This window comes from Apteryx mantelli, chromosome 33 (genome assembly GCF_036417845.1).
Source record: "Apteryx mantelli isolate bAptMan1 chromosome 33, bAptMan1.hap1, whole genome shotgun sequence".
NCBI lineage: Eukaryota > Metazoa > Chordata > Aves > Apterygiformes > Apterygidae > Apteryx > Apteryx mantelli.
Genome location: NC_090010.1, coordinates 3,247,506 through 3,508,381, shown reverse-complemented (window position 1 = coordinate 3,508,381; position 260,876 = coordinate 3,247,506). Strand labels below are relative to the sequence as shown.

Genomic DNA, 260,876 nt, shown 5'->3' with positions numbered 1-260,876 from the left:
GCGCTGGGGGCTGGCCCTGTCCCCCCAGGCCAGCCCCGACACCAAGCCCTGCGCCGCCGAGCGCGCCGGCCCGGCCCAGGTGAGTGCTGGGGGTGGGGAGGGGGGGGCAGAGCCCTTGGGGACCCCCCCCCGAGGGGCTCCGGGGGGGCGGCGGGGCCCCCCCTCGCCCGCGCTCACTGCAGGACCCTCCCCAGGACACGACCGTGGTGCGGCTCTTCGTGGGGGACGAGGGACGGCGGGACCCCGAGGCGACGGCGGAGGCAGGCTGGGGCTGGGGGGCCTTGGGGTTGGGGGGGGGTCCTGGGGTTGGGGGGGACCCTCAATGTCAGGGTGAGGGGGGCTCTGGGGAGGTAGGGGGGGTCCTGGGTATGGGGGGACCCTCAATGTCAGAGTGGGGGGGCTCTGGGGAGGTGGGGGGGGTCCTGGGGATGGGGTGGTCCTGGGGATGGGGGGGGGGACCCTCAGTGTCAGGGTTGGGGGGGGTCCTGGGGTCAGGACTGTGGGGATCCCTGGGGGGGGACATGGGGGGAACCCTGGAGGATGGGATGGGGGGGGGGGTCTGGAGGGGCCCTGTGCCCCAACCCAGCGGGGGGGGGGGGCAAAAGACACTCAGCACTGTGTCCCCAACGCTGTCCCCGTGTCCTCGTCCCAGGAGGGGGACAGGGGGGGCAGCGTCGCTGTCCCTGTGCCCCCAGCGCCCGGAGGGGACCGGCAGGGCTGCGGCGCCCCCGCGGCCCCCCCAGCCCCCGGCTCGGGGGGGGCGGCAGCGGCTCCGTCGCCCCTGGCGGTGCCGCCGTCCCGCGTGGCGGCGCTGCGGCAGCGCCTGGGCTCGCTGCAGGCGGCCCCGCAGCGCTTCCACGAGGCCTGCCTGGACGACGAGTGCGCCTTCTACACCAGCCGGCCCCCCCGGCGGCCCCCCCGGCCCCCGCGCTGCCCCGAGCCCGTCGGGCAGCTGCTGCAGGCGCAGGACGCCAAGGTGGGTCGGGGCGCCCGGACGCCTGGGCCCCCGCGGGGCGGCTGCCCGGGGCTGCCCCCGCGCGGCAGGGCCGGACGCCTGGGCCCGCAGCCCTTTTCTGTGGGGGGGGGGGGGGGTGCGGGGGGGGTACGTGGGTTGGCGGCGGTGCCAGCTCCTGCCCCTCTCCCCCTGCAGCACTTTATCCCCATCGGCCACCCCGGGGCTGGCGGGGACGGCGGGGACGACTCGCCGCCCGCCAGCCTGGGCCGCCCGGGGTGACGGGGACGGGGACGGACCCCACGACGCTGCTCCCGACCCCCCCTCAGAGCTGACGGCGACGTCCGCAGCCGGAGCTGCTTCCCTGCCTGGTGTGCGGGGGGGGGGGGGGTCTGGCTGGACGCGCGGCCCCCGCGGAGCCCCCGGGCGCCCTCCCGGCGCTCATGGCGGCGATGATGCCGCTTGCGCCCGCGCAGGTAATAAAGTACCGTTTGCACTTGCAGGCTGCTGTCGGGTCTCCTGGGGTGTTTTGGGGGGGGGGGGTCCTGCCCGGGGGCTTCCCTCCCCCCCCCCCTTCCTGCAGGGCCACGGCACCGCGGTGCCCCCGCAGCTGCGCCGTCCTGGCCGCTGGCCACGCGATGGCAGCACCGGCACGCCGGGGACGGGGCCGCCCGGACGCCTGGGTCCCGCCGCCGCCCCGTCCCCCCGGGTTGCAGCCCGTTGGGGTGGGCACAGCTCCCTCCGCGGGGAGTCGCGGGTGCCCCCGCAGCGGCGCACGCGGGGAGGGCGCCCGGCTCCGGCTCCGCGCCGGTTCCCAGCCTGCTCGGCGGGAAGGTGCCAATTACTGTCGCCGCCGGCCGCTGGCGAGCTCATTACCGCCGCGGCGCCGCGCGCAGCGGTGACAGGCGACAGACGGGGACGGGGCGGCGGGGCGGCGGGGTGCAGCCACCCCCAGCGCTCCGGAACGCGCGTCCCGTTCCCCCCCCCCCCCCCCCCGGGACTGGGCTGCCCCCGTCCCCCAGGGCCGGCGCGGGAGGCAAACGCAGCAGCTGCACGTCCAAAACCAGAGTATTTTATTGGGGGGGGGGGCAAACAACAAGTGCAACGACCAGACGCACGTTTCGGGGACGGGGACAGCCCGGCACGGGGCCGCTGCGTGGCAGCGCGGGTGCAGCAAGGGTGCGCGGCCCCGGGGGCTGTGCTGGCATGCGGGGTAGCGCACGGGGGCCGCGGGTGGGTGCGCGTGTGTGCACGGGGGCTGCGAGCATATTCACACGGGTGTGCCGGGGGCAGCATGCGTGAGGGTGCGCACGTGCGGAGGGGCAGCGCGTGGGGTGTGTGCGCAGGGCAGGGAGCGCCTGCGCGTGCTCGCGCGTGTGCACGAGGGCAGGGAGCGTGCGTGTGCCCTCGCGCACGCGTAGCACGGAGCTGCCGCGGCCCTGCCCGCCGTGTAGCTGGGGACGGAGGGTGCTGGGGCAGCCCGCGCTGGGGCAGCTGCACCTTCACGCACATGCGCGTGCGGGGGCGGCTCACCACGGCGCTGTCCTGCACCGCCGCAGGGCTGTGGGCGCCGTGGGGAGCCCAGCAGCGGGGGGGGGAGAACATGCATTTACGCATTTACCTCCAGAGCCTCTGCGGTGCAAGGGACTGGGGGGCTCCCCGGCCCCCCCTTTGCACGAGGAAACCCCCCATCCCCGCTGCCCCCAGCGGTGCCCGGCCCTGCAGCGCTGTCCCAGCCCCTGTGGGGCGGGTGCCGTGGGGTGGGGAGGGCGGCGGGGCGCGGGGGCCCCCGGCTCAGTCCGGGTAGATGATGAAGCCAGAGAAGGTGCTGTACTTGTTGGTGTTGCCGCCGTGCACCTTGCCGCCGTCCAGCTTGACGAATACCTCGTCCCCCACGTCCAGGTGCAGGATGACGCTGTTGCTGGCGTAGTCGTAGTTCTGGTCGGCGTCCTGGGCGATGGCGCTGGCCCGCACCTGGGGGCACAGCCGTGAGCCAGGGACCCCGAGCCCAGGCCGGGGTGCTGAGCTGGCGGGGGGACGGTGCTGAGCCAGCCCCCCTCGGCCTCCACTGCCCATCGCCGCTCAAGGTCATGCAGCCCGTCTGCGGCAGAGCCGGGCCGTGGACCCAGGCGTCCGGGCTCCCCAGCTGCTCCCGAACTGACTCCAGCCGGGGCCCTCCCCACCCTGGCCCCCGCCTGCCCCGAGCCCCATGGGGACCGGGGTCCCGATGAGCATGGGGGATCCCAGCAATCATGGGGGTCCCGGTGAGCAGGGGGGTCCCGCAGCCCCCAGTGTGGCTGCAGAGATTTTGGGGTCGGGGCTGCCCTGGGGCTGCCCCCCCTCACACACCCCGGCGCTGCCCCCCGGCGTTACCGGGTGCTCCCGGGGCCCCCGGGGAGGGAGGCAGCTCCCAGCGGAGCCGGCAGCGATCGCGGCGGATCGACGCCTCGTTTATCCCTGATAAATGGAAAACGTCGAGCGCGAGCGCGGCCGCGTCCTCGCCGCTAACGGAGCCGCCGGGCGGGTCCCGGCTGGGGCTGTGCCCCGACGGGCTCGGCGGAGCCCCCCCTCCCTGCCGCTCCCGGGTTTTCCTCCCGGGACAGAGCCCCCTGCCCCCGCGAGCACCGGCGGTGCCGTTCCGGGCTGCCCGCGGCTCCGGGGGACCCGGCCCGGCCCGGCCCGGCGGCGCGTTTTGCGGCCGATGCCCCGGGAGGCAGCGGAGATGCCGGGCGGCCGGGATGGAGCTGCGCCCGGGGCCGCTCCGCCGGGCACGGGGCGGGGAGCCGGGATGGGAGAAACGGGAGGGGGGGGAGCAGGGATGGGGGAGCCGGGATTGGGGAAGCGGGATGGGGGAGCCGGGATTGGGGGAGCCGGGACTGGGGGAGCCGGGATTGGGGGAGCCGGGTGGCAGCGGGCTGGGGAAGGGGCCGGGGGAGCCGAGCCGGGGGGCGCGGGCCGGGGGGCGGCAGGCCCGTACCTGCCCGTTCTTCATGAGGTCGGCCCACATGCTGGTGCCGTCGCCGCCGCGCATGAGGACGTGGTAGGTGAAGAAGTAGATGCCGGGCAGGGGGCAGGTGAACTTGCCGCTCGACGGCTCGTAGTAGTTGCCCACGTTGGTCACGACGTCGTCGAAGCGCAGCACCTCGTAGCCCTCGTGGGGCTTCCGCAGCCCCGCGTAGAAGGCGATTTTGGGGCTGTAGAAGGAGGGGATGTAGCCGCCCGGGCCCGGGCCCGGCGGCCCCGGCGGCCCCGGCCGGCCCGGCTCCCCCGGCGGCCCCCGCGGCCCCGGCGGCCCCGGGGGGCCCCGCACGCCGGCGCGGCCCTTGCGGCCCGGCTCGCCCTTGGCGCCGGGCAGGAAGGGCGGCGGCGAGGCGGCGGCCAGCTCGGGCCCGGCGCCGGGGCCGGGGCCGGGGCCGGGGCCGGGGCCCGGGTAGGGGTCGCAGACCATGCGGCAGCTGCCCAGCATCTCGTAGTGCGCCGCGGCCTTGGAGCTGTGCACCAGCAGCGGGATGGCCACGAGCAGCACCAGCACCATGGCCACGCCGACGGCGGCCGCCGCCACCCGCCTGCGGCGGCTCAGCCGCGCGGCGGCCAGCGCCAGCAGGTCCGGTTCGCCCTTGGGCGCGATGGTGCCGCCGGGGCCGCGCACCGGGTCGCGGCTGGGCCGCCCGCGGAGGCGGCACCGGCGCCGGCGCCGGAGCCGATGCTGTAGCCGAGAGCCGAGCCGACGGTGGGGCTGCTGATGTAACCGGCACCGGGGACGGAGCCGCCGCCGGAGTCGTGGATATAACCGGCACCGGAGCCGCTGATGGAGCCGGGGATGGAGCTGGGACCGGAGTCGTGGATATAACCGGGACCGGAGCCGCTGATGGAGCCGGGACCGGAGTCGTGGATATAACCGGCACCGGAGCCGGGGATGGAGCCGGGACCGGAGCCGCTGATGGAGCCGGGATGGAGCCGCGGATGGAGCCGGGACCGGAGTCGCGGATATAACCGGGACCGGAGCCGCTGATGGAGCCGGGATGGAGCTGGGGACCGAAGCCGGGACCGGAGCCGGGATGGAGCCGCAGGAGCGCAGAGCCGCCCGGACGCGCGGGGCAACTTCTCGCCAAGTTGCCCGGGAGCGGGAGCCCCCCCCCGGGAGCGGGAGCCCCCCAGGGGAGCGGGACCCCCGGGATCGGGAAGGACCCCCCCGGGAAGGGGACCCCGCCGGAGCCCCGCCGCGCCGCGCCGCGCTCTCCCCGCTGCGCCCCGGCGGCGGCGGGCCGGGGGGCAGCGACACCCGGGGCGGCTGCGCCAGGGCCGGCCGGTGCCCGGTGCCCGGGGCCCCCCCCCCCCCCCCGCCCCGCTCCGCCCCGCCCCGCTCGGGGTCCCCGGGGGCGCGCGCCGCCGCCGCCCCCCGGTGCCGCCGCCCCCCGGTGCCGCCGGTACCTGGCGCCCGCGGCCCGGAGCGCACGTGGAGCCGCCGCCGCCGCCGCCGCCCGAGCCGCAGCCCCGCGCCGCCGCCGCCGCTCGACGGCGCGAGCCGCCGGCCCCGGGCACGGCGGGAGGGGCGGGAGCGGGGCGCCGGGGGGACGCGGGAGAGCGGGGCTGTGCGGGGGGTGTGTGCGGGTGTGTGCGGGGGGGGGGGTCTTGTGTGCAGGTGTGTGTGTGCAGGGGTTGCGGTTTGTGCGTGTGTGTGTGCGCACGGTGTGTGTGTGTGCAGGGTGTATGTGCTGCAGGCGGTGTCTGGGTGTGCAGGTGTGTTTCTGGGTGTGCAGCGGGTGCGGGGTGTGTGTGTGCAGGGGTGTTGGGTTTGGGGGGTTGTGTGTGCATGCAGGGTGTATGTGTGAAGGGGTGTGCGTTGAGGGGTGCGGGAAAGGTGTGCGTGAGGGTGCAGGAGGTGTGCATGTGCGTGCGCTTGCCGGGTGCACGGCTGGGTGTGTGGCAGGGGAGGTGCTGGGTTCAGGAGTGTGTGTGTGAGTGTGAGTGTGTGTGGGGGGGTCCTGGGTGTGGGGGCAGTGTGTGTGTGTGCGTGTGTGCACATTTATTTGTGTGTGTGCAGGGGGTGCTGGGTGCATGGGTGTGCATTTCTGTGCCTGCGTGAGGTGGGTACAGGCGGTGTGAGTGTGTGCATGTGCACTTTCTGGGTGCAGGGCTGTGTGTGTGTGTTGCAGGGAAGGTGCAGGGGGTGTGTGTGTATAGGTGCAGGAGATGCGAGTGTGTGTTGCAGGCGGTGTGCAGGGTGCACGGGTGTGTGTGCATGTGTGCAGGGGGGTGTGCTGGGTACAGGTGGCATGAACATGTGTGTGCGTGCCGGGTTCTGGGCGTACAGGGGGTGTTGCAGGGCGACGTGTGCAGGCAGTGTGCGGGGTGCAGGGGTGTGTCACAGGCGGTGCACGGGGTGCAGTGACGCGCATGTGTGCCCGCCAGGTGCACGTTGTGTGAGCATGCACCGGGCCGTGGGTGCATGACAGCCACGGGGCCCTGCGCACCCAGCGGCATGGGGGGAATGCCGTGGGCCCGTCATGCTCCGTGCAATGGGGCAGCGGCGCGGGGCCGAGCGCCAGGGCGGCCCGGGGTATAACGCAGCGCCCCGTGGGGGCCAGGGCGGCCAGTGTCCGCAGCCCCGTTTGCTCCGGGAAGCTCGGAGCCGGCGCGTGCCGGGCAGGCTGCGACGCACACTGCAGCCGTGCACCGCCGAGCTGGGGCACACGAGCGTGTCGCACACCCGCGTGGCACCGGCTGTCGCTGCATGCCGGCAGCGGCCCGCGGCTCGGCGGCTTCGGGCCCCACAGCTCGGGGGGGGGGGGGGAACTGCCTCCGGCTCTGCCGCTCCCCGGCTCCCGGCCCCCAGCTGCCGCCGCTCCTGCTTCCACATTCATCTTGGCAGAGGAGCGGGGACATTTGTGCTTTGGGATCTGATTTATGGCTGCTCTTTTCAAATCTTGACTGAATTTGCTCCTTTATGCAAAGCGGAGTCTTGCCCTCTGCGCTCCTGGGAGAGGTGCCGCTTCCCGAGCCGCCCTCCAAGGCGCCTCTCATCTGCATGTTCCCAGCAATTAGAACAAAAAAAAAGGGAAGAGGAAAAACCGGCAAAGAGCCCCCGGCTCTGGGGGCGTCCCCGGCTCTGCCCTGCCTGCCGGGCACGTTTCGGTTCCCTCCGCACCCCCCTTCCAGGGGGTCCCGGGGACGAGGCGAGCGGGGGTGCCCCGCGCACGGGTGTCCCTGGGGCGGGAGCACTTTGCACACGCGGCGGCTTTGCACACACGTGTCGGTGTGCAGGGACCCACGCGTGCCCTTGCGGCGTGGCTGCGGCTCTGTGGCAGCCTCTGCGCCTCCAGGTGTGGGGTGTGGGGTGTGGGGGGTGTGTGTGTGTGTGTGTGTGTGCACATGCCATGTGTGTGCATGTGCACACGCATGTTCGCGTGTCAGGGTGGGGGGTGAGGGAGATGCTCTCCCCTTTGCGATTGTATGTGTAATTTATCCATATAGTTCTTAAATTTGCAGGCCTGGCCAGCTCCCTTTGAAAGGGCGATAATCAATCAGCCGGGATATTAGATGGATTTATGGGCCCTTTATGCAGGAGGATCAATGCAATTCTGGAAAAAAAGAAAAAAAAAGGCAATGTTTGTGCAACAAATTACAGCGGCTGGAGCATCTCCCCCGCTCGGGGCCGGGGTCGGGCTGGATCGATGGCCGGGCCGGGTGGCCCCGGGGACAGCGACAGCGACGGGGCGGGCGGCGGCTCCCGGTGCCACCGGGAGCCCCGCGCCCGCGAGCCGCGGAGCCTAATGAGCAGCAGCAGGGAGTTAATTAGCGAGGCGGGCGCGGGGAAGCCCCGAGCGCTAATTACCGGGCGCCCCCGCCCCCTCGGGGACGCGACGTCCGGGCGCGGCCGGGGGGGGGGCCCAGGAGTCCCGGCGCGGCTCCACGGGCGCTGTGTCCCGGGGGGGCCCCCCCGCAGCCCCCGCCGGGGCCGGGGGAGAGGCGGAGCGCGCAAGGGGAGGGAGAGGAGAGCAAACACGGATGGTAAAAATAGAGGCGGCGGAGGAGAGAAAGGTCAGCCCCGGCGAGACAGGCAGCGAGGAGCCGGGGGGGGGGCGAAGTGGGGGGGGGGCTGGGCCGCATCCTGCCCTCCGCTCCCGGGGCCGCTCCCGCGGCGTTGCGGAGCCTGCGGCCGCGGTGCGGGGCGACCCTGGCGAGCCGTGCCTCAGTTTCCCCCCCCCCCCCCCATGCGGGATCCCCGAGCAGGACGCTCGGGGGGGGGGGGCGAAGGCGACGGCCGGCGGCTGCCGGCGGGGCTGGAGCGGGGCTGGGGGGGGCCGAGCATGCATAAATGCACAAAGCCGCAGCGCTGCCGCCACGCTGCGCCCGGCTCCGGCCCCGCGGCAGGGCTGCTGGAGGGGCGTTTGGGGGCGTTTGGGGGGCGCTGCGGGTGCAGGGGCTCCCGCCGCCTGCGAGCAGCCGTCGCGCCCCGCGGGCTCGTGCCCGGCGTCGCGCCCGGTGCCCGGGGGCCGCGGCGAAGCGCTTCGCTCCCAATTACGGCGCGGCGCCGGGGCCCGCAGACAAATCGGCGTGTCAGCGGCCGGGGGGAGCCTGGCGCAAATGAATATAGATGGGCTGGAGGCGCCCGGGCGCTGCGCGCTCCATCCAGGGCATGTTTGCAATAAAGCCGGGCCGCCAGGCCGGGCCTAAATTGGATGAAAATTGTCCTTGAACGGCGACAATAAAACAGCGGCCGAGGGGGGGGAAGCGGTTTAATGGGGCCGCGGGGGGCCGGCGATGCGGGGGGGCGACGCTCCCCCGGGAGCGCCGGGACTCCGCGCGGCCGGCGGGGCCGGCCCGGCTTTATTGGAACGAAAATTGACTTGATTGTCGGGATTACGGAGCGTGGCCGGAACGGAGGCGCCGGTAATAGATTTGTTAGCATAACAGAGCCCGGCGCTGGGAGCTGTTAGCGTCACGGCTGGATGGAGCCCGCGCCGCCGCCGCTCGCCCGTCCCCCGAGGCAGCTGCGGGCCCCGAGCCCAGGGCGCCCGGTGCCCCGGGAAGCGCCTCGGGGCTCGGCCCGACGAGTCTTATGGGGTGGGAAAAGCCGCCGGCTCCTGCTCCTGCTCCCCCCGGTGCAGGTCCCGTCCCTGTCCCCGGCGCTCGCAGCCCCCGCTGCTCCCCTGCGCATCCCCTCCTGCCCGCCCGGCTCGCCGGCACCGGCTGCTAACCGGGGACGAAGCGGCTGGGGGTTACTAGCAGGGCCGGCCTGGACCGGGGGGGGGGGGTCTGGAGCCGGCCACCCCCCCTGCAGCCTCCTCCCGGCACCAGGCAGGTTGGGGAGCGCCAGGGCCCCCGCTGCTGCCCCCGGGGCCGTTGCAGCCCGGAGGCGGTTGCAGCCCTGGGGCACGCGGACCTCGGCGCCCGGCTTTGCGCCCCGCAGCCCTCGGGGCGATTCAACCCTGCCGTGAGTTTTCCATCATCACCCCGGGGTTGGTGCCGAGGTCCCGGCGCGCCTGGGCATCCCCTCGTGGGGCCGGGGCCGGATGCAGGGCCGGGCTGAGGCCAGTGCCCAGCGCGGTGCCACGTCCCCCTCCCCGTCCCCACCGCAGAGGCTTCCCCTTGCTCCTTGCTATAATGCAATGGTGAAGGCCTTTGCCGTGATGGGCAGCTGCCAGCGCGGCGGGGGGGGCACAGGGCTGGGAGAGCCCCCACTCTGAGGGCTGTTGCACTCCCGGGGCACTGCTGTAATGAGTTGTCAGGTCTCAGCCTCCGGGGCAGACAGGGCTGTCGCAGCCGCGGTGACGGGCTGTCACAGCCGGCGAGCGACCGGCCGCAGCAAGAGCCCCAGGGGCTCGGGGCCGGGCCAGGGGCCGGGGGCAGCCGGGGCTTCCCGGCAGGGATTTACGGCCCCTCCCGGCTGAGCCGTTTCCCGGGCCCCGGCGGTGGGAGCGGCAGCGGGGCCGTCCATCACGGCATGCCAGCGCGTGACGAGATGGATGGCTGCAGGCCGGCCCGAATTAATTCTCTGGACAAGCGGCATTTATTAAGGATTCAGAGGATGTCGGGCGGAGAAATCCATCCTGGCCTGGAGGCAATTAGGCGGGGAGCGGGGCGGGTGGCCGGGGCGCGGGGTCCCCGGTGCCCTGCGCGCCCGGGGGGCCCAATGCTGGCCGCCCCACCAGCACCCCGCGCCACTGAGCCCGGCTCCGGCGCCGCGGCGGGCCGGGGCTCATTGCACATTCGCCTCATGCCTACCTGAGCCGCGCGCTGACAAATAGACATTTAAATCAGACAATTAGCTGGCCTCCACCACTGACATTTTTAATGTATTAATGTGCATCAACAGCTAATACATATAAAATTCCCCTAATAACAGCACTTGGGTAAAGGGGCTGCTCTGCAGCCCGGCGCTGGCAGTGATGTACGAGTCCGGAGGGACTCCGGCCCCAGAGTTTGCATTAATTACCAGCAAACTGACAAGGCAACGTGACATTCAGGATCAGGCACCGGATTCCTTTAACCAACCCTTTAGGGTTTTTTTCAAGCCCTGGCGCTCGCGCATGTGTGTGTGTGTGTGTGCGCGAGCGGTGCAGCCGTGCATGCTAAGGTGTGTGTGCGCGGTGCAGCCGTGCACGGCCTCGGCGCGTGTGTGGGCTGGCGGCGTGGCGTGCACGCGTGTGCAGCGTACATGCGTGTGCGGCGTCCCCGTGCACAGGGACCTGCTGGCGGGGCTGCAGCCATGTGCGTTGCGACACGTGTGTGCGTTGCAACCTGCGTGTGCATGTTCCCAGCGGCGGGACTGGGGACCGGGGGCTCTGCCGCGAGGCCCTGTGCAGGCAAGGGGGGACACCGGCGTCCAGGGCCCCCCGCCGCAGCCCCACGTGGGACCAGGACGGCCCCGTGCAACGAGGCAATGACAAATGCTTCAATTAGCAGGAAGGCTCCGAAAATCGATGCCTTAAACGCTGGTGGCCAGGGCTGATCAATGGCTCCAATTACACCCTCAAACAGGTGCTTGCGGGGGGCCGGGGAGGTCCCCGAGCCCCGGGGCGCCCCGAGCCCCCCGAGGGGGGGGACCCAGGCATCTGGCTCGCGGCCGGGCAGGGCTCCCGCGCCCACCGCCCCCCCCCCACTGCCGGGGGCTCAGCCCAGCACGGCAAAGGCGAATTTGACATTTCTTAAATCCAGCTGCTCGCGGGGATCGATGGGGCCTGCGAGACCCCCGCCCTCCCGCCGGCTCATCGACCCTACGCGCCGCAGGGGGCAAGGAGGGGGCCGCCGGCCCCCCAGGGCGCCGCGCTCGCTGGCAGCCAAGCGTGGGGCCGGGGCCCGCCGGGAGCGGCGGCGGCTGTCAGGGAGGCAGCCAGGCGCGGGTGGGCAGCACGGGCGGGGGGCCGCCCGCCCCGGCGCTGTCAGCCGCCCGCCGCCCGCCCTGACGGACAGCCGGGCCGCAGGGGAGCAGACAGCACCGTCCGTCTGTCCGTCCCCCCATCGCTGCCAGCACCCCCGGCCCCACTGTCCCCGGGGGTCTCCCATCCCCGGGGGTCCTGGCTGCATCCCAAAGCCAAGATGAATTTGCCCCATTGCATCCTGCCCCCCCCCCCCCCCCGGCTAAGCAGAGCCAGGCTGGGAGCTGCAATTGGGGCTGGGAGCTGTCGGACCCCTCGTGCATGGAGGGGGGACGGGACCCCTTGTGCATGGGGGGCACAGAGTGGGGACACCTTGTGCATGGGGGGGACGGGACCCCTCGTGCATTGGGGACGTGGGGTTGGGAGTCCTCGTGCATGGGGGAACGTGGTGGGGACCCGCCGTGCGTTGGAGAAGTGGGGTGGGGACCCTCGTGCATGGGGGGGACAGGGCGGGGGTCTCTCCCAGAGCCCCCAGGGCTGCAGTTCCCCCCTGCCCTCCTTTTGCAAGCCGCGGGGCAGAAGGGCAGCCCGGGTGGAGGGCACTTTGCCCCCCTGCAGCAGCAGCAGCGCCGGCGGCGGGGGGGGGGGGTAGGGACCCCGCAGGGGCTTTGCAGCCCCCCATTCGCCGGCGTGAGCCGGGCTGAGTCAACAGCGCCGCGCGGCCGCCGGCCGGGGCCGTTAATAATGGATGAGACCAAATTGGAGGCCTGCTCCCTGCTAATCCCTGCAAACACGGCGCCGCGCAGCCGGGCCTCTGCAAACAGGCGCTGCGCCGCGGGGGCCGCCCGCACCCCCGGGAACGGGCACCGGCGCGTGCCGGAGCATCGGGGTGCCAGCTGCTCCCCCGCGAGGAAACGCGGCGCCGGGGCTGCCCCCGCCCCGGGTGGCCCCCGTCGCTCCCGGCCGCCGCGATCCCATGCACTTTGCCCGGGCGCCGCGAGTCCGGCACGGGGCAAAGTCTGGTTTGGGGAGGGAGCGACGTCGCGGCTGGGCTGAGCTCCGCGGGGCCCCCCGGGAAGGTAGGTCACGGGGGGGGGGGTGGCAGGGCCCGTGGTTTGGGGAGGGCTGTGGGCATGCATCGGGCACGGGGTGGGGGGGGGTGCAGATGGGCATGCACCAGCCCTGGGTGGGCATGTGGGGCCCCTGGGTGGGCATGTGGGGGTCCGGGTGGGCATGCACCGGCCCCGGGTGGGCACATTGGGCTATGGGGCAGGCATGCATTGGTCTCAGGTGTGCAAGTGGGGCCCTGGGTGGGCATGCCAGGTTATGTTTGGGCATGCACCGGCCCTGGGTGGGCATGTTGGGCTATGGGAGGGCATACGTCAGCCCTGGGTGTGCAAGTGGGGTCCCGGGTGGGCATGCACCAGCCCCAGGGTGGGCTTGCATCGGCCCTGGGTGGGCACTTGGGACCCTGGGTGGGCACGCAGGGCCCCAGGTGGGCATGCACTGGCCTCGGATGGGCACACTGGGCTATGGGTGGGCATGCACTGGCCCCGGGTGGGCACGTAGGGCTATGGGTGGGCATGCACCGGCCCTGGGTGGGCATGTAGGGGTCCAGGTGGGCATGCACTAGCCCCGGGTGGGCATGCTGGGCTATGGGTGGGCATGCACCGGCCCCGGCAGGATCCGTCCCGGGGGCTGCGGTGCGCTGGGGGGGTCCCCTGAGCCGCCCCCTTGGTTCCCGCAGGCTGCTGGCCGGGCCGGGGGGGGCCCCGCCACCACCACCGCCACTGCATCCGCGTCCCCGTCGGCGATGGCCAAGCGGCTGCTGGTGGCCTACGGGCTGTGGGCCCTGGGGGGGCCGCTGGGGCTGCACCACATCTACCTGGGCCGGGACAGCCAGGCGCTGCTGTGGCTGGTGACGCTGGGCGGCTTCGGGGCCGGCTGGCTCTGCGACCTGTGGCACCTGCCGCGCTGGGTGGCGGCGGCCAACGGGGCCGGGGGGGGCCGGCGGGGGGGGGCGGCCCCGGCGCGCAGCCCCCTGCGCTTCGCGGGGCAGGCGGCGGCGGGGACGTATTTCGGGGCGCTGGCGGGGCTGGCGCTGCCCTGGCCGCCGGCGCTGCCGCTGGCCGCGGCGCTGGGGGTGCAGCTGGCGGCGTCGGTGGGGGACCAGACGGCGGACGCCCGGCCGGTGCTGGCGGCCGCCTTCCTCGCCGCCCTCCTCTTCGGCGGGCGCCCGCCGGCGGCGTTGCCCGTCAGCCTGGCCGCCGCCGCCGCCGCCCAGCGCCACCGGCGCTACAAGCCCCGCGGGACGCCCCGGCCGGGGCTGCCGGCCCGGCTCTGCCGCCTGGCGCTGGCGTACCTGGCGCTGGCCGGCCCCGTCGCCTACGCCGCGCTCGGCCGGGCCGGAGCCGCCGCCGCCGCCGTCCTGCGGCTGCCCCAGCGCGCCGGGAGGCTCCTCGCCGAAACCCTGGGCTTCGGCGCCGGCCGCTCCCCGGAGCCGCTCGACGCCTTCGCGCCTGGCGGCCGGCAGCAGCGGGCGTACCAGGTGGGTGCACGGGGGGGCCTGGGTCCCCTGGGGGGGGGTAGAGGGGTTCAGCTCCACCACTGTGCCCCGGGGGGGGCAGCACGGGGTGCAACCGGTGCCCCCCCAGCCCGTTTCGGGGTCCCACGCCGGGGGCGGATGTGCAGCCCCGTGCACCACCCCGGTGCCCGTCCTGCACGCCAGGAGCTGGGGGGTGCAAATGGGGGGGTGCAAAGAGGGGATTGCAAACAGGGGGGTGCAAAGAGGGGATTGCAAACGGCGGGGGGTCCCCCGGGGGGCTGGTCCACCCCCTGTCCCCCCCAGCGGTTTCCTGACACCACGGCTGCTCCATGCATCCCTCTCACCCCCCTGCGCAGGTGCTGGGCCTCGCCGCCGGCTCCTCCGCCGAGGACGTGCACCGGAGCTACCGGGAGCTGGTGAAGGTTTGGCACCCGGACCACAACCGGCACCGGGCCGAGGAGGCCGAGAGGCGCTTCATCGAGCTGCAGGAGGCCTACGAGGTGCTCGCGGGCCCCAGGAAGGCCCCAGCGGCAGCGTGAGGCTCCCGGGGGCAGCAAAGGCCACGGGGAGGATTTTAACACGAGGTTTCCTCCTCACGGCTGCTTTGTTTCTCGTGCTCGATGCGACGCGTTTCTGCGGCTGGATGGGCCAGGCGGGGAACGTGCACCAGAGCGAAGCTTGCACAGGGTGCCCTGCGGACCCACGCACAGCGCCTTGTGCAAGCCATTGCGCCAGAGTCTGTGCAAACCTATGGACGGGGGCTTGTGCAAACCATCGCACAAAGGTTTGTGCGAACCATTGCATGGGGTGCTCTGCAAACCGTTGCATAGGGGCTTGTGAAAAACACTGCACGTGAATATATGCAAACCACTGCATGAGGCACCCGCAAACCATTGCACGGGGATGCATGCAAACCATTGCACGGGAGCAACTGCCAGCCATTGCACAGCCTGGATGGCAGCGCTGTTGCCCATTGCCAGGACACCTGGGTCCCCATCAGAGAGGGCCCAACTCGCCGTGCCGGTGCCCGCTGCCGAGGAGATGTGGGTTCCAGGCAGGACCGGATCGAGAGGCGTTTAAGGCGGAACGGGGCCGCGAACCCGTGACCTTCCGAGCTCAGCGCTCCCCCCCGCGCCCATCTTCGGCTCTTTCCGGGAGGCGCTCGGCAGTTTCCGCCGCGGGGCGGTGGCTCTCGGCAGTTTCCGTCCACGTTCGGCTCCCGCTGCCCCGCCCCACTCCGACCCGCCCCTCGCGGGGGCAGGGAGGCGGGGCCTCGGCAGTGCCTGATCCGATTGGCCCAGGGCAGGGTTTGGCCGCGCCCCCTCTCGCGCACAGGGGGAAGGCGGGGCTCTCGCACCCGCATTGGCTCGGCCGCTCCGCCACTGGCTGGCGTCCCGCCTCCCTCCTCGCGTCCCCGCGCGGCCGGGGGCACCGCTCTGCCCTCTCATTGGCCAGAACCCCTCGGCCCGGCCCCCGCCTCGCTTCTGACTGGCTGGAGGCGAAGAGGGGCGGGCCGAACTGAGCCTTCCCCGCATTCTCATTGGCAGCCCCACGCGGTGTCCTGGAGGAGGGCGGGCGGGGGTGCTGCTGCCCCGCGCCGCCATTGGCTGCCGGGCGGCCGCTGCGGCCCGATTGGCTGGCTCCGCCTGAGGGCTCCTGCCGGGCCGAGGCCCCCGCCCCCCTCCCCGGTGCATCGCGGCGGCCTGAGGTGAGGGGGGGGGCTCGGCCGGCGGCGGCGGCGGGCAGGGGCGAGCGGGCCGCCCCCACCGCCACGGCCGGTGAGTCCGGGGGCGCCTTGAGGAGGGGGGCGGCGGGGCCGGGCCAGGCCGGGGCGGGCTGTGAGGGAGGGGGCGGAGGGAAGGGAGGGGGGGGGGTGGACGGTGGGGGAGGGGCGGGCTGTGGGGGAGGGGGGCGAGGGGGAGACATGTGGGGGAGGGGGCGGCCCCAGCGTGGGCTGTGGGGCGGGGAGGGCCGGAGGGGTGCTGGGGAGGGGGGGGGGGCAGCCAGGGGTGTAGCTGTGGGGCGGGGAGGGCCGGAGAGGTGCTGGGGAGGGGGGGGCAGCCAGGGGGGATAGTCTGGGGGGGGGGGACAGCCGGGGGGTGCGCTGTGGGCTGTGGGGCTGGAGAGGTGCTGGAGGGGCAGCCAGGGGAGTGCTCTGGGGGGGACGACGACAGTCGGGGGGTGCCCTATAGGAATAGGGGGGGCCCTATAGGAATAGGGGGGGCTCTATGGGGGGGGAAAAAGTGGTCTTTTGAGGTAGCCAGGGGAGTGCTTTAGGGTGGGGGGGTGGTTGGAGGGGAAGGGTGTCAGTGATGGGGGTGAGGGGGGCTGGATGAGGGGCCTGGGGAGCAGGAGTGCCCCCCCCCCCGGGGCGATGGGGGGCTGGGGGCAATGCAGGCTGCCTGGGGAGAGGGCCCACAGCGTGGCGGGCTTGGGGGGAGCGGGTCACGGCAGTGGGGCCCTGGGGAGGCTGCAGAAGGGGTCTCCGGGGGGAGCGGTGGGGTTTGATGGGGTGCAGGGGCTGTGGGGCTGGGGTGGCGGCTGGCTGTGGGGCAGGGGGCGGCTGTCATGCAGGGGGGAAGCAGCCAGCGATGAGTCTGAGCCGTGGGAGTGAGCAGCGAGGGGCAGGGAACGGCCACTGGCGTAACTGAGGGGGGGAGGACGCTCAGGATTATTAATACATTATTTATACCGCAGATTTGTACATGGCAACGCATGCCTATTGCTTCCCCCCGTCTTTACCTCATCTCTGCCTGTGCGTTACCGCTCCTTTTCCCCCGTACTCACCCAGCCTGTACATCTCGGGGGCAGGAATAATGCGTTTGGTTGTGCTGGGGCCTTTGGGTGTTAACGTAACGCAAGTAATAAGCTAACGAGAATGAGGCAGCAGGAGTATGAGGGTGGTGAAAGGCAAGCCGAGCTGCAAAGAGGCAAATGGTTTCTTCCGATACCTCCATAGTGATGTGGCCTTAAACTTTAGCACACCTAAAAGCATGACTTTGTTTTCCTTATTCTCTCAGGACTTTTCTCCCCGGGAAAGCAACCGAGCAGTAAGTTAGAAGGTGAATTCCAGTATCTGGTTCCCACTCTTTCCCCATGTGGGTGCTCATCAGTGCTGCTTTTGTTTTGTGTTTGATTATCTGCTTCCTGAGTGAACTTAAAGAGGCACTAATGTATTCACAGAGGGAGCTGTGGCAGAGAAGTTGCAAGTCTCCTGCACCGGATAGGCAAGACCTAAATTGTGGTTCCATAGGAAGAAAGGTGAAGAATAGGATTTTGTGTTCGGTTTAGAGAGGGGTGAAAATCCTGTGAAGGATGTAAGGTGGTTTGTTTGTTTGTTTGTTTGTTTGAGGACGCTTCCTGCCCTGTCCGCAGGTGTAATGGTCCTTCATGTATATGTATAGTGATCCTGTAGCCTCAGAGGAATGAATGCCTGCTGGCATGCCACCTTCAAGGGCTCTCAATTCGGATCAATTCTCTTGCAAAGCAGCTTGCCATCATCGGGCCATTAGAGAAGTTTGTTACACAGAAGCTGTAACAAAAGCTTTCATTGCTGCTTTTGGGAGCCATTGTTAATTGATGGGGGGCAAACTTGGAACAATGGGTAGAAATTTCTATGCTGACTACCTGTGGGATCTGCTTCAGTGATTTTCCAAAGGGTAGTTTGATTTTGAGCTCTTTATAATGACCATTTTTCATTAACTTTGCACTGCATTTCCTACTGCAGGCCATAAATTGAAGAGATATGGCAGCTGCAAAATCTTTCATTTGAGAAGGGTCCTATGGTATTACAGATCTTGAAACCTTTTGCTTCAGCCTTTGCCTAGAAAGTTAAAGGCAGATGATGTTGAATATTTTGTCATAGTGTTTGACTCTGGATCCTAATGCTTTCTGAGAAGGATTTGCTTACACGAGCTGGGGGCATCCCAGTATGCAATCTGGCTGAAATACAGGCCTGTATTCGTGAAATTTTGGGCTAACTATTTAGTCTGGACAAGGTCTAGTACAGCAGAAAGGGAAGCCGATATCTGTATTTCGCGTGAGGGTTCTTAAACTCTTCGTGGTCGTAGCAAGCACTGAACTTCTTAATAGCCTGCCTTAGGAAGACGGAGCGTAGGAAAGCATGTCACTGTCTGTATTCAGATTCAGGCATGACCGAGTAAAAGCAGCATCTCTCCAGAAATGCATGCTTTCAATATTGATGCTGCCTTCTAAAATCATTTGAAAGGTGGAGGGGAAGATGTGTGTTTTGACAGCACCACAGCTTCACCTTCCTTCTTTTTTTATTTTTGATTTATTTATTTTTTAAATAGTCTTTGAGCCATGAGTAACTGAAAACCCTTCCCCTCTTCTGGTAACGCGTCAGAATGTTTGCTTACAGCATCCTGGTTATCTTTGCCATAGTCCCTTTTCACAGAAACTGCCAGCGTGTTAAACCTTGTGGTAGTTCGGGAGTGCAGGCCAACTCCAGTAGGGTCCTGCCTGAAGACACCGAAATGCCATTTAGATCCATATCACTCATTCTTCCTCATGACTTCTCAGCTCAGCTTTTCCACTGTTGGACTGTGTTACTCTATGGACTAATATGCAGTACATGGGATTTAAGTATTTATGTTTCTTACTGTAATACTCTATTAAATAATGTAGCTTGTTTGTGTGTTAAATGCCTGCAAAAGCGTATGCAGCTAGCCTTAACTTTCAGGCGCAAGCTGCGTGAAAGTTGCATATAACTCCAGCAGCTGTTCTGCTATATATCACAGATTTATGACCGTAGCAATATCTGCTAAAGTTATTGTAGTTAAAGGTTTGCCAGGCTAAACTCCTTTTCTAAGGAGCATTGTCTAATGCATAAGGTTTTTTTTTTTTTAATTGTAGGGGTTTTTTTGAGGGACATGTAAATATTTTATGATTTTGCTGAGCTATTGTGCTGCAACCCCTCAGCAGAAGATTCTTGTTGGATGCAGGACAAAGGAGCTTTAAAGGTGACTTGCAATATGAAGAGGGTGTATAGGTACTGCATTCTTTTATTTTTGTTTTTAATAATGGAAGATCTGAGACTTAAAACATATAAAATTTGTTCTTAATTGCATTTTCAAGCCTTGGATGCATGGAGGGGTGACTAGAAGACAAAGTGAGATCTTTGCATCAGGATTTCAGATCGCATTGATGCACGTAAAGCACTAGACATCTTATCGGAAATTCCCAGTACCTGTTTATTTTGAAATTGAGTATAGAAAACAGAGTGTGATAAGGAAGCTGTGGCCCCCTTGTGAAGAAAACAAAAAATGGTGGTCTGTTGTTTTATACCGTGTAAGTACACGTAAACACACCGTGTGGGGTTTTGTAACATCCTCACAATAGATACAGGAATGTTTTGTCATGTGAAATACTTAGTTTTACTCCTTTGTGCTGCAAAATGATACACAATTAGCTTGTAAGAGGTACATGTTTGAGAATAGCTAATGCTCAGTCGTGCTCTGCATAATGCATTTGGTGAAAGAACAATAAATGTGTGGATTTAAACAGAATATAGACAGCTAATTATCTCTGAAGTTAAATGTTCAGTTCATTCTTGCTCAAAATAACTAAACTGAGGAAATACTGGGGTGAGGGGAAAAGAGTAATGCTAAGAAACTTACTGGTCTTTCAGTCCTAAAATGGTTCTTTTGTATTGTACGGTTTTATGATCCTTTATCCAGTAACATGAAAGGAGTAGTCTAGGGCAGAAAAAGAAGCTGCTTTATGTAAACAGGGATTTCAGTGCAGGCATTGATATTAGACTTTTTCAGACCTGTGTTGGGAAAACCAAGAAGGCTGCTCTCGCTGCTCTCCCTTCCCCACGTGCACACGATCCGTAGCCCCGTGTATTAACTGTTCCATTGTTTGGTGGAAGGAGCTTCTGAAAACCGATTGTGTCGATTTAAAAAAAAAAAAAAAAAAAAAATCAGTTAGGCTTTTTGTGCTGCGCTTACTGTTGTACGGTGTGTTGTGTTCCTTTCTGACACAAGATAATAAAGCTAACTGACTTGCATCGGAATATTTGGCCTGCTGTGTTTTGTGGGGGATAGGAACCGTTTGGGCTCAGTAGCCCATCGGCCAATTTCTGATCTGTTTCAGGTCGAAAAAGTTAGTTCTTCAAACACAAATGATTGAGGCCTGTATCGAGCATAAGAGATATCAACAGTCTTATTTTGGCCTGCTATAACTTAACAGGTATTTGCTTAAAAAACAAGTATTAAGGTTTCGGCACTGCATAACCTTTGTGTCCTCCCCTCTGGGATTCAGCGGTCTGTGAGAAGTCTGGCTGCGCTGGCGCTGGGGGGAAGCGTTGCGAGTACACATGCAAACCCGAGAGAAACTCTTGGGTGTTAGCATGTTCCTATAGGTAGTGGACATCTGAAACCGACTTCTCTAAATGTGGCTTGAGGAAAGATAAAATACATGATTGAATTTCTAGTGTAATTGTCACTTTTTTTTTCTTTTTTGGACACCATCTAAAACTGAGGTGAATTCTTGCGTGAGTACCTTACAAAGAGAAGGGGTCCCAGCGTTGTAGGTAAACACCTCTGTCCTCTGAGGCCCTAGAGTCTTGGAAGCAGGAATTTTTATTTGAGAATGATTATAAATTACAAATAGAGCGATTTATTCCAGTGAAATGCTGCTGTGTGTACTCAGAGAGGCTCATCTTAGGTGCTTGATCAACAAGATTAAAATAGCTTGGTAAGGGACTACTTAACTCAAAAGCCAATTAGCCAGATGCTACTGTACAGCATGAATTACGCTTAAGCTGGGGGTGAGGTGGAGGCCGGGGAGAGCCTTCTACGCTACTTGCCTGAAATCCCCAAGCGACAATGGTAAAACTCTTCCTAAGAAGCAGGCGTATTCTTTAGAACTTAAGATTTCACAGCAAAAGCATCTTCTGTAGACTAATAGAAAATCCGGAGAAAATTCTCACTGTTTATCTTATTTTCCTTCAAATAGGGAGGTATCAAGTTCTCAGAATTTACTGAAATATCAGTCCAGGCCGTTTTCTGTGCTATTCTTGCTCTGTGGGTTGGTGATTTTAAAGTCACTTCTCTTTTGACTTGGTGTCTGTAAAATTTTGGATATGTTTTCCTTCTTTCTTAAATAGAATATGCTGATATTTGCGCGTTTCACAGAAATGTGCATTTCCAGTGTAACTTGAAAAATTTTATGTCATCAACTAAACAACGGCAGCTCTAGGAAGAGGTCAGTCGCTGAGTCAGTGATGGGAAGGAGCTGGGTTTCTGGGGATTTTGTTGTTCCTGTAGCAATCCTGTTTTAATTGCAGTATTTTAATCCTGCAGATAGGTTTCTTAACATTTTTGTACTGATTCTTTCTTGGCTTCGTTGCTTCTAGTGAAGTATATGGTACATTATATAAGACTTACATTGCCCTTATCTGAAAGAGTTCACCATCTGTAGCAAGTTTATTTAATTTATTTGAACTTGCCCTAACCTTTGCTATTTTACTAGTCCTGGAATTTCCACTTCTATTGTTTAAAAAAAAAACAACTTGTTTTTTACAACCCTCTTGCACTGATCTATTTAAGGTTTTTGTCTAATGCTCATGCTGCGATTTTCATCTGATTTGCTGTGAGAAAGATACCTAGTTAAATGGAGGTCACACAACTTTCTGAACCTGTATTCTAACATAAACTGGAGTTGCTTTTGACTGTCTGACCCTGCATTTTTATCATAGGAAATATCAGGTGAAATTGCAGTATTAATTCCATTATCAGAGTGTCAAGATTTGCCATTATATATTCATCAGATGCATCAGTGGTTATTTTTCTTCAGTCCACTGCCTTATCACTTATGTGCATGTCAGAGTTAGAACTTGGCTTGCCAAAGAGTAATTCAGAACTCTTTGTATGTTATTTGTTTTTTCCTCTAAGACTTAATTACTCGTTATGTCTCTCTTTTGAAGTGGGTAAAGGTAAGGTTTAGTATTTTAGATAAGGTTTAGTATTTTTCAAGCATTTTGAGAATTTCTAATAACTTCTTTTCTGGCAACTTCTGTTTTTTTTACATATCGTTGAATGAGGTGTTCTTTTAATTATTTACTTTTCAAGGATTTACATCCAGAGACAATTTTTAAGTATACCTTTGTTGCACGAATTAGTTTGAGACAACTCGTGGGAGTTCACAAAAAGCACTCTCAGGGATGACGTTGCAGGTTTTTTAGTTCCTGTGTATTTCCATGCTCCCTTCTGGATTAAAGAATGATTTGCTTTATTTAAAAATGAAATGAAACAGAAGACGCTAAGGCACTTTATTTTTATTTTTTTAACTCTGAACGGTATATACTGGCGGTGTTTAGTATCACAGGTCAGTGCACGAGCACTTTCAGTCTCTTGGACTGAACAGGCGTTATCTTGAAATCACGGGACGCATTCGAAGGCTCCCAGTAGCCGTATACTTGTATCGCCTCCAGTGCGTTTCCTGGTCGGGGATATAAAGCAGCCAGGCGGGGAAGTGAAACTTGTATGTAATCGTACAAACCAAGGCACATCTGCCGTGCTGCGTTACCGGCAGACCTCCGTGCCGAATGTGCTGGCAATCTGGAGGAGTAGAGCCGGTGCTCTGTTATAGCCTGGAAGCACAATCCTTCCCTAAATTCTCTGGCTTCTGTGGAAATCTTGGGTGTTTTTGAACAGAATTTCCAACGCCACGATTTTTTTTAGGCGGTATAACAAATGAAGGCATTTAATTCTGAGAGCTGGAGGCGGCAAGACAGGAGTTTGTAACTACCTCTCATTTCAGGACTCTATTTACAGGTAAAGAATTCTTTTGCATAGTCTTTTGAAAAGGCGGCGAGTGTTAACTCGGTCTCAGCTCTTAAAGCTGTCTCATGCTTAGATTATTTGGGTCACTGGTTAGAAATAAGTTTTGAACTCCTGCATAGCTAAGAAAGGAAAACTCTAATAATAGGAAATGTCTATTTTTAAGTCAAAATACACTTGTTAGGATCCTGTTGATGAGCTGTTGGGCAGCGTCGCTCGTTCTTGTATCCCATCAGTGTTGCTGCATTCCTCAGGCTTGTAAACCATACCCGGGAATGTGGCTAGAAAAAAAAATCCTGATCAGGGTGGAGGGGAGTTGAGCTTCCAATTATTTGTTAAGCGAATTGCATTTCTTTCTAAATGTATATGAGTATGTGGGTTTCACTAGGAATGTACATAGAGTCCCAACATTTACTAAAATATTTTTGTGCATCTTCAGTTATGCTCATTTTACATTTTGAAATGGCATTTTTCGTGTGTGTTTTTCACACTTCATTACGGATACGGCTTTGAAACGAGGGCCAGATCCTTCCTTGGAGTTAGACCAGTTTGCTGTGGCAGAGAGGTCTCTATTGTTTCCTTACGTTGTGTATCCTGTTGTTCTTTGTTTAACCTGTCATCCTGTTTGATGTGGCGCCTGCCATCCCCGCTCTCGCTAGCTGCTTGAATCAGAAACACAGTGAGCACAAGGAAAACACATACATGTAATGCCACAGGAGAACTGTCCCTGTTACGGTCTTTGTGGGGGAGGTTTGTATCTCGTCCTCTGCTGAAATAAACAGAGAAAACGTTTAAAATTTGTATGCTATTAGGTGCTGGCAGCAAAGTGAATTTTATTTTCTCTAGGATACTCGCCATGTGAACCCATGAGAGATCTAAGAGCTCACACTGTAATAAATATTGTCATCCAGTGTAGGAACCACGCTCTCGGTCCACTGTGTATAATGGCTCTTGTGTTAGTAAATGCTGGTATTTGTTTAAATGTTTTTTTTTATGATGGGTTATAAACCTTCCTAGTCCTAATGCTTGCATGCTTAAGTTAGAATGTCTTACGAGTGCCACGGTAGCTTTGAATTAAGCCTGTTGAAACTACAAATTCTTTAGGGATCTTGTTGCTTTATATTTAATATTGCTTTTTTCTGGCTAGTTGTTTTGCAGTGCCTTTAAACAAAATACAAATTTTAATCTTAAGCATGAGCGAGTCGACTTTGATAAGCTGCGAGACTTAGTGTATGCCTTTGGCCAGTACAGCAGCAATCTTTTTATTTCCTTTCTTTTTCTTTTTTTCTTCTTTAGAACTGGAAAAGACTGATACCAACTGCTGCAGTCAGACTTCATGACAAGAAGTTGCTTTTCAGAGGAAGAAGCTATAGTGCTCTGCTGGCTTGTCAGCAGAATCCTGACAACTCCAGACCCGATTTGCCCTTACAGCTGGGATTTTGCCATCCCAAAACAGATATTTGCTGTTTCCTGAATTGATACAAGACGGTGTGTGAATTACAACTGCCAGCTACGTTATTCAAGGGCGAGGACTCTCTCCCCCCCCCCCCCCCCCCCCGTATAGCTGGGCATTAGAGCAAACGTGCTGAGATGTCTAAAAAGCAAAATCCAAAAGGTAAGATGCATGTGAATGTGATATAATCAAATGTCAATAAACAACATTATTGATTTCAAAGTTATCAATTAAGAAAGGGGTTAATTGCTTTTGCTATACTCCTTGCAAGGTTGCTAATGTCACTTGGCAGCTTACTGTCACTGTCTTAGTGAAACTCTATAACTGTTGGGTTTTGTAACATTTTTAGTAGCATTTCAATTGTCTAACTTGACAGTTCTGATTTTATAAGTTCCTGTATATTACTAATTTTGCATCTCTTTCACAGTTGGACTTCTGGGAAAAAACAATTTTTAGTAGTTGAGTTGTTAGAGGTAAACTCATCTTTTACTGGGATCACCAGTGGTATTAATGCAAGACTCTCTGGGTATGGCCAGTATGAATCGGAAGGGTGTTTGGGTCGCTCACAGACTTGACTGCGCCAAAACTTAGAAGTTAATCTTACTACCAAGACAGCCCTTTTCTGCCCTCTGATTCAGAATGCCCTGTGGATTCCGGGGTTTTAACGCAGGGTTTTAATGCAAGGTTTCTGCCCTTGGTTTGCTAAGATTCGAGTTAAAGAAACAGACCACTGAATCAAGGCTGGATAGCTCAGCCTGTGTCCTCACCTCCTGGAGATGTGATTCAAACTAGACTAATTTAAATCCTTTTCCTTTAAGATAGGTACAATGAACAACAAGCCTAAGTTAGCGAGAAGCTTGTTCCCTTGCTTTGTTTTCAAATACACAGTATAGTTTTCCTTTTTTCTGCTATCACATGTTAAGTGTTCAGTGGCAAAGCTGTTCTTGCATTAAGGAGCTTATTTCAGTGAGAGATCTTATTCGTTGCATGCAAAACATTAATTCCAAAGCGTGTGTGTGTGGTGGTGGGGAAGAGGGGGATTGACGGCTATGGTTTTCTTTTTTTCTTTGAACTGACTACTAATTAATAATTTAACACGGATGGATTTGACGATCCATGCCCTCTACCTAAAGAGAAGAGCTTTTGTTCTCTGTAGATTTTTTTTTTTTTTTTTCCTAGCAGCTTTGGCATAGAAATGGTGTCTACCTGAGGGGTCCAGCTTTCCTTTGACAGCTAAATCCATACTTGATTCGAAGCAATTAGTAACACTTATGGAAATTGTTGTACGCTATAATTTGTGAATGATTTTTAAAATGCTGTATTTATATCTATGTTTGGAAGCCTGAATACTGAGTCATTAAGAAATTGGCCCCTATGTGCTGCTGTAAACCTTGCTGTTCAGCCCATTGTTGCTGCGTAAACGTGGAGAGAAAAATGCATCTTGAAGCCGCAGAAAAGAATTACTGTGGCTAGATAGAGAACCTGCAAGTGAAATCTGTGGGAGAAGAAACATGAAAAGCTGTTACTCTGAGGGAATTCTGGGGTTTGGCATTTGCCAAACGAGAAAGCCGACACAATTGCTGTTCTCAGTGATGTTCAGAATAGACTGTCATATGGAGAACCTGTTGGGAAGTGCTGGCGTGTATTGGGTTCCTAAAGAAAAGTGGAAGGATTGTGGGCGCAAATATTTGACACCGAACGAGAATGCAGAGTAAACTCTAATTTGTTGTGCCGCTCAGGGATATAAAATACACCCTGCTTTAGGAAGCAGCCTCATCTCCAGGCTTTGGAGTGACAGTGTGGATGTAAAGGGAAGGTGAGAGCTAAGGCTCTAGACTCTTCTGCTTGTGTCCTGTCCTGTCTGGACTGTGACTGCATTTTCAATTATTACTTTTCTGCTGTTCTAGAATGTTAATGTAGTCAACAAATATTCCCCAGTCCTTTGTAAAGGAATGTACCTTGGCCAGGTAAGGAGTATCTTTTCGGTTTCTTTTTCTTCCTAAAGCAAAACAAAACCCCTTTACGGTGTAACAAAGGGTCAGTGAGAAGTATTGAAAGATATGTAATGAGAGAGAACTATTTTTAATAACGCAGCAGTTTTGAAACTGAATCAAAGTCCACCTGTTTCTTGTTCTTAGAAGTGCCACAGAACAGAGTGAACATCTGAACAATTTGTTCAGAAGGATATTTTAAGTCTTTTGAAAATGTATATGCAAAGTTTTAGCACAGAATCATGTTGTACTCCTCAATATTACTGTTATATATAACTCTTTACTCAGAAGGCGTATGCTGAGGAGAAAAAAGTTAAATCTCTAAACCAGTCATGTAATCATCCCCGTTCAAAATCAGAATGCATCCATCAAAATGTAGGACCATATCCAGGTTATACTGAATGCTTCATTTCAGCTTTAGTATATTCTATAAGGAATATTTCAGAAATTCAAAGAATTTAGTCTCAGTGGTACCAGATCTCTAAAGACATGTTTTTCCATAGTCTAGTAGTTTTGTTGATTTACTACCGTCTGAATTCCTCCTTTGGTTATGTTTTCCCCCCCGCAAATAATAAGCGTGTGTACTCCCTCTCATCACCTATTCTGATTCAGTTAATTGATTTGAATGAAAGCAGCCACCAGGTTCAAAATGACCGGTGACCCCAAGATACAGAGCCTGGTTTCCAGCAGACGTGTTTTTAGGCATGCCAAATTCTGAATAAAACAGCACTCAGACTCCTACACGTTTGGCTACGTCAGGGAGCCGTTTCAACTGACAGAGAGGTGTCCTACACAAATTGAGTAAAGGGGTAGAGGTCTTGGATATAAGTCCCTGGAAAGGGAGGATTACAGCTAGAATAGTGTTAAGCAGCAGGGAACCTGCACACAAGAATATTTATGAAAGCCCCAAATGTGAGAAAAATTTCAATCTAAGCTCATACTTTGTTTAACAACACATCAATCAAGTAGAAGATACCGCTCAGCAAAAAAACAGGCTTTACCGATTGTTGTGTTTGCAAGCTGTTTTTTCGGTTTATATGTTCAGATCACTCTCTGGTCGACTGCAAACTGGGAGATTGCTGAATTGCACTGCAGCTCAAAACTTGCTGTGAGTTACGTTGAAAATGAACAAAGCGAAATGCAGTGCGTTTATGTTCTGTAACTTGATAGTCAGATTTTGGCTTGTGAGTAAACTTACGTATATGATATGAAGGGAGAGCATGTAGATGATGTCAGAAGTTGATGTGTACTTCAGCTGCATCGCTGCTTCAGTGTGTTGAATGTGAATAACTTTTTAAGAAAAAATATTCTGAAAATGTGCAGATTTAATTTAATTTTTCACTTCTTACGTGTAGATGGAAACCAGATAGGGGAAAGACAATGTCCTGCAGTTTAAATTGCCTTAATGACTGGTTTTTTTACTTTTCTGCCTTAGCTCCGCTGAAAGCTATCCCAGATTGTCTTGCTTCGCTGCTTGTGTATTCAAAGAAAAGGTAGCGCTCAGGTTAAAACTGCCAGCTGTGACAATTGCCTGTAAATTGTAGAGCGCCTGCTCCTGCTAAACCAAATCAGTGATAACTGGAGGAGTAATTAGACCTGCTTTGCAAGTGTTTCTGCCTAGCTCCTGGAAAGCAGAATGCGTGTTTAGGAGAACTGTGTTAATACTATTTCCCTGTCTTTGTGGCAGAAATCCCCCTGTTTTGTGTCAGGCAGAAATACCCAATTTTAACAGCATAACTTTTGGCATGTTTTAGCTGACTTTGCAAAAACTTTTTTTTTTATGTTCCCCCACTTTATTTTTTTTTTTCTTCCAGGCTCCCAAATGAAGTAGCCTTATAGCGAAAAGGCAGCCCACTTTCACACAAAAGCGAACTTTTCCATTGCCATACAGCAGTCATCTAACTTCTGTGGGAGATCAGATATCTGGAAGGTTTAATTTGCTCACCTCAGAAAGAATTCTGTGAATTGCAAGTCCAGCTGTTGCCTGCATAGTCGTATTCTATCTATAACACAATAAGTTTCTTCTTAATTAAAATCTAATGAACTGGTAGCTTTCATATATCGGGTTTTGACTGAAAGGGTTGTGTTTATATTGCATGCTTGGACCCTTGAAATTTATTTGAGAAAATAAGCAAGAAAGCGGTGTTTCTTGTCTAGACAAAATTCTTATATGCAGCTGCCATCCTCTTGGCCTGTCTTTGCAATACAATAATATCACAGTGGTGTCTTTGGGGCATTAAAATAGTTTCCACAACAGCTGATTGAGGTACCAAGCCCTGGTTTTGTATGTGCCCAAGCAGCAAGCATGGACTTAAGCATGGACAGAAATTGAGCAAGTATAGTTTATTAACCAAATGGTCCTAATGATTCTAATCTCAGTTTAGTTTTTACTTATTAAGTTCTCTCCCCATGAATTTACAAGTTTTGGTACCTCTGCCTGTTAGCAAGAACTATGCTTACTTGAAAAAAATAGCAGTTTATGTTGAAATAATTCCTAAGGAAAAGCACAATGCATTAGAAATGTGAAATGCAATCCGTATTTAAAAACTCGTGGTGATCTGCTTGCTTGAAGTGCAATGTCTAAAGTTCTAGGGGCGGTGAAATCACAAAAGAATCCACAGAGGCAAACTTTTATGTAGCACTTTTGCTAGAAAAACTGTTTTTTAAACATATTTTTCGTACTTCAGTGTGAAAGTATTACTGTATGTACAGACTGATAGAATAATGATATTCTAGCTACTTTACCTTGTCCTAGGAAGATACATTAATTCCTGTCCAGTCACCTCTGCGGTATTGGAGGCGGATGTCTAGTTATTCTTACAATATAGAGACAGGTGAAGATACTTGTAATTAGAACAAATTTGAGATGCTCTTAGTGGGCAATGAGGTGCCATTTCTTTAAGAGCTTTTCATTTCATATTAACTGAGGCTTTCTGTGCTGTCCCTGGGAGAGTCAAAGTAGTTACCATTGACCTGAAAAGCCACAGTGTCTATAAATGTTTCACAGCTTAACTGAATCTTTATTGCATTGAATTTTAAGTATATATGCCGTCCAATTCCCCGCAGTCATTTGCTTGCTAGTTTCCTGACTGGGACAGGAGGAAGCATCTGGCGTTCGTTTGGAGCGTGATTTTTAGACCTGTGGCAACAAAGAAATCGGAGACCGTTGCTCCTTTTGGGCTTGGCTAATTGGAATACCCCGTATCATGACTATATTTAAGCTGAGTTCTTTTGAGCGTTGCGTCTGGTCAGGGGCGATGCCGTTAAGGCCCGTGTCGGTTGGAGGGGACCCCGCAGGTCGCTGGAGCTCGGCGCCCGGTGGTGAGCCCTGCCCTTTGCTGCGGAGAGGCTGCGTGACGTGGGGGAACACGTGGCCGTTGGCCCTGTTGGCCATCCCAGGGCTGGCTTTCGGAGGCTATTCTATCTCGCAAACTTCTCGTGAGCGAGAACATGGGTGTGGTGTCAATGAAACGCTGGGTGAATTTAGAAAACGCACGTATACCGCCTCACTGAGTACAGCTGTACCTTTTCTGACAGTTTGTCTTCCATAAAGCTGTTTGCACGAAAGCCCGTCCCGTTGTCAAGCTGTTGCTTTAGCTGCTGGTGCTTTTATTTTTTCCATGTGTCCTCTTCTGAAAAGGCTGCACTCTGAGGCGCTACAGTATGCATTCTGGGTTTTTATTAAAAGAGACTTCCCAAGTTTGAAAGTGTCTGTTAGTTGCGTAAATACCACGTTATCTAAGGATTTCAGCAGTATTTTACTGATGACGCTGAATAGGCAATTAAAGGCTTTAAAGCTTTAAGCATCCCGAGAAATGCTTGCAGACAGTCGCCAAGGCTGGTCATTTCTTTTGTGCTGCGGCCGGTTGTCGTTTGAGAGTGCGGTTTGAAATGAATGAGTATCACAGCGCAGCCCGTACAGCTGCCCGTCGCCGCTCGGAATAGTTGGCCAGGAGTCAAATTGGCTTGACTTGGGGAAAAAAAAATAGTGGCTCCTGTTTCAACTTTCTTTAGATGTTGAATGTGAAGGTGTGTTTTCTTTTGTGTTTCCCAGGAAGTAGAACAAGCATTTGTTACGTCTATAGTCTTAATTCTTGCACATGCTTTGTCCAGAAAGGACTAATTTGCAGGGTTACGTGAAGAGCAGACTGAAATAATCAAGCAGCATGACCATTTTGGTAGGGTAAGTTCTGGTATCTTCAGTGTTTCTGTTTAAGAGAACCTGTATTAATCAGGCCAGTAAATAGCACTAAAACACAAAAGTAAATGATTTGTGATGAATAGTTTGCTACTGCCTCATTTTTCTGGAGGAAGCGGTTATGAATGGAGAAGCAATTAAGACTGTTGACATTGTCTCTGGAGTTTATCACATCGAATCACCAGGATAGCGCTGCATGGTGTTTGTTTTAATGCAACAGAGATCTGCTCGAGTTAATATCTAAATGACTCGTCATATTGTTTGTGCGTGATCAGAGCTCTGGCTTTGGAACAGCGCTTTCCTTTCCCACAAGGATGTTAATTCCCCAAATCGTGAAGTCACTGGTGGGAGTCAGGATTCTGTCCGTGAGGACACGAGTGTTTTAAATTCTGTTCCTTCTTGCAAATACCCACTATCACAAGAGACCTGAACGCCAGTAGCCCTTTTAATGATGCTTGGGAGTGCTCGCGGGCGATATCAAATGTATGCGGCGTAGCAATGGAAGTTTCTGTTGCATAATTCTTGCATGCTAAACAATTTAACACCAGGAGGACTTGGGCCATGGAAAAGCAACTGGAAGGTGCGGAAAAGCTCAGTCCCCTGCAAGAGCAAGTGCAAATGGAATTGTGGGAAAGGGATGGGACTGAGTGGCTGAAAATGTGCTCCGCAGGGGAGCTGAACTTCATCTTTCCTGGCACCTGGGCCCTTGGTGGCTGCTCTGCAATGAAGATTTTGAAAAAAAATTGCTAATTCTCCCTCAGTGATGGGAGTCTGAAAGCCATTTACAAGATTAAAGACTAGGAAGTTGGTAACTCTAACTTCTGTGAGCTTTGGAAACTTGCGAAAATCTCGCTCATGGGGCTAAAACGGGTAAGGATGGAGCGAGGAAGGATTTAACCATTCATCTGTAGCCTCAATAAGAGGCTGACCTTTCCATCATGTTCACAATTCTGTCACTGTATTTGGAGGCATCTCAGTTTAAATGCTACATCAATGTCTGAGAACTGTGGAAGTCAATGGTGTGTCTCGAAATCGAGTATGAGTTATTTAGAGGAGGTGAGGGAAAGAACGTGAATCAGCAGCTTGGAATATCAGCTGAACTCGAACAGAAAGGGCAGCAACCGTGCGAGCCTCCCTCTCTGCGCGGAGCGTGCCTCGCTCGCTGCAAGCGCCGCTTCCCCCCGACAGCCCCCAAAGCCAGTTGGCCGTGGTCGCTGCAGAAACCTATCTGAGGAGCTTCGCAAAAGCACTGGTGGTCTCAGTGGTAGTGTGCTTTCAGTGATGCCCCCCTGGGAGATGTGTCTTTGTTTTTGTGTGTGTATGTGATGTTCCTGAAAAGGCATTAGTGAGCCAGGAGGGAAGTCGAGGGTGCGAGAGGGTGCTTAAAACCTCTGGAGTCCTGCAGCTGGCTGCTGTGGAGGGGCATGTATTCTTTCTGAGATCAAATGTGACTAAAATATGGGGTCGAAATACTCTCTGTCTTAATGAAACACATCTACAAACAGCTTCATCCCTTTTCTTTAGCAAACCTGATATTTAGGCTGTTCAGACCTTTGGCAACAAAAGCAGGTGTGAGTTTACAATAGCAGCCATTCATAAGGATCTCTAAGTAAAATGGTAGGCCCTGCACGTTTATGTGACCTTTGCTCGCTAGCAAGAAGCAAACCTGTCGGTGATGACTGTCTCAATTATGTGTCTCTTTTGGAAAATAAGCATTACCTTGGAGATCATAGCTGGCAGGGAACACAAGCTGCTGAATCTTCAAACCCATTTATCAGAGTGCTTGCCATTCGTATCTCCAGGTGGATGAAATTGTTAACTGCGCTGCCTCGGGCTCTAGTGCTGAGGGTGTTGTTAACTCTTTTTTTTATTGGGCTCAGTAAAAGTACGTTTAGCCTAAGATTAATACAGAAATATGAGAGCTGCACTGGACTGCTTCAATTTTCTTCATTGCTGTTTCACACCAACCCTGTTGGTGCTTAAATTTGTTGGCTTGCAGTTTTGATCCGCACCACTCTTTGGTTTGTTTGTGTGTTTGTTTAAACTGGCCCAGAGCTGAGGAATGAATCAGAATTTCACTGACTTAAAGGACTTGGAAATGCGTTATAACTAGCTATAAATGCAGTTAAGGGCAAACCAAGTTCAACTGCGATTACTTCATAGTACCCTACTTTGTTAAACAGAAGCTACTCCTCAAACAAGGTGGGGATATCGTACGTTTTACTCTCAACAGCTAATAACCCTCTGTTAACCATATGATAGAATTAGCCAGTCAACACTGTATGCTTGCAGGAGTTCAGCAGCAAGCCAGAGCTGACCTCTTGCTTCGCATCTTTCTAAATGTCTCTCCGTGTCCGTTATTCAGAAGAAGGCCTCCCTCTTGTTTGCCTTCACAGATCCGTCTGGGTTTGTTTTTGATGTGCAGTCCAATACTGTGATGGCCCAAGGAGGAACCTTTGAAAACATGAAGGAGAAGGTAAACGTGTCTTCTGGGACTTTAACTCACCACATGCCATGGAAGAACTCGGGAACACTGTAGCTTTATCTGGTCTATGAGATGAAGTATGTTCCTGCCTGGGACCTAACAGTAGCTCTGTCAAAAGCAAATTTTAGTCAGGCTAAATTGTCCTGGCATATTAACATTTTATAAGGAAGTGATCAGTTGACTTTTGTTTGTCTGTTTTGGGGTTTTTTTGCCTGCTGCAGAAGTGTTGTTGCAGATTCCAGGTGGGATAATGCGAATGGTTAAAGTGTTACCCCTGTTTTTTCTTCTTCCCTCTAGATCAGTGCAGTGCGTGCGATAGTCCCTAACAGGAGCAACAATGAGATTGTCCTTGTGCTACAGCATTTTGACAACTGTGTGGACAAAACAGTGCAAGCCTTCATGGAAGGTAACCCTGGGGGTTCTGTTGCATGGCTTCATAACTTGATTGTACCTACCGTGTTTATCAACTTACTTCAGAAGCAAGAGTGTTTATGCGGAAAGGGCTATGTGCAGTATGTATACCATGTAGCAGGGAGCTCTTATAGCTTTGCAGCACAGCCAAGTATAGACCTTCCCCAGAAGGATAACTAGGAGATGATTCTCCTACCATGTTTTTAGTCTGTATTCATTCCATTAGGGGTCAAGGCAGAGATAAGCACTTGATAGTTCCTTAGATAAAAGAGGTTAGATGCTCAATTACAGAAACTCTTGCTCAGGTGTACAAAAATGGGAATGTCTTCACCTATGATAGTTGTTCTTTGTACTTTGAAACCTGACTCACAAATCTTCTCTTGGGTCTGGTTGGCATGCTGCATTTAGATGGATTTTCTGACCTTGGAAAAACAGGCTGTTGCTGGTGACTCTGCCTGTCGCTTTGCTGGTCTTATTTCCACGCTGACCATCACTGACAACTGTGTTTGCCTCTGGCCCAGAGAAGGGATGACAGCTATTCCTGAGACTCTGGGCATCCTGATACAATCAGTGTCTCTGGGGAGAGAAAGCCAGCAGATATCTGACCTGACCGCAACCTTTGCATTCAGAACATGCTCTAGCAGGGTTTTAAGTACCTAAACCTTTAGTATGACAGAGCCAAAAAGAGGATTGCTTCCTGGAAACAGCTGGCACTGTGTTATAAGGGAGTAGTCCCGCTCAGCAGTGTGTTTCCAAAGCAAAAATGAAACTGATCCTTTTATTGCATCAACTAAGAGAAACGAAACTTAGGTGGAGGGAAGTATCACAGCTGGCTCCAGGTATGGAGGTATTTACATATTACCATGGAAGAACTGGAGCTGGTGCCTTGTCCACTACTCATCACTGCATTTTGTTTCAGGCAATGCCAGTGAAGTATTGAAAGAGTGGACTGTAACAGGCAAAAAAAAGGTAATGCTTTTAAATATACCTTCCTAAGGTATTTATCATCTTACTTTCATTTTTTAAAGGACGAGGGAGCATTAATTTAGAATACAGAGAGTAGTAGGCATTCCTCATGATTTAGATGAGAAAAGAAACCAAAGAGCAAATGTGTATATTGATGTAAGCGGAACTGACTCCTAGAGGTAGTCACTAGGGTGTCAAGTTTCTCACTGCTAAGGGCGATGATTTCCATGGTAATTTCAGTATAAGTTGTAAACATCATCTAGCCACATATGCATTTAATTTAGTTGTCATGTACATTATGCTGAATGTAGGATCCGAAAAAAGCTTCCAAAAAAACCTTCCTATCTTTGCAATAGCTTTTATTCTGTTGACTCACTACAGGACCCCTAATCTGCACACCCAGCCCCACAGTGAAGTAAATCTTTATCAGGTCCATTTATTTCAAGAGAGTGCTGTAATTCACTGTTCCGATAGTCATGCTGTTCCATTTTTCATCAGTAACCTTTGGAGCTGAACAGTTGCATTTAATGCTGAGCTCTGTGGAAATACATTACTTTGTCATGTAAGCTTTATTTCTTGAGTGTTTTGCCTAGTACTTTGCTCAGACCTCTACAAAAGGGTTAAATATAGACTTGCAAAGTTTCAGTACTTACTATTGTAACATCTAAATCTACCAGGACAAGAATAAAACCATAATCGTACTTATTTGAATACCTGAAAAATACTGGCATAAAATAAAGTGGAAAAATTCTGACTAAATAGCAATGTGTTGGGAAACATGAGGGAAGTTTTGCTAGAGTAAGATCTAGAAAACCGTTTGGTTGCTGAGTAGCAACCATGGTGCTGGAAACTGCACCTTACTAGTTATCACTTTCGGAAGTGCCTTGGCTAGTACTCTAGATGATAGCCACAAACCGAACTGCTGTTTTCCATCAGTTATGCAGCATTCCTCTGTTACCCAGGGCATTAGTCTTATTGGCACACCGTCAGAGGGGATAATGTATTTGCACCTTATTAATGCCACTGTATCTGTCCTCATTGTTAAATAAATCCCTCCTACTGTTAATAGGATCAACAGTAAGGCTGGCTGAAAAAGAATTTAATTCAGCTACTTTCAGTCAGTAAGCACAAGCTTAATTTTCCCTTCAGGATTTAAGCTTAATATTTTTTCCCTTTGTGTTGTGGATATTTAATTCTTAGAACAAGAAGAAGAAAACCAAACCGAAACCTCCAGTTGAATCGAGCGCTGGCCTCCCAGACCCCAGTAAATTGGTGTCCACTGAAGAGGAGCAGTCGGCAAACTCTGAGAAGGGTGGAATTAACGGTTACCATGTCAACGGCTGTGCCAACGATACAGAGTCTGTGGACTCACTCAGCGAAGGTTTGGATGCACTTTCAATTGATGCCAGAGAACTAGAGGATTGTGAATCTGCTGCACCAGACATGCCTGATAGAACAGGTTGGTCTTTATAAAGTATTGTAGGAGACAGACACTGAGTGTTTAAAAAGCAAAGAAGCTGCCTTCTTTTTGTTGCTTCTTTGTTTTGTGTCAGCTTTGAATATAGATTTGTTTGGATAGTTCTTCAGAAAAGAACAGCTCACCTTGATTTCTCATTTTTGCTTCTTGTTGTAAAGAGGCGGTCAATGTTCTGCTAACTTCTTCACTTTCCCCTTTAAACGAGTGTGCTTTTCCACAGCAGTGCCTGAACTAGAGAATGGAATAGCAGACTTTGACACAAAATCGCTCATCATGCATCCTTCCCAGAGCCCTTCGTCTCTCAGACAGCGGCCTGAGCAGAGGAGCACTAGCAGGTCTCTGTCCAGAGCAGCAGCAAGCAACTCAACTCCCACTTCCTTGTCTGTAACACGGCTGGAAGACATTCCAGTTTCACCTGCAAACAAGAAGTTAGGTAAGGCCCTGAGGATCTGTGCACTCTTGAATGTCAGAGCAGGTTGCTACTGGCAGAATTCTCACTGCCTCTTCTGTGGTGTCACTGACAGACATACTGGTGAGGCGTACAGGACTTTGATTTTAATGCAAGCTAGCGTACTTCTTATTATCTGGCCAGTGACTTGCACTCTACTCCTCCTCTTCTCTATGCACAGCAGGAATCTTGACAGCAGTTTAGATGTAATGCCTGGAGCAGCAAACCCGTATGTGTGAGAGAAGTAGGGGAGGAAGCAGTCAGTCACGCTGCATATGTTTAGCCCATTCTTCTGTGCTCCATCAGAGAGCCTTTAGGTTCTTTCTCATCATTTGTGAGAATTTGTCGAAAGGCCAAAAGTTCTGACCAAACCTGTTACAAAAAGTGACAGCCTCCTCCTACTGGAATTTTTTTTCCTTTCATGTGCTTTCTCCACAGCTTAGTTCTCATGATAACAAGTGAGGACAGGAGGGACCTCAGAGACCCCAATTGTGAACGTGGTTATTATAGTTAGCTTAGTGAGATGAGGTGGTGGTAGTTCACTTGTTGCATGGAAAAGCTGTAATGAGCAGTTTCTAATGTAGCTTGGCAGGGGGCAACTGCACTCCAACAAACTCCAGAGAGCACGAGCAAGCTGATATACCCTTCTGGAGAGCTGAGACCCAGAGACTAACCTTTGCAGCAAATAAACAATCCTTTCATCTCTCAATTTGAGAAAATAACCTTTTGTACAGATTTAATTTTAATTTCCAAAAGACTCCTCTTCCCCAGGTGAACAGTCATTTCGTATCGTTCAGGGATACAGTTTGTTGGTCTTAGGAGTAGACTTCATTTCACTTGTCTCCAGTCCCTCGTGCAAAAGCAGCTCAGAGATGCATTTGATTTTTCTCATGTGCTTAAAAACATGGACAGATATCCCTGCCTATGGAAAGAGATTTTACAAGCTCTGGGAAAACTTCCCTCATAGGAGAATCTCTAGAACTGCCCCTGCTACACCTAATTTGTAATGGGGAAGGAAAAGAAGGTTTTAAAGCCAGGCAGTGTATGGTTTTTAAAAAAGAGGGAAAGCCATCTTTAGACTTATCCCTTCTGGGAAGATTTAACAGTCTGATTGACGTGGCTGTTTGGAGTTTTCTCTGTCTCTTGGTAGGTTCCAATATTGAAAAATCAGTGAAGGATCTCCAGCGATGCACTGTTTCACTGGCACGATACCGGGTTGTGGTGAAAGAGGAAATAGATGCTTCCATTAAGAAGATGAAGCAGGTCTTTGCTGAACTGCAGAGTAGGTAAGTTAAATATAGGAACAGATCCAGGTGCTAAGGATTAAGATCAATAAATTTGGAATAAGACTTCAGCTTTCCAGTCAATTAGTGACTTGCTTGCTTGTGTTTGCCCTACTGCTCAAGCACTATACTTCAGAGTTTGAGAGGTCAGCGTGGTGTAAAGAATAAACTTGAGCAGTACTGGACTCTGCAATGTATTAGAAGCTGCCTTTGCTGGTGGGCAGCTTGGCAAGGCCTGCTTTAAAGCTGTTGTCCCACACGTGCAAAGAAATATTAAAAGACATGTTCAAGGCTTCAGTGCGTCCACTGGAGTCTGTGACAAACTTTAACTTTATGTCTGTGCAAGACAGTTACCCTGACTACTTAAAGTCATTTTAGACACAGATAATATGAGGAACTCTCCAGGTAACATACTGTAATTTAGGTACTAATATTAATTATGTTGGAAGGAGAACTGTTTGGAGCTCAGAGTGCAGCAGTATGTGTCTTATTGAAACAAACATTAGTCTTTGAAATTTTCAAATTAAGATTGAATATAACATGGAAGAGAGGGGTCCTTTGAAAGGTATAAATACACATTAACGATCATTCTGTACAGCAGTACTTCCCCCTTTTTAAGCCAAGCTTTTAATACTGTGCATGATGTTCCTTGCATGTGTAATCAAATTTTTAATGAACACTTTTATTGGTTTGGATAAGTACTTTAAGATGATATTCTGCAAGTCCTAACATCAGATACGTTTGCTGTCTCGGCTGATTGAACCTATTTATGAGAAATTGTTCTTCTTGGTTATCCAAATATGATTGCTTTTGGTAAAGAAATACTCATAAGAAACTGCACAGAGAGTTCTTGCCTGAAGTAACATCTCACAAGCAGCTAAAACACTACTATCACACTGAAGGATTAAAGTAGATATTTGGCAGACTTGCAAATCTGTGTCGAAAGCTGTCTCTGATAACTGTATGTGGCCTCAAAGGCAAGAGTATTTAGTTGTAGTGATGTAAAGATAGCTGTATTGTGAAGTCTTTTAGCGAAGTTACATGTTCAGTATGGTCTTTTTTCTTGCATGCGTACTTGTCTTGAACGTTGCCATCAATAAGTGCTCTTCCAAAGTAAACTGAGTGCTGTCATAATATTTAAATTCAGCAAGTGCTAAAAATACTGTTCAAAAGTCACATAGATGTTTATAGACAACTTTTGAACTTATCAGAGGAGACTACACCAAACCAGGAGGGGCGGGGGCAGGGTTAAAGGTGCTCCAGTGCCCTGATCTGCATTTTCATGACTTCTAACATCTGTGGTCTCTAAGCAAAACCAGGACATGGAGTTCTCAGCAACTCCATTGTTTTGGGAAAGCTATAATGTAAAGCAATTTACCCTGTCAATAGCTGAGGGATTCGTAGCCCTAACTCAAGTTTATGTTTATGAATGAGAATATTTTATTTCTTAGTTTTGTTAGTGGTTTTGTCTAGTGAGTATATTCAATATTATCACTATCTACTTTTTTTTTGTTAAGTTTTCTGTCTACCTCTCTACGCTGTTAAAATATCTGTGAAAACCTCTTATTGGTAGGGAAAATGCCACTCTTTTGGCTAAAGCATCTGATTCTGTACAAGTAATTCCTTGCCCTTTGACTTGTGTTATCGTCTATAAAACACTTGCGTCATGTTCTGAAAGGTTAAAGACTCAAGTCCAGTTTAGCAGCATTGCTCCGATAAGCCGAGACAGGACTGGCGTGAACCAGGAAGTGCAGTTCCGTGAGGCAGGGATGTGAATGCACATTTGGAGCGTGGCCATTGGGAACCTCCTTCAACAAATGCCAAGTGAAGTAGCTGCCCAGCAGGATGCCATGTCTCTACAATTGATAAGAAATGACTCTGCAGCCAGGTCCATTCAGCTCCAGAAGAAAAGATCACTTTCCTTTTCCTGAAAGTGATGCAGTTGCCACTGAGCTGAGATGTAAATACTTCCTTCACTTTTTTTTTTCTTTCAATTCTTTCTGCTTCAGAGAACAATTAGTATATTTTTTAATCCTCTGGCACAAGACAAGATGTAGTAGTTAAATCCTCTTGCTGAATGACCTTCCCAGCTAGCTTTCTATCGGAGGAAAACCTGGTTTAAAAGCAAGTTCGGTCAACTGAAACAGGATATTTAAGTGGTAAAGTTTGGACTGTTTTAACCTGTGTGAGTAAGAGATGGCCTTCAGATATCAGTGAGGCTTCCTAAAGTTCTTGACCTTCATCATTGAAGTTTCTCACCTCTGAGATTGCCATTGTGCATCTCATGCTATAGATTGCCTTCACTTTCTCATGGCAGAGCTTCCAGGCATGCCTCCAGCCTTCTTCAGTTGTACTCAGTCTTTCTGAGATGGTTGTAGGAAAGCCTCAAGGAAAACTGACTCCATAACCCTTAGCATGCTTGTGCAAACAGCTGTTGCCCTTCACTAATAGACAACATCTTGCGGCACTATTTGACCGAGCTGGCTTGCGGCTGAAAGCATCTCTTCTGATGGCTGGGTCACAACTGAGTATTCAGCGTTATTTCATGTTCAGCAATTATCGGTGTATCTGCTTCCCCCTTTTCTTCCTTGGGCACTTCTTAAATGTCCTTTCTTAAAGTCTGGTCTTCAGATTTCTGCCAGGAACAGATGCACTCTCCATTCTGCATGTGATCTTGTCCCAGGACAGAGGAGTCAAGAAGTGAATACACGTTTCTGAAGGGGTCTGCCTCAGGAAGCAAGTTTGTTTGACAAGAAATTAGGCAGGGGAGTTCTTTCACTGTAAGACCTTTGGGGTCTGATGCAAGTCTCATCACACAAAGCTCAGGCTCAGCTACTTGACCTCTGTTCCTTAGTCAGCCCAAATGTAAAACTGGGTAAAAGACTCCAGCTGAGTTTTGCTGAGTAAATTAAATTGCAAAGAAAAGCAAGCTTTAATCTGTACAAGCTGTCAAGATGCTTGTGAATTTGCCTGCCATCCAGAGGACAGAGCCCAAAATGGCCCGGACAAACTGGGTGTTGGCTCCGGAGCAGCTGGGTGTGCGCGTATGTATTCAGGGAGGTGTCGCGCAATTGAGTTCTGCAGCCCGAGAGCAGCAAGGCTGTTCCTACCCTTGAATAAATCATGAAGGCACCATTGACACCCGTGTCTGTATGAGCTCTGGGGGATTCCTGCTGGTGACGTGGCTCTGGGCAGAATGCAGTCAGGGATATGTTTCTTCAAGCTCTGCCCTTTGGTTTCTCTGTTGCAGAGACAGGTTGAACTGCTTTGGGATCGTTGGAAACAAGGTGAAGTCTTATTAGCGTGCCTTTTGACATGTGTTGTATTTGCACAGTTGGGCTGAGAGTGCCTGACCTGGATCAGGCCCCTGCTGTGCTACGAGCAGAAACAATTCCTGCCCTGAAAAGGCAGATGGACAGAGCGATAAATCAACAGAAGAAGCCAAATGTCAAAGCTGCTGTTCGCAGGGAATTGTTTAAATTGATCTCGCCTCAGTCCTCTGACATGCAGAATAGCAGGAGCTGCTTTGAGTTTGCATTTCAGATGCTCTGTGGTCTCCCTTTCAGATGATCGTTAAAATAAATATTCTTCCCATTTTCAAGTAAACCTTTCTCACTGAAAAAGCGTGTGGTCAGTGTTGAGGGGGCTGACCTGGTGCATTGGTGACATCTCTCTGAATACAGTTCAGTGTCTGGACTGAAAGTATCCTAAAAACTAACATGAGAGAAGACGACTTTGCTTTTATATTTAGAAAGCACAAACTGAAATGAGCCTTATTAACAGACTGGATGCTGAATGTATTCAAGTCTCTGGCAGCAGCTGAGCGAAGGTGAGCTGTAGCGATGCAGACCGCGCTGCTGAAGACATTGGAGGCACAGCTTACAGGGAAGCACAAAAGAAGCATTTACAGGGAGGGTACGTGCAAGTGAGCGTCTGGATTCATGGCCAAGAACAGAGCTACAGCCAGTGTGCTTGTGACCGCAAGGAGGGAAAGGGAGGGTCGGATAATGGCGTAGAGAGACACTCAAGGCATGTGAGGGGTTCAGCAGAGTGGATTTAATGACGGATTTACTCTCCGCACTGCACAGGGAGCCCCGGGAACTTCACGGAGGAGCCGCTGATGGGAGGCGCACGGGTCGGACGCCCAGGCAGGACTCGCTTTGTGTATCCTGAGGGCCCCGTTTATCTACTAGAGCTATTTCCTTATCTCGACTGCGCTAAGCCTGAGTAGCCGCTGGCTGCGGAGCAGCTAGACGTTGTTGTCCAAGCGGAATATGCACATCCGGCCTTGATGGGTTTCGGTCAGTGTTTAGAGAGCATCCGCTGGGTCTCCTGTCTCTGCCGGTCCCCTGGCTCCTTGCCAGCTCTCCCGCAAGTGCTCTCACTACACCTGCGTTACTTAATGCCCACATCCCCAGGGACAAGAGCCCTCTTTGTACAGCCTATTCCAAAGGAGCAGCAGTTATGGCAAGCTCCCTGTTGTCTGCTCCTAAGTGGTCTTGCTTTCTGGAGAGTACTTGATTGACCGAATTTAGCAAATTCGGACTGTTGGTAGCTGTGCAGTTCTGCTTGCGTAAAGGCTGCTGCCGGAAAGCCTGGGGGAATTTGGTCTCATGGCAACAGACACACTTGAGGCACACTAGAGCCTCCTGGCAGGTGGAGATTGCTTCACCATGACCCCCCAGGTGTTCTTTCCTTGGCTGAAAAACCCTTAAACCATCGGAGACTTCCAGATCATGAACCTGTGTGGCTCTGGGAGGCTTCCCGAGTACGTGGTGGCAACTGGAAGCAAGTCACATCGTCTTACCTGCTGGAACTTGTGAAAGTGTGTGTGCACGCTCGCGGTGGTGCTGGAGCTCTGCTGGGGTCAGCGAAGCGGCGCAGAGCAGCCCAGTTCAGGTTTCTTGATCTGTGGAGGACGTTCCTGCCCTGAATTCTTGCCGCTTTGTAGCGGCAGCTACACATGTGCTTGAAATGAGTAAGATGCAGGCAACTGTCTCGCGTTAGGACTTTGCTACAGAAAGCTACGTTCTCAATATTTTTCCATTAGCCTTCCCCAAATTTTGCGATGTGATTTACTGTGAGAACAGAAGGACATTTTTAATGAAATTTAGTATTTCATCCTAAGATAGGTGACTTTTGCTTGTGTGCAGCACTATTTCTGAGAGGATGAGCAGCGCTAATCTCCACCAAACAAAGTTCTTTACTCTGTCAATTTAATAGACTTGCATAACTACCGGAGTGAAGCATTGGATTGCCTTCATAATTTGGCTTCTAAGAGGTTTTCTTGGAGGCAATAGGTGCCTGAATGCCCGGACTCCTCCTACTGCTATCTTGGGTTTCCTTATTGCCCTACTGATAATTTGTTTTGTGTTTTGAGTGAGTCTTTTAAACGTTGTGCCCTAGTTTTCTTCTGTGATAGAGTTCAGCAGAGCGCAGCTTCCTCTAGCACCGTAGCTGCCGTTCCCTCTCCCCTTGCCAAGCAATTCGGACTTTTATTGGAGTAAGGTGAGAGGTTATTGGAGCATGTTGTCAGGAAACCAGCACAGTGCTCTGTGCTGACCAAAGCCTGAGCAAGTTTAATGCCATCAAAACCTGCACAAAACTATTCCGCTTCCGGAACAAAAGGCAACATGAAAGCCTAGAGGTGTGTGTTGGGAATCCAGGCTCCCATCTAGCAGGCTCACCGAGCAAGACACGGTGGGTTCTTGCCGCCCTCTGTTGGTCTCTTCTCACCAGCTGATGAACCTGGACGTCCTCCAGCCGCTGTATTTTGGAGGAGAGAATTTTGTTGTCCCCCTTTGTTTATTACTAAAACTTCTCCCTTTTTCTCTCCTGTATTTTATTGTTTTTGCCCAGCCTTATGGATCGTGAGGTGGCATTGCTGGCTGAAATGGACAAAGTGAAAGCAGAAGCAAGTAAGGCTTTTTTTTTTTTTTTTTTTTTTTTTTTTTTTTTAACCATAACAAGTGCCCACCTGAAGAGCTGTAGATGTTACTGAACTCTAGAGAGACAGCCCCACTAGGAGAAGATATCAGTAATTTACCTTCGGTTCACGTTGTTCCTAAATAAGTGACTCTATACACAGAGGAGACTTTGGAGGGGGATGTCGCCCTGTAGCTCAAGTTAACCATGTCTCTACTGGTGAGACTGTTTGCTGCCTGACGTGTTTCACACAGCCCATCCTCTCCAAGGCCGTTGCTCTGTGCTCTCGCCAGACAGTGGGATGTAAACTGCATCCTTCCATGGAAGGCCGTTGTTGAAAAGCTCAGCATATCCTCGGGTGCTGGAACGCGCTTTTTTGGCCTGCCTGTTGCGGATGGGAAGCACTCCAAGGAGACGCTGACATGAGGAACACTGAGCCCTGCAGTTTTAGAAGCCCAAAGAAACTAGATAGCCTGGGGCGAGATGCAGAATTTTTACTAAAACTGCATGTCGTGCCCGTCTTTGAGTCAGCTTACAGCTCAGGTTCTGTCTGTGTCTGGAGATGTAAATCGCTGCGGGAGGGAGAAGCCAGGGCTGCTGTGCAGCTGGTACAGAGCTGTCCATAGGGGACTCGGTTAAACCTTTTGTTTACCAATAAGGTGCTCTGTGCTGGGGTTGGAGTTGTTTAACTCTCAGTAGGCTGCTTCGGTGCTGACACCGTCTAAGTTGTGATCTGTTTTGCAGTGGAAATTCTGGTTAGCCGACAGAAGAAGGCAGAGGCCCTGAAGAAGCTGACTGATGTGGCAGTGCGAATGTCAGAGGAGCAACTGGTCGAGCTCAGAGCCGATATAAAGGTGAGCTTTTCACTCTGCTTTGTTTCAGAGCTGGAGAGTGCGGGTTGAACCCTAGCTGTAGTTTTTCCCCAGCATGTGTTCAGAAGGGAGATCTTTTCCCTACCATGTAGTCGGAGGTTGGTCACGTCTCTGAAGTCATGCAAGTGCTGTCCTAATCCTCTGGGCTAGAAAACTGACAGAGGTGAAGGCCATGTAGCAAGTTAAAATGGAGGCAGGAGAAACATCTGGGAGTATTTGGCTGTAGCCCTTATCTAACCTAGTCCTAATCTTACCTACCTTACACGTTTTGTGTAAGCTGCTGGGTTTCTGACACTTAAGATTGTGACACTGTGTTGTGCGCAACTCTTTCCTTCTCAGAACTCACTGCCAGTGCTCTACACACTGCTGTCTGCAGCCATGCAGTAGGATACAGCATATTTCATCCTGAGTCTTATTTTAGAATATTCATTCTGTAAAATACTGACTTCAGCCCACAGAAATTCATCCAACCATTAACACCAGTTTGTGCAGTACAACTTTTGGCCATTGTGAACTGGTGCAGAGTAGGGAACATGACAACATGGCAGCTTTGTCCTCAGAGCAGCAGTGAAAGCTGCCTGCTGGTGCAGGCTGACCTCTGACTTTCCACCTAAATCAGGAGAACCTGCCTGCTGTGCATTGATTATTTTTATATTCCATAAAACACTTTTGCTCTCCAGCACACCAGTTCCTGCCACAAGAGGTCAGTGCAAAGTTGCGTAAAGGATCAGTTAAACTCCAGCCTGAAAACCGAACCACTGTGGCCTCTGTTCTTCTGGCAGTAGTCATTCCTATACCAGAATTAGTGCAATTCAGAAAACTACTGCTGCTAAAAACATCCAGAGTGGAGGCCTGGGCTATGCTGATTTCACAGACCAGAGACTGGCGGAGTTCAGCTGCTGTTAGACCGAGTTAACCCACAGCTTGGCTCTGGAGCCTGGGGAAGGCTGTTCATGTGTAGGTGGAAATCATGCAGAAAAATCTGTTCGTCTCCAGTGACTTATGGAAATAGCAATCTGCCTTCTCAGCCAAGATTTTTTCAAGCAGTGCCCAACTCAGATACCTGTTACTAGCCAAAGCGGAAAACTTGTACCTCCATTTTCCATTCCTGCGCTCTATAACTTAGTGCATAGACTGAATTAACATGCAAATGTTGTCTTTTCTGTGAAGCACTTTGTGAGCGAACGGAAATACGACGAAGACCTGGGCAGAGTGGCGCGGTTCACTTGTGACCTCGATGCTCTGAAGAAGAGCATCACCTCATTCGGGCAAGGTGAGCTGGACAGGAGGAGCTGGGGAGCTGAGGTGTGAATCACCCCTGCCTTAGTCCCAGTGTCACGGAGACTCTGTGTCCCCCAGACTTGAAAGCAAGGGGACTGGGAGAGTTCTGTTGCGTTTCGTTTCCTCTCAGCCTGGATAGCAGTGGAGAAAGGAGTTGGCCCTCCCCTTGCTACTACCGTAGTGTGCGATGCTTCTCCCTCTGCAGAGGGGGTCTGCACTTCCCTTGGCTGCTGAGAGGTAGCCCCAGTCAACTGAGCTCTTGTGCAGATCACGGTTCCCATAATCAAAGCTTAATCTTGCTGGGAAAATCCCAGCGGTGCTGTAGCTAGTAGGGTCCAAACAGAAGTTAGAGACTGAATTGTCTGGGTCCTGTTTGCAGAACACACATTTTGGGGTATTTCTCTTTCAGTTTCCCATCCAAAGAACAGCTATTCCACCAGATCCCGGTGCAGCTCTGTCACAGCTGTGTCCCTGAGCAGTCCCAGCGAGACCTCTGCTCCCTCCACCCCCGAGTGTGCCTCTGCCTCTGCTCCAAGCCTTACCACAGCAAGCAAGAAGCCCTCGTCCTCTGCGGATGCTGCTGCGGGGAACGCCAGCAGCCGCCCTCCCCAGCCTCAGCGAGAGGTAACTGCACCGTGTCCAGCTTTGCAAGAGAAGCACTGACATAATAAAGCTGAGGGAAGTTTGCTCAGTGGTTTGTGGCTCCTGTTCTGACTTCTGCACCAGGTCCCTCCCTGCCAAGAGCTAGTACCTTTTGCTGTGATGGACAGAAGGGACTTGAGCAGGGTGTGCACTTGGTTCTCGATGAGAATTGATTCAGCAGCAGGATCAAGGCCTCCTGAAAACAGGAGAAGGCAGCTTTGTTTTAATGGTTCTGCTTCGAATGAGGCCTTTGGGTTCTCGCTTTTCCACCTTTCCTGAGGAATGGAAGGTGCTGGGTGGGGAGGATTGTCCGGGCTGTGGCATCAGGAGGTTGTAGCCCTCCTGCTAGTAGAAGCTGTCTCTGTCTTGCCCTCACTCGCTTGCCCGCTGTCTTCTGTTTCAGGCTTTCCAGGGGAACAGGAGACCGGGACAAGGGTACAGGTCCCAGGGCCAGCGCCACATTGGTCCCCCCACCCCTGGGAGATACAGCAATGCGAACCGACACAGAAACGGGCCGGGCCATCAGGCCCGCAGCAAGCATCAAAATTCGCCCCTCCAACCTCCTCCAGGGAGTGCTGGCAGCCCCAGCCAGACTCACCCCGCGGGGGCCAGTGGAACTGGTGCCTCCTCCGAGTCCAGCCGACCTGTCCCCTCTCCCTCCAGCGCAGAAACCAAGGGGCTCCCACAGCGTAAACCAAGAGCAAGTCATCTGGAGGGAGCAAACTCCTGAGAGCTCCAGGCTCTCCCTTCCTGCAGGAAATTCAACTTGATAACAAGACTGTAGGAAACTCCTAGCTAGAAATATTAACGAAGGAAAGTTTACACTTTTTTTTTGTGCCATTTTTTTCTTCCCTTCCTTGCCCCCGTTTCTGCTTTGTGTTGTTCTCTCGCGTCTGTGCTTCACCATCTGATTGGGTTCAGGCCTCACTGGGACACGCACGGATGCTGCCATGGCGGTTGCTTTTTCCTTTCCCCTCCAAAAGTCTCGATGGCTCCACTCCCACCCCCCATCTGCGAAACCACTGGCAGAGCTGGCCAAAAGCCAACCCCAGCAGTGTGTTTTTTTTTTTTCCTTCTGCACATCAACCTCTGGGCTTCGCACCTAGGAGGAACGGCCCTGCCAGCCAGGCCTTACTTGTCGCAGCCAATCACTCATGCTGGCAATGAAGATGGTTGCTGTGAAATGTGAGTCTGGGGCTTAAACCAGGATATTCAGTCTGGAATGAGCCACGGGAGGTTTGGGGAATCTGCCTTGGGCTGCGGGGCAGGCATCTCGCCCCAGGCCTCCCCCCTTGGGTTAGCAGCGTCTTGGAAGACTGACAAATCTCAACCCTTGCTCTCCGGACTGTGCGATGGAGCTGGGGGGAAAGGACCTGCACACTTTGTCCACAAACTTAGCTGTTCTCTGGTTCTTATGTTTGGGGGTCTTTATTTTATTCACTTCCCCTTCTTGCCCTGCCTTCCCCCACTTCTCCAGCCCTTTCTTGTCCCTAAATTAAATTTATAGCAATATCAATTAGCAGAGCTAATCCTAGGTGATACCAGTCAAAAAATTGCTACAGTCATTCTTTATAGTTGTATGAATAAAGATGATGTACATGTTGAATATCCCTGTCTGTGCCTTGCTGCCCCCAATCATGTGCCACCACTTTGTGCTCCGAGGGGGCGTGTGGCCAGGTGTCTTGGTCATTCCCTGGCCCACGCTGCCGCTTGCTCGGAAGCGCTGGGATCGGGGATGGGCTGGTGGAGGTGGGATTTCCCTGGCTGCCAGGAATGGCTGAGGCCCCCCCCCCTTCCAGCCTCGCAGCTTCACACCGTGCTGCCAGCAGCACAAAGTGCCTTGAATTTAGCAAAGGCAAAGATGCTCCTCGGTCACCTGCTTATTGCAAGGGGGGGGCCGGCGATGCCCCCTGTGGTTTTCCATCTGGAGCCTGGGCCCGGGAGGAGGCAGGAGAGTCTTTGACTAAATCAGAAGTGGCAGCTTCCTATGGGCTCCGGTTGAGATGTTGACCCCAAGGCAGCGAGGTCTCTGTACAAAGCTTGCATGCAAATCTGGCTGCAGAAGCAACGTTAAGATTTTCATTTTTTAATTCCGATCTGGATCTTTGTTTCCAGGTCTCTGCTGGCTCCTCAGACCTTCCTGCAGGGTCAAACTGAAACTTTCATGCCTGGGTTTTTTTTTTCCCCCCATCTATTTAAAGTTGTCTTGAGTCAGTTGAACAAATTTGCCGTTAAATCAATGAAACCCCACTTTGAGCTCTAAAAATTCAGACGTTTTTCTGCCTAAGTAAGTAACTCAGCTGCCTTCCAGAACGCCGCCCGTGTCTTCAGGCATCGGAGCACGTGTGCTGCAGCCTCCTCAAACGTGCTGATCAGGAGCCCCAGTGAACGTGTCCGAATTGGATGCAAATCCAGCCCCTTGTGCCGGGGGCTGCTCCCAGGGCCGGGTCTCATCTGGCCTCGCAGGGGCCTCTTAAATACCCGCTTCTGTGTTTGCACTCGGCTTTTTGGCCTCTGTGGGATGGGGGTGTTTAAGCGGTGGCCCCAGCCAGCCCTGGTCTGGGGGGGTTGGTTGCTGCCTAGCGCTGCAAAGAAGCCAAAATCAGCCCCGAAGGGGTCCGGCAGCAGCAGGGTTTGTCAGGCAGCAGCTCGAGGGTCTCCAGAGGGGCTCGGTGGCCTAAAGGGGTTATTTTAATCACTCAGCGATGAACGCACCCCCCTGGAAGAGCTCGGCAGGTCACAGCGGGTCGCGGTGCGCAGGACCGGCTCGGTGCAGCGCGGCACCCAGCCACATCCCACCGCTCTTCCCAAGCTGCTGCAGGTATAAAAAAAGCTGCGATTTTTTTAATGCCGCCGTTGGCGGCTATTTGCCACTCTTCTGCTAATTGCCTTTAGCGCAAAAGTAATTGCAAGTGCAAGGACCCTTCGAGCCCTGTGGTGGCTCAGACAAGAACCCATCAATCACATCACTTAAAAATTTGCTGTTACAGTGAGGATGAGCGCGCTGGGCAAAATCCGTCCTCTCTGAGGGGAGAGACCTGTCCGCAGCACCAGGGGCTGGGAGCAGCTGGGGCCGGGGGCTTTGGACAAGGGCTGGATGTGGGGCAGAGCCCGAGGGAGCAGGGCTGGAGTCGGGAAGCAGCAGGGATGGAGTCGGGATGCAGCAGGGCTGGAGCTGGATTAGAGCCGTTTTGCAGCAGGGTTTGAGCCGCGTTGGAGCCGGATCGGAGCGAGGCTGGAGCCGGCGTCGAGCCGGTTTGCAGCGGGGTTGAATTCAGCAGGGCTGGAGCTGGGTTGCAGCGGGGTTGGAGCCGGGATGGAGCCGGGTTACAGCGGGGTTGAAGTAAGGCTGGAGCTGGGTTGCAGCGGGGTTGGAGCCGGGATGGAGCCGGGTTGCGGCGGGGTTGAAGTAAGGCTGGAGCCGGGTTGCAGCGGGGCTGGAGCGGGGCAGCCCCAGCCCGGGGGCTCGGCGGGACCCACCGCCCCGGGCTGGGGGGGGGGGGGGGGGGGCGTTCGCGGCTCCGCGGGCGCAGCGGGGCGGTCGCCCCCCCCTCCCCCAAAACCCCCCTCCCTCCCCGGACGCCTGGGCCCGCCCGGGAGCCGGGGGGCGGCGGCCGGGCGGTGCCGAGGCCCCGCGGCGCCGGGGCGGGGGGCGGCGCCGGGGCGCTCGGCGGCGCCCGGGAGCCCCGGGCCGGCGGCTCCGCGGGGATGGCGGCAGCGCGGCGCCGCCGCTGAGATGCCGCCGATGCGGGGCCTCCTGGCGCCGCAAAACGCCTTCCTCGACACCATCGCCCGCCGCTTCGACGGGACGCGTGAGTGCGCCGGGGCCGCCCCCGGCCCGCGGCCCCCGGAGCCCCCCCCCCCGAGCCCGGCCCGGGGGCAGCGGCTCCGACGGGGCGGCGGCGGGCGGCGAGTCCCGGCGGGATGGGGCGGGAGGTGCTCGGCGCTGCACAACCCTCCCGGGACGGGACGGGGCGGGCGGTGCTCGGCGCTGCACAACTCCGCTGGGACGGGAGGGGACAGGGCGGGCGGTGCTCGGCGCTGCACATGGGCAGCCCCTCGGACAGCGGCCGGGGAGGGGAGCGGAGGGGTGGGAGGTAGGGGTGGGGGGCACGCCGGGACCCTCTATGGGGGTGGCGGGGGGGGGGGGGGGCTCGCTGGTGAGAACTGCCCCTTCCCCTGGCTCTCGCCGCCCCCTCTCGCCCGCCGGGGAAGGATCCGGCCCCGCCGCCCCCTCCCGGGGCTATAAATACCCGGCCCGCCCCCCTCCCCCGCCGCGCCGTGAGTAACAGCGACGCGCTCCGGAGCGCCGGGCCGCCCCCGGCAGCGGCAGCGGGGACGAACCCCCCCCCCCCCCCCCCCCCCGACGGCCCCGCGGTGAGGCTGGAGGGGTTGGGGGGGGGCTGGAGCCCCGGGGGCCGCCCCAGCCCCGGGGAAAGGCGCCCCCCCCCCCCCCCGGCTCCCCTTCCCCGGGGAGAGGGGGTGGCAAGCAGCCCCCCACGCTGTTCCCATGCAAATGTATGCAAATGAGGCAGAGTGGGCTCCGCCGGTGCCAACAGGGTGGTTCAGCCCCCAGCGCTGCTGCCTGGAGGGTAAAAATAGCCGAGCGGGCGCAGATGGCTGCGGACACCCCCGCACCGCCCCCCCCCCCCCCACCGGGGACCCCCCCCCCTCCTCCAGGCCCGGGCCCCCACGGACCCCAGCCCAGGGGGGATCCCAGCCCTCCCCGATCGTGCTGCCACCCTCTTCCCCCCCAGCGCCGGGTCCCCAGGGCGGCTGCGAGCCCCCTCCCCAGCCCTGCTGCCCCGTCCCAGCCGCCTCTCCCTTGCAGACAGTAACTTCGTGCTGGGCAATGCCCAGGTGCCCAGCGCCTTCCCCGTCGTCTACTGCTCCGACGGCTTCTGCGACCTGACGGGCTTCTCGCGGGCCGAGGTGATGCAGCGGTGCTGCGCCTGCTCCTTCCTCTACGGCCCCGACACCAGCGAGCTGCTGCGGCAGCAGCTCCGCCGGGCCCTCGACGAGCGCCGGGCCTTCAAGGGCGAGCTCGTCCTCTACCGCAAGAGCGGTGAGCCGTTTGGGGGGGGGGGGCGGCCTCCAGGACGCCTGGGTCCCCTGGGGTGCATGCGGGGTGGGGGGGGGGGGGAAGCTCCATGTGGGCAGCTGGAGGCAGCGGGGTGGCAGGGTTAATGCCCCATCCTGATGTCCCCCTCCCTTGCAGGTGTCCCCTTCTGGTGCCTGCTGGACGTGGTGCCCATCAAGAACGAGAAGGACGAGGTGGCCCTGTTCCTCGTGTCCCACAAGGACATCACCAGCACCAAGAGCCGCTCCAGTGCCGAGAGCGCCAAGGACCCAGGTGAGGGGACCAGGGCGGCAGGGAGGGGGGGGATCCAGGACCCCACCGCCAGCCAGCCACGGGGCCGACGTCTCCTCTCGCCGGGCAGGTGGGCGCCGGCGGTACGGCCGCGCCGGAGCCAAGGGCTTCAACGCCAGCCGGCGCCGGAGCCGGGCAGTTCTCTACCACCTCTCAGGGCACCTGCAGAAGCAGAGCAAGAGCAAGCACAAGCTCAGCCAGGTGCGGCTGGGGCCGGGGCCAGGGCCGGGGCCGGGCTGGGGTATCCCCAGGCTGAACCCACCCCCTGCCCCTCTCCGGCAGGGTGTTTTTGGGGACAAGCCCTCGCTGCCCGAGTACAAGGTGGCCGCCATCCGCAAGTCCCCCTTCATCCTGCTGCACTACGGAGCCTTCAAGGCGGGCTGGGACGGGCTCACCCTGCTCGCCACCCTCTACGTGGCCGTCACCGTGCCCTACAGCGTCTGCGTGGGCACCGGCGCCGACGAGGGGCTCCCGGGCGCCCGCGGCCCCCCCAGCGTCTGCGACCTGTGCGTGGAAATCCTCTTCATGCTGGGTAAGGCTCCACCCCGCCGCCCCGCGCCGGCTCCGGGGGCTGGCAGAGGCCGTGGGGCTCGGTGCACTGATGCACACACACACACACACACCCTGCACACACACCCCGCATCCCTTCATGCCCCCTGCAGACATCGTCCTCAACTTCCGCACCACCTTCGTCAGCAAGTCGGGCCAGGTGGTGCTGGAGCCCCGCGCCATCTCCCGGCACTACCTGGCCGGCTGGTTCCCGCTCGACCTGGTGGCCGCGCTGCCCTTCGACCTGCTCGCTGCCTGCCGGGTCAACGTGGTGAGCGCTGGGGGGGCTCCCTCTGGGGACCCCGCTGGGGCTGCAGGGGCTCCAGTGGCATGTGGGGACCCCGGTGTCATACAGAGACCCCACAGGGTTGGTGGAATCCCATGGGGACCTTGATGGAGCCGCCACGACCCCAATGGGGCTATGGGGACCCAAACAGACGGCAGGGCCCCACATGGCTTTTGGGGGACCACCTGGAGCTGCATGGACCTAAGAGGCGGTGGGCATCCTGGGGGGTTATGGGACCCCAATGGGATGCAGGGACCCCACTGGGGCTGTGGGGACCTGGCCAGGGACATGGGGACCCCACAGGCTTCTGGGGACTCAATTGGGGCCATGAAGAGCCCAACAGGCTGCAGGGACCACACCGGGGTCTTTGGGACCCCCCCCCCAACAGGGCCATGGGGACCCTGAACAGGCTGCAGGGACCCCAAAGGGCTGCAGGAGACCCCACCGGGGATGCAGGGAACCCAGTGGGATGTGGGGACCCCACTAGGGATGCAGGGACCCAAGAAGGGCTGCAGGGACCCCATGGGGGTGTGGGGAACCCATCAGAGCCATAGGGACCCGGATGGGGCTGTGGGGAATTGAACGGGCTCCAGGGACCCCGATGGGCTTTGGGGTCCCCACGGGGGCTGCCGGGGACTCCAAGGGGACGCGGGAACCCCAGTGAAGGCGCAGGGACACCAGGGGACCAGGAGGCTGGCGCCGCGGCTCCTTCGGGTGCCCCGTGCCGGCGCTGAGCCCTCTCCCCGCAGTACGTGGGCGCCCACCTGCTGAAGACGGTGCGGCTGCTGCGGCTGCTGCGGCTGCTGCCCAACCTGGACCGCTACTCGCAGTACAGCGCCGTGGTGCTCTCGCTGCTCATGGTGGTCTTCGCCCTGCTCGCCCACTGGGTCGCCTGCGGCTGGTTCTTCCTGGGGCAGCGCGAGGTGGAGGGCAGCCCCGCGGCGCTGCCCGAGATCGGTACGCGGCCGTCCATCCGTCCGTCCGGGGGTCTGTCCATCCTGGGCAAGGGGGGCTGCAGGGCTCCCGGTGCCCCCCAGCTCGGGGCCGGCCTCCCCCCCATGCCCGCACCCCCCCCCGTCCCCGGCTCAGCCTGGCCTCCCCCCAGGCTGGCTGCAGGAGCTGGCGCGGCGGCTGGAGACCCCCTACTACCTGGCGGGGAGCAACTGCAGCGCGGCGGCGCCCGGGAACGGCAGCGCCAACTGCAGCGGGAGCGGCGGCGGCGGCGGCGGCGGGGGGCTGCTGGGGGGCCCCTCGCTGCGCAGCGCCTACATCACCTCGCTCTACTTCGCCCTGAGCAGCCTCACCAGCGTGGGCTTCGGCAACGTCTCCGCCAACACCGACACCGAGAAGATCTTCTCCATCTGCACCATGCTGGTCGGGGGTGAGGGGCCGGGAGGGGGCCGGGTTGGGGCGGTTTTGGGGAGGTTGGGGGGGGGACGGGACGGGGCGTCCGAGTGACGGCGCTGCCCCGCTGCCCCCAGCGCTGATGCACGCCGTGGTGTTCGGCAACGTCACGGCCATCATCCAGCGCATGTACGCGCGGCGGTTCCTGTACCACAGCCGCACGCGGGACCTGCACGACTACATCCGCATCCACCGCATCCCCCGGCCCCTCAAGCGCCGCATCCTCGAGTACTTCCAGAGCACCTGGGCGGCCAACAACGGCATCGACACGGCCGAGGTGAGCGCTGCGGGCGGGCGGGTGGCGGGGGCGGCGGGGGCGCGGGGCCGGCGGCCGCGCTGAGCGCCCCGTGCGCAGCTCCTGCAGAGCCTCCCCGAGGAGCTGCGGGCCGACATCGCCCTGCACCTGCACAAGGAGCTGCTGCAGCTGCCCGTGTTCGCGGCGGCGAGCCGGGGCTGCCTGCGCGCCCTCTCCCTCGGCGTCAAGCCTTCCTTCTGCACGCCCGGCGAGCTGCTCATCCGCCGCGGCGACGCGCTCCAGGCCCTCTACTTCATCTGCTCCGGCTCCATGGAGGTGCTCCAGGACGGCATGGTCCTCGCCATCCTCGGTGCGGCGGAGGGGAACGGGGCACCGGCGACGGGCTGAGACCGGCCCTGCTCATGTCACCTGTGGGAATCCGTGACGCTCTGCGCCCCCCCCCCCCCAGGGAAGGGCGACCTGATCGGCTGCGACGCGGGCGCGGGGCCGCGCGTGTGTCAGGCCAACGCGGACGTGCGGGGCCTCACCTACTGCGTGCTGCGGCGCCTGGGGCTGCGGGCGCTGGCCGACGGCCTGGCCCTCGACCCCGACTTCGCCCGCACCTTCCGCCAGCAGCTGCGCCGCGAGCTCAGCTACGACCTGGGCGGTGGCGGCGGCGCCGAGGTGAGCGGCCGCGCGGCGCTGGGGCGACGCCGTTTTTAAGGGGAGGACGCGGCTCTGGCCTGGGGGGGGGTGGGGGGGGCGATGGCACCGGCTGACGGTGACGTCCCCCTCCCGAAGCTGCGGCTGGGGGTGGCGCTGCCAATTTGAGCAGTGACATTACGGACCAAAAGAGACAGCGCGGGGGGAGGATGGGGGGGAGCAGGGGGGTGACAGGGTGCCCTTGGGGGGGGGGGTGCTGTCGGGGGGGGGGGTGCAGGAGGGCAGGGTCCCCCTCCATGGCGCCCGGCTGCAGGCGGAGTCGCGCTCGCCGAGCGGGGAGCCCACGCCGCTCTCCACGCTGGAGGAGGAGGCCGAGCCGCGGCCCCCCCCCTGCCGCCGCCGCCCCCAGCCCGGCCCCCGCGGCGCCCCCCAGCCCCCGGCTCTCGCCCCGGCCCCCCCGGAGCGACGGCCCCCGCGTCCGCCCCGACGCCGGGCGCCCCACGGCCCTGCAGCTGCACAGCCAGCCTTGGAGCGGCCCCCCGGACCTGAGTCCCAGGTGAGGGGCAGGGGGGAGGCCCGGACACCTGGGAGGGGGGGGACCCCTACCGCCCGCCCCCCCCTGCTGCCAGCCCCGCTGCTCTCCCCGCAGGGTGGTGGACGGCATCGAGGGAGAGGCCAGCGCCTCCGACAAGCCCCTCTTCAACTTCCACCTCGGCCCTGACTGCAACAGCCCCTCCCGGGGGCCGGGTAAGGGCAGGGGGGGCCCCGGACGCCTGGGCTCCCTGGGTGGGGGGCCTGGATTCACCTCTCTCCCCCCCCCCCAAGCTGTGGACACAGGGCTGCTCACGATCCCCCCCGGACCCCTGGAGCCAACCAGCGCCGACACCATCGAGAAGCTGCGGCAGGCGGTAAAGGGGGGGGGACGAGGGGGGGGGCCTGGGGGGGGGGCCGGGGCAGGCGGAGGCTGACGCCCGTCGCCCGCAGGTGGCCGAGCTGTCGGGGCAGGTGCTGCAGCTGCGGGAAGGGCTCCGGGCGCTGCGCCAGGCCGTGCAGCTCCTGCTGCTGCCGCCGCAGCTGCCCCCGCGGCCCGAGGCCCCGGTGACGGCCGCGGCCCTGCAGCCGCTGCGCGTGGAGACGGGGGGGGCCGGGGCTCTGCCTGCACCACCCGCGCCGGGACTGCGCCCGGAGCCAGCCCTGGGCCTGGGGCCCGCCGGCCGCCCAGAGCTCGCCCTGGCTGCGCCCCGACTCCTTCTGGGGCTCCCTGGGGGGGCAGGACATGGAGGCGGGCGCCAGCCCCCCCAGGTGGCCGCCGGCCCCTAGGCCGCCCCTCCCCGCCTCCTCCGGGGGCGGCGGCCGCTCCACGCTGGAGCTGGGCCCCCCCGCAGCGCCCTGGGAAGTGCCCAGCCTGGAGCTGGCGCTGATGGGGGGAGCCCAGGGCCAAGGGCCCCCCCCGGCCCAAGAAGAGGGCACGGGCATGTGAGGAGGCCCCCGGGCAGCCAGCGCTGGGCTGCGGCGAGCTGCAGCCCTGGGGACGAGGGTGGGCGCCCCGGGCCCCTCACCGGGGGGGGGCTGAGCCTCCTCCCCCGCTTTTTAAATAAAACGGTTTAGAAAACTCAGCGGGAGCTGCTCGTCCTGTCCCGTCCCGGGTTGTCCCCGTCCCCCAGCGATGCCAACACACGGGCTGGTGTAAAACGCTTTATTTGGGGGCAACGATCTCCAGCCCCCCGGGAGCCACGGCCTCAGCCCGAGTGGGGCAGGAAGGGGGCGGGCAGAGCCCAGCGCAGCCCCCCAGCTGGGGCAGAACCTGGGGGCAGGCAGCGGGAGGGGCTGGGGGCCCAGTGGGGTGCCCTGGGGGGACCCCAAGCTCCCAGCATAGGGCTGGGCTGGGCTGGGGGGGGGGGGGGCCTGGCCAAGCAGCCCCAGCCCCTCCTCACTGCTGGGCCATCTTGGCTGCCTCCGCCTTGATGAGGGCGATCAGGTCCTGGTTGATGAGGAAGACGAAACGGAGGCTGGCGATCTGCGGGGGAGGCGGGGGGTGAGCAGGACGGGGACCCCGGCCCCCCCGCTCCGGCTCCTGGCCTACCCCGGGACCCCGCGACCGCCCCCCCCCCCAACCTGCGCCACGACTCACCTCCACCACCGAGTTGTTGTTGAGCTTCCACTTGTTGCCACCGAGCACGGGACGCCCGTCGATGTAGATGGGGCGCCGGCCCTCGTTAGCGATGAAGAAATCGCCGTTGTTCTTCAGCTTGATGACGCCTGGAGGAAGGAGGGAAAGGGGTCACAGGAAGGAGGGGGGGGGTGCAGCCCTCCGCTCCAGCCCCCCCCCGGGCCCTGCGGCAGCCCCAACGCCAGCCCTTACCCTGCTTGCGGGAGATCTTCCAGGCTGGTCCCTCCAGCGCCAGGTCCACGTCGATCTGGTTGTCCTTCGTGGCCCTGCCCAGTGTGATCTGGGGAGGGGGGGGAAGCATCAGGGGGCTGCGGGGGGGGCTGGGGGCACCCCTGGGCAGGGGCACGCGCCGACCGCACTCACCTCCCGGGAGCGCATGAGGTACCGCACCATGCGGCCCCGCAGCACGGCCAGCGTCTGGCTGTCGAAGTCCGGGGAGCTCATGCCTGCGGGAAGGAGGGGTGAGACGGACAGAAGGACGGACGGACGGAAGGACAGAGAGGCGCCCCCCCACCCCCGGCTCCCGTTTCTCACCTGTGATGCTGTCGACCAGTACCTGCCACTTGTGCAGTTCCTGCTCCAGCTGCCGGATCTCCCGCTTCTGGCGCCGGTCGGCCACGGTCAGCTCTAGGGAGAAGGGGCGAGGGGGGCCGGCAGGGTGAGGGGCGCCCGCCCACGCCCCCACCCAGGGCTTCATCCGGGGCCAGCTCCGGCCCAGCACCACGCGGGAGCCGCCTGGGGGATCCCTGGGCCTCTCCCTGCGGATTTGGGCCAGCCCAGACCCGGGCTGGGAGCAGGCTGGACTCACCATGCTCCAGCACCTCGTCCCGCACATCCCTGCGGAGGAGAAGAGGGGGGTTCAGATAGGCACCGGAGCGAGTGGCACCATCAGCCCCCCAGCACCCGCATGACCGCAAGGGGGGAAAGGGAAGGTCCGATACCAGCGTAGAGAGACGCTCGAGGCACGTGAGGGGTTAAACAAAGTAGATTTAACGAAGGACTTGTGCTCCAAACTGCCTGGGAGCCCTGGGAACCGCGCGGAGGGGTCGCTCACGGGAGCTGCCGGACACACAGGTCGGACGCCCAGGCAGGACTCGCTTTGTGTATCCTACGGGCCCCGTTATCTACTGGAGCTATTTCCTTATCTCGACCGTGCTAAGCCTGAGTAGCCGCTGGCTGCGGAGCAGCTAGACGTTGTTGACAAAACAGAACGCGCTCGCCTGGCCCTGACGGGTCTCGGTCAGAGCGCAGAGAGCACCCGCGGGGCTGCCAGGCGCTCTCGCTCCAGCCCGTCTCCACCGCAGCGTCCCCGTCCCCACCGCTCACTTCAGCTTGCTGTCGTCGAGCATGTCCTCAGCGTCCGAGAAGTTCAGCACTTGGTCCCCCTTGGGCAGCGGCTGCACTGGAAGGTAGAGGAGGGAGGGGGTTAGGGGGCCGGGGCCGGGCCGGGCGCACGCGGGGCCCAGGGGGACGGGACACCGGCGCCGGGCCTCACCGGTCTGGTCGTCCAGCAGGTAGTACTGCTTCATGAGCTGCCAGTGGAGCTGCAGGGCCTTGGCCGTGCGCGAGGGGTAGAAGACGTCGGGGTGCTTGTGGAGGAGGTCCTGGAAGGTGTCGAGCGTGGGCTGGCTGGTCTGCGGAGGGGAGACGGGGACAGGTCGTGCAAGGGGACAGCGGAGACATAGGGGACATCCCGAGGGTCACCTCTCCCCTCGGCGAGGGGCGTCCCCGGGCCTTACCGATCCCACTTTGTTCAGCAGCTGCTCCTCGGCTTTGCTGAACAGCACCTTGCTCTGGATGGCAGCGATGGCCTCGGGGTGGAGCTGCCGCATGGCCTGGCAGGCCAGCCTGGGGGGGAGAGGGCGTGAGAGCCCCCCCGCAGCGCCCGCCGCCCCCCGCCCGGCCCGCCTCGGCCCCTCGCGGGAGCGGGGCAGGCCCCGCACTCACTTGGAGATGATGGGGTCGTAGAGGAGCGCGTACCACCTCTCCTGGATCTCCCGCAGGTTGAAGCGGCAGCTGAACTTCACGCCCAAGTGCACAGAGGTCAGATCGTTGGTCTAAAAACAGCCCCAGGGTCAGGATGTCCCCAGGCAGGGAGATGCCACCACCCAAAGGCTCCAGCGCGGCCAAACTAGCCCCTCTGGCCCCAAACCCAGCCCAGGAAGGGGCCAGCTCAGGGAGTCACCCGCCAAGAAACCTCCCCGCTGAGGCCCCCGGGGACAGGGCGCTCACTGGGGCAGCGTTACCTGCAGCACCGCGTTGATGAGCAGAAGGTCGTCAGCGGGTTTCCAGCGGCCCAAGTCCTTCGTCACCTGCAGGGGCTGTTTGCTCTTCTTCATCCGCTTGGCAAGGCCGGGGGTTGGGACTGGGCTGGGCGCGACGGGGGTGGACACGGACTTGGAGACCTGGGGGGGGGCAGAGGAGTGGGTCAGAGCTCCGCGTCCGCGCGAGCACCCCAGGGCCCGGCCGACGCAGCCCCAGGAGAGCTGCTCACCTTCTTCTTCTCGCTGGAGGAAGGCTCGCTGCCCGAGCAGCGGCCGGGCTCGACCCCGCTGGCCCCCTTGGCCCGGCTGGACGATTTGGCAAGGCTGCTCTCTACCAGCTCATCGTCAAACTTCTTCCGCTTGATGAACCTGGTGGGAGCGAGGTGGCTCTGGGACCCGGCGCCCGCTCGGCTCCCTGTCCCCCTGCTCCCGCGTCCAGACGGCAGGCGTGGAGCGGGCTTGGGGCAGGCCTGCCGCCCCGCCGGGGACGGCCCTGCCCCGCGCATGCCTGCGCCCAGCGGCCGAGGGAGGCTGGAGCCCGTCGCAGCCGCTCCCGCCTCCCTCCTCGCGGGCGGGGAGAAGGGCCGGTCCCTCCCGGTCCCTCCCAGCCCCGCCGTACCGCGAGGAGCTGCGACGCTTCGGGATGGCGCCCGACACCTGCGACGAGCTCCGCTTCTGCCCCGCCAGCGACTCCTCGTCCTCGGAGCGGCTCGCCGTCCCCGACGCCATCAGTCCGGAGGCCAGCACGTCTGTGCGGGAAAAGGGGATGTGGGGGCGCCGGGCTCCCCTCCGAGCCGGCACGCAGCGAGCCGAGGGGTGGCAGGACCCTCCGCAGCCCCAGGCCACCAGCTCAGCCCCCCCATCGCACCCTCAGGGCACAGTTTTCTGCAGGGCTCAGCCGAGAGCCTGACCCTGCTACCAGACCCCTGCAGGGACACGATGGGGGGTGGCACAGGCAAGAATGAAGGGACGAAATGCGCAGACACAGGGGATATGGGGGGGGGGGACACAGGAAGGAGACAGGGAATATGGGGGGCCACAGGAACAATATGGGGGGACACAAGGGAATGTAGCTGGCAGAGGAATGACACGGGGAGGATATAGAAAGGATGTGGGAGATATAGGGGGGACAGAGAAATACATGGGGGAACATGGGGGGGCACAGGGACAATATCGGCAACGCAGGAGGGACACAGAGAGGTGTGAGGGGAGCAGAGGAGACACAGGGGAACATGGGGGCTATAGGGGGGGACACAGGGGGACCTGGGGGTGGGCAACGGGAGATATGAGGGGAACATATGGATATACTGGGGAATGGGGGGGGGCGTGGGCGACATAGGGGGACATGGGAGGCACCGCGGGGACACGAGGGGACATGGGGGACGTGAGGGGACCCGGCGGGACATGAGGGAGGGCCCCGCACACACGCTCCAGCCCTCCGGGAGGGGAGAGGGGGATCGGCCTCGGGGGCAGGCGGCGGCCAGGGGAGGAGCCAGGTGCCCGGGGCCGCGCGGGGCGGGGAAGGCCCCGCCGGCTCCCCACGCCCGCCCCGGCGCCCCGGCGGCCCCGCGGACTCACCATTCCCGGGGCCGGAGGCTCCGGCTGCTCCGCGGCGGCGTCGGCTTGAGCGCCTCCATGGACGGGATCGCTTCCGGTGCCTTACCGGAAGAGGTTCTGACTTCCGGAGCACGCCAGCCGAAGCCACAGTGGGCGTGGCCACTCTGAAAGTTCCTCCTGGGGCTTCGGCGGCGCGGCGCCATCTTGGCTAAGGGCGCCGCCCTCTTGGCTGAGGGCGGAGCCGCGCCCGTCCTGTTCAGGGGCGCCGTTACCGATGAGGCGGGAGCGGCCGGGCCAGTGCCCGGGCCGGGCCGGGGGTTGCCGCCCCGTTGTCCCCGCTGACGGGGCTCCGTCCGGCCGCGGCATGGGGGCTCGTCACCATAGCAACCGCCCCGGCCCTGACACCGCCGGGCTGCTGCTCCGGGGACTCCGTGCGGTTGCCTAGCAGCCTAGCGGCATCCGTAGCCCCGCCCGTCACCATGGCCACGCCTCCCGGATGCCGCCGTCCTGGCCACTCCCATCATGGCGGCGCCCCCATGGCCGCGGCCGCACTCCGGCGCCGCAGCCACACCCATCATGGCGGCGCCACGCGGGCGGGCGGCCGCGGGCGCCCCCTAGCGGTGCGGGGCGAGGCGGTGGCGGTGGGGGGGGCGCTCAGCGGTGTGATGAGTTTCCCGGTTCTCTGCACCCAAATGAAGCTGATTCCGCGGTGGAGCGGAGGGCAGGAGCGGTGCTGGGCCGCAGCGGGGGCCTTGCTCAGGCGCTCGGCGGGCGCACAGTGCCTCCCAGGAGGTCGGGCCGCCCGGCTGCTGCCCCTCGCTGCAGTGAGCAGACACCAGCAGCGACCACAGCGTCGATTACAGCACGCTGCAGGCCAGGCCCAGGCACCACGGGGAGGCGAGGGGATACCCCCCCCCACCCCCCCCCCACCCCCCCCAGAGACCTCCTTGGGCTCCTCCCCCTCAGGGAAACTGAGGCACGGGGTGGGGATGGGACTGGCCGTGAGGATGAGCCGCTCCGGTAATGAGAGGGGCAAAGCAACCCCACGAGGGGCTGGGGGGGGGCCGGGGGGAGCCCACCGGGGTCAACAGAGGCCCTGGGGAGACCCTGGCAGCAGCAAGGGTGATGCGTGGGGTGGGGGAGGGGTCTGAGTGAGGCACACGGGCTCCTCGGAGTGTGGGGGGGGGGGCTCCTCCCTTTATTTGGTTGAGCATCTCTGTGGGGCAGAGCCACCCCGTGGGGCAGAGCCACCCCCATAGGGCTGAGCCACCCCGTGGGGCAGCGTCCCAGCCCGGTGCGCGCAGTCCTGGACGCCGGCGCAGGTGGCTGTGCACTGGCACACGCGTGTCCCCCCCCCACACACGTGTCCATCCTCCCATGTGTGTCCGTCCATCCCCCCCACGCGTGTCCGTCCCCCCCCGCGTGTCAGCGGGCCGGTCCCGGGGGCTACGCCGAGCTGGGCACCAGGTGGCCATCGGGCGCCGGGCCGGGTCCGGCCGCCCACTCCTGCCGCTGGATGATGCCGGTCCGGCCCTCGCGGAACTGCGGCCGCTGCTCCCGCGGGATCTTCACGGCGTGGTGCTGCGGCAGCGCCGGCGGCTCGTAGCGCGCCCGCCGGAAGAAGCCCAGCTGCGGGAGAGCCGCGAGTCAGGGCGCGCGGTTGCCCTTGCAAACCCCTCTCTCTGCTCACACCGAAAGCGGCTGCGGGTGCGTGCGCTTGGCACCAGCGTCCGTCCGTCCGCCCAGACACTGCAAATGCTTGCACACCCTCGCACCAGCACTTCAAACCCTCGCACACCACGACCCTGACACTGCAAACCCTTGCACAACCATGCACCAGCACTGTAAACCCTCACACAACCATGCACTGACACTGCAAACCCTCATCTGTCCACCCAGACACCACAAACCCTCACACCAGCACTGCAAGCCCTCATCTGTCTGCCCAGACACCACAAACCCTTGCACAACCATGCACCAGTACTGCAAATCCTTGCACACCACTACCCTGACGCTGCAAACCCTCGCACAACCATGCACCGACACTGCAAACCCATGCACCAGCACTGCAAACCCTCGTCCGTCCACCCAGACACCGCAAACCCTCACACAACCATGCACCAGCACTGCAAACCCTTGCACACCCTCTCACCGACGCTGCAACCCCCCCACACTGCTACCCCGACGCTGCAAACCCTCGTCCATCCGCCAGGACGCTCCAAACCCCTGCACACTCATGCACCGACACTGCAAACCCTCGTCCATCCGCCCAGGCGCCGCACACCCTCGCACGCCCGCGCACCCCCGCGCTGCGGCTAGGCCTCCATCGCCCGCTGCTCCGCGGCGGAGGGCTGCAGGCCCAGGCGGGCCCGGTAATAGCTAGCGGCGTAGCGGGACTTTCGGCTGCTCCGCTGGAAGAAGCCGCACTGGGGAGGAAGCGACACGGTGAGGCCAGGCTGGGGCAGCAGGGCGCGGCGCAGGGTGGCACGGCACGGGGTGGCATGGGGTGGCATTGCATGAGGTGGCACAGCATGGAGTGGCATGGCATGGGGTGGCACAGCACGGGGTGGCATAGCATGGGGTGGCATGGCATGGGATGGCATGGCATGGGGTGGGGTGGCATGGGGTGGCACGGCACAGGGTGGCACGGCACGGCACGGCACGGGGTGCCGAGGCCTTGCCCGGCCAGCGCCCCCCGCCCCAAGGGTGCCGGGGCCCCGTGCAGCGCAGGGGCCGCGTCGCCCGCGCTCACCTTCCAGAGGCCGAAGACGAGCAGCGCCAGGACGAGGATGCCGGCGAGGGCGGCCAGCAGCACGACCCACCAGGGCACGCCGCCGGCCACCGCCGCCCCGGGGTCCAGGTACACGGAGACGGCGATCTGCGGGGGGCGGCGCGGGTGAGGGGGGCGGCGGGGGGGCTGCGGGGGGGGGGGGTCCATGGGGCCGGGGGAGGGGGGGGCGCACGCACCTGCGTGGAGGCGTCCCTCAGCACCAGGTTGGTGACGGAGGAGGTGACGGAGACGCTGGCTCGCACGATCAGCTCCACCGAGGTGACGGCCAGGAACTCCTGCACCGAGCGGGTCGGGGCTCAGCGGCGGCCGGGAAGGGGGGGACGGGACGGGACCGGGGCTGCCCCCCCCCCCGCCCCGGCGGCCCCCCCCGCCGCCGCTCACCTCCAGGAAGGTGCTGTTCCAGAGGCGCCCGCGGGCGGTGAGCACGGCGGCGCGCTCGAAGCTGTGCAGCGGACACCGGAACGCCAGGCAGCTGGCGGTGCCCTGGGCGCAGTCCTGCGCGAGACGGGGCTCAGGCGGGGACCCCCGGCCGCGCGGCCGCCCCGGCGGGGAGCCCCCCCTCCCCCCCCCCCGCGTGCGCCATCCCGCTCACCAGCGTCACGTTCCTCCGGCGCTCCGCCGCCGACGGCAGCCACCAGGATCCCACGGCCGGCGCCTCGGCGGGATCGGCCTCCCCCGGCGGCTCCTGCGGGGGGAAGGACCCGGCTGCGCCATGTGCCGGCACCGAGGGACGCGGCACCGAGCGGTGGAGGAATGCAGGATGGGGGGATGCAGGATGGAGGGATGTGGCACAGAGGGATGAAGGGACACGGCACAGAGGGACATGGCACGGAGGGATGCAGGACAGAGGGATGAGGGACAGGGATGCAGTATGGAGGGATGAAGGATGGAGGGACATGGGATGGAGGGAGTTAGGACATGGATGTGGCACGAAGGGAAGTGGCACAGAGGGATGCGGGACAGAGGGACACAGCAGAGGGATGCAGTTTGGAGGGATGCAGGATGGAGGGACACAATCTGGAGGGATGCAGGATGGAGGGATGCAGGATGGAGGGACATGGTTTGGAGGGATGCAGGACAGAGGGACGTGGTTTGGAGGGATGCAGGATGGAGGGGCGTGGTTTGGAGGGATGCAGGATGGAGGGACGTGGTTTGGAGGGACGTGGTTTGGAGGGACGCAGGATGGAGGGATGCAGTTTGGAGGGACATGGTTTGGAGGGACGCAGGATGGAGGGACGTGGTTTGGAGGGATGCAGGATGGAGGGACGTGGTTTGGAGGGACGTGGTTTGGAGGGACGCAGGATGGAGGGATGCAGTTTGGAGGGACGTGGTTTGAAGGGATGCAGTTTGGAGGGACGTGGTTTGGAGGGACGCAGGATGGAGGGACGCAGGATGGAGGGATGCAGGATGGAGGGACGTGGTTTGAAGGGATGCAGGATGGAGGGACGCGGTTTGGAGGGATGCAGGATGGAGGGATGCAAGATGGAGGGATGTGGTTTGGAGGGATGCAGTTTGGAGGGACGTGGTTTGGAGGGACGCAGGATGGAGGGACGCAGGATGGAGGGACGCGGGATGGAGGGATGCGGGATGGAGGGACGCGGTCTGGAGGGACGCGGTCTGGAGGGCGGCAGCGCGAGGGTCGCGGCAGGGCGGCGGCGGTGGCGGCGGCGGTACCAGGGCCAGGCGCAGGGGGTTGGCGGCGGGGCTGCAGGCGGCGGGTGGCCCCGGCGGCGCCGCCAGCTCCAGCTGCAGCGGGTAGAGCAGCCACTTGCCGCTGCAGAGCTCGTGGGGCCACAGCAGCGTGAGGAAGGCCGAGCCCAGCGTCTTCAGCGACTGGCCCCGGTTGGACACCTGCGGACGGGGCGGCGGCGTGAGCCGGGCCGGCGGCACCACCGCCAGCGCCCCGCGGGAAGGCGACGCGGGCCCGGGCGTCCGGCCGCCCCCCCCACCCCCCCCAGCCCGGCGCGGGGCCCAGGCGTCCGGGCGACTCACCGTGACCTCGTAGCGCACGGCGCTGCCCACCTGGCTCTCCCGCCGCACCGCGCTCTCGCCCCGCACCGTGCCGCCGAAGAAGAGCCGGGGCGGCACGGCCACGCTGCGGGCACAGTGGGGGGGGGGGGGGTCAGGGCGGGGGGGCGCCCGTGGGACCCCCCCCCCAAACACCCCCGGCCAGGCCCCGCACTCACCCCGTCACCGCGAGGGGCAGCTCGATGACCACGCGCGCCCGGGCCACCACCGGCGCCAGCCCCGGCTGCTCGCTGATCCTGGGGGGGGGGGGAGGGGGACACGGGGCGTCAGGGGTGCCCGGCCCCCCCCCAAACCCACCCGCCCCCCCACCCGCCCCGCTCACGTGGACAGGGCCAGCTCCACCGCCAGGTCCGTGGTCTGCAGGGTGATGCCCAGGGTGCTGAGGATGAGGTAGAAGCGCACCTGGGGGCACGGGGGGGGGGGTCAGGGGGGACGCGGGGATGGGGACGGGGGGACGCGGGGACGCGGGGACGCGGGAGCGGCGCCCACCTGGGCTCCGCGTGGCAGGGGGTTGCCCAGCTCGCACTCCACCTGGGAGCCGTTCTGGTTGGCGAGGCACAGCACTGGCTTGTCCTGCGGGCGAGAGCCGAGCCCCGCTGCCGGGGTGCCCCGCTGCCTCCGCACCCCGGGACCGTCCCGTCCCTCACCCCTGCACCCTGGGATCACCCTGTCCCTCTGCACCCTGGATTCACCCCATCCCGCACCCCAGCATCATCCCCATCCTTTACCCTCTGCATCCTTGGGATCCCCCCATCCCTTGGCACCTCCAGGACCACTCCGTCCCTCACCCCTGCACCCTGGGATCACCCCATCCCTCTGCACCTCCAAGACCACCCTGTTCCTCACCCCTGCACCCTGGGATCCCCCGTCCATCTGCACCCTTGGGCTCACCCCATCCCTCATCCCAGCACCCTAGGATCACCCTATCCCTCCGCACCCCAGGACCGCCCCATCCCTCACCCCAGCACCCTGGGACCATCCCATTCCTCATCCCAGCACCCTGGGACCACCCCATCCCTCACCCCAGGACCATCCCCATCCTTTACCCTCTGCAACTCTAGGGCCATCCCTGTCCCTCTGCACCCCCTGGAACCTCCCATCGCTCTCCCCCAGCACCCTGGGATCCCCCCGTCCCTCGGCACCGCTCCATCCCTCACCCCAGGACCATCCCCATCCTTTACCCCCTGCCCCCCCAGGACCAGGCCGTCCCTCACCCCAGCATCCCGGGATCCCCCCGTCCCTCACTCCCCCCCCGGCCCCGCCGTACCGCAGGTGCCCGGGCGTCGTAGGGGCGCACGGCGGAGTAGGGCAGGGCCTCGGGGAAGGTGGCCGTCAGCAGGGCCTCGTGGGCATCGTCGCCGTCCCGCTGCGGCTCCGCGGGGTCCGAGGGCAGGTTGGTGACGTGGATCTCCAGGGCCACGTCTTTCTGGTCGCTCATGGCGAAGACGGCAGTGCCGTCCTCACCCCTGGGGCGGGGAGGGCAGCGGTGAGCCCCACGTGGGGACGGCACGGGCAGCCGGCATGGGGACAGCATGGGCTGCATGCACCTGGGAGCTGCACTGGTTGCATGCACGCATGGATGGCATGGGTGGCATGCACGTGAGGATGGCACGGGTTGCATGCACATGGGGGCTGCATGATTTGCACGCATGCAGGGATGGCACGGGTTGCATGCACATGGGGACGGCACGGGTTGCATGCATGCAGGGATGGCACGGGTTGCATGCACATGGGGACTGCACGATTTGCATGCATGCAGGGATGGCACAGGTTGCATGCGTGCATGCATGGCATGGGTGGCGTGCACATGAGGATAGCACGGGTTGCATGCAGGCAGGGGTGGCACGGGTGGCATGCACGGCGATGGCACGGGTGGCTGGTGAGGGGCCAGCACGGGTGACCCCCGTGGCAGCGCCCCGGCCCCACTCACCTGGGCAGCGGCAGGAAATCAGCGTCCCCAACGCGGGAGCAGAACTGCACCCGCAGCTGCAGGTTGCTCTGGCAGATCTTGTCGTCCCCGCAGCCCTGCTTCAGAAAGTGCACCTGGGGGGGGGGGGGACATGGGGGGGACAGGGGGGCGGCTGAGACACGCGGGCTGGGGGCGGCGGGGTGGCACGGCGGCGGCGCGGGTCGCTCACCTCGCTGCGCTGGCTGCGGGGCGGCTGGGCGCCCAGCACGGGCGGCAGCGGCTGCAGCGCGGCCCCCGGCGCCCGCCGCTTGGCCCGCGCTTGCTTGATGCCGTAGGCGAGGGTGACGGCGATGGGGCGCAGCTTGTCGCGGACGCCGTCCTGCGGGCAGGGCGAGCCGCGGTGAGCCCGCGGCGTGTCCCGTCCCCCCCCAACCCCAACCCCAACCCCAGGCCCGGGGGCCGCGGGGACCCACCAGGAGGCGGAAGGTGGCCTGGGCGCAGGCGCGGGCGCCCTGCCGCGGCAGCTCCACCGCGCCGGAGAACTGGTGCTCGGGGTCGGAGGGCTGCCGGCGCAGGAAGGCGACGCGGGGCGCCTGGCCCCGCCGCCGGCGGTCCGTGTCGGCGTCCAGCACGTACTCCAGCGCTGCGGGCAGAGCGACGGGCGCCGTCGGGGAGGGGAGGGGGGGGGGCCGCGGCGGGCGCCCCGCACCGGGGCCGTGGGGGGGCCGCGGGCCGCCCGGCCGTACTCACTCAGCCGGGGGCTGTAGCTGGCCGGACTGGCCGCGTAGCTGAAGCAGGCTCGGACGTCCACGCTGCGGGCACGGGGCGGAGGCGGCGTGAGACGGCGGCAGCACTGCGGCCCCGTCCCGTCCCATCCCGTCCCATCCCGTCCCGTCCCATCCCGTCCCGCGCCCCCAGCCGGGCACCCACCAGACGCCCTCCTGGTGCCGGCAGTTGTTGTGCTCCAGGTCGATGCTCGGAGGCGTCAGCGAGACGTTCCTGGAGACGTGCACGACCGGCCGAGCCCTGCGGGGCCGCGGGGGAAACGCTCGCGGTGCCGGCGTTTGCCATCTGCATGGGACCCCCTGGCCATGCCCGGGGGCCGGGGGACACCAGGGGCAAGGGGCACCCTGGGTGGGGGAGAGGGTGCTCTGGGACAGGGATGCTTTGGGCTGGGAGATGCCCTGGGATGAGGGATGCTTTTGGGCTGGGGGATGCTTTGGGCTGGGAGATGCCCCGGGATGAGGGATGCTTTGGGCTGGGAGATGCCCTGGGATGAGGGGTGCTTTGGGCTGGGAGATGCCCTGGGATGGGGGATGCTTTGGGCTGGGAGATGCTTTGGGCTGGGGGATGCTCCAGATCAAGAGATGCCCCAAGTAGGGCTGGGAAATGCCTTGGGATGGGGGGGGTGCTTTGGGTTAGGAGATGCCCTGGGACATGGGATGCTCTGGATTGGGGGATGCCTGGGTTCGGGGACACCCTGGGGCAGGGGGACACCCGGGTTCGGGGCCTCCCCGGGCGGACGCTCACCTGTACAGCACCACGGTGTCGGAGAGGGAGCCGACGAGCAGGTCGGGGTAGAGGTTCCCGTCCACGTCCAGCCCCCCCGAGATGGCGTAGCCGAAGGCCGTCACCCCCACGGCCTCGCCGTCCAGCACCTGGGGACGAGGCCGGCGGTGGCCCGTGACGCCGGGGGCCCCGTGGGGCACCGGGGGGCCCCAGCTTCGCCCCTCACCTGCGCCGGCTCGGCCACGATGCCCAGCTTGCTGCCGTGGTAGATGTAGACCTTGCCGGCGCCGTCGAAGGGGGCTCCCACGGCGAGGTCTGGGGGGGGGGGGGGGGCAGCGCCGTCAGCGCAGGGGGGGGTCAGTGGGGTCTGGGCCGCCCCGGCGCCCGGGACCCCCCCGCCCCCCCCAGCCTCACCGCTGAAGCCGTCCTGGTCGAGGTCTCCGGCGGCGCTGAGGGCGATGCCGAACATGGAGCCGTAGGCGCCGGTGAGGCGGAGCGGGGTGGCGGATGCCCAGCGGCCCCCCGGGTTGACGTAGACGTAGGCGGCCCCCCCGAGCTCCCGCTGGCGCTCGAAGAAGTGCGGGGCCCCCACCACCAGGTCCATCCAGCTGCGGGCGGAGGGGCCGCGTCAGCCCCAGCGCGGCCCCCCCCCACCCCATCCCCGCCGCCCCCCCCCCGCCCCCCCGGCCGCGCGCACCCGTCGCTGTTGAGGTCCAGCACGGCCACGGCGTAGCCGAAGGAGGAGCTGAGCTGCTCGCCCGGCAGCACCGCCTCGGGCACCAGGCGGTTGGCGCTGTCGCGGCGCAGGATCACCACGGCGCCCGTGTGGTTGGCGCGCGGCGCCCCGCTCACGAAGCTCAGCTCGCTCCTCCGCGTCAGGCCCCTGCCCGAGTCGACGGAGAAGCCTGCGGATGCGGCAGGAGGCGGCGGTGAGGCTGCCGCACCTGGGGACCGTCCGGAGCATCCCGCCTCGAGCATCCCTCCCTGAGCATCATGCCCTGAGCATCCCACCTGGAGCATCCTGCCTGGAGCATCCTGCCTGGAGCATCCCGCCCCAAGCATCCCTCCCTGAGCATCCCTGAGCATCTCACCTGGAGCATCCTGCCTGGAGCATCCCTCCCTGAGCATCCCTGAGCATCCTGCCTGAAGCATCCTGCCTGGAGCAGTCCTGAGTATCCTGCCCCGAGCATCCCACCCCAAGCATCCTGCCCAGGGCACCCCCAAGCATCCCTCCCTCAGCATCCTGCCCAGAGCATCCTCGAGCATCCTTCCCCAAGCATCCCACCCCAAGCATCCTGCCTGGAGCATCCTGCCCAAGGCATCCCTGAGCATCCCTCCCGGAGCATCCCATCCCGAGCATCCCACCCCGGTGCTCCCGGGCGCTGACCCGCGGGACGGATGTGCCCGGGACCCTCCCGCAGCCCCGGCTCGCCGCCCGTCTCTCTCTCTCCGCTCAGCCCTGCGCACGGCCGCGTCTCCGGGGCCGGGGGGCCGCCGGGACCTCGCGTTTCAGCAGGGTCCTGCTGGGCTCAGCGGCGAAGCCCCCAGCTGCGGCTGGGGCCACTGGCACCACCGTGCCTCAGTTTCCCTGCTCTGCTCTCACGGGGGCACCTTGCCTGCACTGGGGGGGGGGGGGCAGGACTCCTGGGTCCTTGTCCCAACTCTGGGACTAGTGGAAAGAAGTGGGGAAGCTGAGGATGCCGGGGAGGGGGGGGCAGGGACCAGCCCCTTCCCCTCCGCACCGCTGGGAGGGGAGATTCGGGGGGCAGAAGGGAAGATTTAGGGGACAGAGCAGCAAGGCCCGGAGCAGAGCTGGATGGGGGGGGGGTCCCACGTGCCCCCCCCTCCCAGCTGGAGAGACGGTGCGCAGCCCCCCGAGACCCCACAGCCACGGCCCCAAGCCCCTGCAGCCCCTGCAGCCCCCCGAGAGCCCCCCAGCAGCTCGAGCCAGGCAGGATGCGGCCGGCGGTGTCCCCAAGCGCGACCCCCCCGCAGCCCCCCACCCCCCCATGCAGAGACACCAGCGCACGGGGACCGGGGGGCGCGGGGGGACCCGGCCAGGCTCTGCGCCCCTCCGCCCCCCCCCGGGGCCCCCCCCCGCCCCGGGATCTGCACCCCAGCGCCTGGCCGGGTCCCCAGCGCCGGCCGGCGGCAGAGCGACGGGACGCGGGTGCCCACACACAGCCACGGAGAGTCAAGGAAAGCCGGGACGGGGATGGAGCCGGGACGGGGACAGGGACAAGGATCCCTGGCCATGCGGCTGCCCCCGGCGCCGGTGGCTGAGGACCACGGCCCAAGGTGGCAGAGGGTGGCCCAGGGCACGAGGGGACACAGACGGGCCGAGAGCTGGACTCACAAGGGGTCTGTGGGCCTGGGGGTGCGGGAGCACGCGTGACGGGGTGGGGGGGTGCGTGCGTTCACACGCGTGTGCAAGGTTGCACGTGTGGGGGTGTGCAAGGGGCTGTGTGTGTGCGCGCCGCACGGGGAGGTGTGTTGCACATGTGTGTGCACAAGGAGGGGTGTGAGGCTGCATGCACACGTGTGTGTGTGCATGTGCATGCGTGCATGTGCATGTGCATATGTGTGCTTGCATTTGTGTGCACGCATGTGCATGTGCATGCATGAGTGCACGTGCGTGTGTGCATGCATGTGTGCATGAGTACATGGTCACATGCACGCATGGGTGCACATGTGCATTGCATGTGTGTGCATGTGCGTGTGCATGCGTGTGCCTGCGTGTTCCTGCGCACGCGTGTGCTTGCAGGGCCCGGAGAAGACAGAAGGAGCTTTACTTTCCTCTCGTCTCCACAGACACGGGGAGGGTGACAGCGACACAACACGGCTCCGGGGGGACACGGGCCGCGGCCGGTCCCGCGGCGGGGACACCGCCGCCGTTACAAACCTAAGTAGCTATTCTGGGCCACATCGCCGGCGGCGCCGGGCACCTTCTCGCTGGGCTCTGGGCTTTTATACACCAGCTGGTCGGGGTCTGAGCTATCAATGTTTGTCACAAACAAAATACCTGCGCGCCCGGCCGGGCCGGGGCAGAGAGAGGGAGAGAGAGAAGCGGGGCGTTAGGGCCGGCGCCGGCCCGCGGCAGGCTGGGGCCGGGGCCAGGGGGTCCCCGTGCCGCCGCGCGCCCTCGCTGCCGGGCACGGGGCCGCGCCGGAGCCCCTCGGCGGGACCGGAGCGGCGCGGGCGCAGCCTGCCGCCGCCGGCCCCTACCCAGGTAGCTGTTGGCGGGCACGGGGATGAGCGAGGGGTTCTGGTCCTTCTCGCCCCCGGCTTCGTAGGGGCCGTCGTCATAATGCGCCAGGTCCAGGGAGCTGTGGTTAAACAGCTCCACGCGCAGGTTCCCTGCCAAAGCAAACAGCGTTAGCGTGGCCGGCGCGGGCGCCGGGGCGGGACGGGACGGGATGGGATGGGACGGGACAGTCCGGCTGCCTGCGGAGAGAAATGGGCGCCGGAGCCGCCGGCATTCTGGCCCAGCCATGCACTGGCCTGCGGCACCCTGAGCGTGCACACGCGTGTGAATCCGTGTGCACCCATATGCATGCACACACGCCCGCGCCGTGCAGCCAGACCCGTGCACCCACGCGCGTGCACGCCCCTACAAATCCATGCACGCCCACGTGCACGCACCCAGCACGTGCGGCCAGACCCGTGCACCCACACGCACGCACCCATGCACACGCACACCCAAATTCTTGCACACCCACACATGCACATGCATGCCCACCAGACACAGCTGGAGCCACGTGCATGCACCCACGCACGTGCATGCCCATACAAACCCATGCGTGCCCACATGCATGCACCCGTGCATGCACACACCGACCCGTGCACCCACGTGCATGCACCCACGCATGCACACGCAGGCAGACCCGTGCACCCGCCTGCATGCACCCACGCCGTCTCCCAGCTCGCCGGGGCATTCCGGTCCCCGGCGCCCTGCATTCACCTTTCCAGTTGTAGGTGCCAGGGGCCCCGAAGAGGATGTAGTGGTTGTCGGCGGTGAAGCCGGCCGCCAGGCCCTGCTGGCAGAAGCCGAAGCGGTCGTGGCCCTGCGGCCGCCCCTCGCAGAACTTCCACTCGCCGCCGTCGAGCTCGTCGCGCACCCGCAGGTCCTGGCTCAGCACGAAGCAGCGCCCGATCACGTCCCGCGTCTCCAGCGGCTGCTGCACCCGGTTCCGCGCCTCGTAGAGGTGGGCACAGGTCTGCGAGCGGGGCCAGGCGTCAGGCGGCACCGGGGGGGCCCGGCTGCCCCAGACACCCCCCTGCCGCCGCGCGGCCCCGGTGCTCACCACGATCTTCCCGCCGGCGCCCTGGCTCTTCACGCTCACCCCCAGCCACTGGTTCTCCTTGCTCTCCCGCTGCAGGTCCACTGCGGGGACAGGCGGCATCAGCCCCCCGAGGAGCCGCCGCTGGCCCCCCAGCGCCCACCCGCCTCCGGCCCCGGCCCCCTGCGGGACCTCGCACCTCCGTCGTCGATGGGCACGCGCCAGCAGTCGGAGGTCTCGTGGCTCAGCGGGCAGGCGTAGAGGCCGCCCGTGCGGTTGGCGCCTTGGCCGGGCAGCGCCGGCGCCTGGGGGGCCCCCACCAGCAACCTGCGGCGACGGGGAGCCGAGCGTCAGTGCGCCGCGCGGCCGGGCTCGCATGCGCACGGCCGGGTGTGCACGCACGCCGCTGGGCTTGCACGTGCACCGTGGGGTTTGCACGTGCATCGTGGCGTTTGCACGTGCACCGCAGGGTTTGCACGTGCATTGTGGCGTTTGCACGTGCACCGCAGGGTTTGCACATGGACCAGGGGGTTTGCACGCTCGGCCTCCCCCCCTGCACCCTTCCCAGAGGCGCCGGAGCGCCCGCATTGCCGCCGGGCCGGACGCCCAGCCCCGCCGCCCCCGTGCAGCTGTCCTCGCCGCCCCGCGCTTCCGCGCAGACACCGCCGACACACCGATTTCACGCGTCTGCCGGCTGGGGCCGGGCAGCTGCCCGGGCCGTGCACGAGGGCGAGGGTGCAGGGATGGGTGCACACGGGGGTGCACGTGCAGCCGCACCGTGCGTGCCAGGCGCCAACCCTCCCGGCGAGCTGCTGCAGCCCCGGCTGCTCCCAGGCCTCAGCCGCAGCTCGGTGCACGTGTGGGCAGGGGAAGGGGCACCCGGGGACGAAGCACATCGGGAGCTGCCAGGGCCCTGCCCGGGTCCCCGCGGGGACGACACGGCGTGTGAGTCCCCCTCCGCGCACCCCTCACGCTGCGCCGGCTCCCCGTGGCCTCCCCTGCCCTCTCCCGGGGGACGGGGACAGGGAGCCCCGGGAGGCGGCAGAGAGCTGGTAAAAATAAACTGGAATTCACTCAAAATAACTCGGCAGCAACATGCCCAAAAAAGGAGGGAGCCAGAAAGAGGCACGGGAGCGCCGGCGCGGGGTGCCAGGGCACCGGGCAGTGCCGGGGTGCCGGTGCCCAGGATCCGCAGGGAGCCGGGCGGCAGGGCGCTCGGGAGCCGCCGGGATGGCGGAGCTGAGCCGCCGCGGCGCCGGCTGCAAATACCTGCCCGGGAGCGGCGTCAACAAAAATAACCCTCCGGCGCCGGGAATGTGGAGAGCGCCGCTCCCGGGGCGGCAGCACTCCGGAGCCCAGAGCAGGCTCCCATCCCCGCCGTGTCCCGGAGAACCGCCACCGGAGAGCCGCCACCAAGCCGGGGCGTCGGGCGCCTCGGAGCAGCCGGGCGCGGGAAGGTGCCGGCGCTGGGGTCCCAGTCGGTGCGGCCCAGCCCGGCCGGAGCCGGCGGCTCCCCTGGAATCCGGGTGGGCGTCTGCCAGCTCAGCGCCGGGGCACGCGCCCCCTCCGCGCCGGCACCCCGCTGACGCAGCCCGGCCGGCGAGGACGAGCCGTTCCCGAGCCCCCGCGGCCCGGCGGGACCCGGCTGCGCTCGGGGCTATCGATTTTGCTCCCCGCTCCAAGACCTGCTGAATAATTTAGCAGCGGCAGCGGTGGCTCCTTGCCGAAGGGCAGGCGGAGACGTTCCCAGCCACGCGGGGTCCAGCCTGGCCCCGGCATCCACCAGCTCCTGCCCGGGGGTCCCGCTCGGACGGGCCACAGCCCGGTGCCCCCCGAGGCGGCATTACCCCTGCCCAAGCTCCTCCGGCTGGGAAGACGGAGCAGCGGCAGGGCTGGGCTTGGCTGCCTTTGCCGTCCCGGCCGGGGCTGCACAGGGGACCCCGAGCTGGCCCAGCCGGAGCCGTATGGCGCGGTACCCGGGGGAGAGCCCTGGCACCCCAATCCCATGAGACGGAGCAGTCCCAGACACCTGGAGAGCTTCCGCAGCGTGCACACCCGCACACGCGTGCATGCACACCCGCACACGCATGCACACCCGCACATGCGTGCACACCCGCACACACATGCACACCCGCACACACACACATGCACACCCGCACATGTGTGCACACCCGCACACACATGTGCATGCACAGGCACAGTGCATGTGGGGCAGGATCTGACCCCTCCGGCATCCCGGAGACCTTGTCCCTGAGCCGACAGCAGAGACCCCAAGTCATGCAGGGAGCCGGGGCAGGACGCAGCAGCCCCCGCCCCGAAGCGGGCAGCAGCGGAGCCCAGCAGGGACGGGAAGGACGCGGGGAGCCCGGCCGGGTCCTGCCTGCAGCCCTGGACATGCCGGGCGACTCCGCGTTTGCACCAGGAGCAGAACCCGGCCCTCACCCAGGCCCCATCCGACCCGGATCCTGGCCAGGTCCTGACCCTGGACTCCCCCCAGCAGCCCCCAGCCCTGCCAAATCCCAGCGGGAGCAGAGAGCTGCCCCAGCTGTTTCTCCAGCCAGCAGGAGCAGCAAACCTGACACCCTCCCGGGTGGCACCCGGGGGATGGGAAGGTGACAGACCCGCAGCCCTGAGGCCACGGGGATGGGCAGGCTGCTGGCACCCCCTCGCTAGCTCCCAAAGTTTGCTGTGTGAGGTGCCGGAGGAGACGGGTCCCCACGTGCAGGAGCATCACGGCGAACCCCCGGGAGGCGGCGGAGGCAGGGACTCACCAGCTGGCGGGCTCGGGTCTGAGCTGCCGGTGCAGAGCCACGGAGAAGCCGAAGAGGCTGCCCTTGTCCCCATCCTTGAGGAGGGTGTTGGTGACGTCCAGGTTGAAGGCAGCGCTGCCCAGGAGGTGCAGGCTGAGCCAGGGCACCCAGAGGGGCAGAGGCGCTGCCATGCCGCGGCGGTGCCCGGCCCCGCGGCTCCCGCTGCCGCCGGCTCGCGGAGATCCCGGGGCGCCTCCGCTGCCAGCGCCCGCCCGCCCTGCCGGCACGGCTCGCTCCGCTCTGGCTCGCAGCGAGGAGGAGCACGGGCTTCGCAGGCAAACACGCCCCCTTCTCCCAGCGTATCGCGCACCGGACTGCACACTGCGCTGCACAGCGTATCGCAGTGTATCGCACCCCATATCTCCGTGTATTGCACCCCGCACTGCACAGTGTATTGCAGCATATTGCACCCCCGTATTGCAGTATTGTACCCCCATATCGCAGTGTATTGCACCCCCATATCACAGTGCATTGCACCCCGCGCTGCACAGTGTATTGCAGCATATTGCACCCCCGTATCGCAGTGTATTGCACCCCTGTATCGCAGTGCATTGCACCCCCGTATCGCAGTGCATTGCACCCCGCGCCGCACACCGTCAGCCCGCACCCACGCGTGGCAGCAGGCAGCCCCGTGGCCCGGCTGCCTCCCGGGAGCTGCTGCTCGGAGACCTGCGGGGTGCAGGCACAGCCCCTGGGGACCGGCACCCCGGAGGGTTTCTCCGGCCTCCAAACTGGGGTTCATCCGCTGCCACGTCCAGCGAGGGCCAGGCACGCCGCGCTCCGCTGGGGCTGCCGGAGGCAGGCTGCCTCCGGTGTGGGGAGAGGCAGAAGGCAGCGCTCCAAGCCGGGAGCCTTCCCAGGTGCTGATCAATCTGCAGAGCACTCGGGAGGCGTTTGCCGCCCCGGATTTCACCACGCTGCCCCGAGCCAGCCTTGCCGCAGCGACACCCCGATGCTTCACGGGGGCCGCTTGCTCCCGGGGCAGCTGCCCCGCTGCAGCCAGCGGCCGTCTTGGCCATCCCGAGTGCAAGCGCACGGAGCCCGCTGCGGCACGGCCGCGCTTCGGCCGCGGGGGCCAGCGGTGGCGGCACGGCCGGGCCCCGCGGGAGCAGCTCGAGCGCTGCCCTGTGCCCCAAACGGGAGCTCGGGGGGAAGGGAGAAACGGGGGCCGTCATATTTTCCAGCGCACCGGCTATTTTTAACCACTCTCCAAAGGCCTGCAAAGATATTTGTGAGCTGGCAAGGCCGCTCCGGCCGTGTGAATTAGCTCCAGCTCGGTGCTGGACGCGGGAGCGGGCGCTCGTCCCTCCGGCAGGCTCGTTCCCCGGCTTGCCGGACCCACGGGACGCCAGGGCTGCCGGCAGCCCCTTCCCGCCTGGCCCCCGTCCAGCCCTGCGCACGGCTCGCCTGCCCTTTCCCCTTCCGCCATCCAGGATCCTCTTTAACATCCCCGCTGACGTGGGAAAGGGACGAGGGGAACGCGGGAACGGACCCATTCCAGCCCCGTCCCGCGGGGCCAGGCCTGGAGGGGCTGCCGTTAACCCCCACCGTGCCTCACCTGCCCCCCCTCGTGCAGAAACAGGGGCGAGCCGAGCCGAGCCGAGCACCGAGCTCGGAGCCCAGAATTCCCCTTCGGCCTCTCCTCTTTCAGCAATAGCCGTAAATTGCCTGTCTGACGAGGGGGGATGGCATCACCGGAGCATCAGGCCGGTATAAATAGAAAAGGAGGTGGTTGCGGTCGGGAAACGAGATGACGGGGCAGTCTAAATTAAAACGTGACCCAGGCCAGCGGTGCGGGTCCTTGGCGCAGAGGGGACCCCGCCAATCTGCCCCATCTAACGGAGGTGCCAGCGCAGGGACGCGAGCAGGGCGAGCGGGGGACACGAGGGCTCCCAGCGCACGTCTCCAGCGGCGGAGAAGCGGGTCTCACCCTGCTCCTCCCCGGCACCAAGACCACGAGCTTCAAAATAAACATGCTTAGAGGTCCCCATCATTGCCTGGATCCTGAAACCTTAATGGGCGTCATATTCCTAAGCAAACCTACAAACTCACTTCGTTTTCCCTCAAGCACAACCCAAACTCGCTACAGCATCCCAGGGCTCCGGAGCTCAGGCCGCTGCACACGGACGCGCCTTGCTGCCAGCCCTGCCTTCTGCTCCGCGCTCCCATCTTTCTGCTCGGCGGCACTAAACAAATCATCGCCCTTCGCACGTGCTCAGCCGGGATGGACCGTTGGAGCAGCCACTGCCGCTTCCCAGCCAGGGAATTCATCCTGCTTCCCCACGCCAGGCTCAGTAACTTGTTTGGCTAACGTGCCTGAGAACGGCAGCTGGTCTGGATTAGGAATCATCAGAGATGGCAAATCCACTACTTCCTTGGAGGCTTGGCCCCCCCGTCAGCAATCTGCCTCGGGGTAGAGGCCCAGCGGGTAGGGGAATTCCAGCCCAAAAAAGCATTTTGTGAATGGAGAAGCAGACACCTCCCCACCTTCTGGTCCTTCCTGGCCTCCGCGCGCACTGGGAACGGCCACGTCCCTCCCCGGCACCAGCTGCCTTTCAGGATCCAGCAGTTGGATCTCGGCACAGCCGGCTTTGCCGCGCAGCGCGAGGCGCTGTGCAAGTGGGAGCCGCTGTTACCACCTCCAGATGAGCGGACAGTAGTGAGAGCGGGAGTGCGTGCGTGCATACGTGCTCGCTGATGCTCCTTGGAATCGCTACAGACTTTTGTTATACCCTCAGCGTTGTCTCATGAGAGTTTTATTTTCAATACAAGGGCCAACTTCCAAATGAGGCTTGGTTTCCAGAAGGGAACGCTTTCTCCAGGCCCGACTCACCCATCAGGACGTTGTTCCCGCAGGCTCAGGCATGAAACATGAGGGGGTTTTTTTCGGTTGGGATGAGGATGAAAAGGGAGGGGGAGGGTTGTCAAACAGCAACTCACACGTCATGAGAAAAGACTTTCTTGTTTAGAGGCTTCGCTTCACTCCAAGCCCTTTCTTGGATTTGAACCCTCAGCTCCTGGAAGCTGCAGCCTCGCCCCACTGGCTTCTGAATAGCTGAAGTCAGGGGGCAACACAGGGATGGGAGCAGAGCTCAGGACACGGAGGAGGAGGGAGAGGATCACCGCTCGCTTCCAAACAGACGGAGGGAGGGAGGGAGGGAGAGAAACACTCCCAAGAACTCCTCCAGGTCGCGAGAGCGGCCAAACCACTTCAGTGCCATTAGCTCCGTTAAGGGCTGAATCAACTCCAGGCTCCCACAGCCCCTCTGTGGAGCAGGAGAGGAGAGAGGGGACAGCGGAGGGCAGAGGAGCAGCCGTGCTCAGGAGCGGCTGCCGCGCACCGCCAGCCCTGTCCTGCAGCAGCAGCCAAGGTCAGATCGCAGCTCTCTCGTCAAAGACACGAGAGTGTCTTTGCTGTTAGACGCAGTTTCAGCAGCGGAAGCCGCGGCACAGCCCAGAGCGTGCAGAGAGCCAGAGACCACATCTCAGAGAGGTGTTAAGTCCCACGCACACCCCAAGGAGGTGTTAACTGTTACCAGCAAAGCTCCTTCACAGGCCCTTGACATTCACTGCTTCATTCCTGGGGAAGGAAGGGCAGGCACCGGGTCAGCGCGGTTCGGCCAGCAGGGCTTTGCACTGGAGCTCCTGCGGGTGGGAGAAGCTGCCACGAATTATCCCTCTGAACAACGAGACTCCCTAGCAACTTCTGAGAGCCCCGAGCGGTCAGCACCCCCCCGAAATACACCCACACCTCTCGCAAGCAGCAGCCGACCTCCACACACGCCAAGCCCCAGCGCAGGGAGGAGCAGAGCAGCTCCGCCGCACGCAGCCCCAGAGCACGCTCTGCCCCGCAGCACCCCCATTAACCCGGCACCTGCGTTAGCCGGCAACGAAAACACATTCCTCTGCCCTTCCCATGGCTGCATGGGCTTCTGCAGGCGAGGATTTGTTTGTGTAACTGGAGCAGGCTGATACTGGACAGGCGTGTGGGGAGTAAGCAGGGGTTATTTTTACCCATTCACTGGTTTATCTTTGGCCACATTTTATGCTCGAGTTCCTGCAACTGTAGCCAGAGTGCCTCCAGGTAACCAGCTCAGAGCACAGAGGCGATGGGATACCAGAAGAATGAGGAACTAAACCCACAGTGAGATTCCAGCTGGGATGCAAAGACCCCTTTGGAAGGGAGCTAAGAGCGACAACTTTTCTAGCTTACAACCGGTGGAATTGTCTCCTCTCTGTTCCTCCACCGATCGCCTGCTCCAGGTTGCGGCACGCACATCCCACTGCGTTTTGGTGGTGAGAGCACGATCCCTGCCAGAACTGCCCTGTAGAGAGCTCAGGAAGAAACAGTCAACACGGAGGCTGCAACAAGGCACCGCTTTGTGCCGTCTTCACCCAAAGTCCGTCGGAGTGACTCGAGCCCTGCCTGCCTTGCTAGTCCTGAGCCGGACAAGCACAGCCCCTACCCCCTGCTCTCTCAGCCTTTTCTGGGCCACACTTCTCACCTTCCTGATACTCCCTGCCCCCGGCCACTCCGAGGGGATGACAAGATCTTCCCTCTCCTCACCCTGCTCCATCACCGAGGCCAGCCGGCGCCTGTCCAACAGATCTGCCTCATTCCAGGTCTAAAGCTGATTAAACCCAGTGAGATCAGACACATCTAAGTATTTCTGCCAACTCACTCTTGTGTCACGACGCAGTGCTGGAGCGCTCTGCAGTCCAATTTAATTTCCATAGTGCACTTGGCTGGCTAACAGTCGCATCTTCAGCGCCTGGCGGGCTCTCCCCCCTCCTTTGCCACTTCATTTCTCCTGCCACCAGCGCCATCCATTACCCGAGCCGCCCATGCCTGACATTGAGAAGCCCTGCTCAGGGCGATTCCACATTACTTGCGCACAGGAGATTCGGACAAAACCTTGGTCCCACTACAGGGGGGAAGGCAGCGGAGAGCCCATGAATTCCTGTTCTCCTGCAGAGCGGGTTGGTCCAGTGGGCTGGGAAGTAAAACAGGATTTAGAAGACACGTCCTGAAGCCCTGCTGCAGAAATCACCCAGCCTCTCCCTGCCTCAGCTGCAACTCTACGTGGCCCTCACCTCCCAGGTGGGCTCCTATAGGTACCCACAGGCCCCCATGCCCTCAGCAAGCCCCTATAGCACCCACAAGCCCGGCTGGGCCCCTGCAGCACCCATACACCCCGCAGGCCTCCGTTCCCCCAGCTGAGCCCCTACAGTGCCCATAGGTCCCCACAGGCCCAGCTGGGTCCCTATAGCACCCACAGCCCCCCAACCAGGCTCCTATAGTGCTCACACCCCCAACCGGGCCCCCATTGCCCCCACAGACCCAACCAGTTCCCTGCAGTGCCCACAGGCCCCCAGACCCCTATAGCTCCCACAGGCCCCTATAGCCCCCACAGACCCCCAGCCAGGCCCCTACAGCCCCCTCGGAGCCCCGAGCCTTTCTGGCCCCCCCGGGCCCCCATAGCCGGGGCGGGGCGGGGGTCACGTGGGCGATCACGTGACGGCGGCGGTGGTGGTGGTGTTGCGGCGCGGCCCGGTGCCGGTGCCGGGTCCCGCCATGCTGTCGCGGCTGCTGAAGGAGCACCAGGCCCGGCAGAGCGAGCGGAAGGAGCTGCAAGGTGAGGCCCGGCCCAGCCGCTACCACCCGCCGCCCCACGGCCCGGCCGCCGCCATGGAGAGCGGCTCCCCTCGGGCAGCTCCCGCCTCCCCCCCCGGCGCAGCGAGGGTCCTATTGGTGGAGAGAGCTGTCACTCAAAGGAGGGCCGCTCGGACGGGGGGATCCTATTGGTCCAGAAAACTGTCAGTCAGGGGAGGGGGTGGGAAGGGCCCGCTCCGCTCCCGGGAGGGGCGGGGTGGGGGATCTGCCAGAGCGCTGTGCCGTGACGTCACTGCCCAGCACGCGGACGTCATGCGGCACCCTAGTGACGTCAGTCGTCCCCCCCCTTTGGATGCGGGGCGCCGGGCGAGTTCGGGCCTCACGGGCTCCTGGTCTCCCCGCAGAGCGGAGGCGCAAGGAGGCCATCGCCGCCGCCACCTGCCTGACCGAGGCCCTGGTGGATCACCTCAACGTCGGGTGAGCGCGGCCCCCGCCAACGCTGCCTCCTCCAGCCTGGGAGCTTCCCCGCGCGGAGGCTCTGGCGGCCCCCCCCCCCACCCCAGCCCCCCTCTCACCCCCCCCCACCCCGCCGTCTCCTCCCAGGGTGGCGCAGGCCTACGTGAACCAGAGGAAGCTGGACCACGAGGTGAAGACGCTGCAGATCCAGGCCGCGCAGTTCGCCAAGCAGACGGGCCAGTGGATCACCATGGTGGAGAACTTCAACCAGGCGCTGAAGGTCGGTGCCTCCGCCACGGCTGCCGGGACCAGCGCCAAGCAGGGCCGGGGAGGGGGGGGGTTAATCCACGCACTCAGGCCCAGGAGGGGAGCGGGGGGCCCCCCACGAGGTGCCCGCACACGTGCTGGGGTCTCCCCCACGCCGCAGCGTCCAGTCAGGCGCTACCCAGGGTTATTTCCCTCCCGGCCGTGGAGGCTCCGGCGCAGAGAATCGGCCTATTCAGCCAGGTTTGTCGCAGCCCTCAAAGCCGCCTTTGTGACGCCCGCGGGGACGGCGGCTCCACTGGAAATCCCCTGCGTCACCCGTGCCCACCTGGCGCCAGGGGACTGGGCCACGTCTGTGCCCGCCCCGGCCTGCTGCTCGCCTCCCCACGGCGCCGGCGCCGGGGGCAGTGAGCCCTGCGTGGGGTGGGCTGCGTCCCCCGGCCCCGTCGCTCGCCGCTCGAGCGGGCCGGGAGCGCCATCTGCCAGCAAGCTGCTGCAGGGTCTCCCCACGGCGTCCCGGCCAGCCCCACGGCGTCCCAGGGCTCTGGCTGCTGGAGGCAAACCGAGGCAGGGCCGGACTCCCCCCACGCCATCCTGCTGGCAGCTCCCTGACAGCTCCTGTCCTTGCAGGAGATCGGCGACGTGGAGAACTGGGCCCGCAGCATCGAGATGGACATGCGGACCATCGCCACCGCCCTGGAGTACGTGTACAAGGGGCAGCTGCAGCCGTCCTGCTCCTGAGCCGCGGGGTCCGGCCGTGGCCGCCGCCTCCGCCGCCCCCGGAACTGCCCCCGCCGCCCTGCCCCGGCTCTGTTCCTGCCTGAAACACGGCCCCAGCCCGCGCGTCGCGCTCAGCCCAGCTGCAAAGCCGTGGCAGCTCTCAGGCGCGTCCCGGCCAGCGTCCACCCTGCCCCACCGTGGGGGCTCGCTGCCCCAGCGCCCCCGTGCCCTGAGGAACGGGGACCTGGCGGAGAACGGAATAAAGCCGAGTGGTTGAACCGAGCCGTGCGTGAAAGTGTCGCCAGCTGGGGAGGTGGGACAGGCGCGTGCCTGGCGTTGGGGCCCTGGCACGGCCCTCGGCTGCCCCCTCCTAAGCCCCCTCATCCTCTTTAACGCTTAACGCGGTCTCTGAGGCCTCTTTTTCTCCCAGACAAAGGGCCCCTTCTCGGCCAGGAGGGCTCTGATCCCCTTGCCCCCGCGCTTGGCACGCGGTCGGAGGAGAGCTCAGCACCAGCCTCCCCGAGCCCCAGCTCCAGCACGTTGCCCCCTGCCAGGGCCAGGGAGGGGGCCCAGGCGTCCTGGTCCTTGGCGTGCCTCGGGGGCTGCCCCATCTCCCCACTCTGGTCAGCGGCTCCCCCGTTTTGAGGGTTCCCCCCCCCCTTGTGCTGCCCTGATGAGGGAAGGGGCATCCCGGCACCCCCAGGCCCCCACCTCCTCCCCGCCGCGCCGGAGCGGCTCCCAGCGAGGGAATCAGGGCAGGCTCGGCTCACCGTGAACTTTGGCTGCCGGCTCGGCCCCGTGCGAGCGGCGCAGGGGGGAGGAGCGGCCGCGGCTCCCGGGCTCACACGGCTCCTGCCACCGCGGTCGGAGCAGCGTCCCGGAGCTCTCCACCCCCCCCTGGGGAAGGTACGTGGGGGCTCGGCGGGGGCTCGGGACGGGGTCTGCACCGCCCCCCGGGGCGCAGGCTGCGGCTGGTGTCTGCGGGGCACCGGGGCCCTGCTGCCCTGGGGTGAGATGAGTCTGCCAGGGCTCATGCACGCAGACAGGCCAGGCCGGAGGGGGCCAGGCAGCCCCATCCCCTGCCCTCGCCCAGCTCCGGGAGGCACCCGGTGTCCCCCTGTCCCCAGAGGGCAGGGATGCGGCTGGCTGCAGCCCCCCCCCCCCCCCAAGGCCCTGGCAGCGCCTGGGGCCTGCCCGGCTGCCCCATGGCTCAGGCGGCCCTGTGGGGCAGCTGGGCTGGGGGGCAGCATCTGCTGGGAGCAATGGGGGGGGGGGCCCTGGCCTGGCTTTGCCCCCAGAGAGGTGCCAGAGGTGCAGGGTGGGGGTCAACCCCCCCCCCCCCCGGGGTCCCCAGCTGGCACCCCACAAGCAGGGCTCCAGGATGGGGCCTCACTTGGGGTGGGGGAGCAGTGGGATGCGGGGCAGCTGGGTTTGGGGGGGGGGGCCAGAAGCAGCAGTGACGGTCACGTCCCCAGGCAGGTAGGAAGCACAGGACACCTAGGTGCACCCCCAGCTCCGGGTGGGCAGGAGGCGGGGGGGGGGAGTTAATCGGGGCTGGAGCAGCTGGGACCCCCCCCCCCCCAAACACACACACTCCCCTTCTCGCACGCCCCACGGCGCAGGGGCCGCCCCGAGCCCCCACTCGGCCCCCGCCAGCCCCGGTTCCTGGCCAAGCACTGACGCGCTGAGCCTGGCTAATCCCCGCGGGCGTACGCCGCGCGGACACCCTTGCCCCAGCGTGGAGGTTGGTGGGACACGCATCTGCGGCAGGTGGGGGCTCATCCCCCCCCCCAACCTTTTTCCACCCCACCCTCTTGTTGGGGGGGTGGGGCACGGTGTGGGGCAGAGCAGGACGCCTGCCTCGGGGAGGGTTCACAGCCACCTGGGAGAGGAAAAGGGGGCGGCAAGTTCGACACCTGGCTGGGGGTGCAAAGGTTGGACCTGGTTGGGGGGGGGGGGGTTGCACAGCCCAGGACGCCTGGGCCCCTTTCCCCCCGCCCCCCCCCCCGACAGGCCCCCGCCATGTGGCTGTACCTGGTGCTGGCGGCGCTGGCCTGGGCGCTGGGCTGGCTGGTGCGGGACCGGCGGACCCTGCCGTGCGTCGCGGGCAAGCACGTCTTCATCACGGGCTGCGACAGCGGCTTCGGCAACCTGCTGGCCCGGCGCCTCGACCGGGGGGGCTTCCGGGTGCTGGCGGGCTGCCTCACCCCCAAAGGGGCCGAGGAGCTGCGGCGCGCCTGCTCCGGCCGCCTGCGCACCGCGCTGCTCGACGTCACCTGCCCCGAGAGCGTCCGGCGGGCCGTGGCCTGGGTGCGCGCCGAGGTGGGCGAGCAAGGTGAGCGGGGCGCGACGGGGCCCCCGGAGGGGCTGTGGGGCCCGATGGGGGGTACGGGGTGGGGGGTCCCAGGAGAGGAGCTATAGGGCAGGGCAGGGCGTCCCACCAGGAGATGCTATGGAGCAGGACAGGGGTCCCAGGAGAGGTGCTATGGGGCAGGATGGGGGGGGGGGTCCAATCAGGGTACGGTATGGGGTGGAATTGGGTGTCCCAGGAGAGATGCTATGGGGCAGGATGGGGGGGGGTCCAATCAGGGTATGGTATGGGGTGGAATTGGGTGTCCCAGGAGAGGTGCTATGGGGCAGGATGGGGGGGGGGGGTCCAACCAGGGTATGGTATGGGGCAGGATTGGGTGTCCCAGGGGAGGTGCTATGGGGTGGGATGGGGGGGGGATCCCACTGGGGGAGTGCTATGGAGCACGATGGGGAGGGATGGGGGTCTCAGAACACATGCTATGGGGGAGGATGGGGAGGTCTCAGGAGTGGTGCTGTGGGGCAGGAGCAGGGTCCCGCCAGGACACACAATGGGGCAGGAGCGGGGCATCAGGAGAGGTGCTGTGGGGCAGGATTGGAGGCGGGGGGGTGTCCCACCAGGGGGGATGCTATGGGGCAGGACTGGCTCTTAGGACACACACTATGGGGCAGGCGTAGGGCATCAGGAGAGGTAGATTTGGGGCAGGAAGGGAGCAGCAGGAGAGGTGCTATTGGGGGGGGGGGGGTAGGACCCGCCGGGTCCCAGGAGCAGCGCGATGGGGCAGGAGCAGGGTCCCGCCAGGGCCCGCTATGGGGCAGGCGAGGGGCGCGGGGAGCGGCGCCGGGACCCCGCGGGCTCCGCAGGGCTCTTCGGGCTGGTGAACAACGCGGGGGTGGCGCACCCCATGGGCCCCACGGAGTGGATGGCGGCGGAGGACTACCGCCGGGTGCTGGCCGTCAACGCGCTGGGCGCCGTCGAGGTGACGCTGGGGCTGCTGCCGCTGCTGAAGCGGGCGCGGGGCCGGGTGGTGAACACCTCCAGCGCGCTGGGCCGCCTCGCCGCCGCCGGCGGCGGCTACTGCCTCTCTAAGTACTGCGTGGAAGCCTTCTCCGACAGCCTCAGGTGGGGGTCCCGGACCTCCCCCCCACAACCATGCACCCCCCCCCCTGCATGTGCCCACCCCCCCCCCCCGGCCACTGACGGCCGTGCCCGCCCGCAGGCGCGACATGTACCACTTCGGGGTGACGGTGAGCATCGTGGAGCCCGGCTTCTTCCGGACGGCGCTCACCGACCTGGAGAGCATCGAGGCGTCGCTGCGCCGCTGCTGGGACCGGCTGCCCCCCGAGACGCGGCTCAGCTACGGCGACGACTTCTTCGCCAAGTGTGAGTGGCGGGGCGGCCCCCCCCCCCGCCCCGAAGCCCTCGGGGGCAGCAGCGAGCGTGCGCCGCCGTGCCGTGCCTCAGTTTCCCCATGCAGAAGCGGGGTCTGCTGACACCCCCCCCCCTTAACTTTGCACCCCCCCCCCAGACCTCGAGGTGCAGCGGCGCGTCATGACGGCGCTGTGCGACGCCGACCTGGGCAAGGTGGCCTGGTGCATGGAGCACGCGCTGCGGGCCCGGCACCCGCGCAGCCGCTACAGCGCCGGCTGGGACGCCAAGCTGCTCTGGCTGCCCGCCTCCTACCTGCCCGCCCGCCTCGTCGACTGCGCCCTGGCCGCCCTCCTGCCCAAGCCGGCCCAGCGGGCCCGCTAGCCGCCCCCCCCCCCCCCCAATAAACCGCTCGCCCCCGTCCCGCATGCTGTGCAAAGCTCCTTGTGCCCGGGCCCCCCCCTCCCCTGCACCGCGCATGGCCCCTCCTGGGCTGCAGCGGGACCCCAGACCCACACGTCCAGCCCCGAGGGTCCTGCCATGGGGGGGGGGGGGGGGGCCGGTGGGACGGGCTGCTTCCAGCTCCATCGCCCACCTGGGGGCTGGATCCAGCTGAGCCGGGAGCTGGGGGGGGGGGGGGAACACCACCATCACGGCTCTTCTTACCCCCCCAGGACGGCCCGTTCCCAGCCACATCCTGTTTATGTGGCCGGGAGCCATAGCGGCACCTCTGTGTCCCCCCCCCCCCCCCCCCCCAAGCACCAGCCGGCCCGGGGAGGGGGCACACGGGGACGGGGGCGCCCAGCCCCTTCCCGCAGCAGGTTTGCACCACCGAGACGGGGCCGTTTGCAGCCCCCCCCCCCCCCAGCCCTGGGGCACCCGCAGGGTGGATGAAGTGGGAATGGCGGGGGGGGGGGGAGCCCCCAAATCCCTTAAGGAAACCCCACCCCAGCAGCCCCCGGGCGCGGGTCCAATCCAGCCCAGTGGGCCCAGGATGGATGCACAGTTCTAAGGAAGCTCTTTTATTTCCAAAAAATAACCCCCCAGGGGGTTCTCCAGGCCCCCCCCCCCCCACCGGCAGCCGGGGAGGGGGGGTCCGACAGCATCACCCCCTGGAGTAAGAAGAGCCTGGTGGGGGGGGACTAAGAAGAGCCGGGGGGGGCTGCGGCGCCCGCCGGGGGCTACATGACCTCGTAGCCGCTGCGGATGCCCTTCATGAGACAGCAGGCAAAGATGATGCCCAGGATCTGGAAAAGGCGGAGGGGGGGGCCGGGGTTAACGGCACGGTCCTGAGGGGGGGGGGGGTGCACGCAGCCCGTCCCCATCCCCGCGTCTCACCTCGAAGAAGGCGATGCCCAGCGCCACCGCGGCCACGATGAGGATGTTCTTCTTCATCCAGGCCTCGATGCCCAGGAGGCAGCCCTGGGGGGGGAGCACGGGGGGGGGGGGGTTCAGGGCCGGCCGGACCCCATGGCTGGGGGGGCGGAGGGGGGGGGGGGGAACCTCACCTTCTCGTAGATGGTGGCGGGGCTGGGGTGGACGTTGCAGGAGGCGGTGTTGACCCTGCAGCAGGACCGGGGCACCGTGTCGTTGCCCTTGAACGGCGCGACGTTGGCCCAGTCCGTGTAGTTGTCGACTCCGCAGCACTCGAACTGCCGGGGGGGAGGGAGCAGGGGGTCAGCGGGGCCGAGCCCCCCCCCCCGTCTCCGCCAGCCCCAGCCACCCCCCCCCCGGGGTCGCCGTACTCACGTCCCTCTGGAGCTCATCCACCGTCTCCCTCAAGGCCTTGTCCTCCTCGTACTTCTGCATGGCATTCCGCAGACCTTTCTCCAGGACCGAGCGGACCTGGGGGGACACCGGGAGGGAGGGGGGGGTCAGCGAGCAGCTGGGGGGGGGGGGGGACGTGTTACCTGGGCTCCCCCCGCACCCCCAACCCGTGCAGCCCCCACCTCGTCCTTGAAGACGTATCCAGCGATGGCCGCAGCGATCTCCACGAAGAAGATGAGGCTGAGCAGGACAGCGAACTGCGGGGGACACGCGGGCAGGGGTCAGGGCCGCCCGCCGGGACCCCCACCCCAACCCGACCCGACCCCCCCCCCGAGGCGCTCACCGTGGTCACCATGCAATAACTCTCCTTCCAGGCCCCGCAGCAGCCGAAGAAGGAGACGAAGAAGATGATGATGCCCACCACCACGATGGCGATGGGCGTGCTGGAAGCCGAGGCGCTGGTGATGACCAGCGCCTTGTTGAGGGCCACCTGGGCGTAGATGCCGATGGCGATGAGGGCCACGCCGCATACCTGGGGGGGGGGGGGACGACAGGGACACCGTGGGGCACGGCTGTGCACCCCATGGCACCCCAAAACCAACTGGAGGGGCACCATGACCAAGCGTCGCCCCAGGCTGCGGCTCCGGCAGCTCCCAAAGACGCCGGGGTTTGGTCCTGCCCCAAAACAGGGGGGGACCCCCTTGCTGGGGGGGGGGGGGGGGGGTGCAGCACTTGGGGGGCCGAGCTGTGGTGGGGACGTCCCCATGCGGGGACCCGGCCGTGGGAGGCAGCCGGGCGCCCAGCCCTGCAGGGCGGCTGCGCAGGAGCCACGTCGGCCACCGCTGCCGCTGTGAGCCGGGAATACCACTGCGATCCGGGAACGCCGCGAAGCCAGAGGCCTCGGAGAGGGGCTCCGGCACGGCACGGCACGACACGGCCGGGGGCAGCCGCGGTCCAGCCGGATCCCGGCGCTCCGGGGCTGGAGGAGGGTCAGACACGCTCCTTCCCGGCAGGCACCGACGGCCCCGCTTCCCCGGAGAGCCAGGACTCCTGGGTCCCTTCCCAGGCGGAGGAGGGAAGGGGCGGGGGGAGCCAGCGAAGGAGAGCGAGGCGGGGCGGCAGCCAGGACGCCTGGGTCCCTTCCCGGAGCTGGGACGCGAATGGATCCGTGCTGCCTTCCGCCCTCCGGATCTGCCCCGCGCCCGGCCCCGTCGCCCAGCCGGCCTCAGCTTCCCCCCCCGCCCGGGCTCCCGGTGCCGCCGGTGTGGGGCCGGCCGGGCCCGCGGGGTGGGAACGGCGGGGGGGGGGGGGGAGCCGGCACCCACCCCCTTTCCCACCCCCCCCCTCCCCGGCGGCGCTCGGGGCTGTTTGCTCGCCGAGCGTGGGTAAACACGGCCGCGCAAACGCTCCCGCTCGGCGGCTCCCGGCGAGCCTGGCACCGGCGCCCCCGGCGAGCCGCAGCGACCCCCGGCCCCCCCCGGCTGGCGGGAGGCCCAGGCCCCCCCCCGCCCGGGCCGAGGGCTCCGCCACGGCAGCCTCGAGAGGTGACTCAGCCCGGCAGGATCAGGGTGGGACCGGGACGAGTCATTCCCGGCCTCCGGCTTCCTCCACGTGGGGGGCGGCGGCGGCGGGGCTGCACCGGCCCCCCCCCCCTCCCCCGCCTGCCCCCGGCCCCCCGACCCGGCCGTTGGCCGCCCTCGTGCCTCTTTCTTAACCCCGACTTCCCCAAAATTACGTCCTGCCGCGGTGGTGCCCTGCCTGGGGGGTTGGGGGGGGGGGCACGGCCATCCCGCCACTCCGGCCCCGCTCCGGACACTGGGAGCGAGCAGGCCGAGGGCCCTGCCGGTCCCCCACCTCCCCAAGGGAGGGGGGGGCTTGGGCATCTCCAGGGTCCCCAGCGGTGACCCCACTGCTCGCTGCCCCCTCTCAGAGCTCTGCTTCCCACTCCTAGCCCCGGCCAGGGTGTGCCTGCCTCACCCCACCCAAGCACGTTACCCCTGGAACCTACTGATGGCACTGTAGGCCCATGAAGCTGCCAGGCACCCAGCCACTCTCAAGGTGGGCAAGCTCACTTCTCCCAACACCCTCCTTGGCCTCCGGGGCAGCGCCGGGCTCCCTCCCAGCGTGACCCCCCACCCCGGGAACCCCAACACGGGGCCTGCAGGGAGGTGCTGGGGGGATGTCAAAGGGGCAGCCGGGCAGGAGAAGGGGGTCCCGCAGGCGGTTGGGGGGGGGGCAATACGGAGCCTGCCGTGGGGCTGGGGGCAGGCTCAGGCCCCTGGCACGGGGCGGGGGGGGGGGGGGGGGCGGCCCGACGGCGCCCCTCGGGCCCAGACTTACCCAACAGATGAAATTGAAGACGAAAACCAGGAATTTCACACACTTCATGCCCCCCTCGATCGCCATGGCGAGTCCTGCGGGAACCGGCACCTCAGCCCCGGCCCCGGCCCCCCGACGGCCCCGGCCCCCCCCCCCCCCGCGGGCCCCCGGCCGGGCCACTCCCGCCCCGTCGGGGCGCAGCCTCGGGCCGCGGCCCCGTTCCCCATTTCCCGCTTCCCGCTCGGCCCCGTTCCCCGCTTCCCGTTCCCGGCCCCCGTTTCCCGGCCGCGGCGCTCACCGGCGCCGCTGCTCCGCCGCCCGCTCCGTTCGCTCCGCGATCATGTGACGGCGCCGCCGCGAGTCAACAGGAAACCCCGGCCCGGAGCCGCCCCGCCCCGGCACCGCCCCGGCCCCGGCCCCGGCCCCGGTACCGCTCCGGTGCGCTCTGCCCGCCGCCCCGACGGGTGCCGGAAGCGCCCCGGGCCCGCCGCCACGGCCCGGCCCGCGTGTCCCCCCCCCACCCCCCCCCCACGGGGCCCCATCCCGCCCCACATCTCCCCCCGACGGGGGCCCCGTCCCGCCCCATGGTGTCCCCCCTCGATGGGGCCCGTCCCAAGGTGTCCCCCCCACCCCGACGGGGGCCCCGTCTCATCCCATGGTGTCCCCCCCCCCCCCGATGGGGACCCCATCCCACCCCATGGTGGCCCCCTCAGTAGGGCCTGTCCCACCGTGTCCCCCCACCCCGATGGGGGCCCCGTCCCGCCCCATAGCGTCCCATCCCATAGCGTCCCACGCCATGGGGGCCCCATCCCGCCCCGTGTCCCCCCACCCTGATGGGGACCCCGTCCTGCCCGACATCCCTCCCCCTCGGTGGGGGTGCTGCGTCCCTGCCCCATGGCTTCCTCCACCCCGATGAGGCCCTGCAGCCTCCCCCCCCCCCAGCTGGGGTGATCCATCCCACCCCATGTCCCCCCGCCCCACTGTATCCGCCCCCCCCAATCCAGGACAGGACAGACACGGCGGGGGACACGGACACTTTAATGCTGCCGGAGCCCCAGGCCCCACGAGCAGGAACATCTTGGGGGGGCCGCGCTGGGGGGCTCCTCCTGCGACCCGGAGCTCCCGCACCGCCCCACATCCGGGGTCCCAACCACCCCCCAGCCCGGGGTCCCGGCTGCCCCACACCCTGGCGTCCAGCCGCCCCGGGTCCCTGCCCCCTGTGCCCCACGGTCCCAATTGCCCCCGGTCCCCGCGGCCCCCCCCCCGGGATGGGGAGGAGGAAGGGGGGGGGGCTCAGAGCCCCGGCACGGCGGCCAGCGCGGCCAGCACGGCCTCCAGGTGCTGGGGGTGCGCGTAGGCCACGAGGCCCCCCCGGTTGGCCCAGCGCTGGGCCCCCGCCGCCCCCTCGGCCGGGCGGTTGTAGAGCAGCTGGGGGGGCCCCGCGGCGGCGGCGGCGTCGCCCTCCCGCCGGCCCCGCACGGCCCCCGCCAGCGCCACCGCGCCGCCGCCCAGCGCCCGCAGGATGGCGTGGGGGGCGCAGGCGTCCCAGGCGAAGGTGCTGCCCTCGGAGAGGACGTAGGCGTCCGCCAGCCCCAGGATGACGCAGAGCATCTTGTAGCCGGCGCCGGCGGCGAAGCGGAGGCGGGGGCCGCACAGCGGCGCCAGGGCCCCCCGCACCGCCGCCGTCTCGGCCCGGCTCAGCACCACGGCGGGCTGCGGGCGCAGCGGCGGGGGGCTCAGCGAGCTCAGCCGCGCGCCCCGGTACGAGACGCCCCAGTGGTACCTCCCGTGCCACCTGCGGGCACGGCGGGATGGGGACGCTCAGCGGCCGAGCCGGGACCCCCCCCCCCCAGGCCCCGCAGCGGGGGGCAGAGGGGGGGGCGCAGGCCGTGGGGCAGGGAGCAGCGGGGGGGGGACCCACGTGCCCCCCGGCGGCCCCGTTACCTGCGGGTGAGCGGGTCCCTGCGGAAGAAGGGCTCGTTGATGACGCCCAGCACGGGGCAGCCCGTGTGCCGGTCGTAGGCCCCGATGAGCACCAGCGCCGAGCGCAGCCCCGACGGGTAGATCCCCTCCACGGGGGCCACGTCCTCGCACCCGCGGATGTACTCGTTGGTGGAGTCTGCGGGCGGAGTCGAGTTTGCCAGGCCTCAGCCCCATCCCGGCCGCGGGGATGGTGCGGAGACGCCCGAGGCTTGGACCAGCCGTGGAGGGGGGGGTTGCAGCCCCCCGCCTGCTCCCAGCCCCTCACCTATGGGGTCTATCCAGATGGCCAGGTCCTCGGCGGGGATGCTCAGCGCCACGGCGTCCAGCTCGGCGTCCGCCAGCGCCACGTCCTGGTGCACGGCGGCCGCCAGGAGCTCGGCGGCCTCCCGGTTGCGGTCCAGCACGCGGCAGAGCAGCGCCGCCGTGTCGCCCTGCGTGGCGCAGACCCGCACCGCCACCGTCTCCCCTGCGGGCGGGCGGGCGGGCGGGGGTCAGGGCCCGGGCCCCCAGGCCCCCCGCCTCCGCGACCCCCCCGCAGCCACTCACCCAGCCCGTTCCCGAACTCATTGGACTCCTCCCCGCAGATGTGGTCCCGCAGCTCCGGGAACTGGGAGACGAAGCGGGAAGGGGCGGCTCAGCCGGGCACCCCAGAAATGCTGCGGATGCTGGGGGCACCCCGGGGACCCCCCCCGGCGGGCCGGGGGCCAGGCCCCACACATCGCCCCCCCCGCGGGCCCCTACCTCCTTCCCCACGTCGTGCCTGATGACCTCCTGGATGAGCACATCCGCCAGGGTCTTGAAGTCCTGCACGAACCTCTCGTTCTTGTCGGCGCCCGTCTTCTCGGCCACGAGCAGGTGGAAGAGGGCGTCCTCCTGGCGGCACAGCCGGGCGATGTGGGCCGCCTTCTCCGAGACGCTCACCAGGCTCTTCAGCAGCCCCGCCATGGCGCGGGGCGGCACAGCGCTGCGGGGGGGTGTGGGGGGAACGGGCACTTAGCGGGTCCCCCGCCACGTCCCCCCCCACCTTCCCCACGGCCCTGCCCCACGCGGGACGCCGGGACGGCAGCCCCTGGCCGTTCCCGCACGGCGCAGGCAGTAGCTCGTCCCCAAATAGCCGGCGCTAAATCCAGTGCCGGAAGGCTCAGCGCCAGGCCCGTAATTGCAGGGTGTGGGGATCCCCGCGGGCCGCATCCTGCCCCACTCAGGACCTGGCTCATCCCCAGGCCTGGCACCCGCAGGGGCCCCGGGGTGGGGTCCGGGCTAAAATTAGCCCAAATCGCTGCCAGATGTGCAGGCGGCCTGGCCATGGCCCAGATGTGGGGACGTGGATGGGGGCGAGGGACCGTCCCCAGCGCCGGGGGCAGGAGGGGGGCAATCATACCCCCCCCCCCGGCTCAGCCGGGCCTGGGGGGCCCCGGGGCCCAGCTGCACCCCCAGAGCGAGGTGGAAAAAGGGGGCCGCGCACCCCCTCCCCGAGCATCTCAGCCCCCCGCTATGGGGCCGAGGGGCTGCACCCATGGGGCAGCCGGGCCCCCCCCAGCCCTGCCTAGAGGGGACGGGCCCCCCCGGCCCCCCCCACCGAAAGGGGCGCCGCAGCGATGCTGGGGATCCCCGGGCAGGGGCACCCCGACGGGGGGGGGGGGGATGCCCGTGCGTGGGGCCCCGCCACGTGGGGTGACACCTCGCGCCGGGACCCGCCGCGCGGGGAGGGGGGGTCACGCCGCGCTCCTCCCCCCCCCCCCGGGGCCGGGGCCGCCCGCGCCGCTCCCGTTACCGGCGCCGCTGACAGCTGCTGCGCGGCGGCCCCGCTGCGGCCCGCACGCCGCGCCGTCGGGGCGGGACCCGGGCACGTCACGCCGCCGCCTTAACCCCTTCGGCTCCGCAGCCCGGCGCCGCCGCCGGGGCCCAGGCGTCCGAGCCGCCGGCCTCCCGCCCCGCCGCCGCCGCCGCCGCCGCCGGGGAGCGGACCCAGGCGTCCTGCGCGCCGCCGCCTCCCCCGGCTTTGCCGTGCTGCGCGGGGGGCCCAGGCGTCCGGGCTCCCATCCCGCTCTTGCCCTGACGGCTGCTCCCGCCCCGCTCACGCTGCGATAGCTCCGGCAGGACCCAGGCGTCCGGCTCCGCCGAGGGCCCTGCGTTTCCCTGGCAACGGGCTGATGACATCAGCGCCGACGCGAGGATGCGGCTCCCGGGCGCGGTGATGTCATCGGTGTTGCCATAGGGAAATCCCGGGTCCCGGCCGGTAACGGCGGGGCCGCTCCGGTTCCCCCTGCGCCCCCCGAGGTCCTCCCGGCCCCGCACTGCCCGCCGGGGACCCAGGCGTCCGGGCCCCCCTCCCTGCCCGGGGGCGGCCGGTGCGGCGGGGGCTGCGGTTCCCCCCCGGAGCCGCGAGGTGGCGCTCGAAGCCCGGCGCTGAGCCCCGCTCCGGTTTACCGGGCCGGTGTGGACGCGCCCGCTCCGGAGCGGCGCCGCGGCGCCCCCTGGCGGGCGGCCCCCGCCGCGCACCGGCCCCGGGCCAGTGCACCGGGGACCCCCGGGGGCAGCGGGCCGCGCCGCCGGGCCCCGACGCACCGCCCGGTACCGCTCGCCCCCTCCCGTCGGGCCGCCCGGTCTTCCCCCGCCGCCCCGTCGGGGCGCCGGCCCGAGGAGGAGCGGAGCCTCTGCGGAGCGTCGCGGACCGCGCCGGGCCGGGCCCGGGGAGCCCCGCTGCCGCCGCCGTCGAGACCGGGCCGGGGCAAGAACCGGGGCAAGAACCGGGGCCGGGCCGGGGCGGCCCCGGGGTGCGGGAGCGGCCGCGCCTCCCTCTTGCCCTCTCCATGGTTCTGATGGCGCCGGCGGACGGGACGGGACGGGACGGGCCGGCACCGGCGCCGGCGGCCCGACGGGGCCCCAAGCACGGCGAGCCCCGGGCCTGCCCGCCCCGTCCGCCGGCGGGAGCCGCGGGGCAGCACCGGCGGGGTCTCCCGGCGAGCCGCGGCTCTGCCCCTGCTGCCGCTGCGGGGCCGAGGCCGGAGCGGAGCCGGTCGGAGGAAGACGAGCAGGGCGCCCTTCCCCGGCCCGGCCCCCCCGGCCTCCCCCCCTGCCCTCCCCGGCCCTCCAGCCCTCCTTCCAGCCCTCCCTCCAGCCCTCCCTCCAGCCCTCCCTCTATCCTTCTCTCCATCCTTCTCTCCATCCCTCCCTCCCTCCAGCCCTCCCTCTATCCACCTTCCATCCCTCCCTCCATCCCTCCCTTCATCCCTCCCTCCATCCTTCTCTCCATCCATCCCTCCATCCCTCCCTCCCTCCATCCCTCCGTCCTCTCCCTCCCTCCCTCCCTCCCTCCTCCAGGTGCGCAGGGCTGCCCCGGGGGCACCGAGCAAAGTGGGGAGGGGGCGGGGGGTGGGGGGAGAGGCCGGAATGGGGTGAGGGAGCACGGCCCGGGAGGGGGCCGGGGGGAGATGGACCGGGGGGCAGGATTAAGGATACGGCCCGGGGGGCGACGGACGCGCCGCGGGGGCCGGGACCAGGACCGGGACCGGGACCGGGACCGGGGCCGGGGCCGGGGCCGGGGCCGGGGCCGGGGCGCGGCGGGACCCAACTCCCGGCAAGTGCTCCGGGGGGGCGGCCGGCGCCGGGCGGGGCGGGGGCGGGCGGCGGGGCCGGCCGGGGCGGGCGGGCGGCCCGGGGCCGGGGCCGGGCCGGGGGCCGGTGCGGGGCGGGGGCGGGCGGGCGGGCGGCGGGGCCGGGCCGGGCCGGGGGCCGGGCGGCGGCGTGCGGGGCGCGGCGGGCCGTGCCCGGTGCGCGGGGGCCGGCGGCTCGCTGGTGACAAGCCCCTGCCAGAACCTCTTTTGTGCGCCCGCAGCCAATCAAGGCCGCTGACGACACACTTCACTTGGGATATAAAACCCCGGGGCCGCCGCCGCCGCTTTTTTTTTCCCCCCCCGGCCCCTCGCCGCCCCGCTCCGCGCCCCGCCGCCGCCGCCGCCCCGCTCCGCGCCCCGCTCCGCGCCCCGCTCCGCCGGCCCGGGCCCGGCGCGCCGCGGCGGGGGCCGGCGGGGAAGGCCCCGGCATGGCCCCGGTGCTGCTGTGGCTGCTGGCGCTGTGCGCGGGGGGCCCGGCGGGCGCGCAGCCCCCCGCCGCCGAGCCCGCCTGCCCCGTGTGCCTCTGGCGGCGGCACAGCAAGGAGATGCGGCTGGAGAGCATCAAGTCGCAGATCCTGAGCAAGCTGCGCCTCAAGGAAGCGCCCAACATCACCCGCGAGGTGGTGAACCAGCTGCTGCCCAAGGCGCCGCCGCTCCAGCAGATCCTCGACCTCCACGACTTCCAGGGCGACTCGCTGCAGCACGACGAGTACCTGGAGGAGGACGAGTACCACGCCACCACCGAGACCGTCATCAGCATGGCCCAGGAAAGTCAGTGCCGCCTTTGTTCCGCCCGCCCGCGCCCGCAAACTTCGCCGCCGCCGCCGCCGCCGGCCCCCCGCGCCCGGCCCCGGCCCCGCCGGGCCCCCTCCCCCGCCGGCAACTTTCCGTGCCGCGAGAGGCGCCGGCGCCCCGGGGCTCGCCGGCTCCCCCCGCCGCTCCCCGAGCCCCCCCGCGGCAGCCCGGCTTCCCCTGGGACTCCCGCGTCCCCCTCCGCGCTGCCGAACTCCCCCCGGGGCTCCCCGCGTCCCCCCCGGGCTGCCTGACTCCCTCTCGGGCTGCCTGACTCCCCCCGGGGCTCCCCGTGTCCTCCCCAGGCTGCCTGACTCCCCCCGGGGCTCCCTGCCCTCCCCCGGGACTCCCCGTGCCCCTCCGGGGCTGCCCGGTTCCCCCCGGGACTCCCCGACCTCCGCCGGGGCTGCCCGGTTCCCCCCGGGGCCGCTCGGTTCCTCCGGGACCCCCCGTGTCCCTCCGGGGCTCCTCGATCTCCCCCCCGCGCTGCCCAACTTCCCCCGGGGCTCCCTGCCTCCGCCCGGGGCTGCCCGGCTTTCCCCGGGGTTCCCCGGTTCCCCCCGGGGCCGCTCGGTTCCCCCCGGGGCTCCCTGCACCCGCCGGGGCACCGGGCAGCCTCGCACCGAGCCGCGGCTCCGCACGGAGACCCGGGGACGGGATGGGACGGCCCGGCCGGGAGCCGGCTCGGAGCACCGGCACCGGGACCCGGGAGGGGGAACTGGGCACCGGGACCCGGCACCGGGCACCGGGACGGGGCACTGGGACCCGGCACTGGAAGGGGGAACTGGGACCTGGCACTGGGCACTGGGACCCGGCGCTGGGCACCGGGACGAGGCACCGGGACCCGGCGCTGAGACTGGGACGAGGTGCCGGGCACCGGGACCCTGCAGTGGGCACCGGCACTGGGACCGGGTCTGGGCACGGGGACCCGGCACCAGCACCGTGTACTGGGACCCGGCACCGGCGCTGGGTCCGGGGTACTGGATCCGGGCACCGGGACTGGGTCTGGGCCCCGGGACCCGGCACCGGATGACCTGTCCCCGTGGGGGCACCCGGAGGGGGAGGCTGGGCCCCCGGCGGCCCCCCAAGCGCTGCCCCCCGGGCTGCCCCAGAGCAGCCCCCGGGGCCGGGGGGGCGGGAGCCGGCGGCGGCCGGTGCAGGCCAGGCCGGGGGGACGCCGCTGCCCCCGGGCCGCGCAGCAGGGGGGACACCGGAGCCTGTGCCCGGGGACCCCCGTCCGTCCCGCACAGGCGATGGCACCGGGCCGGGACCGCGGGGCAGCCGGTGCCCGAGCCCCGGCGCAGGGAGCGATGCCAGGGGCCTCACGGTGCCCCGCGCAGCACGTGCCGGGGCCGGGCGAGAGCAGGGCCCGCTGGGGCCCGGCGCTGCCCCGGGGCCAGGCCCGAGGCCGCGGTGAGGGGCTCCGGCGGGCTCCAGCCCCCGGGCTCCCCCGGCGGGGCGCTGGGGCCGGCGGGGCAGCGACATCGGGGTGCAGCGGGTCTGCTTCGCCGTAACGTGGCTCCGTCCGTCCGTCCGTCCGTCCGTCCGTGGGCGCCTGCTCCGGGGCCGCCCGGCTGCTCGGCGCCCCGCCGTGCCTCAGTTTCCCCGCCGCGGCCCCCCGCTCCACCTGCTCGAGCCGCTAGGTGAGGCTGTGCGGCTGCGGCGGCGGCGGCGGCGGCGCCGGGCCCCCCCGGCGGCCCCCCGGCGGCCCCCCGACGGCCCCGGCGCGGCCCGGGCGGGTGTGAAGGGCGAGCGGAAGGGAGGGAAGTGTGAGGCGCTCTCCTCCGTCAGCCCCTTGACGAATTTCCTTCCCAGGCATTAATAGACTCGGGCGGCTTTGAAATTTTATTACCCATAAAATTGACAACACGCTGGGGCTTTCCTCCCCGCGCCGCGTTAACGCTTGCTCCCCCCGGCCCCCCCTTCCCGCCCCTTAACAGCTCGGGGGGCCCCAAAATAAATACCGGAGTGCAGCCCCTCCTCCCCTCCGGCCCAGGCCCCAGCAGGGCCAGTGCTCCCGGGGGACCCCCAGCCCGTGACCCCCCAATCCCGCAGTCCCTGATCCCGCAGCCCCAAATCCCACAGCCCCCGATCCCGCAGCCCCCAATCCCGCAGTCCCTGATCCCGCAGCTCCCAATCCCGCAGCTCCCAATCCCGCAGCCCCCAATCCCACAGCCCCTGATCCTGCAGCCCCCAATCCCGCAGCTCCTGATCCCGCAGCCCCTGATCCCGCAGCCCCTGATCCCGCAGCTGGATGCACTGCCGGGCCTGGGCTGCCCCGTCCGGTGCCCCCGATGTGCGCAGCCCCGGCCCCTCTCCGCACCGTTATTATTATGATTTTTTTCCTCCCCTCTTTGCCTCCCCTTGGCAATTGTGTGGGTTTTTATGGTTCCTGAACAGAAGGAGGGAAAGGCTTTATAGGCGGCAGAGCCATAAAGCTCTCGGGTTCCCCTCGCCCGCCCCGGCCGCCCCCCTCGCCCCGGGTTTAATCCGAAGCCACAACCCTCAGCACCCCCCCTCCACCCCCCCTTTTTTTTTTTTTTTAACTGCACAAGAAACTCGGGAAGGTTAATTGGGTCCTAAAACCATTTATGGGCTACCCATGACCCCTGCGACCTCCGGGGTGGAGGGGCAGTTAATGAGGGGCGAGGGAGGGACGGGGGTGCCGCGAAGCCCCTGCCCCCGGAGCCGCCGCGGGGCCGGGGGGTGGCAGGGGGTCCGGGACCATCGGTGCAGCCCGCGGCCCCGCTCAAGGTCAGGGGGAGCCGAGCGGAGGCGGGAGCGGGGCAGAGGCCGGGCAGCCGCCAGGAGCTGGCACGTGGCGGGGCCCGTCCCACCGCCGCCGCCGCCACGCGCCCCGCCGGCCCGGCACCCCGGGGGGCCGCACGAGCCCCCCGCCGGCCCCGCGCGGCCGCCGAGGGGTTAACGGCGAGAGCCCGGAGCGGGGTGCCGGGGCTCGGCCGCCCCCTCCGTGCGCCGGGCCGGGAACAAAGAGCGCCGGAGCGGGGGGCTCGGGGCCGCCCCTGCGCCGCCGGCACATACTCAGCTGTGGCCGATGTCCCGGTAACCTTTATCCCCCCGTTGCCACAGTGACGGGACGAGCATCTTGGCACCGGCGGCAGCCGGCGTGCCCGGAGCCGCTCGGCACGGCACAGCCACGGCGGGGCCGCGTTGGCACCCCTCGCCCGCGGCCCCTCCGACGAGGCCGCCGCCGGGACCGGGCTCGCCGCGCGGGAGCGAGCCGTCCTGCCGCGCACCGGGGCCACCGTGGCTCCGGAGCGAAGCGGCAACCACGGGACGAGCTCCGGTGAGGAGCCGTGGGCCAGCCAAGAGCCCCGTGCACCGAGCGCGGCGGGGAGCCCGTCGAGGCGGCCTCCTGCCTGCCCACGCGGGACGTGCCGGGGCCACGTCCCACCGGCGACCGCCCGGCAAAGCCAAGGGGATTTGCTCCGAGGCCCCGAGGAAGCGGCTTGGTGGGTGCCGGGGGGGGGGGCCCGGCCCTGGGGCAAATTGCTGGGAGGGGTGTGGGCAGCCCCCCCGGCCCTGCCGCTCAGGGCGGCGCGAGCCGCGGCAGGGGGGCGCGGGGGCCACATGGCCGCGGTTTGGCATTCCCGGGGCTGCGGCCGGTGTCGTGACCCTGGCGCGTTCGGGGAGGCCTCGCGCGCAGCAAATGGCCCCGCGCTGCAGCTGGGTGCTATTAAACCTGACCGGTGCGTGGCAGGAGGAGGGGGCTGCGGGCGGGAGAGGGGGGAAATTCCCAGCTCAATTTGACACAGATGTTTGCCGAGCCGGGAAGCAGGGTTTTTCCGTGCTGGGTGCTGCCGCGGGGCTGGGGGAGGGCTGGTGGGATGCGGTGGGTCCCCAGGCAGCCGGCATCCGGGACGAGCGTCCCGCTGGGTCCGCGGGGCGGCCGCCGCCGTCACCTCCAACTCCGAGCATGTGGCCGTTCCCATGCAGCGCATCCAGCATCCGGGGCTGCTCGCTGGGGCTGCAACGCGGCTCTGCACCGGGCTCAGGATTGCAAGCGGAGCGGGGACCCGCCGGGGGACACGGCCTCTCCGGCAGGGCCGGGAGCGGGACCCCGGGCGGTGGGAGGGCAGGGGGCCGTCGGCGGCTCCGCAGGTGCTCCGTGGCCCCCGCGCTCGGCTGGGCCCCGCGGTGCCGCCCCGCAGCATCCCCACCGGCACGCTGCCCGCCGGGGATCCCGAGTCCCTGGCGACGCGGGGTCAGGGGGCAGCTCCGAGCCCTTATTGCGGATGGAGGGGAAATGACCCCTCCGGCGACCTCCGGCCCGACCTTCAACTCCTAATGACCGAGGAGGAGTTTGCAGCGGCCCCGGCGCGCGGGAGGCCCCGGGACGCCCCGGCACAAGGGGGGGAGGCAGCGCCGCAAGGTGCGGCAATGCTCCCGGCACGCGGCGGCGGTGGCGGGGAGGGCGGGCGGCCAGGCGGAGGGGACCGCCGGCGCGGTGGCCCCTGACACCTCCTTCCTCCCCGCAGCGGACCCCGCGGTGCAGATCGAGGGCAACCCCCACTGCTGCTTCTTCAACTTCAGCCCCAAGATCATGTTCACCAAGGTGGTGAAGGCGCAGCTGTGGGTGTACCTGCGGCCGGTGCAGCACACCTCCACCGTCTACCTGCAGATCCTCCGCCTGAAGCCGGTGACGGAGGAGGGCAGCCGCCACATCCGCATCCGCTCGCTCAAGATAGACCTCAACTCCCGCATCGGGCACTGGCAGAGCATCGACTTCAAGCACGTGCTGCAGAACTGGTTCAAGCAGCCGCAGAACAACTGGGGCATCGAGATCAACGCCTTCGACCCCAACGGCAACGACCTGGCCGTCACCTCACTGGGCCCCGGGGCCGAAGGGCTGGTAGGTGATGGCCGCGGTGCCCGCGCTGCCGTGGGGCGTGGGGGGCAGCCCCGGGGAGGAGGGTGGTCGGGGCTCGCCGGGGCACCGCGCTGGTCCCAGCGCCCAGCACTGCCCCGGCTGTGGGGATGGTCACGGCTCCCTGGGGGTGCTCACAGCTTCGTGGGGATGGTCATGGCTTCGTGGGGATGTCACAGCTCCCTGGGGATAGTCACAGTTCTGTGGGGCTGGTCACAGCTCCATGGGGATGGTCACAGCTCCATGGGTACAGTCATGGTCCCATGGGGATGGTCACCATGCCATGGGGATGGTCGCAGCCCTGTGGGGACAGTCATGACTCCCTGGGGATGGTCAGAGCTCCACAGGGCTGGCTGCAGCCCCACAGGGATGGTCACAGCTCCTTGGGGACAGTCACAGCCCCGTGGGGATGGTCACAGCTCCCTAGGGATGCTCACGGCCCCATGGGACTGGTTGTGGTCCCACGGGGATGGTCACAGCTCCATGGGGATGGTCATGGCCCCATGGGGATGGTCTTGGCTCCATGGGGATAGTCTTGGCTCCATGGGGATGGTCATCACTCCATGGGGTCAGTCACAGCCCCATGGGGATGGTCTTGGCTCCATGGGGACGGTCACCACTCCATGGGGTCAGTCACAGCCCCATGGGAATGGTCATGGCTCCCTGGGGATGGTCACGGCTCCATGGGGACGGTCACAGCTCCTTGGGGACAGTCACGGGGGGCCACGGGCACGCGGGTGCTGGGGCCAGGGCCGGGCTCAGGGTGCCCCTCTCTCCCCAGCACCCCTTCATGGAGCTGCGGGTGCTGGAGAACAACAAGCGCTCGCGGAGGAACCTGGGGCTCGACTGCGACGAGCACTCGACCGAGTCGCGCTGCTGCCGCTACCCGCTCACCGTCGACTTCGAGGCCTTTGGCTGGGACTGGATTATCGCCCCCAAGAGATACAAAGCCAACTACTGCTCGGGGCAGTGCGAGTACATGTTCATGCAGAAGTACCCGCACACCCACCTGGTGCAGCAGGCCAACCCCCGGGGCTCGGCGGGGCCCTGCTGCACCCCCACCAAGATGTCCCCCATCAACATGCTTTACTTCAATGACAAACAGCAGATCATCTACGGCAAGATCCCGGGCATGGTAGTTGACAGATGTGGATGCTCTTAGACCCCAGCTGGTGCTGCCCCTTCCGCCCCGGGCCCCCCACTTCCAACCAACAGACTCATCTTTTCTTCCACTGTTTTTTTTATTTTATTATTATTATTATTATTATTATTATTTTTATTTTTTACATACAAAGAACAAGCGTTGAAATTCCTTTGAATGTCGGGGAACGAGAGAGAATAAAATCCCACGGAGAAATACTGCACCAAACCTGCGCTTCGACATGCATCGTGCAATAAGCAACCGTACGGAGGAGGGCGGGGGCAGCCCGGCCCGCGGCCCCCCCCCCGGCCGGAGCCACCGGATCGGACGGCGACGTGGCCACCGAGGGACTCTTCTTCCACCTGGGTTTCTCTGGCTTCAGACCAAACCGGGGAAAGTTCAGGCAGCTACAGCGACGCGGAGGAGCCACGCGCCCAGCGCGGAGGGAGACTTCCCCGGATCGCCGGCATTTCTCGCGGAGGGGGGGGCGTCCCGCGCCGTGGGGCTCGTCCTGCCGGCTCCCGGCACGGCTCCGGTGCCCGCGGCTCGCTCCGCACGTCCGACCCATCCCCAAAAGCCCCCGAGGGCTCCCGCTCCAGCCCGGCGCGAGGACGGGGCACCCTGGGAGCGCTGCCGGAGCAAGAACTGCGGGAGCCCCCGGGACGGGGCCGCCGGGGCCACCCGCGCGCAGGCGGCAGGTCCGGCCCGGGAGGGACCCGTCTCCCTTGTTTAATTTATTTATTTATTAATTAACCCTTCCGGCTAGCGCTCTGCCGCTGGCAACCCTGCTGGGGCGGGCGCTGGCCTCTCCCCTCCCTCGGCGCCCCGGTCCCGCCGTGCCCTCGGGGACCGGCTGGTGGCATCCACCACCGCCGCCGCCGGCAGCCCCCGGGCCCCGCGGCGGGGACGGCTCGATGGCATCGACTCCCGTGCGAGCCGCCTCCGCGCTTCAGCCCCGGCGCCGCCGGCTGCCTGCAGGACACCGCACGCGTTGGCCCCGGCGCTCCCGCAAAGCGGCCGCGGGAGCCGGGCGGCTCCGTGGGGCTCCTCCGAGCCGGGGCCCCGTCTTCGCTGCCGGAGGGAGGACGGGCGACGGAGCGGGGTTATCTGGAGGAGGCACGGGCCAGAATTGGACGGAGGCGCTGGCTGGGGAGAAATTCTGCTTATGCGGCACATTTGCCTCCCCCTCTGCCCTCGATGTTTGGATTATTTTCGCATGAGAACAGGATCCCGGTTTCTCAAGAGTTCATCCGTCCCCGCTGCTCCGGCATCTCCCCTCCGCTCGCGCCGCCGCCGCCACCCGAGTGATGCAAGCGGCGACGGCGCTGCTCCCATCTGGGAGCCGTCGCGGGGCGGCCGGCCCCGGCGCCAGGCTGCCGGCACGGCACGCCGCGGCCCCGGCACCTCCCTGCCCGCCGCGCCGGGAAGGAAACCGCCTCCTGCACGGAAGAGCCCCGCGGCCCGGCCCTAGCACTTATCCGAAGGGGTCGGGCGTTAGGCGGCTCTGGCTCCGGGATGCTCCTGCAGCTCTTCCTCTCCCCCCGGCCGGCAGCACCCGCCGTCCCTCGGCACGTCCGTACTCCCGCGTAGCACTTAGGGACCGCTCCGGGCGAGATGCGGCGCGGCGCCGACAGAGCCGCCGGCTCCGGGGAAGCACCGTGGGGCCGGGATATTTAGCACTTGTCCCCGGCTCAAAGCGCTTACGAAGACGAGGCCGCTCCGGAGAGCGGGGAGGCGGCGGCGGCCCCGCGGAGCCGAGCGCCGAAGCACTTAGGGCGCCGGGTGCTTCGGGTTCCTGGCGCACCGTGCAGAGAGGCGCAAGCGGCCGGGCCCGAAAGGGAGCGACAGGAGCCCCGCGGCGGAGCCAGCGCCGACAGAGGGGACGGAAGGGAGCCGCGCGCCGAGGGAAAGGGAAGGAAGCGGCATGGGGATCAGGAAGCGCTGCCGCCGTTGCCACCTCGAGGCACCTCGTTTAGTCCATCTGCTCCGGCTCCGGCCATCGCTGCCCTTTAACCTCCCGCTGCTGCGGCGCGGGGGGGTTTCTGCGCGCGCAAGCCAAATAAATCCTGCAGCTTGAGCTCTTGGCAGGAGTCGGGAACGAGAACGGCTCTTCCTCGCGCTGCTGGGTGCGGGGCAGGGTCGAAAACGACGGCTGGGCGCTTTGCCGGGGAGCAGAGATCCCGTTTCCACGCTGATGCCCCCCGAGGAGGAAGACGCCCGCGGGGCAGGTCGGGGGTCTCGTCGGGAGCCTCCGCGGCCAGGCCGGGGCGCCGGGCACCGCTCGGCCGCAAAGCACCGAGCCGCAGGCGGGCAGCCACGAGCAGCAGCAGGCGCCGCCGCGCCGCGGCTCCCGGCCCCGCGGGGAGGAAGGCTGGCGGCCTCGGGGCTGGCAGGGGCCGGAGCCCCCCGGCGCCCCGCACCGGCACTTAGACGGCTCGTTGCTGGCTCCGGAGACGGCCGCGTCCGAGCGGCTGTCGGATATCGCGCGAGACGCCGACGCAAGCCTCCCTCCCCTGCCCGGCCTCCCCCAGGGGAAACATCCCCCCCAACCGCCGGCAGCCGGACCGGGAGGGCGACGCATCCCCTCTCCCTGCTGTTTAGTGCCTTTTGGGGAGCTGCTCCCTCCGGCCGTGCCGGTCCCTCTCCGCGGAGCGCCCGAGGAGGGGGCAGCATCCCGCGTCGCAGAGGGGGGATCTCCCTGCCCGCCCGCGCCGCCGGGGCTTTCCGCCTTGGAGACGAGGAAGGGGCCGTTCCGGTACCGGCCACAGCGGGGAAGCCGCTCGCAGGTTTATCGTGCGGCTCCCCGGGTTCGTTTCTCCCCAGCGGTTTCCGATCGCGCCCGGCCGCAGCCGCCATCGCCTCCCCCCTCCATCGCTGCAAAGGGCCGGGCTGCGCCGGCTCCCCGCATCCCGCCGCACGCGGCCGCGGCCAAGCGAGGCGAAAGCACCGTCCTGCCCCCTCCAGCAGCCAGGCCGGTTCCCCCCTCCCGGGCACCGCCGAGACACCAGCCACAGCGGCCAGAAGCACCAGGGAGCGGATCCACGTGCCGGGAAAAGGGCGCTCCGAAGCGGCCGGGAACGGGCACAAAGCCCCTGGGTGAGGCAGCACCGTTCCAGGTGGAGCGAAGCCGAGCTCCGGCTGGGATCGATCCCTCCCTCCCTTCCTCCGCGACCATCGTTACATGCTTGAGCCCGGTCCAGTTTGCAGACGGCGTCGTTCTTCGCTGACCTGAGATATGGCCCCGGGCCACATACTTGGAGTCACGTGGCCCTTCCCGGGGAACGCGCGCGCCGCCGGCTCTTTCCAACCCAGGACGGCTTCCCGGCACTGGCCTCGCCAAGCCCCGGAGCGGGGAGAAACGTCATGGCAGCAACGAGAGATGGGAAAGACGGCGATGAGAGATGGGGCCGTTCCCACGGGGCACCCGCTCGCGCTGAGGCCGTTTTGAAGAGCCTCGAACGCTGCGGTGTCCGAGGAGGAGCCGGGAGCCGCGGCGGCGGCGGGCTGGGGAGAGGACGCCGGCGGCGAGGGCCGAACCACGGCCGCCTTCGTCCTCCCCCCGCGCCGGAGCCGGGGCCGAGGATGGCGGCACCGTCCCGGGGAAGGGGGAGCGCGACCCCACGCCGGAGCCGCCGACCGGCCGCCCCGCAAAAGCCCCCGCGCCGGCCCAGGGCGGATTTTACAGGCAGGTGGCGCCGAAGAAGGACGGACGGGGCTGCCCCGGGCAGTGGGACCAGTGCCCAGGGCTGACTGGTGCCAGAGCCCCCCAGGGCCGAGGGCAGGCCGGCCCGGCCGGGTGGGGGGTGCTCCCAGCCCCATCGCTATATTATTATTTACACTGTGTATTGTTACTGTGCAAAACGTCTTAGCTTATTTTTGTTCGTCCGTTTCCGTTTTTCTGTTTGTTTTTCTGTTTTTGTTTTTTTTTGTTTTTTTTGTTTTTAATTGGGTATCTGGAGATGCAGAGATGAGTTTACGAGGTCGATGGCTCAGGACGGAGGCCGCGGGGCGGGGAGGGGGGGCTCGGCGGGTTCAAATCGCATGACCAAAAGGCCACTGTTGGTTGGGGGAGGGGGGGGTTAATCACATGACCAAACACAGCACTTGAACATCAAAAAAATCTTTTTTAATAAATAAATAAATAAAATATTTAAAATCAAAAAAAAAAAATCAAAGAGTTCAGAGCTTTCAGCTCCCAGCCCTCACCTGGGACTCCCGGCGGCTTCCCGGCACCTCCGCTGGGCACCAGCGCGGCCAGCGCTCTGGCAACGTCCGCGTCCCCCAACGGCTGGGTTCGCTTCGCCAGCTCCTGCCGCGGCTCCCAGGAGGAACCTCGGGAGGAGCCGCGGAGCGTTTCCCAGCGGCGCCGGCGCCCCGGCCGCGCAGCCCATCCCCGCCTCGTGCCCGTCCTTCCCGCTGAGGCCCAAACGTCACCGTGCCGGAGCCGAGGAGCGGCGCGAAGGCCGGAGCTGATGGCGAGAGGAGATGCGATTCTTCCCGAACGGCAGGAGCGAAGCGAAGCATCTGACTCGGGAACGCTGAATGTTCACTGTAAAAACTTCTGTAACGAGAGACTGCTTTGTGCTAAGGTACCATTTGCACTATGGAAGGTTAAAGAAAATTTAAGAGACTGGTACAGGATTTCCTTTGCCACACAGCTAGGGCTCGACAGGAGACGCTTTTATGTCCGTGCTTTCTCTTCTTGTACTTGCTGTGCGTGAGGATTAGTTCATGTGCGTCTTGATGTTTTTTCCTTGCTGCCAGAGGAGACGTTTCCCTCTGCCCTGCTCCGCTGCGGCGCGGTCCCACGGCCAGCGACGATGCTGAGGTGCCGGACGTCCCGCTCGGGTTTCGGGCAGCGGCTGCCGGACGTCCCGCTCGTCTTCAGCGCATTCCTTCCTCCTCGCGTGCCTGCTTCAAGGATAACATCTACCTCACGGGGCTGTTGCGAGGCTTTAAATCACGTCCGAGGCACTCGGGTGACCGGCGATGCCGCGCGCCCTCCCGAGGCGCGACGAGCGCGCGTGGGTTTCTGGGTAATGCAGCTGAAAATCAACGATCCTCCCAGCCCCGACGTCCCGACCGCTGCAGCGAGCATCGTCCCCAAAGGGCGCCCCGGGAGGCGTCGGAGTTACAACATTCACCTGTTTTCTGCCCGCAAAATCGCAGCCGAGACCCTCACACACAGGCAAAACCGGAGCCGCTCCGCAAGGCGCCTCGTTCGCGGGGCTGCCGCGTGCGAGCCATGAGCCGCCGGGAGAAGCGCGCGGCCGCCTCGTCCCACCGCGGCCCCGGTAAAAAGCTCCTTTCGGAGACGACATCCTCCTCCCCGCCCCGGCAGAGCTCCCGCCCAAGGGGTGAATCTCGCACGGATGCTACCAGGGATGAGCCACGGCGACACCTTTGGTCTTTGAAAGCATCAGGCACGAGCAGCCGGAGGAAGCTCACGCTCCTGGCACGGCGGGGCAGAACAAGCGGGATTCGCAGCTTCTCTGTCACAAACCATTTTAGGAAAAGCTACAGGAAAGGAAAAAGTTTAATGATTGTCTCAGTTATTTCTCTTCTGTGTTGTATAAACTACATTCGTTCTGTAACTTGGGTTAGTCTCTTGTGTATATTATAACCATTGCTTCTGTCCCAACTCCTTCCTCTTTTTTTTTTTTTTTTTTAGACTTTTTGTACAATAAAAAAAATTTATATAGCCAAAAAGATGAAAAAAGGGAAAACTTCTGCTGACAAACACATTTTGCTTGGGTTACTTCTCCTCTGCTTGTTTTCATTACTGTCCCCCTGAAAGCTGGCCACGAGGAACGACCCCCACTCCCGGGCTCCAGCTTCCAGCCCGCTCTCAAACCCTGGCGCCTTATTACCCAGATTTACCGCCCCCGGCCCAGCGCGCAATCGCGTGCCGCGGGACACAGGCAGGTCCCAGACAGAGCCAACCTGGATCCGCCCACGGAGGCAGGTCGCTCGTTATTCCCACACTAGCAAAAATTGAAGGAGGACTTGTGAGGTGGGCACAAACCTGGTCAAAGGAGGCCCTCTCCTTTGGGTTTTCATCTTGCGAACGGATGCCCGGATTGGGACCTCAGCCTGCCTCTCCTTCCATGATGGGCTCTGGAAACTCTCCCAGCTTTGCATGCTGAGTCCATGCGTCACAGCAGCCTTCCATACCCTGGCGCGTTGGAGCGGCCAACCCTCAGTTCCCCCCCTCCCGTGTCCTCCCTCGAGAGCTTCTGGCTTGATCCAGTGACCCGAGCTTTGCCTGGCTCGGGAAATATGTTTCCTAATGCTTCTCATTTTTCCCACGCTCCCTGATGCTAGCCATAAAACCAGCCCGCAACACGGATAAGCAGATGAGAGGGGAAGAAATCCACCCTAATTACCGTGCCCGGCTCAGAACCACTCGCTGCTGAGGACATTCCTGGGTTTATATTCCAGATGGGACCCAAAACGCAGTACCCAGCTCTCCTTTTAAAGCCCTCCATAAACGCTTCTCTTTGCAATCTGAAAACAACACAGAAAGATAAGTTGAGGATGAGCCCAGCAGAAGGCAACCACACAAAAATCTACCCTAAGCCGCTGGAGAAAGATGCCCCCATCGCACCAGCAGGCGCGAGGGGCGGCCTGCGCCCTGCAGCAGAGCAAGGCTCCTTGTCCTCCTCTCTTGCAGAGAGCTGGAGGTTTTGGACCGGCTCCCACCTGAGACTCACACCGAGGCTGAACGGCCTCTCGTGCTGTTTTCAGGCAGCTGCTAAGAACAACGAACGCGGGTTTATGCCAAGGAGGGGACAGCGAGCACGCGAACGCAGGACAGTGCCAGAGACACCTCGCACGGGGACTAACCGCCTCGAGCGCCACGGGAGATGGCAAGAGCCATACCCCCTGCCGCCCCTTCCCCCTGCACATATACGCACCATGGATAAGAGCCTTAAACCCCCCCACAGGCCACCGCTTCCTCCAAGCACAGCTCAAAATTGTAAAGCTGAGATTTACAAGTGGCCCGAAGTGCCGGAGGAGACCAGATCAGGGCAGCCTTTATGGAGCCTCATTAGGAGCTGCAGGTATGCCGAGAATGTCACAGCTAATTACAGCTGTGATCAGCAGGAGGGGGGGGAAAGGGGGTGCAGGCAGCTAACCGGAGGCTGGCGGGGTCACTGGCCATGAGACCGACGGGGCTGCGCACCAGCAGGCTGGAAGGAGAGCAGAGTGCAGGAACCAGCGTGCAGGGCTGCAGAGACGAGGGGGAAGTTTTGGCACAAGCGAGGATCAGCCATAAGGACTCAGCTCCAGCGCCAACCCCCTGGGTCAGCCAGGTCCCAGGGCCCTGCGGCAACAGCCCCACGGAGCCTTGCCGTTTCCCCACTCTCTTGCTCCTTCGCTCCCCCCATGCCAGGGTCCTGAAGGCCTGAAGACACACTTGGAGGCAGGCAGCGATCCCTCTGCCGTTCCCTCCACCTCCAGCCGTACACCCTTCTCTTCATCTCTGCTCTGCCAGGCCCTCAGCCCTGCTTTGGGTCCCATTTGCTCCACTTGGAGACTTCTAGGTCCATCCACACTCAGAGCTCACCTTGGGGCCACAAGCAGCTCCAAGCAAGGCTGAGGTCTTGGCTGCGCTTGAGGGCGAGGTGCCAGGTCCCTCCAAAGCCAGAGCTGCTGCTGGGGGAAAACAACTGCCTGCTCTGTCATCTCTGGACTTTGCTTTCCTGGGCAGCTTTTCCTTGGATAAAAGACCTCGCAGGAGGTCTTCAGGACCTGCATTATGGCATCGGCACTGAACCAGAACCCAGAGGTCAGCACGAAGCACGACACAAAATACCAAACACAATGACAGCCCATATCCTAATGCAGCCCCAGCTTCCCAGGCCTCGAGAAGACGACATGGAGGCCAAACGGGAAGATCTTTTGCAGGAGGCAGCCTGGGGCACCGGTCCATGGCATCACCGCAGCGCTGGCGGTGACCAAGCCTCCAGGCTAAGCGCTGTCGCCAGGTCCCTTGGGGGCTCAGGGCGCCGCGGGGAGGGCGAGGGGGCCGCCCCCGGCAGGCCGCTGGGAGGGCTCGCTCTCAGCGGAGAGGTCCCCGGTTGGGTTGGCTGGTTTGTTTCGGAGGAAGATGCCAAGAGTTTAATGAGCGCCTGCTTTTGTTCCGGTCACGTCTCCCCGAGGCCGCCGGGCTGCACCCCACATCGCCTGCCCCCCCCGGCCATCAGCTGACCTAGTTCCGAAAGCCAGGGTGCGGGGGCAGGGCTCGCGGGGACAAATTAGGACAGGGACATCCGGACGACCACCCGCAGCCGCGCTAGGACGTAATACGGCTCCCCTAACCTTCCCCTCTGCTGCCTAACAAGACCGTCCACATGCGACATTCACAGTAATTAAACCATCAACAGGGAGCTTGGCGGAGATCCACCGATCTCACCGCGTCCCTGGTGGGAGATGCCAGCAACGGGGCCATTACCCAGGAGCGCTGGGCACAGTCCAGCTCCCCCGCCACCGGAGACGGCGCGGGACGCCACGCTGCTGCAGCGGTCCCGCGAGCGCAGTGGCCGTGCCCGCCGTGGGGGGCGATGCTTTCCTGCCCCCAAGAGACGGGATCGCTCAGACCCTGGGCGCTAGCGGCTAAGCCGGCTCTGCTGGATTTCCAGCCGGTGGCGGGGACAGGATTTACACTTGATCCTTAAGGCCCCCAAACCATCCCAAGCTCAGGCTAAGGGCAGCAAGTTGCATGCAAATAAGACTTTACCAGTCCTGGTTCACTGTTGCCCAGTGAACACATCTTTTACGGGACCTTCCCCTCCCCACAGCCCAGCCGCAGGGTGCTGGGCACGGAAGGGGCACCTGCTCAGAGGGACGACGATGCCCACCAGCCCTCGCTCCTGCTTCTCGCACGCAGCCTACCATTGCTGGGGAAAGGCCACACGGGCCGGGAGCAACCAGCCAAGCAAGGTCAACGCTTGGGTTCCTCAGGCAGAGCCATGAAAGCTGCAAGTCTGCAAAGAGAAGGTCGGTCTTCACATGAGCGGCCACCCCAGAGGCCACCACCATGCGGAGCAGCCTGCTCTCGAAACCCCTCCCTTCGGCCCCCGCCAAGGCAGCAGGACCTGCACTCACCCCTGCCTGCACGGAAGCGGCAGCAGATCCAGCACAGCCGCCCCTCGGCGTCTCCTCCGGAGCACGGGCCACCTCTTGAGCCAACCTCCCCGACTCCTGCTGTGCCGGGAGTCGGGGGGCCCGAACGATCCACTCTGGCCTGGAAGGACAGTCCTAGGGCAGCCAGCACGGCCACGCTCCAACACACAGGTCTCCTCAAGCCCCCGAGCTGCAACATCCTCGTCTCCACCTCAGCCCGAGGACGGCGAGAGGCAGGACAGAGCTGAGCTCAGCACCGCTCGGACCCAGCCGCTACAGGAACAAGCAGAGCGAGAAACGCTCCGGTCCAGCGCAGGGCCCCAGCTCCGAGCAGTGGGAAACGACGACATCGGGCCAGGAGAGTCAGCGAAGCTCACGGGCTCCCGCGCGCCGAGCGCAGGTGGAGAGGGTGGCAGAGGGGGGCTCCGCAGCCGGGCCACGACGCTGCCCTGGGGGAAGGTGGCAGGGCAAGAGCAGCGAGTTGAGGAAAGGGTGGGGGGAAAAGAAATCTGAAAACGCATCCGTTATAGTCCCTGCCTCCTCTTGCTCAAACACACTTCTGCTCTTTTGTCTCCTTACTTTCGTGAATTTAAACAAAAGATGCTTCCAACCCACCCACAGAGGATCTGGGGGCAAGAGGCCGTTGGGAAGAAGAGGACGGCGCGTTTGGGGAGAACGCACGTTGGCACCGGTTTGCGGTGGAGCATGCACGCACCCCCCGTGCACCTCGCTCCCTCACCCCACCTCCTCTTTCCCCTTCACATTGTGCAAACCCACCGTTTCTCCCTCTCCCACCCCCCCGGTCCCCCCCACTGGGCTGACCTATAGTCCCACTTGCATTTACAGCCCAAGCGTCTGCTGTGAAAAGTGACTTCATGCTGAATTTGGGCACTGCACGGCATTACCAGCTCTCACGCTGCAAGCCCCAGCCCTCCTTTTCTTTCGCTCGCTTTCCCACACTTTCCCCCGCTCATTGTGTGCCCGCTGCTTTTTTTCTTTGCCTATTCAGCCCAAATTAGTCACGAGCAGCCCCCAGCTTGGAGAGGAAAAATAAATTAGGTGGTGTTTTAAACACACTGTGATTAGAATGATTCTCCCCTACATCCAGGAGGGGAAAGCCCAGCGTTTAGAAGATTGAGCGTCCTCCGCAAAACAGCCCCCCACCCCTCCCCGGGGAACGGGCCACGGCGGGGGAAGGCGACCGAGGGCAGCGCTGCCCCATCGCCCCGGTGGGCCCAGCTGCTGGAGCGGGCTGGGGACAGGGACGCATCTACGTGGAGGCAAAGAGGGAGGGAGCGGAGCAGAGTTCAGCGTTATTTTGGTACCATGGCCAAAGGAAATTCATGCAGAACAAGGGGAGGAGACGGCGTGAATGAGGGACGGGGAGAACATACACATGTAGTTTTACCAGCCCCCAGGGAGGAGGTCTACCAGGGAGGGAAGGGGCAGAGACGACGCAGGGGCTCCGTAAAGAGAGGAGCCTGATCCAGGGCACAGGACGCGCCACCCGCGCACGTGCCCCAGCAAAGAGGACAGGCAGACGCGCTGCTCCGGGTCGGGAAGGCAGGACAGAAACGGTTCCTACAGGCAGAGAGCAGAGCTGAGAGCCGGGGCCTGCGGTTCTGCTCACCAGTGCGGAAAGCCAGGACAACTGACAGGTGCAGGCGGCGAAGTCAGGGCTCCTGGGTTCTGCTCAGGGCTCAAGAAGAGGAAGGTGATGAAATTGCACCATCAGAGCAAAAGTTGAGGCTTGTGTCCTACAGGCCTTCACCAAACGCTGCCAAAAGCCATACAGTGCAAACTCTGCAGGGTCATTTCACCCTTCTGTGCCTCAGTATTTACAAAAGTAACAACAAGTCTGCGACTTTGGGACAGGTTCTGGACCAGCAGGAGCTCTCACAACACAGCACATCCCGATTTTTCCCATCACTTAAAACTCTCAAGCTAAAACACAAGGAGGTACTTGAAATAACCAGATATCAAGAAGCCTAAGACTCCAGAAGATATCTATCCCGTCTACCCTTCCCCCTTAAGCTCTAGTAATTACCCTCGGCTTACAGCATCCAAATCATCAGTAATGAAAAGAAGCAACCATCCCGTTATTTATACACAGCCCTGATGTATTACCAGTTAAGTTACAGTAGAGTCCCAAGATCTTTAGAGTTCGCGAAGCTTAATGAGGTCAGCAGGAAGCAAGAAGTTTTGTATCCAAATGAAACAACAAGGTCAATTTAGAGAGGCAAGAGGAGATTAAGAGTTTGCCAAGGCCACAAGAAGTTAACATTAGCAATTTTCCTAAACAGTGGGGATGGCCCAGGCTCGCAGGGATCTGCTTTCCAGCCCACCCCGACGAGGGGGGCACGCTGCAGACTCGGCCACGGCGCTGGGGGAAGCGCACGCAGGTCTGCGCTGCGCACGGGGCGAGGACGACGCGCAAGTTAGAGCGGGCCGGCGCTCCGTCTGCTCCAGCTCCATCCCGGAGGCACGCTCCAGTCCCGAGCGAAGAACGTGGTTACACCATACATCAAACTGACAGATACCAGAATTGCCTTAAAGAAGCAGTTTTATTATGAAACCAAGAATGAAATGCAGTGTTTGCCCTGGCACACTACAAAACATTTCAAGCAAATAACGAGCAAAAAGATCATGAGCCAAATAGAAAATACATCTTACAAAATCTGACATACAAAAAAAAAAAACAATCAGAATAAAGTTATTACATTAAACCAGGAAAGAGCAAGGGAGCTTCGATTCACTCAGCCACTGACAACCCAAGACACACAACGTAACCCGGACCCCGTGGCTTTTAGCTGCCCTTTGGGAAAGTAAACAAACGTCCAAGGTATTGCTTAGAGTCACTGAGGGCACACACATGCAGTCAGACTGCAAACGTTAATGGAACAGAAGCAGTTTGAAGACTGCCACATTAAAAAATATATATCTATTGCTTATTAAGAGTCAGGTATAAGCCTCTGAAAAGCTTGATTTGTAGACACGTCCACTGTTCTCTAGCGTCTTAAGGAACCAAGCATGGACAATGCAAACATCTTTCCAACAAGAGGTTACGGTCAGAAATAAAAATCTGAGGACGCAAGTCTTCAGACAACAGGATTTCGGCCAAAATGCCCATCTAAAAATCCAAGAAGATATATAAATTTCTGCTTATACCCGGGGGCCGAGGTATTAGTGTGAGGGAAAGCACTGTGCAAGATGGAAGATGTAGCAGGAATGTACGCTTGCAGGTGGAACTCATTCTCTAGGTAGGCAGAAGAAAGGGCACCAGATCGCTTCCCTCACTATCGCAGCACTGCTGATCAAACAGCAGCTGGCTTCAGGGTCCTACACTTCCCCACCGCTGCCACCTCTTCCACCTATGCAGGCTAACACGAGGAATTGTTCTTCACAGCTCCCTAAGAACAGAGGTGCCGTCTGAAATACTAAAAGCAACTAAAAGCACTTAACAAGTTGTGACAACGCTGCCTTTCATGTGACTTGGCCAATTTTTCTGCAACTTCACTGAAACGGTTACGGTTAACGCAGCAGAAGGAACTGTGTTCCTACACAGCTACCAAGAATTCCACACTTTTAAAACACAGGTCCTAGGATAACACCGGAGCTTTCCTGCACTGTCTGGCAGCTCGGAGAAGACTGAGGCTTCTTCAGCATGTCTGAGTTATCCAGCTCGACAGAGTTATTCTGAAGCAAGAAGAGGACAAAATAAAATCCAGCCTGAGAATAAACAGATTTTTTTTTTTTTTTTTTTTTTTTTTAAAGGAGAGAAATGTATCACTGACCTTAAGGGAATCTGGAAAACGTGTATGGAACACCACGAGCCACAGAGGGCCTAACGAGGCCGGATGAATGAAGCAGTCAGAACAGGCTCTATTTGCAAATGCATTGCTGCTTTTTTCCTCCTTATTTTAGGACACCGGTCTTGATTTAAGGTTAATTGGCAATTCTTGCTCTGACAACTTCCCATTAGCTTTACCCTGGGAAGAAAAGCAGTCTTGAAACTGCCCTGTACGTTGGCTATCAAAAATGCCACTCTTCCATTTTTGACAACATGAGACAATATCCTAGAGAAAGCCCTTCCCTGACATTCAGCCTGATGGGTCTCAGATGAGCTAGGAGGTAAAACGCCAGAGATCCAAAGCAGAACGTGGCTAACGCATTGTGCTCTCGAGATGAAGGGTGTTCTCACCCTAGCTGCTGGGAAGAGAAGGCGAAACAGCTGAACCTTGAGGCCCATTTTCTCAAGGTAAAGGAACAGAGGACCAGGGCAGTCCGAGAGATGGAAACGGTACCGAAACAAATGGACAAAACAGAGCAACGCTTCAAACAGTTCCTTGCTTTAGCAGCATAACTTGAATTCTCAAACCAGAAAAGCAACTGCCAAGGGCACAATAAACCCTGCTCTGTCTTCATTCCTGAACATTTCTCCCTTTCTCATCATATAGCGGACACTTTAGGTCCTATAGTAGCTCTATCTGCCCATCTATTTAACAGGCAGATTTTGATTCTCTCCCGCACCTGGCACAGACATTTTCCAGCAGCGTTCAGAGGGCACCAGGACACTCTCCATCTAATCCAGACGGACAATGTGCCCGGTGTGAGCTGTTGTAAATGACCACACAAGCAGCTGGAAAACAGAACCAGATCACAGGACTCCAAGCTACCAAAGATGCAATAAGAACAGTTTCTTCTTTTTGCTCTACATCTTTTCTTTTTTAAACTTTGTAACTTGAAAAAATAAGTAGCACAATCATACAACTATGGGGGATTCCCTGTCTACTCATCACTAAGATCTAGAGAAAGAAAGAGTGTGGGAGTGAGAGGAAAGTGGGGAAAAGAGAAAAAGAGTATGCACGCACTCAAGAGGCACACTGCAAATGGGTTGAAGCTAAAACGGACTGGCATCAGACAATCCCAAAGCGTTCTGCTCTTTTCCTCTTCTTTGCCTGCAAAGAGGAATTACAAGAAAAATCAAAACCAAAAAGAAACAAGTGAACAAGTTCTTTACAATCTCACACAACCTGATGGAGAATTTATTAGAAGTTTGGTACGGATCACAACACCAGTGCATGGCAGCTCCAACCCCTTCCTGAGCACACTGACACAGAGTTAGTTCGGAGAATGTTTTATACCCGTGTTTGGCAAGGAGCTATGAAGTTTTTATTCTGGCATTTGAACAAACAAACAGAGCCCAAAAATCAAGTAGCAAAAATATACAGTGCCTGAGATACAGTGCTGCTGAAGTCACTTCATCTTGCTGGCAACGCGCTACAAAAGGGTTGAGCTGGGAACAATGACTACTTTAGAGGCCTAGAAACCCTTCCAGGCAGTGGGGAGGTGGGAAATGTAAAAGGGCAAAGGGTTAACACTCTTCTATTCATGGAAAAGGTGAGAGGGACACACTAAAACGCATTAAATATACTATTGCGTCTCTCAGATATGCCTTTAAGCCGATACACGAGGGGCGTATAAATCTTAATTTTTAGCAGGATAAATAGCCTGGGGGCAACAGAAGCCCTAATCAAGAATCTCCAGGGGAAAGGTGCATTTGAGTGCACACAATACTAGTAAAAAGACCTTTTTGTTCCAGGCACAATCTATAAGTGACCTAACGGAAAAGCATGGAATCCCTCACCCCCAGCCACCCCCTCCACTCGGACCGAATAGGGGGCTCATTCTCCCATGCTCTGCAGAAGGCTGGGAACGCCGTTCACTGTTTCTTTCGGGGCAGCATTTTGCAGTAAACTAAAAACAAAACAAAAAAAAAGCCCCTAAACCCCACCTGAATTGTTGAGATTGCTCTTAGGAGCCAAACAAAAAACGCTTCTTGTATGTCAAATCCAGAAGCCATCTGGTTAAGTAGTTTCTGAGACCCAACAGCTCGCCCTCCTGCAACCTTTGCCGTTTGCTTGTTAACGTAAGAATCCCCATCCAGGAGGGGTCCCTTTGTGCGCAAGCGAGGGGTACTCGACTCGGGCTGATTTATGCTAGAGCACTATTTGTGCAGCCCCATAGGTGTACACGGCACTCGCAGACAACAAACGTAGCAACTCCCGTGGCAGAGCAGAGCAAACCAGTCTGCGTGGTGGCTTGGAACAATACAAACCTGAAGAAAGCCTAAAACTACACAAAACTCCAGGTCACTGCCCTGAGGAGGCTACAAATTTAAAAGATGGGCCAAGTACACAGAGGACAGACGTGCCAAGGGGACAGAACAAAGCACGGAGGAGAAAAGCACAGAACAGGGTCAATGTCTCCATCCTCATTATGTTATAGAGCCTCCATGGATTTATCGATGAAGACCTACAATAACCATCCAAGGTGAAGCAGAGGATCCCAGAAGCATCCAGGACGGAGGGAAATATAAAGTACAAGGAAGGGAAACAGCTAGAGCGCGTCAATGCGGACAAAGTGAGAGGTGGGAAAATAGCGGCGAAAAACTGGAACAGAGCAGATGCGCCCTGCATTTTCGGGAAGCCTCTGTGCCATTCTGAAAGACGAGGAGCTGGATGCTAACAAGTGCTGGCATGCTCCTGAGGCTTGCTGCGCTCCGAAGCGGCCTATTTCCAGCAGGAGCCAGGGAAAAACCACATCGGATTGGACGGCAGAAGCTCAGCACTCATCACCAAGGAAAAGAGGGTGAGCGACTGTGGGAGCTATAGGGTCAGCCCCAAGTCAGCCCAGGGGACCCAGGAGCAGAGTGAAGTCCCAGGTGTGCAGAGTCACAGTGCCACCTCCTGGGACGTTCACTTCTCCTCTCAGTGCTCTCAGCCACTCCCCACTCTCTCAGAAAAGTGTGTTTTACCTCTGTGTCCTCTGTAGCTCCAGCCCCAGCTGAACTCGTTACAATGCCAAACCGCTCCTTTCTCTTCTTCAGTTTCTCATCTTCTTCACTCTGGCACAAAGAAGGACAAAGATTTAATTTATTGGCAAAGCCTCAAAATTCTCATTTTATGGTAAATCATGTTCCTCCTACCCCCAGTCTTCCTGCAGTCGGCTACAGACCACCTGCTAGAAAAAGAGTTGGAGCAAGACAACAGAGATGCCTGAGAGCTGACCAAGCTTCTTATCTGCCATGGCAAAGTGCACCGTCCATAAGGGATTTATTGCACGGCTGCTAGAGAAGAGCACCACAAGAGCACTTCAGCTAATGAGGGCGGCTCTGTCCAAACCTCTACGCCTCCAGCAGTAATCAGTGAAGAAAGAAACGCAGGGGCAGTGTTCATCTAACAGTCTGTAGAATTGCTTCCTAAAATAATGTCCAATACCACCTCGAACTTGTCCATCTTTACAGCGCTATATTACCTTTGCTTGGAATTTCTTCACAATCAAACCTGAGCATGACGAAAGGGCAAAGCAAGGGACAGTTGCTCATTGTAGCTACTATCGTATGGCATAGGTGCGCATACATGTCAAGGAAGGAATTCAGACTCCACAGCCAAAACCTCGCTTTTGCCTAGATGTGGTCTAGGAAGGATTTGGGAGAAGTAACAGCAGTCACAAGGGCCTTCTTCAATGCCCTTCTGGAACAGGACAGTAGGAATTTGACTGTCAGTTCCATGGTACAAACACCAAAGCAGACAACCCACTCTGGCTCTGACATTACAGCTCTGCTCACCAATATGCCAACACATCTCAGACGGGCCAGGACACGTATACACGGCTATTGGACGATGCATCTGGCTACCAGTGGCAGGGTGGTTCGAAGGAATAGCTGACGACCACCGTGACAGGAGGAGCCTGGGCAGAGCAGACCAAAGGCCCAGCCACACATTCCCGGGACGGGAAGTCTCAGAGCCTATTTCTTCTCCAAGAGGTGATCTCCTGTTCACTGCACCAGATTCCACGTTTCTTGGAAACATTTTCATTTGGAGATGGAAGCTCAGCACTCACTATCTTCCTAAGCCTCATCTCATTTCTTTCTAGCCCGAGTGAGCAAATTTCTACCAACATTTCCCAGAGCCTTCAGGTCCCCGTTTCCCAAGCTTCTGCATAAAATCTGGATGCTTTTATCTCCACTGCCATCACCCACACTGATGTCCTGATCACCAGTAATAGCCAAACCCATCATTACCCATAAAAGCCTCAATACATCCATTTTCTGCGGGTTTATTTCTAGCTCTGGCTATTTCAGCCCTCATTCAGACCATTTCTACAGCTAAGGCTGTCTGGTTACTTAGCTGCACTCCTATAATTTCTCCTCCTTCCCCCCCTATCATTAAGTACATTTCACAGCTCTCACCGCCCATAACCCCATCTGCTACGTTTCGTTCTCCTGGAGAGCCGGGCCCATGCACAGACTCTCGCTCCTTACGGCGAGCGGAGAACCCGGCCATCGTTGCAGAGGCGAGAGGAAAGGTGCCCCAACCACTGTCCAGCAAATCCCCAGAAGCGCTACTCCAATGCGCAGCTTCCCATGGCCATTTAGCATTCTTGGAAGACAGAGGTACCAGCAGCACGCCCTGGTTTCGGAAAAAGTTGCACAAGACAGAACAAGAACCCGCAAGGGCACCGTTTCCAAAAAAGAATAGAAAACATACTCCTAATCCCAATAATCCACCTGAGTAAGCTGAAATTAGTTAGTCAAGCAGAGGAATCAAGCTGGACACTTATCCATTTAAGATCAAGGTCATAAAACACACTGAACGATATCATGGGTGCAACAGCCAAATCTGACAAGCAGCGACACCGAGCGCCCCGTTCGCAAGCAGCGGGGCAACCTTGCTGGGTCAGTATCTTACATAAACGACGCCACAGCAACCAGCTTAGCAATATTAATTATGACATTGCCATGTGTTGTGGCAACAGGGACAACTAAAGAGTTTTAATTGAAAACACAGAGGTTCTCACAAGCTTTGGCTCCATAGGAAGCCACCAGCAGTCATGGCCCAAACAGCACATTTGCTTCCTTCTGTGCATTTACAACACTTCATTGCAATAATTGCTGCTAACCAGTACGGCAAACGTTCTCCCATTGGCAGAATCCCACTAAGCCCGATTGCCCGTGTCTTCAGCTTAACTTTCTTTCCCAGAAATCCACTATGGAGGATTTTTTTCAAGACAGCTCTATCATTACACAGCTGCACCTTCACATACCTACTTTATTTTGCCAGTCCTCCGTTCTGTTATTTGATATTGAAGTCATTGGCAAAGGTCATCACCGTCACTACCCCTATCTTACACAACCCCAGTAGCCCCGTTTTATGGATGAGGATGGAGAAGGTCAACAGGTAAGTGTCTTTCCTATGACCACATGAGGGTGAGCAGCAGGGAGAGGAACTGAGCGCAGGGCTGTCACTCAACCCAGGACCTTCATTTCCAGCTTTGCGAAAGCAGCAGTGCCCCAGAAAAGCAGTGAAACCCGAGGTCTGCGAAGAAAATATGTGGGGAAGAATTATCAACACATGGGACAGGGAAGGAAAGAGAAAGTTGCTGCCTGTAGCAGTGTGATGCACACGCAAACCCTGGCCACACAAAGAAAATTCAACCTGCGTATTCAGCAATGTCCAAGCATGCTCTTAAAAATCAGTATTGGCGACTGTGTTGTTCAAGTCCTGCTGGCATGAGGATAGCCCAAAAGCCACTAAAAAAAAGCACTGTGTCTTTAAAAAAAAAAAAGGCACAAGAGGCTCCCAGGGACTGTACTGAGCTGTAGGTTTTTATTTATTTTTTCGGTAAGCCACCCCCATTCCTCCCACCCCCACCACTGCCCTGCAGGGAAAGCATATAACCGTCGTACTAAATCAACACTGTTCTAATGATCTCGCTCACTTGACCCCCTAGCATGACAGTGTCAGATGCAAACACGCGTACAATAAACTTCACTCCATCTTTAGCTTCTCGCTGACAGGTTTTGATTCATGGGGTGCTGAAACCCATCTGAGGAAAATTACCTCTATCAAAACGCTGCTATCTCTGCATCTATCAAGCCCTGGTAGCGCCCCAGGGCCATGCTCCAGCGTGCAAATGGGTGCACCAGCATCTGCAGGGAAAGCTGACCTTTCTGGCAGTGTGTCAGATTTATTTTCTAACCTTACTATTTCTAGGTTTGGTCCCTCCACACTCGCTCCACGATAGTTATTCTGTAGTTTGTCTAAAAAAAAAAAGGGGGGGTGGGGGGGGGGGGGAGAGGAAAAAAGCTTTTATGAAGGATTCCAAGCGCAGAAGCTCAAGTCTTTGCAGAGAGCTGGCAATAAGGACGCATGACAGCATTTATACAAGGTGCACCAATACATTTGTGCTGCACTGTATTTAAGCGCAAAGCTTTAGTTTTGACCCTTTAATTTCATCCGCAGGACCCCAGGGTGCCGGCACAGTTCTGCACTGTGCTATTGGCAGCAAGAGCATCGCAGCACCATGGGAATCTGCCTCAGGAGCCGCTTCCTATCGGTGCGAGATCCAGGCCCCCTCCTCGCCCAGTGGGCATCCTCATACGGAGCAGCTGCGCTGGAGCATCCAACCGAAACCCCGGGCTTGGCAGCGGATGCCACGGCCAATGTCCCTAGCCCACCGCCTGGCCTCTTCCCGGCACAGCGCGCAGCAAGCACACGCGCTCAGCGGAGGGGTGAGGGTAAGGAAAACGAGCTCCTCGCTCTCTCATCAGGAAACGCTAGGTAAGCAGCAGAGTCGAACACGGAGCCGGAATCGCAGCTCGCCCCTCCACACTAACAGCTTTTCAAGAAGCCTGCACGCAGGAACCAGAGAAACCTTGGGCTTCAGGCAGTCTCTTTTTTGAAGCAACAGTGACACGAGTGGGGGAGGCCGATGCAGGGTGCGCACTGGAAGAGGTCCCGAAGGGCAATACAGGCTGCGCAGCTCCAGACTGTAAGAGGGCCTGTCAGAATTGATTAAATCCAGGTTTAACTGCTTGTCCTCTGGCTCATATCACTTATTCCCAAAAGACAGAAGGATCCATTTAAAAACTGTATCATTCCCTCTCTCCAGGGAGAAGGTAGAAATGCCGCTTCTGGTAGCGGAAGAGTTAATGCCAAAAGGCATTAATTCATGGTTTCCATGGTGCAGAGAGCAGCTTTGGCACTCGCCGCTACCCCGTGAACAGAACTAGAGCCTAACTCCGGGGCAGGAGAGCACAGCTGGTTACCTTTAGAAACGATACACAAACTCCCCGCAACAAGGATTTCTCGGCTCTTCCCTGACAGCAAGCCTGCCGCCTTCGTCCCCCACCTGGACCGAGCAAGCCGCAAGCAGGAACTCACGCAGAGGCGGAACGAAGAACCATGGCACGACGGCAGCAGCTCTCCGGTGGGATATTCTGGTTAACCCGCCTCCAGGATTCAAACTTCCACCGAGGGGCAAACCCCACTGCCAGCCTTGCTCTTAAAGAGGGCAGAAAAAAAAACTTGATCCCAGATCACGTACAAGCTTCTCGCTGTCCCTCCTGTTCAAGGCCAGAAGCGGCAGAGCCGCCCTTGGCCCCCGGCACCTACTCGCTTAGACGAGGTTCTGAGGAACTGCTTGTCGCGAGCAGCTCTGATCCCCGACCAAAGGAGCCGCTGCACAAAGCGTCAGGCCAGCACGGCCCCACCATGTACCAACCCGTACTTCCTCGTGCCCGCAGCATCCAGGTCTCAGGCATTTAGATTAAACAGCAACACGTGCCACACAGGGAGACTTCAGGAGTTATGGCAGGCTCTGTACAAGTACCTAAGCGGGGAAAAAGGAAGAACCAGCCCAGCTCTCGGTAGCAGCTGCAGATGAGCAGAGAATCTGGGACAGATTCAGAAGAGGAAGAAAACAACAGGAAAGGGGGACGATGCCCTGAGGAAGCTCCCCACCTTCTCCTGTCCTCTAGAACTATCCAGTTGTCAGACAACAGCTCGCTGCCACGGTTTGGGTCAGGCTCATCACATAACCACCACGTAAATGGCGAGGCAACAACCTTGTGTAAAGAGGCAGCTCCCTGAAGCACAAGGAAGTGACTTGTTTGATGCACATACTCTGTATTTTAAAACCCCATGTTGCTATGAAATCTCTCCCCCCAAGGCCAAGTTTCAGGCTACATGGCCAGAGTGCTTCTTTCTCCAGATTAAAACGTCCCCAGGAGAACCGTGTTCTGAATTTGCAGATGAACCCTGGAGAACTCTCATCACAAATGCAAAGAGACAGACACGAGCCCGTAATCACATGCTCAGTGTTTTCATTCTCAGAGAATGGAAGGGTGTGTGCCCACATGTGTATATAAAACCGGACCCTTCTGGTCACTCTCCTGTATCTTGCTGCAGCATGACGGATGGCAGGATGAAAAGCAGAGCCCTGAGGCTTTCAGGCGATGGTAGATTAATGATGACATGGCCTTGACCTCCAAAAGGTAAAGGTTATGAAACACTCAAGGGTAACTGGGCTTCCAATTTCATACCCAGGAGGTGAATGACAGCAACTGATGGTTTTATTCTCAGAAACACTCCAATCCTAGGACGCACAGCTGTCACCCACCACCTTTTTGAAATTCATCTCAACGTATTTATTCCTCCTGGCTCTTTCTCCTTGCAGACTCTGTTTGAGCGCTTCTAAGTCCTTCTGGGGTTGAAACGCTAACATACATCAGCAAGCATTTAGCAGGAGACGTGAAGCGACAGGAAAGCCCAGAGTTTATATAGGAGCATTCCGTGTGCGGCTTACCCCTTCCCATCTGCAAAACCGCCTTTCACACAGAGGTCAGCACGCAAGATCTTCGCTTCGTACTATACATAATACAGTGATCTATGGGTACAGGGACAATCAGCGCCGTTGCTCTCCGGACTCCACCCCCAACGCCAGCTCCGCTCCTCCGAAAGACCTACAAAACGCATGGGTGATCTCAAGCTGTCCCTTTCAACCCAAGGCAGCACAGCTCTTTCATCTCCAACTTCACTTCGCGTTTTCAGCTGAGATTGAGCTAGTCACGGAGGGACGTATGTTGAGACTAAACCAGAAGAGAGATAGTCACAGTCTTTCTCCAAAATAAAGCCAACGCGAGGACTCCACTTAGATTAGATACACATGACAGGAATATCCATTAAAAGTTCCTATCACACATTCCTTATAAAAACACTATTAGAAGGACCCTTGATTCCGCTGCCATGCACAAATGATTTTTAAAAAGCAAAATTTACACAAAGTTACACCACATATGCGCATCCAAGAACCTCAATGGATTTCACAAACATGAAACACAATCTTATCTCCATGCAAAACAGCTACCACACCCACAGTGCCAGAAGCTCGACTCGGGAATTCAGAGAAACCTTCTGCTCGTCATCCCGCCGCAAGGCAGCGGTGGACCGTGAGCTCCACGTCTCCGCACAGGAGCGTCCACTGCGGTCCGGTTTCACGGAGGAGCCCACTCTACACGGTGCTGCCACTCAGGTGAACCCCAGACTACTGGCAAATCTACATCCCTGGAAGATTTGCACACATTTAGCTGTCTCTAGAACTAGGTTATTACAGAATTAGCCCAGAGTCATCTAAAGTTAGAGCAAAGCTCAATCTTCTGGCTTATTTCATCTATTGAGAAACTTACTGTAACTGCCTTGGACAAGCCTGATGCAACAAGGTACAAAGTCGCTGGCCTTTGAAGATCTTAATAGAACTAAATGGGGAAAAAAGTATTAATTGTTTAAAGTACTAAGCCTGATTCTGGTTATACACTGGAGACATCCGGATTTATTCATTCACACTAATGAAACTTAAGCAATGCAGGATCAGTGACTCACTGCTTTATGGTACCTACTAAGTCACTTTCGCAGCCACTTTCTTCAGTTTTATAAAAGTTAAGGGAAACGAGCAATTGCAAGCTTCCTTCGAGTCCTTTCTTCCAACACACATCTTGGAAAACAGGTTGGGAAAGCAGAAAATCAAACTGAAGTGTTTGATAGAGGGCAAAAGTCACAACAGCCGGCAGTTCTGAGGTTTTTCTGTGTCAAGACACCACAGCTTTCACAGTTAAAAGTTTATGCTCACTCCAAACGGGATCAGCGGGGGAGGAAGACAAAAAAGTCACAGACATGTGTTAAGAGTACACCTGCAACTCTCCCAGAGCTTCAATACCGAAGTTGAAAAGCATTCTTCGACTTAGACGTCAGAGACGAAGCAAACATGTAAGGAATGCCACATGGCAAAGTGGCAGAGACGCATTTCAGGTGCACCACAAGGCAGAAAGCCTTGGAGGAGCTTTTTTTTTTTTTTCTTTTGCACCCACTGAAGAACAGCATCTTAAGTATCAAACATTTACACAGGCTCTTCCGTCCTAAAATTCATTTACCCTGGTGCAGAAAGACTGCTGCACAAGACCACAGCAGTCTCCACCGAACCCAGAAGCACATTTAAGAGAGTTACACCTGGCTCTAAAACGAGAGGCCGGACAGAGTTAAAGCTATTTGGCACAGCGAAAGAGTTTTCCCTCGAAGAGTCCAGCTGTTATTAAAAAGGAGCAATCGGGCGATGACTAAACATGATTTGAATTGCACATTAGCCCCAGATTTAAAAAAAATCCATTCTATTCAAACCCAACAAGCGCAAAAACGGCAACACACCACAGCAACATTAACCCTTCCCCTGCAGGCAGGCAGCTCCAGTCCGCACACGGCTCCTGGGAGAGGACAAGGGGACGTGCTGCCAGGCTGGACGGCTCTAACTGGCCCTCTGAGAGGTGTCCTGTAGCGTTTAAGTGCTGTTGCTTTACAAGCTAAATGAAGACCCTTTAGAAGCAAATGAAATTCCAATGAATTTGTAGTAGAAGAAAACATTTGGGTGCACACGTGCCCGCTGCAATCGACAGCGCGCTCTGAGGGTGAACAGCGTGCAGAAACGATGACGGGAGATTCACGCAGATTTATTCTCCCAGGTATCCCAATGAACGCTGCCCAATTTTGAGTCAAAGGTGATTCTATCTCCAGGTTTTGTAAACACACACGAGCCTGGGAAGCCAAGTGAGTGCTTGCCACTCCCAACCCCAAAGGTAAAAGATTCTTCAGTAGTAAGTGAATTACAGGTTTGAAGAGAGACCAAAGAGCTTCTTCCTGCTAGCCAGAAGCTCCTAATAGACCTGGGGTGTTGCAATGACTTTGCGTCCCATAGACTGACCACTGCACAGAAGTGCTAGTGCCAGTGAGTTGAGAGCAGAATTAAGAGTTGTTAGTCCAAATACGACCAGGAAAAGCTACACTGGCATGCAGAAGGAACAACTGGCAAGACAGAGGAGTGCTTTCAAGGGCATTTTCACTGCCTAGAGTTTAACTATGAGAGACTTTGCACTAATCTATAAGCTACTTCAAGTACTAACTTCCAAGCAAACAGAAGCACAGCGCTGGCCATAACTCAGTCTTTTAGTCACCATTTTACACTTGTTTTCTCTTTTTGATATGCTGGACTATTAGTTCTCTCCCAGACCCAATGAGCCTTCTTATTTTTTGCTCAATACTCTTAGGTTAAGATAAGGAGAGGCATGACTGGACACTGCACCAGTCCCTGCAAAGGGCCAACCCTCCACCCAGGCCAGGCAGAGAGGATGGTCGAGCCAGCGTTCGAGTTCCCGGTTGGGCGCTGGGTTTCTCAGACCATCCTGCCCAGTTCCAGCAGTAGAGGCAGGGATGAGCAAGACAACCCTAACTTCCCAGGGCAGCTCACATGAAAAGACTGAAAGATAAAAAGCTGCAGAGGGAGGACCTTGGGTACGGAGTCACTAGGCTCAATTTTGGACAGTGAACCGAATTTAAGTGAGCTATCCTGTCCAAACAAACAGGAACTGCACACCTTAACTACAGAAAGAGCTAACATCCAGGACTGTCCAAGACCTAAACGCAAGGCCACCTCCTCAGATCAGCAAGGTACCACGGAAAAGAACTAACAGATGTTCCGAGTACCAAACTAAAAATGGAAACACGCAGGCTGACAAACTTTATCTGTATACAATCCAGCACCTCCTAGAGAACCAGTCTATCTGCTGTGGATGTCCATTGCTTCCATACATTAAAGTCTTCAGACTTCTTTCAACCAGAAGAGATAAGATGCAGTGGGTGAACACACCCAAAAAGTAACTTACGTTTAGTCTTTTGCGGCCACTTAATTTGGTTTCTCCAGTATTACTGGAAGCTTGAGATTCTAGCAGAGCTTGAAGGGTAAACTAGGGAAAGAGCTGCTGCTTTGCAAATATTTGACTCAAACTGAACCCTGATAATTGTTAAATCTGCAGTTCATTTCTCCAGAATTTCAGCTCACATGCCAGGAAACCTCTGCTGGCCAGCTGTACTCCAAAAAGCAGAAAGAGCCTAGCACACGGGGCTCTGCCTGTCACCTCTCTCTGCCAGATCTTCCACATGGATGCTTCCCTCATTTGCCCTGGAATTTTACATGCCTTTAAATAACAACAGCTAGAGCATGGAAAAGGTATGTTAGCCAGTAAATTATCTGTGGAATTAAACTGTTTAATCTCAAGCATTATTACAGATCAGCTTTTTAAAGAAGCTTCTTTGGGCCCGTGGGATGAGCCCAGCTCCCTAATGGTTCAACCTACAAGACTGTCCACATTGCAAGCTCACAGCTAAATATCATGCCACATGAATCTGTGTATTCTGACCAGAACAGATCTGTCAGACACCCAAAAACACTCCAGCAGGGCCTCTACAGACAAAGTTCTGAATCCTCATCTAATGCCACAGCGACTTACTCAAGATTCGGTGCAACATCATGGCAGAGTTCATCTCTTATTCCAGGGCAACGCTACTGGGGGACATGAAATAGTTCAGTTAATCTTCCACGAGCAGAAAGAGCTGCTTAAGTTATCTTAATTAAAAGGATTAGGTGGAAAGAAGGGGATCCTCATAAGAGTTTTGCAAGGTTTAATTCATTAGAAGACATTCCTCCGGGTTCGTCCTCTCACATGCAAACACACACACTCCTCCTCGCATTTTACAGGGCTTTTTTGGTTGTTGTTGTTTTTACTTTTGTCCTCCGCGGTGAAGAGGGGTTAAGGAGAAACCTGACTTTGTTTCTCTCGTTAAAATGCGAATGGATTCTCCGGGCTGAGCAGCGAGCCGGGCCGGCCATTCTTCCCGGCCGCTCCTCCAAATTCCTGCAGCCAAATGGTTCCAGGGCAGCTGAATGGCACATAATGACATCATTGATTGAACCATAATAGAGGGGGAAAGGGGGGGTGGGGAAAAGATGTATTTGTGTTACAGACAAAAGCTAAGTTCTGTTTCACAGCAGGGACCAATGAAGAACCAGATGACTGGACAGGGTGAGGTCAGCGAGTCCCCCCGCTTTGTCTGCCCTTTGAGCGAGCCCTGCGCCACTCCCCACAGGTTTGCTGGGGACGCAAACCCCTTTCAGGCAGCCCCGCCATAAAGGCGGGAGCAGGGATCCTGCTGACCTCTCGTACCTCTCCCGGCATTTATTTTTAAGATGACATCGTGTGTGTGTGCGTAGGGCTGGGGTGGAGGGGGGGAAACGCGCAGAAAGGAATAGTTGTAAACACTAAGTTACTCCCAGAGTTGGAGCCCGGGAGAGGACAGCAACGACGGGGCAGGAAGCTAGCGAATTTTGAGCGATGCAGTTACCGGGGTTTCGTTCCACGACAGCTGGATTTCTTGGGCAGGACTGTGGTGAAGGGCAGCGACCGAGCCGGGACAGGCCGAGCGCCCCCGCGGCTGGGGCAGGCCGCTCCAGCCCTTTGAAAGGGCGGCTACGTGCCAGGCTTGCATTTCTCCTGGAAACATCGCCAAAGTTATGGGTTTCTTTGATTGCTATTTTTTGTTCTCATCTAAACCTAGAGAAAATACATGATATCTGGTAAGCACTTAAAAAAAAAAAAACAACCCACAGTCTTACCAGTTGTGGAATGACGTAAGATGCTCTTAGAGGCCCAACTACAGAAGTTCCCACTGCAAAGAGCACAGAAAAGGCAACAGCGTACAGATCCCACCGCTGCCGTGGAAGGCAGCGGAGCACGCGAGCAAGCCAAGGGGGAAGGTGCTCGGGAACAGCTCACGCCACCCTCACGCCAGACTCCTGGGCTCCAGGCTGTGAACAGCCAAGTGCCCAAAGGGCCCCTTTGCGCAGTGCTTTCCTCGAGCAGGAAGCCTTTCGAGACCTGCTCATGCACGTCCCATGTTTCTACAGCACCAAAAACATAGTCACTTAAACACTGTCCACGTTAAAGGGCACGGCTGCTTTTGCCTAATGCAAAGCTGATTTGTGGGGAAAGTGCAACATTTAGCAGATTTAAGACAGCAGTTCAGACATGCTGTCCTTGCCTTGCAAAGCTTCTGGTAAAGTGCTAGGTCTGAAGATGCAGAATTAAGAATTCAGTAAAACCCTGGCAGGTAAAGACCAAAACACACAGAGAGGACGTACCCAGAGAGCAACGGTAGAGCCCGCCCAGGGCTCACCAAGGGCTCCGAGCAGAAAGGGAAGAGCCCGATGCGCGCGGGCAAAGTCAGTTACTGCGTGACAGAGGAAACCACAGCTAAGGCAAGAGAGGAGAAAGGAAGGAGACCTCCGGAAACACACAGGGCAGCTCTGCAAACCACGCTGCCTTCCGCAGCACCTTACCGAGCGTCAGGCTGCGCGCCCCGGAGGCTGGGCTGAACGGGGTGGGGGGAAGCCCGCAGCAAGATTTACAGGACAACATGGGTAGCCGAGGCAGCAGGAGAGAGGGAAATTATTTTGGATATGCTGGAGAGGAAATGCCAGAGGGGGAGGAAATAACAGCAGCTGGGAGCACAGGTGACCGCGGGTCAGCGCGCGAGCACCACGGATGGGATGCTTTGGAGAATCTGGCTCTTCACATTTCCAGCCCTCGGGCACAGGGACTTGCACGTTACAAGGCTGAACTTGAACCCTTTCAGCACAGCGAGACTTTCAGGGGAGCTGAAAGAAAGCGCCAGCATCTCCCCCAAGCCCACAGGAGAGATTTCCCAGGGGTGCTATAAATATATTCACATTCTTGTGTGGTTATGCGCCTGAAGGCACACAGTCAACCTGAAACTATAAAACTATGCTTCCACCTGAAAAGTTTAACTTGTAGTTTACCACAACACACCTGAGGCTCCCAATATTTTGTACAGCTTGACTGAGCTTCGTCTCATTAACTTCACTACTTCCTATTAGCGTGACTCATTCACAAAAACAGGAGCAGAGAGTAAAACATTTAGAAGAGCAATGAGTATTAAGCCACAAAAACAGCAAAGGCTGTGGAGGCAGCAGCAAGCTTGAATTTATTTCAAGCCTTTAACATTTACATGGTTCAGAAAGGATGACAACCGCTTAAGAGGTGTCTCAATCCAATACTAAGAAGTTCCAAATCCTTCTTTATTCTTCTCTCTGCACAGGAGTTAAACTGTGCACAAATAGGCTTGCGGCAGCCCACGCTGACCTGTCAGCTGCCGCAATACCCCAGCCTCCACAGCTACAGGCATTAAAGCACTTCTAGACATGGCTACAGGCTGGCTAGAGAACAAAATAAAAGCAGATCCCAAGACAAGGAACCCACCCCGAGAACAACCACGCTGCAAAACGGCTGACGTCGTGGGCGGCTCATTCATTCACACGTTTGCCTGGCTTGAACCCGGGCCACGAGTGAGCCCAAGAGCAACCAGGAGCTGAAAACCTGCTCTAAGGCCACGTTCTCTCCCCCGCTACAAAGGGGGTCTTCAGAAGTGCTGGGCCTCTTTAACACTGACCACAGATAGATATTATTGAAGAGCAAAAACCAACCTAAATTGTTGGTTAAAACAGCTGACATCTTAACATTGTTTCTCCAAAAAACACACCTCTATTTTCTCCACTTGGCTGGAGTAGTTAAGCATCAATTCCAGTGAAGAGGCCACTTTTCCCCATGTACAGTGATTGCAGCCGTTCAGACCCATGGGCACACACTGCCTAGTTCTTCCTTTAGGATTTTAGCAAGATCCTTCCTTCTAGCACCAAACCCAGATTTTTTTTTTCCCTGCATACTGGTCTGCAGATATTGGAGGTTCACAAGGGAATAGGCTGGTTGGACAAAACTCCTTATTCGCCTTCTAGGAAACAGGAGACCTTCATTTCCTTGCACAATCCCATTATGTGCCAGCTGGATCACAAGGGATCAGGACTGGAAACCACAAATCCATCCCTCTTCCCAGAGGGGACTGTTGCATTGCCCTAGTCTGAAGTGGCCAGTGAAGACCGCAACCGTGCTCCTCGTGGGAAACAGCTGCTTCGTTTAAATCAGAAATGCGAAAGGAAAAACAGAGGTCTCGGACCTTTACATCCACACTGTAACTTCAGATCTCAATTTCCACAAGGTTACAGCACTGTAAAGATTTGGGCTCATTTTCAAGCACACTAGTAAGTTATCTGCAAGCCCTGTTGAGTTTTTTCTTCCCATGCCTACATCTCCAGCAGTTTCTCTTCTGCCCTGCGCTAAGCAGCCAGGTCAGAGCCAGGGGCCACAGTTTAAGCATGCCGTACAGCTTGCATCTGACAGCATTTGACAGCCTTTGTCCAGAGGCGCTCTGGTGCTGAGCTTCACAACAGAGTTGTTCTTAACAGCAAACCCACATGTAACATGTAAACTCCATCACCTTTCGGTTCCTGGATCCAGTTTCCTAACTGGGTCTTTGTCACAGAAAGCTAATGGTCATGCAGACGAGGGCTACAGTGAGGAAAACGGTAATACCGAGACCAATACACTGTCCAGGAAGGGGACGGGGGAGGGTTCTCTGGGTGCCGCAGTGCTAAAAATAAAAAGACTGTAAAACCCACCGATTACGGAAGGAGAACATATAAACATCTCCTACTCCCTGCCCTCCACAAGCCAGGCAGCCTGCGCCATGGATTAGGTAGAGAAGCTCCTTCTCCAGGCAGCCCAGGAGGGGGTAGGGGAGGCAGAGGCCTCGCTTACAGCACCCTTGTGTTAAAACGTCCATGACTGCCAGCACTATTCTTCACCTTGTCACTTCCCATTATCTTAAACCAACAGACCTGCATTCAGCAGCTCAAGTTAGAAAATAGTGACGTCGTCTTGTAGGGGTTGGGGGAAGGAGAGGCAGCAGGAGGACACGCAGACCTGACTGATGGTTACTGCTGCACACATTCAAAGCACGCGTGCGCGCAGAGAGCAAGCTGAACGTGGAGGTGTGCAGGGATCCCGTCCAAACCCTTCCAGAAGCCAGCAGAGGAAAGTTCCTCAAGGATTAGTGCTCAACTTCTTTAAGTCATTACAACAGTCAGCTGGAAACTCTCCAGCATTTACCTGCAAAACCACTGAGGCTTGGGTGCCCCAAAAATGCTCTCTCTCCCCTCAAGGCTGAGATTTACCCGTTGATATACCCGCTGTTACCTATTTGCAGTCAGACCTTTTTAGTGGAAGCTAATGCAGAAAGGTATTAAACACCTCAGCCTCCTCCGAGTCATCTGCTAGGCCGTCCCGAAGGACTGGACTAATGGTTCTCTGGGTATTCTCCTTATTGCCCCTATACTTACAAAATCACATCTTGTCAATGCTGAGGTTCCTTGCTAGTTGCGTTGTTTTGTACCTGGATCTTTCCAGCTTTGTTTCTATACATTCACGCAACTCTCTCAACTGTGTTCTTACATTCTGACCTAGTTTCTACTTTCAGAAAAGTCATTTCTGTAACATGCAAAAAACATTACAAAGGTGTTTTAGAAGGCTTTGCTTTTATTTTACTTTTAAAAACAGGACTATTTTTTACTTTCCCTGTCTATAAATCCAGCTGCCTTAGTTACCACTAGTCTAACACAGAGGGAGACAGAAAATCCTTTAAAAATTACCTAAAGCAGCTTTGTTAAATACCTAAAAATATTAAGATTTAAAAACTCCAAGTCCTGAACGTGGCACTGGGACTATCCACAGAAATGGCAGAGTGCTCACATTTGCAGCGCGGCCTATCCCAACGTATCAGCTCCTCTGCATCTGGCATACGACACCGCCCATTCTGCATGTCAGGGCAATGCTATTCCGAAGTAGGAAACCTTCTTTTGTACGGCTCATTTTTAAGAGCTGCCAAGTGCTACATGAGCCTTTTCAAAAGGCAGAACTTAAGCAACAGTCCTGAAGGGGAAGGATGTGTGCACAGCACACAGGCGAAGCAATCAACATCTCAGGACAAATACAGTCCCCCCGTACCACTGTGGACGTACAGCACGGTGAGGACACTTTCCTGGACCACCTTTTGTACATATTTTCATTACAATACACTACCAAAGGCAAAACAGAAGAGGGAAAGAAAAATTAAGATGAAGAACACATAAAAAAAGGAGCTGGCTCTCCTCCACTCCATGCCACAGCAGAGACTGGGTAGACTAGAGAGAGGATAGCAAAAGAGAGACACAAAGCTGATATGGCAGCCACAAAAAGCAAAGTTTAAAAGCAAATATTCAGAAGTATGTGCTGTTTCAAACAAGGCAGGAGCCATGTCTTGAAAGCGATAGCAAAGTGCATTGCTCGAGTACAAACTGACCACATAAGCCAGTTAGTTCCCAAAAATGCAGGCATGTGCCACCACATATTACATATCTGTCCCTGGTGTTAGCTAGAAGAATCCTCTTTCACGAATCCTTTTTCCTTTCCTCTTTGCCAACATCAGCACTTTTCCCCCCACCACCACCCTTTGCTTCCTTGGTGGTTAATAGTTTCTCATCCGGGGTTGGCAGGGGGTGTTTGGAAAGATTGCAGGCAGAAAAATCATCCAGGAAAAGGATTCCTCCTCAGCACGTTATTATAAGCTTGCTGGAAGCCAAACAATTAAGGCAATTGTTTTCTCTCTCTCATTTAGATATTTTGTATACACACAAACTTTCTGCTGGTCTACTGACCCCTGCTCTCCTTCAATACCACACAAACGTCATGAACAGTCAGCCTGCCAGCTCCGGCCTGCTAATCTCGGGCAACGAGTGCAGTAATTCTCATCTGCCACATGTAAAACAAATTCTCATTAGAGAGAATTTAATTAGCATTAGAGTCATGACTGATGGCCATACTAAAGCATTAACTCTTCCCAGCCCTAAAAGGTAGCACGTTTTGATCAAGTGGATACTTCAGCAATTCCTGTGCTATTACTGCTGCTCCAAAAAACCAGCCTGGCACTCCTGTGGGCTCTGCACACATCTTACGGATACGAGACTCCAGCTGTAAAATGGAAGACTTGCAACTGGGCAAGGAAAAGCTCAGCAAGTTTACTCAAGGTGACACACAGCTCACGAGTCACGCGTCCCCCTCTGCCTCGCTCCAGGCAAGTCACTGCAGCCCTGAACAAATGCAGAAAGCTTCCCCTGCACCCGGGCCCTCTCCGACCAGCCCACCTGGATGTCACCAGCCCAGCGTTCGGACAACTCCCCCGTCACGAGGGACGGGGACGGGAGCGCTACACGCGCGCGTTACCTCCCCTTCGGGCAGATCTGCAGCCAAGAGCCCTTTGTTTGGCCCCCAGCTTGGGGGAAACGTGCGTGGGGGCAGAGCAGAGCTCCGGGCCGGGACTCCCGGCTTGGGTGACCTTGGAGCGCAGCCCCTTCACCTCTCCGCTCCCAACCTCTGAACGGCCGAGGGTTAATCAGCTAATTGTTTGTAAGGCAGTTTGAGACCTCCGCTTTAAAGAGGAGATATAAAAGCCAATTATTTTAGTCATCTGTTCAGATTGGGAAAGGTATTTGATAATGTAATACAAAGGTGGCAAACAGAGCTTTTATGTTATCCCAAGGGTTCCTGCTGTCCATTTGGTGCCAGCACTTTCTCAGCAGGAGACTTACAAGGCTATTTTATATATAAAGAGCAAATCATCCCCTTGGAGAAATGCTTCTGAATCACAAACACGATGCAGGCAGCTCCCTCTGCAGCATCAAATCCTGCATATAAAACATGCAGCTAAACACCCTCCCCTGGGGAGCAGAGAGTTTGAGTGTTACCGGGAGCAGCTGCTATACAGAGGGAACATTTACAAGTGTGGGGGGTTAAGTACAACTAACAGGAGTCAAGGGATGGTAGCTTTAGGTCAGAGAGTGTGCACTTTAACAGGAGGCCTCGGAGGGGAGAGGTAGTGCTACAGGGAGATAAACGCTTGCTTGATTTATTTTAAAAATTAATTTGATGGCCCCGTGCTGCCTTGAGACAAATGAGCACCTGCCTCTTCTGCTCTAGCACAGCCAACCTTTCTGTTCTGCTTGCTCTCCTCCGAGCAACCGGGCTCCCGCTTTCCCTTTAGGCAGGGAGGAAGAGGATTTTAAACTTGAAAGATTTCTACCCCAGAGGGCTAACAGAGGGGGAAGGGGGGTTCAAAGCTACAGATGAGTTCACAGCCACTAACGCAGCTCTGTATTTGCTCCCTGCTCACAGCAGGTCTGAAATCCCCCTTAGCTACGATTCTCCCCCCCACCTCCCTACCCCTCCCCAAACCAATTTGAATAGGAAATGAAGTGTGGCTCCGTGGAGACAATGGTTTATTGTAAAGTTTTTGCTGCGACGCACAGTATAAAAACCTGCCAAGACACATGTAAACATTCGCAACTGCCAGGCTCCTCCGTAATGAAAAGCTATAAAGAACACCCAGGTGGGAAGCACAATACTACCAGCTAATTAAAGTAACCAATAATATTCCTCCCAGGAATGCAAGAGTGTGTTCCGCTCAGTGGGAGAAGCCACTTCTAAGCCCATGAACTCGGCTTCCTGGTGAAGCAAACAAAAAAGAAAAAGAAAAAAAAAAAGAGGCAGCACTGCTAGGGCCAGCGCTGCCGCTGGACACTGCTCTGCGGAAAGCACAAGGCCAGAGTTTGTAGGTTAACACAAAAAGCTGAGCGTCAGGCAATCTGGAGGCTAGAGCCAGCACTGCCATGTACTCATGACCTTGGGCAAGTCATTTTCCCCACTGGTAGGTCTCCATCTGTACAACAGGGAGCAGTTCATTAGTATACAGCGAGCTGCACTCGTTTGTGAACTGCTTGGGGAGATCAGACCTTGTACTTCTGCGGTTTCAGATTTTCGCCATAGGCAGGGTCCGCAAAGAATAATTCTGGGAACCCTACTCCTTCCAGAAGGGCCGGTCTTATTAAGCTGCAGCCACACGATCCTACCCGGAGAAGGCCGAGGCCATAAACATTGACAAGGCATATATTCCTCCTGAAAAATGGGAGCTCCTAGTGACAGGGTTAATGATGTTTGAGCAGCCTCTCACCCTGAGCTCCACATATCCCAGCTTTAATGCACTGGCCTCCTTCCCCCACCCCCAAAGGGACAGGAGAGGGAAGGGGGGGGGAACAGCGACCTCCAATGCCAGATATTTTCTACATCAGTGAATTCCCAGGGCCAGTAGAATAAAGCAGAACACTCATACATGGAGAAACAGGCAGCAAAAAAGGTCAAATCCATCCCCCCAAGGAGGAAAGGGGCTTATTTCACAGGGATGGAGGGAAGACAAGCCTCCCTCAGCTCTTACCCTTTTTCAGATGGAGAGGGGAGGTCTCCATGCCAACATTATCCAGCTGTTATAACTGGACAATTCCTTTTCGCTCCCCACTCTTTCTGGACAGTGCTGCAGCATGAGACTTGTTAAAGCCCAGAGGAGGAAAAGGCTATTTTTGTGTACAGGATGTTGTATTAATTTCAGAGTATATATTTATCTTTTCTTCTCTGGAGGATCCGCTTTCCCCAAACATACTAATTTCATCTTCCCCCCAGTTTGCTACAGAACATGTTTAAGCAAGGGATTATCACACTGGTGAGCACGCTACTCTCCTGCGCACTTTTCCCTCCAAGCGCTTCCTGTTGCCTTCCCAGCACATCCAGTGCCCCTCAGCTAAAACGAGCCCACCCTTCCAGCTGGAGACAGCGTGCGGCTTCACCTGCCCTGCCAGACACGTCCCAGCAAGTCAGCTCCAACACACAGAAGGTGTGAACTAAATCAATTGCTACATATGAGGACCAGAAGAGGGGGAACACCCAGAAGCTTGCGTATTTTTCACCCATGGGTAAAATAAGTAGCTTTAAGACAAAATACATCCCCCTACAAAGCTCATCTCATTTGTACTTCAAAGAGTTATTTCCTACCAGGAAGCTCCGGACTCCTTGTCTTCAGAGAGCTCATTACCTTGGTCTTTACAGACTTGGCTTCTACCCCAATCAGAAATGGGCACTTACACAGCACAAGTCAAATGCCTGAAAACAAACCAATTATACAGCCCACTAAATGGTCTCTCTTCACATGTTAAAATTCAGATGAACAATCTTAAAATTCAACACCTCTATTTATCAGTCATAACTTTCTCAAAACCATAGAAAAGTCACACACACAAAACAAATAAACAGGAGGAAAGATGAAGGAAACAATGCTGACGAGACTCCCCTGGGGTCTGGAGCCCACGCCACTGCATTAATAAGATGTAAAATCTCAAGCAGCAAGAAGGTTTTGAACAGTCACTGTATACTATGAGCTGGAGCACTGGGCTAATCTGGAGGTGCAAAGAGTATCCTGGAGGCCAATGCACCTTACCTTCTTGGAGAGCGAAGAGACATTCAACCCAAATCTTTGAGCCCTTTCCTTTAATTTATCCATGTTTACCTATAAAGACATAGGAAACAATTTATTTCTTTTTTTTTTTTTTTAAATCATCATCACTCAAATTGCAGGAATAGGGAGAACGCCGCTTCCTGGAAAAGTCTCCCAGAACACAGACCTGTGCCCTCTGATCAGCTTGTGGAAAACCTGTCCTAGTGAGGCTCCTTTCAGCACTGTGCTCCACTAACGCTCAGCAGCAACAACTCCTGTTAGCACTGAAGGGAAGCTGGGCCACAAAACAGGAGCCAGTATCCCAAATGAAACAGCCAAAGGCTGCTAGAGTGCTCCTTAGCTTCATCAAAACAAGCATGGGATAAATATGACAGGTTATGATCTCCATCTTGAAGGAGCAGTAGGTTCAGACTGTTACCATAAGTCAGCTGCACCCGGTACTTTTCCTGTAGCAGCCTGTTCTGGTCAACACAAACAAAAAACTAACAGCCTCTCAGGCAAACCTGCCAAGACTCCCGATAATTAGCACTTCTACCTGGCTGCCACAGGCTTAAGAAACCACTGTTGCACCCTCACTCTTCCCAAACTATGTCACATCTAGTCAGGCCCTCTGATCAAGCAATTTTCCAACATATCACCCACCCTAACTGGAATTTCCTAGAGAAGCATTAGTCACCATTATGGCACTTATCCCTAATGAAACAGCTGGACAGACTTGCAGGGACAGATCTTCTGCAGTATGCAGTCCCACAGAGGAAAACTTGGTGCTATCCTGCTTCTCAGGTGTTTATGCAAAATCTTTAAGCCCTTGGCACAAGAGAAACCTAAAACCTTCCCTGGTGACAGATCCTGCCTTGGATTAACTTTGTTACATCTTCCACTCATCCTTCTTTACAATCAAGCATACAAGTACTAAGCCAGTTGCTCAGCGTGCTCACAGCTCTCAGTCCTGCATGCTTTGATGCTTCCTATTTAGACTTGGAAATCAGACAGGCAAGGCAGCATTGGCCATTAGAAGCAGAGAATAATTTACTACAGGTCATTCATAATTTCCATTCCTGAAGCATAATTCAAGCAATTCAAACAAAGGCAGAGAATGAAAAACAGGCACATGAAAAAAATCAAATACCCATCTTTGTTCCTTTCAGCATTTCATTCTAAAAATCAGCTTATCTGAGAAAAAGGCAAGTCACAAGAGGCAGCCAAATACTATAAAGGGATGGGAACCTATCAAATTCAGTACAAGCATAACATCAAGGTGGGCTACTTCATTAAACTCTCATCCCCCATGTGTCTTCCTCAGACCATTCTGATAGTTTATAGTTTACCCAAGCAGGTAGGAAATTACAGCTTGTGTTAAAGGCCTGACTAGCAATAGTTTATGAGCAAGATGCACGTCTTACCGTAGGTTTGCTGTCTGCAGAGAGGCCTGAAACAAGGAGGTGAGAGAAAAAGTTAGAAAAAACAAACATCAAGAGCAGAATCTCACCTGAAAAGAGGTACAGCCAAGTCACAGCACTGCTAGAACAAGGAACACACATGTCTGTCCAAGGACTAGCGAAGAATTACTGTCCCATTTTTCCCAGCTTTTACCTCTGCTCACTACAGAACTTGTCTCCAAATTTTTTCCACCTCCTAGTCAGCTTCTCCACCTGTAAACTGCTGCTATCCTCACCTTGCTAAGCGAGTTTTGACTGTTAACCTGGCATTTTTAAAGAAGCTGAAGAATGTTTGGTGCTCCGTGTTCAGGGGTACTATACCAAAATCTGCCTAGTATCTTCTAGCTGTGCTTAGAAGTAGGAGATGCTGGCAAAAATGTCTAAAGCACCAGGGGAAATGATACTTGTCCTTTTCATGCTGGTTCTACAGTCTCCCACTCAGAGCTTCTGGGCACGGTTGGGAAAAGGGACAGAGGTTAAAACAAAAACAGTCCCACCAGCAACTTTTTCTCCAGGAATAATTAAATATTTGCAGTAAGGTCAGTCCATGAATTGGTTCTGCTTCACCTCCTCACCTTTAGTCGAAACTGTGGCCATACCAAACCTGTAGAAAGTAAACAAAGCTTTGTCAGAGACTCGGGCAAATATAAGGTAGGAAAGTATCTGATAGACCAAGTCCTAAAGTTGGTAAAATGTGACCTTTTCCTTCAAGCACTTTTCATAAGTGTACTTGACTCAAACTTTCAGGCAAGATTAACTAGAATCTGGTATTACAGACTAATATAACTACTGCAGCGACTCTCACATTTACTCTGCAAACAGCAATTCCCCACTTCATAAAAGCAACCTCAAAGTCCAGAAAAACTAGTTAGATTTACAATTAACACACAATTAATCACTTTTCCCTTTCATTATTCTGTCTATCCAGAACACTTTACCGGTATTTTATCCCTAACAACCAGTAAAGCATGCATTAGCTCTTGTACTCCACAGTTAGACACAGCCCAACTTTCATAAGCAGGTCTCCTGCCTCATGAGGAGCCCTACCTCACTACAGGCCTGTTGAGGGTTTGCAGATGGTTGCTGTACGTAAGCTGTTGTCCACAGTTTGTTCAGGCTGGAGGCAACTGCCACCTCATTTTTTACACACCCCCAGTGCTGCTGTCCCAGCCCACCTCCAGATCACAGCAAATAGCCACATTTGCATCCCACCAACACAATCTGCCACTGACAAGTGTCCTGAGAGGTCTCCAAGGCAAGAAAAGCAGAAAAGGCTACAAACACAGACTCACCGAGCTGCACGTGCCGCCTTCTTGCTCTCCAGGCTCACAGGCACGTTGAAGCGTTCAGCCCTCTTCTGCATTCTCTGGAGCAGGGAGAGGAAAAGAACCAAGTGAGGAAGAGCAAAGCTTTGAAGCGTATGGAAAAAGATACTGCAGAAGGAAAGAGGTATGCAAACACAACGTAGGATGGGTTCATGCTCCAGCGTGCCCTTCTAGAGCAGCGGCGTACAGTCTGGAAAGCAGAAAGCACACTTCCCCTTGCACCAGCAGGTAGAGGAAGAGATGCTGCAAGCACCTATCAGCTTCTGGCAGCCCTCAGGAAGCCACCCCATAACCTCTGGGATGCATGCTTGCGAAAGAAGTTGTCTTATGGTTCTTATATGGGCCTAATAAAAAAAAAGTATGTATTTTTTCAGAAAAAAGCTACAGCCACTTGCAACAGCAGACAGCTTTTCTTCCTGGGCTCTATTTGCACTGGCCTGAAAGGCAAAGGTATTTTATTACTCTGCTACTCAGTGAGTATCCCTAGGAAAGGAGATGTGCCAAGGGAGAACGGGACTAGGGAGCTGACAGAGACAGACGACTATTTTAAGATGATACAAGGCTGCGACTAGGCTCAGGGCTGGCGTGCCAAGCGTGCAGGCTAGAACGCTGCACACCTCACCCAGGGAAGCCCTTGTGCCAAAGGCAAAGGAGCAGCACTCCTGGCATGGACTACAAAGGGAGCGGCCGCGACTTCCCTCCTAGAGGCAGGAAGCAAGCGGTCGGCGCAACCAGCTTCAGCTGATTTGCAAAAAGAGAGGCAAACAAGATTTCTTTTTTTCCCCTAAGCACAAGGCCAAAGAAATATGCTAGAAAAGGAGATGGGGGGTTGTTTGTTTTCAGGGAACTTATTTATTTGGCACAAGCCTTTTCACAAGAGGCCGACACTATTCATGCAGTTGGCTCAGCCTTGCAAGTAGAGTTTGCCATTAGCAGTACAATTCAAGACGAAATTCATCTACATAGAAAGGACTCGGCCTGCTGCCCTTGCTGCAGGCAAGGCTTCCGGTGGACTGAAGCAAACTGCCCAAGACACAGAAAAGCCTGGAAACACTGGAAGTGCAAGGGTTTGCACCTACAAGTATTAAATCCCCTTAAAAGCTTAAGAGAAATATTTAACATTTTATTGTTACACAACAGCACAAAAATGTGTTTGGTGTTTTAAAGGTTAGAGAAACAGATATTAGCTTAATGGAAACATTTACTTTAGCCAAAAACACAGTGAGGAGTGTAATAAATATTTGCATCAAAACATAAATGTTTAGAAGAGATAGATCAGGAACTACAGTTCACTTTTGATGGTGTCAAGACTAAAGAACTTCTAACTCAGCTGAGAAGATACATATTGAAGACTGAGAAAAATGTGTATTATTCAGGTCAAAGCATATTTCCTTATTCTTTCTCCGACACTTTGAAGAGTAAGAACACTCAGAAGAAATACCCAAACAGGCAGCTTTTAAAAGGACTCTCAACTATAGAAAGGCCATACTAGCTCAGAATAAAGGCTTCCTCCACCTTAGCATCCTGTCTGACAGTGACCATAAGTAGATGTTAGAACAGCGTTAAGATCAAAGCAAATAGGTGGTCTGCCCTCTCTATGCCTTCCCAACCTCACATAATCCACAGCTAATGACATCCTGAATTATAAGCTGTACTCGCATTTGCATTCATTTAACCCTGATGGCCAGCTTTGCTATGAAACTGTCTCCTTGCTTTTTGAACTCATCTGTACTTCTGGCATCTAAATATCCTACTATAATGGCCTCCTATTATGCATTATGTGAAAAAATATTCCCTTTTATCTTCAAACATCTAGATCATGACTCTATTGAGACTGATTTACATTCATTAAAAAAGTGGTTTCCCTGTGAACAGGTTTGGCAAAATTTGGAAAAAAAATTAAGTGTAATTTCAGCAAGTTTGCTTAATGAACTCTTTAAGCAACTATTGCCAAGAGCAGCCCCCAAAGCATGGGCAACATCACTCCTTTAGCCACACTCCCAGTTTACATCAGGTTCCCTCTCTCTCTCCATTACTCCTTTAGCTGAGGTCATAATCCTCCACTTGCGACATCACCCCGGTTGCTGTGGAAATGATCGTGTCACAAGCAGAAGATTAAAACTCCAAAGTAGCGGGTGAACAGCAGGGAGACAAGAATCATGTTTTCATACCAATTCCTTTCTTATGGAGCTTGGGCGAAAAAAATAATGACAGAGGGGAAAATTAGAGAAACAGAATCAGATTCCTGAAATTCAAAGTTTTGCAAAGCTCTCCCAGAGGAATCAGCAGCTTCTACGGTGTTTATTTAAAATAAGCCCAGCAAATTAAGTGACAAAGTTACAGTAGATAAAGATGAGATGATCTGCTAGCTCATATCAGTTCATCCCTAACTGATTATTCCCTGAAGCTTTGTAGTTTTACATGTCTGAGGCAATCGGGCTTGCAGCAGTTCCCAGGGGACAGGGATATTCCACAGCCTGGTGAACTTTGCAGCGGTGCTTTTCATGTTAGCAATAGTAGGAAGGGAAATACGATTCATACGCTAAAGCAATAATGGAGGCAGTTCTTCAAGTCTATCAACCTCACAATCCAAACTAGAGGACACTACAGGGCCAAGTCCATCTTTGCCCGCAATGGAATGATACACCAGCAATGATTCAGCTTGTCTTTGCTAAGTTGGAAATATTGAGGTAGGGTCAATGGTGGTTGGTGGCAGAAAGAAACGGTCATGATCAGCAAGGAAACAGACATTAACAGACAATTGAGAGAAACATTCCTTAAGATCTAGTGTCGAAATGAAATGTGCCGTGGGGTCAACACCCTGCCAGGTCAGCCTACAGCCAGCGACTGGTCATTAATATAAAATCAAGGAAAAATAAAGCAGGTTTACAATGGAAACACTGACACAGTCTCAGCAACATACAAAAGATTTTATGTAAAGTGAGAAAGGAAACAGACACATCAGAGAAGAGGATGAAGTGGCAGAAAGAACCTTACCTCCATCTGCGATATTTCTGATGTTATTTTCACTACTTTCTTTTCCGTACTCCTAAAGATGTTGGAGAAGAGATAAATCAGTCAGAACAAATCCCACTAGCTTCACATTCATCCCTCGGGGGTGGGTATCAGGGTTCGCCTCCTTGCCACCCATCTCTGGCAAGAAAGCCACCATCATAATAACTGAGGGTCTGTTTTTAGAAAGACGGCAGCCACAGGCCATCAACCCCCTTATCAGAGCAACAAACATCTTCAAGTCTAGAGCTCAGGTGTCAATGCTGAAGTGTAGTATGAAGACAGTGGAACTTATAACCAAGGTCTAGGGTGCATTAGAGGCAGGGTGTGTGTGTCCTGGTGAAGGCACAGCCATGGGTTCTCCCACCAGCCTGATGAGTGCCTTGAGCAGTCAGTCCACACTCCTGAATTTCATCAGCAGTGATGGGAAGCAGGCTGGAAGCCCTAAAAGAGCTGAAGGCACAAGAACCATCCACAATACTCTCACCCATTCTCCACGAGGCTTGAAGGCAGAATTAACTTTGCTTAAGGCAAGAGAAACATTCTGCAATTCAAAGTGGGGTGCTGCAGATGCATCTCAAAATGCTGGGTGGATATCGCAGCAAGAGGCCATGTATAGCAAATAACCTACTGCGCATCTTAAGGCTCTTAACAGTAACATTCAGCTCTTGTTAGAAGCTAAAAGCCTCAACTGCATGCCCTGAAGAGCTTTATTCCTTTATGGCCCTCAAATACAAAGGATTGTTCTGTTCTAGTTCATGGGACAGCCACAGGCAACTTTCCCCAGGTCAGCACCAGCATCCCCAGCTCAGGCTCCATTTCAAACACACACTTCTTTAACAATGTGCAGCTGACAACAGCAGGACCAGTAAAAAGACTAAACGAAAATATAATGGAGTGGGCGTGCTCCAAAGTTTATGCTCTGAAAACAGAGCTGAGGCTCGAGGGAGAAAACAAAAGAGGAAGAGACAAAGTTCGGAAGTTCCCAGGCTAAATGAAATAGCATCATCCTCCTCCAAACAACTCCCATAAAACAGTGGGTCACAGCCAGCCTCATTAAGGTCTCCCATTTAGAAAAATGTGCTGCTTTTGTTCCAGATTCCTGGACAGGTTTCTCATTTTATGCCCTGAAAGGTAGTAATGGTTTAATGACACTTTCACAGGAAGCAATTCGGCCCAGGAGCTGGGACTCGTCGCTTGCCAGCGTTCCGGCGCAGCTCTGCGACCGGCAGGCACAGGACGCCCCCTCCTGCTCAAACGCCAGCGCAGAGCCTGCGCCGTCCCGGCGCTGCAGATCCCCGCGGCGCTTCGGGGTCATCTCACGCTTTCCGTGCTGTTTGGGGGAAAGCACCCACGTAGGCAAACCACAACATCAGCATACAGGGCCGAGGCTGAGACAAAGCGGTCCAAAGCCACGCTTTTGCTTTAAAGTGTGCCCCAAAGGCACGTGCAAGCACACGCTCATCTCGGTGCAAACCTCCAAAACAGGGTTCTGCAAAGCTCACCGCCATCCTTTGCCTCAGGTTCCCTCAGGCACCCGCAGCAGCCTCCCCACGTGCACACGCGGAAGCGCAGAGGCATTCATCCCACCCTGCTGAGGGCCAGCATGATGCGCAGGCACAGATTAATGGGCTTTGATGGCCCAAGGGAGGCTTCATGCCAACCCTCCACCCCCCAGGCTCCTCACGCTCCATCCCCTCCTAGCAGGAACTTCACTCTCCTGTGGCCAAAGGCAGGCAAAAACAGGCCCTTGCTGGCTACCTGCACCGGCTGCCAGAGAGTAAAACACATTCCTGTAACACCATCAACAAGAGAAACTGTGCTTAAATGGAGAATTCAAGTCCCCCTTGATGCAGTGACAGCAACCCCTTTAGCCTCAGGAGAGTCTCACCAAGCCTGGCAAAGGAGCCGGTGAGCATTTGGAGAAGGCAAAGTTCTCTCCCAGTCATACACCTCTTGCGTTACAGCTATTCCCCACAAGTTTGCTTTGGCCTATTCAGAAAGGATAGTTACACATCAGGCGATTTTACAGGAGGCTCTTCTACTTTGACGGGTGGCTCTACCGGTTTCTGCTCTTCTTCCTGCAAGTCAATGAGTTGAGAAGAGGTCAGATAACATTCCAGCCAGCTAAGTGAGAGAGAAATCACAGAAGGGATGTTGTTGAGTCTTACGGATTCTCAGTGGTTTAAGAGGCATGTGTCTAGAACTCTGTGTGCATGTATTTAGGGATTTCTGAATTATATACCAGAGCAGTTGGTAAAACATAGGAGCACCAGAGACAACAACTAGCCACTTTCTAAACATAAGTGACACTGCCTTTGACCTGTGCTTCGCTTAAGCTGCTTTTTCAAACTTGAAGAAGGGCTTATGTGCTTGAGAGCTTGTCTGTCTTCTTCCCCACTGTTATTTAAGCTAGTCTAATAAGGCAAGGTTTGTAGTAAGAAATAATATTATGTGGTCACAGTCTCAGACTATCAGTGTTTGAACAATGCCAGCTTTCAGGCATACAGACTCTTATTTGTTTTTTCTAAGGCTAATCCCTCAAAGCTTGGACTTCACAAAGCTTTGGAAATAATTTGAATGAAACATTCTCAAGTCTGCAAGCAGAGCCAGCAGATAATATGGAAGCTACGCAGTGCACATGCTTGATACCTAATGTGACTCTAGTAAGCCTCGTTTCATTTCTCTTAAATACTTTTGGGGGAAGCGATAAGAAAGTTTCCATGTTCTTCACATATACTTGCAGGGCTACATATTTGCCAAGTAGCAAAAAGCTTGATACTAAGGAGTAGAAGAAGGTTTTTTCCTGGCATTTTAAGCACTGAGCACTTTTTCAGCTGGGATCTCTTTACCCTTCTCACAACATAACCCCCTCAGCTTTAAGGCTCACTTCCACAGGCAACCCAGACAAGCCTGTATCCGCCCGCTAGGCAACTTTTTCCTTATATGTATTCGTTCTTAAAAACACAGCAGACTGCAACTGACATTGGCTGTTAATGACAAAAACCTGGGGCTAACACAGTGTGTATCCTACTGAGCACGGTTAGAACTATCACATTCCGAAACAGCAGCCACGTACCAAAACTACACTTTTTTCAAGACACCTTCACAACACCACCACACATTCACGTGTTCTGCACACTAATGCAGCAACACCGAACCTTTGGCATAAAAAAATAGTTGGTTTGGACCCAACAATGAATTATGAAGGTGCTTTAAAATAAACATGGCACCAGATACTACCACATATGGAGGTACTCCTCCACTGCTACACTAATTCATCACACAACATCTTGTCAACTTGTGCAGTGACATCCGACACAGCCACCTGGAGGTCACACACGGCCAGGCAAGCCAGAAACCCCTGCGCAAACTGCTAGTGTAATTTACCCAAAGGAAGAAGGTTTACCTCTATTTCTTCTCCCAGGACATCTTCTTCATTTGCTTCTTCTTCAGCTAATGGAAAAAGAGAGCAGAGATTGCAACTGTAGTTGCAGATTATCTGAGAAGCCAAAGATATTACTTAAAGTCTACTGAGAAAAGTTCAGGAAACAACAAGGTGAGAAACACAGACAGTTACAGTTAAGCATTCAAATAAGGCCTCTTTTTCCACACAGGAGTTCCATATGAACACTTGCCGGGCCTGGCACCAAAAACAATGCACTTATCCGCAAAACTCCAAGGTCAAAGCCCAGAACATTTCTTACCACTGATAAACCCAAAGCAATCCTGAGCAACATTCACTGCTCATAATAGCTTCGGAAAGGAACCCACTAATGAGAAATATTAAGCCAAAAAAAGCCAAGCTGGTCCCCACTCCCAATCAGCCTTGCCAGAAGGGCTCTGGAATTGAGACACCAGCCACAAGCACCACACTCTACCTACCATGCTCCTCGAGGTATGCCTGGAGCCTGTTGATCAGATCTTGCTTATTCCCTTTCGCTTCCAGGCCACGGGCCAGGCATTCTTGTTTCAACTCAGCCAACTACAAAACAGAAGATTCCAATTAGCATGCACAATTCACTCACATACGCAGAATATACAGAGCACACTCATAAGCAAACGACTCAAAAAGAAGAAGAAAAAAAAAAGAATAAAAGAGAGGCAGACAAACGAACCAAGACAATCAGTTATCAGTTAACAGTTATATTTTCAGGAGCCATTAAGACTCCCTCCCCATGTTAAACATCAGCCACATTTCTCTATTCCCAGGTGCTACCCTAGATAATCTAGTTATTTCCTCAAACCCAAAGCAGGATTATTCTTTAGAGACTGTCACATGATAGACCCGCCACTGTACAAACATAACTACTTTGCCATCAAGCTCTTCTGCTGAAGGTAATATTTTCACGCATACATATATTATTCACGACGCTTCCAACACCGGGCGGCGGGGATAACACCAGGTGGCCCCGAGAAAGGGCTGGTCACAAGCCGAAACTGCCTGCGATGCCCCGCAGGAGAGCGGGGCGCAACCCCAAGACGCCCCACAGCTCCGAGAGGAACCCGGGAGCCCCCCGCGCCCAGGCGAGGCGAGTATCTCCGTCCGACACGAGGCCGCGGGTCCCCCCCAGACCCCTCCCGGGCCGGGGCAGGCTGGCGGGGGCCTCCCATGTGCCTGCGCGGCCCAAGCCGCCCGCAGGGCCTGGGAAGGGGCCGAGCCCCGGTACCGGGGAGCCCAGCCCCGGCGGGGGTGGCCCCTCAGCAGGCCGCGGCCCCCGGGGGCGGCAGGCCCGGGCCCCCTCGGCTGGGACAAGCCAGGGCGGCGCGGGACTGGGGCGGCGTGGGGCCCCTCCCCGGGCGGGAGGCGAGGCCCCCGCCGCAGGGGCCCGAGGCGGGGGCCGGGGACGGCCGGGCGGCGGCGGCGCGGACCGGTACCTTCAGCTTATGGAGCTCCACAGTCTCCGCCGCCATCTTGTCGCCCCCGCAGTTCGGCTCGCGGCCCCGCCCACGCCAGCAAGCCTACCGCCCAATGGCGGCCGCGCTTCCTAGGCCGGCGGTTTGCCACCACCTCCCAATACCGCGCCTGGCGATTGGCCGCCCCTCACCGGCGCCTTGCATCCGGTATTGGCCTCCCAGTGCGCGAGGGGCGGGACACCTCTGAGCGACAGATTAAGAAACCAATAGAAGTGCGAGAGTGCCTGCAGAGTAGCCAATGGGCGCAGCGGGCCGGGCGCGGGGGATTTCCTGGAGACGAGCCCGAGGGCGGGCAGGGTCCTGGCAACGGCTGCTGAGGCCTGCAGAGGCGCTGGGTGGGCCGGACGGGGACAAGGGCCGCGGGGAGGGTACGAAGGGAGAGAGGGAGGGCAAGGGGAGGGGGTGTGAGGGGGCAGGGGTATGTGGCTATAGGGGAGAGATGGGGGTGCGAGGGGGCAGGGGTATGTGGCTATAGGGGAGGGCTGGGGGTGTGAGGGGGCAGGGGTATGTGGCTATAGGGGAGGGCTGGGGGTGCGAGGGGGCAGGGGTATGTGGCTATGGGGGAGAGATGGGGGTGCAATGGGGCAGGGGTATGTGGCTATGGGGGAGAGATGGGGGTGCGAGGGGGCAGGGGTATGTGGCTATAAGGGAGGGCCGGGGGTGCAAGGGGGCAGGGGTCTGTGGCCATAGGGGGAGGGCAGTATGTCCCTCGAGGGGAGGGAGTTGTGCTCATTTTCCGCCCCCCACGTGCAGAGGCACCGCGGAGCCAGGCTGCCGGGGGCTGCACCTGCCAGCCAGGTGAGACGGGGGGAGCAGGACGGGATGAGGGAAGGGGAGGGGACGAGCTCCGCTAGGGGCTGGTTCTTCCTTCCTTCCCAGAGTTTCTGTCGAGCAAGATCCGGCGTCTGGGGGCAGGAGGAGGGGTGGGAGCTGGGATGTGAACTCCTTCCCTTTCTCTTTGCCTTTGTGTTCCCATTGTTAAGGGTGAGATAGAGTCACTGATTAGGGAACTGGTATTAGAGGTGCATTAAGGAATTTGAAGTGCTTGAGGAAGCTTGGGTGAGAGATGTTGCAGGATGACCGTTGAACTGGGGTCATGCCAAGGGCCCTGTCTGCAGGTTTAGAATTACTGAGATTTAAGAACTATTTCTCCCCGAAGAGACCTTTGAAAGCCTCTGCCTTTACTCTCTAGGATGAATGTTGGCGTGGCGCACAGCGAGGTGAATCCTAACACGCGGGTGATGAACAGCCGGGGGATCTGGCTGGCATACATGATCTCCGTGGGAGTCCTCCATATTGTTCTCCTCAGCATCCCGTTCTTCAGCATTCCTGTGGTCTGGACTCTCACCAATGTTATTCACAACCTGGTTAGTCAAAGTCTGGCCCGCTTTTCTCTCAGGACTATGGCACACAGGCTAAAGTTCACTGTTCGCAGTGCCACGTGCTGTGCTGGGTACCGTTCTCTGTCCCCAGGGTACAAGCAAGCCCCTGAATGAAACGCTCTTAGGCCTGATTCCTCCTCGCTGAGGTTGCCACGGGGAAGTTGTAGCTGATGAAAGGTCGTTGGTGTGGGAAATGGCTGTGGCAGTGCAGAAAGTACCTTTCTGGTCCCCACTGCTGGTCCGTGCCTGCCCAGAGCTGTCAGGTCCCTTCCCTCCCGCCCTGCGTCCAGCAGCTGCAGGGCTCTGTCCTGTCGTCCCGTTCTGCTGTGCCCCGACAGCATCGCGCACCAGAACAGCCTGGCCCAGAGTTGCTTTGTGTCTCCTGCAGGTCATGTACTTGCTGCTGCACACGGTGAAAGGGACCCCATTCGAAACGCCGGACCAGGGCAAGGATCGCCTCCTCACGCACTGGGAGCAGATCGACTACGGGATGCAGTGCACCTCGTCCCGCAAGTTCCTCAGCATCTCCCCCATAGTGCTGTGAGTGCTGCTCCCGCGCGCGATCGAGCCGAGCAGGCTGCGCTAAACAAGATGGAGATGAGCAAGGAGGTCTCAAGAGAGTTTCTAGGCTGTGCAACAAGAGCGCTAGGCATCTGCCAGCACCTGGGTCTGGGGTGCTGGAAAGTGCTTCCATAGTTGGAATGGCACCTGCAATCCCTGACTTGTGACCACACTGTGGGCAGTGGGAGGGAAGGAGAGAAGAAAGTAGAACTGTACAGAACTGATCTTGGGTCTCTCTCCCCCGCAGTTATCTCCTCACCAGCTTTTACACCAAATACGACCCTGCACACTTCGTCATCAACACAGCCTCCCTTCTCAGCGTCCTTCTGCCCAAGCTGCCCCAGTTCCACGGAGTGCGTGTCTTTGGCATCAACAAATACTGAGGCCCGGCATGCCCACCACTATGTGCAGCGCTTCCGGCGGAGAAAGAGGCAAAGCCTGAGGAAGGAGATGGGATGTCAGAGCTGTGTTATGTGCTGGCTAGAAAGCAAAGCATGTTCTGCCGGGGTAAGGCTGGAGAATGGATGAGGGCTGGGCACACTGGCGAGGGGGCAGGGACCACTCCGGCTGGTGTGCAACACACTTGCATGTGGGGCTTTTAGCAAGGGTTCCTTTGTCTCTAAGGAAGATCCTCATTTGGGCTTTATCTCTTGGTGTTCGGGTGAAGAGAGAAACGCAGCTGAGCTGCGAGGAATGAGCGGGTCACGTCACACATGCATGTTACCTTTGAGCTAACCTCCATGTAACCATGCAGCAACCGGAAGGCACCTACAAGGGGAGAACTGTTGATAATGGGAAGAGTAACCAATCTATGCCTCCTCTTCATCCTCATGTTTTATATACTTCCACCACAATAAAGAACTTACAGAGACTAGAGCAGTGTCCTTGCAATAACACCTCTAGCTGGGAGAACGAGAGCAGCCGTACAGGGAGAGCACGTGGAACCGGTGCAGACTCACGCCTCCCTCCCAGCACCCTCCCTGCACAGAAGAGGCAGACTTCTTCAAACCGTATTTTAATTTAACAAAAGTGATAAGAAAGAAGTACGCTACCATTAAAAACCCAGCCACTCAGATCTGGGAGTACAAAAAGGTTAGCGAAAAGCAAACATGACCTGTATCAACAGAGTCATGTGGCAGTTCAGCTTAGGCAGGATTGTCCAAGGGATGGTCCGAGGCCTTAGAAGGCGGCTCTGTGCCACAGCTCACTCCGGCCTCCACATTGATCTTCCAACCGCATCGGCTTTCGGACGTGCCAACAGGAACAGCTGCCTCGGCGCACGGGCAGCCCGCGAGGCTCAGCCCCTCGCTGAGTGAGGCAGTGCCGGCTGGCCACGTGGCTGCGCTCGCTGCCCCTGCTCGGTTGTTGGCTTGGCTGCACAACAGGGGAAACGTGTGCAAAGTAGCTCAGACTGCCAGGGACCGTCACTCCCCATTAAGGACCAGCACCGTCTCCTCACTCCTGCCTCACACACGCAGATGGGACTGCGGGGAAACACTAACCGCTTCATCTTCGGGGGCTCAGTGAGGTACCAGACACCCACATGTCTTAGCAAAAACCGTTCAGTAACACAACTCGTGATTTGGCAGGGGCCCCCGACTGTCTCGTGGGCCCTGACTTAACTTTAAAAAAAGCTCTACTTCCTAGCGCTAAAGGAACATGCTTAGGTTCCTTCAAGCTTAGTGCAAAGTTGAAGCCGGAAGAGCAAAAACAGCAAGGTCAGAAGTGCATGGGAGAGCCAGGTAGTGGTGCCTGGGGAACACAGCTAGACAGCGCTGTGCTGGGCAAAAAGGAAGAGCACAGGCTAACGTACTCAGAATTCAGATATATTTATAGGAAGGGGATGCACACAGTAATAAATAGATATGTACAAGCAAAAAGAAAACCTGGTTTAAAAGAGAGAGAAGAAAAAGACTGTGCTCGAAGAGGCTGCCTGCCTTGCCACAGCTCTACCACCAGCCTGGGGCCTTGTGAGCTTTTTGTGTCCCTCTGGAAGTCCCCCAGGCAGTTCTCACGGGGCTTGTGGCCCCACGGGCTGCACGTGAAGGAAAAGCAGCAGCTTAATGCCAATTTCCTCAGGGGAAACCTCTCCCGTGGTGTGGTCCTGGCCTAGAGCTCGCGGGCAGGGAAGGGCTCAGGGCGAGGGCAGCAAACCCTCCGGCACCGGCGCAGCGGGGAAGGAACGCGTTACAAAGCTCAGCTCTCCCGCTGGAAGAGCACAGGCGAGTCCCACTGCGGACAGCTCTGGTCTTGGCAGCCCAATCCACCCGCCTCCCCGGCGCAGGGCTGTCCCGGGAGGTGCTTGGATCCCAGCACCCGGTGAGCAGCAGGAAGAGCTGGGCTCCGCGTCGCGATGAGGGGGAGCTGGGTGCGAGTCAGCTGAGCCCAACCAGCGATTACGGTCACTCGCTGCACCTCAACAGCGGCCAGGAGGGCCACGAGGCGCTCGAGGCAGCCGCTTGCGCCCTGCTCCTGGCCAGGGAGCAAACCGGGCGTTCAGCAAAACAGAGACGTCACCTGAATGTTTAAAATAACCCTGAAGAGACTCCGCGGTGCATCCGGCGTGGCCCAGCCACAGCCTCCCTGCTCAGCACCGCCACGCTGCCCCGGCCGTCCCCAGGGACGCCACCAGGCCCCACTAGGGTTCTTTGGTATCGCTGGCTCCAACACAGTTCTTCACGCTCATATTAGCCCCGTTGGCCCAGAAACTCCCTGGTTTCTTTTAAATATATAATTACTTTTAAAAAAAAAATAGATTTTTTTTTATTTGAAAGAGCCCTTTTAGTGCCCAACAGAGCACGGTCTCCCCCAGCCCAGGGGGCGCCCAGACAGCCGACAAGCACCAAGCCAAGGGCTTCCGCTTCTTCCTAGCGCTCCCAGCCTCAAGGCAGGCTAGTCCCCAGCACCCCTCGGCTCCCCCAGTGGCTCGTTCAGCGCTGGAAAGGCCGACGCACCTTCTTCCGCCTCTTGTGCTTCGCGTCCGCCTTCGGGGCAGCGCCGTCCGTCTTCGGGGGCGCCCCCGTGGAGGCGGCTGCCCCCGAGGGTGCCGCGGGCGGCGGCGGGGGGGAGAAGGCCCCCCCGGGCATCTGTCCTGAGGTCCCCTGAAACACGCGGTTGAAGAAGTCTTGCAGGTCTGCGGCGGAGGTGGGGCTGCCTTTGGGGGTCGTCCTGCGGGGAGGAAGGCAGGCGGTGGGCGGCAGAACAGAGCACCAGCACCGAGAGGCGGCACAGGGAACTCCCGGCTAAAGCTACAGCTCCCGGAAGGTCGGGCCCGGCCAGGGAGCAGCGGGGCTACGCACAGCGCCGACCCCCCTCAGCTCCCCTCTCCCCGGGACGGCAGCCGGGTCCTCCGGGTACCCCAGCAGGCATCAGGCGCTGCTGCCGTTTCCCATCTCGCGGCTCCGCAAGCAGGGCAAAGCGCGGAGGGAGCCCAAAGCGGCTCCGGCACTGACCTCTGACGTCCGCCCGGCCCGGCGTTCCTTGACCCAAACGATATGTGATACGGCACGCGATGGGTGTCCGGAGAGATGCCGACCCGCTGACAGCCGGCCCACTCTGCGGAGAGACGCGCAGCCGGTCAGCTAGGCCCGGAGGCAGCAATCCCCCACCGGTCGCTCCCTTGCCCAGCAGCGAGGGCAAAGCGCTGACTGCAGCCTCTACTAGAGGCAGAGGAGGCTGCACGGGCAGCACCGTTAATTCTGCAGCTCTGGGAGCTGCCACTGCACCGGTACCCACCCGTGATGTCGTAGATCTTCCCGTCCATCATGGCAAAGTAGGTGATCTTCAGCCCCAGCATGCTAGACTCGGCCCAGAAGTCGCCCTCCTCCGCGGGGTGCAGCTTGCTGCATTCAGCACAGTAGCGGGCGCTGAGCGGGTCACGGTCCATCTCAAACCTTCTACAGCAACAGGAGAGGAGACGTTTCAAACCCTGAGAGCAGCAGGGCTGGCTTTGCTTCCCCTCCTCTTGAGGGACGGGGTGAAATCAAGCAGTGCTTTGGTTTGGTCTGCTCCAGAGAGACTCAAATCTCTCTTGTAGCAACCCCTCGCTCCCAGATCGCTTTGGATCCCCAAAACTTCTTGGGGAGCAGGGACAGCCTGAAGCGTGCCCAGTTCCTTCACCTCCCCTGCGGTCACAAGCAAACACGCTCCTCCTAGCACAGCCACCCACACAGTTTCTCAGATAGGGACATCGCCAGCACAGCGCAAACCCCCAGCAGGCCGCGACCGCAAACATGCGGCCACACCTGGAGCCCTGGGACCTACTTGTGCTTCCCCTGGCACTTGCTGCACATCATGGTGTTCATGGCCTCCTTCAGGTCGTCCTGCAGCCTGGTGAGGAACTCGCTCATGGACCTCGTCAGCTCGCTCTCCGCCATCCGCTTGCTGCGGCCACAACAGGGGAGAAAGTTGGGGGTCAGAACCCTGCGAAGGAGCATGCGCGGGCAGCACGAGGACGGCATGCCGAAGCGGCCGTGTCGTCCGTCCTCTTCCCCGCAGACCCCCCGGCTCAGCCCACTCACATCTCATACTCCTTCCTCTTCTCCGGGTTGCTGACGATATCCCAGGCTGCCCGCAGGACCTTGAAGGCCTCCTCCGCTCTCGGGTGTTCGTTCTTGTCTGGGTGAACCTGGAAACGACAGGTGAAGATGAAGCCGATGAGTTTGACTAGGACAGAGCACATCTGCACTGAGGTCTGAGGGCTCTGCACCACATTATGGACAAACCGGTCTAGCAGGAGGCAGGATGCGGCCCTGCAAGTCAGCGCTAGCAGCTCAGAACCAGCCCCTCTTGCTTCCCCCCAAGCAGGCCAAGAGATGCCAGCGCCCAGCCCCGCTGCCCCCAACGCAGAGGGCAGAGCCAGCAGCGGGGGAGGCAGAACAGCAGCGAGGCCTCGGGCGGCGACGCCACCCCTCGCGAGGAGACGCGCAAGGGCAGAGGGCGTCAGCATCGCATCTCAGCGGGCTGATGCCGGAGATAAACAACCCCGAGCCCCCGGCCCGGCCAGCTCCATTGCAGCGCAGCGCTCCTGGGGGCTCACGCACCAGCACCGCCAGCCGGCGATAAGCCTTCTTCAGCTCCGCATCAGACGCCGTCGCCTCCAAGCCCAGCACCTGGAAGGGGTTCAGCTCTTCCTCAGGCACATCCGCCATGGCCAGCAACCGGGCCACCTCCTCCCTCGAGCTGGCGCTGGGAGAGCCTCCGTCGGGGCCGGGCGCAGCGTCCCCCAGCCTATCTGTCCTCAGCCCTCCGGGCGCCCAGGGGGGAGCTCGCCATTTCTGCAGCCAGTCCCAGAGGTACTGGCAAGTCCTGGTCTCCTTGAAGAGGCTCCATGTCCGGTGCAGGACGGACACATCCAGGAGCGCGAGGAGCTGGGCCACGCGGCCGGTCCTGCCCAGCCTGCCCGCGCCAGCCACCATCGCAGCTGCGCACACGCGCCCACACAGCCGGAGGCTGCCCAGGAGCAATACGACGACAAGGAAGAGCAGGGCGCAGAGCATCCAGAGCAGGCGGAGGAAGAGCTCTGCCCAGGCGCGGAGCCACCGGCCCGCCTTCACCGAGCCGCTCCGGGCCTGCTGGCCCACCCGCTGGCCCCAGGTCCTCACGCTGGCCTGGGCCGAGCCCAGGTCGCAGGCGCCGAGGCGGCAGCAGGAGCACAGCAGCCGGCCGCCGGCCTCCACGCACACCCTGCGCACGTGGCTCAGCGCCGCCTCTAGCAGCGCCCTCAAACGGGCCAGGCAGAGCTGCGCCAGCAACTCCCCCGGCCAGGCCGCCTCGGCCCCGCCGTCCCGCGGCCCCTCCGCGTGGCTCCTCTTCCGAGCCGGCCTGTGCCTCCTGCCGCCCGGCCCCGACCTGCCCTCGCGCTTCCCGGGCTCCCTGCCCTCCTCTTTGGGGGCAGAACGGTGCCTCTGGCGCTTCCTGGTCCTCCGGCTCCCCAGCGCCCTGCCGGGGCCGAACAGCTCGTCGCCGTCCTCCTCGCCCTCCTCCTGGCCTCGGGGCAGGCGGCTCTGCAGCTCCGGGGACTCGGCAGCCCGGTGGTGGCAGGTGACGCTGCAGGATCCGTCCCTCTGCTCGGCGAAGGGGCCAGGGGGCACCGACCTCTCTCCCTGGCAGCGGCAGGAGGGCTCGGGACCGGAGCCGGGGCTGTCAGAGCCCAGGAAGGGCAAGTCGTCGTCTTCGAGCGTTAACGCCTGCTCGGGGCCGCAGCTCCCGTTCCAGGCAGCGCTGTCCTCCGCAGCGCGGGCCGTCCACCCGTTATCCGAAGCGAAGCTCTCCGGGACGAGCCGCGCGCTGTTGGGCACCAGGCTGCCGGGAACCCACGGGTGCCCGACGCCCACGCACGGGCCGTGGCACTGCGGGGCGCCCGGTGGCTCCCGACACCGGCAGGGAGAGCCGCCACCGCGCTCCGCTTCGCCGGCGCCCTCGCGCTCCCGCGTCCCCGGCTCCATCCCGGCGGCCCGGAACCACCCCGGCCCCGCGGGGCCTAAGTGACCGCCGTCATTTTAGTCCTTTTTCCCTAGAAAGTAAAATTAAGAGAATTGGAGGCACCGAAACGGGACGGCCTGACCCGCTCGCGAAGCCCAGCGCCCGGGGGGGGGGGGGGCATCTCGGGGGGGGGGGGGCAGGGGGGCGAAAAGGGGGGGAAGGGCTGGGGGTGAAATGGGGGGAGGGGAGCCCGGGGGGTGGGGGGGGATGTGACCTGGGGGGGGCAGGGGGTGCGATGGGGGGGGTAGATGGGGGGGCAGCACCCCCCAACCCGGGTGGTGGGGGGGGAAGGGGCGGCGCTGGCGGCTCGGGAGGGGTCGGGGAGTCGCAGCGCGGCCCCGCGGCCCCCGCGAGCGGCCAGGACTCACCGTGCCGGCGGCGAGGCGGGCGGGGGGGGGTCTCCGCCTCCTCCCGCCCCCCCCACAGGGGTCTCTCTCCCGCCCCACTTCCGCCTTCCGCCCGCCCGCCGTCGCCGCGGCCGGCCACTTCCGGGGGCGGGGCCGAGAAGCAAACGTCACCGCTGCCTCGCCCCGCCCCTTAAAGGGCCAGCGCCGCCACGGTTAACCCCTTCGCCGCCGCCGCCCGCCCCGCCCATGGGAGCCTGGGGGGGCCCTCAGGGCGCCCGGGGGGGCCTATAGGGACCGGGAGGGGGGGCTGTGGGGGCCTATGGGCCCTAGAGGAGCTTGTGGGTCCCTTTGGGGGCCTACAGGGCCCTATGGGGCTTGTAGAGGCTTGTTGAGCCCTGTGGGGGCCTGTGGGGCTCTATGGGGGCCTGTGGGGTCCTATGGGGCCTGCGGGGCCTATAGGGGTTGGAGGGGGGGGGCTATGGAGCCCTATAGGGGCCTGTGGGGCTGTGTGGGGCCCTAGAGGGGCCTGTGGGTCCCTTTGGGGGTCCGCAGGGGGCTTCTAGGGCCCTGTGGGGGGGCCTTGGGGGGCCGTGGGGGGCTGTGGGGCCTCCCCGCGCCCCGCCGCCGCTCCGCGGAGGGGCCCAGGCGTCCTGCGCTGACCCCGTCACGTGCCCCCGCGCACAAAGCGGCTCTGTGAGCGCCTGAGAGCCTCATTGTGCGCCCGGGCCGGCCCCCAGCCCCCCCCGGCCCCCCCCAGCCCCCCAGCCCCCCGGCCGTGGGTCGCGCTCGGCTGCCCCATGGCCTCCGCATGGGCCCTGCAAAGTGGGGCCGGCCTCAGCCCTGCCCCACAGCCCGCCTGGGGCCATGTCCCTGCCCCACACCGGGTCCCTGCCCCACAGCCTGCCTAGGGCCAGGTCCCAGCCCCACAGTGGGTCCCTGCCCCATAGGGGGTCCCAGCCCCACACTAAGGCCCTGGCTCCGCAGCCCCCCGGGGGTCCCGGTCCGGCCCCACACTGGGTCCCTGCCCCACAGCCCACCTAGGGCCAGGTCCCTGCCCCACACTGAGCCCCTGTCCCGCACCAGGTCCCTGCCCCACAGCAGCATCCCTGCTCTGCCCCACAGCCCACCCCAGGCCGTGCTCCCTGCCCCACACGGAGCCCCTGTCCCGCACCAGGTCCCAGCCCCACAGGGGGTCCCGGCCCCACACTAAGGCCCTGGCTCCGCAGCCCCCCGGGGGTCCCGGCCCGGCCCCACAGCGGGTCCCTGCCCCATAGGGTGTCCCGGCCCCACAGCGGGTCCCGGCCCGGCCCCCGCGGGTCCCCCCGGCCCCGCCCCGCCCCGCGCCGCCCCCGGCCCCGGCCCCGCTCCCGGCCCCGCTCCCGGTGCTGTTTCGGCGCCGCGGCCGGGCCGGGCTCGGCGGAGGCGCCGGGACCCACCGCGACCCACCGCGGCGCGGGGCGGCCGGGAGCGGCGGCGGCGGCGGCGGCGGCGCCCGGAGCGGTGAGTCCCGCCGGGGCCGGGAGCGGGGAGCGGGGAGCGGAGCGCGGCGGGAGCGCGGAGCCCCCCCGGCTCGGTACCGAGCGGCGCCCCGGCCCCGCTTCCCCCCGGGGCTCCCGGAGCGGCACCCGCGAGCCGCCCGGACCCGACCCCCAGCAGCGCCCGGTGCCCCCAGCTTGGGACCTCCCGGCAGCTCCCAGTACCCCGAACCCGGTACCTCCAGCCCGGGACCCCCCAGCAGCGCCCAGCAGCTCCGAGTACCCCCAACCCAATATCTCCAGCAGCTCCCAGTACCCCCAGTTCGGGACCCCCCAGCAGCGCCCAGCAGCTCCCAGTACCCCAAACCCAGTACCTCCAGCAGCTCCCAGTACCCCCAACCCAGTACCTCCAGCACCTCCCAGTACCCCCAGCCTGGGATCTCCCAGCAGCTCCCAGTACCCCCAGTCCGGGACCCCCCAGCAGCGCCCAGCAGCTCCGAGTACCCCCAACCCAATATCTCCAGCAGCTCCCAGTACCCCCAGTTCGGGACCCCCCAGCAGCGCCCAGCAGCTCCCAGTACCCCAAACCCAGTACCTCCAGCAGCTCCCAGTACCCCCAACCCAGTACCTCCAGCACCTCCCAGTACCCCCAGCCTGGGATCTCCCAGCAGCTCCCAGTACCCCCAGTCCGGGACCCCCCAGCAGCGCCCAGCAGCTCCCAGTACCCCCAACCTCAGGTCCCCCCAGCAGTTCCCAATAGTTCCCAGTTCCCCCAGCCCGGTGTCTGCCAGGAGCTCCCAGCACCCCCCACCTCATATCCTCCAGTAGATCCCAACAGTTCCCAGTACTGCAGCCCAGTACCCCCAGTGCAGCACCCCAGTAGCCCCCAGCACCCCCATCCCTGCAGGGCCAGGGCAGCTCTCCCCTCCCCAGCCCCCCGGTCCGGCTCTGCCCCGCTCAGGGATGTCCCCAGGGGCGCAGGGTCCAGCCCTCACCCAGGCGCCCTCGACCTGTCTGGGGTCCCCGTGACACGAGTTGTGCCCGGTCTCAGGTGCCGTGGGCCACATCCTGCCCCGGCGGTGCACCGGGGTCTCGGGGGAACCGGGCTGTGTGGGGTGCAGGAACCCCAGCCCTGGGGCTGGGACGCAGTGGGGGGGGGTCGTAGCTGGCCAGGGGTGTCCCGAACGGCCTGGGGGGCAGAGGGCTGCCCCACGGCCACCCCATAGCCGCCCTGGCCCCGTCCCGCCGGGCGACGCGCCCAGCTGCGTCCATGTGGCCCAGCTCCGCGGTGCGGCGCAGCTGCCAGATGTTGGGGGAAGGCGGGGGGCTGCCTCCCTCCAGCTGTTGGAGGGGGGGGAATTACTCATAGTTTCCACCTCCGGGGCTGCGCCGAGCGCTTCGCCAGGGCCGAGGGCTGGACCCCCAGGCGCCGCGGGGCCGGGGGGGGCCCCTCGGCCGTGGCCCCGCATCGCGCCGCAGCGCGGCCCCTGCCTCCCGCCTGCCAGGCGCCCGGGCGGGTGGCCGTGGGGCGCTGAGCCCCGGCCCCGCGCGGGCCATGGAGCCGGCCCCCGGCGCCCCCCCGCCGGCCCGCTGCGGCCTGGAGCTGCGGCCCCCCTACGAGCCCGTCCCCGCCGCCGTGTGCGCCCTGTGCTGCCTCTTCGGCGTCGTCTACAGCTGCTTCGGTGAGCGCGGGGCGACGGGGACGGGCGCACGGCGGGGGGGCGTGCGGAGGGGCACTGCAAGGGGGCAGCTGGGGGGCACGGCCGGGGGCATGGCCAGGGGCACGCCATGGGGAATGCTATGGGGCACAGCTGGAGGGCATGGCAAGGGACACGTCATGGGATACAGCCAGGGGCATGGCAAGGGGAACGCTATGGGGCACAGCTGAGGGGCACAGCCAGGGGAACGCCATGGGGCACAGCTGAGGGGCACAGCCAGGGGAACGCCATGGGGCACGGCTGGGGTGCATGGCCATGGGATGTGGGCAGAGGGCACGGCAAGGTGCATGCCATGGGGCACGCCACGGGGCACAGTCAGGGGCACACCCTGGGGAACGCCATGGGGCCTGGCCAAGGGGCACGCCATGGGGCACACCACGGGGCACAGCTGGGGGGCATGGCTGGGGCACGCCGTGGGGAACACCATAAGGAATGTCATGGAGCATGGCACAGAGCACACCATGGGGCACGCCATGGGGCACAGCCCCTGCTGACACCCCTGCACCGCCGCCGCCAGGGTACCGCTGCTTCAAGGCCATCATGTTCCTGTCGGGGCTGCTCTTCGGCTCCACCGTCATCTTCCTGCTGTGCTACAAGGAGCGGATCCTGGAGACGCAGCTGAGCCTGGAGGTGAGCGCGGGCATCGCCCTGGGCATCGGCGTGCTCTGCGGGCTGGTCACCATGCTGGTGCGCAGCGTGGGGCTCTTCACCACCGGGCTGCTGCTGGGGCTGCTGCTGGCCACGGCCGCGCTGGTGGCCGCCGAGCCGCTGCTGCGGCCCCAGAGCCTCTGGGTGCCGGCCGGCAGCCTGCTGGGGCTGGCGCTGCTCTGCGCCCTCCTGGCCCTGCAGTGGCAGAAGCCGCTGACGGTGCTGTCCACGGCCGTCTTCGGGGCGGCCGTCATCGTGGTCTGCGTGGACTATTTCGTGGAGACGCTGGCGCTGGTGCTCTACGTCTACGACCGGCTGCGGCTGGCGCCGCCGGGGCCGCTCTGCTGGTACAGCTGGGCCGTGCTGGGCGCCTGGCCGGCGCTCAGCCTCCTCGGCGTCCTGCTCCAGTGGAAGCTCACGGCCGACGGCTTCTCCCACACTGACGGTGAGTGGGAACCCCCCCCCTTCGGCTTCCCGGCTCCCGTCTGCCCTGTGCCGGGGGGCCCGGACACCTGGGCTCTCCGGGCAGCCCCGGGGATGGCGGGGGGGCGAGCGGGAAAGATGCGGGATGGTGGGGACCAGGGTGGGGCAGGGATGGGGATGGTGACCGGGGTGGGGCAGGGATGGGGATGGAGACCAGGATGGTGGCAGGGATGGGGATGGAGACCAGGATGGTGGCAGGGATAGGGATGGGGACCGGGGTGGGGCAGGGATGGGGATGGTGGGCAGGGATGGGGATGGGGACCGGGGTGGCAACGGACCAGGAAGGTGGCATGGATGGGGGCTGTGATGGCAATGGCGATGGAGAGAGGGATGGCAGTGGGCATGAGGATGGTGGTGGGGAAGGAGATGGTGATGGCAAGGATGATGGAGAAGGGGATGGCAATAGGCATGAGGATGGGGATGGCCACGGAAGGAGATGGTGGCAGGAATGGCAATGGGGACAGGGATGGGGATGTGACAGGGATGGCAATGCCAATGGGAATGGTGATGGGAATGGCAATGGGGACGGAGAAGGGGACGGTGATGGGGATGAGGATGGGGCTGGTGACGGCAATGGAGATGACGATGGAGATGGCGATGACGACGGGTTGGCAATGGGGATGGCAGTGGGGCTGGGGAGGGCAGCGTGGGCCCGGCGTCAGCGCCTCCCCCCCCCCCCCGCAGTGGTCATCAGCCGGCGGCAGAAGCGGCTGCAGCTGCTGCGCATCCGGCAGAAGGAGGCCAAGCGGCGGCAGAGCCTGTCCCCGCAGGAGGGCACCTACCGCCGCAAGCCCGCCCCGGTGAAGCGCTACGCGGGCGACGTGCTGGCCCCGGTGAGTCCCGCGGCCCGGGCGCCCGGCGGCCCCCGGCGCCCCCGCTGACGCCCCCGTCCCCCCGCAGAGCTACATCCGCAGCCTGCGGGACCGGCAGCTGGAGCGCGGGACCTCGCTGAGCAGCCTGGGGGCCGCCGCGCCCCCCGACGACGACTGCGGCTCCACGGCGCCCCTCACCGCCCCCCCGCCCCGCGCCCGGCCCTGAGCCCCGGCCCTGAGCCCCACATGTGCCTTAGGGGGGGCCCCCAAGCCCCCCCCACTCCCGCCGTGCCTGCCCCTTTAAATAGTCAAATTAGCTGCTGCAGGCCCCTCCCCCTGGGTGGGGTCAAGGGGGCGGGGCTGTGGAGCACGTGGCTGCCCCCCATGTGTGTGGGGGGGTGTCCCTCCGTGGGGCAGGCAGCCCCATTGCCTACCCTACACGCTACCCCATTGCCTGCCCCACGCGCTGCCCCACTGCCTGCCCCACGCGCTGCCCCATGCACTGCCCCACTGCTTGCCCCACATGCTGCCCCATGCACTGCCCCACGCACTGCCCCACGCACTGCCCACCACTTGCTCCATCACCAGCCCCTCTTCCCACCCCACTGCTTGCTCTATGCACTGCCCCACAGCCTGCCCCACCACTACCCCACACGCTGCCCACAGCCTGCCCCATGCATTGCCCCATGCGCTGCCCCACGTGCTGCCCACATCCTGCCCCACCACTTGCCCCGCCACCAGCCCCCCAGCCTGCCCCACCACTTGCCCCATCACCAGCCCCACTGCTTGCTCTATGCACTGCCCCACGCGCTGCCCCCCTGCCGGGGGTGGCGCAAGGGAGCCCCCGGGGCCGCCGCAGCCCCGGTGACCGCCCAGCCCCGGGCACCGGCGGAGACCTCTGAAAAATAAAGCCCCTCTTTTATTTTTGTAGGACCTACCCAAACACTGTGCACGCACCGGGGGCCCAGCCCGGCTCCCCCGCCACCGCCGCTGCCGCCGGGGCCCCAAAGCCTTAACCCCGCCGTGCAGGGAGGGGGTCGGGGCCGCGGGGACGGGGACAGGGACGGGGACGGGGACGGGACAGGACCGCCTTGTACCCGGGCTGCGACATTAAAGAGCATCACGGAAGCGGCCGGGCGTGCGGGGGGCCGGCGGGGGCTCAGCACCGCATCCAGCGCCGGGCGGTGGGCAGCGGGTAGCCCCGCTCGACCCGCAGCTGCCGGCTCAGGCGCCAGTAGCGGCCGCCCTGGAAGAAGTAGACTTTGCCGTTGGTCCAGGCGACGGCGGCGTCCGGGGGGGCCGGCGCCCCCGCGAACAGCCCCGAGGTCTCCTTGGGGTAGGAGGCGAAGTCGCTCCAGCCCAGCTCGTCCCACTGCCAGTAGCCGGTGCCCTGCGTGGGGACGGGGACGGGACAGGCGTCATCCCCGGGCGCCCCAACGCGGGGGCCGTCCCAGGGTGGGGGGGGGGGGGCACCTACCTTGAAGAGGAAAATCTTCTGGTTGACGGGCCAGTAGAGCGCGGCGTCGATGCCGGGGGGGACGCGGGTCAGCGGCTTGGGGTACCCCGGCTCCAGCTTGAACCCGCGGTACCGCCAGAGCTTGTCGCCTGCGGCGGGGGGGGGGGGGCACGAGGGGGGTGAGCGGGGTGCGGGCGGCGGGGACGCCCCCCCCCTCCTTTTGCCCCCCCCTCCCCCCGGCGGCCCCCCACCTTTGAAGAAGTAGGTCCTGCCGGTGCGGGGGGAGTGCACGGCCGCGTCGAGCCCCCCCGGCAGCCCCGGCCACACGTCCGCCGCCCGCAGCGGCGCCGTGGTCCCGAAGTCGGTGACGGTCCAGACGAAGGCGCCGCGGAAGGCGTAGGTCTTGTTGTGGGGGCCTGGGGGGGCGGCGGCGGGGGGGGGGGGCGGTCAGCGAGGACCCCCCCCCCCAGCACCGGGACCCCCCCCCCTTCACCCCCAGGGCCGGGGCACCCACCGAGCATCAGGGCGTCCAGGCGGCCGGTGCAGGGGTCGGGCGCCGGCGAGGGCGACGCTGTGGGAACCGGCGGCGTGGGAACCGGCACCGGGATCCGTCTCCCTGCGGGAACCAGGGGGTGGGGGGTGTCAGCACCGAGCGCGGGAACGGGACCAGGACGGGCACCGGGGCCGCCGGGACTCACCGTAGAGCGCCTGGATGCCGCGGAGGTCGTCGGCGTGGAGGCGGAAGCGGGGCCGGTAGCCGGTGTAGACGGGCGCCATGAGGGCGGCGGGGTGGCGCGAGTGGCCCAGCCCCAGCGCGTGGCCCAGCTCGTGGGCGGCCACCAGGCGCAGGTTGGCGCCCCGCTCCGTCCCCTCGCTCCAGCGCTCGGCCGCGTCGAAGTGCACCGCGCCGTCCTCCGGCAGCTCCGCGTGCGCCAGCACCCGCCCTGCGCCGCCCGCCCGCCCGCCCGCCCGTCCGTCCGTCAGGGCCCCGCGGACCCCCCGGCCCCCGTTGCAACCCCATCCCTGACCCCCGGCGCCCTCCAGACACGCTTCGGTCCCATCCCTCACCCACAGACCCCCCCCAGCATCCCCCAGACCCAATTGCACCCCATCTCAGACCCTTCAGACCCCCCCAGCATCCCCAAACACCCCCAGCATCCCCCAGACACCCTTACACTCCACCCCTGACCCACAGACCCCCCCCAGCATCCCCCCAAACCCCCCAGCATCCCCCAGACCCACTTACACCCCATCCCTGACCCCCCGGACCCCGCAGCAACCCCCAGACCCACTTATAGCCCATCCCCCCAAACCCCCCAGCATCCCCCAGACACCCTTACACCCCATCCCTGACCCCCCAGCATCCCCCAGACCCAGTTACACCCCCATCCCTGACTCACAGACCCCCAGCACCCCTCAGACCCCCTTACACCCCATCCCTGACCCCCCCAGACCTACTTACACCCCATCCCTGACCCCCAGAACCCCCCCAGCATCCCTCAGACCCCATTACACCCCATCCCTGAACCCTCAGACCCCCCCAGCATCCCCCAGACCCACTTACACCCCCATCCCTGACCCCCAGGCCCCCCTGACACCCTTATACCCCATCCCTGACCCCTCAGACCCCCCCCAGCATCCCCCAGACCCCCTTACACCCCCATCCCTGACCCCACAGCCCCCCAGAAGCGAAGCCCCCGCCGGCCCCCGCCGCACTGGGGCCCCCGCGGCCCTACCGGGCCCGTCGAAGGGCTGGGAGCAGGTGGGGGACACGATGCCGTGGAAGGAGAAGCGGATGTCAGCCCGGCCGTGCCGGACCTCGCGGAAGCTGAGCGGAGCCGCCTCGGCCCAGTAGCGGAAGGCGGCGCGGAGGGCGGCGCGGGTGCCCAGCTCGCCCAGCTCCTCCGCGGCGCCCTGCAGCCGGTACGTCAGGTGCCGCTTGCGCCAACGGGCTGGGGGCAGCGGGGCCGGGTCAGCGGGCGGCACGGGACCCCGGCGCCCCCGACCCCCCCCGGCCCCCGCGCCCTCACCCAGCAGCGTGTACTTCTGCGTCTTCTGGTTGAAGGGATCCTCGACGCCGCAGCGCGGCCGCCTCATCTGCTCCAGCGTGGCCGCGTCCAGGCGCCCGGTGCCCGGCAGCTCCAAGGCCAGCTGGAAAGCCCTGGGGGGGGGGACAGCACTGCCGGTTAACACCACTGGGTCCCCACGGGCCTCCCCGTGCCGGGGGCTCAGGGCTAATCCCCCTCCGGATGCCCCGGAGCCGGGGGCCGCTCGCACCTCATGGCCTCGGCGATCTCGGCCGCGCTGAAGTCGTCAGTCGGGCGCTCCAGCGGCTTCTGCAAGTAGCCGAACTGCCGCAGGTAGCGCTGGGGGGAAAGCGCGGCCGTGTCTGCGGGGATCCCGGGGCCACACGGAGCCGCGCCGGGCTCTGAACCAGCCCCCGGCTCGCAGAGGGGCAGGGAAGGGACCCAGGCGTCCCACCAGCCTCCTGCGGTGCCGCAACCCAGCACAGGGATGGCGAGTTCCCGCTGGGACAGTGCGAGCGCGCACCGGCCCCAAGGATGCAGCTGGGCACTGCTTCCACCCCATCCCCAGGGAATTTGCCCCAGTTCCCCGCTCCAGCAGGACCCCAGGCCCCAATTGAGGACTCCTCGCGCCGTCCCGGCTAACGAGGTGGCCAGGTCCCAGCCCATGTTTCCCGGGGATCCCGCGTGTTCCGAGAATCCCGCCCTACCACAGCCTCCTGCTCCTCCTCATGCCCCATCCCCGCCGTGCCAGCAGAGAGGGCGAGCGCCCAAACGGGGACGAGCAGCTCCAGCCGAACCATCCTCGCCCGCGTCTCCGGCAGCACGGCCCAGCCGGACGCCGCAGGGACCCGGTCGCTCTGTCCCGGGCGAGCCGTTCCCTCCCCGGGGCCGGCTGCCCTCGCCCTGCCGGCTCGCTCCGGCCTCCCGCCCTTTACAAGTTTATAAACCTTGCACAGCCGGGATGACTCATTTGGAGCTACGGCATGTTGCAACTGCAGCCCCCCGGCAGCCTTAACCCCTTGCGGAGCGGAGCCAGCGCTCCCCGCGGACGAGCCCCGGTCCCGGCCTGGCCGGCTCTGCCCCACGGGCGCAGCGTGTACCAGGCGCGGCACGAGGCCTCTGCATCCCTGCCCCGGCCAGGCTCGATCCCATCCCGCTCCCACCCCGAGAGCCGCGGGGCAGGCGGACACCCGGCCCCGGCTCCGTCCCTTGGGGTCGGCCGCAGACGCACTTCCATCCTGTGGGAATAACCGCGGTGAATCAGCGGCGGCGGCATCGCGACCCCTCGGAAGCGCGGCTGAGTCACAGGATCCCCCTGACTCAGCCGCGGCCCCGCACGGAGACCGCGGGGGCCCCGTCCCCCGCTCCTGGTCCGGAAGCTTTAGGGAACGGGATGCGGCCGAGACGCGGGACGTTTCCCCCCATCCCGGGGCCGGGGCCAGCAGCCGGACGTGGGCCGCTGCCAGGCGAGAGCGCGGTGCCGCCGCCAAATCCTAGCGGGCTGCGGAGCCAGCCTGGCTTCGAGTGTGGGAAGGCAGCGCGTGCCCTGCACAGCAAAGGGTTAACGCAGGGAGCGCCAACGCCCGGACGCCTGGGTCCTTTCCCAGCCCTGCATCTGCTGGGGCACAGCTGTCCCCTGCCTCAGTTTCCCCAGGGACGCCCGGCGGAGGCCGCTCATCCCGGCATCCGGCCGCTGAGTCAGGGTGCCGCTCTCCGGGGAATCCCGCCGGGAGCCGGGCTCCCCGCGGCCGCCCCTTCCCGCCGAGCCGCTGGGGAAGGCGCCGACGCAGCCCTGCGGCGGGTGAGTAACGGGGAGGCGAGCGGGCCCCGGCGCGGCCCCCACCGGCGTCGCCAGCCCCGCGGCGCAGAGCCAGGCGGCCGCCGGGGGACGCAGAGGCTCTGGCTGGCTTCCTGCGCGCCTGGGCGACGGGGCCGAGCGGCCTCCGCGCTCCCGTGCCAGGCGGTTCCCAAGGGAGCCGGGGAGGAATCTGGCAGCTCATCCCTTCCGTGGCTTCCCGGCCCTGCAGCCGGCGTCGCCCAGGAACTAGGGTGAAGCCGGGGGGATGTGGTGCCGGCACCGGAGCGGGGCTCAGCCCCCGCCTTGCTCCGAGGCCCGTTCGCAGGGCGCAAAGGGGCCGGTTCTCACCACGGCTCGGCTCTGCCCTGAGCAGCAGGGACCATCGGCCCCCCGCGACCGTCTCCCCGCGGCCTGGGACGCGAGACGGGGCAGGGCAGGAGGGGCCCGGCGGCCCCCAGCCCGCACGCAGCGCTGCCCAAAGCGGCTCGGCCCCGCGGAGGGCGAGGGAGGGGCTCCGACCTGCCGGGGGGCTCAGAGGAAAGGCTCAAAACGCGGCTCCAGACACAAGCCCCAACCCTGGAAAGCTCCTTTCAAGAAAAAAACAGCAGCAAAACCCAGGCGCCGTCCAGCCAGCACCGCCGCTGCACCGGGACCGCGTCCCTCGCCGGCTCCCTCGGACCGGGACGGCTCCCCAGGGCCGAGCAGGGAAAGGCAAAACCAAGCTCCCGACGCCGGGTCACTACTGCAATTTTATTATTGCATCGTTTTTAAAAATAAAGGAAGAGAGGCCGTAACACAGAACACGAGGGGCCGGGGAACAACGAAGGGAAGAACCACTGCCCCCGCCCTGGCCCGCAGCACCAGCCCTGCCCGCCCGCCCGGCCCCACCCCAAATAAAATTAAAAAAAGGAGAGAGGTATTTGAGAGTCGCCGAGTTTCTAACACCGATAGCTGGGAAAAACTGTTCTGAAAAAACCAACAGCACCCACCAAAACAAAATCCCCGGGAAAGAAGGGCCTGGCGCTCAGTCCGGACGATCTGTGCCCTGGGGACGCCGGCCCTCGTGCGCCCGGTGCGATCCGAGTCCCCGCATCCCATCCCGACCCCCCCCACCCACCCCTTACAAGTCCAGCTCCAGGTCCTGCAGTTCCTCCTCCAAGGCTTTCCTCCGCCCCAGCTTCTCCAGCTGCTCTTTCGTCGGCTGCTTGATCTCCCCGGAGTCGAGCCGCTGCTGCAGCTCCTCCACCTGCCGCAGCTTCTTCTTCAGGTTCTTGATCTTCTTGGTTTTCTCCGAGGCGGAGGCTTCCCCGTCGGCGGGGCCCTTGGCGCCGCAGGCCGGCTGCGGCACGGCCGCCTGACTGTCCCCCGGCGGGCCCTTGTCCCCGCCGCTGCCTCCCGCCAGGGAGGTCTTCTCCAGCGACTGGATCAGTTCGTCTGTCTCCCTCTCCCCCTTCTCCTGCTGCTGCTTCCTCTTCTCCTTGCGTTTCAAGTTCCTTTTGGCTGCCTTGGACAGTCCCGTCTCTCCGCTCTCCGCCTTGCCGGGCTGCTTGCTGGGCTGGGCGTTCGCCTCCAGGCTCAGCCCGGGCGGCAGGTCGGGTTTGCTTTTGAAAAACTTCACATACTTATTCTCGTACCTGCACAGAACGAGAGCCCGTGAAGACGCGTCTCTCCCGCGCCCCCGCAGCGAGCGCGGCATTCCCCCGCCGAGCCCCGGGCGCGGGGAGCGGGCCGGGCTGGCGCAGCGCCGAGGGCCCCGATGTCCACTTCCCGAGTGCTCGGCGCCTCCGGCCAAGCCTCGGACACAGAGCGACCCCCGGTTACGACGCGGCCCCTTCCCCGCGCAGCAGGACTCGGCCGAGCGGACCCTCTCCTGCAGACACCTCTCTGCTCAGGGCCCTGCTCGCGTCCAGCCGCGCGCGGCCACCCCAGAGAAGGACCGACGCGGAGGCTGCTACGTACCGTCAGGTCGCGGCTTAGGGGATAAGGGTGAGGGGTCAGGAGTGGTCGGGCACACCTGGAAAGAGACCGAGACCTCGAGACGTAACCCGGCACGGGCGCACGGCCTCAGGAACCGCCAGAGACGAGGTCCCGGGGTGCCCGGGGCACGGGAGACTCCTGGCTTCGGGCTGCTGCGTGCGACCCAGTGCCCCGCCGCTCCCCATGGCACCTCGGAGCACCTGGGCTTGGCAGCGCGGATCAGCTCCAGGGAATGCACACGCCGCCGCCGGCGCGCAGCGGAGCCCGGAGCCGCCAGCGCCTCATCCGCGAGGAGCAAAAACCGCCTTCCCCATCTGGGAGCCAGCTCTGCCTGCGCGGGAGCCCCGGGGGGGCCTGGCCTCCTTCCCGGGCCCGTCAGCACAGCGGGGAAACGAGCACCAGGCGCGGGGAGCAAACCGGGAGGCTCTGCCGGGAGCAGGGAAAGGCCCGGTGGCCGTTACGGGCTGGACGGCCTCGGAGGTCGGCTGCGGAGACCTGCAGGATGCCAGGGCGTTCCCCGCTGGCGGATGCCGGGAGGCGACGGAGAGGAACTGCCCGGCCGTGCGCATCCCGAATCGCAAGAGCAGCCGTCAGAGGGGGAGAAGACAAACGGACGCCTGACGGACAGCCCCGCTTCCAGCAGCTGCTGACGAGCGTTACTGTGGTAACGGAGCACGAAGCGCCTCTCCGCTTCCATCCTTCCTCAAAACAGGCAGCCCGAGACCAACCACTGCCAAGAAATACCTGCCCCAGCCGGCCCAAAGCAAGGTCCTTTCTGTGTTTCAAACCTGCCAGCAGCTCCTCTTCCTTCTAAAGGAGCTCAGGCACCTGGCCGGGCCCCCGCGGACACCCCGGCTCCTTCCTGAGCCCTGGAGACGGCTGCTGCCATCAGTGGCACAGGCAGGAATGCTGCCCGGAGATGGGGCGCTGCCGCCAGGAGCCCCCGGGGACGCCCCCCTCCCGCCCCAGCCCCACTTACACCGGCACCTCCTCCTGGGGCACGTATCCCTCCTTCACCCGCCGCTGCTTCCGCCAGGTGCCGTCGGGGCGCTGCGTGGAGGCGATGTACTTCCCTGCAAGGCGAAGGCGCCATCGGCGAGCAGCCCCGGGGTCCCCCCCGGGCACCCTAGGGGTGGTCCAGCCCCACGGACCCCCCTGACCCACACAGAGACTGGGGGGGGGGGGAGAAAGGGACCCAGGCCCGTGGAGACTGCAGGGAGGGGGGAGCTGCCCCACAGAGGCCCAGGAGAGGGGGACACAGGCAGGGCCCCATAGGGACCAGGGTGGTGGGGAGATGGGCCAAGCCCCATAGAGAGCGGGGAGAAAGCGGGACGCTGCCTGGGCCCCACAGGGACTAGGGTGATGGGGAGAAGACTGGCCCAGCCCTAGAGAGACCAGGGGCCTGGGGCAGACTGTGCCCCATAGGCACCACGGGAGGGAAGGGGGGGGGCTGCCCCACAGAGGCCGAGACGAGGGGCTCAGCCCCACAGAGACCGGAGGGGCAGGGGGGCCCCATCCCCAGAGCAATCAGGAGCAGCCTGCCCCATAGAGACCGAACGGTGGGGTCCAGCCCCATAGACGCCAGGGACAGACCTGGCCCCGCAGAGACCGGGGGTGGGGGGGGGGCAGGGCCTAGCCCCATAGCGCCGGGGGCGGCGCTGCCCCATAGGGACCGGGGGGGCGAGGCTCAGCCCCACAGCGCCGGGGGGGCGGTGACGCCTCCTTCCGCCGCGCCCGGGCCACAGCCCCGCGGCGCTGCCGGGGCAGGGGGCGGCGGCGGCCCCCGCCCGCTGCCTCCGCCGGGCCGGGCCGCGGCGGCGGCTCCGCACTCACCGGTCTCGTCAGTCACATAGGGAGTCGCCATCTTGCGAGCGCGACACACTTCCGCCCGCCTGGCCACGCCCACCGGAAGTGGCGGCGGCGGCGGGGAGGAGGGGGAACGGCGAAAGGAGCGCAAAAGCGGGCGGCCATTTTGTTTTTAAAGGGGCAGCGCCCCGTTTGCCGGGACGCCCCGTTTGGGGGGTTCCCAGCATGCACGGGGGCTCCCACAGTGCACTGCGGCCAGCGGCGGGGTGGTGGGGGGGAACGCAGGGGCGCGGTCGCCATGGCGACGCGGGGCCAGGGCGCGAGGCCTGGTCGGGCCTGGAGGCTCCGTGGGGCGCCCGGTCCCCGGGGAGGGAGGGGGGGAGGAAGGGCAGAGCGCCGGGGGGGCGCCGGGGGGGCACCGGGGGGAACTGCCGCTGCCGTCGCCGGGGCCCTGCGGGTGGGGTCGGAGCCGCCCGCATCCGCCGCCCCCGCCTTCCCGCGTTGCCTGGCGGCTTCGCACCCGCCGCGGCCGGGCCCGGCCCCCCCTCCGCGCTGCGGTAGCGCCCCAGGGCGCCGCCGCCCCCGCCGCGCCCCGCCCGGAGCAGCTGCGCCCGCGGCCGGGAATTCCCCGGGGGCGGCTGCCGCCCTGCCCGGGCCGCGGCGGGACCAGCTCCCCCCCCCCTCCGCTTCCCCCGGCGGGGCACAGCCGGTGGGGGCAGGAGGTGGTGGGGCCGGGCCCTGCCGCAGCCCCTCGCCCCGGCGGGGGTGCTGGGGGTGGGCGTGCAAGAGCGGGTGCGAGCGTGCAAGAGGAGGTGCGAGCATGCAAGAGCAGGTGCAAGCATGCAAGGCAGGGCAGGCATGCAAGGGGAGGCATGAGTGTGCAAAGCAGGTTGCGAGCGTGCAAGAGCGGGTGCAAGCGTGCAAGGCAGGGCAGGCGTGCAAGGGGAGGCGTGAGTGCTCAAAGCAGGGTGCGAGCGTGCAAGGCGAGGCGTGAGCACGCAAGGCAGGGCAGGAGCGTGCAAGGGCAGGCACCAGTGTGCAAAGCAGGGCAGGAGCGTGCCGGGGCGGATGCGAGCCTGCAAGGTGCGAGCGTGCCGGGGCGCCGCAGCGTGCAGTGCCGTGCACGCCGGCTCGCAAGGCAGGGGGGCTCGTGCAAGCAAGTGCACGTGCACCCAAGTGTGCATGCAAGTGTGCAAGCGTGCGTACAAGCGTGCAAGGAAGCGCGCCGGGCTGTCGGGTGCCCGCGCCTCCCCCCGCCCCGGGCCGGCACGTGCGGCCGGTGCCGCCCCCGCCCGCCGGGCCGTGATGTCAGAGGGCCGGGCCGGGCCGCGCCGCCGGGAGCGCGCGGGAGCTGCGCGGGCTGCACCGGGCCGGGCTGCACCGAGCCGAGCCGAGCCGAGCCGAACCGAGGCAGGTAGGTGCGGGGCAGCGGGAGGGCACCGGCGCCGGCGGGTCCGGGATGCGCGGGGGGGCGGCGAACCGGGTCGGACCGGGCCGGGGCGCACCGGCTTCCTCGGTTCCCCCCCCCGCCCCGGGAAGGGGAAGGAAGCGGCGCTCGAGTGTCTCGCCCGGTGCTCGGCGCTGCGCACCCGGCTCCCCCCGGCGGGCGCCGGGGCAGGGCGAAGCGGGCGCCCCGTCGGCTCCGCCGTCTCGTCGCGGCCCGGCCCCGTCGCGGCACCTCGCGGGCGCCGGAGCGGCCCGAGGAGGAGGAAAAAACAAGCCGAGAGCGATGAGTCAAAGGAACAAAGCGCCCGGCGGGGCCGCGGCGGCGAGAGGAAGGGGGCGAGTCCGGCCCCGCCGCGGGCTCCCGCGCCGCCCGCTCCTGCCCTCCGCGCTCGTCGCCTGCCGCCGCCTCCTCCTCCCGGAGCCGCGACCCCGCGGGAACGGTGTCCCGCTCCCTGCCGGCATCCTTCTTCCCGGAGCTGAGACCCCGCGGGAACGGTGTCCCGCTCCCTGCCGGCATCCTTCTTCCCGGAGCTGAGACCCCGCGGGAACGGTGTCCCGCTCCCTGCCGGCATCCTTCTTCCCGGAGCTGAGACCCCGCGGGAACGGTGTCCCGCTCCCTGCCGGCATCCTTCCTCCTGGAGCCGTGACCCCACGGGAACGGTGTCCCGCTCCTTCCTGGCATCCTTCCTCCTGGAGCCGCGACCCCACAGGAATGGCATCCCACTCCCTGCCGGCATCCTCCCTCCTGGAGCCGCGACCCCACGGGAACGGTGTCCCGCTCCTTCCTGGCATCCTTCCTCCTGGAGCCGCGACCCCACAGGAATGGCATCCCACTCCCTGCCGGCATCCTCCCTCCTGGAGCCGCGACCCCACGGGAACGGTGTCCCGCTCCTTCCTGGCATCCTTCCTCCTGGAGCCGTGACCCCACTGGAACAGCATCCCACTCCCTGCTGGCATCCTCCCTCCTGGAGCCGAGACCCCACGGGAACAGTGTCCCGCTCCTTCCCAGCATCCTCCCTCCTGGAGCTGCAACCCCACGGGAACAGCATCCTGCTCCTTCCTGGCATCCTCCCTCCCGGAGTCAAGACCCCACAGGAATGGCATCCCGCTCCTTCCCGGCATCCTCCCTCCTGGAGCCGCAACCCCACGGGAACGGCATCCCACTCCTTCCTGGCATCCTCCCTCCCGGAGCTGCAACCCCACGGGAACAGCATCCCTCTCCTTCCCGGGATCCTCCCTCCTGGAGCCAAGACCCCATGGGAATGGCATCCCGCTCCCTGCCGGCACACTCCCTGGCAGGGCCGGAGCCGGGAGCCCGTCGCGCAGCCCCCGGCGCTCGCAGGCTCCCGCCCCAGAAGAGGAAGCGAGATGCTCCCCTGGGGAAACAGCTGAAAATCTCAGGCTGAAAATCGCCTCCCCCCGGGGTGGAGCCGGCACTGCCGGACCAGGCGGCGCAGCCGGACACGCTGCCGGTAACGGGGCCGCGGCACGCGGCGTCAACGCCCCGCGGCTGCCAGCAGCCCCAGCCCGGCTGGGGCACGCCGGGAAGGGCCGAGGCGGCCGGTTCCCAGGGCTGGGAGCGCCCCGCGGCCGCCCTGCCTCGGCGGCATCCCAGGTGTCCTGGGACATCCGCGGGCCTCCGGGAGCCGCCCCGGCCCTGGCCTGTCTCCCCGTTTTCCGCCTAGGGGGGATCCAGGTGTCGCGACCCCCCACCCCCCCCAGCAGCCGAGGGATGGGGGGCATCGGGGAAGGGGCTCGCAGCCCCGGGGCGGGCGGAGCGCTGCGGCGGGGGGGGCCCCGGCTCGGCCGATCCGTCCCCCCGAAGGGTTAAACCCTCCCGGAGCTGCTCAGGCTCCAGCTGCAAATATTTACTAAATAAGGGAAGCGTTTGCGGGCGCCTGGCCCTGCTGGGGGGGTCCCGAGGTGCCGGGTGCCCGGGCGGTGCGCCCCAGCGGTGGCGTCCTGGGGGTCGCAGCGTGCCGGACCCCTGCGGTCCCTCCCCGCGTCGGCCTGGCGGGCGCACGTGTCCCCCCCCACCCCGTGCCTCAGTTTCCCCGTTGGGCAGCGAGTGCTGCCGGGGCGGCAGGGGGAGGGATCCCCCCGCGTCGCCCCACATCAGGTCCCCGGCGGGGCCGGGGGGTGTCGCAGGCTCCGGGTGTCCCGGCTGCGGCACCCCTTTGCGGGGTGGGGGCCGCCGAGCCGCCTTCGTGGGCACCTCCCGGGCGCCGCTCGCCGGCCGGCTGGCGCCCCGCGCCGCGCCGGGTTCAAAGCTCAGCCAGCGCCCGCGGACGCAGCCCCGGCGCCCCGGGCCGCGCGGGCACCGCCGCCGGCGTGCGCGGGGCTCGGCGCATGCGCCTGCGCGGGGGCGGCTGCGCCCCGCTGCGGGGGGGCCCGCGGGGCAGGTTTGCTTGGGGGGGGAGCGTGGGGCACCCTGCCGAACCTGGGGCGTGCGGGCGGAGGCGTGCAAGGGAGCTGGAGGTGCGCGCGCTTCCGCGCAGGTGTGCGGGCGTGCATGCATGCATGCGTGTGCGGGCATGCGTGTGCAGGCACGCGTGCACAGGTGCGCGTAAGCGTGCTCGCCCGCGTTCCCGCCGCCGGGGGTTGCTGGGGAAACGGCTCCCACGCGGACCCCGCGCGGGGACGGGGGGCGGCCGCCGGCACGTGCCCGGGGCTCCCGCGACACGCGCGCCCGCGGGCCGCCCCGCGCAGCCGCCTCGCCGTCGCCCGCCGCCCGGGCGCAGCAGCCGGCGCCATGAATAAATAATAGCGCCGGAGGGTGGGGAAGGCCCGTGGGGACCCGGCGCCCGTAAACACGGCGCCCGGCCGGCGCGGCTGCGCCTCCGCGGGGAAACCGAGGCGGCGGTGGTGTCGGTGTCGGTGGTGGGGCGCCGCTCCCGGTCCCGGTCCCCCCCTGGCGCGTGCGGAGCATCCCGCGCGCCGGCGCCGGGCGGCGCGGCCGGGCGCCAAGTCCCACCCTCCTCCCCGGCTGGCAGCGGTGACTCAAAGCCGGTGACTCGCCCCCACCCGCGGCTCCCCGCGAGCGGGGCCGGGGCTCAGCCGTCCCCGCGTCCCCGCCGCCGTGACTCGGCAGCGCTCGGAGCCGCCCGTGCCGGCCATGGGGCTCTTGTGGGGCAAATGGTGCAGCGGCGGCGCGGGGAGCGGGCGGCCGGCGGCAGCGGCGGCGGCGGGCGCCAAAGCGGGTGCGAGGGCGCGGGGGGCCGGGCGGCAGCGGGTCCCGCGCCCCGGCTCGGCGCGCCCGGCCCCATCGCAGCTCTCCGCCGCAGGCAGCGCCCGGCGGCCGCCCGCCATGGAGGAGAGCCCGGACTGGGCCACCCTCAGCCCCGAGGAGTTCGCCCACCTCCAGAAGTACCTGGACTGTGAGTGCGCGGCTGGCGGCGCGGGGAGGGGGGGGCCCCGTCCCCGGCACGGAGACGGGCAGGGCTCGCGGGCTTGGGTGCCGCAGGGCGTCCCCGTGTGCAGCAGCGCGCGTGGGTGTATGTGTGTGCCGGGGCAGCTTTGCATGCGTGGGGCTGAGCTTGCACACGTGTGGGTGTGTGCATGCACCAAGGGCAGCTTTGCATGCGCAGGGGTGAGCTTGCACACACGTGGGTGTGCGCACGCACAAGGACAGCTTTGCATGTGTGGGGCTGAGCTTGCATGTGCATGGGTGTGTGCATGCACCAGGGCAGCTTTGCATGCGTGGGGCTGAGCTTGCATGTGCATGGGTGTGTGCATGCACCAGGGCAGCTTTGCATGCGTGGGGCTGAGCTTGCACACGCGTGGGTGTGTGCATGCACCAGGGCAGCTTTGCATGCGTGGGGCTGAGCTTGCACGTGCACGAGCGTGTGCACGCTCCCCGGCAGCTTTGCGTGCACGTGCACCTCCGGCAGCGGCCTCGCACGCGTGTGTGCGCGCATCGCGGCAGGGCCGCACCCGCGGGTGGGTGCGCGCGCCGGAGCGGCCTCGCACGCCCCTCTGCCCCCAGACAGCAGCAAGAAGGTGCAGGACGTGCTGCAGGATTTCTACGGCGATGGGGCCCTGTCCCAGCACCGGCAGGGAGAGGTGAGGTCCCGGAGCCCGCGGTGCCCTCGGGGGCAGCCCCGTCCCCGGGGCCGGAGCCCGGACCCCCTCGCCGGCCTCCCCCATCCCCATCTCTGCCCCCCCCCCCCCCGCAGTGCGTTGACTTCGAGGGTTTCAAGCTGTTCCTGAAGAGCTACCTGGAGGCGGACGACATCTCGGACGCGCTGTGCCGGCACCTCTTCATGTCCTTCCAGACCACGGCCGCGGGGCAGCCGGGCGCCGGGGCGGGTGAGCGCGGCGCGCCAGGGGCTCGCGGAGCCGGGGGGGGGGCGCAGGGCCGCGGCTCTCAGCGCCGTCTCCCCCCCCCCCCCCGACCACCCCCCGCAGGCAGCGACCTCGTCTGCGTTAACGACGTCTCCTGCTACTTCTCCTTGCTGGAGGGGGGGCGCCCCGAGGACAAGCTGGAGTGTGAGTGGGGGCCGCGCCGGGGCCGGGGTCGCCCCGGGGGGAGCTGCCCCCTCACCCCCCGCTGTCCCCCGCAGTCACCTTCAAGCTCTACGACAAGGACGGGAACGGGCTCCTGGACAGCTCGGTGAGTGCCGGGGGCCGGGGGGGCGGCGGCGGGATGCCCCCCTGCCCCCCCAGCCCTGCTGACCCCGCGTGTCCCCCCCCCCCCCCCCCCCCCCAGGAGGTGGATCGGATCATCACGCAGATGATGCGGGTGGCCCAGTACCTGGACTGGGACGTCACGGAGCTGAAGCCGGTGAGCGGGGCCGGAGGGGTGGCGGGGGGCTGCACGGCCCCCCCCAACCCTGTGCCCCCCCCCACTGAGCCCCGCGTTCCCCCCCCCCCCCCCAGATCCTGCAGGAGATGATGCGGGAGATCGACTACGACGGCAGCGGGACGGTGTCGCTGGCCGAGTGGCTGCGCGGCGGCGTCACCAACATCCCGCTGCTGGTGCTGCTGGGCCTCGAGGTGGTGAGTGCGGGGGTCCCGCGCCGTGGGGGGGGGGAAGGGGGGTGCAGGCCCGGCCCCCGCCCCCCCCCCGACGCCCGCCGGCCGCGGCCCCTCTCTCCGCAGCACATGAAGGACGACGGGCAGCACATGTGGCGCCTGAAGCACTTCAACCGCCCCGTGTACTGCAACGTGTGCGAGACGCTGCTGGTGGGGCTGCGCAAGCAGGGGCTGTGCTGCACCTGTGAGTGCGCCGGGGACGGGGCGGGCACTGGGGTGGGGACCAGGGTGGGAGCAGGTACAGAGATGGACGCAGGACAAGGAGGGGCTGGGGCAAGGCTGGGGCTGCGGACAGGAACGGGGGATGTGATGGGGACCAGGATGGGACCAGGATGGGGCTGGGGACAGGAACAGGGATGTGATGGGGACCGGAATGGGACGGGGATGGGGACCAGGGTGGGAGCAGGTGCAGAGATGGACGCAGGACAAGGAGGGGCTGGGGCAAGGCTGGGGCTGGGGACAGGAACAGGGGATGTGATGGGGACCAGAATGGGACCGGGATGGGGCTGGGGACAGGAATGGGACCGGGATGGGGATGGGGACTGGGATGGGACTGAGATGAGGACAGGATTGGGGATGGGATGGGGACCGGGATGGGGCTGGGGACAGGGACTGGTACAGGATGGGGACCCGGAGAGGGGATGGGCTCGGCCCCACTGTTCCCCCCCCCCCCGCCCCGCATCCCCACTGGGCATGCACCAGATCCAGCTGCTGCAGGAGGCTCCGCCCCCTGCTCCAGCTGTGGAGAAGCCCCGCCCACATGGGGGGTGGGGCTGTGATGTAAGCCCCGCCCACCTCAGATTCAGCCACTGGGGCGTGAGCGGGCGGTCTCCCCCCGTGCAGAGTGAGCTGCCATTGGCTGACGGCACGGATGCGGGGGTGGCGTGATTGGTCAGCCTGGAGGGGGCGGGGTCCGGGCGTGGGGGGGTGGGGCCAGGGCCAAGCCCCGCCCCAGCCGCTGAGCCCCGTCTCCCCCCAGTCTGCAAGTTCACGGTGCACGAGCGCTGCGCCCGCAAGGCCCCCCCCAGCTGCATCAGCACCTACGCCAAGTCCCGCAAGGAGGCCGGCGTGAGTGGCCGCCCGCCCACCCGTCCCTCTGTCCGTCCATCCGTCTGTCCGTCCATCCACCCGTCTGTTGGTTTGTCAGTCCGCCTGTCTGTTGGTCCGTCCGTCCGTCCACCCGCCCACCCGCCTGCCCATCCATCCCATCTGTCCGCCTGGCCATCTCTTCTCCCGTCGTCCTGTCTGGCTGTTCATCTGGCCGTCTGGCTGTCTGTTGACCTGCTCTGCTGTCAATACGTGCATCCGCCTGTGCGGTTGTCTGTCCATCTGTCTGTCCCCCCATCTCCCGACCATTCCTCTACCTGCCACCCCTCCGCTCTCTGCCGTCCCATCCCTCCCTCCGTCTGTCCGTCCGTCCGTCCCCAGCAGCCCGTGGCCCCGCAGCCCCTCGGCGAGGACCCCACGGGGGGGGGGGGGGGGGGCGCCCGCGGGACGGGCCCAGGCGCCCGGGGTGACGCGGCGGTGCCGCGCGCAGGTGCAGGCCCACGTGTGGGTGAAGGGCGGCTGCGAGGCCGGCAAGTGCGGCAAGTGCCAGAAGAAGATCAAGAGCTTCCAGAGCCTGACGGGGCTGCACTGCGTGTGGTGCCACCTCAAGGTGGGTCCGTCCCCGCGGCCCGGGGCCGCGCGCGGCCGCCCCGGGACCCTCCTCACCCCGCTCCCCCCCCCCCCCCCCCAGATCCACGAGGAGTGCCTGGCCTGCGTGGCCCCGACCTGCGACTGCGGGGTGCTGCGCGACCACGTCCTGCCCCCCTCGGCCATCTACCCCGTCGTGCTGGTGAGTGCGGCCCCGGGGCGGCCGGACCCCCATCCCTGCCCCCGAGGGACCCACGAGGCCTGGCCTGGCCCCCCCCCCCCCCCCCCAAAACGAGCCGGGGGTGCCGCCGGTGACAGCCGGCGCCGGTGCTTGCAGGAGAGGCAGAACAGCCAGAAGAACGGCAGCGGGACGCCGCTGGAGGAGACGCCGCAGGCGTTCGCCACCCCCGAGGGGCAGGCGCTGCGGGTGAGCCCGGGCGGCCGCGGGGCCGCTGCGCCCCAGCGCGGGGTTGGGGCGGGGGGGCCGGACTGGCGCCTCCCCTCACGGCCCCTCTCGCCCCGCAGGTCAGCCCCGTGCTCGACACCCACCCGCTCCTCGTCTTCGTCAACCCCAAGAGCGGAGGGAAGCAGGGAGAGCGGTAAGGGGCGGCCCCGGCTGCCGGACCTCGTCCCGCGACGCGGCGGCGGTGCCGGCGCAGCCTGACCCCTTTTCCCCGCAGGGTGCTTCGGAAATTCCAGTATCTCCTCAACCCCCGGCAGGTTTATAACCTGCTGAAAGGAGGACCGACCCCCGGGTGAGCGACGGCCGGGGCCGGGGCGGGCGCCGAGCCGAGCCGGGCAGCCCCAGCCCTGCCCTGACCCTTCTGCCTCCGCCAGGCTCAATTTCTTCCGCGACGTGCCAGATTTCCGGATCCTGGTGTGCGGCGGGGACGGCACCGTGGGCTGGATCCTGGATGCCATCGGTGGGTGCCGGCCCCCCCCCCCCCCTTGGCAGGCGCTGGCTGCGGCAGCGGGACCCCCCTCACCGCCCCTCTCGTTGCAGATAAAGCCAACCTGCCCCGGCGGCCCCCCGTGGCCGTGCTCCCGCTGGGGACCGGCAACGACCTGGCCCGCTGCCTGCGCTGGGGCGGAGGTGAGCGAGACGGGGCGGCCGTGGTTGGGGGTTGGGGGGGGGGGGGCTGCGCCCGGCGCCCTGGGACCCCCCGTCCCGCGCGGGGGACCCTCGCACCGCGGCCTCCCTCCGTCCCGCAGGCTACGACGGGGAGAACCTGGCGAAGATCCTGAAGGACATCGAGGGCAGCAGCGTGGTGCAGATGGACCGGTGGCACGTGCAGGTGCTGCCCGAAAACCCCGCGGAGAAGGGCGACCCCGTCCCCTACGAGATCATCAACAACTACTTCTCCATCGGGGTGGTGCGTAGGGGGCCGGGGCCGGTTTGGGGCGGGGGGGCGGGGGAAACACGTGCTCGCCAGGCCGGGCCTCACCACCCCTCTCACCCCGCTGCAGGACGCCTCCATCGCTCACCGCTTCCACGTCATGCGGGAAAAGTACCCGGAGAAGTTCAACAGCAGGTGGGTGGGGGACGGCGCCGTCCCCGCCGCAGCCCCCCTGCCCGGCTCCCCGCCGCGGGCCGCCGCCACCCCTGCCCTGGCTGTGTGTCCCCCCCCCCCCAGGATGAAGAACAAGCTGTGGTACTTCGAGTTCGCCACGTCCGAGACCATCTTCGCCACCTGCAAAAAGCTCAAGGAGTGCTTGAGCATCGAGGTGAGAGATGCCCCGTCCGGGCTCCCCCGGGGCGGGGGGGGGGGACCAGGGTCCCGGCCCGCGGCTCTGACCTGTCCCCCCCCCCCCGCAGTGCTGCGGGACCCCCCTGGACCTGAGCGGAGCCCTCTCGGGGGTGGCGGTGCTCAACATCCCCAGCATGCACGGAGGCTCCAACCTCTGGGGCGAGACCAAGCGGCCGCTGGGCGAGGCGAGGAACGCATCCGGCGCCGGGCAGCCCCAGGCCATCACCGACGCCGAGACCCTCAAGACGTGTGTGCAGGGTGCGTGGGGCGGCGGGCGCTGCCGCCGGGCACGGCACGGCGCCGCGCGCGGCCGGGGTGCCCCCCGTCCCGCCGGGGCCCTGACGCCGTCCCCGCGTGTCCCCAGACCTCAGCGACCAGCGGCTGGAGGTGGTGGGCCTGGAGGGGGTGATCGAGATGGGGCAGATCTACACAGGGCTGAAGAGCGCGGGCAAGCGCCTGGCCAAGTGCTCCGAGATCACCCTGCGGTGAGCCCGCGCGACGGGGGCCCCCCTGCTTCGGGGGCCGCCGGGACCCCGCGGGGTGCGTGCGCTGCCCTGCGGGGGGGCCGGGAGGATTTGGGGCACTGGGGGGCAGGGGGGTCCGGGCAGCCGCTGACGGGGAGGGGGGGTGTTTGCAGGACGCTGAAGCACCTCCCCATGCAGATCGACGGAGAGCCCTGGATGCAGCCGCCTTGCACGGTACGTGGGACCCCCTGCCCTCGCTGAGCCCCCCGGGGAGGTGCCAGCGCCCCCGGGGGCTCCCCGGCCCCCCGCGCCCCCTCCCAGCCCCTCGGCCTCTCCGCGTTGCAGATCAAGATCACCCACAAGAACCAGACGCCGATGCTCATGGCCGCGCCGCCCCGCTCCTCCAGCTTCTTTGGCCTCAAGAAGGGGCCCGTCGAGGCGTGACGGGGCCCGTGCCGGGGCGAGAGACCCCCCCCCCTTCCGCGTGCTGTGCCCTGGGCAGCGGGTGATGCACCAGCCCCCACCCCCGTGCGCATCCCGGGAAAGGGCAGGTGACGAGCCACCCCCACCCCCCGCCCCGGGCACCCACGGGTGCAAGGAGCCCGCTGGCTGATCCAGGGTGGGGGGACGGCTGGACGGCCCCCCCCGCCCGCGGGCCCAGCGAGTGCTGCATCGGGGGGGTGCACAGTGCCTGCAGCCCTCCCCGCACTTGCCATGCTGGCCGGAGCCCCTGCCCCTGCGGGGACCCCCCCCCCGCCCTATTTATTACCCCTTCCTTCCCTCCCCCTGGATTTCAAGTGCCTCTTGCAGTAATAAAGCCTGGTGTTGAGACGGGCGCCGGGCTGTGCAGCTCCGCGGGGCGACGGCGCGCGGCTCCCCCCTGTCCCCCCCCCCCCCCCCAACCGCGTCGCACAACCACACGGAGGCACCGGGTGAGCTGAGCCTTTAATGACGGCGGCAGCAAGGGCAGCCGGGCGCCGCGGGCCCTATGCGGCGTTGGCGCGGAGCAGGGGGCTGCTCTCGCCGCTGGGCGCCCCGCCGAAGGCCTGCCGCAGCAGCAGGCGCAGGGCAGAGCCGGGGGGCAGCCGGCCGCGGGGCCGGGGGGCCGGGGGGGGCCGGGGGCGCGCGGCGGGCTGTACTTCAGGCGCCTGCGGGGCAGAGAGAGGGCGAGCGGGTTAGCGCGGCCGGCCGGTCCCGAGCGCCGCCACCGCTGCCACCGCCGGCCCCTCGGGCTCACCTGTACGTGTAGGCGACGGTGGCCAGGGCGGCGGCGACGAGCAGCAGCCCCAGGGCGAGCGTGGTCCTGCCGGCAGCCGGAGCGGCACCTGCGGGGCACGGAGGGGCGGAGGCGGCTCAGCGCAGGGCGTCCTGGCCCCGCCGCCACCCCCGAGGGGGCACGGGGACCCTCGCCGCCCCCCCCCCCAGCCCTGCTCCCACCTCCGACGGCGACGCGGGTGCTGGCCACGGCCAGGCTGTTGCCGTTGGCCAGGGACACGTTGAGGCAGTAGAGGCCGGAGCGGTTGAAGTCCTGGCGCAGGACGAGCTGGCAGCCGGGCGCCGGCTGCACGGCGCTGCACGTCTGCTGCTGCGCGGTCTGGCACTCGGCGTCCGAGACGACGGTGCAGACCTCCTCGGGCAGGCTGCCGGGCGGGGGTCAGCGCGGGGCGGGGGGGGCCCCGGGACCCCCCCCCCCAGCCCCTGGCACGGTCCCCGCGCGGCCCTCACCTCCCCTCGCACGTCACCGTGAGCTCCACGCTGTTCTCGCTGCCCTCGGGGACCACGGACGCGACGATGGCCACGTTCTCGATCCCCTCTGCAAGGGCCGCGGGGTCAGACGGTGCCGGCGCCTGGCCCCCCCGGCCCCCCCCGGCCCCCCCGGCCCGGCACCCACCGACGATGTCGAGCTGGGTGGAGAAGGTGCCGTAGCGGTACAGGATGCAGCCTGTCGGCTCGGCGCCCGGCGCCTGCCGCTTCGCCAGCGCCAGCGGCTCCGCGGCACCTTCGGAGGCAGCGGTGGATGCTGCGAGTCCAGCTGTGGCTCCTGCTATGGGTGCAGCTGTGGCTCCAGCTGTGGCACCTGCTGGGGGTGCGACAGTGGCTCCAGCTGTGGCACTCAATAGGGGCACAATGGTGGTTCCAGCTGTGGCTCCAGCTGTGGCTCCAGCTGTCACAGCATCTGCAGAGGAACCAGAGAGAAGAGGCTGGAGAAAGGCAGGGAGGGACTGAGCCAACCCCCGGGGTGACCCCAGGGACGGGGCAGTCTCCCCCCAAGGACCCTGGCTGGAAAAGCCAGGGGTCCCCACCCTGGACCCGGCCCCCAGCGGGTCGGGGTGGTGGGGTCCGACCCCGGCGTCGGAGCAGGGCACCCACCTGCAGCCAGGGTTGCTGCCGCGCTGGCAGCGGGCCCCGCCGCGGGGGACGAGGTGTTGGCTGTGTCCCCGGCCGGGGAGGCGGAGGCGGGGAGCAGGGGGTCCGCAGACGCCGCGGCGGAGACGGCAGCGGGGTCCATGCCGGCTCCGTCACCGGGCACGGAGGCGGCCGCGGGGGTGCTGAGCGCCGGGAGGCCGGGCTGCGTGACGGTGGGGTCCGAGGGCTGCGCCGAGGCGGCGGGCGCTGGGGGCAGAGCGAGAGTGGAGGGGCTGCGGGGCGGCCGCGGGGCACCCCGGGGCCCGGGGCGGTGGGGGCGCCCCATCACCCGCTTACCGGAGCTGGGCGCCGCGGCGGTGCTGGGCGCGGGGCCGGCGCTGGTGCCGGCGGGCGGCGTGGCGGTGGGCGGCGGCGGCGGCCCCGTGGTGGGGTCCACGAGGGGCGGCGCGGAGCTGCCGCAGGGGCTCAGCGGGATGGCGGCCTGCAGCACCAGGCGCGCCGCGAAGGAGCCGGCCTCCAGGTAGGTGTGGGTGACGGTGGCGCTGCGGGAGATGAGGGTGCCGCTCCGGTCCCCGAAGTCCCAGGAGTAGGAGACGTCGGCGTCGCGCAGGTAGCGGCTGGGGTCGTGCAGCCGCACGGCGAAGGCCACGGCGCGGTTGCGCACGAAGCGCCCGGCGCCGCCGGCCGCCCCCTGCACCTGCGCCACGTCCACGGCGAAGGGCACCTGGTCTGCGGGGGGGACGCGGCGCCGTCAGCGCCCACGTCCCCCGCAGCCCCCCGCCGCCCCGGCTCCCCCGGCCCCGGCGCCTACCCGTGATGCTGAACTGGGTGCTGGCGCGGCCGATGGGGACGAACTTCTGGCGGCCGCGGTAGTGGTACACCACCACGTCCATGGCGTAGGAGCCGACGGGGACGCCGTCGGTGGGCACCGTCAGCCGCGACGCGGGGCCGTCCACCACCTGCCAGTACCGCCCTGCGGGGCGAGCGGCGTCAGCGGCCGGCGGCGCGCGCCCGGGGGGGTCCCCGGGTCCCGGCACGGCGGCAGCGGCGGCCTCACCCCACGTCCACCACACGTAGACGAATCTCCCGCGCTTGTCCCAGGCGCCGCGGGGAAAGGGCCGCCCGTCGGGGAAGACGCCATCCGAGCCCTCGGCCGGCTGCTCCGGGTAGACGGGCTGGCCGCCGGCCACGCGGGTGCCTGCGGGGAGGCGGGGGTGAGCGGGCGGCGGGGCGCCTGTCCGCCCGTCCGTCCGTCCGCCCGCCTGCCCGACGCTCACCGTTGACGGTGCAGTTGCGGCTCCAGACGACGCGGCCGTCGGGCAGCACCGCCTGGTCGCGGGGGAAGCGGAGGGCGACGGAGAAGGTGGCTTTGGCGCCCGCCATGGTGGGCGCGTCGCTGCTGACGTCGAGGGCGACGTCGCCGCCTGCGAGGACACGGGGCCGGCGGCTCAGGGACGGGCGCCATGGGCCCCCGCGGCCCCGGCCCCGGCCCGGCACCCACCTCGCCAGCAGTCCCTCTGCCGGGGGGCCCCCTCCTGCCAGGGCCGGTACAGCCGCGCGTCCCAGCTCCGGAAAGGCGCCGGCGCCTGGCTCCACGTCCGGCTCTGGCGGCTTCCACCGCCGCTCCGGCTGCCGGCTCCTGGGGGGAGACAGGTGACGGGGCACCCGGGGCGGCCCCTGCGCCGGGGGCCCCCGCGGGGCGCATGGCGGCCGCGTGATGGGCCGGGGCCGGGCGGCGGCGGCGGTGGCGGCGCGGGGGGCAGAGCCGTCACGCGGCGCCCGCCGCTGCCCAAGCCCTTTCATGTGACTCTCAGCTGAGCCGGCGCCGGCAGCTCCGGGCACGGTGGGGTGGGCGTCCCCCCCTGCGCCCCCCGCTCGCCGGGAGCTGCGGGTGCCCCCGCCGCGGCCCTGCTCGCAGGGGTCCCCCGTTCCCTGCGTGTCCCCCCACTCGCAGGGGTCCCCCGTGATGCGCCCCCCGGCCCCGCTCGTGCCCCCAGCTGCACAGCAGGACTCGAGCCCGGCCGGGGGCACCATCCCCCTTGCTGCCCCTCCAGGCGCCCCGGAGGGGCTAATCCTGCCCCCCGCGTGCTCCGCCTTTGGGAGGGGGTCAGGTCCCACCACCGTCCCCGTTAATCCCCCGCTGGCTCCCCGCTGGCCCCAGACCCCAGCTGGGGGGGGCGACTCGGTCCCTGCCGAGCCCCAGGGGCCACCCTGGGGTGCCCAGCAGGATCCATCGCTCCCTGGGACCACCCTGCCCACGGCCACCCCGTGCGGGACTCCGGGTGCCACCGGGGCCCCGCACCCCACGTCCGGGGGGCGAGCAGCCGGCTGGGCCCCCCCGTGGCGGTGGCAGCTCGCAGCCCCCCCGGCCCCACTTACGGCGCTGAGCGGTGGCCAGGGCCAGCAGGGCCCCCAGCAGCGCGATTGCCCCCTGCACCCGCATGCTCCGGCCGTCGTCGCCTCGCCGCGCTCGGGCACCGCCGGGGCAGAGAGGCGAAGGCGCCGGAGCCGGGGGGATAAGAAGGGGCTCTCGTTTGCATAGTCCCACCCCGCGGGGGCCCGGCCCCCCGGCAGCACCCGTGTGCGTGTGGGGGGGGGGTGTGTTGGGGGGGGGGTGTGTGTGCGCACGCGCGTGCAGGTGCGCGTGGCCCCGCGCTCCCTCGCCAGCCCGATCACGCGCACCGCGGCCGCCCCGGCTCTGCCTCCCGGGAAGGCAGCGGCTCAGGCTTTCCTCGAGGCCCCGGCTCGCTGCAGCCTCCTCGCAGATCTTGCTGCAGGATCCGGTCACCGTTGCCCTTATCCGCAGGGCTTTGCACCCGCGCAGGGATTCGGCAGGGTCGGGGCACCCGCTGGCGCGGCTCGGGCTCGGCACGGGGAAAACTGGGTGACGGGAGGCTGCGGCACGGCCCGGACGTGCCTCCCGCGTGGTGCGGAGCCCCTCGTCCCTGGGGTCTCACCACCCCGCTGCTGGTGGCCCCAGAGTGACCAGACGGGCTGGGAGCCGGGCCGGGGACCGGCCTCCCCTCCTGGTGGCTCCCTGCGGGCGGCTGCCCAGGCTGCGGGCGCATGAGCGCACACGCGGGCACGCGGCCTCATCCGCTCCTGCTCGGGGGGTGTCTCCAGCCCTGGCCACTCTGCCCAAATCGCTGGCGATGCCCCGCTGCCACTGCACGCGGGGCTCACCCCATGCCCAGCCCTGGCGTCCAGCTCAAGCCTGGCCAGAGTCGGAGCCCCGGGGGACACCGATGTCACCTCCGTCCCCTCCCGGCTGCTGGGCCGTGCTGGAGGGGCCCTGGCTGCAGGCCGGCAGGGCTCAGCCCACCCGGCCTGGGGACACCCTGGAGCCACAGCATCCGCCTGGCCTCGGCCCAGGGGACCCGATCCGGGCGCTGCTGCCCAGCCTGGCCAGGCTGCGCGTGCGAGGCCTGGAGGGGACGGGGCTGGGGGGCTGAGCCAAACTCCTGGGGGACCCCAGCTGGAGCCCAGTCTGATCCCTCCCCAGGCCGCGGGGGACCTCGGCCAGCGCCCCAGCATGTCCCCATCCCTGGGCCATGGGGGAGCCCAGCCAGAGCCTGTCCCAGCTGTGTCCCCGGGCCACGGGGGACCCCTTCCCTGGGCCATGGGGGACCTCGGTCAGAGCCCAGCACGTCCCCATCCCAGGAGGGCGCCCTGTTGGCAGCCCACCCCGCACTGGACAAGCTGGGCCGCCTGGGGAAGCGACTCCCCCGGGAGGGGCTCGGCACGGACCCCCGGGAATCGCCCCGGGGCGGGTCCGGCGGCGGTTTCCGCGGGCGCGTCCTGTCCCTTTAAGGGATCTCCCGCGCCGCCCGGCGCGTCGGCGGCGGGCCCGGCCAATGGGGCGGCGCGGGGGGCGGGGCCGGCGGAAGGCGGGAAGCGGCGGGCGGGCGGGGGCCGCGGCAACATTGTAGCGCGCGGGGGGAAGCGGCGGCCGCGAACGTTCCATCCGCCCCGCGCGCCGCGACCGGGCCCCCCCCCGCCCCCCCCCGGGACCCCCCCCGGGACCCCCCCCCGGGGACCGGCCCCCTGCAACCCCCCCCCCGGGACCGGCCCCATTGCAACCCCCCCCGGGACCGGGCCGCCCCCCCGGGACCGGCCCCCTGCAACCCCCCCGGGGACCGGCCGTCCCGCCCCCCCCCTCCCCCCGGGACCGGGCCCCCTGCACTCCCCTCCCCCCCCGGGACCGGGCCCTCTGCACCCCCCTCACCCCGGGCCCGGGCCCGGCCCCCGCCCCGCCGCCCCATGGAGAACTTCCAGAAGGTGGAGAAGATCGGCGAGGGCACCTACGGCGTCGTCTACAAGGCCCGGAACAAGGTCACCGGCGAGGTGGTGGCGCTCAAGAAGATCCGCCTGGACACGTGAGGCAGCCCCGAGGCGGCGGGGGGGGGGGGGGGGGGGACGACGACCCGGGGCCGCGGCTCAGCCCGCTGATCCCGGCCCCGGTGGCTTCGCCCGCAGGGAGACCGAGGGCGTCCCCAGCACGGCCATCCGCGAGATCTCCCTGCTCAAGGAGCTCAACCACCCCAACATCGTCAAGTAAGCGGGGGGACAGGGCGCCGATGGGTGCCGGCCGGGGCCGTGGGAGCGGGGCGCCCTGCTGCCTGCGTGCGGCACCAGGCCCAGGCCTGTGCCCCGCTCGCCTCCAGGCTGCTGGACGTGATCCACACGGAGAACAAGCTCTACCTGGTCTTCGAGTTCCTGCACCAGGACCTGAAGAAGTTCATGGACTCGTCTTCCATTAGCGGCATCGCCCTGCCCCTGATCAAGGTAGGGCCGCGGCGGGTGGCGCACCGGCTCCTGGCGGTGCTGAGCCCCGCGGGGCGGCACTGGGCCCCACGGAGCCGTGCCGACCGTGCGCCCCCTCCCCGCAGAGCTACCTGTTCCAGCTGCTGCAGGGCCTGGCCTTCTGCCACTCCCACCGCGTGCTGCACCGCGACCTCAAGCCCCAGAACCTGCTCATCAACGCCGAGGGAGCCATCAAGCTGGCCGACTTCGGCCTGGCCCGCGCCTTCGGGGTGCCCGTGCGGACGTACACGCACGAGGTGAGTGCCCCCAGTGCTTGTCCGGGCCCCCTGCCCCAGTTTACCCACTGAGGGACGGGCGCGACGGCTTGGGCCGGGCCGGCAGGGCGGAGGAGCCAGCGCCCCTTCCCCCCTTTCCGCAGGTGGTGACTCTCTGGTACCGAGCCCCCGAAATCCTGCTGGGCTGCAAGTACTACTCGACGGCCGTGGACATCTGGAGCCTGGGCTGCATCTTTGCCGAGATGGTGAGCGGCCCCCCAGGACGCCCCGGGGAGGGGAGAGGAGCCGGAGCACGGCCGGGGCCCGGCGCACACGGCCCCTCGCGTCGGAGGGCGCACGTCACCCCAGGGTCAGGTCCGAGGGGCGAAGCCGGGGTGCGCCCAGCCCGGCGGGACCGGTTCTGCGCGGGCGCCTCCGCCCCAGCCGCGGCCCCGGGGCAGGCGGCCCTGACGTCACCGCGGCGCGGGGACCCGGCTGGCGAAGAAAGGGGCTTTGTGGGCTCCCGGGCCCCGGCGGAAGGGCCCGCGCCGGCCGGGGCGCGCGGGGACGTCATGTGAGCCCGCGGCCGGGGCCGTGACCCGCTCCCAGCGCCCTGCCCACCGCCGGGGGCCGCGTCACGAGGGGGCTGACGCGGCGCCGCTTCACGAGGGGCCCTTTGATCCCTGGCCAAGGGTTTGTCCCTTCGGCGAGCCTGGCCCTGCCCGGCACCCAAAAACACGTGCTGGGCGCAGCTTTGCTTGGAAAGGGCAAGGCGTCCCGGGGGCCAGTTGGTGCGGACGCCCCTGGGGGCGGAGAGCTCCCAGTTCGGTGCCCGCCGGCTCTTGCCCCGTCGCCGGGCGCTTCGGAGGAGCCAGGCTCCTCCGTAACCCCGCAGCCCTGGCAGCCCCCGTCTCGCGTCGGGTTCGACCCGTCGTGGGTGCCAGCCGCGTCCGGGCTCTCCACGGCTCTCTCCTCTTGCCCAGATCACCCGGCGAGCCCTGTTCCCCGGAGACTCGGAGATCGACCAGCTCTTCCGCATCTTCCGCACGCTGGGCACCCCGGACGAGGCCATGTGGCCGGGCGTCACCTCCATGCCCGACTACAAGCCCAGCTTCCCCAAATGGGCCCGCCAGGACTTCAGCAAAGTGGTGCCGCCGCTGGACGAGGAGGGGCGGAAGCTGCTGGCAGTGAGTGAGGGGTTGGGGGCGCCGCGGGGGGGGGGGGGGGGGGGGAGCAGGGCCTCGCCGCCCCCTCGCCGCCCCCTCACCGCCCCCTCTTTCTCCCCAGCAAATGCTGCACTACGACCCCAACAAGCGGATCTCGGCCAAGTCGGCGCTGGGTCACCCCTTCTTCCGCGACGTCACTCGGGCCGTCCCCCACCTGCGCTTGTGAGGCGGCCTGGCCCCAGGGCTGCCGCCCCCCTTGCTTGCACTTAGCCCTCGCGGCTCTGCCGGGCCGGAGCCCTCGGGACGGGACGCGGCAGCCTCCCGCCGCCCGGCACCTGCCTGGAGAGCGGGGGCCGCCGTCCCTGCCCGCGCGCCCCCCGCCTGCCCCCCCGTCCCTGCGCCGCGGAGGTGGGATCCCAGGGCCGGGAGGCGCCTCCGGCCCCAGGGCGGCGTCGCCGGGGCTCACGGACCCTCTTTCCCTTCCGTGACCTCTCTCCTGCCCCGAGCTGGGTCTGAGCCCCCGCGGAGCAGAGCGGGTCCCGGGTCGTGCGGCTCCACCGCTTGCAATCCTGCCCGGGCCGGGCCCGCTCCGCTGCTGCCTCGCGGAGGCCCCCGTCTTCCCTCTCCCGGACTTCAGGCACTTACAGCCCTTCCCCGGGAGGCGTTTCGGGCTGTGGAGATGCTGGCTGGCCCACGGGCTCGTGCTGGCTTTGCCCAGCTCCTTCCAGCACAGCCAGGCCTCTCCCGGCCCCCCGAGCCCGGCCGGCTTGCCTTGTCCATCCTGCCAGCACGGGAGGAGCCTCTGGTGTCTTCCAGCCCAAGAGGTGGCTCGTGGGCCCTGCGTCCCCATGGAGCAGTCGCTCCCGGGAAAGGGTCGGTCACGTCGCAGCCCCGCGGAGCGACGCTCGTCCGTGCTGCCCGGCCTCAAGGCCGCGCGTCGCGCCAGCGTCTCGTAGGGAGCAGTCGGGTTGAAGCCGGCTCCCTCCCCGGTGTATTTATTTCCCTGGAAGCAGCCGGATCTGACCAGGGCAGCTCATACTCGACCTTGGGGACGATGGGGACCGTGGGGGCGGCTCCTGCCGCTGCCCTGCTCCCGGCCCCGGCAGCGAAACCGGCCCCAGCTCGCTCGGCACGAGGCCTTTGCCCATCCCTGCAGCACCGTGCACGCGCGGAGGAAAGCTGAGGCCCGTGACCACGTTCGCCTTCGCCCCCTGGGTGCAGGGGGTCAAGGGAGGCAGCATCTTCGTCCCCGGCGTTTCCCGGCCTCCTCCTCCTCCTCCTCGGCCGCTGTCTCGAAGGCCAGCTGCTCCTTGTCTTATCATGGCTGTTGCGGCTCTCAAGGCTCCTCGGCGGCACCGGGGCGGCGGGAGCCCCGCGACCGGGCACTGTTTCCCTCTCCGAACACTGCCAGCTCGGGGCTGAAAACCGCGGGAGGAGGTGGAGGCCTGCAGGGAGGGTCGGTGCCGGCTAAATATCTACTGCAATATTTGGGAACATGAAGATTTATATGTATTTTTGGACTGGAACAAATAGGTATTTATAAGCCGTGGTAGCAGAGTTCTTTTGTAGAGCGTTTCTTAGAGAAGCACCTTGGAGTATTTTGTAACAGAATTTCTTTACAGCCATCTCCAAACCCGCCTTCCCGGGATATTTTTGTCACTGACTTTTGTAACTTCCCGGCTGTGATTTCTTACCAAATGTTAAAAATATTTGTGTAACTCCTTTAAAAACCATTAAATATTCCTAGTTCTTTGCCTGGAGTTCTTCGTGGCTGCGCGGCAGCGGCGGGGAGGGCGGCGCGGGGCCGCGGCGGGCGCTGGGGGCTGCTGTCGGCGCACGTGGCCCCGTGCTGACGTATGCATGCGGTGCGAACCCCCAGACCCCTCTATTCACCCCATAGCTGCACCCCTTATACGTGCATGCATATATTCACCCAGGTATACGTGCAGCCCCTGCCCTGCACGTCCCCCTATAGAAGTGGCTGTAGGCACCCTGCATGTGAGCCCCCACGTGTCGCTATGCACCTGGCCTTCCTCACAGGGGTGCAGGGCCCCCATAGGCGCCCTCATCTCTAAATGACACCCGTATACACCCCTATGTCTATACACTGACTCTGTGCACACCTCTGGGTCTATAGGGTCCTATGTCTCTATGGCCACCCCATATGTGGCTCTGTGGGTATATAGGATCCCCATATGTGCCCCCTTGATATGTTGCTGTGGGTCTATATGATCCCCATATGTGCCCCTGAGGGTCTATAGGACCCCCCCATGTGCCATCACCCCCACATATGTTGCTGTGGGTCTATATGACCCCTGTATGTGCCCCTGGGTGTCTGTAAGACCCCCCCCCATGGGCCATGGGCCCCACATATGTTGCTGTGGGTGTATATGACCCTCCCCATATGTGCCCCGGGGGTCTATAGCTCCCCCATATATGCCCCCGTGGCTATATGGCTGCTGTATATGTTGCTGTGGGTCTAAACAGCCCCCCTACATGCCCCTAGGGCTCCATGACCCCCATATGGGTCCCATGGCTATATGACCCCATATATGCTGCTGTGTGTCTCTAGGGCCCCCCACCGCCTCCGTGGCCCCACGGCCTCCCCCATAGGTGCCCCCGGGTCTCCATATGGCCTCCCCATACCCACCCAACCCGGCCTTGGCCCCGCCCACAGCCACAAGCACCGCCCCTTATCACGCCCTTCTGTGGCCACGCCCCACCTCTGCTCTGGAGTGCTGCCATTGGCCAGGATAAGCTCCGCCCCCGGCGGGACCCGCCCCTATTGGAGGGCCCGGCTTAACTGAGGTAATTGGGAGCTGCGGTAAGGGGGGGTCAAGGGTCACGGCTCCCAGCGGCCCCCGTGCTCGGCGGGCCCGCCCTTCCGCCCCTCCACGGGCTGTCAATCATGGCCAGCGCCGCCTCTGATTGGCCGGCAGGGAGGCCGCGGGCGGCCCTGCCTTGGGCAGCCCTGGGCCTTTGGGGCTCGCCCGCGTCAGTCATCGCGGCTCTGGTCTCGGGTTGGCTGGGCTGGGACCCTGCTGCCTTGCGATTGGGCTATGGGGCAGCGGCCCGCGTTCTGATTGGTGGCTGTGGCCGCGGTAGTACGCCCCCTTAGGTCACCTTATTTGTTGTTGATGAAGCCCCCAGTGAGGCAGCGCTTCCCGTTGGTCGCCAGCTCCGTCAGTAATGCCAATGCCCGCCTCTTTCATGACGTTTCCGGTGATCATTGGCTGATCGCCCTCCGGCCCGTCCTCACTCCCATTGGCCGCGCGGCGCTGCTCGTCAGGCAATCCCCATCCGCCGATAGGCTCACCCGCCCCGGGGCGGAGCCCCGGCGCGCGCTCTCCCCCTCCGATTGGCCTCACGGGCGGGAAGAGGCGGGCCGTCCGCCCCGCTGCCCACCGCTGATTGGCTGCGCCGCGCCTTAAGCCCGCCCACGCGAGGAGGGTTTGGTTGAGCAGCTGTTTGTGTGCTCGGCGCTGGGGGGCCGCGACGGGGAGGCCGGAGCCGCCGCAGGTACCGGGGCCGGGGCGGGGCCCGGGGGTGGCGGCGCCGGGGGGAGCGGGGCGGCGGGGCGGGAAGGGGTGGGGGGTCCTGGGGGAGAAGGGGGTGTTTGGGGGAAAAAGGGGGTGTTTGGGGGGGGGAATGGGGGTGTTTGAGGTGTGGGGGGGTCTTGAAAGGGAGGGTTGAGGCAGGGAGAGGGGTGTTGGGGGGGGAAAGGGGCGTTTGGTGGGGGAAGGGGCTGATGGGGGGAAAAGGGGGTGTTTGAGATGTGGGGGAGTCTTGAAAGGGAGGGTTGAGGCAGGGAGAGGGGTGTTGGGGAGGGAAAGGGGCGTTTGGGGGGGGGAAGGGGTTCCTGGGGGGAAAAGGGGGTGTTTGAGATGTGGGGGGGCCTTGAAAGGAGGGAAATGGGGTGATTGAGGCGGGGAGAGGGGCTCGGGGTGGGGAAAGGGGCGTCTGGGGAGGGGAAAGGGGTGTTTGAGGCGGGGAGAGAGGCCTTGGGGGGAGAAAAGGGGTGTTTGGTGGGGGGGGGGGTCTTGAAAGGGGGTGCTGGGGTGGGGGAAGGGCCCAGGGGAGAGGGGCATTTGCAGTGGGGGGGGGGGTTGAGGTCGCAGGGTGCTGTGAAGGGGCTTAAAGAGGGGTCTGAGTGGGAGGAGGAGGACTTGGGGGGGGAAGGAAGTGTTGTGGGGAGGGGAGTGGGGGGGTGCAAATGGGGTGTCTCAGTCTGGGGCTGGTGGGGAGGGATGGAGGCCCCTGGGATGGAGGGGGGTTGCTGGGGTGGGGGCCAGGAATGAGGCAGTGGCCTCGGGGGGGGGTAATGGGGGGGGTCTGGGGGTGGCGGTGGGGCAGGGCTTGCAGAAACCTGGGGGCCCTGGTCAGCCCCCGCATGCCTGGGGGGAGTGGGGGGGCCTATGGAGTTTGGGGGCCCCCGCACCCCCCGCCGCAGCCCGCCCCAGGCCTGGCCCTACCTGCCCTCCCGCTCGGGGCTGCCTCATCCCGGCAGCCGCTGTGCTGCAGGAAGGAACTCGCTGGCTGGGATTTGTGAAGTGCTTTCTCTTCTTTTTTTTTCCTTTTTTTCCTCCTTTTTCCCCCACCAGCCTCTAGTCGGTCCCCAAAGCTGCTGCTGGCCTCGATTTCTTAATAGGGACAATGCAGGAGGGAAGCGACTGCTGCCCGTTTCGGTGGCATCGGTCCCCGAGCGCGGGGCCGGCAGCCGTGGGGCCTCCCTCCCCGGGTGCCGCCGCTAAGCCGCGCGGTTGTGTCCGTCGCTCCCCTGTGCTGGGGCTGTCGGGACCGTTGCAGTGGGGCTTCCCTCGCCCGGGGGGATTTGTGGTCTCCTGCTCGTGTTTTAGTGCTGTTAAAAAGGCCCTAGAGCAGGCGGGCGTCCCTGCGGAGAGGGACAGTGGTACATAACCCCTTTCTCCCGTAAGAAAATAGTGTTTTAATAGGGGCTGCCGGACCGAGGGCGTTGCCAAACTGGCCGTTCGCGCCCCACCGGCTCGTCTCGGCGAGATGAACCCCGCGAGAGGGCCGCCGAGCCGCGGCGGGGTGTCCCCACCTGGGCCCCTGCGTTGCTGCGTGCTCGGGGCTCTGGGTGCGAGTGGCCCAGGCTGCAAAGTGCTGGAATAGTAAATGTTCGTTTAGAGGGTCCTGATGCCCGCAAGGCTCTTGGCGCTGAGCTTAACACTACTATCTTTTCCGCTGCATGGACCGGCGGCGGTTCCATTTGCCAGTATTAGATGCCTGTGCAGAATCAGATACTCTATCGCTCGCAGTGTCAGTTAGGGTAAGAGAGGAAGTGAATCACAGAAGCTAAAGCCAAGAGGCCTGTTAGATTATTGGGGCCCGTCCGGGCCGAGTGAGGCGGCTTCAGCCTCCTGGGCGGCGCTGCCCCGGCTCCATCCCGGGGAGAGTGCCATCGCCCCCTCGGCGCGCGAGGGAGGCCGAGCCGTCTCCGGTCGGCGTCACGTAGGTGTGTCCCGGCTCCTTGCATTACCCAGGTGAGCTGTCTGCGGCGGGAGAGGCCTCTGCTTTCCATGCAGGGTTGCTCGTCTTGCGCCCCAGCCTCCTTAAGGGAAGCGGATCTACCGTGTTCTTGAGCGTCTCGCAGGCTTCTGTGCGAGGCCCGTTGCGGGGACGTTGTTCTCCCATAAGCAGCGCTTTCCTTGTGCTTTCACCTGGAGTTTGTCCCCCGGAACTTCTTGGAGAGGGAGAGAAGGTCTGTCTGAGACCAGCGATGCTGCTGGGCTGAGCGGGAAGGCAGAGGTCCCAGGGCCGGGCTTCCGGGGCTTTCTTCGGCTTGACCGCTGCCCTTAGGAAGGAAGGGTGAATATTATTGTCCCCGGGATGCAATTCTCGGCTGTGTCTGCCTGACCCAGCACTGTAACCGCTAGCACTTAGCCGGAGCTACCCCGTCAGTGTAAGATGGAGGGCCTGCTCTCCAAACACCCATCACTGAGTGAAATAGCAGATCAATAAGTGCTTTTCCTTTTGTTTCCTCTTCAAGAAACAGCCCGTAGGCCTCCTGTTTAAAGAGGGCATATCTGAGGGTATCTTGTGAGCCAGCCTCTCCCTCCCTGATACCTCTCTATCCAGCTTTCACAGTTTGCTGCAGATGTTGTGCTAGATTGACTTCTGCAGACAGCTTTGTGCCTGCCAAAAAAAAAAGTGCATGTGTCTCCTCCTAACCCCTGTGTGTGGACTGTAAATTAACTGTTTGGGTTATGCACCTGCAACAAATTGTGGCTAGCGGGTATGCTGCGAAGTCTGGTTCCTTCCCTGTGGGAAGGCGGAAAGCTTTGCTGGGATGGCCTTGAGCACTTGTCGGCTATATCTTGAATATAATGCTGATTAAGTGTGCTGTGCGCGCTGACGGGGGGGGATGGTTTACAGGCAAGCGGGGTTGGAGTCTGTCCCTTTCCCGGACGCTGTTAGCTGTGACTGTGAACTAGCTCTGCCTCCCTAAGGTTGTTATCAATCAACTACAGCCACTGATATTAGCTGGCTTTACCCGCTGCCTCCTTTTAGGAAGGCTTGGGGTAACTCGGCAATGTCGTATAGGTCCTGCCTGGCCTGGGGAGAGCTTTCCAAACTGAACAGCTTGGACTCCAGGAGCAGGAGGATCTCTGCTGTGCGAATTCTCTGTGGGCTTCGCGAACTTAGTGACATCTGCAAGTTACTAAGCGATCGGAGCTGTCTGAGCTGCCAGGTCTCAATATTTCATTAAGGATGAATACCTAATGATGAGAGCGCGCGCTGTGGGATGACTTTGTGTGATACTTGGTGGCGTACGCCAGCTCGGGTTTGTGCTCTGCGAGCTGGAGGTCCCTCAGCACCGGCGACGCGGGCCGCCCGCTGCGGAGGGGCCGCTCTTGCGTCCGAGCAGCATTGCATGGCAAAGGCCAGGCTCCGTCTCAGGACGTGGGGCCAGGAGCGTCCCCAGCTCGGCAGCGGAAGCGGGTGACGCTGGCTTGAGAGCTGTGTAGTTAAATGGGTGCTAGCTGAAGGACACGGGGATACGTGCACGTCCTCGAGAAGGGGCTGATGGGGGTCATGCTGGCAAGAAGATGATCTGCTGCAGGCTAGCAGGGAGCTGCGTGGAAGGGCAATTCCCTGATTAACCCCTCTCAGGGTACTCCTGCTTTTCGAGAATGCCTTGAAATAAAGCACCAAGGCCCAAGACGATGCGCTGTAACATTTCCGTGATCCCGTAGCCCTCGCTTGTGCGGAGGATGTGCTGAAGCGCACAGGGCTGTGCGCTGGAGAGCCTCGAATGAGGAAACCCAGGCGGAGGCGCCAGGCGAAGCGTTGGTCGGGCAGAGCAAGGTCCCCTCTGCGGAGCTGAGACATGCAAGCCTCACGTCCGAGCGTCTCGAGCTGCCCGCGATGAGAGTTCGTGGCAGGCTTAACCCATGCGTGTGTCTCGGTGGTTGCTTGAATGCGATTGGGACATAGGAAAAGTATCGCTGGCAACAGGAAAGCAGTTAACCCAGACAGGCTGTTGCAACCCTCCTGTTCAAAGGGTGCCCCCTCCTCTGAAACGCGGTTCTGCCGTCCGAGCTCCTGACGTGCTTAACAGCAGGTCTGAGTGGTCCTGGCGGTCGCTAAAGCGAGCGCAGTCGCGCCGGGGAGGCGAGCGAGTCTCTTCGTTCAAACGTCATGTCCCCACGGCTCGAGGAGGCTGCAGCAGCCCGGCGCTGGCAGCGAGCTCTCCGGGAAGGAATGCAATAGATAGAGTTACGGAGGAGACGGAGCGGCCTTCTGACTTCCTAAACTTGCTCCTGAAACACGGGTTGATTTGTCTGCTGCCAGCTGGACGGGCACAGCCCGCTACTGGGAAAACTTTTGTGCTAATTTGTGTCAAAGCCTACTTCGGTCACAGATGCAGGAGAAAAGTGGATGTATCCTGACAGGCCTTGTAGTCGTGCCTGTAATTGCTGGAGCTTGCTGTTCAGCACCATAAATCTCACTCGGCTGGTACCCAGCATCTTGTATTGCTGACGAAATTAAAGTGCACCGAAAATAGGTGTAGACTTCTGTAGATTGACCATATTAAACTTTTCACTTGTTGCAGTGATATTTTAGTAGAAATACCTGATAGTCTTGGGAGCTACAGATCTTCTGACTCCCTGGTATTTAGGCCAGCTCTGTTAGGCTGAAGGAATTCAGGTGGAAGTGTCTTTCTTAATCGATTTCATTAGAAAAGTCCCATTTAAAGGGAGTTCTTGGTGCTGGCAGGATTGTCATAGCCACGGCGCTGCGCAAACACAAGCGGCAGATGGACAAAGCGTATCTGACCATGCTGCCTGCTGGATTTCCAGCATGCATGTCCTAAAGTAGCTTCCAGGAACCCCCCCGGTAGGAGAAGTAGATCCCTTCTGGGACTGGCTGTGTCCACGGTAGTACCTCAGGGCCCTAGTGAGCAAGGCAGAGGGAAGATGGAGCAATCCTGCCCCCAAAAGTTAGTGACTTGTGTAAGAACAGCTAAAACTTCAGTTACACTTCAAACTTCACGGTGTTTCCAACAGTAGGTGACTTCATGGGACAGCGTATGTGTCCGGGGGCTCGTTCCACGCAGCATTTGTATGCGGAGCTTTTCACGGGCGTCGGAGGCTGACGGTAGACCGCAGTGAGTCTAACCTGCTTGCGTGTGGATTAAGTCCCCTTCCACTTCACAGACTCAAGCCTGTCGTGTCCGGCTGACTCTGCCAAGGGCTCTGGGAGCCACCTCGCCTCCTGGCCCCCAGCGAGCGCTGTCCAGATGTTCCACCCCAGAGCTGCTCTCCTTGCAGGTCCCGAAAAGCGGCACCGTTGGAAGTAAGGCTGGGGTAAGCGGTCTGGCCAGGGCTCTTTCCCTAGCCCCCAGCTGCCGTGCGCTGTGCTGATTTGTGTCTGCGTTGGCGGAAGCGTGGCCAACAGATGAGAGATGCCCGTCAGGTAACGGTTGTGCTGCTGAATGGTGAGGGAAAGAGGAGGCAGCTCGGAGGCCTTGCCCTCCCTCAAAAGCGAAGGGTGGCATCAGGGGGTGCTGGCCTAGGAGATGCCGGACCTCGAGCTGGTAGCAGGAGAGGACCCAGGGTTTGCCAACGGTCAGAATCTGCTGGCTGTCGGCTCTTGAGGTCCAGCAACAAAACCTGAGTTAAAAGTTTGTGCTGCTAGATCATACGTTGAACAGCTGCCAGCTGAAGAGATGCAGCTGGAAGCCAAAAGCCTGACAAAGTAGCTGCTGATCCTTGAGGTCAGGAATCCCGACTGCTGTTCATGGCTGTGTTAGCGCCTCGCTGCTTACCTGTGCCAGGATCTGCAGTGCAGCCTCTTGGGAAGAGAATATTTGTATTTGAGCTGGAATCCTTCACTGTGCGGCTCGAGTGATTGGCAGTTATTCCTTATAAGCCAGCACAAGATCTATTCTGGGAGCTCGCCGTGTGGTTCTAGCTCAATTTGCAGAGTGGCACAACAGGACCTGCCTGTAACGAAACCCCATGCGAGCAAGTGGTGAAAGTCCAACAACACGGTAGCGCCGAATGTTCATGGAGCGAGCTTTAACAGCCGCCGCCTGGCGTACCGGGGACTCGGGCTTCAGTCAGTGTCTCGCTGCCTGCGGTGAATGCCTTTGAGCTCGAGGTTCCCGAGGAGCTCCAACTACTGCTGAATTAGTACCAGGGTAGTACGGGAGTTCAGAAGAGCCACTTTCACTTCTGTGATTTGAAGGTCTGGGTATAAGCTGTAAATCTACCGGCTTGGTCGTACGATGATGTGGCAATCCCCGGTGGGAGTAGGATGCTCTGTTAGATGTATGCTCTACCTCCGGCTGGGTGCTGCTCCAGGAATATTACACCTGGACCCATCTCCACTCAGTCACTAAATCCACTAGTCTGCAGTGTAAGATAAACCTTTATTTTGGTATTTTGGGGCCTGCTTGCATGTTTGTGGTGAGGGTTGGGCATACGAATACTTCTGGGCAAAAATAACCAGGTTCACATCCAAAATCCTTCCCGAGGAAGGAGGGGAGCCCAGGCCTAAGTGCAGCCCGAAGGAGCAGTCCTCCAGGAAATAGCTCTGGGACTGACTTCAGTTGCCACCTTGGAACCGTCGTTGTCGTTCTTGGCCTGCGTTTCAGTCCTGCTGAAACGACTAGTCCCTGGCAGCTTTGACTTTAATTGGCAAAAGGAAGTAAAAACAAACTTAGGGAGAGCAAGACATTCCTGGTCTTGAAGCTGGATTCCAGTAGCCGTTGCTTCAGAGCTAAATGATATTTCCAGGGGAAGAAGTTGATCTCGTTGACGGAGAAAAGCCAAGTGACAAAGCTGCTAAGTTTCAGTTGCTGAAAACTGAGAGCGGTGATCCTGGGGTTAGTGAACAGCGTCTGCGGTCTCTCGGGTGTGTGGCTTGGCCGTTGGCAAGCTGGCTCGGGTGCTCTCCTCTCCCTGCCCTCAGCGGGAGGAGAGGGCTTTGGGACCGGGCGTTCGTGAGGCGCTCGGGCAGCTGAAGGCGCTGGTCCCGTCTTGGCTCAGCACTGCGTGTGGGCATGTTGGTGGCTGGGGCTGAAGCGAGCAACCTGCCTTGTGCCGTCCCCACTCGAGAGTGGGTCCAGCTCTTGCCCCGGCCTCTCTGAAGGGCCTGTGACTGGTGGTGGCGGGTTTGTATCTCAGTTCTAGGAAGTTTTCGCTGTTGAGACGGGGGTTTCTGATGAGAATGGTGAAAAATATTTGTAAAATCTTCGTCTCTGCCTCTAAGCTTGTGAGAATAACTCTAGGCTGAAGCAAACCTAGCACAGCAGACCAGAGACCAGACGTGGATCTCGAAAATCCAGGAGGTCCAGCCCCCTCACCAGGTCCACTGCGTGGCCTGTGAGCAGCTTTGACTCGTTCCTTTGGTGCCCTAACCTGTGCTGCAACAAATATCACCCCAGTGATCTTGGCTGAAGCCAAACGATCCCAGAAAGCGTTGGTTGCTGGCCAACGTATTGAAGGGGAGGAAAAAGAAGGATATGGGGTGTGGTGGAAGCACACTGGTCTCCCAGGTGCACCAGAGGTGTTTCCTTACATGCCAGAGGAGGTATTTTTCAGATCTCTTGCGACTTATTCACATTCTCATAACTTTTCGTGCCTGGCCTCATCCTGGATGAAGCCAACTCCCCAGGCCAGCAGTTCCCGAAGCGAGTTGGTAGGAGCGGGGCAGCTCGGGCCGCTTCCCCCCGAATCGCGCAGAGCTGGGCCCAGGAAGCTCAGGATGCTGCCGAGGTCGTTGCTTAATCATCGCTCTCCCTGCGCGGGCCTGGAAGAGGAAGGAAGCATTCCTCCGTGCCTTCGGCAGGCTCTGCCCCGGGAAACCTGATCATGCAGCGCCTGGGTCGCTGCTAGATATCTCCGAGCTGTTATGAGTTTGTGTTTCCAGCGTGTTGCTGTATCTTTGTGGGGAGTGTGTGAGAATATTCCTCCTTTTCCTGAGTAGGTTTGGGAATGGCTGGCTTTCAGGGCCTGTTCTGTAAAAATGCTGTGGTTAGTGAGCATTTCCTGCTGGGCTTTTCTGGCCTTAACTTTGCTTACGTTTTCAAGCAGATGGGGAAGGGGAACTGGCAACAAACAACTTTCCGTCTGTTGATTCTGGTCTCTATATGATCCTTGTCCGGTCGTCTGCGTGGCCCTGTTAGCGCAGATAAATCTCTGCTCTAGCACTGCTTTGCAGCAACCTTGGGACTGGAGTGTTAAAACAGAGAATGTGGGTGGTTTAAAACAACAACAGAAAAAGTGCTTCCTCTAGGCATGCGAACTGCGGGAGCCGAAGCTCAAACTGCTTAATGACCCCTGTTACGGGTGTCTTGACCTTTTTTCGTGTCTCTTATCTGTGGTGCTGGGAGAGCCCCCTCCCAGCGTGTGCATCGCGTCCTCCGGGCTCGAGGAGCCGCGCGGTCCTGGGTGCTGCGTCTGATCCTGCTGCCTTCTCCGGGGCCGCGTGGATTTGAGGGAGCGGCCTGAGCGGACGGCGGCGATCGCCAGCACTAGCTGGCTGAGCGTGGTGGGGGGGGGGAGAGGACAACCCGGCCACGCAACGCTGCCCCGGGGCATCGCTCTCGGGCTAGGGTTGTGCACAACTGGTTGCTTTTGGTGATGCCGCAGCCGGCTTCGTGCCACAGGGACAGGGCTTGGGAGGGAAACGCAGCCTGCTCCCCTCGCCCAGGCGGCTCTGTCGGACCTGTGCTAAACGTGTTGATGGGGGGGAAACATGGAGAAAAAGGACAAACGAACCGAACTGAGGAACTTTAAGGCAGAGCTGCGGAGCGTTTGGCTCCAACTCCTCCTCCTGGCAGCCGGCTGGCGGGAGGGGAACAGCCGTGGAATCTGCTCGGCTACTGCATAAACAAGAGCAGCCTCCAGGCCTTGAGCAACGTCTCATGCCTGCCTCGAGGCCAACGCTCTCGTGTTGCCCCTGCTAAGCGGAGGCAGCGCGGCCCCCCTGCCCGGGCTCCCGATCTCCGGTGGCGTAATGTGTCCCAGCCCGGGAGGGGTTTGCTGTGTCTCGGTGCGCAAGCGAGGCATCTGCTAGGACTGCTGACTCACTCCCAGCCTCGCTCGCCTACGAGGATCCAGTTTGCCTGGCTCCTAGATTAGTTCCTACCTACCAATTTGTTACCTCTTGAAGCACCGCCGGAATAAAGGCTCGGGAAGCAGAGGTGTCTGAATGTCTCGTAAGCCTCGGGAGGATGCTCGCCTCCAGCGTGCCAGGGGAGGTGGGGGATCTGTCCTCCGTGTCGCCTGCGGTGCGTGGGACACCTGCGCCTGTGAGTCACGGCTCGGGGTGGGGGGCGAAGGACCCATAACAAGGAGCGTGTTTTAGCTTAAGGCAAGACGAGCTCACCTGCTGACGCCCGGCACAACGTGTCTCAGTAGACCTGAAAGGGCCCTGGATGAACGTGGAAGCGTTGCGCTGTGCGAGTTTAGCGTGCTGACTGCTCTCTTCTCGTTCCAGGACAGCTGAGCACATCAAGCGCCTCTGCTCTGTCCCGAGCCCCTGCCCCTGCGAGAGCCGGTCAGTGCCCTCACGGTTCTCTGGTTAGCGGGGTGCCCAGTGCTAGCAGGACCCAGGCCATGACCAGCAGAGGAGCCGCCAGGCCGAATGGTCAGTCCCAAGCTAGTAAAATCTGTCAGTTCAAGCTCGTGCTGCTGGGCGAGTCGGCGGTGGGGAAATCCAGCCTGGTGCTGCGCTTCGTCAAGGGCCAGTTCCACGAGTACCAGGAGAGCACCATTGGGGGTGAGTAGGCAAGAGGCACCCGGCGTGAGCGCGTGTTTAGGCGACCCGAGCGCCCTTGACTGACGCTCTTGGGCATCAGAGCTCCGGCAGCCAACCTAGTCTAAACTTTTGCCCCACCCCAGCTCTGGTTTTCTTTAACTATAGGTCAGCATCACGCTTTGACCCCTTGCTCTGCAGCCGTCTTACGTGGACTAGACGCAGGCACGTGACTGTCAGTGCTCCTTGCAAGCCAAGCCTGGGCTCTAGCCACAGTCCCCACCCCTCGGCGCTGTGGTCTCGCAGCGGCGAGCGCTGACACCTTGGTGGATGTGGCAGTAACTCATCTGCAGTCAGCACGGGAGCCCTTGCTGATCCCCTGATAAACACGCTGCTCACACAGAGCAGCAAGACTTTTTTTTTTTTTGGCGGCTCTGAATGGTGGCCAGACTTGACATGACTAACAGACTCCTCCAGCTAGAGAGGCAGCGTGGTCCCGAGATCGGAGCGAGCCCGAGCTCGCATCCCTTCCGGGCTCGGGCTGAGCGGTGCAGGGAGGGCGTCCTGCCGCTCTGCGTGGTCCCTGCCTGCAGCAGGGGTGGCTGGCGCTGCGCTAACGCCTTGTTTCCTCCCGACAGCGGCGTTTCTTACACAGTCTGTCTGCCTGGATGACACAACAGTAAAGTTTGAGATCTGGGATACAGCTGGCCAGGAAAGGTATCACAGTCTGGCCCCGATGTATTACCGGGGGGCACAAGCTGCCATTGTGGTCTACGATATCACCAACCAGGTAAAGTCCCTGCCGAAGCTCCTCCGCTGCACGCTGTGGGGCGTGTTAGTAAAACTGCTCGGAAGCAAAGGCCCGTGCAGTTCAGTAGGGGCTCGTGGCTCCTGCCGCGCAGCCACCGGTCATCTCCCCCAACCCATCTCCCTGCGTGGTGCGGCCAGGGTGGCTCTTGCCTGGGGGGGATCCCGCGAGGCGCCTGCCTCGCAGCACAGCGGTCGAACCAGCCTTGACTTCATCCCTCTGCTCCTAGGAAACGTTTGCACGGGCGAAGACATGGGTGAAGGAGCTGCAGAGACAAGCCAGCCCCAGCATCGTGATTGCCCTAGCAGGCAACAAGGCTGATCTGGCCAGCAAACGGATGGTGGAATACGAAGTAAGTGGTGGAGTCTGAGGCACCTCTAGGTCTTTGTGAGCTGTTCTGCCCGTCCCCGACTTGAAAGCCCCTCAGTGCTGCCGCAGCAGGTGTGCTGGGGCTCTGGCTGCGGAAGGCTCATCCGGGTGCTCTCCTCTCTTGCAGGAGGCACAGGCCTATGCAGATGACAACAGCCTATTGTTCATGGAGACGTCGGCCAAGACGGCGATGAATGTGAACGACCTCTTCTTGGCCATCGGTAAGGCTCCGCGGAGCGGCTGGCGCGTGGGGGGCGCAGCGTGGCGGTGCGGGGCCGTCTGCGGGGGGCGCAGGTCTTCTGCAGCCGCCAGCCAAGAGCTCTTTGGGCAGCTGGTGAGCTGAGGGGAGCTCGTTTCCGTCCTGCCCTCCTGTGAAGAGGGCTCCTCGCAGCCAAACAGCCACCGTGCTTGGTGCGGAGCGGGCACTGGGATGCTGCTAACAGGGCTCAGCACCGAGGTGTGGAACTGATGCTCGGTTAATGCAAGAGCAGCTCAAAAAGAAGCTGCTCTTGGTTGCTGGGAGAGCACCTGGCAAGAGCGTGGGCCTTGCTGGTGTGGTCAGGGTGACATCGGGGACATCAGTGTGAGCCGGCCTGGTCTGCCCGCAGCTCTCGCACCCTGTCTTGGAAGCAGGGATCTTGGCAGGTCCCTCTGCCCGCCCTGAAGCCCCAGTGCGGCTCTGCAGCACGATTGGGCCCGGAGGCAGGGAAGCGTCCTGCAGCCGAACTAGCTCTTGGGCACCTTGGGGCCGCCGCGGTGGCCGGGCGTCAGGGGCTGCCAGCGTGGGAGGCTGGTGCTATTTGGTGCCACCTCCGGGGCTGGTGCGAGGCCCCGGGCTCGGCGCCCGCGTCGCGGCTAAGGGAGCGTGTTCCCGCTGTGCCGAGCGGCTCTTAACTTCACCGCTGCTCTGTCCACCTGGGTCTCGCCCGTCTTCCCCCTCCAGCTAAGAAGCTGCCAAAGAGCGAGCCCCAGAGCACGAGCGGAGCGGCAGGGAGGAACAGAGGCGTGGACCTTCACGAGCAAACCCAGCAGAACAAGAGCCAGTGTTGTAGCAACTAAAGGGTGGCGTTAGCCAGATGCCAGCGTGAGAGGAAGAGCTAAGATATAACCTCCATTCCCCCCGTCCACCACACCTCACCTCCATAACGGCACACTGAGAAACCCGTCTGAACCAAAACCCTCCCGAGAGCTCCGTCTAACTGCACTTTTTAATGCTTCAAAACCACCACCAGACACCTGTTACCACCATCCTGATGACAGTGGAACTAGATCAGCCGGGGACTTAACTTCCAAAAACAAACTCTTCTTCACTTTGTATTATAGGTGCAAATAGCTACCTAATTCTGATTTCTCCCTCGATCTTTCTCCCTGTCCCACCTCCCTTTTTGCTTTGGTAAATCTGTGTTCTCGGTCTTGTAACGTCTCTCCTTCTATCCTCCCCTTAGAGCTGGGGCGAGGAGAGACTCAAGGAGGTGGCAACATCATCCTTAGAGGTTCGCTTTGTGACAAACAAGTTGGAACCAGAGACTTCCAGAAAACATGGGGTTTTTCCGAGGGGGTCTGTCATGGATTTATTTTTATTTTTTTTTCTCCTGTTCCTTTTGTTTGGCTGTTCAGGGGGGAAAAGCTGCAGTGTCCTTAATTTCTTCCTAGGTGGCCTTTTTTTGCCGAAGGATCGGAAGTGCCTGGGAATTTTTTATGGGGGGAGGGGGGGAAGCGGGGAGACTACTGTAACCAGAAAGTCTGACCCTGAGCACTGATCGCTACGAAGCTAACACAGATAACTCGTCAGCACTGCTACACCTTTGTGAATAGAGTCGCTGCATGTTATTGCTACGAACGCGACATGAGCAATATCCCTCCAGTGATCCCGCTGCGGCCGTGCCCTGCCGGCCCCTCCGCCGCGCTGCCCGCAGCCACCCCGCTCGCAGTAACGAACCCGTCGGTCTCTTCTCTTGCTCTTTGGTTTGTCTCTTCCCTCCTCCAGACTAGCAGCAGCTGCATGAACTGTCTCTGGTTTGCACTTTAGTCATGGAAATGTCCAGTTAAGATGCACCTTGTTTTGTTTTTGGTTTTTTTTCTCTTGGTCCTGCTCAGTCTGAGCTCTCCGGAGGCTTGGGAGCAGTGGAGGGAGAAGGAGTCGTAGTGCTGATTTTTCTGCTTTCCCTAAGGAGCTTTCTTGGCTAGAGAAGTGGTCGTGGCGCCTCCGTACGTCGGGCTGGGTAGAGGAGAGCTGGATGTGACCAGGTGGCGTCCGTCAGTCCCATGGAGAGAAGGAAAGGGTCGCACCGGAGACTGCTGCTCTCCCCACGGAGCGGCTGGTCGCGGGCGCTGGGATAAGTGGCAAAAGGCCTCCCGTTTCCCGAGCTCCCGCCGTGGGGCGTCTCGGCGGGCCGCCGTGGTGCAGGCGCGCGAGCGTCCGCGGGTCTGCGTCAGAGCAGGGCTGCGCGGCCGCAAGACTAATTGCGACCGCAAGGCTAATTGCACGTAATTCTCTAATCTAACGCGCTGCGCGTGCCGGGGTGCCCCGGGCCGACCGCGCTTCCAGCAGCGGCGGGTCTGTAGAGGGCAGCACAGTCTGGCTCTTGGGTCCCTTCTCCGCGCCCCGCGCTCGGGGCCGGATTCTGCGGCTCTGCCTGATCCGGCCGCTCCCCAGCTGGGCCGCGGGGGTCGGGGTTAGACCTGGGCACCCCCAGGAGGGGGGACCTGCTGCAGGGCTGCAGCTGCCGGGCTCTGGGGTCCCCGGGGCCGCGGGGGCAGCGCGGATCCGAGCAGGTTGCCCCGGGGGAGCCGCTCGCTGCACAAACGCCCACGGGGCACCGTCGCCCGTGGCAGCGCTTGGGCCCTTCTCGCTGTTTTTGTGTGCACGAAGCTCCCCGGAGCGGGGAGGGGGCTCGTAGGCAGAGCCCACCCTGCCCCGGTCCGAGAGAGTCGGTGGGGCCGGGCAGCTTCCCCGGCCGAGGATTTAGACCCCCGCACGTCCCCCCGTGGCAGGGGGAGCCCGAAAGGGAAGGTCTCGCTTTGCTCTTGTGGCTCCGGGTCAAGGAGGCGCCTCCGGACCGCGCGGCTGGTGCCCAGAGGCTGGAGCCGCCGGGCTGAGCCGTCGCAAAGCCTCCCGGCAGCACGGGCTGGGCGTCGCGTGGGCCACGGCCGTGCGGTTGCTCCTATCGAAAGGGGACGAGCGGGCGGGAGAGCGGCCGTTGCCTTGCGCCGGCTCTCGCGGGCTCGGTCCCGCGGAGCTGCGGTGCCCCGGAGCCCCCAACCCGCGCGAGGCTCCAGCCCCCGTGTGACCTCCGCGTGCGGCCCCTCCTCTTACGTGGAGTTTTCTGGCTAAAACCCTGGACCAAATGGGGACACTGCAGCTTTTTAAAGTCTTCTCTTTTTTTTCTTTTATTTTCCTCTGCTTAATCTCTGATCTCTTTTTTTTTTTTTCTTTGAGGAAAGCTCCTACATTGCATTTAAATAACAATCATGGTAACAGAATTCAACTGCTGATTTACCAATGTATTTAATGTAAGTATATATAAAAACAAAAAAACAAAAAAAAACAAAAAAAAAAAGGAAGAAAAATCAGTGTATTCAGTGGAAGTGGCTGTGTTTATTTTTGATTCGGCGCTGGGAGGGGAAGCGCCTGCCCCGGCAGCCGCCTTGGCGCTGGGGGCCCTGGCTTAGCCGTGGCCGAGCAGCTCAGGGCGTCGCGGCGGTGGAGCCCCAGGCTCCTTCCCACGGGTGTCGAGGGCTGATCCTGGGGGGGGGGGGGGGGGGAGCTGCCTTGCACCCCGGCACCCGCCACCCTGGCCCCACATCTCCCTGGGGGCTGCGGGTGCAGCGGCTGCGCGTGCGGCGCCGCTCTTACCCTTGCACCCTGCCGCCTTATCGGCACACAAGCGCCTGGGGGCAGGTGCTGGGCGCCGGGCCAGGCCCTGCTACCTCTGCCCCTTTGCAAAACAACTCGTGGGCCTTTAACCCTCGGCTCCTGCCCGGCCTTCCCCACCGCAGCCCCCTGCCCCAGCGGCTCCCCGAGGGTCCCCGGCCCTGCACGGGGTCCCCAGGTGTTGTCGCAGGGTGCCTTGTCGCAGGGTGCCGTGGTGCGGGCGCGGGGCCCAGGAGAGGCTTGGCACCTTCCCCCGGCACAGAAATCGGTTCCTGGCTGAGCCCCGATAACGCTTATCGGTGGCACCCAGGTGGCAGGTGGCGTTTGGGTGGTTCCCCGGGGTGGCCGCGGGTCACGGAGGCTCCTGCTGCTCCATGGGGCTGTGGCGGGCAGGGTGTAAAGGGGGGGGGGGGTAAAACCCTGCAGAGCCACCCTGGAGGAGGGGGCTGGGGGTGGCTGTGTCCCCCCCACCGGGGGGGACTGTGCAAAGGGGCTGCTGCTGCTGCTGCTTGGTCCCTGGTGCAGTTTGGGGAGGGTGGCGGGGGGTCTGGGTGGCTGCACCCCCCTGGGGTGGGGCATGTTGCTTTGGGGCTGGTAGGACCAGTGAGATGGGGCGTATGGGGCTGGCAGTACTGGGTGCACTGGGTTGGTGTGGGGTTGGGGGTGCCGGGTGCATTGGGGTGACGTGGGGCTGGGGGTTGGTGGGCCCAGCAGTACCGGGTGCACGGTGTGTTGTAGGGCCGGGCTGTGGGTCCATCTCAGGTTGGTGGGACGGGCCATGTGGGGCAGCTGGAGGCCGGCTGGACCCTGGGTTGTGCCCCCCCCCCGCAGCCCTACAACCTCCTGCCTCATCGCCCCGCTGGCGGGCGGCACCTTGCCCCGGCCCCGCAGTCCCGGCCGTGGGGCGGTCGGCGGGGCCCACCGCTTCCCTGGCGGCCGCTGCCCCTTTAAATCCCGGCCCTCCGCGCGCCCCCCGCCGCGGCGAGGAGGGCGTGGCCGGCGGGCTCGCTCCCCTGACGTGCCCCGCGGAGGCCACGCCCCTCGCCCCCTCTCTTAAAGGGGCAGGGCCGCGCAGGAGGTCGCGCCTCAGCAGCCGCAACGCAGGTGCGCGACGGGGCGGACAGAGACCGCGGGCGGGACCGGGGGTGGGGTGGGGTGGGATGAGGGGGCCAGACCGGGACGGCGGGGCCGGGGCCGGTCCGCACCCCCAGGCAGGGCCCCGGTGCCCGTCGCCCCCCGGCGCCGTCGGGGCTCGCCGGTGCCGGTGCCTGTCTGAGCCGCCCTCTGCCGCGCAGGTGCCGCCGCGATGCTGCTGCTCCGAGCCGTCGCCGGGCGCAGGTAGGAGCCGCCCCGTCAGGGCGCCCCGCGGCCCCGGCCCCCCCCCCCCCCGGGCCGCCTCTCAGCGCCGCTCTCTCCGCAGGCTCCCGGTGCCGCTGCCGCCGCTGCCCCGCTGCCGCCGCTGCCCCCGCGCCGGCGCCGCCTCGCTCGCCCCCGGCAGCTCCCCGGGCGCGGGGGGCCGCGGGCGGGCGGCGCCGGTGCTGGCGGCGCTGCTGGGCCTCGGTGCCGTCCTGGCCTACGGAGAGCGGCGGCGGCGGGTGAGCGGGGCCGCGGGGGGGGTGGGGACGGACGGACGGACGGACGGACGGACAGCGGGACGCCCGGGCCCTTGGGGACGTGGCACGGGGAGGGGGGGGCGGGCACCGGGACGCCTGGGTCCTCGACGGGGTGGGGGGGAGGAGGGCAACCCCCTGGGGGGGGTCTTGGGGACGGAGGGATGATGGGGGCTCTGGGACACCTGGGTCCCCTGTGGGCATGGGAACAGGGCACCGGACACCTGGGTCCTTGGGGGGGGGGGGAATTCCCTTGGGGGGGGGGGTGGGAAGAGAGGGGTGATGGGGGCACCGGGATGTCTGGGTGCTCCGGGTGGGGGGGCCCCTCTGGGCATGGGGACGCCTGGTTTGGGGGCAGGATGGTGCCAGGACGCCTGGGTCCTCCCCGGGGGGGCGGGCGGGAGGTGGGGGCAGCCCCGCTGATGGGGCCGGACCCCCCACCTCCCAGGCCGCCCAGGCGCCCCCCGCCCCCCGCTACCCCCTGTACACGCGGGAGGAGGTGGGGCGGCACCGCTCGCCTGCGGACCGCATCTGGGTGACCCACGGCACCGAGGTCTTCGACGTCACCGACTTCGTGGAGCTGCACCCGGGGGGCCCCGACAAGATCCTGCTGGCGGCCGGCGGGGCGCTGGAGCCCTTCTGGGCCCTCTACGCCGTCCACCACGAGCCCCACGTCCTGGAGCTGCTGCGCGAGTACAAGGTGGGCGAGCTGAGCCCCGAGGAGGTGGCGGCGCCGGCGCCCGCCACCGCCGACCCCTTCTCCGGGGACCCCCCCCGGCACCCGGGGCTGCGCGTCAACAGCCAGAAGCCGTTCAACGCGGAGCCGCCGCCGGAGCTGCTGGCCGAGCGCTTCCTGACGCCCAACGAGCTCTTCTTCACCCGCAACCACCTGCCGGTGCCGGCAGTGGACCCCGAGTCCTACCAGCTGCGGGTGGAGGGCCCGGGGGGCCGGGAGCTCTGCCTGTCGCTGGAGGAGCTGCGCACCCGCTTCCCCAAGCACGAGGTGACGGCCACGCTGCAGTGCGCTGGCAACCGGCGGGCCGAGATGAGCCGCGTCCGCCCCGTCAAGGGGCTGGAGTGGGACATCGGGGCCATCAGCACGGCGCGCTGGGGCGGCGCGCGGCTCCGCGACGTGCTGCTGCACGCCGGCTTCAGCGAGGAGCGGGAGGGCGAGTGGCACGTGTGCTTCGAGGGGCTGGACACAGACGTCGGCGGGGCCCCCTACGGCGCCTCCATCCCCTACGGCAAAGCCGTCAGCGCCGCCGGCGACGTGCTGCTGGCCTACGAGATGAACGGGGCCGAGCTGCCCCGCGACCACGGCTTCCCGCTGCGCGCCGTGGTGCCCGGCGTGGTGGGCGCCCGCAACGTCAAGTGGCTGCGGCGGGTGGCCGTGAGCCCGGCCGAGAGCCCCAGCCACTGGCAGCGCAACGACTACAAGGGCTTCGCTCCCTGCGTCGACTGGGACACGGTGGACTACTCGGCGGCGCCCGCCATCCAGGAGCTGCCGGTGCAGTCGGCCATCACTCACCCGCGCCCCGGGGCCGTGGTGCCGCCGGGGGAGCTGACGGTGAAGGGCTACGCCTGGAGCGGGGGCGGCCACGGCGTGGTGCGGGTGGACGTCTCGCTGGACGGCGGGCGGACCTGGCAGGTGGCCCGGCTGGCGGGCGAGCGGCAGGCGCTGGGCCGGGCCTGGGCTTGGACGCTGTGGGAGCTGCAGGCGCCGGTGGCGGCAGCGGCGGCGGGCGGCGAGGAGCTGGAGATCGTCTGCAAGGCGGTAGACAGCAGCTACAACGTGCAGCCCGACACCGTGGCGCCCATCTGGAACCTGCGCGGGGTGCTGAGCAACGCCTGGCACCGCGTCCGCGTCTCCGTGCGCCCCTGAGGCCGGCGGCCCTGCCTCCTCCCGCCTCCCTGCCTCCTCCCTGCCCGCCCGGCGCGAGCCCGGCGGCCGCGGCGGCTCGAAGTTCGCCCTTTTACAGCCCGCGAACGTGTGAAAGTGGCTCCATAAAGATTGCGCAGGTTTATGGACTCGGCCGTTTCCTGGGGCTGCGCCACCGTAGTGGGACGGGGACGGGGTCGGGGCGGGACACGGCGGCGGCTCCCCGGCCCTGTGGGGACCCCCCCCCCCCCACGCGCCCCCCAAGTCCCTACAGACTGGCTGCCCCTCGGGGACCACCCCTGCTGCTATGGGACCCTATGGGATCCCCTGTGCCCCTGCTGACCATGGGAACCCCTCCCCACACACCCCACCTGCACAGCCCCTCCTCACCCTATGGACTCCCTAACCCTATAGCCCCCTTCCCCCTGCCCTTTGGGGACCCCCCTGCCCTTTTGGGACCCCTCTGCCTATATGGATCAATGGCCCTGTGCACCTTCCCGACCCGACAGCCCCTCTGCCCCTATGGGAACCCCCGCCTGTATGGACCCACGGACATATGGACCTTCTGACCCTATAGACTCTGCCCCTACGGCCCCTCTGGGACCCCTTGCCTACATAGATCCCCTTTCCCTACGGGGTCTCCTGCCCCTATGGGCACTTCTTCCCCTGACCGCATGGGACCCCTGGCCCTATGGGACCCTCCTGTCCACCCTCTGGCCTGACCCTATGGACCCCTCCACCCTTACAGACCCCCTATGGGCCCCCCCGCCCATAGGGGTTCCCCCACTCTCCAGACCCTACGGGGCCACCTTGCTCCTAGGGGTCTCCCTGACCCTACAGCCCCCATGGGACACCCCTGCCCCGAGGGCCCTATGGGACCCCCCCCCAACCCACACACACCCTCCACCCTGGCCCCACTGACCCCCCCCCCGGCCCTATAGACCGCGTATGGCCTCCTGCCCCTATGGGCCCCCTCTGCCCTATGGGGCCTCCTGCCCCTATGCCCCCTCCCTTCCCCACAGACCCCCCCCCCTTACCGGCCCGGTCCCGTTGACGGGCGCCCCCTGGTGGCCGCCTCGGTGGGGCCCGGCCCGGCCCCGGGGCGGCGAAGCCCGAGCCGCAGCTCCCGGCCCGGCCTCCGTCGCCATCGGTTACCGATTATCGATTATTGACTATCGGTTATCGATTACCGAGGCCCCCCTTGCAGCCCTAAGGGGGGCCCATCGATGCCCTCGACGCTCTCGCCTCCCCCTCCCCGCCCCCGCGGCTCGACGCTCTCGGTGCTCTCCTGCCCTTCCCTCGCCTCTCCGCCGCCCGCTCGATGCGCCCGGCGCTCGGCTGGGAGCCCCCCCTTTCCCCCCCGGACCATGGTGTCCGCGGCGCCCCCCTCTCGGCGGCTCGACGGCGTCGGCGCTCGGCTGGGCTCGCCTGTCTCCTGGCAGTGGGGCCGGAAGTGGCTCGGGGCGGGGAGGGGGGGCCCGGTCCCTCCGCAGGTGAAGCCGCCGCCGATGGAGCCGCCGCCGCCGAGCCGCTGAGCCCCCCCGCCGCACCCCCACGCCCCCGCGGCCGGGCCGGGCCGGGGGGGCCCTCCCCGAGCCCCCGCCGGTGAGAGGGGGGCTGCCGGGGGCGCTGTCTGAGGGGGGGGCAGTTAGGGTGGGGGGGGGCCCGGGATGGGGGTAATTGGGGTGGGGGGGATCTGCCTGGGGAGGGCTGCTTGGGGGGCGTTTGGGGGGGGCTGTTCGGGGTGGGGGTAATTGGGGTGGGGGGGATCTGCCTGGGGTGGGCTGCTTGGGGGGCGTTTGGGGGGGGCTGTTCGGGGTGGGGGTAATTGGGGTGGGGGGGCTGTTTGGGGTGGGGGCAGTTGGGGTGAAGGGTTCTGCCTGGGGTGGGGTCGGTTGGGGGGCGGTTGGGGAGTCCGTTTGGGGTGTGGGGGGGTTCTGCCTGGGGTGGGGGTAGGTGGGGGGGCCGTTTGGAGTGTGGGGGGGTCTGTGTGGGGTGGGGGCGGCTGTCTTGGGAGTGGGGGGATGCCTGGAGAGGAGGTGATGGGGGGCAACTGTCCAGGGGTGGGGGTGAGGAGGGGTAACTGGGTAAGGAGCCTGTGTGGGAGGGGGGCATGGGGGGTGATTGGGCTGGGGGGGTCCTGCATGGGCTGGGGGTAATCGGGGGCGGTGGGTCCGTGTGGGGTGGAGGCAGGTGAGCCGGGGGGGGGCCTGTCTGGGCGAGCGCGATGGGGGCGGTCGGGCCGGGGCCACGTCTCTGGGCTGGGGGAGTCGGGGATGGAGGCGCCGGGGGGGGGGGGGGTCTGCCATGGGGGCGGCTGAGGTGGGGGCCTGAGGGGTCCTGTCCGCTGGGGGGGATCCCCATCTTGTGGGGGTCTGTGTTTTGGATGGGGGTGAGCGTGTGTCAGGTGGGGGGGAAGGTCTCGGATGAAGGGGGCTGTTTTGGATGGGAGGGGTCACAGTTTTGGATGGGGTCTGTGTCGCAGGCGTGGGAGCAGACGGCGTTTTGGGGAGCAGTGGGACCCCCTGGGGGCAGCGCGGGGTGGGGGCTGCTGTGGCAGCGGGTGTCAGGGTCCGTGCTGGAGGGGGGGGGGGGTCTCCCTGCGGAGCCGCCCTCCCACCCCCGGCATCGCTCTGCAGCCCTTTCCCCGGGCCGGCTGTGGGGCTGGAGCCGCTCCTGGCCCTAGATGGGGACGTGCCCGGAGCCGGGGAGGGGGCTGCAGCCTTGGACCAGGCAGCTCCGGAGGATCTGGGAGCGGGAGGCGCCTTGCCGCCTCCTCTGGAAAGCGGAGCTATCCAAAATAGAGCCCACCCCGGAGGTTTGGCGGTTACCCTGGGAGAGGGGGCTCGGGAGATGCCACCTCCAGTTCTCGAGCAGTGCAGTTGTTTGAAATGACATTTCTTGGAAACAATAGGTTTCACCTGAATGACAGTGTTTGCAGGCTGATGTGGCCTCGGGTACAGGGAGGAGCGTTGGCAGCCGGCTTATTTTGGAGCTTTAGAAACATCACTGAAGTTCCTTTTTTTTTTTTAAATATATATTTATTCTGTTATATCTGGTTCTTTGGAGGGATGTAGCTAGCTGTCGTGTTTTGGAGTTCTTTCTACTTGCTTTCTTCCTCTTTCTGCATCTGTTTTCTGGACTGTCGGATTGTACGAGAGAGATGTTTTAGAACATATTTCATTTGGGTTTGTGGAGTAAGCCTTTTCTGAGAACTGCATAGGCAAACGTGTGGCACATTGTCTTACTTTAGGGTGACGTGATCGTGAAATGCAATACCCCGTTGTAATGCACCTGCGTGAGCTGGTGGCTTTGAGGTTAAGGCTGCTGTAGGCACCTCTTTGCAGAGGGTAGTTTAGCTGTTGGCTTCCGAATGGAGTTTTCCTGACTGGTCCGTAAATATTGAGCCTGGTCTCTTCAGATGGCTGGTTTACAGGGATACTTGAACGTAAGGTTCGTCCTCATCCTTCATTTGACCCAAATGGTATTTGCTGAGTACTTACCTCTGTCCCCCATTACCAATTCTGCAGGAATATGTTTGTCCTGGAAACCTTCTCCCAGCCTCTGCGGAGGAAGTACCATTATCCTCCCTGTGCAGCAGGGAGCCGAGGCACAGGGAATACGTTATCCCACTAGCTCGTGCAGAGCCTTTGGGGTGGAGCAGGAGATCAGGCACAAGTTTCCCAAAGTTTGGAGATAGTGTCCTAGATGCTGTACGACTTCGTTTTTGTTTAATGCCTCCTAAGAAGAGGTGTGGTACAGATTTTCAACTCGTTTTGCCTGTAGAAACTAAGAACTCGCCTGTCATCTGTTGAGTGGCACCTCAGTGCTAACATGTGGGGGTTTTTGTCTGGTACTGGTGGAGTTTCGGATCCAGACAGGTTTTTAAGCACTTCAGGCAGGGAGTGCTGACTTGTGAAGACACCAGAAAACTCTGCAACTGCGTCACCCTCTGGGACAAGGAGCTGATTAGGCAGCGTGTGTTCGTTTCCACTGCAGTTGGATCTGGGGCCTCCTGCAGTCCCAAGAAAGGGCTTTATGCAGATGCTCTGCGAATGCACCTGCTGCCCCAGCGGTGCTTGAGAAGAGGGATCCAGCGATCCGAGCGTGGCAGGAGAGATCATATGAAGGGGCAGCAGTAGCCCTGTGGAGAGAAGCTCTTGGACCAAAAGCTGCTGTTGGCAGCTCCGCTGTAAACTTGTTCTCTGCCTACTTCGTGGTTGCTCCTTGCTGAGTCTCGGCCCTTGGGAAGGGATGCGTTCTTGCTTGGCTTAAAAATCATCGTGTGCCGGTCCTGCGCTGTAAAAACAGCGAGACTTGCTTGTGTGCCGCAGGCCTGGCTCTGCCACAGAGCGTGTTCTTGGGCCTCTGAGCGTGCCTTGGTTTCCCCAGCCGTACGGCAAGGCTGCGCTTGCCGCTTGAGAGAGCCGAGGGGTGGAGGAGGAGTGAGCGGCCAAGGAAACCTACGGCTTTAACCGTGAGGTGTGTAAAACGCTTCAGGCAAGCACCATCCCTGCGTTCTGCTCGGCGTCCACTAGTGGCAAAGGCAGGTTTGTCCAGGACTAGCTTGGAGATACGTTTTTGCTGCATGTTAAGGTCCTGGTAGAGATAAAATAGCTCGTGACACCGTGTGTTAACGGGCCGAGGAAGGCTGATGTCCCCTGCGACCTGCTAACCCGCACCACCAGCGTCACGGCCGCTCCGGTCATACGCTCTGCCTGTTTGCCGGCACCGGGGATCACTCGCCCATGCTCCTTCTCCCGGCAGACAACGCCGCAGTTGTTCCCGCTCGGCGGGGATGCGGCCAGGCTGGGGGCTGTCAGCAGGAAAGGGTGAGGATTGTCCCCCCGGCGCTCAGCACCGCTGGTGCCCGTGGCCACAGACCCGGCAGAGATGGGATAACGATTTTTGGCCTCATCTTGGCTTTCGCTTCCAAGGACTCAGGGAAACCTGAGAGGCCTCAATCAGCCAGCGTGAAAGGCCGAGCTCTGGAGACCTTGCAAAGGTGTCGCTGTTCGGAGGAGATGGGAAAAGGGGAATTATGCAGACTGCTAGGCCCAAAAGCACGAATTCCTCCGAGGGGCACTGGTCTGGCCGGCGCAGGCTGTTTACACAGCAGCAGCCTGTGTTCTGGGAAGAGAATTACGGGAACCACAGACACAGACGTGGTCTCGGAGCCCGAGGGACGGAGCTGGGGTTGTCCAAGGTCACCGGAGGGGAAGGAGGCAGAAAACGCAGGACGAGCAAAAGGAGGGAGCGTGCATCCAGGGGAGGATTAATTTTTTTTCTGTTCTCAGTGGATCAGTTCCACTTAGCGCGTGTGTGTGTCATTAGTGAAGTTGGGCCACGGAACCGTAGTGTTCACAAGTGCAGCCTGGCTTCTATTTTTAAAGGTCAGTGTCTCTTTCATATTGTTGGGAGGAATGTATCTGTCTGTGAGTCTGTCTAGGTAAATGCTGAAGAAGTGACTTCTTTTTCCTCCTTTCATTGCCAGGGGAGTCTCATGAAATGCAGCACGTCTTTTCATCTATTGTAGGTTCAGCTTAGTTGCTCGTGGTAATTATTTATTCGTATTGTGGTGATGCCTAGAGGGCACAACATGGATTTAGATGCTGAACAAAGACGTGGTAGAAGATGGCCCTCGGTGTGCTTTGAATAAAAACTTTGTTGAAGTCGCTGAATCTCAGGCGCCTGTTTAAGATTAGCAATTTTACATTACGCTATTTTATAGGGCTTTTTCCATCAATAGGCTTTGAAATAAAATGGTATCAATGAATGGGCGAGCGTCATGTTCATGTTAGCTTTAGGAGAAGCTCCGTTTGGGGAGGAACTTTTCCTGTGCTGTGAACATTAACAAAAACTAGCATCTCTGCTTCGGTGAGAGACAGAGCTGTGTGTTCTACGTGCAAATTGCTGGACTCATTTTGATCACCGATTCAAGGCTTGCATTTGGATCTCCAAAGGGGTTCGTCTCTCTCTTCCCCTGTTTTATCACACACTGGTTTTATTTATAAAAAGGACAGAGATTGCATCTGCCTTTGGTCAGTTCTCGGGTTAAGGCACCTCAAACGTGGGAGTTGGCTAAGAGATGGACTGGCAGCGTCTCGGCAGATGAAGTGTGGGGTTGCTTGCGGGGGGGGACCGAACTTGTCTTTATGGTTTATGATGCTGCTGAGAGGCAGAAGATTAGCTTTGCTGTTGTGATAAACCTCCAGCATGAGTGCTTTACAAGTGGAACATAGGAAGTTTTTCTTCCCACCCCTAAAGCAATAAATATTTTTGTTTACTCTGTCCCACCAATGTTACATGGCATTGCTTCATTCAAATGTAACCTTTATTATAAATGTCCAAGAAAATTAAGGGTCTCTTCCCAATTCAGCAGTGAGTAGCTGTCAGCTGCTGTCCTTCCAGATGGAGGATTGTATTAAATTATTTTTTTTTAGCAATGACACTTCATCTTATTTAATAATGTATTTCAAAATATGGAAACAATGGGAACTATTTTATAATGGATAAAACATGTCACGATGCCTTAATTTTCACTTTTGAAAGGCGAGTCCCTTTACTTCTGACTCTGAATTGCTTCGAATGCGGTCTTCCCCGGCGTAGCGAGGCTCTGCCCTACCAGCTAGCGGTGCCAGGGCCACAGAACATCAGCACGCGCGTGGTGCTCTGCAAGCCACTTCCTTGGCACTGAAATCGGTGACGCTTGCAAGGTGCGGGGTTTTCAACAAAAGAAAGCCATTGCCCTGAGCTTGGTTTTGAAGCGTTTCCAATGACACAAACCCTTTTTTTTTTTGAGCAGCTGGTTCGTTTAGCTGACTTCTATTTGCAGCAAAGGTGGAAAAAAAGTCCTCATGTTGGAAAATAAAGTGCAGCTAATGGAAACAATGGTTTGGGAAAGAGAAACTGCAGGGACCTTTACAGCGCTTACTAATTCTTGCCCTGACAGGAGGCTCTAAGATGTTTGCTGCGACCGTGTCTCCACCGCACATCTTTCTTGCGGGCGGTTTGCTTCTGGGGACGTCCGTGTAGTGGCGCCCGGTTCCCGTGGAGCCTGGAGCCGAGGTGTCCTTCAGCAGGGAACCGGGAGCCCGACCTGGCTCTCGGAAAGGCCGGCCGCAGCCCGATCCGACGGGAGCGGGAGCACGGCTCGCGTGGGAGCGTGCCGCCCGGCGCGGGAGCGGTGCGACCTCGGCGCTGGGTACCCTCGCGGCAGTAAGTCCAAGGCCGTCGGCCTCGGCCTCGGCGCGGCGCTCTTCTCTTAAGTCGGGGCGTCTCGCTAGTGTTGCAGCTTCTGTCTCCCTGCCGCAAGCAGGGGTGGCCGAGCCGGTGGCTTTAAGCCGACAGGCACCTGCGCTCTGTTGGGGCTCCTGCCGCGAATGTTAAGGAGGAAATAAGAACGGCGGGAATCGAAAGGAAAAGCCGCTTGCGCGGTAGGCACGGCTCAGAAGCGTGCGCTGCCTTCGGTCCCGCAGCGTCAGCTTGTTTCCACAAGGCACAGCACAAGCGCTGAAATCTCCCCGCGAGCTTCTCAATCCGGATAAGACTCTGTCTCCTTGGAAGAAAGGTTCCAGTGAGTCTGTGCTATCACACCTGGTGCTGCGAGTGCCTGGCTGTCCTTGCGTCCCTCGCTGGGGGATCCGCGTGGACCTCGCAAGCTGGCACCACGCATTTACTGCCGAGGCAGAGCAGACGCTGCCGCCTTTGCAGCTAGTTACTGTGCCTGGCGGAGTTGCGGAGCAGGACACGTTCCTCTCCTCTCGCTGTTTGTTGCGCTGGTGTTGTCTGTTAACTGTTTTTGTGGTGCGAAGGCTGAAGAATGCTCATTTTTACAGTTCCCCAAGGATCCTCCCGTGCGCCACGGCTCGGAGGGTCTAATCCGATCAGGGAATTGTGGTGTCCGCAAACAGGGTGTTTCTGGAGAAACGGTCCATGCTGTGCAAGTCTGCTCCGGCTCCAGGTGCTGGGCAAGCCGGGGAATGGGGACACGCTACAGGGTTTTGATATTTGTGGCTGATCGCTATGCAAGCCTGGTGCGAGCTGCGTATTTACCCTCTTCAGGGGTTAATATTGTAATCTTAAAAATAATCTGGCAGCCATCTCGGTGTAATTGGGTTGGAATGTCATGTTCTTTTCCTGCTCTCATGGTATCTGGAGTTGGAGAAGCGTCTTGCTGCTGATGCTGAGTGTGCAAAATCGTTGCACAAGACTTGAGGTATAACTAGAAGCCACGGGGAGAAATTAAGAGGGGAAGAGACTAGGCTGGTTTCCTTAATGACCACAGGACCAATAAGACTTCAAAACGGGCTCCCAAGGCAGCTGATGGAAGCCCTGTTTTGGAAGACACTTAAAAGTAGCCTGCAGGCTGGGGCAGGACAGGCTAGGTGTGATCTAATGAGACTTCTTCCGCCTCTAGAATTCCTCTGTCATCCGAGTAATAAGCACACAAAGCTGCAGCCCTTCTCTCCGTTCGGTGAGGCGTTCCAGGCCTTGCTTTCTGCAGAAGCCTCTCTTGTTATTAGTGCAAAGGACATTCACAAATTGCATCATGCTGAGATGGAGGGTTTTTTTTTTTTTTTTTAATTGGGCTAGTTCTGAGGAATTTTTTTCCTTGAGTGTTGTCACTTGGGGAAAAGTCCTTATTTCAGAAGGGAGGAGAGCGTCGAGCGGTTCTGAAGGCACACCACTCTAATTTTAGCGCGCTTCTGTTTCTAATTCCCAAGTTGATGATCGCACCTGAAAGCTGGGAAGAAAGTCCACGGATTCAGACCTGGTCTCCGTCACCTTTGCAGGTGTACGGATTTGTCACGGGTTGGAATCCCCAGCGAGCTGTGTGATCTGCATCCCCTTCCGAAGGGAGGACGAACTCCGTGCGTTTGGCTTGGGCCCTGCCATCCGAGGAGGGTCCAGGCTCCGGAGGATGAGCGACCCCGGTCGCGGTTTGCTTTACGGTTGGGGGTCTCGGTGCTCCCGGCTCCTGTGGCGCCTCCGTCCCGAAGCGCTACCGGTTTGCAGAGGGAGTCAGGGAGGAGGTCGCTCCTCCAGGCGCGGATGCGGAGAGGGTGTGAAGCGGTGCCGAGGGCGAGCTCGGAGGTGGGAGTGTCACGTTCCCAGCGCACGGGCACAGGCAGGAGCTGCATCCTTTGGAGCCGCCTGTCTCTCCCGGGGCCGTTTCGCCCCGGCTGCGTTGCAGAGTTTGAGGTGGAGGGTTCTGGCAGTCCAACCGTCCGGCCTTTTTGTGGTGCTTTTGAAAATTAAAAGGATTCTTGGAACATGCAACCGTTTGCTAGCCAAAGGCTGATTATGGGCCACCGTTACTATATAGCTATAGGTTCACGTGAGCTAGGTGCTCTATTTACCAAATGCAGATACTTTTTCTAGATTGCGGTTCCTGGTTGTGGAGGCCTTACGCTCTGCTAGAATTAAAGGTGATAACTGCTGACACATGGCTCAGGGCTCCTGAAACGCTCCCAATATTCTTCTCTGGGTCCCGTTAAAATACGAAGGAGCGGGGAATCAATCCCTGTTATTGCACATCATCCCATTAACGTTAATGAGACTGCTTGCGTGAGTAGGAAGGAGGAGTTGCAGAACGGGCTCCTTAATTCAGTTGCGTTTGGCTGATCATTAGCTGCTTACTTTGAGGGAAATCAACTTCTCAGGCTAAATCTTTGCTGCCTGTTACCTGTGGTTTAAAGAAGACACCGGGGTCCTTGTCGTTCTTAGCATCACCCAAGAGCCCGAGGGTTGAACGGGTCCCTTGGACCACGCGGGAGCCTTCAAAGCACGCTGCTTGCTGCCCCCAGGAGGGATTTGGGGAGGGGGGATGCCGGGAAGCTCTGCCCACCACGTGCGCGAATGCTGCGTCTGTCGGAGGAGCGCTGGGTCTCAGGCAGTAACGGCTGCGCTGGCGGGTGCGAGGAGGTGTCGGTTCAGAGCGGTGCCAAAAGCGCCTGGTACCGAACTGAGCAACTGCTTGGCTTAAAATGACCTGAGACTAAATATTTACCTTGTTCCTGCAAAAATATCCTCTTCAGAGCACAGAGAGAGTCATCTTTAGGACAGTCTCTTGGCACTTTGTCATTTTTTTTAAAATCTAGTATTTTCAAGGGCTTCTGCAGAGTAGAGGAGAGAGGGCTTTCTAAATAAAATTGATTTTCATTAATGCGTTGCATGCCCTTTGTGCAAAGCAGGCGGATCTCCAAGCGCGTGTGCATAGCTCGGAAAAGCAAAATTACAGGTTCAACAAAAATAAAACTGCAGGATGCATTTTAAACCACAGTTACTGTGTAACCCAGCGCTTGAAAGAGAGATTTCAACCTAAATTATTTTCGTTTCGTAAAGTTAATGGCCACTGTGGGATAGGAAGGAGAATTCTGAAGTGCTCAGCTTTTCCTCTGCTGTGCAGGCTGAAGAACCGGATAACGGCAAATCCGCGACAGCGCCTTCCCAGCAGCAGTGTCCCGGGAAGTCATCCTTAGTCTTCGCGATATAGGTAGCAGGGAGGGGGATCGTGTGGGTGTGCGCGGGACTAGCCTGCGCGCTTCGTTATTTTGTGCCGCTCTTATAACTAATTTAAATTTCACGCAGTCTCCGCGAAGGCTTTAGGCGCCTGTTTCTTGGGAGCGAAGCACCTCTTTGCTCGTGAACGTGGAGCGAGTTGGTGAGTCCGCGTCCCGCCACCGACGGGGAGGTTAGAGGAGGCGTCGCTGCGCCGGCTCCGGTGGCTCTGCCGCGGCCGCTGCAGCACCGTGCGATGGAGAGGGGTCCTTGCCCTGCCGGGCAGCGAACCCTGAGGGCTGGCAAAACGCCCCGGCGGGGCTGGACCGGGTTTAAACTGATGCCCAGCGAGGAAAAGACGCTGCCTTCTCAAAACCAGCAAGTCCCCCATGTCAGGTTTTTAGTTAAGTGGAGCATAGTGAGAGCGTTTTTTCTTAATTAACATAAAGCAAGTAGTCAGATCTGATGGGTTAATAAGCCCAGACTAATATGCCTTGTCCGCATCTGTATTTATCTCGAGCAGTACATTGCCAGGAGCAATACTTGTACAACTTATTTCAGTTCATTCAAGAAGCAGTTATTGCTAAAAATCCGCTTTTAAAAGGGGTGCCATCAGAAGAGAATGACTGATTTCTTTCAGCTCGAAAAAGGTACCAAAGTCCCCTTAAAAAGTCCCATTTCTTTTTCAATCCGCTTCAGTGTATTGGCCGTTTAAGAAAAGGAGAGAAAATTTAATATCATTACTTCTTTTTGTGTGTGCTCACACTTTGCAAATCACATTTATTTTCCTTTCAAGGAGACGATTCATCTCCACAAATTATCGCTTTTTTAATTGTTCTCTGCAGCAAACGCTCCGTTTCCGAACGTATCAACTGCCAATTATAGTGTGAATTCTAAACAGCAAAACGCGTGTTTTTAGAACTGTACTCATTTTGTTTTTTAAACAGCAAATGTAATTGACAAATAAAAAGCCATTTGAATGTATAAAATGTTCATTATCTCTGCAGGGTGCCAAGCAGCAAAACATAAGGCAGATTTCCCTTTTATTTTGGTGTGGTCTTTGGAATGGCTGTTGTGAGATTGCTCAGCAGAGCGTTATGTGTTAGCATTCAGTCTCGTTGCCCAAAAACCCGATTCTTTTCATTGATAAAATGAAGCTAAACATTTTAGCTGAACGGTTTCCGTGTGTGAGAATTCGTCCCCGCGCTGCCGTGCCGGGGCTGCGAGCGCCGGTTCCCGGCAGCGGCTCGGCGCTGAGACGGGGCGCGAGGGCAGAGGCAGCCGGGGGAAACGCACCGCCGCCACTCGCGCACCTCGCTCTCAGGGGTCTCGTGGCCCTTGGTCTTTCCGGAGCAGTGAAGTTTCGGTTGGGTTTTGCCGTGTCGGATATGCAGGAGAATTGACAGCTGCTTTTCTCCCGTTTGGCTTTTAAGTACCGAAGCCATTTGACAAGCGGGTTCCCGTGTAAACGCGGCAGAGCTGCGATGGTGGCGGGCTGCGCCGGGGCAGGGTGAAACGCTCCGCGTTTGCTGTGGCACTAGTCTGCAGCACTGAACTACCGTAGCCTCGCTGCGGTGACCGCTGCACCACGGTCGCTGCTAGGGTTGGCTTCTGCTCCCCAAGAGGAGCGCCTAGAAAGCATCCCTCTAATGGGAAAGTACAAATTTATCCCACTGGGGTTGACGACGAAGTCAGTGTTGATGGTTAAACCCAATGCTGCAAAGCAGCTTTCAAGAAACTTGGGGTGAGTAACCTGTCCGCTGCGAGAAGCTGCTCAGCGGTGTTCCTGGAGGAGGAGTGTCCGGGAAGCTTCTCGAGGCTAACTCTGAGCTCTGCTTTCTCTTTCAGCAAAGTACCTTAACGATGGATATAGAAGACTGTAATGGACGATCTTACATATCTGGTATGTCTGATCTTGATTTTTGTCAGATGTTTTGGGGTGCTGACACTTCAGGGCGCTCAGTATCTTCGTCTGGGTCTAAGCTGCCCTGAGTTAGGCTGCTTAGCCCCAAGGCTGTGCTGCTCTTGCCACTGCAGATTGAGCACTGAAGAACTATATTCAGATCACCTACATGTTTCATTAAGTATCTGAGGAGTGTTAATGCCTGGCATAATAAACGGGTAATTACGAAAAAAAAAATCCTATCTAGGCTGATCCTTGAAAGTTTGCACTGAAGTTTTTGTGCTTGGCTCTTCATACGCTGATCTGTTCAGTGGCTCTCGGTACGCCAGCTCACCGGCTGTAGGTGAGATTTCAAGCCTGCTGCAAGCCGAAAGGGAAACGTATTTCCCGTGCTGCCTGCGGTCCCAGCGCTGCGGTGTCTTGGGGGAGGCTGATCGTTCTTTCGGGGCTCCCTGGCTATGCTGATGAAACGGGTACCTTATTCCCCCCTTGGTCCTGTTTGTCTCCACGATGAACGCGCTACGCCGAACTTGCAACTCCAAAAAAGTGTGATATTTAAGACCCCCATAGGTGATCTCAGCTATGCACCCTGCCAAGCCCAGCTCTATTGTTTATTAGTGTATGTTAAGATTAAACCCAGGCTGAGTTCCAAATGTAAAACCATGAAACGTCCGCTGGGAGGGGAGGAGGCTGTGTGGGACTGACCTAAATGTCAATGATGGAAGTTGTTGGTTTACCAGACCGCTCGGTAACCAGCAGGGTCATGTAGACGTGAACTGCAGTGTCGTGGGTCGAAACCATTGAACGCCTGTCACTGTCGCTTCCCGTGTGACCACCTCCAGAAGGTCCTCCAGGGCACCGGTGGGATTAATAGACTAGCTGGTTGCCTATAGAAACCTGGCTCGTAGCCTGTATAGGTCATAAGTGAAAGCTCGTTTGGCGGGATTTGTTCTTATCTCTGGGGGACTGGTGTTTGCAGCGTAAAAACACCTCAGTGTGTCAATCTTTGCTCAGGAAAGGAGCTGGACTAGAGTAAGATGTGATGTAGATGCAGAAGTTATAAAGCCAGACGGGACTCTTGCGATTAGCTAATCTGGCCTCCGGTACGAGAGACGAGGACATCTCTGCGTTCGGACCGTGAACTGGAAGAGCTGCGGGGTGCTGGAGACGAGCTGTTCAGCAGGGATGAAGGTCAGAAGTTGAAGCGCATTAAAAGGGAGAGAGGACCCCGGCTGTCACAACTAGCAGTTGCAGTGGTGAGAACTTGGTGCATTGACAGAGCTGCGCAGGGGACCTTGCGCAATGCCCCTTGGCGTAAATCATGTTGTATCTTGCCTGTTTTGACAACGTTCGTCCTCGGAGTTATTGTGTCCCCCTTCTTTCTATGAAGATTTCCTTTGATCCCCAGAGGATCTGTGCTTGGGTTAGATTTTTGGCTCTTCTCAAAGCGCCGTTCCCACTGTAGTTTGCTGCTTGGGTCTGGGTTGCCAGGATGCCTCCATTAAGAAACAAAATGCTTCCCTGAAGTTGGCTGCTCACATTGCGCCAGGGTGGCCGCTGCCTGCTGAAAGCCGCTGCTTTGTTAGCTTAGTTCGGTTTTCTGCTTAGCAGAACTGCATCCTCCCGGCTCCTGCAGCCATCCTCAGACGGAGCTCGAACGCGCGCGAGTGCGCTCGGTTCGGAGGTCTGTGTTGCCTTACGAGCTGCAGCTTTGTTTTTCCTTTGGGAATTCTGGGGGCGAGCTTTCCCTTTTCCCCACAATCTCCGCAGCAGGTCTGTGCTTCCCTGCGAGCATGGAAGTGCTGCAGCTCGGAAAGAAGGTCCGAAAAGAGGCGCTAGAAAAAGCCTGTCTCCCTCGGCGTAACCCGAATCCCTCTCCGTGAGCATGTGAGCTTTAAGTGCTGGAAATCCTGGGGTCTGAGTCCTAAGCAGCTCCCGGAGTTTGGAGGAAGTGGGAATGGTTAAAGGATGGGTGAAAGGTGGGGGAGAAGGGAAGAAAAGCGTTAGGAAGAGCTGTGCGGGCCCTTCTCTGTCAGGGTGGATTTTTGGCATCCAGACAGCACCATTCACCTGCTACAATTTCATCAAAAACCCTCTTGCTTTCCATCGGTCGAAGTCAAACTCTAAGCTTTATTTTAAACTTTTTTTTTTTTTAATGAAGTGTGATGGAAGTTTGCCCTCAAAGCGCGGGATAAATCCTGTAATAGCTGCGGGAGAGACTGAGCTGTGTGGGAGCGCGTCAGCACTGCTGATTGCCTGATACTTGGGGAATTAAGCCTCTAGGGCTCCCTCGGCTCGTGGCCTTGCTGCACAGCCTGTCTTTGTGGGTGTGGGGGGGTCAGGGCAGTCATAATTAAGATAATCTACTCGTTAGGGTCAGGGTCAAGACCTGCCAGTTAGCTGCTTTGGGTTGCTGAGCTGCTGTGGACCTGAAATGACTAGAGGAAACAAACAGCAGAACTCTTGAAACTCGCTTCTGTGAAATATTTTTAATTAAACGAATTCTTAAAAAAAAAAAAAAATCCACGTTTGTCACATAACAAGGTAACCGAAAGCCCGGAAATTCGTAAAGAACGTGAAATGCTTTGTCTCCTTTGAATTCTTCACTGGAAAATAAGTTAGTTTTGAAACAGCTCTGGTAAAGACACGGTTGTTACCACAAAGGGGGAGGAACAAGGTGGAGGCGGGCAAGACGCAGCTCCACGCTGCGTATCGATTCCTCAGGTGGCATGTCCTCAGATTATTAGTCTTTCTATAGGTACTTAACCCGAAAATGAGCGTTCTGATCATGCAGATAATGACTTCACGGTTCTTTCTTGCTCGGCAAACGCTCTTTCTGGGGCCGCACGAGGAAGATGACGGGTTGCTGCCGTCGCGGCCGGGCTTTTCCCCGAGCTGGCACAGGCGACGCGGATGCAGGGTTAAATGCTTTCAGTTCCTTGGATAACTGGGCTACAGGCATACGAACCGTCTCTAGCGTGATGTTCGGATTTCCATTTGTTTTTAGAACAAATGAAACGTGACCCAATATTTCCTGAAATCTGAAGTCTGAAAAGTTATCGGAGAGGGAAATTGCTTAGAGACTGTCGAAACCCAGGCGCTGGTGGCTCCCCAAGGTGGGATAGGGCTTCAGCTCTCACTTTCTTTGGCAGGAAACCTGCCCAGCCCTGCGGAGCTCTGAGCTTCGCGGAGAAGCGTCGGGAGCAATTATCCGGGGGTGCTGGTGTCTTCTCCCCTTCTGCGCAGCGGGAAGGATCCCTGTCCCCTTGCATGGCCAGGACTTCTCCGAACGGAGCCGATCGCAGCGTGTCCCCGCCGGCCCTCGGGCGGCAGGACCCCGTGCCGCTCCGCGGGGACTCAACACCCATCCTTCCCGCGAGAGCGGAGGCTCTTGGCCGCGTGAGGAGCAGTCCTCACTAGCTTGCTTGTGCTTGCTTGGCCCGGTTTGGCGGAGGGCTGGGCGCCAGGAGCCGCGCGGCTGGGTACGTCCCTTGGCGTCTTCCTGGGGTCCTTTGGCGTAGAAGGCTCCGGGGGGTGAGGTTGGCTGACGGGGGAGTTGAGCTGTGCGCTGAAAACGGGATGCTGTGCCATCGCCTGTCTGCTTGAAGGGACCAAGGAAAAACTAATTTTTTTCTCCTTAATGTCCGATTTAGCTTCTCGTTTGGAGGTTTTAACCTTTCTCCGATACATCAGAGATCGGCAGCAGCTAGAAACAGGTTGTAAAACGCTGCACCAGAGTGGTTCGTGTTGTTAAAATCACTTTGATGCTTTGTTAGTGCATCATGATCTTAGGGTCAAGGTTAAACCAGACCTGGGATCAGGAGGATCCTCTGTGTAGGAGAGGAGTTGCTCTCCAAGGTAAGCTTGCCTGGAAATGCTGTACAAGAAATTCCTTGCAATTCCAGCATGAGGCCGTGGTCTCTTGTGACTGCTTCCTGGGGCACGTGGTAGCTGTGGGGTTTGACTGTCTGATATGGCTGAACTTTGGGGTATAAAGTGCTGGGAAGCAGTTTGGGATGTGTGAAGTGGCTCTCTTCTGGATCCTGGATCTGCTCCAGAGCTGCCTGGAAGCATGGAGGACTGGCTGTGGTGGCCTTCCGTCCTCCTCGATGTGCTCTGTGTCTGAACACAGCAGTTAGCTGGGGGAGCCAGCAGTTTTTGCCCCGTTTCTGAAGCTGGTGACCAAGACTTCAGCGTCCCCTTCCCTTATCAGTGCAGGAGGATCGGAGCCCAAACGATCCATCATTGACTGCTTGCAGGAGAGACTGTCACATGGGAGCGTGGGCTGGAATTAGGGGCGATGCTGTTCTTCCTTTGATTATCAGGGTCTCTCTTTCCCGCTGGTATTTTGGCTCCGGCGCCTGGTTCCTGCCGAGCTCTGCCTCGACCCCCTGCCGTCGCGCGGCTCCCGTCCCACAGCCGCCCCCTCCTCTCCCCTGTTAGAGCTGGGCTCGGGCGGGTGCTCGAAGCGGCTCGGCGCTGCCGGCGAGGCGGGAGCCTTGCAGCCTGGCTTCCAGCTCGCCGTGCTGCTTGACTGTAAAATGACGGTCGTTTCTCTCACTTCCAGGAATCTGCTCTTCCTGGAAGGTGAGTGGCTGAGTTCACCCTACCAGTGAAACGCAGACATGCACACACAGCCTGTATTCCTGTGCTGTTTCCAAGGAGTTGGCTGTGATAACACTCCAGGGTATCTTCAGCAAGGTAGAATAATGTAAGTTAAATGGGAGGGGAGGGGGGAAGGATGCTGAAATAACTCCGTGCCATTTCTGCTTGCTCTTTACACGGGGCGTCGTTGGAAACACGGAGGAGAAGGGGTGTGGGGGGCTGTTTAATGTGTCGGATAGAGAGACCGGCTCTGCATGGTGATTTATAGGTGTGTAAAATCGCTTGTGCTGGGCAGGGAGGAGAGGGAAGGGAAGGACCCGGCCCCGCCAGACGCCCCTGCGAGCACCTGAGGCGAATGCTGGCGAGGCAGGACGCAGCTTGTGCTGTGCGGTACCGAGTCCCTTTGAGAGCTGGCCGTGTCTCTGCCTCCCCCTGAAAAGCGGCTGTTCAGTTTTCAGGCTGCAGGACGCGCATCCACGGGGTTCGCTCCCTCCGGGACCCGTGGTGGTGCGGGCGCTTGGCTCCGCGGGGCTTGTTGAACGTTTTCTTTAACCTCTCCCAGCCGAGAGCTCGTCCCCCTTCGCTGCGGTGCGTGGCTGGTAACGCACGTAGGCTTCGCGTGACTCAAACTTGCTGGCAGCAGCTTGTCAACCTCATCTCGGTATGGGGAGAGGAGAGGGAGAAAGGGAAGGATCCTCGAAGTCCCTTCCGCTGTGACCCCCGGAGGAAGGAAAATCTCTTAAAAACATCATGGGGACTTGGAAAGGGCGAGGTTGCTGCTGGGATGTCCCGGCTTCGTCTCAGCTGAGCGGTGATTTAGAAATGCTGCCTCACTTAGGGCATCTACCGTCAATGATTCCCGTGCTCAGCAAGGCTGATTAGCTCCATGTCCCAGTAGTCGTCAGGCTATGGGATGAACTGGGCTCACAGAGCATCGAGAGAAGAGTTTCTCCAGACGCAATATTTAGAGATAACGTTACCAGCTGTGCTAGAGGAGTTCATGGAGCTTCTGCACTTTTCATCATGAAACTCTCTGCAGTCCCCGTTCGCGCAGCATCGCAGAGAAGTGGCTGCCGCAAGCTGCTGCCCGGCAGCTCTGCGCGCCGGGGGCCGGTGCGGCTCACCCAGGGCTTCTCTGCGCTCGGGCAGTCGGCGGGTCTCGCCAGAACAGAAACCTGGCGGCCGCTGTTGGTCCTGGGAGGGCGAGGAAACGAGCCTAGCCTGCTGCGCAGACGATGCGATGATCTGGTCTTACCCTTGGGTAGGCATCTGTACCGCCAAAATTGGCTTCTGCTGCGAGTGGGGAAGGCCCTGTGTCCGGGGACTGCAAATGCCTGTCCTCGGGTTCAGTTTCCCAGGGAAACAAGTATCCGCTTGGGAATTGCCGCACGCCCCGGGAGCACCAGTCTGCAGTGCTCAATGTGGACCGTCAGGAACGGGAGCCCAGAGACGAGCCCGTTCGCTGGGCAGAGCGCGAGGCGTGGGGTGGTTCAGCAGGGGATGCGGGTGCACGGGGAGCGTGGTCCAGCTCCTCGCCCGCTGGCACGGCTCCGGGCCGGGCGAGCTCCCACGGAGCCCTCGGCACGGCTCGCAGTCCTCCCTCCCCTACTGCAGATGCCTCTTCAAGGCAGTCGGGAAAGCAAAGCCTGGTGCTACCGTCGGCATGTTGTTGGCTCACGGCTGTTGCTTTTGAGGCAGTAGCAGTTGGAAAACTGTTCCAGAATGAGTCTGGCGCCGGTCTGACCCCCACGTAGGGAATGGCCCTGTCGGGGTTCGTCAGCAGCCCCTTTCCAAAGAAGAGGAGGGGGATCTGCTGGGCAGAGGACCTGGCTGAGGGAAGCCAATGCCAGCCAGCGGCAGCCGTGCCTCAGGCCTAACTCGCTGGTGTTTCCCTCCTGGTTTCCGCAGGTAGTGGGGATTCCTCTCTGGAGAAGGAGTTCAGCTCAGCGATCGTGGGACCCACGGTGAGCACACCCAACAGCCAGCACTCCTCCCCGAGCCGCTCGCTCAGCGGTGAGTACGCTGCCTTACCTGAAAGCAGTGCCTGGATCTGCCTCTTTTGTCCCCAAACCCTGCGCGCTCTCAGGCGTGACATAAATTTTGACTTCCCACTGTGACAGATTTCTTTCTAAATCTGCCTCTTTGTTCCCAACCGAAGAAGATAAAATCCCTGCTTTGGTCTCCGAGCAGAGCAGCTGCCAGGTTACTTATCCTGGGCCCTGGACGCCTGGCTGCCGCGGAGGCAGGAGTTCTGGGGTCGGCTGTGGCAGTGCCGGGGGCTCGTGGCCTTTCTTCCCTGTGCAGTTGTGAATTTCAAGCAGCTGCGTGTTGCAGACTGTTAATGATCGCAGCTCCGAAGGGGCAGCAAAGCTGTTGGTTGCTTTGGAATAAGTTATTTATTGTACCGGTCTAGATGGCTCCATGGGAAACTGAAAAGCCTCTGCACATCCTCTCTCCCTAGCAGCTGGGACAGGCTGGAGTCTGCGGCACGCGCAGCACTTCACGGGGCAGCAGCCCTTCGCCTCTCCATGAATGAGTCTCTCGGGAGTTTATTTCTGGAGCGGTGGTAGATTCTGGGAGTTCTTGCGCGTGTTGAAATGCACCGAGAGTATTTCTGCCTCCCACCTGGGGATGTGTCTAGCCATCCCACCGCAAAGCAAGCGCTTGAAAGAGCTACCGGTGTCCACCTGAAACAAGATCTCTGCGAGAGAACATGACTCTGGACACGAGTAGCTCTGCCCTCGGGACAGTATTACAGCTGGTGGATGCCTGGAGCCTACGAGCTGTCTTTCGCATCCCAGCTTGCAGAGCAGATCGCACAGAGCCTGGGAGTCCAGGGTGTCGAGCGCTGTCCAAGCAGAAGAGCAGCGTGCAGAGCGGGGAGGACGCAGGAGCTGTTGCATGCCAGCGGTGCGGGGAGAGCCAGGGCCAGACTGGTGACCCTTCACGGGACAGAAGGAAGAAGCTGCATTGCTTCTGCATCTCTGTCCCCTCTTTTCAGCCTTGGAAGTGATGTAAGATGAAGATGGCCCCAGACAGCCGTCCCAGAGCACCTCGGTCGTGCGTGACACTGCTCGTGGAGATGCTGAGCTCCATTTTCACTTTCGCTACTGCCACAGGGTGACTGGAAAACACCAGCTCCCAGCCTTAACTTGTCCACAGCCACATTATGCCATTTTGTTCTCCTGTCCACGAGTTTGTGCATAACATGAAACTTCCTAGCTCCTTCCCTGCCTCTTGACTGAATTCTCTCTTTCTGTTTTTTGGGGTTTTTTTTAAGTGAATGAAACTGCTTTTTAGGTTATACTTAAGAACCCACAGCAGTAAAATGGGCAAGTCTGATTTCAGAGTTGTCACAGTTTGTTACTAGTCGTGACGTGCAGTCCAGTCCCATTATTCCCTGCGGTGACTGACGAGAAATGCAGCGTTTCACTTGTGCACTGAAAAGTGCCGTGACCCTGGATGAGTTTAGCAAGGCTGATGTAGACGTAAGCTGTAGAGATGCTATTTACATTGCAGTCGTCTTGGGGCAGCAGTCAAGATTTCCTGGGTCCTATATATTGCTAAACGGCATCGACACATGAAAAGAAGTAGTGCTGAGGTAAGATAGTTGGCAAGTCCTGCTTTGAATTGCACTCTCTGTAAAGAGCTGACACTTGGGCCATCTCTACCAGACTGACTCAGTGAATATCTAAAAGATTGGTATTGCTCTGATCCTCCCTCTCTCCCACCTTTTAGCATATAATTGCTATTGCTTTTCCATAGCAAAGAAACTCCCCGATAATTTATCCATGTGTGCTTTCAGCAGTTAGCTCATTGGGACACCTCTGGTTAGGTCCTGGCATTTGAAGGTTGCTTTTTGTGAACCAGGATAAAATAAACCCCCAAAATTACGTTTTCAGAAGGGGTAATATTATGTATTAGCTTTGTTCCCATTTTTCCTTTTATTGCTTGCTGTTTATTTTATATTTGCCCTATAAAAGTGCTTAGAAGCTCTGCAAAGAAATGAAATCTTAGATTTTTGCAAAGAACAGTTCTGAGACATAACACGGCTTTTTCACTTGATCATAAGCAAAAGGAATTGAGCACGTGGACTGACTGAAGGGACAATAAAAATCTCTTCCCCTTTAACAGCAGGATGCTAGTGATGGTATTGCCTCTGATCTGGCTTGACTTCACAGCTGGTTCAGCCAGCAAGCATCGTGCCCCAGAGGAGCAAGAATATTATATAACCTGTTCTGCCAGCAGAGACTTCTCTCCAGTGAGACCGGACTCTGCATTGGTTCTGAAAGGAGAATTACAGAACAATAGTTGGCCTCCCTTCTATGCCCAGGAAAAAAAACAAGTCCCCAGGGGAATGGAAAAAAAGAAAATCAAAGTGCAGCAAACGTCAACTCGTCCAGGCAGCTCCTGCCACCGAGAGAGGAGCTTTTCACTTCGTGTTTGTGCACAGAAGCATCCGTTTGCGCTGGGTCTCCTAGATGTTCCCAGTGGAGTGCGGTGGCACCAACAGATAAATAAAGTTCTGCTTTTCCCCCAGGAATGTTTCAACTGCAGAGTCTCCTCCGGTCTGCAGCCAGCAGTGGCTTTGGCCGGTGGCTCAGCAGACGGTCTGAAAGTGCCTCCGATTGCCAAAGCCTGGGTGTATGCATAGTTCACGTTGCTGAGAGTCTCTTTGGGAATGCAACGTTGTCTGCTATAGGAATCCAGGAAGGGAAGGAGGGGAGCGAGAGCCAGTATTCCTGGGTTCTTCACCCTGCAATAAACTTGACCCAAGCTCGGATGAATCACTCTCGTGCTTTTTAATCTCCGCTTGCGAAGCAAAGCTGTACCTAGCCTTTGAGGAAGAGCCAGAGCCCTCCTGCCTGTCACGTTAAAGGCAGCGTAAAAGAGATCTTTTCCTCTCGGAGTGTGTGGCTTGGCTTTCTTCTCCGGGGTTGCATGTCCGCCTTTCCTGGTGGAAGCAGGAGGTGCAACTGCCCCAGGACTGAAGCGTCTCCTCCTGCCACCATCTCCGCTCTCTGGTGTTCGTGCACCCTCCTTGGCCAGTAATCAGCCCGCAGCCTTCCTGCTCGCCCACCGGAAAGGATCATCCCAGCTTCAGCTGTACGTTAAACTTGTGTTATGGTTTGTTCAGAAAGCCCTTAGGCTTTAAAGGTCAAATCCCCTTGATCGTATGGTATCCAGGATGTTACCAAGGTTTTCTTCGGTCTCTGCGGCTGATGCGCTTCTATCTTCAGAGTGTCACAAACATGAAGCGAACCTCCCATGTCCCCTGAAGAGCGGGTAAGAATTCGCTCCCTTTCACAAAGAGACGAGCTGAACAAGCCCCAGGGGTCGAGTCAACATCAGATCTGGAAGCTTCTGGGATTTCTGTGTGGTTGTGTTCAGTCTGCTTAGTTCTCACGCCTGTCTCCACAAGGCAGCTTGGACTCTGTAATCTCCTACCCTCCAGGCAGCAGCAAGTCTCCTTTGTGTATATAAAGTTCAGTTTCCTCCAGCCCCCACAGTTCTCCTCTTAAGGGATTGGGAAGAGCCTCCTGCTTTAAATGGAAGAAATAAGAATCTGATATTTAAAGGGATTCTGTAAATATTTTGTTTAAGTCTGTGGGCGCAGCGAACTGCCATGTGGGTGACCCGGATTCGATTTTCCTCCTCCGCCAGCCTCCTGCAGCCTGCCAGGGCCAGCGCCGTAGGAACAGGTAGCGGATGTGATCCGCTGCGAAGCGGCTCTCCCTGGCCGAAGTGCGCTGGGGAGTCTCCCGAGGGGATTCCCTCTGGTTCTTGGCTGCTGACGATTGGTTAAAGCAGGAGGAAACTTTCCAATGTGATCATTTAAAGACTCGCTCTCCAAACAAGCAGCTTTCCGCCGAGGCTGAGGATGTCCCAGTGGCAGTTCTCTCTCGAGCAGAGGGTACAGCTGGCATTACGAGGTGGGATAACCGCTCCGCAGCTTGGCCAAGCCATCCTAGGGAGGAAGTGCGAAGCATCTGGATAGACGAGTTCCTCCGGAGCTAGGTGGAGGGAGGAGGAGAGGAGAGGCAGAGGTTGTGCTCTCCTTCCTTCTCCCAGTCCCCGTAAAGCCGCGACTTGCTCTCGACGGCACAAGCAGAGCGATCGCTGTCCGGTTGCCGTGTCGTCTTAGGGCCTGTTTGATTTGTGGCATTCCACAGATCATTAGAATAGCGAGGAATGTAGGTCACGGCTGGCGCATCCGTCCGCCTCTCCAGCTTCCACTCGTGATGCTGCGAAAGGAGAGAAAGGTAGCAAGCGGGGAGGGGGCTGGAAAGCCGGGGGGTCTCGTCGCGCGCGCAGCGCCCGCCGCCCCAGCCCCTCGCGCGCATTCCGCGTCAGAGACGCCTGCGGAGAAAAAGGCGTTGAGCGTGGCGTCTCGTGGCGGTTTTCACGTGCCTTTTTAGCACGGTTTCTCTGGGTCTCCTGCTTTCTCTTGGCATCAGCGTCCTGCTGGTGCCTGGCTCAGAAGCGCTGCATGGCTGCGGCTCCGGAGAGCCCATTGCTCGAGGACCTTCCCCGCTGGCTGGCGTCGCTCACCTCTGTTCCCTTAGTTTATCGCGCAAGCTTTCTTGGCGTCCGGGGTTCCCAAACGCTGCCCCGCAGGTGTCTGCACGCTCGTTTCCTTCCTGCGCGCGTGCGTTTCCAGGCAGTTGCCGCGAGTCTTGCAGTCTCACTCGGCTGCCACGTAACTATTGCAACCTTTTATGTGTGCGAGGGAACTGGATGAGGCAAAGAGCTCCCTGCAGGGAGCCTGGGTCCTGCCGGGCCGGCCGCAGGCTGCCCAGCGAGGCAGTAATCAGCGTGCCTGGAGCAGGAGTGGTTATTTTCAGGCAGCACCATCCTTTTTTTTTCTTGTCTATGTGTTTAAATAGTTGATGGATCCCAGGTCTTCTAGCATAGATGAAAACTTGCAGCGAAGCAGTATTTTCTCTAGTGAGCTGAGATTTACTGACTCTATCTAAAAAGACTCATATTAGGCGCTTTGTGCCAATTGATTTTGAGTCTCCACTGATTCGGAGAGTCAAAATTTGGTGTCTTCTGCTTCCTCTAAAGTCCTTTCAACGCATGAGTGGGTTTTTTTTTCCCTCTGTCTTTGAATCCAGGGAACAAAATGTTCTTTCTTCAGCTGGTCGCCTTACAAGGCAGAATCCAAAGCAGTAATCTTTGGGGTGCACAAACAAGCCATCCAGCCTGTAATCTCTTGTGATCTGTGTTCGATGTCTGTTCTTAAGTAGTCAAGAAATTAAGAAGATGCACATTTATCGCAAACAGATCACTTAATGCATCAGCAGTATTTCTTTGGGGAGTAAGTCTTTCCCAAACTGTGCTCCAAACTTCTTTAACTTAAGATTTTTTTTTTTTCTCCATTCACTATTTTTATCCTTTCTGCTTCCTTGCAGCAAACTCTATCAAAGTGGAGATGTACAGCGATGAGGAAGCCAGCCGGCTGCTGTCACAGGATGACCGGATGCTCGAGAAGGAAGACAGCGTGATCGTGGAGGACTCGCTCTCGGAGCCCCTGGGCTACTGTGATGGGACGGGGCAGGAGCCGCACTCCCCCGGGGGCATTCGGCTACCTAACGGCAAGCTGAAATGCGACATCTGCGGGATGGTGTGCATCGGCCCCAACGTGCTCATGGTGCACAAACGCAGCCACACTGGTGAGTAGGCAGCCGGAGGCGGCCGTCACTGTTGGCCGTCTTGCAGGGACGGGATGGGCTCGAGTGGACTGAGGGAAGTGATTTTCCGAAGCGAGGTTGCAAGCGTGTTTTGGCTGGGTGTGCACGGGCGCTGCGCTCAGGACGGCGGAGTGCTGGCGGCGGGTCCGAGATCTGCTGATGGCTGCTGGAAGTTTGTGAGGAAAAGTACCAGAAAGTGGGTGGCTGACCTGTCCTTACTGTCCCATCTTCCAGTAGGCAGCAGGTTTATAACTCCCCAAGATGGAGGTCACGTTCGGAGCACCGTGTTTGGTGGTTACCTAGAGCTCTCCGAGCCTCTGAACCCGTGAATGCTGCTGCTCTCCCGGGCTGCTGATCTGAGAGCAGACTTGGAGAACGCATTTAAGCTGGCGTTTGACACGCTGCTTCTGTTGCAGGAGAAAGGCCTTTCCATTGCAACCAGTGCGGCGCCTCCTTCACCCAGAAGGGAAACCTCCTGCGCCACATCAAATTGCACTCCGGCGAGAAGCCGTTCAAATGTCCCTTCTGCAACTACGCCTGCCGCAGGAGGGACGCGCTCACTGGCCACCTGCGAACGCACTCAGGTGGGTAGCTCTGGCCTGCCGGCGAGAACAGCCCTGCCGTCTGCAGACCAGGAGACTTGGAGGGAGGAGGAGGAGGAGGCAGGGGGGAACATGCGGAGATGGGACGAAACCAGGGAGTTGAGCCCAGCTTCCCAAAGCACCAGCCTTGATCACGCAGCTGACAGCTGCTGGGCTTGTTCTCCCGTCGGCTCCGGGTTTGCTGTGCTCGCTGCACCTCTGTCGCGGTGCTGAGCGGATCTACCAAGGGCAGAACGTGCGCGTGCGGGAGGTCGTATCGGTGTCTTGCCGATGGTCTGGGAACTGCACTGGCTGGAGCGGTGTCTGCTGGGCTTTGTGCCACTGTGTTTCTGTAGTTTCTCAAGGTTATTGCATCTCTTCATTAAAGATAAATGTTTAATAGATTTTATTGAGGCAAGATAGGTCCCACCCTTGGGTGTGCCCCGCTCCAATGAAAATGAACGCGGAGGGGTTTTGTTTGTGTGTTGTTTTGACATTGTCCTTTTCAAATATGACATTTGAGATGTGGTTTTCACCCTCCGGTTCCGTGATGTAACAGCTGGCTGAGGCCATGGGTGGGAGGGAAAGACGCCAGCCGGCCCCCTGCTCTGTGATCATTTTCCCTTGATTTGCCTACCAGGGTGTTTCTGCGGTGCTGCTGGGGCTTTTAAAGTTCACGCAGATGGTTTTGAACACCTGTGACTCTCTCCTCTCTAACCTTTCGAGTGCCTCGTGGAAATGAGTCTGGTGCGCTTCCTTTAAGGAAGAAAACCTGTCCTCTGAAGAGACTGTTCAGATCACAGCCTTGCCCGGGAGCCCTCGCTCGGCCGCTCGGAAACCCAGCTTCCCCCTCGCAGCCCAGGCTGAGAGTCCTGACCATCTCCGAGTTTCTGCCCTGTGCCCTTCCCAGCCAGAGGGCCGGGCATGAAGCTCCCGTCCGGCTGTGGCCGAATCTTCCCACTTCCCTGTTTCGTCTGGGAGTTTGTCATTAACCCCCCGAGGCTTCCTGGGAGCCGCAGCAGGGAAACCTGCGCAGTTTAATCTGGCTCCTAGAGCCGGGTATCGAGCCTGCAAACTGGCCTGCGTCTTTTCCTCTGGGTTTTGCGGGTCCCGCTGTGGTGCGAGGAGGTTCGGGGGGCTTGCGGGAGCTTTCGCTTTGGTTGCGTTTCGTCTCTGGACGTCCCCGCTGCAAAGGCAGCAAGGTGCTGCTCGGTGCAAAACTTCCCTGGCCTCTTGGCTGTCTGGCTCTCTAGCCCGGCCGGATTTGGCAGCCGGTGGCATTTTTGATACTAAGGTGATCAGAAAACAGTCCGTTTCTCCCCGGGGAAGGAAGTGAGGTTAGTGGCTGAGGACTTTGCCAGTTAATGGCGAGAGCTGCCAAAGAAAGCCGTTCCCCAGATTTTTCCCTTATCTCTGAGAGAGGAAAAAAAAAAAAAAAAGAAGAAGAAAGAAGCCAGCGGTCGGAGGCAAGAACCCTCGTGTCATTAACTCTAGCGAGAGCAGCGTGTGCGTGCGCCTCCTCCTGCCCCGCGCGGAGGCCGAGGAGCGGCAGGCTCCAGCGACGGCTCCGCGCGAAGCGAAGCGCCGCGCCGCGGCTGCTGCGACCGGATCGGCCGGGCCGCGAGGCCGTCAGCTCCGCCGAGGAGTCCCGCGGTCTGGAGCCGTCAGCATCATCCGTCTTCCTCCCCCTCCGCCCCCCGCTTCTCCCGATTGTTCAGGGTGACGGCGAGCCGGCTCCGAGCCGCGCTCCATCTTGGGGCAGCGCTGCATCGGCTCGGGGAGGAGTTTCCGAGGCCGCTGCTCCGAGGGCCGCGGCACCCGTCCGCTGGGAGCTCGCGAGCGCGGGATTTTTGGCAGCGGATGGGAGCCCAGCGTCGCCCCTTTCATCGACCCAGCGCCGCTGTCTGACCCGGCCTGAGAGCGGCCCCCCGTTGTCAGCCTGGCCCGCTCTGCAGGGTGGCTCTCCGGAGGGGTCCTCGTCCTTCCAAAAAACCTGCTGTGTCCGGAGCGGAGAGTCCCGCTAGGAAGATCTCCGTTCTCGGCTCTGCTCCGTTTAACTCCCCGCAGTCTCCTCCAGGGCTGGGACAGGGCATCCTGAGGCCAGCGTGACCCCGGCCGTGGGGCTTGCCTCGTGCTCGGGGGCTCCCTCCTAATTAATGTGCCCAGAGGGCTTCTCGTGAGGACCTGGCCCTGTCCGGAGCCCGCAGATTCCAGCTCGTCTCCAGGCTCCTTAGTCACATCTCCTCCTGAGCAAAGGCCCTTAATTACACGCGGCGCTAATGTTCCTTCTGGCTTGGCTGTAGCCCCTGCTCCGCGCATGGACGATCGCCCCTTGGAGGGTGCCTTCCCCTGCCAGCCCCCAGCACATTTTTAAAGGAAAAGCGAACGAAATCCTCAGCGAGCCTGTGGCTTCCAATCCCAGGGTCGTGCCCCGGCTCCGGCTGCAGCCACCCGGCCCGTCCGCACTCCGAGCCTCCGCGTCGGCTCTCCGGCAGGGAGCTGCGCCGCCCGGCACAGCAAGGGTCTCCTTGAGTGCTTAAGTCAAGAGGCGCAGAAATGGGACAAGTCCTTGCAACATATCAAACAAAAATTAATCTTTATGGGAGCTAATTACTAAGAAAACCGTCGTTTAATGTGGATTTCAGAGGCGAAAGTCTCACGGTTGCCCTGCCTGGTGGAAGGCAGCTGGGCTCAGCTTTCCCTCCCTCTCCCTTAACTAGAGGCATGTGTGTTTCATGCCGTCCCCATGAGGGACACGGAGGCTTTCATCTTGGAAGATGTGCTGTCCAAAAAAAGTGAGGTATTAAAATCCAGATCAAACAGGCTGCGTTGCTCTGAAATAGATGAGAAGCTGCAGCCCCCGCGCGGGACGTGGAGATGAGGTGCCCGGCCCCGGGGACCGCTGTCCCTTCTGGGCCTCGCCGCTTCCCAGCCCGGGAAATAAATGAACCTGGAGCCTGTGCGCGGAGGGAGCGTTTCTGTTTGTTGTAGCCTGTCAAAGGAAACTGCTTTCCGCGGGGACTGGGCCAGGAGGAAGCAGCCGCGCCGGGACATCGCTGCGATGGGCAGAGCGGTGCTGCAGCCTTGGCTCTGCAAATCGGACCTTCGCTGCCCGGGCGCGCGGGCCGTGGGGGCGGCTCGGGCCACGCGTCCCCGGAGAGCGGCTCCAGCGCAGTCGGACGGTCGCCGAGCCCAGAGCCGGGATCCTGGGGGCAAATTCCCTCCAAGGAGGCAGGAACTTCAGGACGTTGACCACGGAGCTTCCTAGCTCTGGCGTGGAGAGAAAAGCCAGGTCCCAGCGTGGCCGTCCGGAGAGTTTCATGAAGCACAAATGAATGCAGAGTTTTGGGTCACTTTTCGTGTTTAGGAGTAACAAAACTGAGCCATTTAAGGAACTGTTAGCTTAAAAGCTGAGCAAACGATAGAGATTAATGAGATATAGTGGAATTGGGAGCCAAGGCATCTAAATTCCTACGTTTGAGGAATAAATCCCTAACGCACGTTTTTGTGTTCCTACTTGGAGGCTAGTGGTATCCTCGCCTCCCTCGAGGCTGGAATACACCAAAGTCAGCTGCTTTGTGACAATAACTCGCGCTTCTCATCCGCTCCTCGGATGAGCATCTGCTCCTCAGAACTGATTTCTACCCCGAGCTACCTTGTTGCCCATTGCCGGTTTTGGCTCCTGCGGTGGTGGCCAGTGAAGGCTCCTGCAGTCGTGTTCGGGTCGGATTTGGTCCTTTCCACCTTGGATCTGCCATGCGGCTGTCTTTTGCCTGGAGATGAGGGAGACTTGGTCCAGGAGAAAATTACTGGTCACAGCAGCTGGAAGGAGTTGGAAGAACAATTTGGGGCGAACTAGGCGTTTTGCTCACCCCAGTGCTGACCTGTGATGTGGAGACAAGCGCTGGGATTAGACAGGCTCGGGATTTTGGCACGTGGCACTGTGCCTGGTCCTGTCTTAGCTCCGTCTTTCAGCGTGTCCCGTCCAGGCAAGGATGGGTGGCAGCACAGTGCGTTTCGGCCTGCTTTCGCTCGGTGAACGCCGGGGTCCCTGCTGCGTGCCCGGCGGAGAGCGTCGTGCCGGGGCTGCGGCAGGGCTCTGGCGGTTGCGAATTGCAAGTTCTCTTCTGTCCTCGTCCTACCCCAGACTTCAATTCTGAACGTGTTGCTTTGCACTTAGACTGTTTTCTTCCCCGGCCCCCCCAGCACTGCCCTTTCGGCAGGGTTGGAGGCTCGCGGAGGCTCTCGGGCTCCTGCGAGTCCTGCCGGCGAGGCCTCACGTCGGGAGACGCTGGCCCAGCTTTCCAGGGCCAGAGCAAAACATTTCGCGTGAATCCAAGCCTCTGAGTCGGGGGCGAAATGATAATTCACCTACAACCTGAAAACATATTTTTGAAAAGCAGTTAAAGGTTAAACCACAAGCGACAAAAACAACCCTTTAAATCTGACAGGAACAGAAAAAGTCTGGTCCAGGCAAGTCTTGAGCGCGGCGGTCTCGGCAAAGAGCACGCTCCTCCCCGAGACGGGCGAATGCGGCGCGAGCAGCTTTCGCGCTGACTAACGTGTTCCAGCATCTGCACTTCCGACGCAGAGGGCGAAGCGCTCCGGCTTCGAGCAAAATCGGCCGTTATCGGGCCGTTGCTCCGCTACAAGCGAAAACCGGCCTCCCTGCCCCATGGCGCGGCGTCGGAGGGGACAGACGTGGCTCCCCATGGCCGCGTGGTTTGGTGCCCCACGTGTTTCGGGATGTCCCTCCCTAGTGAGCTCCAGGCTGCAGGGCCGCTCTCCTCTCCATCCTGCCCAAGTGCCCAAAAAGCACCGAAACGGCCCAGAGAATCCACTCGACCCCCCACGCTTGCATCTCTTCCCCATTAGCATCTTCCCTCCTCCCTGGCCTCATCCAGGAGGGATCCAGTGCGATGGGACCGGCCCTTGCTGCTCGTGTCCCTTGTACCCCCTCGGTTATTTAGAGGGCTGGGGACTGTCGTGCCCTTTTCCCGTACCGGATGTCGGCTTGTCCGGTGCTGCAGTGTGCTCGATGAGCAACAGCAGGGCGATTGGAGCAAAACCCCCATGTCAGCGTTTGCGTTTCCCCCTCTCCTGCGCAGACAGCCACCTCGTCAGGATGGAAACCGCGCGGGGTTTTCGAGATACCATCTCCCCTCGGGAGGTGTCATGATTTTTCGCTTTAAGTAGTCTGTCGGTTAAAACGCGCAGATAATGAAATTGAGTGTGCAGCCCGCCCTGGGGAGCAGCGCCGGGCTCCGCGGCGCGCGGTGGCTGCGCGTCTGGCAGCCGCCATCCAGCGGGGCTGCGCGCCGACCTTGGGCGACTTCTGTGATTTTCAGCCAGAAGTGAGAAAACTGGGAGAGATGAGAGCAAAACCATGTCTGGCGACGGTCTTATCGCGAGTCTTGGGGAGGGGGTGAGCTCCGCGCAGCAGCCAAGTGCCGGCCAAACCACCGAAGGCTTTGCGGCGAATGGAGGGCTGAGAAATGCTTAGCAATGTTTAAAAAGTTGGGGGAATTTCCAGCATGCTCCAACCTCCCTCCTTAAATATCTCCCCTGCCACCGGGGCTGCCTGGGGCTGCGGACCTGCCGCCTTGGCAGGGGAGCGCGGGACGTGCAGATGGGCAGCTGCTAGGAACTGATGCCCTGAGAGCGGCAGAGCACGGGTAAAAGCCGGGTCAGAGGTGTTTGGTAATAGACGTTCAGCCAGATTATGATTTATTTTCAAAGCCTTCCATCTTTTAAAATCTGGGGGCATCCAGCCCTTTTCTGGCTGCTCTCTGGCAGGGAACAGCAGTTGGGGAGGCAGACGGGAGCTGGCAGGCGCGAGCTGCCGGGGTGTTCAGTACCCCTGTTTGGGCATACGGCGATCAGAGAACGGCTGAGTTAAAAGCTGAAAATCGCAAGTTTGGGGTCTTGTTCTCCGCTCTGGAGACAGTTGCAGCCGGTTCACCGTGCTCCGGATAGCCTTTACAGAGCACTTTCTGCTGAGGTACCAAAACACACAGGATTCGGTGCTTGCGAGAAGGTCCTTTCTCTGCGGCACCTCTAGGTGCTGAGACGCGCCGGCGGGCCGGCAGCAAGGGTCGCTGCCCTGCTGCAGCGCTCCCTGTTTCAGCGCCTGCTGCCTTGCCGGCACCAGCTGGGCCCTGCTGCTTTTCTCTCTCATTGACTCCTCGTTTCCAGCCCTTTCCCAGGCTCTTTCGCGAGGGCTGCAGGTGGCTGCAGCGGCTTCATTGCAATATGTCTGTTCTTATGGCCAGGATCTTGTTTTCATGTTTTGCAGTCTCCTCCCCCACAGTCGGCAAGCCCTACAAGTGCAACTACTGCGGCCGGAGCTACAAGCAGCAGAGCACGCTGGAGGAGCACAAGGAGCGGTGCCACAACTACCTGCAGAGTCTGAACACTGAACCGCAATCGCTGGCCAGCCAGCAAGGTCAGTGCCGCGGGCGACCGGCGGGTGAGTCGCGGGGCGCGGGGGGTCCCCACGTCCTCCTGCCTCTGGGACGACATGAGGGGTAACGACGGGGTAGGAAACCGAGACGTGGTTTCGCTTTCCAGCCCTGCCGCCGACTGACAGGGTTGAGCTTTGGGCACATCCTTGCCGTCAGAAAAGAGGGGTGATGCCCCAGGCAGCGAGCGTGAGCCCCGAAGCTCTCCCGTGCCCCGGTGATCCTGGGATGAAAGGTGCTATGCGTGTGTGTTTGGTTAATGCCGCAAACCTGTGGAAGTGCAAAGTGTTACCTCGTTCGCTCTTCTCCGTGCCGCTTTTCAAAGCGCCTTGCGTTGAAACACATCCTTGTCCTATAATCCTAGTACAAGACCTACTGGGTGTGTTTTCCGTAAATAGCGCAACACAATTATGCCACTGTGATTTAGGGGATTTAACCTTGCAGGCAGGTGCCTGCAAACAGACAAGGGGTGACTTGGAAGTACATTCTCTTCCCTCCTCGGAGCCTGGAGATAGACCTCCTGTGTTCGCTACGTTGGCAAAGAACCAAACCCTAGGTGTTTCTGGCTCCTCACCCTTTTGGAGCAAGACCTGATCCTCCTACAGTCACTGGTATTTACGGTGAGGTCAGTCAGTTAAAGGCTGTACGGACACTTTAACCAGATGATCTGTAACCTCCTGGGCAGAGGGGCGGCAGAGTTGCCCTCACCAGCAGCAACATGGGGCAGGTCTCTCCGGGCTGGGGTTGAGAGCCAGCAATAAAAGTGAGGGTGCTTCAAACCATCGAAGCCGGTTCCTCTTCCCCAAAGTGGCAGGAATGGGCCCAGCTTGACAGAGAAGGGAGGTGAGCGGCCGCTGGCGCTTCCCTACGATCGATTCACCTCTAGACCTGGACCAGGGAGCCTGGGAGCCTTTCTGCAGGTCTGTCCCGGCTGCCCCAGCTAGAAGAGGGCAGGAGCAACGTGCCTTGAGCGCTGGCCTGGAGTCTCCGGCCTGGGTCGCAGAGCGCCTGTGCCTCGGTTGCTGGCTGAACGGGTTTCCCTTGTCTTGCCAGGTGACGAGATGCGAGACCTGGAGATAGTGCCGGACTCTCTGCTTCACCCCTCATCCGATCGGCCGACGTTTATTGACCGGCTGGCGAACAGCCTCACCAAACGGAAGCGATCGACACCTCAGAAATTCGTGGGTAAGGGGCTGCCCCCTTGCTTCCCGGGCAGACAGGAGAGAGGAGGGTGAGGAGGAGCCCCTGGTCACTGGAGCGGGGCTTGAGCGCCTGCCCAGGACCCCCCAGGAGTGAGACTCTGCACTTAGGAATGCCACCGGTGTTTGCATAGCGCCTTTCACCCCACGATCCCCGCGCGGGAGGGCTTCCCCGGGCCGGCGTGGGGCAGGTCTCGCACGCAGCGCCGGGAGGGAAAAGGACCCGGCGGGTCGCTAAAACCGGGCCTCTGAGCAGCGCGCGCCGGTGCTGCTTGTCCTGATGCCGGTCTCCCTCCCTTGCAGGGGAGAAGCAGATGCGATTCACCCTCTCGGACCTCCCCTTCGACGTGAACTCCGGCTTCGAGAAGGACGTGGAGATGGTCTCGGCCCACCACCCCCTTGACCCCTCTTACGGCAGCTCCTTGTCACTGATGGGAGGGGAGCACCTCCGCCCCCTCCGGCTCCCCCCCACAAACTGCATCTCCGAAGTCACCCCCGTGATCAGCTCCGTCTACACCCAAATCCAGCCGCTGCCGGGCCGGCTGGAGATCCCGGGGAGCCGCGAAGCCGCCGAAGGGCACGAGGACGTTCCGGATGGGGTGCAGGTGGTGTACCGGGGCCGGGAGCAGGGCGTATCGCCCAGCAACGGCTGCCAGGACTCCACGGACACGGAGAGCAACCACGAAGAGCGGACCTCGCAGCTGCCGGCGGCGAACTGCGCCAGCAGCCGCCAGAGCCCAGCCTACGCCAAAGAGGACCCCAAGCTGCAGGAGGGCCCCCCGGCCGCCCGCTCCACGCCCAGCTCAGCCAAAGAAGCCCTGCGCGTGGTCAACGAGGACGGCGAGCAGATCAGGGCCTTCAAGTGCGAGCACTGCCGCATCCTTTTCCTGGACCACGTCATGTTCACCATCCACATGGGCTGCCACGGCTTCAGAGACCCTTTTGAATGCAACATCTGTGGCTACCACAGCCAGGATCGGTACGAGTTCTCCTCCCACATAGTGCGGGGCGAGCATAAAGTCGGCTAAACCCCCCCTTCCTCCCCCTGTCCCCCCCCCCCAACCTGCCCTCGTCTCTTCCTCTGTCTCTAGCTCAGCCCCTCCACCCTTAGGGCATGGAACTGTTGGTTTTTCTTTTATACTCCTTTGCACTGACTTTGGCTACAAAAATATTTAAAAAAAAAATATCAATAACTAAAAAAAAAACCAACCCCGACGAGGGGGAGCTCTTAACAATTTGCCTTTTTATAAATGGAGTTATTTAAATATTAACAGACTTTTTTGTGCTTTCTCCCCCTCTCTCACCTCCCTCCGTTATTTATTAAGCTTTTTAGTTTCTCTTTTTATAACTGTTTTTTTTCCCAAAGTCTCGCTTGAATTTTTGAGACCGGTTCTCCTCTCTGTCCTGCCCCGGCGCCGAGAGGGCTCTTCGCCGCGGCACGCAGCGAGGCCATGCGCCGGCGCGAAGCAGGCCTGGAGGTTTGAGCTCTTTCCTCGGCGCAAGTCCGGCGTTGCCCGTCCCTGCTCGCGGGCGAAGCGAACCTCAGATTAGGTGCTAAAACCCACAGAACTCCCCTGTTCCGCGGGCCGCGAGCCGACTTCTGCCCGGTGGGTACCTGGGGGGCCGTCGTGCCCCGAGCTTTAACGAGTTTCTCTGCGGCGTTAACCGCGCGGGAGGCGGAGCGGGGCCCCGCGGCACGGCTGCCGAGCGGCAGGCGTGCGGGACGGCCGCAGGGCAACCCGCGGAGCCGCCGTGTTGGCCAACTCGAATTTTGCCCCGGCCTCGTGTTATTTAAGGCTCCCTCTGAGCCGGGGCCTGCTTGGAAAGGTGAGGCGGAGGCTACGGAGGTTGCGTGTGTCCGGCTGGCTCCGATCGGGTGAAGGGAACTTAGGAAGACGGTGAGCGTCTTTCGGGCTCGATTCTGCCCTCCGGGATTTCCTCCTCCTCCTCGGCGCAGGCCGATCGGCGCAGCCCGCTGTGAGCGGAGGCTGCCGCCTTGGTTCGCGTCTCTTCGCGCTGCCTCTGCTCGGTGGAAGTGTCTCGGCCCCGGGCCGGGCGCCCGTTGCTCCCTCTGCCGCCGAGCGCTTCGCTCCTCTTAGCCCGATTGAACCCGGCGTCCTTCTCTGCCCCCCCGGGCCAGGCTCCAGCCGCAGTGCCGGGGAGCTGCCGGAGGGGAGAGCGTCGGAGAAGCAGCTAAGCGCAAAACGGGCTGTTGCCAGCCACGAGTCCCGAGGAGGCCAAAGCCCGTCGCCTCCTTTCATGCTGCGCCGTGCGCACGTTGCTTCCTCCGGCTTTCTCCGGGGATAGGCGGCGGGATCCTTGGACAATTTGCAGCCTGATTTCTTTTTTTTTTTTTTTGCCGTTTTGTAGCTTGCGCCCTGCTCTTTTTGCACGGAGGAGTCCGGGCAATGGTGAAAGCCCTGCCTGGCTGCACTGCTTTCCGATCGGTCCCACGGGGGCAGGAGGTGGCGTCACTTGCTGCATCCGACAACTGTCTCCTCTTAGGTCCGTTCGGCCCCCGCGGGCTGCGAGCCCGGGGACGCGGCCGCCGCCGTGCCGGGGGCAGATTGCCGGGAGCCGGCGCGGTTACCGGAGCGAGACATCTAGGGAAGGGGCTCGCGGGCGCATGGGGCTTTTGGAGCCGGTTGCGGCACGGGACGCGTCCCGGCCCGGCCGGGATGGGGTCCCTGGGGCAGGCAGGAGCCTTCGGGAAAGGGCTTTTGCGGCGCAGCGTCTGCAGACAGAGCTGGGGAGGCCGTTGATAACCAAAAACTAAATAAATAAACCCAAGTGCGAGCGGGGCTTTGAGCCCCGGCGGGATGCGCGGAGCAGCCGGCCGTGTCCTCCTCGGTGCTCGTCTCTCCCGCGGCAGCCGCCGGCCCCGGGGCTCGGAGGCGGAGGGGGGCCGCGCGCGGCGCCCGGCTCGGCCCGGGAACGCTGCCGGGGCGCACGGGGCGCCGGATCTCCGCTTTGTACCAAGGCCCAAGATGCATAAAAAGTCACTCAGTAGCAGCTCAACAAACTGCTCTCTTGAGGTTGAAACCAAAGGCTGTTCTTTTTTCTATGAAAACAAACAAAACCACCTCACGAGTCGGCAACTCTCGTTGCTCTTAATTCTTTTTTTTTTTTTTCCTTCTTGCTTTTCTGTTGACGGTGTTTGTGTATCGAGATGTGAAAAGGAATTGCTGAGCCGTTTCGCCGCCGGCTTGGGCGGAAGCGCCCGTCCGGTCCGACGCGGCGCTTTGGGGCTGTTGGGGCGGTCGGGGCCGTTCCCCAAATGTTCCCCCATCCCCTTCCGCCCCGGCGCCCGCTCGCTCGCGCCTCCTTTCTCTCCGCCGGGGCTGCGGGAGCGTGGCCGGCTCCGAGACCCCTCGTCCCGCTTCCCCAGGTCCCGCGCCAGTGCCGGTCCTTCTGGTCACCCCCGGCATGGAGCAAAGCTCCGCTTCCTAAAAAAAAGACTGGGGGGAGTTGCTAATATTAAGGTGAAAACATTCAGGGGCATCATTTTCCCAAGCACGTGGAAGTCCCAGTCCTTGGGCTTCTGAAGCCAAGTCTGGGCTGGATTTGGGGAATCTGGGCTGGTTTGGGGAGCGTTTGCAGCTCCCGCAGGCAGCGCGGAGCCCGGGGAGGAGCGGCCAGGAGCCGGTGTGGACCAGGCTCTCCAGCCGCGGAGCCAAAACAACGCCGGCGTCGGGCCGGGGCCGAGCAGCTCGGGGCGTCCGACCTTCCCCGCTTCTTGGCCCCGAGCCGCGCGGTCCGGCTGCAGCCATCCCGCTGGGATCCACTGCTCCTTCCCGGGCGCTACGGGCGATGCCGGGCGGCGAAATCCTGCTTGTTTTCCATAACGAAGCAATAAAAGACCGTGGATGTGCAATGTCTCAAGGTGCGCCGGCGTGGCGCTGAGCCGTCGGGTCCGCGGAGCCACCGTGCCTCCCCGTGGCCGGGGGATGTCCCGGGAATGCCGCCGGTCCCTGGCTCGCTCCCGCCTAGCAAGCGCCGTTTGGGAGCAGCTGTGCCCAGAAAAGTCACTTTTTTTTTGTGGGAGGGGCATTTTTCACGCACGGTTTTGGTCTAAAAAACTGCAGTTTGCGCAGGTGAGCCCGGGTTTTGCTGTGCTGGACGCTCTCCAGCCGGGATGGGGCCGGGAAACCCTCCCCGCTCCCTCAGCCCGCTTTTCCCACCCGAATCGCGCTCCCGGTCCCTTCCTGACCACAACCACTGTGCTGCGGCGGCGGCGGCTCGGTGCGACACTCGGCTCGTCCCTTCCTGACTGTTATTCCCCAAAACGTGCGAAGCCGGAGCAAATATCCGCAATTTACGGAGAAGCCCCACGGTGCCCCACGCCTCCCCTCTGCCAGCCCCCCCCCCCCGGGTTAAAGCCGGATAAACACAGGAACCAAAAGGGTTTTTAAAAAAGAAAAGAAAAGAAAAAAAGAAATGGAAGTTCTGAAATTTATAAACATTTTTTTTCCTGTATCTCTCTTTTCTTTTACCTGTAAAAGAGTCTAAAACAAATGTAGGAATTTTGTAAAACTCCAGGTTGCTTTACTTGTGTAAATATATATATTTTTTAATCAGATGTATGAAGAACAAAACAATGATGTGCAATACCCCAACCCTGTTCCAGTTACAACCTCTCCTTCCTTTCTAACAAGTTTTCATTTGTATATCGTTAATGGATTTGCTGTTGTCTTTGTTTTTCCTTTTTTTGTGAGGTTAGACTCGCTTTTGAGAGAGAAAAACAGAAAAAGAAAAAAAAAAAACCAACTCTTACGCAAAAGCTTTTTGTATCTGTAATATATTGTAAGTAAATATTTGTGTAATGGAGATATACTACTGTAAGTTTTGTACTGTACTGGCTGAAGGTCTGTTATAAATAAACATGAGTAATTTAACGCCTCTGTTTTCTTCCCAATCAGGCCTGGGGTCCCCCCCGCAAAATGAGGATGGGGGGGCAGGGCGCCTGGGTCCCTCCCCAAGGGTTTGGGGGGGGAGGGGGAAGGGCACAGGGGGCCCCCAGGATTTTGGGGGTGGGAGGGAGGGCACCGGGATCCCCCCCCCCCAGGATTTGGGGGGGGGGCACGGTACTGCTCCCCCCCCCCAGATTTGGGGTGTGGGGTGGTGCTGGGGTCCCTCCCCAGGAGTTTGGGGGGGGCAGGACACTGGGGGTCCCTCCCCCTGGATTTTGGGGGGGTGCTGGGGGTCTTACACAGGATTTGGGGGGGGGCTGGTGCCCCCCAGGGTTGAGGGGGGCGGGAGGCCCGCGGCCCGCTCCCCCCCCCCCCGCGCACAGGACTACATTTCCCAGCGTGCCCCGCGGCGCTGGGGCGGGGGGGGGGGAGCGGCCGCACGTGGCGCCGGCGCCGGCGGCGCGCTCCGGATCTCCTCGCACCGCACGTTGCGTAGGATCCTTCCGCCGCGCGGGCGCGCCGCGAAGGGGAAGTAGTCCCCCTCCTCCCCCCCCAACCCCGCCGCGGCGGAGCCGCCGGACGCTCCGTCCCCGCCGCCGCCGCCGCCAGTAGCCGCCCGCAGGGGCCCTACGGGGGTGTTCGGGGCCGGCGGCGAGCGGCGGCACCGGGGAGGGCTGCGGCGGAGGCGCTTCCGGGGCGGAGGAGGGATATATAAGGGCGGCGGCGCGGCGGCCGGATCCTCTTTCGGCTCCAAGATGGTGAGCGGCGGCGCGGCCGGGGGGGTTTGGGGGGCCCGGGGGGCCCTTAGCGCGGTCCCAGGGGTTCGAAGCGGCGTTTCCTGGGGCCGGGGGGGTGTCGGAAGTCCTCGGGTATCGGGGGAGGCTGTTCTGGGGGGCCGGGGAGGCTGTGGGGGGGGGCGATGTGGCGCGGGGGGGGGCAGAGGGAGGCTATAGGGAACTGCGAGGGCTGGTGTGGGGCAGGAAGGGCCATGTGGGGCAGAGGGAGGCTCTGAGGGGACTGTGAGGGCCGATGTGGGGCAGGAGGGGCCGTGGGGGGCAGAGGGAGGCTATAGGGGACTGCGAGGGCTGGTGTGGGGCAGGAAGGGCCATGTGGGGCAGAGGGAGGCTCTGAGGGGACTGTGAGGGCCGATGTGGGGCAGGAGGGGCCGTGGGGGGCAGAGGGAGGCTATAGGGGACTGTGAGGGCCGGTGTGGGGCAGGAGGGGCCATAGGGAGCAGAGGGAGGCTATGGGGGACTGCGAGGGGCCATGGGGGGCAGAGGGAGGCTATGGGGGGACTTTGAGGGCCGCTGTGGGGCCGTGGGGGCCCATCTCGGGCAGGGGGGTGCAGTCACAAGGCCATCTGGCCCCATGGGGGGCAGGGGAGATCGTGGGGCCCCACAGGGGTGCAGAGGGGCCTTGTAGGAGCTGCTGGGGTCCACGGTGAGCCCATAGGAATAGGGGGCCTGGAGGTGTCTTGGGTGCTCTATGGGGCAGAGGAGTTGCTGTAGGATGTGGGGGGCTGTAGGGGGTGGGGATCCCTATGGGGAGCGTAGGGTGTTTAGGGACTGGGGGCGCCGTATGTGGCGTTTGGGTGGTGTCTGGGTTGAGAGGGGCCCATGGGGGGTTTTAGGGTGTTCAGGGGAGACCAGAGGCAGTGTAGGTCGGGGTGTGGGGTGAGGGGGATGTCTGGGGCAGCTGGCGGCGTTGGGGAGGGGACGGGGAGCCCCGAAGGGGACTGCGGTGGGGCTGGATGCAGGGCGAGGCCTCCCCAGCGGAGGGGTTGAGGCGATGGGGGTCCTGCAGGCCCTGCGGCCCCAGCAGCGCCTCCACGGCAGCGGCTGGGGTTGGGGGTCTGCGGCCTGGAGGTGGGGGCGACGCTTTCGGGAGCGGGGCCTTGGTTTCATTCATTGGTCTCTACCTCCCTGTCGCCAGACGAAGAAGAGAAGGAACAACGGGCGGGCCAAGAAGGGCCGTGGGCACGTCCAGCCCATCCGATGCACCAACTGCGCCCGCTGCGTCCCCAAGGATAAAGCAATCAAGAAGTTTGTCATCAGGAACATTGTCGAGGCCGCAGCGGTCAGAGACATCTCCGAGGCCAGCGTCTTCGACTGTAAGGGCCGGGGTGCAGGGGGGGGTTCCTTGCCTGCCCGTCCCCATGGAGCTGTGAGGGTGCCTTGGGTTCCCCTTGATTCGGGAGCGGCCTGGGGTGACCTCCCTCCATCACTGCAGTGGTGGGAGGCGGCTGGGTGCTGTGAACAACTTCATCCCCTTCCGCGCACAAGCTGCAGCGGCACCGCCGGGCCGTTCGCATGGGAACAGGCTCCCAGCGCTCCCGGCTCCTGGGGTAGCGCTGAATCAGAAAGAAGCGGGAGGTTAATGGAGCGCTGAGGAGCCGTCACCTGCTGCGCTGCCATTAACATGCTCCGTTGCCTGCCGACTCCCCCCGCACGGGGATGCGGAGGGGACGTGTTTTGCCTGGGGCTTTCTGGGGATAAACAGCAGAGCAGGGGCCGGAAGCTGTGCCACACGCTGCAGCAGGTGGGGGGGGGGGGCCAAACCCGTGGGGGGGCCCCGTGCTGCTCCCCCTGACGCCGCTCTCGCCCCCAGCCTACGTGCTGCCCAAGCTGTACGTGAAGCTCCATTACTGCGTCAGCTGCGCCATCCACAGCAAGGTGGTGAGGAACCGCTCCCGGGAGGCCCGCAAGGACCGGACCCCCCCGCCCAGGTTCAGACCTGCCGTACGTATCGGCTGTGGGGCAGCCCCCCGAGCCCGCCCTGGAGCCGGGGAGGGGGGCTCCTGCCCCGTCTGGGGGGGGGGGGGGATTTCGTGCCCCCGAATCTCGCTAACGCTCTCCCTTTCTCTTTGGCAGGGTGCTGCCCCACGACCTCCCCCCAAGCCGATGTAAAGAGGCTCCGGCTGAGAATGTGTCTAAAACCAGCCTAAATAAAGGATTCCACAGTGACCCTGCCTGAGCGCGTGTGGGGCTGGGGGGGGCAGCGGCGCAGTGCCTGGGGGCTGCCGAGGGGGTCCCCGAATGGGGGGACGTCCCAGCCCCTTCCTCGCGAGGGGGTCCCGGAGCGAGGGGGGGGAGGCACCTCCGCAGGGCTCCCCGTCCCCGGTGGGGGGCTGCGGGGGCCGGTGCGTGGCGGGGGCGGCTCCCCTTCCCCGGGGGGGCTGCGCGGGGTGTCCCGGGAGCGGCCGGGCCCTCGGTTTTCTGGTCCGGCCGGCAGGTGCTGCTGCGGGTGCTGCTGCCGTCGCTCTTTGCCCCGCTGGCGCTCGCCAAGGCCAACGGTCCTGTTTACGGCAGGGGAGGGAAGGGGTGTGTGCGCCTGCGCCGGTGCAGGGGGGGAAAGCTCCTGCCCCCCCCCCCCCCCCCCGGGGCAGCCCCCTGCCTGTGGGGCAGCCCCCAAGGCACTGGGGGGCTGGGACAGAGCCTGTTCCTGCAGGGCTGGGGGGGCTGGGGCTGCCCCCCAATCCTATGGGGGGGACCTGGAGCTGCCCTAGGCGGGTGGGGGGCTGGGTTTGTCCTGGGGCCGGGGGGGGGGGGCTATGGTGAGGCCAAGCTTCACCCTGGGGGGCTGGATGGGGTCGAGGGGCCCCAGCGGGGCCAGATCTTTGCCCCGGGGGGCAGGAGAGGTCTGGGGGGGGAGGGTGGATGGATGTGAGGGGCCCCGGTGGGGCCAGGCTTTTGCTCCGGAGAGCGGGGGGGGGGGCTGCAGTGGGGCCAGGCTCTGTCCTGGGGGGCTGCAGTGGGGCTGGGTTCCCCCCCCCCAGGACACCCGAGGGGGACGGGAGGCTGCGGTGGGGGCAGGTTTCTCCCGGAGGGCTGGATGCAGTTGAGGGGCCCCAGTGGGGGCAGGTTTTTGCTCCGGGGGGGTCCAGAGGGGTCGAGCTTTGTCCAGGGTGGGGGGGCTGCAGCGGGGCCAGGTTTCCCCCCCCCCCCCCCCCCGGGGGACCCGGGGCGGGACCAGGTGTTGCCCCGTCGGGGCCGGTGCCGGGACGCCCGGGTGCCCCGAGGGGGCGGCGGGTGCCCGGCCCGGGGCGGGGAGCAGGGGGCAGGTCCGGGCCCAGGGGGCGGCGGCGGCGGCGGGGGGCGGGCGCGGCCGGGGCGCACCGGGGGCCGCCGCTCCGCTCCGCCCCGGCACCGTCCCTCCCCGCCCCGGGCCCGGCCCGCCCCGGCGGCCCCGCGCCAGGTGCATTCCCCCCGCCGCGCCCGGGCACGCCGCAGCCCGCCGGGCCCTGCTCCGCCGGCTCCGCGCCGAGGCGCCGACCATGGCCCCGGCCCGGCACCGGCACCGGCCCCGGCACCGGTCCGGCGCGCTGCCCTGGGCGCTGCTGCTGCTCTGCGCCCCGGCCGCCGGCTCCGCGCAGGCAGGTGAGCACCGAGCATCGGGCACCGGGGATCGCGGGGCTGCACGAGGATCCCGGGACGGTCGCGGGCACCGGGAGCACCCGGCGGGACCGGGGCTGCACGGCGGGACCGGGGCGCCCGACCGTGCTGGGGCAGCGCGGAGGGACCAGGAAGCCCTGGGAAGGAGCCGGGAGCGCTCGGGAATCGCGGGGTTGCAGGGGGATCCCGCGGCGGCCGCGTGCCCCGGTCCCCCCGACGGCTCCGGGGCTGCACGGGGGGGGGGACCGGGGGTCCCGGAGCGCGTGGGGGGACCGGTGCCCCCGACCATCCCGGGGCTGCGCGGGGGTCCCGGGGACGTGGGGGTCCCGCCGGGCTGGTGCCAGTGTTTGCGGCAGTTCCCCGTTCCCGGGGCTGTGCCCCGACGCCGTGACCGAGGGGCTCCTGGGGACTGTGCGGCCCCGGCCGGGGGAACCGGCCCCACAGAGCCCCGGCGGCCGGGGGAACCGGCCGTGTCCCCCCGGAGCCGCCGGCCGGGCCGGGGGCTCGACGCCCTCCCTCCCGCCAGCCACCCCACGCCACGCCGGCACCTGTGCGCCCCGCAGCTGCCGGCTAATTTTAGGCTCTGGGACCGGCCGCGCGCCTCCAGCAATGCCGCTGGAATCCGGATCCGGGACCGGCCTCCCCCGGATACCCGGAGCGGGAGACCCTCCGGCCCCCGCGGGGCCAGCGCTGCCCCCCGGGTCCCCCGTGCCCAGGCCCTGCCCGCCCCGTCCGGGCTGCGGCGTGGCCGGAGGGTGCGACGGAGGCACCTCGCCTCGGCCCCGCCGTTTCGGGGAGGCGGAAGGCGGGAGAAAGCGGTGGCGGGGGGACGTTCCCGGAAGGAAAGGGCCGCCCGGGAGTTGTTTTTCAGCCCCAAAACGAAAACATCGAGGGCTGGACGCAAAGGTGGAGCCGGGCGCACGTCAGCGGTGCGAACGTGCCGTGTGTGTGCGCGCGGGTGCAAAATCTCTGTGTCATCTGCGTTGCTGGGTGGGGCGGTTTCGGGAAAGGGGGAAAGGGAGGAATAAACGGGGCCCCGTCGCCAGCACCTCGGTGCCGCTGGGCCTGGCCACGTGCTGCCGGCGATGCCCGGGGCCGGCTCGCGCGGGAACTGGCTCGTGCAGGGGCTGCTTTGCACGAGGGCCGGTTCGCACGGGGGCCTGGGACCGAATTGCAGGGGGGCCGCGGGGAGCCCGCAGGTGCCCGTCCCGCGGAGCCAGCCCTGCTCCGCCGCCTCCCAGCCCGCCCCGTCCCCATCCCCGTCCCTCCGCGGGGCCGGCTGGGGCCGGTGCCCGGCGCCGGCTCTGTGCCCCTTTGTTCGGGGCCGGGGCTGGGATCCGGCCCCGCGGCGGCGGCTGCCCCGCACACACAGACCCCCTTTGTGCCGCCGAGGGCCGGGAGGTCGGGGCCCCGCTCCCCCCGCCTGCCCGGGCCGGGAGAGGGGGGCCCGGACGCCTGGGTCCCTTCCCCCCCTCGCCCCTCCCGGACGCCTGGGCCCTCTTTGCGGCGCTGGCGTGGGGCCTCGCGGGCGGCGCGATGGCATGCGGCAGATAGCAGCGACGTGCCGGAGCTGCCAGCGGGGCCCCGTGCTGATAACGCCCGGCCGGGCGACGCCGCGCGCTGGCCCCCGGGGGGCCCTGGCAGCCGGCCGGAGGCAGGTGCACTCCGGGGATGACGACGCCCTCGGCCCCGGACGCCTGGGCCCCCCCCGGGCCTCGGTCCCCCTGGAGCGGGGCGGCCCGGGGCCCCCGGATCCGTCCCACCCGGCCCTTTGTGCCGCGGTTAATGATTCACCGGCCTCGTCTCAAAGTGCCACTTGTTCCCGGCCCCGCTGCTGCCCACGGGATTCCCGGGGTCCCGCTCCACTCCGCAGCCCCCCCCGGGGGCGCCTCGGGGCCCAGGCGTCCGGGCCTGGCACGCCCCCGCTCTCCCTTTGCCACCCCCCCCCCCCCCGGTGCTTCTGGGGGGTCCCAGCGCCCCGGCTCGGTGCTCTCCCGGCTATGCCCATCCCCGGGGCGTCGGGGCTGGGCCGAGCCCCTCCGCCCTCCCCCAGACCCGCAGGCAGCTGGGACCTTTTTATAGCCCCTTCCCTGATGAAAATAGCTCCTGCCCCAGCGTCCCTGGGTGGGGGGGGGGGGCCGAGCCGCGCAGCCCGGCCTCCGCGTGCACCGAGCTGCCCGTTCTCTGCAGGCGGCCCCGGCTTCCGGCAGCCGCGCCGGGGAGGGGGCGCAGGGCCGCCTCTGCCCCCGCGCACGACCCGCCGGCACAAAGCTGCCATTTACCCGCCGCGGCCCCCCCTCGCCCCCCCCCCCCCGGGGGCAGCAGGGGCCTGACTCAGGCCGGGGCTTGGGGGGGGGGGGCGGCACAGCGCGGCCCCCCGGCTCTGCCCCCGGGGCACGGGGGTGGGGGGACATTTCGGGGGGCCCCCGGGCGCCACAATCGCCCCTTTGTGCGGCGGCGGCGGCGGGGAGGGGGCCGCGTCCTGCCCCCCGCGCACAAAGGGGCCCTGTGCAGCCGCGGCCCCGGGCAGCGCCGGGGGGGGCCAAAGGGGGGGGGCTCGGCGCCTCCGCCACCCCCCCCCCCCTCCACGGCTGGGCAGGGGCCCAGGCGTCCGGGCTGGGGGAGGCCAAAGTCCGGGAGCGCGGGGGGGGGCCCTGCCCGCGGCGCCGTCCTTGCGCAACCGCGCGGGGTGCAGCTCGCCCGGCCGGTTCGGGCGCCCGCGGGGGAGCGGGGGGACGCCGGGGGACGGGGACGCCGCGGGGGGATGTGGCAGCGGCCATCGAGGGGAGGACAAGGCCACCGGGGGCAGCAGGGACCTGGCCACCGTGGGGGGACATGGACGCTGCAGGGGGACCGGGATGCCATGGGGAGATGTGGCCGTGGCCATCCGGGGGGGGACAGCGGCACCATGGGGGGGGGTGGGGACGAGATGGGGCCATCGAGGTGGGGACAAGGCCACCATGGGCAACATGGTCGTGGCCACCATGGGGGGACATGGCTGTGGTCATCAAGGAGGGGACCCGGCCATCGTGGGGGCCGCGGTGGCCCTGGGGGGGGGGGGCCGCGCCATCGGCACGTCGCCCACGCTGCCCTGCCCGCAGTGTGCGCGGGGACCCTCAACGGGCTCAGCGTCACGGGGGACGCCCAGCACCAGTACCAGACCCTGCACAAGATGTACAACAACTGCGAGATCGTCATGGGCAACCTGGAGATCGTCCTCATCGACCACACGCAGGACCTCTCCTTCCTGCAGGTGCGCGAGGGGGGGTCCTCGTGCGAGGGGGGGTCCTCGTGCGAGGGGGGGACCTCGTGCAAGCAGGGACCTCATGCAAGGGGGATCCTCGTGCAAGGGGATCCTCGTGCGAGCGGGGTCCTCGTGCAAGGGAGATCCTTGTGCGAGCAGGGTCCTTGTGCGAGGGGGATCTTCGTGCAAGCAGGGACCTCATGCAAGGGGGATCCTTGTGCAAGGGGATCCTCGTGCGAGCAGGGTCCTTGTGCAAGGGAGATCCTTGTGCGAGCAGGGTCCTTGTGCGAGGGGGATCCTTGTGCAAGGGGGATCCTTGTGCAAGGGGATCCTCGTGCAAGCAGGGTCCTCGTGCGAGCGGGGTCCTCGTGCGAGCGGGGTCCTCGTGCGAGCGGGTCCTCGTGCGAGGGGCGCTGACCATCCGCCACCCGCAGACCATCCGCGAGGTGACGGGCTACATCCTCATCGCCATGAACGTCTTCGCGGCGCTGCCGCTGCAGAACCTGCGCGTCATCCGCGGCACCCAGTTCTACGAGGAGAAGTACGCGCTCTTCGTGCTGCTCAACTACAACCCCAACACCACGCACGCCCTGCGCCACCTCGGCCTCAACCAGCTCACCGGTGAGCCCCCGCCGCAGCTCAGCCCCCGGGGCCCTGCTGCCACGGTGCTGTCCCCCCCCCGCACGCCCCGGAGCGGGGCCGCCCCCCCGCGCACCCCATAGCGGGGCCGTCCCCCCATGCACGCCGGAGCAGTGCAATCCCCCATGCACCCTGGAATGGGACCGTCCCCCCGTGCACCCCAGAGCAGTGCAATTCTGCATGCACCCTGCAGTGGGGTCGTCCCCCCATGCACCCCGTGCACCCCATAGCGCTGCCATCCCCTTGTGCACCCTGCAGTGGGGCTGTCCCCCATGCACCCCATAGCAGTGCCGTCCCCCCATGCACCCCAGAGCAGTGCAGTCCCCCATGCACCCTGGAGTGGGGGTTGTCCCCTCGTGCACCCCATAGCAGTGCCGTCCCCCTGTGCAGCCCGGAGCAGTGCAATCCCCCATGCACCCCATGCACCCCATATGAGCGCTGCCCCCCCATGCACCCCATAGCGCTGCCGTCCCCCCGTGCACCCCGGAGCAGTGCAATCCTGCATGCACCCTGCAGTGGGGTCATCCCCCCCATGCACCCCGTGCACCCCATAGCAGCACCCTCCCCCCATGCACCCTGGGGCCACAGGAAGGGCTGGGGGGGGCTCCGAGGGAGGAAGAGGAGGGGAGGGCTGAAGGCGGTGGGGGGGGGGGGGTCCCCGGCCCCCCCCCCGCAGCGCCGCCGCTCCATCCCCGCAGAGATCCTGGCCGGCGGCGTCTACATCGAGAAGAACGAGCAGCTCTGCCACGTGGACACGGTGGAGTGGCGGGACATCATGCGGGACGCCCGCCTGGAGCCCGTGGTGGGCGACAACGGCCGCAGCTGTGAGCGCCGGGGTTGGGGGGGCGGCGGGGCCCAGGCGTCCGGGGCTGCGCGGCGGCCTCGGGTGCCGACCCCGCTGCGCTCCTCCCGCAGGCGCCCCGTGCCACGAGAGCTGCGGCGGCCACTGCTGGGGCCCCGGCCCCGAGGACTGCCAGAAACGTGGGTACGGGGGGGGCGGGCGGGCGGGGGGAGGGGCTGGGCCGGTTCGGGCCCCCCCCCCCCCCCGCTGACCCCCCGCCCCCCCCCCCCGGCAGTGACGAAGACCATCTGCGCCCCCCAGTGCAACGGGCGCTGCTTCGGGCGGGCGCCCAACGAGTGCTGCCACGAGGAGTGCGCGGGGGGCTGCACCGGCCCCCGCCACAGCCACTGCTTCGTAGGTGCCCCCCGTCCGTCTGTCTGTCCATCCGTCCGTCCCTCCGTCCGTCCCTCTGTGGTTGGGGGGGGGGGGGTGTCCGCCCGGTGGCCCCTCCGTGGGGAAGGGTCTCAGCTGGGGCGGGCGTGGGGCGATGCTGGCCGTGCTGGGCAAGGGAGGTGTCCGTGGGTCCGTGCATCTGTCCGTCCGTGCATCTGTCCGTGCATCCATCCGTGCAACCGTCCGGCTGTCTGTCTGCAGGGAGGGGTCTCACCCGTGCACCCCGGGGGGGGGGGGGTGGGCATGGGGTGATGCTGGCCACACAAGGGAGGTGTCCGTGTGTCCATGCATCTGCCTGTCCATGCATCCATCCCTGCATCTGTCCATGCACCTGCATGTCTGTCAGTCTGTGGGGAGGGGTCTCACCTGTGCACCCCGGGGTGGGCGTGGGGTGATGCTGGCCATGCGAGGGAGGTGTCCGTGTGTCCGTGCACCCCTGTG

The 260,876-nt window shown here is 61.9% G+C and overlaps 26 protein-coding genes and 3 long non-coding RNA genes across 43 annotated transcripts in view; 18 read left to right on the top strand and 11 right to left on the bottom strand.

The window, feature by feature from the left end:
- Positions 1-1,454, top strand: part of TROAP (trophinin associated protein) — a 3,718-nt gene extending 2,264 nt beyond the window's left edge. The window contains exons 8-11 of the mRNA XM_067313965.1: positions 1-79; positions 195-260; positions 653-976; positions 1,151-1,454. The exon at positions 1-79 is cut by the window's left edge and continues 11 nt beyond it. Of these exons, the coding sequence (XP_067170066.1) occupies positions 1-79; positions 195-260; positions 653-976; positions 1,151-1,234 (553 nt within the window). The 3' untranslated portion in view covers positions 1,235-1,454. The remainder of the gene's footprint in view (positions 80-194; positions 261-652; positions 977-1,150) is intronic.
- A 1,191-nt stretch (positions 1,455-2,645) lies between these two features.
- On the bottom strand, positions 2,646-4,487 carry C1QL4 (complement C1q like 4). Its single transcript, XM_067313967.1, has 2 exons — positions 3,930-4,487; positions 2,646-2,926 (listed from the first exon to the last, which is right to left on the bottom strand). Exons 1-2 carry the CDS (start codon positions 4,485-4,487, stop codon positions 2,747-2,749), a joined length of 738 nt encoding a protein of 245 aa, XP_067170068.1. The 3' UTR covers positions 2,646-2,746.
- A 7,749-nt stretch (positions 4,488-12,236) lies between these two features.
- DNAJC22 (DnaJ heat shock protein family (Hsp40) member C22) lies at positions 12,237-14,416 on the top strand. The gene is made up of 3 exons (XM_067313994.1): positions 12,237-12,353; positions 13,022-13,822; positions 14,176-14,416. The coding sequence occupies exons 2-3, from the start codon at positions 13,088-13,090 to the stop codon at positions 14,356-14,358; spliced, it is 918 nt and encodes a 305-aa protein (XP_067170095.1). The 5' UTR covers positions 12,237-12,353; positions 13,022-13,087; the 3' UTR covers positions 14,359-14,416.
- Positions 14,417-15,389: 973 nt separating this feature from the next.
- LOC136994829 (uncharacterized) lies at positions 15,390-19,846 on the top strand. Its single transcript, XR_010886680.1, has 3 exons — positions 15,390-15,597; positions 18,695-18,801; positions 18,917-19,846. It is a non-coding gene; the product is annotated as an uncharacterized lncRNA (long non-coding RNA).
- Positions 19,847-24,167: 4,321 nt separating this feature from the next.
- On the top strand, positions 24,168-47,664 carry SPATS2 (spermatogenesis associated serine rich 2). 4 transcript variants are annotated; one of them, XM_013952889.2, is made up of 12 exons: positions 24,168-24,241; positions 32,665-32,744; positions 33,051-33,159; positions 34,084-34,133; positions 35,331-35,589; positions 35,831-36,040; positions 37,206-37,341; positions 43,198-43,256; positions 44,008-44,117; positions 45,306-45,408; positions 45,826-46,040; positions 46,462-47,664. In XM_013952889.2, the coding sequence occupies exons 1-12, from the start codon at positions 24,217-24,219 to the stop codon at positions 46,786-46,788; spliced, it is 1,683 nt and encodes a 560-aa protein (XP_013808343.2). In that variant the 5' UTR covers positions 24,168-24,216; the 3' UTR covers positions 46,789-47,664. The 4 variants fall into 4 exon arrangements, with proteins under 4 accessions (XP_013808343.2, XP_067170085.1, XP_067170086.1 ...); XM_067313984.1 differs by having other exon boundaries at positions 35,828-36,040; XM_067313986.1 differs by having other exon boundaries at positions 24,218-24,241; positions 32,640-32,744; positions 35,828-36,040.
- A 2,130-nt stretch (positions 47,665-49,794) lies between these two features.
- Positions 49,795-56,110, top strand: KCNH3 (potassium voltage-gated channel subfamily H member 3). Its single transcript, XM_067313952.1, is given in 16 exon segments — positions 49,795-49,870; positions 50,890-51,123; positions 51,277-51,411; positions 51,500-51,630; positions 51,712-51,961; positions 52,092-52,249; positions 53,014-53,221; positions 53,370-53,645; positions 53,746-53,945; positions 54,024-54,273; positions 54,373-54,610; positions 54,976-55,122; positions 55,216-55,319; positions 55,404-55,474; positions 55,551-55,756; positions 55,758-56,110. Coding segments are annotated over 16 exon segments (2,973 nt in total). The 3' UTR covers positions 56,047-56,110.
- Positions 56,111-56,248: 138 nt separating this feature from the next.
- MCRS1 (microspherule protein 1) lies at positions 56,249-60,676 on the bottom strand. Its single transcript, XM_067313995.1, has 14 exons — positions 60,579-60,676; positions 59,620-59,749; positions 59,231-59,369; positions 58,983-59,141; positions 58,684-58,793; positions 58,476-58,584; positions 58,232-58,370; positions 58,063-58,138; positions 57,545-57,573; positions 57,271-57,363; positions 57,100-57,182; positions 56,929-57,016; positions 56,698-56,825; positions 56,249-56,583 (listed from the first exon to the last, which is right to left on the bottom strand). The coding sequence occupies exons 2-14, from the start codon at positions 59,727-59,729 to the stop codon at positions 56,497-56,499; spliced, it is 1,350 nt and encodes a 449-aa protein (XP_067170096.1). The 5' UTR covers positions 59,730-59,749; positions 60,579-60,676; the 3' UTR covers positions 56,249-56,496.
- A 1,060-nt stretch (positions 60,677-61,736) lies between these two features.
- Positions 61,737-76,101, bottom strand: ITGA7 (integrin subunit alpha 7). Its single transcript, XM_067313976.1, has 25 exons — positions 75,846-76,101; positions 73,274-73,401; positions 73,099-73,178; positions 72,756-73,011; positions 72,020-72,151; positions 69,492-69,699; positions 69,209-69,402; positions 69,021-69,109; positions 68,816-68,943; positions 68,216-68,311; positions 68,036-68,097; positions 67,759-67,928; positions 67,515-67,664; positions 67,307-67,419; positions 66,644-66,842; positions 65,866-65,949; positions 65,699-65,778; positions 65,535-65,612; positions 65,341-65,443; positions 65,023-65,199; positions 63,941-64,033; positions 63,730-63,843; positions 63,525-63,623; positions 63,310-63,435; positions 61,737-62,186 (listed from the first exon to the last, which is right to left on the bottom strand). The coding sequence occupies exons 1-25, from the start codon at positions 76,013-76,015 to the stop codon at positions 62,004-62,006; spliced, it is 3,312 nt and encodes a 1,103-aa protein (XP_067170077.1). The 5' UTR covers positions 76,016-76,101; the 3' UTR covers positions 61,737-62,003.
- A 2,522-nt stretch (positions 76,102-78,623) lies between these two features.
- LOC136994828 (uncharacterized) lies at positions 78,624-81,207 on the bottom strand. Its single transcript, XR_010886679.1, has 2 exons — positions 80,098-81,207; positions 78,624-79,464 (listed from the first exon to the last, which is right to left on the bottom strand). It is a non-coding gene; the product is annotated as an uncharacterized lncRNA (long non-coding RNA).
- A 234-nt stretch (positions 81,208-81,441) lies between these two features.
- On the top strand, positions 81,442-83,220 carry BLOC1S1 (biogenesis of lysosomal organelles complex 1 subunit 1). Its single transcript, XM_067314006.1, has 4 exons — positions 81,442-81,520; positions 81,903-81,975; positions 82,102-82,234; positions 82,849-83,220. Exons 1-4 carry the CDS (start codon positions 81,460-81,462, stop codon positions 82,957-82,959), a joined length of 378 nt encoding a protein of 125 aa, XP_067170107.1. The 5' UTR covers positions 81,442-81,459; the 3' UTR covers positions 82,960-83,220.
- A 1,727-nt stretch (positions 83,221-84,947) lies between these two features.
- Positions 84,948-87,022, top strand: RDH5 (retinol dehydrogenase 5). Its single transcript, XM_067313993.1, has 4 exons — positions 84,948-85,273; positions 86,110-86,368; positions 86,466-86,629; positions 86,775-87,022. Exons 1-4 carry the CDS (start codon positions 84,961-84,963, stop codon positions 86,996-86,998), a joined length of 960 nt encoding a protein of 319 aa, XP_067170094.1. The 5' UTR covers positions 84,948-84,960; the 3' UTR covers positions 86,999-87,022.
- Positions 87,023-87,620: 598 nt separating this feature from the next.
- On the bottom strand, positions 87,621-91,091 carry CD63 (CD63 molecule). Its single transcript, XM_067313996.1, has 8 exons — positions 90,999-91,091; positions 90,722-90,795; positions 88,725-88,913; positions 88,564-88,638; positions 88,364-88,459; positions 88,123-88,266; positions 87,953-88,036; positions 87,621-87,861 (listed from the first exon to the last, which is right to left on the bottom strand). Exons 2-8 carry the CDS (start codon positions 90,785-90,787, stop codon positions 87,796-87,798), a joined length of 720 nt encoding a protein of 239 aa, XP_067170097.1. The 5' UTR covers positions 90,788-90,795; positions 90,999-91,091; the 3' UTR covers positions 87,621-87,795.
- An 847-nt stretch (positions 91,092-91,938) lies between these two features.
- INPP1 (inositol polyphosphate-1-phosphatase) lies at positions 91,939-94,559 on the bottom strand. Its single transcript, XM_067313990.1, has 6 exons — positions 94,458-94,559; positions 93,425-93,647; positions 93,230-93,290; positions 92,949-93,149; positions 92,645-92,819; positions 91,939-92,495 (listed from the first exon to the last, which is right to left on the bottom strand). The coding sequence occupies exons 2-6, from the start codon at positions 93,626-93,628 to the stop codon at positions 91,994-91,996; spliced, it is 1,143 nt and encodes a 380-aa protein (XP_067170091.1). The 5' UTR covers positions 93,629-93,647; positions 94,458-94,559; the 3' UTR covers positions 91,939-91,993.
- A 2,169-nt stretch (positions 94,560-96,728) lies between these two features.
- On the top strand, positions 96,729-105,317 carry GDF11 (growth differentiation factor 11). The gene is made up of 3 exons (XM_067313991.1): positions 96,729-97,071; positions 101,592-101,965; positions 102,762-105,317. Exons 1-3 carry the CDS (start codon positions 96,729-96,731, stop codon positions 103,140-103,142), a joined length of 1,098 nt encoding a protein of 365 aa, XP_067170092.1. The 3' UTR covers positions 103,143-105,317.
- Positions 105,318-109,507: 4,190 nt separating this feature from the next.
- On the bottom strand, positions 109,508-149,549 carry SARNP (SAP domain containing ribonucleoprotein). 5 transcript variants are annotated; one of them, XM_067314000.1, is made up of 12 exons: positions 149,412-149,549; positions 148,419-148,518; positions 147,943-147,989; positions 146,547-146,614; positions 144,519-144,570; positions 141,489-141,562; positions 140,772-140,800; positions 140,161-140,186; positions 138,740-138,808; positions 119,068-119,157; positions 117,122-117,208; positions 109,508-109,628 (listed from the first exon to the last, which is right to left on the bottom strand). In XM_067314000.1, the coding sequence occupies exons 1-11, from the start codon at positions 149,445-149,447 to the stop codon at positions 117,167-117,169; spliced, it is 633 nt and encodes a 210-aa protein (XP_067170101.1). In that variant the 5' UTR covers positions 149,448-149,549; the 3' UTR covers positions 109,508-109,628; positions 117,122-117,166. The 5 variants fall into 5 exon arrangements, 4 of the variants coding, with proteins under 4 accessions (XP_067170101.1, XP_067170100.1, XP_067170099.1 ...); XR_010886678.1 differs by lacking the exon at positions 109,508-109,628 and adding an exon at positions 114,796-115,946 and having other exon boundaries at positions 116,045-117,208; positions 149,412-149,548; XM_067313999.1 differs by lacking the exon at positions 109,508-109,628 and adding an exon at positions 114,796-115,946.
- A 167-nt stretch (positions 149,550-149,716) lies between these two features.
- On the top strand, positions 149,717-152,267 carry ORMDL2 (ORMDL sphingolipid biosynthesis regulator 2). Of its 3 annotated transcripts, none has more exons than XM_067314003.1 (5): positions 149,717-149,785; positions 150,204-150,248; positions 150,643-150,817; positions 151,221-151,372; positions 151,641-152,267. In XM_067314003.1, the coding sequence occupies exons 3-5, from the start codon at positions 150,644-150,646 to the stop codon at positions 151,774-151,776; spliced, it is 462 nt and encodes a 153-aa protein (XP_067170104.1). In that variant the 5' UTR covers positions 149,717-149,785; positions 150,204-150,248; position 150,643; the 3' UTR covers positions 151,777-152,267. The 3 variants fall into 3 exon arrangements, with proteins under 3 accessions (XP_067170104.1, XP_067170106.1, XP_067170105.1); XM_067314004.1 differs by having other exon boundaries at positions 149,733-149,818; XM_067314005.1 differs by lacking the exon at positions 150,204-150,248 and having other exon boundaries at positions 149,732-149,818.
- Positions 152,268-154,131: 1,864 nt separating this feature from the next.
- Positions 154,132-158,328, bottom strand: DNAJC14 (DnaJ heat shock protein family (Hsp40) member C14). Its single transcript, XM_067313983.1, has 7 exons — positions 158,245-158,328; positions 156,436-157,907; positions 155,914-156,020; positions 155,657-155,776; positions 155,129-155,289; positions 154,846-154,948; positions 154,132-154,561 (listed from the first exon to the last, which is right to left on the bottom strand). Exons 2-7 carry the CDS (start codon positions 157,837-157,839, stop codon positions 154,324-154,326), a joined length of 2,133 nt encoding a protein of 710 aa, XP_067170084.1. The 5' UTR covers positions 157,840-157,907; positions 158,245-158,328; the 3' UTR covers positions 154,132-154,323.
- Positions 158,329-161,202: 2,874 nt separating this feature from the next.
- On the top strand, positions 161,203-164,115 carry LOC136994823 (transmembrane protein 198-like). The gene is made up of 4 exons (XM_067313992.1): positions 161,203-161,380; positions 161,934-162,509; positions 163,232-163,380; positions 163,448-164,115. The coding sequence occupies exons 1-4, from the start codon at positions 161,254-161,256 to the stop codon at positions 163,583-163,585; spliced, it is 990 nt and encodes a 329-aa protein (XP_067170093.1). The 5' UTR covers positions 161,203-161,253; the 3' UTR covers positions 163,586-164,115.
- A 143-nt stretch (positions 164,116-164,258) lies between these two features.
- Positions 164,259-167,763, bottom strand: MMP19 (matrix metallopeptidase 19). Its single transcript, XM_067313987.1, has 9 exons — positions 167,550-167,763; positions 167,093-167,181; positions 166,846-166,976; positions 166,552-166,767; positions 165,514-165,759; positions 165,330-165,431; positions 165,067-165,231; positions 164,837-164,964; positions 164,259-164,749 (listed from the first exon to the last, which is right to left on the bottom strand). Exons 1-9 carry the CDS (start codon positions 167,640-167,642, stop codon positions 164,519-164,521), a joined length of 1,401 nt encoding a protein of 466 aa, XP_067170088.1. The 5' UTR covers positions 167,643-167,763; the 3' UTR covers positions 164,259-164,518.
- Positions 167,764-168,023: 260 nt separating this feature from the next.
- On the top strand, positions 168,024-183,579 carry DGKA (diacylglycerol kinase alpha). 5 transcript variants are annotated; one of them, XM_067313978.1, is made up of 24 exons: positions 173,734-173,837; positions 177,158-177,246; positions 177,855-177,931; positions 178,045-178,177; positions 178,277-178,357; positions 178,432-178,481; positions 178,578-178,652; positions 178,748-178,867; positions 178,970-179,087; positions 179,883-179,971; positions 180,441-180,560; positions 180,642-180,740; positions 180,876-180,965; positions 181,064-181,137; positions 181,219-181,293; positions 181,376-181,461; positions 181,542-181,631; positions 181,751-181,911; positions 182,006-182,070; positions 182,173-182,263; positions 182,355-182,544; positions 182,651-182,771; positions 182,924-182,984; positions 183,096-183,579. In XM_067313978.1, exons 2-24 carry the CDS (start codon positions 177,177-177,179, stop codon positions 183,192-183,194), a joined length of 2,235 nt encoding a protein of 744 aa, XP_067170079.1. In that variant the 5' UTR covers positions 173,734-173,837; positions 177,158-177,176; the 3' UTR covers positions 183,195-183,579. The 5 variants fall into 5 exon arrangements, with proteins under 5 accessions (XP_067170083.1, XP_067170082.1, XP_067170078.1 ...); XM_067313982.1 differs by lacking the exon at positions 173,734-173,837 and adding an exon at positions 168,024-168,643 and having other exon boundaries at positions 177,154-177,246; positions 178,045-178,357; XM_067313977.1 differs by having other exon boundaries at positions 173,732-173,837; positions 178,045-178,357.
- PYM1 (PYM homolog 1, exon junction complex associated factor) lies at positions 169,760-172,534 on the bottom strand. Its single transcript, XM_067313997.1, has 3 exons — positions 172,451-172,534; positions 171,597-171,690; positions 169,760-170,274 (listed from the first exon to the last, which is right to left on the bottom strand). The coding sequence occupies exons 1-3, from the start codon at positions 172,479-172,481 to the stop codon at positions 169,761-169,763; spliced, it is 639 nt and encodes a 212-aa protein (XP_067170098.1). The 5' UTR covers positions 172,482-172,534; the 3' UTR covers position 169,760.
- Positions 183,580-183,736: 157 nt separating the features above from the next.
- Positions 183,737-187,560, bottom strand: PMEL (premelanosome protein). The gene is given in 12 exon segments (XM_067313951.1): positions 183,737-183,862; positions 183,865-183,898; positions 183,988-184,075; positions 184,188-184,390; positions 184,476-184,563; positions 184,642-184,926; positions 185,121-185,846; positions 185,929-186,090; positions 186,175-186,315; positions 186,395-186,541; positions 186,619-186,756; positions 187,497-187,560. Coding segments are annotated over 12 exon segments (2,202 nt in total).
- Positions 187,561-189,354: 1,794 nt separating this feature from the next.
- On the top strand, positions 189,355-193,054 carry CDK2 (cyclin dependent kinase 2). The gene is made up of 7 exons (XM_067314152.1): positions 189,355-189,493; positions 189,594-189,671; positions 189,782-189,902; positions 190,007-190,177; positions 190,300-190,401; positions 191,119-191,322; positions 191,423-193,054. The coding sequence occupies exons 1-7, from the start codon at positions 189,378-189,380 to the stop codon at positions 191,525-191,527; spliced, it is 897 nt and encodes a 298-aa protein (XP_067170253.1). The 5' UTR covers positions 189,355-189,377; the 3' UTR covers positions 191,528-193,054.
- Positions 193,055-194,749: 1,695 nt separating this feature from the next.
- RAB5B (RAB5B, member RAS oncogene family) lies at positions 194,750-209,273 on the top strand. The gene is made up of 6 exons (XM_067314153.1): positions 194,750-194,820; positions 204,274-204,555; positions 205,170-205,321; positions 205,569-205,691; positions 205,836-205,929; positions 206,652-209,273. Exons 2-6 carry the CDS (start codon positions 204,393-204,395, stop codon positions 206,765-206,767), a joined length of 648 nt encoding a protein of 215 aa, XP_067170254.1. The 5' UTR covers positions 194,750-194,820; positions 204,274-204,392; the 3' UTR covers positions 206,768-209,273.
- Positions 209,274-210,646: 1,373 nt separating this feature from the next.
- SUOX (sulfite oxidase) lies at positions 210,647-213,216 on the top strand. Its single transcript, XM_067314035.1, has 4 exons — positions 210,647-210,686; positions 210,878-210,920; positions 211,003-211,186; positions 211,641-213,216. Exons 2-4 carry the CDS (start codon positions 210,889-210,891, stop codon positions 213,072-213,074), a joined length of 1,650 nt encoding a protein of 549 aa, XP_067170136.1. The 5' UTR covers positions 210,647-210,686; positions 210,878-210,888; the 3' UTR covers positions 213,075-213,216.
- Positions 213,217-214,574: 1,358 nt separating this feature from the next.
- Positions 214,575-247,324, top strand: IKZF4 (IKAROS family zinc finger 4). The gene is made up of 8 exons (XM_067314121.1): positions 214,575-214,676; positions 225,423-225,477; positions 231,991-232,095; positions 237,498-237,758; positions 238,193-238,360; positions 244,653-244,802; positions 245,872-246,003; positions 246,321-247,324. The coding sequence occupies exons 2-8, from the start codon at positions 225,438-225,440 to the stop codon at positions 247,043-247,045; spliced, it is 1,581 nt and encodes a 526-aa protein (XP_067170222.1). The 5' UTR covers positions 214,575-214,676; positions 225,423-225,437; the 3' UTR covers positions 247,046-247,324.
- Positions 217,372-218,712, top strand: LOC136994858 (uncharacterized). The gene is made up of 3 exons (XR_010886691.1): positions 217,372-217,553; positions 218,369-218,464; positions 218,566-218,712. It is a non-coding gene; the product is annotated as an uncharacterized lncRNA (long non-coding RNA).
- Positions 247,325-252,700: 5,376 nt separating the features above from the next.
- Positions 252,701-253,890, top strand: RPS26 (ribosomal protein S26). Its single transcript, XM_067314051.1, has 3 exons — positions 252,701-253,037; positions 253,535-253,665; positions 253,798-253,890. The coding sequence occupies exons 1-3, from the start codon at positions 252,716-252,718 to the stop codon at positions 253,831-253,833; spliced, it is 489 nt and encodes a 162-aa protein (XP_067170152.1). The 5' UTR covers positions 252,701-252,715; the 3' UTR covers positions 253,834-253,890.
- A 1,265-nt stretch (positions 253,891-255,155) lies between these two features.
- ERBB3 (erb-b2 receptor tyrosine kinase 3) overlaps positions 255,156-260,876 on the top strand; it is a 16,454-nt gene continuing 10,733 nt past the window's right edge. Inside the window, exons 1-6 of one of the 2 annotated variants that reach the window (XM_067314034.1) lie at positions 255,156-255,303; positions 258,420-258,571; positions 258,997-259,183; positions 259,900-260,025; positions 260,117-260,182; positions 260,278-260,396. In XM_067314034.1, the coding sequence (XP_067170135.1) occupies positions 255,201-255,303; positions 258,420-258,571; positions 258,997-259,183; positions 259,900-260,025; positions 260,117-260,182; positions 260,278-260,396 (753 nt within the window). In that variant the 5' untranslated portion in view covers positions 255,156-255,200. The remainder of the gene's footprint in view (positions 255,304-258,419; positions 258,572-258,996; positions 259,184-259,899; positions 260,026-260,116; positions 260,183-260,277; positions 260,397-260,876) is intronic. The other variant, XM_067314033.1, reaches the window with a different exon arrangement.

Excerpts from the sequence above, each read along its gene's own strand:
- C1QL4 (XM_067313967.1), bottom strand. The coding sequence starts at position 4,487 with ATGGTGCTGGTGCTGCTCGTGGCCATCCCGCTGCTGGTGCACAGCTCC. Across the intron at positions 2,927-3,929 it reads ACCTCATGAAGAACGGGCAG|GTGCGGGCCAGCGCCATCGC; the intron begins GTACGGGCCTGC and ends CTGTGCCCCCAG.
- DNAJC22 (XM_067313994.1), top strand. The coding sequence starts at position 13,088 with ATGGCCAAGCGGCTGCTGGTGGCCTACGGGCTGTGGGCCCTGGGGGGG. Across the intron at positions 13,823-14,175 it reads GGCAGCAGCGGGCGTACCAG|GTGCTGGGCCTCGCCGCCGG; the intron begins GTGGGTGCACGG and ends CCCCCTGCGCAG.
- SPATS2 (XM_067313984.1), top strand. The coding sequence starts at position 24,217 with ATGTCTAAAAAGCAAAATCCAAAAG. Across the intron at positions 32,745-33,050 it reads TTGAAAACATGAAGGAGAAG|ATCAGTGCAGTGCGTGCGAT; the intron begins GTAAACGTGTCT and ends TCTTCCCTCTAG. Across the intron at positions 45,409-45,825 it reads CATCACCTCATTCGGGCAAG|TTTCCCATCCAAAGAACAGC; the intron begins GTGAGCTGGACA and ends TTTCTCTTTCAG.
- MCRS1 (XM_067313995.1), bottom strand. The coding sequence starts at position 59,729 with ATGGCGTCGGGGACGGCGAGCCGCTCCGAGGACGAGGAGTCGCTGGCG. Across the intron at positions 58,585-58,683 it reads TACGACCCCATCATCTCCAA|GCTGGCCTGCCAGGCCATGC; the intron begins GTGAGTGCGGGG and ends TCTCCCCCCCAG. Across the intron at positions 57,183-57,270 it reads ACTGGTCGACAGCATCACAG|GCATGAGCTCCCCGGACTTC; the intron begins GTGAGAAACGGG and ends TCCTTCCCGCAG.
- ITGA7 (XM_067313976.1), bottom strand. The coding sequence starts at position 76,015 with ATGGCAGCGCCTCTGCCCCTCTGGGTGCCCTGGCTCAGCCTGCACCTC. Across the intron at positions 73,402-75,845 it reads AGACCCGAGCCCGCCAGCTG|GTTGCTGGTGGGGGCCCCCC; the intron begins GTGAGTCCCTGC and ends CCGTCGCCGCAG. Across the intron at positions 69,700-72,019 it reads GCCCGCCAACAGCTACCTGG|GCTTCTCCGTCGACTCGGGC; the intron begins GTAGGGGCCGGC and ends CCGCATCCGCAG.
- BLOC1S1 (XM_067314006.1), top strand. The coding sequence starts at position 81,460 with ATGCTGTCGCGGCTGCTGAAGGAGCACCAGGCCCGGCAGAGCGAGCGG. Across the intron at positions 81,521-81,902 it reads CGAGCGGAAGGAGCTGCAAG|AGCGGAGGCGCAAGGAGGCC; the intron begins GTGAGGCCCGGC and ends GTCTCCCCGCAG. Across the intron at positions 82,235-82,848 it reads ACTTCAACCAGGCGCTGAAG|GAGATCGGCGACGTGGAGAA; the intron begins GTCGGTGCCTCC and ends CTGTCCTTGCAG.
- RDH5 (XM_067313993.1), top strand. The coding sequence starts at position 84,961 with ATGTGGCTGTACCTGGTGCTGGCGGCGCTGGCCTGGGCGCTGGGCTGG. Across the intron at positions 85,274-86,109 it reads CGCCGAGGTGGGCGAGCAAG|GGCTCTTCGGGCTGGTGAAC; the intron begins GTGAGCGGGGCG and ends CGGGCTCCGCAG. Across the intron at positions 86,630-86,774 it reads CGACGACTTCTTCGCCAAGT|ACCTCGAGGTGCAGCGGCGC; the intron begins GTGAGTGGCGGG and ends CCCCCCCCCCAG.
- CD63 (XM_067313996.1), bottom strand. The coding sequence starts at position 90,787 with ATGGCGATCGAGGGGGGCATGAAGTGTGTGAAATTCCTGGTTTTCGTC. Across the intron at positions 88,914-90,721 it reads TCTTCAATTTCATCTGTTGG|GTATGCGGCGTGGCCCTCAT; the intron begins GTAAGTCTGGGC and ends CCCCCCCCCCAG. Across the intron at positions 88,267-88,363 it reads TGGATGAGCTCCAGAGGGAC|TTCGAGTGCTGCGGAGTCGA; the intron begins GTGAGTACGGCG and ends CCCCCCCGGCAG.
- INPP1 (XM_067313990.1), bottom strand. The coding sequence starts at position 93,628 with ATGGCGGGGCTGCTGAAGAGCCTGGTGAGCGTCTCGGAGAAGGCGGCC. Across the intron at positions 93,150-93,229 it reads TGAGTTCGGGAACGGGCTGG|GGGAGACGGTGGCGGTGCGG; the intron begins GTGAGTGGCTGC and ends GCCCGCCCGCAG. Across the intron at positions 92,820-92,948 it reads CATCTGGATAGACCCCATAG|ACTCCACCAACGAGTACATC; the intron begins GTGAGGGGCTGG and ends CTCCGCCCGCAG.
- GDF11 (XM_067313991.1), top strand. The coding sequence starts at position 96,729 with ATGGCCCCGGTGCTGCTGTGGCTGCTGGCGCTGTGCGCGGGGGGCCCG. Across the intron at positions 97,072-101,591 it reads CATCAGCATGGCCCAGGAAA|CGGACCCCGCGGTGCAGATC; the intron begins GTCAGTGCCGCC and ends TCCTCCCCGCAG. Across the intron at positions 101,966-102,761 it reads GCCCCGGGGCCGAAGGGCTG|CACCCCTTCATGGAGCTGCG; the intron begins GTAGGTGATGGC and ends CTCTCTCCCCAG.
- SARNP (XM_067314000.1), bottom strand. The coding sequence starts at position 149,447 with ATGGCGGCGGAGACTGTGGAGCTCCATAAGCTGAAG. Across the intron at positions 146,615-147,942 it reads TCCTGGGAGAAGAAATAGAG|GAAGAAGAGCAGAAACCGGT; the intron begins GTAAACCTTCTT and ends ATTGACTTGCAG. Across the intron at positions 140,801-141,488 it reads AAGGCGGCACGTGCAGCTCG|GTTTGGTATGGCCACAGTTT; the intron begins GTGAGTCTGTGT and ends TACTTTCTACAG.
- ORMDL2 (XM_067314003.1), top strand. The coding sequence starts at position 150,644 with ATGAATGTTGGCGTGGCGCACAGCGAGGTGAATCCTAACACGCGGGTG. Across the intron at positions 150,818-151,220 it reads CCAATGTTATTCACAACCTG|GTCATGTACTTGCTGCTGCA; the intron begins GTTAGTCAAAGT and ends TGTCTCCTGCAG. Across the intron at positions 151,373-151,640 it reads AGCATCTCCCCCATAGTGCT|TTATCTCCTCACCAGCTTTT; the intron begins GTGAGTGCTGCT and ends TCTCCCCCGCAG.
- DNAJC14 (XM_067313983.1), bottom strand. The coding sequence starts at position 157,839 with ATGGAGCCGGGGACGCGGGAGCGCGAGGGCGCCGGCGAAGCGGAGCGC. Across the intron at positions 155,777-155,913 it reads AAGAGGAAGGAGTATGAGAT|CAAGCGGATGGCGGAGAGCG; the intron begins GTGAGTGGGCTG and ends TTGTGGCCGCAG. Across the intron at positions 154,949-155,128 it reads GAAGATCTACGACATCACGG|AGTGGGCCGGCTGTCAGCGG; the intron begins GTGGGTACCGGT and ends GTCTCTCCGCAG.
- LOC136994823 (XM_067313992.1), top strand. The coding sequence starts at position 161,254 with ATGGAGCCGGCCCCCGGCGCCCCCCCGCCGGCCCGCTGCGGCCTGGAG. Across the intron at positions 161,381-161,933 it reads CGTCGTCTACAGCTGCTTCG|GGTACCGCTGCTTCAAGGCC; the intron begins GTGAGCGCGGGG and ends CGCCGCCGCCAG. Across the intron at positions 162,510-163,231 it reads CGGCTTCTCCCACACTGACG|TGGTCATCAGCCGGCGGCAG; the intron begins GTGAGTGGGAAC and ends CCCCCCCCGCAG.
- MMP19 (XM_067313987.1), bottom strand. The coding sequence starts at position 167,642 with ATGGTTCGGCTGGAGCTGCTCGTCCCCGTTTGGGCGCTCGCCCTCTCT. Across the intron at positions 165,432-165,513 it reads CGGCATCCAGGCGCTCTACG|GGAGACGGATCCCGGTGCCG; the intron begins GTGAGTCCCGGC and ends TGGTTCCCGCAG. Across the intron at positions 165,232-165,329 it reads CCTGGACGCCCTGATGCTCG|GCCCCCACAACAAGACCTAC; the intron begins GTGGGTGCCCCG and ends CCGCCCCCCCAG.
- PYM1 (XM_067313997.1), bottom strand. The coding sequence starts at position 172,481 with ATGGCGACTCCCTATGTGACTGACGAGACCG. Across the intron at positions 171,691-172,450 it reads CTATGTGACTGACGAGACCG|GGAAGTACATCGCCTCCACG; the intron begins GTGAGTGCGGAG and ends TTCGCCTTGCAG. Across the intron at positions 170,275-171,596 it reads CCCCAGGAGGAGGTGCCGGT|GTACGAGAATAAGTATGTGA; the intron begins GTAAGTGGGGCT and ends CGTTCTGTGCAG.
- DGKA (XM_067313982.1), top strand. The coding sequence starts at position 177,177 with ATGGAGGAGAGCCCGGACTGGGCCACCCTCAGCCCCGAGGAGTTCGCC. Across the intron at positions 180,741-180,875 it reads CCATCTACCCCGTCGTGCTG|GAGAGGCAGAACAGCCAGAA; the intron begins GTGAGTGCGGCC and ends CGGTGCTTGCAG. Across the intron at positions 182,071-182,172 it reads CCGGAGAAGTTCAACAGCAG|GATGAAGAACAAGCTGTGGT; the intron begins GTGGGTGGGGGA and ends CCCCCCCCCCAG.
- CDK2 (XM_067314152.1), top strand. The coding sequence starts at position 189,378 with ATGGAGAACTTCCAGAAGGTGGAGAAGATCGGCGAGGGCACCTACGGC. Across the intron at positions 190,402-191,118 it reads GCTGCATCTTTGCCGAGATG|ATCACCCGGCGAGCCCTGTT; the intron begins GTGAGCGGCCCC and ends CCTCTTGCCCAG. Across the intron at positions 191,323-191,422 it reads AGGGGCGGAAGCTGCTGGCA|CAAATGCTGCACTACGACCC; the intron begins GTGAGTGAGGGG and ends CTTTCTCCCCAG.
- RAB5B (XM_067314153.1), top strand. The coding sequence starts at position 204,393 with ATGACCAGCAGAGGAGCCGCCAGGCCGAATGGTCAGTCCCAAGCTAGT. Across the intron at positions 204,556-205,169 it reads CCAGGAGAGCACCATTGGGG|CGGCGTTTCTTACACAGTCT; the intron begins GTGAGTAGGCAA and ends TCCTCCCGACAG. Across the intron at positions 205,930-206,651 it reads CGACCTCTTCTTGGCCATCG|CTAAGAAGCTGCCAAAGAGC; the intron begins GTAAGGCTCCGC and ends TTCCCCCTCCAG.
- SUOX (XM_067314035.1), top strand. The coding sequence starts at position 210,889 with ATGCTGCTGCTCCGAGCCGTCGCCGGGCGCAG. Across the intron at positions 210,921-211,002 it reads CGAGCCGTCGCCGGGCGCAG|GCTCCCGGTGCCGCTGCCGC; the intron begins GTAGGAGCCGCC and ends CTCTCTCCGCAG. Across the intron at positions 211,187-211,640 it reads GGCGGCGGCGGGTGAGCGGG|GCCGCCCAGGCGCCCCCCGC; the intron begins GCCGCGGGGGGG and ends CCCACCTCCCAG.
- IKZF4 (XM_067314121.1), top strand. The coding sequence starts at position 225,438 with ATGGATATAGAAGACTGTAATGGACGATCTTACATATCTG. Across the intron at positions 232,096-237,497 it reads CCCGAGCCGCTCGCTCAGCG|CAAACTCTATCAAAGTGGAG; the intron begins GTGAGTACGCTG and ends GCTTCCTTGCAG. Across the intron at positions 246,004-246,320 it reads GACACCTCAGAAATTCGTGG|GGGAGAAGCAGATGCGATTC; the intron begins GTAAGGGGCTGC and ends CCTCCCTTGCAG.
- RPS26 (XM_067314051.1), top strand. The coding sequence starts at position 252,716 with ATGGGGGTCCTGCAGGCCCTGCGGCCCCAGCAGCGCCTCCACGGCAGC. Across the intron at positions 253,038-253,534 it reads CGAGGCCAGCGTCTTCGACT|CCTACGTGCTGCCCAAGCTG; the intron begins GTAAGGGCCGGG and ends TCTCGCCCCCAG. Across the intron at positions 253,666-253,797 it reads CGCCCAGGTTCAGACCTGCC|GGTGCTGCCCCACGACCTCC; the intron begins GTACGTATCGGC and ends TCTCTTTGGCAG.